The following is a 265,434-nucleotide window of genomic DNA, read 5'->3' on the forward strand; positions in this document are numbered from 1 at the left end:
GGCTCGAGGGACCACTCTTGTAATTTGTATGTTACTCTAAGGAGCTATCCCCAAGTACTCTCACGGGGTCGTGACACTGACAAAGAGAGGAAACTGGGAGTTCAGGTTGATCTGTCTCATCCAAATTTGGGGTCGCGAAAAAGGAAAGTTGGATTACAGCAACACACTGGCACTTACAGCCGCGAGCAGAACGTTGGCCGCCGATGAACTGAAACGTGGCGAGGCATGTCATCATTTATACACTTCCTATCGAATATTCTAGCATTACTAGCAGCGACCTAGGTTCCCGAAACATCTGTAATTTTCACAAAGTGGGCGTGATCTTAACAAAATGATCTACAATGACCGTGAACCTTCTAAAACAATGAGGCGCAGTTTGCGCAAAGCATTCCAGACAGGCTTTGTGGACGAAACCCAAACGAAGCATAAGTGTAAAGAATAAACGTGCATGGCATTGTCCCCCTCTGAAAAAACATCATCTCGATGCTTAAAACTGATTGATTGATTCATATGTAGGGTTTAACGTCCCAAAATCACCATATGAATATCAGAGACGCCGTACTGAAGGGCTACGGAAATTTCAACCACCTGAATTTCTTTAACGTGCATTCAAATCTGAGCACACGGGCCTACAACATTTCCGCCTCCATCGGAAATGCAGCCGCCGCAGCCGGAATTTGAACCCGCGACTTGCGGGTCAGCAGCCAAGTACCTTAGCCACTAGACCACCGCGGCCGTGCGATGCTCAAAACTGAACACCGAGAAAAATACATGAATAATAAAAGTAACAACAATAAAGCAAAAATGCAATACTAAATAATAATAACAATAAAGCTCAATAATACACATATACCTACAAAGAACTCAGTCCTTAAGTTCATTAAAGCACCTGAAACGGCTTGAGACACACGACATGAAGTACTTCAAGGCACGCATGCTACCGGTGAGAGTAGTTGATGCCACCGGGGACAATCTCGTAGTCGAATGGGCCGAAACATCGAACTACTCTGTACACTCCGAAGTACCGTCGCAGAAGCTTTTCACTGAGTCCACGTCGGCGTATCGGTGTTCATAACCAGACATGGTCACCGGACTGGCACTCTACGAAGCTTTGTCGAAGATGGTACCGGTGGCTTGTTGCCTGCTGACTTTTGATGAGCAGGCGGGCGAGTTGACGAATTTCTTCCGCGCACTGGAGGTAGATGGTGACGTCGAAGATTTCTTAATCAATGACGTTAGGTAGCATGGCGTCGAGTGCCGCTGTGGGGTTCCTTCCGCAGACCAACTTGTATGACCACATCTGTTCCGTCTCTTACAACACCATGTTGTATGCGAAGGTCAGGTACGGAAGGATGGCATCCCGCGTTTTGTATTCGACGTAGCCGTACATGACCATCATGTCGACGATGGTCTTGTTTAGCCGCTCGGTTAGACCGTTTATTTCTGGATGGTAGGTGGTGGTCCGGGGATGATTTGTCTGGCTGTACCTCAGGATCGCCTGAGTTAGGTCTGCCGTAAGGGCCGTACTGTTCTTCTATGTACCGAATGCCCTTGTCATGCCGTGAAATTAGGGTCAGTTGAGCAGACATCGACGACAACCCTGAGCAGCGAAAGGCCGCAGGCAACTAGGTCTACCGTCAGAGTTCGGGCCTCTACGGAAAAATACCAAGCACCTCCACCATATGTCACGGGGTCAGGATGCTCAAGAAGGGTCCAGACTGGTTGTTAAGGTAACTGTTTATTCGGCCTTCACTTGTAGCCACGAAAAAGGAAAGTCAGATTACAGCAACACACTGCGACTGATTACGGCGAGCAAAGCATCGGCGTCGATCAACTGACAAGCAGCGAAGCGTGTCAGCATTTATACACTTACCATAGAATATTCTAGCGTTATCGCTAGCAGTACGTAGCTTCCAGAATAATCTGTAGTGTTCACGAAGTGGGCGTAATATAGTGATGTACAATAACCCTGCACCTTCTAGAACAATCAGGCTCAGTTTGCGCTGAACATTCCCCACAAACTTTGTGGGCGAAAACCGAATGAAAAATAAGTGTAAAGAAACATGCGTGGCAGTATATAGGGTTCATTCACAGACAGACGTGCAGAGCATGCTAGAATGTATTTCACAGTATAAAAATAATAAAAAAGCTGCTAAGTAATGAGAAGCGGGCACTGTTTTGTCATGAGCATGATACTCAAAAGCAAGTGGAACTTTCCCAGTTCTCAATCGATGTTTTGATTCCTAGGTTTTCAGTTCATGTATGTGCTCGATTGCTCCGAAATTGCCATCTCACGTTACCCACATGTGACAATGCCCACTGCAAGTGCACTGAAACATATTCGGAGCGTTTCTGATCTAACCGCAAACAATTGACGAATTCGGGAGGCAAGAAATAGGGTGCGTCTGCTAATGCAAAAAGAGTGTGGTGAAAAATATAGGAGTATATGTTCGGGTTGTGCAGGAGTAGCATGTTGAATCGGGCTCCTCGGCTGATGTAATGATCTTCAAAAAGCGCTACCGTGTACTACAGGGCTGTTCGGGGTTCATGAAGGACATACAGGATACAGGTGTGCAGTCGAAACCGCGTAAGTCGATCTATAGCTATAGAAAACAACTCATTCGTTATGTCAAAAAATTTTGTTTGAAACTTAAAACGAATTTGCTGGTGCCGTTCTTTCTTTGCCCAGGTCAGCTTCACAGCACCGCTTCACGATAATGAAGGAGAGGTGGATGGATGATGGCAATACGCGCGGAAAATTTTCAGTTTTTCATTTTTTAGGTAAGCTCGATGTGCGGGTTATGTGCAAGAGACGGATTAAAGTGAGAAAATGCGATATCGATGTAAACAGCTACTCGACGTCTTCATAGGCAGCTGCGCATACTCAATGAGCATCAGAGGCTTAGGCTACCTTGACTGTAATGCTTACTTAATAATATTTGATGTGATTTAACGGCTCAAAATCGTAATACGATTGTGAGAGGCATGCCGTAGTGGACGGAGGGGAAAATTTCGATCGCCCAAGGGCGTTTAACGTGTACCTAAATGTGAGTACGCACGCCTCCTCACGCTACGCAATTTCGGCTGTAACGTTGGTTTATAGGGGCGATGCACCTCAGAGTTTTGGTTTCCCGGCGTGTCATGTTGTCGCTATGGTCAATCATTAACTGGTATGGGTCACCAAAATCTAATATATCCGATAACTATCCAATGGTACATTCTACGAATAATGCGTTTATGGTGCATCGTCATCACCCAAATTACTATGTTTGGCTTAGTAGTGGTGTTAGAATTCCAGAGAAAATTTACCAATGCACCCAAGTTTTTTTTATCTAACTCTAAATCGTTAACCACTTTTTCTAAACAAACAATCTTTCGAAATGCGTTGTCAGTAATATCGGAGCCAGCGTTAATCCCAGTGGCGTACCAAATCTTTCGCGAGTTGGTGGGCTAACCTACCGCACTTTTCTGGTGGTAAATATATATATATATATATATATATATATATATATATATATATATATATATATATATATATATATATATATATATATATATATATATATATATATATATATATATATATTGTGCTTCCACATTCATGTGATTTTTTATACACACAGCACTTGTTCAAAGCGTAAAAGGAGGATAGTCAGTTTTAAGCAGCATGCACTGAGCAACACATATATGCTTGTCATGTATGATGCATGTAATATTACTACACGTTACATGTGATGTTTTTTATGCGCTACCTCACAACTTTCTGCGTGAATACAATTATGTTGATGGTGGCCTCCTCAACAGTAAATATTTTATCATTGAATGAAATTTTAATGACAAAAACAGCTCACAAAGAATTCATTTTCTAAATTTAACGTACTCTTGGGGGAAGCAAGGGTATTTTGAGCACTTCTATCTACTTATTTTAGCTTCTCACTGAGCTCTAGTCCGCTGCTTTATTCGTCGCTGCTTTGCAAGCTGCCTCCATCGCTCCAAGTTGCTACAAGTGAGGTCGATCAGATTTATCAGAGAATGAAGCGGAAACCTTTTTCGGGCTTCCGGTACGGCAAAACCAAAATATTTAGAAAGATTAGTCACAGTCATGTGCTCACAGCAGCTTCGACAGAGCAGCCGTGATGGTAATCCATTTTGATGAAATAAGTTGATTTTCCTGAAGCAGCAAATGCTTTGACCGGTTCACAAAAGTTTGTTCGTTCCCATCTGTAAGTGCATCGGCCAGTTGCAGTAGAATAAAAACATGAACAAGTGATGTGATATATAGGGTCCGTGTTCAGCCCTAGCTTTCCATGCAGTGCTACTGCACAGGGCGCACAGCGTCGCAAAAATCGTCACTGCTGAAATGTTGAAAAATTATCACTGCATTGTAACTTTGCCTCAGAATATTTTATTATTCTCGTAACACTGAATTGAGTAATTACAGTGGCGAAGGAAAAGTTTGCCATAGTTGTTTTCACCAGCGTGCAGCCGACAGAGACCACTGCCCCCCCCCCCCCCCCCCCCGATTGATACGCCTCTCTCATAAAGCCTGCAAGACTTCGAGGCTACGGAAAAGCAGCTACACAAGAACACACAGGAAGCAGTATGTGATCTGCATCTGTGACCTGCATCTGTGCTTGACTGCCTCCAGGATCATAGGCATTACAACCCGTAGACACTCCGCGTGCCTCCACGATCGGTGTCCACGATCGGCGCAGCTCCGCGAAGTCACTTGATCACCTCATCTAGTCACGTCGCATCCACGCGTTGACGTCACTGTGATGTGACGACGCGTCTCACATTCTTGCGACCTTCGACATCATCTTACAATTACGCGTTTTTAAATCACTCGCATTGACGCAAACGTAGGTTTCTCGCTATGTATCGTCATCTCTCGTAAAAGCTCGAAGACGCCAACAGTGAACATTCGTGTTTGTTAAGCCGCCGATGGTTTTCGCTGTAATAACAACAATTTTAACTTCTGCAGGTTTACACGCCCGACTTCATTTTGTGACATGGCAATGGCTGGTTCTGGAAAATGTGCTATTTCTATCACCTGCGCTTCCTTAAGAGTCATATAGGGGAAAGGACCACTTTAGGTAGAAATGAGAGACAAAACCGATGTTCTTTTCCTGTGGTCATTGATAAAATAAGAGTCATCTGTCTCTTTTAATCAGGAAGAAGCAATGCTAACTACGCATCGGCTTTTGTGAAACGGAGCCGTGCATACCGTCGGTTTAAGGAAGAGTGACTTAAATAGTGAAGTCATCGGTCACTGGATTTGTGAAAATGCCGCTTGAATCTTTTAAGCCAGCGATGGCGCCATTATTCCGTTGCTATGATGCTTATTCTTTATGCTATTGTGAAGCTGTTTCCTCCTTCACACATAGCGACAAAAATCTAGGGAATCGAAGCTGCAAAAGCGAGCAGTAGCTGTGTACTTCAGTATGAATTCAAGTCGGATCGGCTTGGAGGTAGCCAACGTGACAACAAACATACACAAGCCACGGACATCAGAATTGTTCCGCCATCTATCGTTAGCGCTCAAAAACTCTTTCTACTTAGTGAGCATTGAAAGCGATCGATGGCGCCACGCCTTTCTTTGCAATAGCGTGTCTCGATGCACATGTTCGCCTCCGCTCCGTTTCCACGCACCGAGGCACTCCAGTTGCCAAGCAACTTTTGAATGTGAAGCATATCGTAGCGAACTTTGGCCATTTTTCTATCTATCTATCTATCTATCTATCTATCTATCTATCTATCTATCTATCTATCTATCTATCTATCTATCTATCTATCTATCTATCTATCTATCTATCTATCTATCTATCTATCTATCTATCTATCTATCTATCTATCTATCTATCTATCTATCTATCTATCTATCTATCTATCTATCTATCTATCTATCTATCTATCTATCTATCTATCTATCTATCTATCTATCTATCTATCTATCTATCTATCTATCTATCTATCTATCTATCTATCTAGCCGCTTACGACTTCTAGCTGTCTAGGCTGTTTAAATAATGCCATCCATACCAAACTTGGTATGCCATATTATGACTGTATGACGAGCCTAAGGGACTAGTCATAACATAAAAATCATGACATGTATGTCATGAATGTCATAATTTACATTTTATGGTGTTGCTGCTCTTGCGGTGGTTTCGTTCACATTACATTTGCAAAACTCGTGTGGTATGACATGGCTGCATGGCAAACACAAGCGTAAGACACTAACATGATCATCATGAGATGCGTGTCATGTGACATCATGACTACATGCCACACTAAGTATGCGTTCGCGGCAGTTTCACCGGCTTCAAATATACCAAATTTGGTATTACGAGACATGAATGAATGACGAAGGTATGAGACTTGTGCAACCATGATAATCATCAGATGCGTGACATGTAACAGCATGACTACATGCCACGTTCATGATGCGCTCGCGACCATTTCACTAGCTTCACAAATACCGTATTTGCCCCGCCGTGGTGGTCTTGTGGCTGAGGTACTCGGCTGCTGACCCGCAGGGCGCGGATTCGAATCCCGGCTGCGGCGGCTGCATTTCCGATGGAGGCGTAAATGTTGTAGGCCCGTGTGCTCAGGTTTGGGTGCACGTTAAAGAACCCCAGGTGGTCTAAATTTCCGGAGCCCTCCACTACGGCGTCTCTCATAATCATATAGTGGTCTTGGGACGTTAAACTCCACATATCAATCAAATCAAATACCATATTTGGTATTACGGGATGTGAATGGATGACAAAGATATGTGACTGGTGCGAACATGATAATCATCAGATACGTGTCATGTAACAACATGACTACATTTGACGCTCATGATGCGGCCGTTGCGCTACCTTTCCATATACCAAATTCGGTATTACGTGACGCGAACAACAAACGTAAGTGACACGTCAATAATGATAATCATGGCATGCTTGTCATGTAACAACATGACTACATGCCACACTAATGGTGCGGTCGCTTCCGTTTCGCCAGCTTCACATATACAAAAATTGGTATCACGGGACGTGAATGAATGACGGAGATATGTCACTTGTGCAAACACCGCACGCTGGATGTTTGTCAGCCATTGACAACTGCATCCTCGATTGGAGGCAGGAAAGCGGTTATTGGAGCTACAGTCTAAAATGTTGCAGTAGCTCATGTTGCTGAGAACAATGGTGCGACAGCATGCTTAACGACCACATCTGGAATCTTTCGTTGCAGTGATAGATTCTGAACAATGAGGCTGCTTCTCTGCGTTCTTGTTCATCTCTTTGCAGCTGTTGTGGAGGGTGAGGTTTCCTACCAAATATTTTTGTTTTCCAGGCGTTATACATAATGCATTAGCGGAAATTTGTTTAGCGTTCGTTAGTAATCAATACACACTTCAAAGATGTAAAGAGGGTAAGGAGGGCACTGCTGCTGATAATATTGCCGTTTTAGACCTTTCCATACATCGAGCTTTCACTATGGCATAAACTGATTGGCGTTTAGTGTGTCTTCAAAAAGTATTCACTTCCAAATTCTATTTATAGTTTTTGAACTCTGAACATTTGAATCAGAGCATGAATTTTTACATCACTGCAAGTGTTTTGAAAAATGTGGCCGCGTTTTTGTAAGTATCACAACATGGACGTAAATTATTTTAAGATGATAAATTTTCACACACTTTGACAATACTTACAACCTAACGTTATTTTGCAGCTGTTACTCCCAGACAGCAGACTCCAGAAATGTGCATGAAACGGCCTGATCCTGGGAAATGTGAAGCAGTGTATCCATCCTGGTATTTTGACGTTCAGCTGGGCGCTTGTAAGCTGTTCCTTTTCAGCGGATGTGGTGGTAACAGCAACCGATTCAACACAGAACTAAAGTGCCAGGAAACCTGCCTACGTGAGTAAAGTTACACATAAACTTCCGACGTTTTTATGCCATAAACAACCATGAATCATTTCTCCATACTGAATACCTCATCCCCCTATATTTCAGTGCATGTTGTTGTATTCAGAATATACGTAATTGTTCATGTTGCTCTACCAGCCGTGGTATATTAGCCGATATTTAATTATTGAAACAACATTTACGAGCTGTGTCTTCAAGGTTGCACATCTGATGCCATAATGTCTATTTTAACACAAATAATCTTAAGTCTCTAACTTGTATAAGCATAATTAGGCAACATGAGCCAGAAACACTTCAATTTTTTTTTTACTATCAACAGTGAGGTGAAATGATTGTTGAGTCTTACCAATCCACCGCATGTTTCTGGTCATGTGGAATAAAAGAATTTTATTGAGGAATAGATTGCTGCGCCAATAAATAGCCCAAAGTGAACTGGTTAACAGTGCAACGCATACATATGACCATTATCTGTTAAGTTTCGGACCCCTTCATATAGGAGCGCATTATATTTCAAACTATCCACATTTTAGGGTTTTGTACTTACCACTTGATATTTCATGCTTGCAGCTGGCAAGACGCCGCAGTCTCTCTGCAGCCTTCTACCAAGTCCGGTGCGATGTAAAAATCCATTTTGTTTTCGTTGGTACTTTAACCCCAAAACACACTCGTGCCAGAAGTACCGGCGCGGTTACGGTGCAGGAAATGCGAACTGTTTCTCGACATGCGTAAAATGCATGACTAGATGTAGCAGTAAGTATGAGCTTTGCAATCGCTGCACTAGACTTTTTAAGCACTATCACTTTCTCAGTATATAAATGCGCGACTCTAAAGGCACCAAATTATTAGTTGATTCAAACACAACATTGAAGTCAACCACAAGTTTTATATTTTAGGCAGAAAATGTTCGTAAAAATCTGGGCTAGAAATATTGGCCAGAACATTTTTTGTTTGGAAATCACTTCGTCTTCGAGCAATGGTCAACCCGAAAGCCAACGGGGAAACGCACTGTCTTCGCTGTTGTACGCAATCCATTTATTTATGTGGTTGCCTTGACCGATGCCGACAACGTGAAGGATTTTCTTGCAGATTTAGTTCAGTGAATAGTTTACAAGCTCCCTAATTTCTGGTAGGTAATGTACGCCAGTGTTATCGGACGTGAGTATTGAAGGGAAATTTAAAATGACCCACTAGAAAATTTGGCAGTTGTGTTTCTGTAATTACTAAGGCCTGAATAAAGCATTGAAATAATAATATGGTGCATGTTACATCCCATATCTCGTATAGACTCCTGCAATACTAAAATGACATCAAGTTTATTTGATATGACTAATTAGACATGCGTGTACATGCTCCGGTGGGTGAAAAAAGGGAACTGCCAATCAAATACTATGTTTATTATTTTTTAATGATATCTGCGGTTATATAGATGCCATATGAGCGAATAACCTTCGCGAATAAGTGACCTCTGCTATCAAGCAGAACAATAATATGTATAATGAATACGTGAAATGACCGTATACGTTGTGAAGAATTGATCTCATGATAATTGTTTTGAGGTCATAGTTGTAGCTTCAAAAGTATTTTTTGCGATTTGAAGAAAAATCCTGTTAAAATAACTTATCTTTCAGTTATTCACGCTGTGGAGACGTGTCGCTTGATTCACAAAAAGATGGAAGACATGAAGAAACACAGGGGCAGAAAATCGGACTGACAATATACCGAACTTTGTAAGTGCGTAGCATTTTATAGGTTCGGCATCTAACCCAATCATGGATTTCATGTGGTGTCATCCGGCTGAAAATAAAGTGGTCAATACAGACCTAAACCAAGATCAGCAATGGTCAAACTGTGGTAAACTAAACGAACATGATCTAGATATAATAAGCAACCAAAATCACAACGACGTGATTCCAGTTGTTAAATGAACGAATGAATAAATGAATGAGGCGCTTATTAGAGCAAGCAACGACTCTTCACCCACTGTAAAGGATTAGGTGAGAAGGGTAACTGGCATAAAGAGCGAGGAGCAACTTCTTGTCACGCCTTCACATGGGTCATGCGACCTCTCCCAGACTACTTGAAACAGGCCACTTTGACTACCATATATCGCGAGAGCTTTTTGTGTTTTTTGGACTGATTTTATTAAACGCATAGAGTAGTCATTCTGCAGCAGATGTTGAATATTCTATCTGACTTGTTCAAATACTGTGAATGCTGCGAATGTCGAGATTTTATATCTGCTCGGCCAGTGAGTGCATCACGCAGAAGTATAGTGTCACATTAAGGCCGGTCAGCTTGCTGCAATTTGTCCAGTGCATGTGTTGTGTATGCACTGCTGGCCATTACTTTCATAGAAAAAAAATCTTTTTGATGCATAAACGTACATTTATAGTTTATTGTACCCACTCGTGTAGATTCTAACAGTCTATTTTGCTGTCGCATTTCATTTTAGTGCGAACGTAATGCAGCAGTGCTCTGCTAGGAAGTCCTCTTGCCCATGAAGTGTTAAATCAGGATCACAAAAACATGTCTAAAACGTGTGGCTGACTCCCGCTAAATGTCTGTAAGGGCACTACCATCTTACCATGCACACAGCCTTCCATCTTACCAGAGTTTTGGGCGGCGGGGGCGGCACGTGTTAGGAACAAACAAACTATACTGATTGAACCCAACAGTCACAACGAAGAGGAAGTCTACAAAGTGTAGCAAAAGGTTGCACGCATGTGGCACATTGAATTTGTGCATATCTTAGATAAGATTCTACTGGTGTCGGGGAAAGTTCACATGCTTCCCTCAAATATTGGTGTCATTGACGTTTTCGTAAATGGCGCAGTAGGATCTCGAACGGTAATAACGGTCTGCTAGTACTGGGCACTTTTTCAGGTTTATCAGTAGTGGAGCTATGTCTTCTTGAACACGTTTCAACGATTTACGCGGTATCTAATATTAATTACTAGTCGTCAGAATACCATAACAACGAATTTCTATTGTCTGTTGTTGAAAATTCAGTTTATGTGTTTCACCTTCTTCTACAGTTTATTTGTTATTGCAAAATCTCATATAAAAAAGAAAAACATGGTCAACGCATGTGCTAAGACGCGCTCGTCTTGAAACTGCTACTTTAGACGATCATGAAGAATGTCTTGGTTGCTCCTAGGTAATTTGAAGGCCTTGAACCGCTGACGCAAGTTTTTTTTTTTTTTTTTTGCCCCCATATCGTAGTGAGGCTTAAGCTAGCTGATGCTAGGTTGTTCGCACTTATTTTGCGTGAAGTGCGGTTTGAACTAAACCAAAGACATTCACAGACACGACGAGGATGTTCCAAATCTTGAGACTAACTCACGCTGACACCAAGCATTCACGCCCCATAGCACAACGTCGTTGACGTGCGCCTTCCATCGCTTCGGGATCTTCCCGCAGCCGCAGTTGCCTTTTAGTATTCACTAAAGGGGGCCCCTTACTCACACTTAGCGATGCACTGCAAGGAGTGCACCTGCCAACCGAAATTTTCCGACACACGAATAATTGACAGGCACAACAAGCGGACGACGAGAGAAATAATGGAAGCGTATAGAATAAGGAAAGCGGGGAGCACAGTTCCGTCCGCCAAGCGTCAGTTCTACTAACAGATGCGGAATTCGCTTTTTTGGACGTCACATAACCCAGTGTTTTTCTCTATGTTACGTTTTCTTGGTTTTTTTTGTTTTTGTTCTTTTGTTTCTTTTGGTTTTTCTGGTTTTTATTTTTTTGTTTCTTTTTTTGTTTTTTTGCATTTTTCACATTTTTTTTTCTAAGTTTTTGACACTTGTTTGTTTTCGGTTGTGGGCGCGTGCATATTTTGTTATTTCACGTTGTTGATGATGACAGGGGAAGTCGGGAATGACGTACATGCGTTTGATGTATTTATTAAAGTTCGCTTCGAAATAAAATTTTCAGTTGCTAGTAAGCGCTTGTCGGTGTCCTCTTTGAGTGTGTATTTTTTTGCGCTTGTTTCATCATGAGTATTCTCTCGTTGTACGTACTCAGGATCTTCGGCTCGCTGTGTTGCTTCCAAGTGATTGGTTGGGCTAACTGCTGCCTACTTTATTTTTATGGGATCAGTGATGAGTAGTCGAATTTACCCAATTTTTGTGGCAGATACTTGTTGAAAATTATGATAATTTCCTCTTAGAACGCACGGAGCCCCTTCCCTTTCTCTCACTGCTTGTTCGACTGTATAGATGCCACAGGAGAAGAACAGCGTTGACTGGTCGCGTAGGTAGTCGAAATGCTCAACCATTAGTTCTGGATGAAATGAAATTTGACTGATGATTGATATGTGGGGCTTAACGTCCCAAGACCACCTTATGATTATGAGAGACGCCGTTGTGGATGGTTCCAGAGATTTTGACCACCGGGGATTTTTTAACGTGCACCAAAATCTGAGCACTCGGGCCTACAGCATTTCCGCCTCCATCGGTAATGCAGCCGCCGCAGCCGGGATTCGATCCCGCGACCTGCGGGTCAGCAGCCGAGTACCTTAGCCACTACACGAACATGGTGGGGCCGTGAAATAAAAGCTTAATGCAACTACTGCATACTGTGAAATGCCCGTGTCGCCTCCCTGTTGTGCGTCCTAGTTTTTCTCTGCGGTAGATATTAACGCGATTGCGTTAAAAAGCTCGTTTCACAGTTATTCCTGTGTCGGCATCGGTGTCGGAGTGGTTGACTGTGAGTGAGAAATCATCTTATGCGTGACGGGACAAACGAGCACAATGCAAATAAAAAATAAATATACCAAACCACAGAGGAGGGTGCGGACCGAAACAGGGTTGTTTGGGTCCGAGGGGGGATCGAACCCGGGTCATTTGAGGGGCAAGTGTATGTTCTACCACACAGCCACACCTGTTTTTTTTCTTTATTGAATGAAATTATCACTAGTAAAGTACACACAACATACTTCATCAGAAGTCAGGCAAACACGCACAAGCGTCAAGAATGGGAAGCCACTCCGGAACGGGGTCAAAAGTCTCAACAACACTGCCACTTGAACAGCTGCTTCTCGGAAGACAGATCTCATCGACCGTGGTGGCCCGGCGTGTCTATCCATCATGCAACTTTTCCATAGTGAATGAAGTCCCAACAACATAAACAGGTCACAGGGAGTATTATCAGTCAGACTCTTTTGGAATGGAAGGAGCCTAATACCATGAGCTGCGATTGGAAGTTCTTTTCTTAATGTTCTTTTTAGAATGCCCCAAAAATAAAAAGCACCACGACAATGAATAAAACAATGCTCTATAGTCTCAGGTTAGTTGCAGAGTCCACAACTCCCTGTCCAGGGTACGTATATTGATCTTTCATTCAGCCACGTTTTCACTGGCCGCGTGGAAGTGTGCAGTTTAAAGAAAAATGTTTTCACTGGCGGAGATATCAACATTCGATGTACCCGAAATAATACATCGTGACAAGGCAAAAGCGAATATGGCTTTCGATAAACAAGTTCGGGGAAAAGGTTATTCACAAGTGCAGTGGTTAAATTTGTTCGATAGTATACAAATACTCTAAGCTAAACCTGGCTCTCAAAAAATTGACAGTATCAACAAGTTCTTTTAGGAATCCCCGCAATGGTGATTCCTTAGCAACGCTTGTTGTGACTTCAATAAAAGGGAGATGGTAGTTTAGACGGTTACGAAGAACCGCTAAAAGAAAGGGGTGGCACACATCCTTGAGGTCGAAAAATCGCAACACCAACTGTTGCACGAACAGATGCACCAGGCCGAGGCCACCCTTTTCAAGCAGAAGAAAAAGAGTGTCTTTTCTCACGTGTTCCCAGGAAGAGCTCCAAATAAAGCAGGCAAATATCCTATGAAAGGCTTGAATGTGTACACGATAGCAGTGCAACACCTGGAGAATTTAAATAAGCTTTGATGCAAGAAATATATTGCACGCTTTCTCCCTGGCAAAAATGGAAAGCTCCCGTCCGCTCCTTGATGCCACCTTTCGGCGGATCGTAGTTATCGCAGCAGTCCAGTGTGGGTCGCTGTTACGACAGTTATCGATAGGCACACCAAGGTATTTCATAGGAGTCGCATTCCAATGAATATTTGTGAAGACCGAAGGAGTTTGCGCCCACATGCCTAGCCAGAATACACTACTTTTATCAAAATTTATGCTGGCGCCAGCGACTTCGCAGAAACGTAAAGTAGTGTTGACTGCTTCTTGAACGCTGGGTTTATCAGTGCAAAAGAAGGCAATGTCATCTGCATAAGCTAGATCTTTAACTTCCTCAGCATCATATTGGTAGCCTTTTATGCTAGACTTTAGAAGCACACTTAAACATAATGGTTCCAGATAAATTGCAAAAAGCAAAGGCAAGAGCGGACATCCCTGACATACAGATGAATTTAACTCTATTATATTAGAAAGTGTGCGATTTACAATTAGCCTAGTTGTGCACTTCTTATAACAGAGTGAAATACCATTGTACAGTACATCACTCAACTGCAGGTGTCTTAGGAGCCGGAACAGAGAAGCATGCTGTACCTTATCGAATGCTTTTGCAAGGTCTATTTGAAGGAGGGCTACTTGATCCATGCTACCATAAATACACTCAAGAACTCAACGTGCAATATGAATGTTTGTCTCTATAGAGCGACCGCGAATTCCACATGTTTGGTGGTCACCTACACATTTAATAATCACTGTCTGTAGCCGATTTTTCAGCAAATTAGCAAATGTTTTGTACTCAACGTTAAATAACGATATAGGCCTATATTCGTTAACTCTCTTTAATGCGTAAGGATCAGCACTTTTCGGGATTAATGTTGTATGGCCCTGATAGAAAGAAAGAGGAAGTTCACCACGGTCATAAGCCTCTTTGAAAAGTTGCTCAAGAAAAGGTATCAGAAGTTCCTGAAAAGCTATGTCAAATTCCCCACTAAGGCCATCTGGGCCAGGAGTTTTCTTTTTTCTGTAACGTTGTTATTGCAAATCTAATTTCATCTCTGGTTATCGACCCATCTACAGTAAGTCCATCATCATCTTCTAACTGAGGCACAAGGGCAATGAAATGGTCAGCTTCTTCCTCAAAATTCTCCTGAAGCTCAGCCGCGGTGAACAAACTTTTGTAATAATCTTCAAGTGCGGCTCCTATTTCACATGTCTCTGTGCAAAGGGAACCCCGCGACTCAATTTGCAGTATCTGTTTAGAAAGTGCATATCTCTTTTCATTACCGAAGGATTTTTTAGTGAGTTCCTCTTCAGTGAAATGGGTAACACGGGAACGAGTCTTTGCTCCTCTGTATAAATCTGTATCATGTTTTTGTATCTGTGCTCGAATCACATTTATCTCGTCCACGTACAATCCCGGCTGTTCACCTTCAAAAGTATGGAGTTTATGAAGTAAATCATAAAGATAGCGTTTCCAGCTTTCTTTCTTTGCGCTATTTCACATGAAATACTAATTGTCTGATACTTGATGCTTTCTTTGAACCTTTCCCATTAAGCGAAAACTGGCAGCTGTTGACACTGTGTTACCTGTTGTACTGATCCTTTTACCTTTTTAACAAAACAATCTTTGCGCAACAACTGTACGTTAAGCTTCCATAGGTCCCAGTTTAGAGGGGTTTTAGGAAAATTTTCAGGACCCCAAGAAACAGTGACCAAGCAATTATCTGTAAAAGATATGGGCTTTACAGCATAATTATGAATGTGAGACCATAGGCTTAGAGATACATACACACGGTCAAGCCGAGCATGAGAGATGTCTTGAAAGTGCGTGAACCTCATCGAGGAAGGTGCATGCACTCCCACATCTATCAAATTGTGGTCATTCAATATTTTCTGCAGTAAGGTTGCACTTGCATCATAATGATTTGAATGATCTCTTGATCTGATATATGAATGATCTCTCGCGTCACAAACACAAATAAAGCCTCCAAAAACTATCAACGTTCTGTCAGTGTTTAGCAGCGAAGTTGAAGAGAGGAAAAAAACATTTACTTTGGAGGGAGCATAGACACAGATAAACCTCCAATTATGGGAATGAAAAGATAAGTCGCAACAAATGAGGTGTCCTTCCCCATCAGCATGTAGTGACGTCAAAGTATGATTCAAGTGCTTTCTTACTAATAAAAACCATCCAGCGGATGCACGATGTGCTGGACTGATGTATAAATTATTATCTACGAAAACTTCCCGAGCAAGATTGGTGTCACGAGCAGCCGGAATCTTAGTCTCTTGCACTGCATGTACATCAATGTTGTACTGCTGAAGCACGTGGTGTAACTGCCACTGACGCCTTACATTCCTCAAGCCACGTACGTTGAGTGTCGCTACACACATGGGAAACGTCAACGCGGTAGCCATTTTGCTATCTTAAATCTTTTGTAGGTCACCTTTAGGGCAACCTGTGGCTTTACCTCCTTTACACTTTTGGGGAGCACTTTTCTGAGGACACTGGTATAGGTGGCGTGTCTCTCGGTCCCCAAAGAAGGTGACACGTGGACCACATGAAGACACTTGCTCTGTCGAGTCCGGTGCACTCGTTGTTGCTTCATCGGTGACCAGTGGCTGACGCTTCCTTGTCTGACCGCTATCCGTTCCTTCTTGTTCCTCATTGCCAGAAGGCTTGTGTTGCTTTCACTGGTGTCGTTAGCGATGTTATTTTGCGTGCCGAGGGCATCTATAGGCCTGTGTTCAGCTTTTTTTAAGGCATCTTCTGCTCTTCTGTGCAATGGCCAGAACGGAGTTTGTTGGCATAAGTCGACAAGCAGGCATCCGACGAGTGACCAAATCGCTGGCACTGCAAGCACCTCGGTGTTTTGCACTGTCCACGTACATGCCCCACTCGCTTGCACCGAAGGCACAGTGGAGGCCTACCGGGAATAAGTACGAGGCATTGGTGGCCATAAATTGACAAAAGGTGTGGTATTGAGCTCACAGTGATGGTGTCCTTGAGCTCCAAGGCAATGCCCCTATTTGTTGTCATCCATTGTTTCATTCCTGCAAATCTCAATGCCTCTCTCTCAACGGACTTCACAACGCCGTAAGCTTGGAACGCCTCTTCAACACGTCGCAATTCAAGATGACGCGGAAGCCAAAGGAGTTTCAGCCTAATATTCTTGGTCTCCGGATCTAGCACCATGCACTTCAGCCCTTTTACACGGAGCTCACCACAAGTGACAAGTTTCTGTTTTGCCATGCTGCTTGCACACGTAACCATCCATACATGGCTCATTTGGTACTGGTCAACTCCTATGATGCCCGCTATGCTCACCACTTTAAGCAGCGCGTCACGGAAGTCTGGGGCACGGTACGGCCTACGACTGAAGTTGGCATGAAGAAAAACGGAATTCAAAACATCGTTACCGGCTGGAAGACGTGGCAGGACGACTTTGTAGCTTGAGTCTTCATCATGAAACGGAGTCGATGATCCTTGGCCGTTGGCCGATACGCTGTTACCAGCAGAGAGCATTTTAGAACACAGCCGATTGGTTCGGCTTCTTCTTCCTTCCTCTTTGGATGTGAAAACAGTGAAAAGAACTCCTTATGCTTGGAAATACAGTGAAAGTAACCTTCATGCTTCACGAACACACGCGTTCTGTATGCAAGCTTCACAATGTAACATGAAATATTGCAGTAATAATATGTGGTTTAAGCGTGGATTGCCAAAGGGCGTCAGAATAGGGGATTATCATAATGGCTCCGCGGCTGAAAGCCTGTACCCACTACAAAAAGCACACACGCTACTGCACTACCCCCTTTAGGCCACGTTTAGTCGGTGCATAGCAAACTCAAAAAGATTTCATCCACTTAGTGTTTAAAATATGCACTAGAAACAGAATGTTGCTATCGCGTTCAATTCCAAGAGGCGAAACTTTATGGTTCCTTAATTTTTTGCTAGACGATGACTTGCCAACTCGCTCATATGCTGCCATTCATTAAGCAGCGGAACCCTTTTGAAATAAGTGGAACAAGGATGGGCACAAAATCTCCTTACACGTTTTCCCAGATTGTGCGAAGCTCGGAGTTTTACTTCAGAAAACTACTCTATTGTGGTCTTAGTTGAATCGTTTGGAATTGTCAGAGCACCTCTCATCTTCTTTTTAGCGTTCTTTAGCGTACAAAGCTTACCGGAAGGCGCAGGCAACGTCATTTGAAATGCGTTTTTGACACCAGAATTGAAATTTTCGAAGTCGGAGAGAGAGACAAAGCTGTTTAATGTGAAGAGAGAATTCTGTTGGCGTATACGAAGGTGCCTACATGCTACTCTCTTAAGCGGAGGGTACTAAAGAATTGAAGGCAGAAAGGCCCTCTGAGGAGGAGGGCAGGTAAAGGGGAAAAATATGTGAGGATTGTGTCTTGTGCCTGTCTTCACGTAGTGTTGGTGATGTAAGCAGTGTTACACTTCATGAAATAGAGTAATCTTTAGGATCTCAATTAAAACTTTAAAATGTGCAGTTGCGGAGAAGTAGTGGGTTCAAGTGTTTTTGCGATATCTAGTAAATAGTGGGAAGTTAAGCCTACTCTAGAAGCAAGATCAGTCTTCTCAGTATGCCTGGCAAGCTAAAAAAATATATTCCTTTGCTTCTACAAGCCCCACAGCTGTCACACTATGAGTCAGTGGTCAAATTTGGCTCACACACGTAGCTCACACACGTGACGTGGAAGGCTTGATTTTACGTCAGGGTCTGTGAAACAGAGAGAGACGCTTCGAGGTGAGAGTTTCTATAACTGATATTTTACATACTATCCCTGAGAGGGACTTTCTTTCCTGGGTGCACGTTAACGAACCTCAACTGGTCGAAAACTCCGGAGCCCTCCATTACGGCGTCTTTCCTAATCATATCGTGGTTTTGGGACGTTAAACCAAACAAATCATCACTTTCTTTCACTGTGGGGACATATTTCAAGAAAGCCTTTTACATCTACATTTCTTTTGTAACGCCGGTACAACGCATTCATATTGCTTGTGCAATGCCCGATTTGGTACAAAATTAGTCCAGTTTAACCCCCGTACCTTTCTGATATTCTTTCTCCCTCACCCTTGGTACAAACGCATTGGGATTTGGCATGCATAGGTGTGCGGCCCAGTGATCAAAACACTTACTTTCGAAGCACTGTGGCCCATGTTCTAAATTGAGCATCGTGAATGAAATGTTTACACATGCAATGATCGTGTCAAATAACAGATCGCAGAAAGCGGGAACAGTTTTCAAGAGCGCCCTTCCTGCCTTCCTCGTTTGACCTTCAAGAGCGAAACGCTTGAATTTTGAGGTAAATGTCAGGAGGCGGGGTGTCTGGGTGCAGAATTTCATTGTTGTCGGGCTAAACGCACGTTAGCACGCAGCGCGCTACTCCCATAGCTGGAGCCTGTCAGCCACTCCCAAGCCTGATGCAGCGGGCCTGCTGCAGGGCCCCTGTGTTTTCATGTAATCTATAGAATTTAACAAGCCTGGAAAACTAGCAAAATATGTTCCACTGCTTATAAAGCACCACGGTTGTCAAAGTATGGTCAGTTTTCTAACCAAGGTGTACGCAAAATGGCCATCGTACCGTTGCTCAGCAGCTGCAGTGAGGGAGACAATCCGGTAAACAAAGGCGCCGTTATTGCCCGCCGCGTAAGCCGAGTGTTGGGCCACTTCTGCGCACTATGGCTCAAAAAAATGGTATTGCTTATTTTATTTGAATTTTTCTGGAGCTTTCTGTCACGTACAAAGCCAATTTTTCCTTCACCACCAATGGCGTTGACAATGACGCTAGACCTTAATTTCCGAAAAACAATCTCTTTGAAAAGATCACGTTATGCCTCAGTACGTGGGCCTCTGTCATTTTACCTCCACCGATTTACGAGCTCCCACGCCGGGACGGACCACTCGGTGAAATCGTCAAAAGCCGATCTACAATGTTTACGTATGCGAGCATAGCGCATAAATGGGCCCATGAGTTGACCAATCATTGAACTTTCCACAAACAGTCTGGCAGATTACACTTTTTCGAGTGCCAAATAATGAAAGCCATCGCCTTCATGCCTCCACGCCTCCACGAGAATGCGCCTCCACGAAAATGCCCCTGTGGAACTAGTTTTACGAAATTTAAGGTTCTACATTTTTCGTTGTGAATCTTGTTTTTGAGAGCAGGGAGAGTTCAGAGTACAATATGGCATTGAAGAATTACACCACATGAACAACTGCAGATGTTTCAAAACTGCGCTTGCAAGGACAGAATAAAAGAAGTATTCTTTTATATACGCAGTTCGTGCAGAAGGTTCCAGTCATTGCTTTGTCGCGTTTCTTCGAAAAGAGCTAGACGATGAAGCGCACAAGCTTCATTGTCCTTCAGCTTGCCTGTGTTTTCCACGTGCATGGTAAGTTGTTTCTTTAACTTTATGTGTACAATGTTTTTATGAGATATGAGGCCAAGGATTTGTGCAATTATGTTTCAAAAAAATATACGTATGTTAACGCGAGTTATTTCAGCAAGTTCTCAGTAGCACATACAACGCACGGAAGCGATTAGCAAGACTGAAAGTTGGGCTAGTTGTTGAAGCGATTAGTCAGTTTGAGTGACTGCATACCCCGTTTGGCTTCATTTTACTTCACAGCGCACGCACAGCACACTTCCACAATATAATATCACAGACGTTATATTTGTCATGCCGCTATGATTGAGTAAGTTTGAATCAACTGTTGCTCGTTAAGATTCTTTAAAACATATCAACAAGACTTTTGTGAATGAACATTTTCATGCGTAAATTTTGTGGTACATTTAGGTTATTGGTGATTGACCTCCCAATGCAAATTGTCATTTAAGAGGAGTGGCCGGAGCTACAAGCAAGCACTAACTTTTACTTAATCAATTTTATTTAAAAACAATATTTTTTGTAGTGACAAGCATTCTAGGACACTCCAGGCCCATTTTCGCCTTTGCCCTCGGCCATGCGTGAATTATCTTTACAGTGTAGTGGCTGATGCCTCGTGTGCTTGGACGAGTTCTGTTTTCACCGCAAAGTTTGCGTTGAAGGCATATTAGCATAAAGTTTGCTTCACTCATGGCAGAGGCTACCTGCCTTACTGTTGAGTTTTCCGTGATTGAGTTGCCTTAAAACGTGGGATTAGGTATTACTATGTAGAAAACTGCAGGTACTAAGACCTCATCACAATCAGAAGAAAAGTGCAAAGCTTGCATAAATGGCGCAAGACTGGAAAAAACTAGCGGAGCTAGGCTTGGACTAAACTTTACTAGTAATACCAAGCTTTTTCTTCAGGTGCAAATTTCTTCTAGTGGCACAAATTATGTAGACTGGACGTGGCTAGATTTGGCTTGGAAAGTCACGCTGCAAATTATGTGATATGACTTTAGTCAAGATACTAACTTGTTGGGCGGTTTTGGTTGCGAATATATCCCGTCTTTAGCTCTTACGTGGTTAATGCTGACAACATGTCCCATAGTTAGCTGTTATGCTATGTTATTTGATATTAGAATTTTTAGTCAAGTGACTAAATGTTACGCAATGTTTAGTCGCGTGAAGGGTTATGTGACGTTACATGATTCTATTTATACAAGTTACGTCATAATGCGTGGTCTGTGGTCATTTGAATGTTGTTAGGAGTTTTTTAGTAAGTTGGTGAGTTATTAGGCCATTTTACAAGATATTTCTCACGTGACTTGTGGATACGTTATGTCACATGACTAGCTATCTCGTGACGTTACGTGTTTTAAATTCACGTGACTAGATGTTGTGCATTCTTACGGCATTTTTAGTCAGGTCACAGACTCACACACTACAGCTTTCGTGCTCCACGCCGTAGCATTTGGGCCGCCTGTTCAACTTTTGCTTCAACCAGCTAGGTTAGCCTTTTTCGTCATCTATACTGTGTGATTCATTTTTCTGTCTTATGGATGCGATAGTTAGTTATATGAGCACATGTTTTCGGCAGAATCCACTCTCCTATTTTGGGAAGATCAGAACGAAAAAAGGTCTCCTTGATAATTGAACATATCAGATAGTGAATAGCCTTCAAATAAAGTGAAGCAGGTTCAATAGCAGGAAAGCTAATGCTCAACAATACTGGAAGAAAACAGTGGTTTGCGCCAAGTAACCAGGCACTGTAAAGTGTAAAGAAATATGTCTGCTTAGGATGAGTAGTGACCACAAAGCCAAACCATGACTGAAGGAACAACGAACAAGATTGGGGTACAACACATTTGGCAGGCTTTCTCAAATGAAAAGTGGTAGTTTGCCACTATCTCTAATAAAAGCGTGAGTAATTCATCTGCCATAAACATTAGCCTACAACGAATGTGAAACGTGTCTTCAGAAAGTTAGTTGAGTATTTCGTGCTATGTATCGACATGATATTGAAGAAAATATGGCTATAAGAACAATTTGTAATGTGAAGAACAGCAAGCCACTCGTAGCTTGCAGCCCGTTCCTCAAGCAGAGAGGAGCACAAAAAGAAAAAAAATACATGCGCCAGAAGAGCGTGAACGAACAACTGTCCCAGCACGATAATGTAGGTGATGTGGTTCAACACAAAAAAAGGACACGGGGAACAAACGCACACGCTTACAGACGAGCGCGAACAGTTGTAATGATTGTCACTTGTGTGAAAGCAGCGTACTCTTTTCGGAAGCACGGCTACTTCAGGGATCGAAATGGCCTTCCTGATCTATGTAACTTCAATGCATATTTGCGGCGAAAGGCCAAGAAGTACTAACCACTACGATCACGAGAGAGGCGTCGTGCGCATCTTGATCTGCGGGGCAAAGAGCTTTCATACGTGCCTTGCAGCCACTTCACGTTCTTTCGCCAGTCATAAGAAGAATTCCTGATCTCTGACTCCTGCCTGCTGTAAAGGGTGCATACAGAAAGCTCACCCTTAGCAAGCTGAAAAGCATGTGCTTTGTGACTGAGTTGGTTCGCGCTGCGGAACGAGAGGCCGTACGTTCATCTCCCGGTGACGGAACATTTACAGCGAAAACTGTATACCGCTAGGCGAAATATGGGACGTGTTCATCACGAGGAACACTAAACATTTCTATTGGTTGTTCAGCCAGTTACGTCATTTTCTATGCCACGTTAAAACGCGTGCCACCGGGAGTGCCGTCAGCGATCTTCATACGTTCACTGCCGCCGCCAAGCGCATGCGCAGTTGTTTCAACGAAGTAGCAACTGATAAACAAGTGCAGCGCCTTTTCTAAATGGAGGTCACCTCAACAGTGTTACACAGACATGGAGAGTGGAAGAGGAAGCAATGTAGGGGGAAATGAAAGGATATGCTGGAGGCGATTCGGCCCCATTACTAGACAACACGCTTTAGCACATGGACGGGGCCATTTATCATATTCACAGATATGACATTCACGTAGCAACACAATATTGTAGGGCGCTCTGTCACGATTATCTGAGCACGCCCGTACCTTCCATAGCACTTCCAACAGCTTGTGAAATAGAGTATGGGCGTGCTGCGTCTACATCATTCCCTTACTTGCGTGATTTCTTCGCCAAGTCTTTTGGCACCCGCTCAACTCTTCAAGTTCAAGGAAAGCCATTTTAGGGGGCATTTTTTAACGGCGTTATATTGTGCATGGCGAGGTAGGTGCCTTGACAGTATTTATTTGCTCGAAGCATGCGTTCGTAGACTGGGCAACGTACTGCAAATAAATTGATGGGCAGGCCAGTTCGTGTACATTGACTATGTAAACTTGTCAGGGGAAACTAACAGGACACAGGAAGAGGTTGACTTAGAAAGGCCAGTTTGTGTCCCACTCTTTGAGTGTCATGTTCGTTTGCGCTGCCAAGTTTACACAATTATTATCGCCTATAGCCAAAATGTTATTCGCTGATGTTGCATTGTTGTTACAGGGCTCTTAGAAACCAAAACTAAGATGAATGCTTGCATGCAAGCACGGGATCCGGGGCCCTGTCGTGCCTCTGTTCCCAGTTGGTATTTTGACGCATATGACCTCGTGTGCAAGCCGTTCATTTACGGAGGCTGCCAGGGAAACAGCAATAGGTTTGAAAGTAAAACTGCATGCGAAGCTACGTGCTCACGTAAGTATATGTACGAAACTATATTACACGCAATATCATTTTCTCTTAGGTTTTCTTGCCAGAAAGCAGATCTGAGAACTGTGGATGTTTTGCAAAGACAGCACAACAGAAGCGCTCATGCACCTTAAAAATGCATTTCTTTTAATTTTATGCTTCCAGTGGCACCTTGCGGAGTCTTCAAAACTTATCTTGTGTACCTGTCTTTGGACGCTGTGTCCGTTGGTTTACCAAGAAGTTCTACTTTTCATTTAAGAAGCAGTGTAATAAAGGGCATGAAAGTTTATTCCAAGAGTCGTCCTTAGCCGAGAGGGCATGCCTGAAGTAAACACTATAAATTTAGAACAAGCCGTTGTCAATCATCGAATTACATACATATACCCTGCCATTCTAAACTAAGAGGCACCAAGAAATTGAAAAAGTAGATACACTAATCAGAATAGCCTGCAAAGCGGTTCTCACCCCAAGTGAAAACTTAAGTATGGTGATATAAATTAGGCATATACAAGGAATATCCAGTGGCAACGCTAATGGCTCAGTGTGAGTAACGTAAGCGGACACCTCAGGATCTTAAAGCAATTAGGCGACCCACTTTCACCACAGTTTTGCACTAGTGAAGTCACAGTAATAGTGGTGAGACTACATGAAATCTCGAAAATGATTCACGTGACCCAGATTTTCTTTTTTTATGTAACATGCATCCAACCCATACATCATACAGAGATACATTCGGGCAGCCACCTACAAAAACAGCGGTGCCATGGTGTACTACCTACTGTAAAGCAAGAGCCTTTACAATCAAAATGCAATTACAGTCCCGGCCTTCATTGCAGTTGTGACTAACCAAGGGTTAACAAACACTCCATTGTGCACTTAGACACGATCAATTCCAAATGCCGTAGCCACCGCCACTAATTTGGTCATATAGGTTGCTGAAGTCAGGTGTGAATCGACCTTTATTCTGATGGACTCACATGATGGCTGCCGTCTTTTTCTTGGTGGGACCTTACTGGAATGCATGTTAGGCATACTAGGGGGAGGGGGGTGGACCGTTCGGCTCATGGCAAGACAGGCTGAGTAGCAGATGACATTGTACAGCAGGACACTTCGACACCTTGCGATCCAAAAAAAAAAAATCTTCAAATTCAATAGCCTAGGTAAACAGAAGGAGGCCCTCTGTCACTCAAACTCAAGCAGAAAGCAAGCACGGGAGGAGCATGACTTTCAAACTAACACTTTCCCACATATAGGCAACGTAGGTGACACAGAATGTACCCTCACATGTACGAAAATAATTGTCCGTTGTGCGAACTAACCAAGACCTTTTTCTCATGCATTTCTTTTACCTTCGATCGGCCACTCTCTGTGCAGACGCTACTGGAACACCGTCATCGCCTTTCGTCGGCTCAAAATGCAGTCAAAGCTGTCTTGTGCTTTTTGAGGACTACAGGCCTACGTGACCACCTTTAACTTTTGTGTAGTGCCACCGCTGCATACGCGCCAGCCGATTGACTGACAACCCTCTTTTTTTTCTCTCTCTCTTTCTATTTTCTTTCCTCTCTCTCATCTTTATGCCCCCTTCCCATTACCCCAGCGTAGGATAGCAAACCGGGCATGTGCCCGGTTAACCTCCCTGCCTTCCCTCTTGTTGTTTATCCGCCCCCCCCCCCAGAAACAGCATACTCTCCTTTAAATTAACATGTTCTTGCTTTTTCGAATGGGTTACTGGTGAAAGCTTTAACATTTACTCTGATGACGTTACTGTCATCTTCAGCGACCCCACACTTACTACGTTGCATCATTGGCGTTTGGGACGATTCAAATATTCACACTGTAGAATTATTTTTTTTTCCTATTCCAGGCTTCACCCCTATTTTTTTTCCTATTCCAGGCTTCATAGGCATGAAGAATACAACTGCAACATGTATGAAAAAACCAGATTCTGGACCCTGCCGAGCATATATTCTTCGGTGGTACTACGATCACCATCACCGTGTATGCAAGATGTTCGTCTATGGAGGTTGCCGAGGAAACGGCAACAGTTTCGCTACTGAGGAGAAGTGTCGAGCCACTTGTATGCGTAAGCACGTATCTTGTCCATCTACTGACCACAGCTGTGCTTGTCTTGTTGAAACAAAAGATAAATGGATGATTTGTCGCCATTATTAGAACCTGCTTCCGTTCAAACCAAGGTATTGCTTGAGAAGCTTGGAGCACTCACTGGGCCATTTGAGATTAATAATGACATTTACGTATTTAACACTTCCGAAATAACAAGGATACTATGAAAGGCAGAGACGAAATTGTAAAAAAAAGAGAACGTTTGGGAGGATATTTAGTGCAAGATAACCGGTATTCCGATCTACACGTGGGGAAGGAATGGTTGATATTGAATAGGGCGAGAAAGGAAAGAAAATGGAGAGAGAAGAAGGTAGCGCATAAGACAGCAGACACACAAGCACACAGTCAGTCACAGTTTATCACCCTGGCGTGGCACTTGATATCACTGTTGCAGCCGCCTGTCCAGGTCCGTTTTTCTCGAAAACCTTAATAGTTCCATTGTCGCCTTCAGCTGCAATATCCTTTGTCGACGACATGAAAGAATATATTCAAAACGCATTTGTCTAGTGTCAAGGTGCGGTACAATGAACGCCAGTGAATGTCTCTGAACACTATAGACCGGACAGTCACATATAATGCGGCATAGCATCTCCTCGTAACGACAATCGTCACAGAGAGTGTTTCTGGCCTCTTCACTATGGATTGAATAAACTTTCGTGAATTCCAGAATCAACCATAAACAATAAATCAGTGTAGCTTCTCTTCGGCGGCGTCCACTTGGCATAACAAGATACACCAAATAGCACCGCCGGGGGTTGAGAATTGGTTCGGTCCGTCCGGCTGCTTGCCGGGCTCTACAGAGCGAGCATCATCTCCTGTGCAAGCCCTCAAACGCTGCTGGCAGCATCAGACTTTGCATATGGTAATGCACCGTCCCATATGCCTTTAATGGCCGCCAGAGAGGTATTATCGGCGTATTCCTTCTCTATGGCGCAATTGTCCCTTGGAAGTCGTTGAAACGTCACGGGGTCCTTTCTCAAGGTAAGTATGAAGACATCGAATTTGAAATACAAGTGGTCCGTACGACGCGCAACGCAGTGCTGATAGCACAAACTATTGGGCTGTTAGGAGTCGTGGGAGTTCCACCCTTGTGAAGGTGCCTCCCAATCACTCAAAAAAAGTACAGCACGCAGAACAGCTAGCGGCGCAGCTGAGCTGTCGACGTCGTAGGGGGGTCAGTCTGAAAAGTAACTGTAATAGATTATGTGGGGACAACGACAGTATCAGACGAAAACTGGATGTTTGTGGGATCGTATTTTCAGTATATATATATATATATATACGTATACTGTGCGCATACTTCTCGTGCAAAAGAAGCACAGACAGTTGTTTTAGCATAGGCCATGACAGCTCACATTTCTTCCGGATTCCTGGTACACTGAGGTGCACCATGGGTTGTAAGAGACCTAGGGGGCATCGATGATTTTGGTGCAGTGGTGAAGCCCGAAAGGCAGTTGTCGTTGTAGCGGACAAAAATTTCAGGGAATGATCCTAGCTCCTGTTCCGCCCAGCATCGTTCTCTGACGCTGTGGCATGGTCATGAAAGCGGTCTGGCATAGTAATGAAAAGGAGCACGTGCAGAATGTCTGACAGGCGTTCTTGGAACTTTCACCGTGACGTTAATTTTCATTGAATGGCCACGAGCAATCACAATAGTTGACATACATAAGGACAAACAAAGATAGACTGTGAGTGCTCACGCTTTTACTGAGTCCAGAAGCCTACTAATATGTGAAAATCTACTTAATAAAACATGCAACCTATTATATTTACTGAAAGTGAATACCTTAGGTATAGCACGGAATGCAAAAAGTCATGCTGGGCACCGTCATGGGCAACAGCGACAGCCCGAAACGGTCCAAAACGTCTCGCGTGGTCAGAGATGACGTCAAACTTACGTCATGACGACATTACTTTGAATGAACATTACATGAGGCCGCGTAACAACCGTCATTCTGTTATATCGTTGCTTGGATTATCAATAAGATCAACTGAGAAGAAAAAAGAAGGCGGCTGTGTCACTCTAAATATTTCAGGTGAATACATAGGGGACATGACACCATCTTTCTCAACCCTATAGCTAATATATACTTTGCTTGGAGCACTGCAAAATGAACTCTTCTCTATCGCTTTCCTTGTACTACTCTTTGAATGTCGTTCTCACCGAATAAAGACGTTATTGGGCGAGAACTTTGAAGGACATTGTGTGTGTGTGAGAGAGAGAGAGGGGGAATAATATAAGCAAGATAGGTTTTCGTCCGATTAAGGACATTGAGTTTCCTGAAGTCATTAGGTCTTTGATGAAGAAGGCAGAGACACCACTGATATTGAGGGAGAAGTAGTAAAATTCGATTGCACTGTTATTTTTATGGCTAGTTCTAGGGGCATTTATTTTATAAATATATCTGAATCAAGTCTGAAAGAGTTACTCACAAGCTAAGAAAGGCCCAACACAATTCATATACGTGATATCGAATTCAATCATCGCACGAAAGGTTCGAGATGATGGCTTGGTGTGCTAGTTAGTATTCGACCTCACATTCAATGCAGCACACAAAAAAGAGTTGAAACAATGAAACATAAGACACAACATGAAAAAAAAAAACATTTGAGCTTCAGTACATTCCATCCATCCTGTCAATATAAACGTGTTTTTCTGAGGCCTAAATTAAATTCATAGTGGTAGGAACATCAATATATTCCTCTCCCATGGCCGCTTCAATTTCGCGGTAGCACTAGACACAAACCGATCAGGAAAGTAAAGTCAATACTAACATTTTAATTTATTGAGATCACTAGAACACTTCCAATACCCTAAAAGTGGAGGCACGGGTATTAATTATGTTACTCGATAAATGAAGTAAGAAAAGAAACGAATGAGAACAATGAATTCAGGACATCTAAATATACACTGAATTTCAATGACAATAATTAGAGTAAGAATTCAAGTTTAGAACGTGAACAAACATGCAACTTGTGCGTTTCGAGTTTTACTTGATATCCTGAATAGCATACCACCAAAAATAAAGAAAGCAAAACGAAAAAATTGCCATTTCAGAGCTTTGCTATCATCTTTGGTAGTTGCACGTATTGATAGGGATATTCATCCCTTTTGCCGTAAGACGGTCTGGGTGCTACATTTATAAATGTGACTGTTTTGCTTTTCCAGCTACGTCGACCGACCAAGGCACTTGCAGCGCTGATCCAAAGCCAAGACCATGTACGGCGCGTGCACAGTTGTGGTACTTTGACCATGAAGAGAACTTGTGCCATCGTTTCACGCCAGGCTCTTGTGGAAGTACGGCGAACAGGTTTCCAACGTGTCGCAAATGCATGATGAGGTGCAGCAGTAAGTTATTGTTGTGATGTTCGAACATAACTTTATGTTAAGGTGCTATAACCCAAAAACAGAAGCTCGCAGGCCACGCTTTCATAGAAATGTATGAAATAGTGGCCTGCGGTGTATTGACCCCTCCCCAGCTTTACAACTATATGTGTATTTCTAGGTGCCCTATTGCAATGCGTTGGCAGCAAAAGATGTGCCGTTTACTCTGCGAAATGCCACCAATATCGGAATGGTGCTTAGCCTAGCTCTCCTCTGTATTTTATCTATTATTTTATTATTATATGTGGGGTTCAACGTCCGAAAACCACCATATGATTATGAGAGACGCCCTAGTGGAGGGCTCCGGAAATTTCGACCACCTGGGGTTCTTTACCGTGCGCCGAAATCTGAGCACAAGGGCCTACAACCTTTCCGCCTCCATCGGAAATTCTGCCGCCACAGCCTGCATTCGAACCCGTGACCTGCGGGTCAGCAGCCGAGTACCTTAGCAACTAGACCACCGTGGCGGGGCTCTCCTCTGTATTTTAGTTTCTGGCATTGCCTGGGGGATTTATACTGAGCACGCGAATAATTATTTATTATAAGGGTATTTAATTGTATCGCATGTGCCAGCGGCGCATGCGCCTCTAACCTGCCTTAATAGTACTTGTGTTACGTTATCTTTGCTGATCATATGTATATAAGATGTAAATAATGTGTTGCGTAGATGAAATCAAGGCAAGCTGCACGAAAGTTTTCAAGAAACCTATTTTAGGAATGTTAGCATCAATGTACTGTCGCAAAGGGGAATTGGAAATAACGAAGTTCTTCATAACAAACGTTATTTTTTTATTGTGTAATACACCTAACGAAATTGCGGAGATATTCTCAGCATGATAAACAATTCCGCGGATATCGCGCTTCCAGCATGTCGGATGGTTATGTTTCATCACAAATGTATCCTGCAAGTTTCAATGTGCGTAATGAAACAATTATGACATCTCCGCACTAATGTGGCGAAGCTTCAAGAAACAGTAGAGCTGGGTGGCCTTGCTTGTACCTCTTAGTTTTTTTTCTTTCTTCTTTCTCTTTTTCTTTTTTCTGTCAGTTCTTTGTATGTGTTCACTTTCTTTGTTTTTTTTATTTTTTCTATCTCGCATGTTTTCTCTTTCTCTTTGTATCTTGTTCTCAGTTCATCCATCTATTTCCTTTTCTCACTGCTTCTTTATCTCTCCATATTTGTTTCTCTTTATTTCTCTCTTCCTTTACTTTTTGGCATCGCTGTCTGGCTTTTCTCTATATTTGTGTATGTATCTTCCTTATTCTTTATTTTACTATCTCTTCATATTGTTATTCTTCCTCTTTCTTTCAACAGCTTCTCCTCCCTCTTTCTCTTTCACGCTTTCGCTCACTTTTTAATTTTTTTGTCTTTCGCTTTTTTTTCAAAGTTTTCCATGTGCTTGACATCGGCGAGCAGAATATTCCTTTAACGCTTGCACCTGCCACTCGCCGTAGTCTGGCTTGCCCAATTGTAGTTGCATGTACATACCGGTTTTGTACAGCGAGACCTGTTATTAGATCACAACTAGGGCCACGTGCGCCATAGCTGTCCACCGCCACTGCCGGGATCCGTAATCACTATCGCTCAAAATGAGAAAAAAACTATATAATTAAATATTTGCAAGGAGACAATAGGTTTGAACACGGGTCCCCTGCATGCCAACCCAGTATTATACCTCACAGCAGTAGCAGTGCTTGACGACAGAATTTTAACCCATGTTTTCTGCGTGCCAGCCCAATACAGAGCCACTCCAGTGCTTGAAACTCCGATGCACACTGGCATTAGGGAGTCTTGGTGTCGGGAATGGAATCACGTTGTTATGACTAATAAACCATTTTTGAACAGCAAAGAAACAACCAGGTGTCACGCAATGTGAATTGCGTAACGAGTGGGCCGTGGAAAGCTCGAAGACATTACAAAAGCTTCAGCCATACTTCTTCATCGTCGTCAGTCACAACATAAAAAAAGTGCACGAAATTCCTTGCAAGTGTGTAGTGGGTGCCTCGCTTCTCCGAAAAACAACGAAGGACGGCATAAAAAATGCCTCTATATGAGACTATATGTTCTCTTGGCCTATTCACCAGAGCGGTATGAGCCGTGGATTCTATAGAAATCATGGGTCATACCCACTCTATACCCGCCCACTCCAATCCATATAGCCTACAAACAAACAAACAAACAAACAAACAAACAAACAAACAAACAAACAAACAAACAAACAAACAAACAAACAAACAAACAAACAAGATGCCTACCTACTACGCAAAAGTTACGATTAATGGTGTAGTGGATACCCTGAAGATGTGCTTGTAGCGGTTATCAAAATAGTGTCAGAAGAGCTTTGAAAAGCCGCTCTATCAGGTTTTGCTGTGACATGTGCTGCGCGCATTCCACGCAAACCTGGTGTTTTTTTTTCTCTTTTTTTGGTTGACGTACACCGAAGTTTTCAGCTCATATTGCCGGCATAAATAGCTCGAGTGTTAATATGCGGATCCCGAGACAAACTGGTAATGCAATGATGCACTCACTCGCTCACTCTTTACCGCGACTGAGCGCAGCAAGTGCTCTGCCCACCCGCTTCCCACCTTACGCCTTCATGAAAGCCAGCATGCAGCGAGATCGGGCGTATAGTCGTTGCTTTCCATTCCTAAGAAGCTTCGCTAATGAATAGTATTCATACACTGAAAAACTACTAGTCTTTTTTTCAAATTTTTGTTAGGAAATCACATTCAGGCGCTTTATGGGGCGAATACCATTTTCTCGCTTTTTGGCGGCACCCAAATGAAGCCGCTCTTAGTGCCCGCGATTTCTTGTCATCTCATCTTTTGTCCAGCATTGCACTTAGAACAGTAAGTAGATACCTAATTTTGAAAAACAGCTTTGTTATGAATAGTGAACTCGAGAAAATCTCAAGGATGACTGGTGGTGCAATGAAACGAAAAAAAAAGCAGCTTCAACAACAAGCGATTGAATTCCCACAGAATGGGTAGAGAAAAAAAATAGAAGTAGCCGATATCCAGAAGTAAATAAACATGGGCAGGCCACCAAATGAATCCGAGAGATAACAAACGGGGGATCAGTTAGAGCGATGGAATGCTTATAAGAAAGCGAGAAATGCTGCCAAGGATAACAGAGGTTTCAAATGAATCACAAAAACTTTCGCAGGCGTAAAATGGAAGAAGCTAGAAGTATTGGGGTAAAACCTAAATTCGGCAGTGGACATGAACAAGGCTAATAATTGTGGCAAAGATCTTGAAACGTGATGTCCCATAAGCTTTTAAGCTCATTGCCGATACATCAGCTTTCACGCAATTAAGGTAATCTTGATTAACATTAGCACACAGACACGATAACCACTGGTCATTGAGAGTAACTGATTGGATTCTCAGAGAAAGCAAACGCACGAAGGGGAGACTGAAAGTTAGGAGGGCCGAAGAGATTGAAAAGTTCGCAGGTATAACGTGGCAGCAGAAAGCACAAGACAAGGTTGATTCGCGGATCATTAAAGAAGCCTTTTGCCCTTCAGTGGGTGTAGCCAGACTGACGACGATGATGATGATGATTATAACATGAGCTTGGCTTACAAACACTTATTTTAGTGCCTGTTATATGTTAGGTACAGGAAAGTTAGTGGTACAAAGTTCGGCCACGGGAAGTGAAACAGCTCTGAAAACATTTAATTTCGAGACCATCAAGCAAACGGCATTGATTGTTGACGGAATTGTAAGCAAAGAAAAGCTCATAGCTTCGTTTGCTTTAATAAAGTTTCAGAGTTAATTAGAGAGCTCATTTTATTGAAATAGCACTTATATGGGCACTCTAGGCTGGATTTTATCCCCGGTGTCGACGTACTTCGCGCGCTCTTACCCGCGGTATAGAGGAGGGGAGGATCATACGTCTTGGTTGGCCTCGTGATTTACCTAGGAAAGATACTGTGGTAGTTAATGGGCACACAAAGGTAACTTCAATCATTGAAGTCTTCGTTTGCGAAAAACTAGTGCTTTTCAGACACAGCGAAATAACAACTGAAGCGCTTATTCGTGCGCATATGTACCTGTGAGTACGTTTCGTGTGTCATATGTGCATGAGAAACGTGGGGCACGTTTCTATATTCTTTCTATTCTGTGCGTGACCTTCTAATTTGTTGCTATCGTGTTCATTGCTTCGCCTTTGTGGCAAAGCTGTGAATTTTTTCCTGCACCATGTTTTACAACAATACATTATTCAAGCCCCATTGAAAATTGAGGTGAACACCCTAGGTATACTGATACGAACTCAACTTTCAAGCCAGGAATATTCTTTCCATCTCCCACACAGTTCAATTTTCGTCGGCGTGAATCTTTGACTTTCTGTACGTATAATAACGCTAATATTGCCCGTTATTTCCTGATTAGTATGACGTATAATTCACTCCCTGTGTCACGTTTTCAGAATAAAGAGCAATGTTCCTAACAAGTCACTAATTTTCGTCTTTCTTTGTGTATTTGTAGGTGCCGACGCACATAAGGCGTGCAGCACGGCATACAAAAAAATTCACTACGGAAAACATGGCATTACATGGCCCGGTGAAATGGAGCCTAGAGTGAGAGGACCCAGTTCTTTAATGGATAGCTTGAACGGCATGACGAAGCCCTCTTCAGGTTTTCTTGGAGACACTGGACATATTGTAGGAAACTCTGGGATAGGAAGTTCTATCTCAAATTCCTCCCCTCATGCAGGTGCACCCACGAAAGGTGCTTATGGTGGTCTATCGATGCCAGTTCCGGGATTAACTGGACCAATTTCAAACAACGGTCAAAGAATACCAGGTATGGGGTCCTCGCTGTCACGGCCAAGTCCCGGTGACAATCCTCCCCGCTTAGGAGGATCTTGGCCAAGACAGCCCGCTTTAGCAATCCCTAACGTACCTCATCAAGGCTTACCCGGAAGCGGGCTTTCAGGATCCCAAGGCATAGGAACAACCGAAACTCTTTCTCCAACTTCTAAAGGAAGAGTCACAACAGGACCACATTCAACATTAGAAGTTGGTACACATCCTTCATTAGGTGGAGTTCAACCAAGCAACCCGACAATTCCAAGCCTGTATGGGCCAAGCATGCCAAGTGCACTGCCATTACGAACTAATTCATTAGGTTCACAACTCCCAGGAAGCGCCATGCCCGGGCCTGGAACTGTACATGCAGGTCCCTCTGCAGTAGCCTCAGGGGAACGAGCATCGAATTTGAAAAACCCTCCATTAACAATTCCAGGGAATCTGTTGGGTAGGTTTTAATAAACCCCTACAAGAAAAATAAAAAGTGAAACCATTTATGGCGATGAATAAAATCACACTCGTTGATGAATTCGACACTGCATCGAGCAAAAGACACTGCACAGAAAATAAAATCTAGTGCTATACCACTTCAATTTGAACTAACGTTGATTTCTAGAAAAGGGATCGTCCTATACGCCATTTCGTCAACATAAAAATCACGCAGAATACGGATATGAGACAACCTACATCAGATTTTGGGAACAGAATAAAAATTATACGTTGAGAAAACTTCACGTTATATATTAATGGTCATGCCTGCTAACATTATGATATATAGCAATAAAAAATGTTAGCCTTGTTTTGTAAGCATATGTTTTTCAAGCGCTAAAAAATACAGTCTCATCATTTCACCTTGATAGAAACCCTTCCATAGAAATAACTTGGGCTGTATGCATTTATTGCCCACCGGGTGTCCATTCCTTTTTTCCCGAGGTTCTGCGTGATAACATAAAGTGACCAGCACAACTGTGTTCAGCTGGGATAATACACTTTTTTGGCGATTTCGATTACCCGCTCATTGATTGGTCTACTATGTCCACCACATGTCGAATCTCATCCAATTTTTTAGAAGTAACTCTCGATTACAACTTGTCAAAAGTTGTTCAGGAGTTCACCCGTGGTACACACATACTGGACCTCGTTTTCACTAATGCACCTGAAACTACCGGAGCGATTTCACGCATAGAAAGATTTAGTGACGACAGGCTCGTTCATTTTCAGGTAAAGTTACCTGTAATGTTTACAGGCGCAATGACTAAACCTATGCGCAATCATAACCGTGGCGACAATTAAAAACTCAACACCAACTTAGAAGTATTTTATCACGAGCATTTTCAGCCACCATTTGCCACACGGACCGTAAACACCAACTGGATTCTTTTTCAAGAAAAACTATCACAGCTAGTTGACCAGTACATACCTGTATTTTCTATATTCGACAATAGGACAAGCCCTTGCTTTACAAAGTGGCTTCGAACATTAAAAATTAAAAAAAGAAACGTTCGTATACTACCGCAAAACGCCATCTTTCTGCTTTATACTGGGAAAATACAGGGCGTGCTTGCAAGCATACTGTATAGCGCTAGGCGCAGCAAAGAAGAAAGATTATTCGGAGGACTTGCCCTCGCTTATCAACAAAAATACAAAGAAGTGCTGGCAGATAATCTCTTGTTTCAATAAATCTTCTAATCGCGTTACATTACATAATGCTAAACTCCGCTTTCTGATGAAGCTTCCGCTTTTGCCTTCAATGCATATTTTGCCTCAGTTTTTACACAAAAGAATTTTTCCTGTGTGCGATTTGCACCTGATCAGCCCTTCCCTTTCCTGACTCCCTTCAACATCACTGCAGGAGGTATCGCGAACCTCATCACGAATCTTAAAGTCTCTACTTCATCAGGCATTGATAAAATCAACTCCATAATACTGAACAACACCACTGCTATTCCCAGTAGCTTTCAGTGTCTTATCTTGAACCAGACTTTGTTATCTCGTTAACTGCCTAAGGACTGGAAGATTGGAAAGGTGGTTCCCGTTTTCAAGTCCGGTGAAAGACACTCGCCCCGTAACTATCGACTCATTTCACTAACATGCATATCTTGCATACTTGAACATATTGTACGTTCTCATATTTATGATGACCTTGAATCGAATAACTTCTTTTTTCTCTAATCAGCATGGCTTCAGGAAATGCTACTCATGCGACACTTAGTTGTTCGAATTGACCACTGACCTTCACTTTAATATGAATAGCAATGATCAAACAGAATGCCTTTTTCTCGATTTTGTCAAAGCATTTGATACTGCCCCTCTTTGTCGTCTAATCTCTAAATTTTCTTCTCTCTGCATCGATTCATTAACACTTTCCCGGGTTTGCAACTTTTCATTCCGTCAGCAATTTACAGTGGTTAATTACACTTCTTTCAACGTTTGCGATGTCACGTATGGTGTTCCCAAAGGCCGCGTGCTGGGTCGATTACTATTTTTAATATACCTAATGACTTGGCCAATTTTCCCAATAACCTTTCATCATCTGTTAGGTTGTTCGCAGATGATTGCGTATTTTACATAATTAATCAATCTATTGACGATCATTTCGCTCTCTAAAGTGACCTTAATCTAACCTACAGGGGGTTTGAAGCCTGGCAGACGTCCTTCAACTCCTCTAAATGCAAGTTGATCTCGTTCACTAGAAAGCGTAGTAACTCATCTTTTCTCTATACTATTGATAATACTGTTGGTTCAGCCACACAATCATATAAAATCTTGGCGCACACCTCTCATCAGATTTATCTTGAAGCACGCACATAACTGCTGTCTCTACGAAAGCCTCCCAGTCTCTCGGATATCTGCGCTGAAACTTACGCATTGTTCCTTCTATCTTACGTGCATTATCATATTTAACTTATGTTAGTCCACAACTAGAGTGTGCATCATCCACCATGGTCACCGCATGAAGATTACCTAGTCCGTACGTTGGAAGCCATAGAGAATAGGGCAGCGAGATTCATTGCAGGCTACTACGACTATCAATCAATCAATCAATCAATCAATCAATCAATCAATCAATCAATCAATCAATCAATCATTTTATTTCCTTTAGATAAGGTGGAGGACAGGACTAAAAGCTCAAGAGCTTGACGAGGTCCTGACCCCGTTCACAAGTTGACAAAGCAGCAGGAATGGCAGTCAGTCATGCACAACAAATATGAAATAAACATATGGGTATAACATCACAAAAATAAATACAAAAAGTTTATGAAAACAGTGCTAAGATAAAAAGAAGTAGTTCAAATGTATGGTCATGAAGGGGCATGAACATGAAAAGCAATAATAAAAAGAAAAGAATGGGCATAAATTCTGAGAGATGTATCATTGATGATAATGTATCAGTTGGACGAAGTGTTTAAATTACAGTTTTGTTTAGAGGAAGGATCAAAATCTTCGTGGTTTAAAAACTTTAACAAAGAAGCTAGTCTGTAGGACAATGATTGTTTGTCATAAAAAGTTCTTGGGGTGGGTACAGTCCGAACTTCTTTGTGCCTGGTGAGTCGAACACTTGTGTTCACGCTAAGTTTACAAAGATTTATTGCGGTATTGGTACCATGTTTGACAAACTCTTTATAGCATAACATCAGTCTGTAATTGTACAAGAAGAAAACTGGAAGAATATAATATTTTAGAAAAAGAAGTTTTGTAGAGGACAGATAGTGTTCGGCCGCAATATGTCGTACGGCCCTTTTCTGTAGTAAGTGCAGCTTGCGCAAATTCGTCACACCGTTTGTGCACCACACTAAACTACAGTACTGTAACAAAGATAATACCAGTGCATTGTATATCATAATTGCACCTTAGGGGGAAGAAGAGGTCGCATACGTGCAAGGACACCAATGGCCGATGACATCTTAGAGTATAGAATATCAACATATACATTCCACGTAAGGTGCCGTGAAAAATATACACCAAGAATACTAACAGAATCAACCATGTATAACTGCTGAGAGCCCAGAAATAAGCTCATCTTATTTATCAAGGTTTTTCCTTTAGGCGTATATAAAATGACTTGCGTTTTTGAAGGGTTTAGTTTTAGTAAATTCACTGAAGCCCAGGTATCTATAGCAGACAGTGTTTCATTAGCCATTTCTTCTATCTCTGTTTACATGCTCCCTGTAATAAAAACTGTTGTGTCATCGGCGTAAGAGACAAATGTTGCGTTGTTTGTGCATTGTACAATGTCATTAATGTAGATCAAAAATAAAAGTGGCCCTAAAATACTTCCTTGTGGCACACCTACAACGACCGGCTTCCTTGCAGATATTTCATTGTTGGCATCTACAAATTGTGTCCTGTCTGAAAGGTAGGATATTAAAAGAGCATGCGCTGTTCCACGCACACCGTAATTTTCTAATTTGCTGAGAAGGATGGAATGATTGATTAGGTCAAATGCCTTGGAAAAATTTACGTATATGCCTAATGTCATTTTTTCGCGACTAAATGCATCTATGAATATTTCTTTATGAGTCAAGAGAGCTGTTTCAGTAGAGCGATGCTTCCTGAACCCATGTTGAATATCTTGAAGCAAATTGTGGTGATTAAAAAATGATAACGATCTAATATGCATTAATTTTGCCAATGCTTTTGAAAACGCTGGGATAATTGAAATAGGTCGATAATTGTTAATGTTCTCTTTAGCACCATGCTTGCAATCAAGAAGAACGCGTGAAATCTCCATTTGTTTTGGAAATACACATGTCGATATTATTACATTATAAATATGGCTAAGACCGGGCATATGATGTGAAGCACATGCTTTATGGGGCGAATCTGAATACCATCAGCGTCCAAGGAGCGGCTGTTGCTAATAGTACTAAAGCAAGAAAAAATTTCCAGTGGTGTAGTTGGGGCAAGAAATAGAGTGTTACTAAACGCGTTTACAGACAGGAACTGCGCATAGTTATTGAGGCCATCAACATTATTTAACTGAGGTTTCAATGGAAACAACTCCTTAAACGCATTCGGTATCGCATTTCCCGAAAGTTTTTGGTCATTGTGGCTCAAAACGTCCGGAAGTACTGAAAGTGAAGTAGGCTTTAACAAAGCATTCAATTTGCGCCAGACCACATCACTTTTTTGATTGACTGGGTCACTAAACAATGCTACGAAATAAGCATTCTTTGTAGACATAAGCTGACTTCTTAGACTATTTCGATATTTTTTTAATTCGCTTAGGAGGGCTGGATCTCTAGACTTCACAAATTGAGCATACAGGGCATGTTTGCATTTAATCATACGAAGAAGCTTAGGCGTTAGCCAAGGTTTGCGTGCCCTGGATGCTCATGCCACTTTTTTCTTGGGGAAATGATCATGGTAAAGTGTTTGGAAAGTGCTAATAAAAGCATTGTATGCAGGGTCACTATCTTTCGATTTGTAAACGCTATGCCATGCCTCTTGGGTAATAACTTTGCGAAATTCTTCAAGATTTGATGAGGTAATAAATTGAATAAGAACTGACTTTGTAGTTTTACTAGCGATGGAGTGCATTCGATTTACCAGTAATATATTACCTAGGTGATCACTCATGTCAGTGTACACAACATCGGCCTCCAACAAGTCGATGTTAATGTTTGAGATGAATACATCTAAGAAGGATGCGCCGTCGATAGTCACACGTGTTGCAGAAGATATTGTGTTTCAAAAACCGTAAGTTGTGATGAGTGAATGGAAATCTTTTTGTAACGCGGACGATGAAAGCATGTTTATATTGACGTCACCACCTAAGACCAGGTTGGTTTTCTCTTCTAATGAATAGCTGAAAAGCTTTTCAAGGAATGCAAAAATCTTGTGTCACCAGATGGAGGCCTTTACATAACGGAGAACATGTTGTTACGGCTCTGCACTGTCAACACCTCATGATCAGGGGTTACATCAGTAAATTCGACCATGAGCTCAGCCAAGATATTTTCCTTGAGAAAGAGTGCGATACCACCCCCTCGCTTATCACGACAATTTCGGAGGAACGATCGACAGCCAGGAAGCTGAAACATGTCCGATGAGGGCGCTAACCAAGTTTCAGTTAACATTATTACTGAAAACGCTGTTCCGAAAGTGTCAAGTAGCAAGCTGAAATCGTCTATTCTGTTTGGCAGTGAACGAATACTCTGATGAAAAAACGTCAACTTTGGTTTTTTGAGCTGTGACTAAGTGTTTTATTCCGGAAGGCACGTAACCCATTATCAAGCCAAGTCAAACTTCGTCAGGTCCCATTAGCAAATTTTAGACAGGTCCCCTGTGCTTCCAATGACACACAGCCAGCTGTCCTCCGTTTCCCTCGCCTTGATACGACAACAATCAGTCCAAAGAAACTTCCATTTTCGTTCATTTTTAGAGCTAATGCCCACGCAAGAAGGCGCTTGTTTTCACGCGTCAAGTGTTCATTGATATAGATTGGAACGACCGGGGTCTGTGGGAGGTCAAGGTCAGCCGTAGTTAACCTAGCTTTCCTAGCTTTGCTGATAAAGTCAGCTTTCTTTGTTCTCACGCAAAATCGGGCTATTATGTTTTTGTCCTTCTTGGCGGGTACACGGTGAATGACGTCAATGTCTGTAGAGGTCACTGGACACCCTATCTTGTCCCCAAATTTTTGCAAGATTGCTTTGCAGTCATCCCCCTGCGCGCAGGGTATACCCTTGATTTCAATGTTGTTGATACGAGAGTATTGCTCCGAATTAGCAAGTCTTCCCGCAAGGTCCTCGTTTCCTTTTCTCAAAGTTTGGTTGTCCAAAGGTAACGCTTCCTGACCTTGTTTCATTTTTTCGTACAGTGAGTTAAACATCTCAAGGCTTTTGCGCATTTCTGCCACCTATTTTCGAAGTGCGTCAACCTCACGCGACAATTCAGCATTCGTGACCATGGTTCAAAGAAAAATACACCGGGTTGGCAGCAGCAGGTGTGGCAAACATGAACAATGGAAAGTTTCAATTGAATAAAACTAACCTGTCTAGTGAAATTTGTTGGCTTAGCGACAGAAAGCCTGTTGCGAAAGCCGCTGCTGCCAACCGTTGTGAAGAACGCTGGGCACGGTTCCGCTTAAGTAGCGTCGATGGCAGCGCCGCACCAAGGACCACTTCCACGTCAGAGCACGTGTCACTCCTTCGTAGCTGCACGTTTCACTCCGTCGTCTTCAAGGGATGATTCCGCCGGCTTGAGGTGGTCACCAGCGACATGCACTGTCTCGGCGCCTGCGTAGTGAAATTCGTTGGTTTAGCGACAGAAAGCCTGTTGCCGAAGCCGCTGCTGCCAATCGTTGTCACTATCATTCAAGTATCACCCTAATAAAACAAGACCTTGCTTAATTGTCATTGGCTCAACGCAGCCTAATTGCCATTTTATGTTTATTTTATAGGTACATCTACAGTAATAAATGCCTAAATGCCACTGTTTGTCACTTCACATCCCTTTGCGCACAACTCGACGCATTTACAACGCACGTAATTTCATGCTCATTTATAGTCACACACTGGCATTTAGCTCATCACCATTACCTCAAGCCATAGCACATTGGAAAAGCCTTCCAGATCACATAGTAGTCATCTCCAATCGTGATTCTTCTCATGATAACCTGATTTCGTTGTGTTTTTCTATTGTATGACATTGTTGACCTTGCTGTTTTTCACTTGTTTTTTTGTTTTTTCTTGTTCTTTTGAACTTTTGTCTATAATAGTGCGCAATGTATTTACTGATGCCCCCCTTACACAAAGCCCTTTAATAGGCCTGTAAGACATTTTGAATAAAGAAATGAATATCTATAAAATGCAATGCATCTTGCTAGTATAAAAAAACAGTACAACATGCCGATGCCAGATTTTTGGCATTTTAGGAAATGTCATGTGCGTTAGAAATTACAGAAACGCTAGTTAGTATTGCATGGCTAGGTAGCTCCCATTTATACGACCAAATCGGCGGAAATATATGAGGCACCTACCCACTCATGATAAAAGCTAAAGAGATTACTCCATACGAAAATAGTGAAGAATTTGTCTCCAGACAAATAAATATGCAAGAGTGTGCACCCTTCTTTATCATTAATGATTGCGTTTTAGCAGTACTGGACCAATGAGGCAAGGTTTACAAAAAGCAATGCAAGGTGTATTACAAGATTATTGCAGGCATGTGAATACTAAAGTTTCCTCTCTAATGAAATTTTAATCGAATAGTGCCAAATAGTGGCCACAAATATCACATGAAATATCGAATGAGAAATTCTGAAGGAAAATAGAAGAAAATAACAAAGAAGTGTGGTCATGTTTGCGATTGTATAAAGTGATCAGTGGCTGCTCATGCCAACTAAAAATTGCCATGCATAGACACATGATTTTCTGCATACTCCTGCTTCAAGCTCTCTCTGCGTATTCACCGCTTTCTGCCAGCAGTTTAACACATGTGCAACGTGGGCTATGCCTACTTACCTTTTTTATTCACACAAGACTTGTACCGCCAGCCAGAGCAAGACATAGGCAAATTCAGGGACACTGGCGCAGTGACAACTTTATTACGCACTTCGGGACGGTTAGCTTTTTGAGCTTGTATTATTGCGCAAGCGTCCTCACAAAAGAGCCGCCAATTTAGCCAGCAGGGATGCTTTTAACCACCTAACGCGTATACTATTTAAGTATTCGAGGATGTTTTTTCTCCTTCGTGGTGACGCAATGTGGCTCATTTGAAAACGGTAATATGCTTCATGGTTATGAGTGCTGCGGGCCCAGAAGTATTGGGGTGCCTGCTCACAGGAGCGTTTTAGCTGCGCCACGGAATGATGGAAGTTTCAAACGTGTAGTGTGGTGTGGCAGTGGATACTGCACAGTGTGGACAAAGTTTCACGTGAAAAACCAGCCACCGAAGGTTTCCTGGGCCGAAATTCGGAGGTTTGATGGAACTTCAGGCACATGAGGCGGAACCAGACTCTGGGAACTCGGCTCTAGTTTCGGTTTCAAAGAACACGGAACATGCAAGCTCATAGCGGTGGCCGGGCATCCGATGATGTGGTTCAACAAAGTTAGGTTAATGAGGGTGTTTACATTTCTTGGTTTTCACAAGTATTTATAAATAAAAGAATTTGATTTCATGAGATAAAAAAATCTTTTTATCTTATTTCGTAATAATAAATCAGGTGAAGCGCAAGAAAGATTCACCTTAGTTCGCAGCACTTCCCTGCGCTCCTTCTCGCCAGTCGTTCAGCGATATTACAAGTTGGATCTCGACCAGTTTCTCGATTAGCTGGTGTGACAAATACGTGAAAGATAAGATAGATGGTTGTGGCGTGCAGAGAACGGACGCCGCAGTGAGCCACGTGTAGCAAGTCAACGAAGCATTTGACGAAGATGGCTAAATTGGGCAACACATGTTTTTCGCGGCTGTGTGGTGTGTTAACCAGAGGATTTCCAGTTGCACGAAGGTTTTCAGGTTTCCTAGAGGCAACGGGTGAGTACAAGTATTTGGGCTCATTACTTGAGTGGTATTGATTCTGCATGAATACATTAAGTAAACCTGATTCTCTGAATGCCTTACTGAACTGTCAGTGCCATGTCACAGGAGGAATTGCTCAAGATGGCTGCCAAGCTGCTGTCTGAAAAATGCGTTTAATGAAAGGCTTGCAATCATGTTGCATGGCTCGGCTACATAGTGTTGGCGTCTCTTACGTTTGGCATGCCATTAAAATGACGTGAAGCAATTATAGGCTTGTTTCTGTTCAGAGAAGTCAGTAGCCGTGGTTTGAAACCTTGTAAGTCTTTACTTCCAATACTGTGGCTGAAGTACAGTGGCGGTCAACATGTTGTGGACCATTGGAGCACGTGTCCACGTGAGGTCACTAGATAAAAGAAGTTTCTAAGGTAGCGACACCTTCCCCCTTTGTCCTCACTTATGTCCCTGGAGCGCCCCTAGAAGGTTCAAAGGTTCCATAAAAAAAGCGAATGTTTGTGTTCAATGGCTCCGGTGAATAAATGTAAATGAAACAAAACGGAAGGAAAGTATTCGTAGAAAAAGTCACAGCTTTGCCATAAAGGCAAAACAATGAACGCGATAGCAACATATTGGAAGGTGACGCGCAAAGTGGCAAGCAGATCAAAACGTTTTCCGAGTTTCTCACGCACAAATGACGCACGAAACATACTCACAGGTACAGACGAACGCGAATAAGCATCTCAGTTGTTACTTCGCTGTGTCTGAAAAGTGCGCCTTTTTCACAAACGGTACGTGGCTGTGCAACGATTGCAGTGACCGTGGTGCAGTACGTAACTGCAACATAATTGTTCCTGTGCCCCAACGCCAGCCAAGACGCACGATCCTCCCCACTGGGAGATAAGGGCACGCGAGAGGTCGTCCACCTCCCTCCTCTCTGCGGGCCAAAGTATGCGTGAGAGATGAGAGGCGCCACGCCCTCATTGCGTCATCTTGCTTATAATGCCGAAAACAAGATAGCTCATCCCTCCCCCGAGATGCCCGCCAACAGCGGTAAGTGGTAGACATAAATCGCTTGCCGTTACAATGTTGAAGGAGGTACCTTTGGGTAGCTCAGTGGTTAACGCCTCGCATTCACGACGCAGAGGTCCCACGTTCAGTTCGGAGCACATGAGTTCTTTTTCTTTTTTTTTCTTTCTTGCGTGTTCATATATATAGATGCGTATATATATATATACGGCGCGTGACATCGACGCCGACGCCCACGTCGATGCCGTCGGCGAAATCCAGCCGGAAGTGTCGATATAATCGCTATCGCAATAAATTGATGATTGATTGATATGTGGGGTTTGACGTCCCAAAACCACTATATGATTATGAGAGACGCCGTAGTGGAGGACTCCGGAAATTTAGACCACCTGGGGTTCTTTAACGTGCACCCAAATCTGAGTACACGGGCCTACAACATTTCCGCCTCCATCGGAAATGCAGCCGCCGCAGCCGGGTATCGCAATAAATCACACAAATAAACTCGTTTTGCAGATCCGCGTCGACGCCCATCGACGGAGTTGCATGAAAGCGTTCGCGTGAAATGTTTCAAAGCTCCGCTTCACAGTTTGCTGCATTTCAGATAGGACGAGGTAAGTTAAAGAGAACGAAACCGTTTTCTATTGCATCACTACAACCAAGCATTGTCGAAAAACTCTGATGTTGCATTGAGTCAGCGCCGCGAAACAATCTTGACTTACTTGGCGCCAACTGAAACACTCCTCCTCTTCAGTTTATGTTTTGCCTACAATTTCGTCTTTCGTCACAGCCAGAATCCGCCTGGAGCCATATGCGCAAGCGCACTCGTTTCGAACCATCTGCGTATTATTATATAACCCCACAAGCCATTTGCAAGATCACGAGCAAAGAATGCACCAACTGGAGACGCCGATGGCAGAGAAAGGAAGGAGTAATTGAGAGAGTGAGGAGCATGGCTCGAGAACAATGAGTGACGCTACCTTGGAAACTTGTTTCATCTAGGGACCTTATGGCCACCAGCAGTGCGGCGCCGTTTGACGGCTGCCTGTGAAGCGCAAGGGCGCGCACTGTTTTTTATCTACCAGCCTGCTCAGTCACTGTTTTCAACAGCAGCACGCACCGGAACGACAACAGAAGCGCAAGGGGTCACTCCTGCTGCCGCCACGGATCCACCAAGTTATGAAACCTTGACAGAAAATCACAGAATATTTGCGGAGTGCATGGTGCTGAGTGGGGGTTTGCGTCCGTCCGTCCATTTGTTCTTGGTTCTGTCCGTCGGTGCGTGCGTTCGTACGTCTATCTGTCCATCGGTCCATCCATGCGCCCGTACGTGCATCTAGTGAACACTCCAAGTACCGCGATCTCGCATCTTTTCATCATATATTTAGCATATAGAAATACCGCTATCCAGCGGACATTCCAAGAATAAATGAGAGGTGGAACTCACGCACTTTCTTACGGCCTGCGCTTCTTGTGTACTTCACAACTTTCACCGCCTCTAGTTCATGGCTACATACTAGTTCACTATATTCATGACACTATGGCCCAACCCTAACCATGCTGAAACCAATGATGTTGCACCAAGTGAATTCAACGTGACAATCCTTCCTGTCCAGATATATTGCTTAAATTGCGGCCTTCTCATACAAGTTATTTAGTAAGCATCAAATGTAAGGCAAATTAAATTGGAGAATAAGTCACCAATACTCGTCTCTGTAAGTTGTTTCATCAGAAACAACAATTTCTTTATTTATGATTAACGTGCACGGGTTTCCTCCTCAATTGAAAAGGATGCGCGTGGGACGCTCCTCTATAGTCTTGCCGTGGAGTTCGCTAACCACTACTACTACATACATTGTGGACGCCCGACCCATGGCTTAGAGAACCTCACCCCGAAAGTGTGTAATTTGTATACTGGCAGTGCTCGGTGCGCGCTGCAATCTGCGCTTTATTCCCAGACGTTCCGCTGCGTCGAAAAATGTATGCCGTGTCATTTTTTTTAAATGATCTTTGTGATAAAGTTAGCGAACAGCTTACATTCGAGGAAGACATGCACGCTAGAATTTCTCGCGGTGCTCTGTAAAAATGTCTAGTGGTGTGTCTAGGACTAATAGCCCAGAATGCGGCACGCACCGGGCACTTTCATTACCGAATACGTGTTTTTATCGCGATATCATCGCTAGTATTTCTTAAGCGAATGAAAGAATGACCCTTACACTTCTGGCGTCCTGGTGCGCAAGCTGTTGAAGAAAGTGACCAAGCAGCCTCACACGTAAAAAAGGTCCCACGTCTGCAGTGCATTCTCTCGAGCTTCGCAAGTAGACGTCAGAAGGCGCCGCGGTGCTGGTTGGCACGAGGTCCTGGCAAGACAATGCTGTTGGCATGACGAGAACAAGTGGACTTGCTAAACATTGTTTCTAGCTACGTTCTTTTTTGAAAAATTTCTGATTCCTTCAAGGCTGTCCATTACTGAACTTCCGTCTGATTTCGCGCACAAGGTCTGCAAGAAAATCATTTCCGCCATCACAGCAAACCTGATCAAGTCAAATATGACGGTTTCTACTCGTGATTGTTGACACTTTTTGCTCTGGTTCGGATGTTCTCGGCTCAATGTTTGCTCTTTATGACCATATTGTCACGATGAGTCACAAGTACTGGGGGATTTATTAACCACCGGGTAGCAATCTCTTGGACGATGCGTCAGTCGTGGCTGGCTCTCGAGCAGAGAAAAAAAGCACGCGATCTTATTTTTCCTCCAGATTGAGAGCCGCTCTTGCTGTCGACCCACTACGTGCTGGTGGCATTATCCCCCCTTCCGAAAAGAAAAAAAAAGAAGTCCCAAAAAGAGGAAAGAAAAGTACATAGCATCACCGCGATGCTACTACATAGGCACGGGAAAAAGAAATTGGAAATTCGGATAAAGTGAAAGTAAAAATTGAAGAACGTGCGAATATAAGAAACGTCAATGAACGAGAAAGCAAGTTGACACAAATAAACAAAAAACACAAAGCATTCTGTACGGTAAAGGAAAAGTTACGAGCAACGCGTCATAAATAGTTTCATGCGCAACACATGAACGACGTCCGGCCTCAGTCGTGTCCTGCTCCGTGCATGGGGTGTTGAGTCCGGAACCACTTCGTAATTCACGTCACTGACGCGGCGTAACACTTTATATGGGCCAAAGTACCAGCTCAGTAACTTTTCACTAAGGCCACGGTGGCGGACGGGTGTCCACACCCAAACTTGATCTCCGGGGTTGTAAAACACTTCTCTGTGGCGGGTGTTATAGCGTCGTGCCTCTGCCTGCTGTTGCTGGCCGATGTGCAGTCGCGCGAGTTGCCAGGCTTCCTCAGCACGCTCTGTGAATTCTTCGGCGTAAGTTGCCAACTCGTCTTCGTTTTGACACGGTAGCATAGAGTCTAGCATGGTCTGCACTTCGCGGCGGTAGAGAAGCCGAAATGGCGTGAATCACGTGGTCTCTTGCACGGCGGTATTATACGCGAAGGTCACGTAAGGTAAGATTCGGTCCCATGTTTTGTGCTGTAGGTCGATGTACATTGAGATCATGTCTGCGGGGGTCTTATTCAGTCGCTCGGTAAGTCCGTTGGTTTGCGGGTGGTACGCAGTTGTCCTTCGGTGTCTCGTGTTGCTCAGTTTGAAAACTTCGTCCGTAAGCTGCGCCGTGAATGTCGTCCCTCTGTCCGTTATTACACTGGAAGGAGCACCGTGTCGTAACACTATGTGGCGCATGAAAAATTGTGCTACCTCAGAAGCCGTGGCTCGTGGGATCGCCTGAGTCTCAGCGTAGCGTGTCAAATAGTCGGTCGTGACGATCACCCATTTGTTGCTGTCCACCGACAGGGGAAATGGCCCGAGAATGTCCATGCCGACTTGGTCGAACGGCGTGCAGGGTGCTTCGATGGGCTGAAGCAAACCGGCTGGTTTAACAGATGGTTGCTTTCGGCGCCGGCATTCCCGACAGCTCTTGACGTACTTCTTGATGCTTGCAAAAAGTCCTGGCCAATAGTACCTCTCGCTCACTCTGACAAGTGTCCTTGAGTAGCCCAAATGACCGGGTGTGGGTTCGTCATGGCAAGCGAAGAGGACGTCGTCTCGCATGTTTCGAGGAACCACCAGAAGGTAAGCATGGCTGTTCGAATGAGCGTTCTTCTTGTACAGCACACCGTCTCGCAGGCAGAACGACCTCAATGAGCGGGATAAATGACGTGGTATGATAGCGCCCTGGCCCTCTAAATGATCAATGATTGGACGAATCTCTGCGTCATCTCGCTGTCGTTTGCTCAAGTCTGATGCGCTAACGGCGCCCAGGAAGCCTTCGTCTTCCTCTGCTTCCTGACTGACGACATGAAGGGGTGCGCGTGACAGTGTGTCAGCGTCTTCATGCTTACGGCCGGACTTATGGACGATGGTGACATCAAATTCCTGCACCCTCAAGCTCCACCGTACTAGCCGTCCTGAAGGGTCACGCAAGCTTGCCAACCAACAGAGCGCGTGATGGTCCGTCACTATCTTGAACGGACGACCATAAAGGTACGGGCGAAACTTTGTGATTGCCCACACGACTGCGAGGCACTCTTTCTCCGTAGTGGAATAATTCGCCTCGGCACGGGATAGAGAGCGGCTGGCGTAGGCTATCACCCTTTCGATGTCGTCTTGACGCTGAACGAGCACTGCACCGAGCCCAATGTTACTAGCGTCGGTATGGACCTCCGTGTCAGCATCATCATCGAAATGAGCGAGAACGGGCGCTGATTGCATGCGCTGTCGCAGCTCATCAAAAGCTGCTTGTTGCTCGTTTTCCCAGCCAAACGGCGTGTCGTCCCTTGTGAGACAAGTCAGAGGTTCTGCTATCTGTGAAAAGCTATGAATGAACCGGCGATAGTAGGCGCACAAACCAAGGAAGCGCCGAACGGCTTTCTTATCGACAGGAATTGGTAATTCGGCAACAGCGGCAAGCTTGTCCAGATCGCGCCGGATTCCTTCGGCGCTAACTACATGTCCAAGAAATTTTAGTTCTTTATAGCCGAAGTGGCACTTCTGTGGCTTTAGTGTGAGGTCCGCTGATCGGATAGCCTCCAGCACGCTGCGCAGGCGGTGAAGGTGCTGCTCGAACGTGGTAGAGAAGACCACCACATCATCAAGGTAGACAAGACAAGTCTGCCACTTGAGACCTGTGAGTACAGTGTCCATCATTCGCTGGAAAGTTGCCGGCGCTGAACACAAGCCAGAAAGAGCACTCGAAATTGGTATAGGCCGTCTGGAGTCACGAGGGCTGTTTTCTCACGGTCTCGCTTATCTACCTCGATTTGCCATTACCCGCTTTTGAGAGAAGTGAAATAATGGGCACGACGAAGTCTATTCAGCGAATCGTCGATACGTGGCAGCGGATACACATCCTTTTTAGTCACGTTGTTAAGCCTTTGGTAGTCGACGCAGAAGCGTAGCGACCCGTCCTTCTTTTTGACAAGTACGACTGGAGATGACCACGGGCTATTACATGGTTCAATAACGCTATCGACAAGCATCTCGCTGACTTGCATACGTATCGCTTCACGTTCTTTAGCCGACACGTGGTAGGGGTTCTGGTGTATCGGGCGTGCGTCCTCGTACGTGATGATTCTGTGTTGAGTGATAGACGTCTGGCGGATCTTTGAGCAACTTGCGAAGCAAGACCTGAACTCGAACAAGAGCGCTCGTAGCGCAGTCTAGTTATCGGTGGACAGATCAGGATTGATGTCAATATTATTCATTGACGTGTCGGTGGTATCCACTAGTTCTGACGTGAGACAGTTGGTGACGTTTGCTACTTCGTGGGCAAACGCTATCGAAGTGCCACGGAACAGACGTCGATGCTCGTTGCTGAAGTTGGTTACGAGCAATTCAGATCGGCCATCACGAAGGTGTATTACACTTCTAGCTACACAAATGTCTTGCTGCAGGAGGTGTTCTAAATTTGTCTCGGCCACCACATCGCCATCGCCCAAACCACAGCATGTTACGTCGATTAGAACACTTGCTTGTGGAGGAAGCGTCACGCTCTGTTCAGAAATACGGAGTACGTCGACACGCTTTCCGTCATCCTGCATTTTAATTGCTCGCTGGGCTGAGAACGTGACGCGGCGCTCTTGCAGATCAATGATAGCTCCATTTTCCTGTAGAAAGTCAACTCCCAGGATGACGCCACGGGAACACTCGCGTAGAACGAGGCAGCTTGCTACGAATGTATACCCTTGAATCTGTACTCTAGTTGTGCAGGCACCCAGTGGAGTAATGACGTGGCCACCAGCTGTCCGAATCTGCAAGTTGTGCCACGGCGTGATGACTTTCTTCAGCTGCGTTTTCAGTTTCCCGCTCAGTATGGAATAGTCGGTGCCGGTGTCCACTAACGCATTAACTGCACAACCATCAATTGTCACTGCTATGTCGAGTAAAAGTCGGCCATCTTTTGCAGCAGTATGTGATGTCGGACCGGTTTCTGTACGGTTCTGCGTTAATAAGAGGTCTTCAGCGCTTCGACGTCCAGCGACCCCGCCCCCAGAGGTCGCTTGGGCTAGTTTTCCCGGTGGGGGCTGGGAGATCGTGTGGTAGAATACCGCTGGGGCGTTGATGAAAATCGCCTCGGTGATGGCGAGCGCGACTGGCGCCCGGCAGACGGTGGTGCATGCTGCTGGGCGAGGTAGTTTTCGATATCGCGCGGTCTCTGGCCGTAACGGGGTGGCGGTGAGTACGCAGAGAAGCCGCGAAGCCCAAGACGGCGATATGGGCACTGGCGGTACAAATGATCAGCTTCTACACAGTGAAAGCACAGAGGCCGGCGATCAGGTGTGCGCCAAACATCAGACTTCCGAGGAGACGTGCACCGATCGTCGATGTACTGAACTGGTGGCACCGAACGATGGGCGACAGGAGCGCCAGGGACAAAGGGCAAGGGCGGTGGCGTGTACGTGCCTTCGTAGTACGGTATGTGCTGTGCTGACTGGAGTGCAACAGCAGGAGCAGGATGGATGAGTAATGGTGGCGATGCAGCAGGGCGTTTCAAGGCTTCCGCGTAGATTGTCTCACGGCGGTATTCAGCAGGAGCTGGTGCAGCTGTATCAGGAGGCAAGGTGTTCTGGAGGGCCTGGTGCAGCTCATCCTTGATCACAGTTGCAATTGAGCTAACCGTAGGATGAGGTGTTACACCAGCCTTTTGCAACTCTTCACGTACTATATCACGGATGAGTTCGCGTAGATGGTCGTTGCTGGTTCTAGTGGCGGTGAAAATGTCGGCAGTAGACATGCCACTGAATTGCCTGTCGTACTGGTTGGATCGCTGCTGCAGCATTTTTTCCATTGTCACGGCCTCGGACAAGAACTCCGCGACCGTCTTCGGAGGGCTGCGCACGAGGCCGGCAAAAAGCTGGTCCTTGACACCGCGCATCAAGTGACGCAACTTCTCATTCTTGAATCGGCCCGTCGGAAGAGGCGCGTCAAGTCTTCGACGTACGTGGTCACAGTTTCGTTTGGCAACTGGACGCGGGCCAGAATAGCTCGTTCAGCTCGTTCTTGGTGATCAGCACTGGCATAGGTCTGCAAAAGTCTACGAGAGAATTCGGGCCACGTCGTCAGCTGCTCCTCTCGGTTTTGACACCACGTACGTGCCCCGTCTTCGAGATAGAAATAGACACGACCCAGTTTCGCCGCGTCGTCCCACTGATTCAAGGTGGCTACACGCTCGAAGTCCGCCAACCAGTCCTCAACGTCCTCGTGGTCCGTGCCATGGAACGTCGCCGGTGCCCGTGGGCTTTCCAACATATAGCGGTTCGACGTCGTGCTTCCCGTGGCTGTTGACGAGGTTCGCACCGAAGCGCTGGTCATGTTTGTCGACGTGGTTGGAGCAGTATCGTCGATTTCATTCATCAGGGGATTGCCCCTGATAAATCCGAATCCGCCGAATCAGGGGATTGCCGGAGGCAATTCCCTGATTCGGCGGCTGGTCCGATGCACGAGAGTATTGATTGGCACTGGACTCGTATCACGGCTTCCTGGGGCGGTCTGCAGCATCCGTGAGACTACCCAGCACTTCCACTAGTTTGTCACGATGAGTCACATGTACTGGGGGATTTATTAAACCACCGGGTCGCAATCTCTAGGACGATGCGTCAGTCGTGGCTGGCTCTTGAGCAGAGAAAGAAGCACGCGATATTCTTTTTCCTCCAGATTGAGAGCCGCTCTTGCTGTCGACCCACTACGTTCTGGTGGCAATATGTCAGTTATAAATGAAGGCAGCTTTTAGAGAGGGAAACTTACACACTACGTGTATTTCTCTATTACGCTAAAGAGCTCGTTCCGCAGAAATTTTGGCGTCATTGTCGGCATATTCGCCTGTGAGCGAAAACACTGTTCTATGCGTTACCGGAAAATTGAGAATTGTGGAAATAAAATTGTTAATAAAAATTTCTAGGTGAGCGGGGGAATCATCTTGGGAGCACTGGCGTGGCAAACGGATGTTCTGCCACACATCCACGCATCTTGTAGTAAATACAGTGAAACAAGCCTCATCTGCTTGGAAATGCAGTGTAAGTAACACTCGTGCTTCTGAAACACACGCTTCCTGTACACATTTCACAATATAACATAAAATATTACAGTTGTTATGCATGGTACAAACTCCCATTGCCATCGGGTGTCAGAACATAAGATTATCATATTGACTTCATGGTTTAAAGCCGGTCAGCCCCCACAGTAGGGACACACGCTACAAAACCTGTTCCTTCAAGGCTATATAGTGAGTGCATAGCAAATTCGAAAAGGTGTCATGCACTGAAAGTTTGAAGTACGCACTATTAAAAAGATATCGCTGCCACGCTCAACTCTTAAAGGCGAAGCTTTAGGGTCCCGTAATTTTTTAGAACACGTGAAATACGCAAAGTTCATTGTATTTGTGCCAATCCTGTTTTCTCTTGTTGAGGAATCAGCCAGCGCTTAACTTTCACTTCTTCAAAACACACTACCAAAACAAAAAGGGAGGGATGAACTTTATTATTAACGAAAACAGCAAGTTTACGCAGCCGGGCCTAGGCCTCCCAAAAAGGGACGTCACGAACTTGCCTCGACGCCACCTCAAGGTTAAAAAAATTTACGAATGGCCACGTCGCCCAACCGGCCCAAGGACAAGAGGGCATTCCGCCTACATTCCGCCTACATGCGAGGTGGGAAAGAAGAGCTTCCGGTGAAACCCCTCTCCTATAAGTTTAGCAATTGTTTCCTCTGTTGGATGACCAAACCAGTGACATCAATAAGGATATATTCTGTTCGGGATTGATTTCTGGTTTGATACCCAGCAGCCGCCTGCGAAAAAAACAAACAAACAATGGCACTGCCGGTGCGCATCAGCATGCGAGAGTTCGTACTATATCGGAGCTACAAAAAAATTTCCGCAGCTAGTTTGTTCAATCAAAACCATATGACATCGCCGCATCATGGCCGTCTCCCTACCATTACTTATGACAGTGCTACTCGATTGATTGATTGATTGATTGATTGATTGATTGATTACTCAATGCGCTTCTATCAACGCCTCACTGTCTGTGCACGAGAGTAAAATATAGCAGACGGCAGTGCCAGAAAAGACTACATGGTGGCGCCTGTGGTGGCAGTTTTCTTCCTGCTCGAACATATCACGCCATCGTTCTGCGCTCTGTGGGCCATTAGTTCGCAACCAAGACATTTATTAACGCGATAGCATAAGAAAGCTAGTGTCCCAGAAATTCCGCCGTCGTCATCGGCACCATTGGTTGTGAGCTAAAAAATCGTCCGTGAACGAGAAACACAAAAAAGCAAATAAAATATAGAATAAAACTTTTGGTCCGATTGAGGATCGAACCCGACCATTCTCGTGGCAAGCAGGTGTCCTACCACCAAGCCACGATGTTACTTGCAGCTGCTCAAAAAAAAAAAAACGCCACATAAATGCCATGTGGTGGAAGGAGTCTTCTTAACGCATTTTGTTCGGCAGGTGTCACGCTGAAAACGAGCCCATTCGGTGATTTGTAGGTGTATTTGGGAGGCCCTCAAACTACGTCTAAAAAGGCCGGGATAGTTCAGCCATCCCCGCTAAAACACACATGAACTTTCAAACAGCTCTAAAAATGGACAACCATGTCCATCTAGCGGAAAACACGTGCCTTTACAGAGGCGTTGATCAAGCAAACAGCATACGTTAGATAATGCGCTGTCATCTGTGAGGCATTGTGAGACTCTTTATGGCCTCAGAGAAGGCAAGCATGCGACGTGTATCTTGAAGGCTATGCGATTCTTGCTTTATATCAAAAACCTGCATGTACCATTCGCACGTGCACGCGGGAGTGTGTCTCTGTGCCATCAGTGAGACATTGTAAAATACGTGTCTCGACTAAGCAGAGCACCATTCTAGCAGAGGGAAATGGCCGCACTGCACAGTCACTGCGTTACTGTAGATACGTCACGCTTGCGCGCGCGTGCGTTTGTGCGCGTGCGTGTATGTTTAACAATGCCTATTATTAAGTATGCACTTAGCGGTAGAAGGGCGCGCTAGGGGCTGGGTTTCGCTATTACGTTCAAGTCTCAAAGGCAAAGCTTAAGCATCCCCCAATTTTACCTTTCTATTCGCGTCCTAAAGCTTCAAGCGCTATGTGCCCATCAGTATTTGGCAGTGATTTCAAGGTTCATTCTATAATTGTAGCAGGCAAGGCTTTGCAGACATGGCTATATAAACACATCTTTTACCATGTTATACTGCAGGAGTCACCGCATCTACGTTTTCGCAATTACAATTATTTCTTTTTTTGCTTTAGATTTTCAAGAAAATATTGCGCATGCGCAACTCCATGACAGTGTACTTAAACTCAGTGAGTGTGAAAAAATAAGCAGCGGTTAGTAGCGCCATCTCTAACGGCTCACCTTTTTTTTATTGATATGATATATAAGGAGATGTTGGCGCACCATTATGGCGCCGGCTACTCCTTAGCCGTTGATTGAAACTTGTACACATAATTTGAAGCAAAACATACAAAGCAGTGCATGGAAAATAGAAAAATCGGGCACAGATATGCAAAGACACACTTATACGCACATATCACAATGGTAAGTAAATGTTCAGAAGTCAATGTAAGAAGTCTCTGGAAATGTCCCTCGTTAATATTCGGTCCACCAGCACAAAACAGCAAAGCACACGTCTGGTCCTTATAAAGATGCATTCGCTCGTATGTACATAATAGTCGACACGTCATTTATTTCACAACACACACGTGATGGGTGTCACATGATACTGTACATAATAAGTACATGTGTTACAAATGAAGGTTTGTTCTTTGTTAATACTTGTCAGCAATCCCGCTGTCTTTTAAAAAACGTGTTAATGCTTTTAGAGCGTGGGACTGTAAAACTCCAGTTGGCCACGGGCCCAGAAGTTTTTTCATGCTAAATGGTATGCGGTTCAATGCGAACAGTTCGGACTTAAGACGGCGTCTCGGCGTGTCATGATGTGGACAGTCTATGAGAAGGTGACAGACGTCTTCATCTATAAATCCACAATCGCATTCGGGAGTTTCAGCTCTGCCGATTCTGTGCAAAAAAATGTTTTGTGTATGCGGTGCCTAGCCTCAATCGGTGATTTAGAGTTTCCATACTTCTATCTAATGCCAGCGTAATTTTGAATTCAATACATGGATTGATGTGATATGAATCGCAGCTCTTTGTACTTTGGTCAAACCAAGCAGTTTTGCTCATTCTGAACGTTGTGTTCTTTATAATACTGCGCAATTCATTTTTCGAAATTGGTAAAGAAACAGTAACGTCTTTACGATGTGCTTGTCGTGCTGCTTCATCGGCAGCTGTGTTTCCAGGAATGTTGTAGTGGCCAGGTATTCACTGGAATTTGATCTCATGTTGCGCCTTCTTTGGTGAGCTCCTTCAGCGTTTCGTATGTCATACTATCACTTATTACTGTCCTGTTTGTACTGGAGAGTGATCTTAATGCGGCCTGTGAGTCACTGAAAAGTACCCATTTTCTAGCGTCTGCTACCGAGTTTATAAACTTTAGAACATACAGAATAGCGAAGAGCTGAGATGTAGTAGATGACATCATGCGACATAATTTAAACGATTCCTGAATATTGAGCTGTGGTATGACAAATGCCGATATTGAAGACGGTGTAGTACTTGAGCCATCTGTGTAAATATGTATGTAGCCTGGATACCGCATGTGTATCTGATAAAGCGCTAGTTGTTGAGCAGCTTGGATGAACATGTCTCTCTGTCTGATAATGCCATCCACTGAGAATTCAATGCTTGGTATTATAAGCAGCCATGGAGGATAGTCCATTTCAGAGCTCCAAAATTCATTTCTGGGTAATATATGTGCATTACTCTGTACATCGTTATGAGCATTGCTTTTATCTCTTAGTAAAATCTCCAGCGCCAATGGGTGGTCCTTGTGTTGCGTCTGTAAGCGAAAAAAATGGCGGCATGTTTCAATTGTTCTCATGACTGGAAAGGGTGGTTCTCGAGTTTCTGCTATGACAAGGCTGCTGGAAGTCGCTCGTGGAACACCTATGCAGACGCGCAGTCCTCTAGCTAATAGTCTTTGAAGTCGCTCCTCTGAAGTGCGGGAAAGGCCGTGTAACACTGCAGAATATGCAACTTTTTGTCGTATTAAAGCATTGTGAACAGCGAGCATGGATGATACAGATCCGCCCCATGATGTCCCTGCAATTCTGAGGAGTATATTCACTAGCGTATGCACCTCGTTTTCGAGTTTCTTTATGTGAGGGGCCCATGATAGCTGCCTATCAAGTAATACTTCGAGAAAACGATGCTGTGTCACAATCATTAGTGGTTCTTCTTCTAAATTGAGATTGAAGTTCTTTAACTTCTTACGGGTGAAGGGCAATACAGCTGTCTTTGCGTGCGATAGAATCATTCTTCTTTCTTTTTAAAAGTTGTTGATAATATTTATTCCGTCTTGCAATGCAATCAGAATGAACCATATGTCCGTGCCAGACGCCCAAATGCACACATCATCTGCATATAAGGAGTATTTCAACCTGGAAGGCAGTCTTTTAGCTAAATCAGCCATAACACAGTTGAAAAGAACAGGGCTGAGCACGCTTCCTTGTGGCACTCTCTGTCTGACGTCGTGTTCCACACTTTTTCCTTCGCTCGTCTGATTGACTATTTTACGACCTGATAAAAATTTGGATACCCACCGCAAAGACCTGCCGGACAGTCCGAGTTCCAACATACTCAGCAGAACATGAGTGTGCCTGACTGTGTCAAATGCCCTTTTGATGTCCAGGAACACTGCGACCGTCAAACTACCACAGGCGTGTTCATGCTCCACATATGTTACTAAGTCCAGTATTGCATCCATTGTGCATCTCTGTTTCCTAAAACCTGTCAAGTAGTTGCAGAATACACCACTTCTGTTGCACCACTATTGAAGTCGCGCATCAATCATTTTTTCCATTACCTTACATAGACAGCTTGTCAGACTGATTGGACGGAAGGATTCAAAGTTCAAGGGCGTCTTAGCCGGTTTTAAGATCGGAATGATGCGAGCAGACTTCCAAGACTCGGGTACAATTTCTTGCGTCCATAGATTATTGTAAATATCTAAGAGAATAGTTGTGCTTGTGGGCCCAACGTTCTTTAGCATATTGTATGTAATGCCGTCCGGTCCAGAGGCCGATTTTTGACAACATGATGCTATAGCACAATGCAGCTCCCTTAACGTAAATACAGGGTCTAGTTGAGGATGCTGGGCCCAAAAGCAAGCATTATTTTCTGGCTGGCTAACACGACAGAATTATCAAATAAAGCACATTGTGATGCGGCGGACCTACTGATAAGTTGACAAAATTCATCTGCTACCACAGCTTCCGGTTTGTCCAAGGCTACAGCAAGAGCACGAAATGGGAAGCTCTGTGATACAGGGCCACTAAGTGCTCGAATTACAAGCCAAATTCTTGGAACAGGTGTGTGGGGAGAGAGCGTGCCACAGAAATCACGCCAGCGTCGTTTACTTTAATTTTCTAGCCGTCTGCGCACTGTGGATTTTCTGTACATTTTTGTATGCTTCTAAACTTCCGCTGCGTCGATATGCCCTTTCTGAACGTCGTATGATGGCTCTTAGATGTTCATACTCTCCATCGACTGCAGCATAGTCTTTTGGAATCGGGACTTTCTTTGTACATTTTTTCGCATTATCTTGCAGAAATTCAGTAAGGCTTTCAACTGTGGTGAGTTCACTATTTTGCTTTGTTAGGTCGTACCGAAAAGCTTTCCAGTTCGTCAGTTTGCTGTAGCGTCTGGTGTCGTCTTTTCGCAAGTAGGGGTGATTTATTAGAATGGGAAAATGGTCACTCCCACGTGTTTCTACATCCGTTGTCCATACCACACCATTCACTAGATCTTGGGAACACAAGGTTACATCGATGCAACTAGAGTAATTATGCCCTCGGAGAAAAGTTGGGGAGCCGTCATTCAAAATTGTCGAATTGCATTTGTCTGCGGCACACTCAACAATGTTCCCACGTGCATCACATCGATCACTACCCTAGATTATGTTGTGCGCATTAAAGTCTCCGCATATAAACGTATATGAATTAGAAATGTTGAAGATAATTGTTAGCTCTTCCACCGAAATGCAGCTTGAAGGTTGTAGGTAAAAATTGATCACTGTTACGCGCTGCTCACCAAAGGATACTTTGCAAGCGACGAATTCCGGGAAGTCCTGATCACTTGAGTGAACTTGGTGAGAAGATAGGTCCTTTCTGACGCGCAAATTCACTCTGCTAGGACCACTTCGACGAGATGACTTATATATCACGTAGTTGGAGAGGCAGAAATCATCATGCATTCCTGCCTCTTGGATGAAAAGTATTAGAAAATTATACTGCAGAAGGAGTTTACGGAAATCAGCACACTTCCTTCGAAGACTATTGGCATTCCACTGGTATATGGAGACATCTTTGTAGCGCTTGTTCATATGTTACTTGTCGCAGGTTTGACCCGGACTGTTGACACAGTAGTGCTTCCAGAGGCAGCAGGGCTTTTACTTCTGGCAGGTTGTTTGCTTCCGGTAGAGCGGACAGGATTGCCTTAAGTGCTGCGAAAAGCATTGGCAGAATCAATTGCATGACTAATGCCGAGGCACGGTCTCCATTGAATGGTTGATTTTCTGAGGCCTGTTGAGAATGACGTGACGTTTCGATGTTGTAGTTGGGGCGAACACTGGCACTGTCGGTTTTGCTACTTTCCGGCAGAGGTCGCGTGGGCGTTTGCAGCTTTGACGCGTAGGTTGGGTTACTTGAAGGTACTTCTCGTGAGTGGTCTCTCGGGTGTGCTCTTGGCGGCTCTCTTGGCAGTTCTCTTGGCGTGCTTGTCGGCTGTTGTTGTGGTGGCCGCTGAGGTGGATCACGTACAGGATGAACAATCTCAAGGTTTGGAGATGGTTCATTGGGGCGCGCTTTTCTTCCATGGATGAGCTTATGCCGACGCATTTTTGCAGCAGCTTTATTTTGCGGGCAGCCTGAATATGAGGTAGCGTGATTACCTGCACAGTTTGCACACTTGGGCTGAAGAACAGACTTGCACTCCTTTTGATGGTGTTCTTCTGAGCAGATCTTGCACCGGCGTGGGTTACGGCAACTTTTTGCCATGTGTCCGAATCGCTGGCAGTTATAGCACCGAAGTGCTGGACCAAGATATTCTTCCACTGGGTGACTGGTGAATCCTAAGTAGATTCTTCCTGAAATCGGGCGGTCATCTCGAAAAGTCAGGATCACTGAGTGAAGTGGACGCGTCGTTACTCCTCCATCTTCCTGGCGGTAGTATTTTATTTGCCGTCGCGCCGATACAACCCCTGCATCTCTCAAGTACTGTAGGAGTTGTTCATCTGAATACTGCAGAGGAACATGTTTTACTTTCGCAACGTTCCGAGTGTGTGACTCTGGGATGAAAGGCTTAACTTCCAGGCCACCTACATTTGAAAGCATCAGAAGACGCTTGGCTGAACTTAAGGAAGCAATGCTGACACTGAAGCTTCCATCTGTGGTCGTTCTGAATGACGGCACTTTTTCCTTATCAGCGGAAACTACTTCAGCTGACACTCGATTGGGGTTCACTTTCCAGAAGCTAGCACCTTCAGCTGTTAGACGAAAGACGACTGGGATACCCTCTGCTCGTTTCTTTTTATAAGTGACCAACGTAAATGGTTCATCTTCGACCATGTCTTCTTCATCACTAAGGTAATAAGTTGACGTTTTATCGTCGAGAGGATTCTCTTCTAAGCGAAGCTTTTTGCTTTCAGATTCATTGTCTTCTATTGCTGCTGTGCTCGCTGGAGCCATTTCGCGGTTGTGAATTTGCAAACGTGCCGGCTTTATGATGCTTGGGCGCACCTGTAAGCCCCCAGGCTTTTCATTTTGTCCTGCAGTATCACTCATGTGGTTTAACGCACTTGGACGAGCATAAGGCTCGTGGCGATGGCTACCAACCACCGCAGTGGTCGCGTACTAGCCAAGTCTTTGATAAAGGAACCTCGTACCTGTTGGGCGCTGAGCCCTCGAAGTCTTCACCCGACGTCTTGTTGGCACACCGCGAAGAAATGGATGCCAGCGTAATAGTCCAAGAAAAGATCAGAAATTTAACAGTGCACAGAAACAGCGACTGAACAGATCCACTTCTTCCTCACCTATTCGAGCTCAATTTTTATCGTTCAATATTTTAGTGTTCGCAAATAACATGATAGGCTGGAGCAATATTTCGCTGACAATATCACGTGAAAACTGGCAACAACGGAGTAAAAGGTGTTTTGCATACTTTGGTGTTTATTGGGAATATTGGTAGGCGAAAATCGTAGAGCTCACTCAGACTCACTCATGAAATGTATTTTGCGCTCGCAACTCACTTGAACTCCGACTCACGAAACTTTTCCTGAGCCTGACTAATTTGTAATCACACAAGTTTTCTTCAACAAAACCGAGTGAGTCGACTAATGAGTCTGTTTGTCTAGAAATAGATTTTCAAACCATTCTTTAACACCAATACTTCACGTACTCGGTGCTCTTCTGGGCGCCTTTTAGTGTATTAGCTACGGATATGGGTTAGCAGTTGTCGCCAACCTAAAGACACTCTTGTTGAAAGAGAGAGAGAGAAACAAGAAAAAAACGAAGGCAGGAAGCTTAACCAGATGCTAGTATCCTGTAAGCTGCTCTACACTGGGGTTGCGGAATATGGGGTTGAAAGAGAGATAGAGAGTTAAAAAACAAATAGAAGAAAGACGCAGAGAAAATCAGTCCATTCAGAGGCATTCCGAGAGGCCAGTAGTTCGCAAGAAGCCCAGTAGCGCTTGCACGGCCTTCTTATGTGATGATGAGTCATGGCGATGACGCAGTATACATTCTTTTGACAGTGGCTCGTCATTTAACATGTTTAGTGTATTATAAAGATATTGTCTTTCTAGGTTATATTCCGGGCAGTCACACAGTACGTGTCGAATTGTCTCTTCATCTCCACAGTGTGCACAGGTGGCGGTGTCGGTGATCTTTAAGCGGAACGTGTGCGCACAGGTAAACGCGACTCCCAACCATAGTATGCACCACGGTGTAAGATACAAACACTTTGTTTGTATTTTACACTGTGGTCTGCCCAGAGCAGTAGCGTCACCTCGTCGTAGTTTTCTTGGAGGCCTTTAGATTAACGTAGTATCAAGGGATCGTAAAATGACAACATGAGGTATATAGCTACCAAGACTTTCTCAGAAAAATTTGTGAGGGTTGGGGGAAGTCATGGCATGCCTTCAATAAATATTCAATTGCTATTAAACGATACTGCTTTGGACTATACCTGAGAGTATGCGTCAGCATAAACTCGAATCTAGGTAAGGATAATAGTAATGCTGAAGAGAAGTACATAGGACTATAAGTGGGCATAAAAAGGGGAAGTCACTCAGACTCTCTCAAGAAGTGTATCTTGCGATTTGGACTCACTCGGACCCTGGCTCACCAAAATCTTGCTGAAATGAACGAACTCGAACTCAAACTCACCAAAATCACTCAGACTCAGACTTCACGGATTGATTTAAGTCTGAGTGAGTCCCAGGTAGTGTACTCGTGAGTGAGTTTGCTGAACTATAATTGGGAATGAGGTAAACAAAAGATACGTTGTTGTGCTGAACGATTTTCGAGTATTTCGAGAATAGCCATGAATCAGGTGATTAAGAAAAGCGCGGGAGAAAGAAGGATGTAGCATGCCATAGAGTGTAAATTATGGAGATCTACCAAACATGAAAGATGCATTTACATTTGATGGTAATCAGTGTGGATGGTGATCCTTCAGGCTTCTTCATAGTGTGCTGCGGTTTTTGCGAAGAGCTAAGTATGTAGACGTAGTAAACAAGGCAAAAAGAGTCGAAATATTTATTACTCTGATTGGGGCGCACAAAACAACCCACCTTTAAGGCTGTGTGGAAGTCCATATTACGTGTGTGCGCACAATGTTGTGCGCAAATGTAAGTGAAAAGTTGCTCTTAGAGGAGTACAATGGTTAACGCTCGAAAGTTCCACCTAACTTGATTTGACAAATGAATTTAGTTGAACAATTTTTTTCGGCCACGTACTCCATAGGATTTGTTTAGGAGCATCATAGTGTGGTTAGTTTGCTTAAATTTGGCCACAACACAGAAAATTCGGGCAGCAACTGGAGCAAATCGAGCACTTAGAGTCGCAAAAAGAAAGAGAGAGAGAGAGAGAGAGAAGCAGAAAGTGGTCTCAGGCATCTGGAACTATACATAGATGTCTGCTCCGATATCTTCATCAATTTTATACCACGATTTGCTTGGCACGTGGATCCGGCATCGTGCGGCTTCGTTTTCACTTCAATGTGCGCGCACTGCCACAAAACTCGAACATCGCACAAGCTGTTGAAGATGTCGAGCTTTCAGCCACGGTACCTCGCTGGCATAGAAGTTGTTTACAACATCTTCAAGAACAAACGATCAGTAGCGAGCAAACTTACTTGCAAAATACCCATCGTCACACATGGCTGTCGGCACCTAATAAGCGAGGGGTGCAGAACACGTTTCGAGCTAATTAGGCACGGCATTTTGGCGCCATGTTCATAATGAGAATGAGACAGCAGGGTGTTTGCAATTGTCTTTTGCGTTTTTCTTATGCAATGAAGTAAAAAATTTACGTGTTCGTCGAGAATACAAATGTATGTTGATTTAACAGACATTTATTTATTGCTTTTGGATACTGATGAAAAAACTGCATTCGGCCAGTTCGAGCATTTCTTTCAGTAGCATGAAATCTCAATCAGCGTGATTTTGCAGTACTGCAATTCATTATCAACTAGTCTGTCAACAAATTATGTATTGAATATTTCTGTTATTTGTAATCTTTCGCCATGCCGCACTAACAGCGCAAACTGCTCGAAACTTTTCTTCATACTTTCTGGGCAGTACACTATGAAAAACATTTAAAAACTAGAATGCCCGATCAAACTTTGAGGTCAAGCTTTGACGTCAAAAATATAAAATGCTGTTTCAGAACAATACAACAAAGCTTATTTATAAGGCTGTGTGATGTCACTGTAAGAGAGTTATATTGCTGTGTGGAAGCTGAGATCTTGGTATGAAGGTTCAAAGCTGCATGTTGATACTTCTCTGCACTCTGCAGGCCCATGGTATGTTCTTTAAAATGCACTAACTTCCGCACGTGATCGTTGAGCACTAGGGTAGCAGTTCTTTGCCGGTGAAAAATATTTAGTAGTGGCGTCAAACCCTACAGTGCTCTGCTGTACGCAGTTTCAAAGCTCAAGCAAGCAAATAGAATACGTACTGCAAAACAAAAACACTACGAGGTTGACGCAATGAGAGAACTAGCAACTGCAGGGCCATGATAATATATCACTCCAGACAGTTGAATACTTTTTTGAACTTATAATAGAGCATTCAGAAAATGAAAAGCTGTAAATAGGCTAGGCGCAGGTGCGAATGCCAGAAACATGCCTTACGTTATCTCCCGATGAACAGGTGTGGTGTTTTCTTACGCTGAATCTCGATCGCCTAAAACATTAACGTATGTACCCCTAAAGTGTGCAGAATTCACCATAAATTTATTTATTCTTGTTGCACGCGATAGAACCATTAGGGGCTAACGAGATAAACTGTAGCTCGCAAACTGTAGCGCCATCTGGTAATAGCCAGTGTGGCTGGCAAACGTTGAAGCTCTCGAGCTTGAGGGTGCATCACGTGTCATTTGGTGCATATGACTTAGAACTTGTCGTAGCTGACCCCTTGTTAACAGTAGCCTTATTCACTACTCTGTAGACACACTACTGTAGTGAGCGCGTTCACACATATCGCCAGCGTACAATCTGCGTGGTGATGAGTGTGTGAGCTTACGTAATAATAATTTTTCTTCGTCAAGTGGAACCCACATCAAGTTCCTCCTACATTTTCGCAGACCATGCCGGAGTTTCACCGTCGTAAAGCAGTGATTCAATTATGGAGTGACAAGAAAGAAGCGAAGTATATTGACCGTAAATATATCGTGCCGAAGAAAAAATTCCTTGGCAAATACAGTTGTCTTAGCAGGAGAGGGCGAAACTCAGTATTGCAATCATTTGGCCATGATTATGCAGCATACTAAGCTGTATGCTCTACAGTGTGATGAAGGCACGTGCAAATCATCAGTGCACTAGAATATCGTTAGTACTCTTGTGTGAAGCGCCTGCACTAATGAAGTGTATAATTAAACTTTTACACCTTGTTTTTATTTTCGGTGCTTTTCACTTTCTCACTGTACAAGCTTTTGCCAGCTTCACAAAATATTAGAATTAGGAACATAATGTTCCATAGGGTGTCCTTTATTTATCGTGGGCGTGAAATTCCCTATGAGGCGAAGTATTGCACTTCATTAACATTTGATGAGTAATTTTTACGGAGAAATTAGTTCTGCCGGCCACATGTTCGTTGCCCTGACGAAGCTGTTCACGCGATCTGAATGGGCACGCTGAGTGAACCGGTGGCATTAACTGAGAGGTAAATTTGTTCAAAAGAATATTCCCCAAAATTTTCACAATGTATTCGAATTTAACGATCGACGCAAGTTTCAATAAGGTTGCGTTGTTTGACTGCGGACACCGTGGCAGTGGTGAAAGAAATTACGTAAAAGAATAAACTATCCAGGCCTTGCAACGGTCTTAACAATACACGACAAACAGATTATAAAATATCCGGATATGCCAAAATTCTCAACAATAAGCGTCAGTGACAATCAAAATCTAACGATGGTGCAAGCATACGACAGCCCATCGCCATTTTTCACCCGCGACATTAGAATAAAAACATTACGTAGGTGCTTACATACACCAGCAACACCTGCCTAAACCCTGCTTAAACACAGCTTTAAACACCTGCCTAAAAACATTGTATCTTGCGTAAGGAGTACGATTCGTTGAAAACGTTGAATATATCATGCTATATAAGTGTTCTCGATGCCACGTTACAGAACATATTTGTTATATCACGTCATGTCTCCAAGTTTTAATGTTAAATATTTTGTATTTTCACATCATGTCTGAAGGAAGAACGAAGAAGTTTTCTATCTCTATGTATTCTTAAATCATGTTTTTTTCTCTCTTTAGTATGCAAAGTCTCGGGTGTTTTCAATGCACAGTAGTCCTGGTGCGTTTTTTCTTGCCATTATAAAGTTACTGCTTCAATATATTGCAAAACAAATAGAATAGCAGATACGTCAGCATTTTGCTTTCTTTGGGGACAATTAGAAATGTCAATAAAGTGAACCAGTTACTTAGCGACGCAATCGTGTTCATATGTATTTAAATAAATGTCTAAAATACGTTACCAAACAAATGATGTACGTAGTAATATACACGACTAAAACTATCATTCGAAAGGCTAATAAAGTTATTTGATGAGAAATGTGGGCAAAACCGCTCTTATTTCATATCAACAGTTTTCGGCCATGACATATTGCACCAATTGGGCTTGCTCTGCGGATATTACGTCACATTCGTGAACACGAGTTAGTTGCGCAGTTTCTGCATCAAAAGCTTCATTTCGACGATGAAACAAGGAAAATGAAGTCAAGCTTTATGCGATTGGTTTCAGCTTATAGAATATAATTTAGATATTCCCCTACGGGGAGCTTCCAAACCCCACGCTAGTTTTGTTAGTAAGAGCTGAGGTTAATATTTTATATGTGATACTTAACGTCATGAACACATTTTCTTTTCATTGCAGGATGGAACTGTTTCAAGAACTGCAGGACAAAAAAACGTATGTTGAATTCAATAAACATCGGAATTCATGTGTACAACCAATAGGGAATATATTGAAAAATACTTGCTTGAAAAAGATACTCTTCTAAGAAAGTGATATGGACAAAAAAAAATGAAATGGTGGCTTAGTAACGAAACTTCTATTATGTAAAACGCTCAAGCTGAACAACAAATAAAACCTCACAACTATTCAGCCGTTGTAGATCAACTACCACTCAGCCGTAGTGCATTGAGGAATAATTAGTGTTAAAAAAAGGGAATAGTAGAGCACTCTATTATTTACTTTGATAAACTTGGGATACAGAGCTACGTTAAACAGGAGCAAACGTAGACAGGATTAGCTTTATCAGTGATAACAAAGTAGCAAATGCTGCTTTAATTCGACAGTCGTACGTCATGTCTCCTGGGAGGGATCAGAAGAAACTCAACTGGGTGCTCGGCACTGTCGGTGACAAGCCTTATTGAAGTACGCAGCTGCTGGCTTTTTTTACTTCTATTTTGTTGTTATTTCCTTTATCCCTCTCTTTCTGAGCTGCCTTGCGCAGCTCGAAACTCGACATTCAGGAGGCCATCCTAGAGTGGGCTGAGAAAGTAGAGGAGGACTATTTCAAGTGGTTCAAGCACACCACCCTCTGTCTTAGGGATATTTTCTATTTAAGAAGGAATAAACGAAGGTGTTCATTCATTCATTCATTCATTCATTCATTCGATTGTTCGTTTGTTCGTTCGTTCATTCGTTGTGTTTAATTTTCCAACATTTGCGGAGTTCTATGTGTAAGTCTTTAATTCAGACATGCATGCAAAAAAATACATGGCTGAAGACGAGAGAAAAAAAAGCCACACAGTAACGGCTTGACGTCTCTGTGTAAATTGATACTTATTTTTATTTCTAATGTTTTTAACATTTTCTCTTGATTTATATTGATCGCCAGCTTCCTCTTTTTTTCGATGTTCATACGTGGTTTCATTTAAAGCTCTAAGCACTAATATTATTATAAAGGCGTTTGCAGATTTATAGTTAAAAATTTCTTTTCGGCGTGAGGGCACGATCATTACGCTACAGAAGGCAACGCCATATCTTTTACCAGCGTTATTAATGTCACCAAGGCCATCGAAAAAAATTAGGAAGGCTACACTTTAGTGCGACCACGTGCTCAGATCTCTATGCTTTATATGCTTACACCTGCGTTACGCCAAGTCACGGTGACATCATACGACAGCCTAGCCTCTTAAAGTGCTCCAAACTTACAAAAATGTTAACATAACTGAATCAATAGTGCTCGCGAAAGCACAGTTATGTGCAAAAAGGTTGTGTGTTTATTGCGAAGTTTACAGTAGACAGAAATATACCTTTGGGTAAGTGCAGCGTGAAAGGAAAGTAGAGCTTTGCACAGAGCTTCGATGTGTGTTTGCTTTTGATATGCGTGGTAGTTTTTTTTTTGTCACCAGCTTTCCTAGGAGGTAAAAAACAGAGTGGCATTGAAAACCAGATTTAAAACAAAAGCACCACTACTCACTATGAAATTTTCCTGGTGTGTGGGCAGCGCTGCATATATATTTCCCATCGCATGGCTATGTCGTAGTTCACCGCAGACATCTTCACATGTAGGAGTGTGGTCCCATTATGTGGACCTCATGTTCGCACTTTTAACACTGTGTCTGTGAATAACCCTGTTATCAGAAATGCTTAGCGCGGTATCCCACCTTCTTTAATTCAGTTGTGCCCCACTTGCTCCGGAATATATGTTATCATGACAAACCAGCCCATGAAAATGCCCCGCCTCCAAGCCATTGAATATATTTCTCCGAAGTCTGCAATGTAACTAATGCCTTTGATTAAAAAGTGGCTCATGCATTTATATCGATTTCCTTCGAAGAATCTGGTAGCGATATTATGTGGCGATTTTCTCCGCTAATTGGAAGCTAAGCATCAACATGCAAAATTTCAGCATAAAGCGACCACATGCTTCTTTATTGATTATAGTGTTTTGTACTCGCATGCTCCAGTGGCGTAACCAGGAGTTGGCACACTGCGAACGTGCCCTTCCTACTTTACAGTGAAAGCTACTATGAAATCACAACGCGGGTCATGTGCAGTTGTCCACCGCCGCCACCACCGCCGATGTTCATAACTACATGAGGCGAAATTAAAAGAAAAAAAAAACCTAGCACCAGTTACACAGTGGGGCTCGAATAAGGTTGTGCTGGGTGCCAGCCCATCATTCTGCCACTGCGCTGGTGCTTGTAACTTTTTGTCAAATTTGCCTTAGGCCCGCTGGATCTAGCACCAATGACACAGTGGAGCTTGAATCCGGGTTCACTGGATGCCAAACAAGTATCCTACCGCTGAGCTACGCCAGTGATTCCGACTTGCTGTCAAACTTGCCTTAGGCTGGCTTGATGCCAGGAAAGCAATCGAGTTGATACGACTTGTAAAGCGTTTTAAAATGGTGAAAGAAAAACCAGTGGTTGCACAATGCGAATAGCATAACCAGTGGGCCGTTCAATGATCCAACCCATCGCAAAAGTTTGTTCCTGTTTCCCTATTAACTGTGATGCATACCCACTTCAGTCATAATTCCTTATCTTCGTCAGCCACTGCATGAAGAATTGGTACAAAATTCCTTGCAAGTGTTCTGCGGATACTACGCTTCTCAGAAGAACGACGAAAAATAGCATAGCGAATGACAGCCTATTACCAAAATGAACTTAATATTAATGACCTAGTGGTATCAAGCAAGTGTGCTTGCAGTAGTTACCTAATGGTTGTTTCTAAAAGGCAATGAAAGGCCGCTCTTCCAGCTTTCGCTGTGACTGTGCTGCGCTTTCCGCCCAGGCATCGCGTTTTTTTTTCTTTTCCTGCCATGGGACACAGCACAAAATGACACTCTACCACATTTGGCCTCGGGAGTTTCACTTGGTATTATCGTTCCTTGTCCTCTCCCCTGAAAGAAAAACCTGCCTACGCCACTGACACAGTAATATGAACAGTGAGAGCTCTATTACATCTTCCATGCAGACTTGTCTAATATCTGTATAGGTTCTTAGCGTATTCAACGACTCAATTCACTGCTACTGAGAAGAGCTTCTTCAGGACCAGCATCATTGAGTGGTGTACTCGTAGTTTTTATTTTCTGTGGTAGTCGTCACTTTCTATTGTTCAAGTACATTTTCCACTCTACACTGCCGGGCATCCTCAGTAGCATAAGCTTGTACCCAATTTAGCGTTCAGTTATCGAACGTAACAGCGTCTTTTCAACGTACGCGTAGGCACGTAGCGTCCACGTAAATTAATGGGGTATACTTCTACGAATTCTCAGCTGTGGCTGGAGCAGCTGATATGAATATAAAATACGAATCACACCACAGCGGGGTCATGCGGAAGCATGGTTAAAGCTGATGATCTCGACAGCCAATTGGACTCCAGTTCATAGAGCTACGCTGTGGAAGGTAGGTGCTATCAAAGAAAAGACTGCTTCAAAATGTTGTCGAGTTCTCCAACTACAATTGGTGCTTAACATTTTAAGCAGCACCACTGCTAAACAACTTAGGGTAAGAAAAAGAGACTAAGGTATTTGTGGCAGTCACACTAGCTGCAATAATGTTATATCACCACGTGGGGCAATGCTGGTAAACAGGGATGTTCCGCTAGCGCAAACTGTGGAGAATCTGCGGTAGTAGCACTGAGAAAATGCAGGTAAAGCGGTTCTCCTTCATCTGCACTTCATTTTACTTTGCTTGAAAGTATTTGTGATATTGGCGCTTGATGTAATAATCGAATCATTTGTTGTTTAATTAATGCATTTTGTTTATAGGACATACTACACAAATGAAATCATCAAGAATAGCTTATATGCAAGAAAAATTTTGCCAATGCTTCAGCAGAATCCACTTTCAGCACAAACATGCCTACAATATAGGCATCAACAAGACATTTTTACTATTATTCAGCCAATCATTTGCAGAACATTTCTACCTTCTTCGTCACTAGAGTTACAGCTACCATCACGAAGCTTCCACTCGATGCAACGCTGTTATTCATCCTTTGGTTGAGTGCTGCATTTTAGGAGGCAAATTTGTGTCTTATCGGTATGGCATACACCTACACAAATGGCTCATGCGTAACTAAAATACATTTAAATACGTCTCTTTGCTGGTGCTCTTGATATGTCGCCCCGATATGCTCTCTACGGATGTCTTTGACCATTTGGACGCAGAGCCATTTTCTCAAAACACAATTCAAGAACTATGGGCATACGCTCAAAGTTGCAGAAGGCAACTAAAGCACTGCTCAATTTGCAAAAAAATAACAGATCTCGATAGCTGCCCACAAAGCAAACGTGCTTCCTAAAGTGTGCCCATGATTCTGTTCGTCATTCTTTTTCATGTGTGTCTCTTTTTTTCCCCTTTTTTTTTCAAAATAAAGGGTATCAAAACTTATCTCTCTAACTTTTCTTACTTTCCTTGTATCTTCTTCCCTCAAAAAGATTAGCTGCATTTTGAGCAGCTAAATAAGACTGCCGTGCAATGTTTTCAGCTACCCACCTACCAACGCCGAGCACCTGTTTGAACCCACCTGTTCTCGGATACTGCAATCCACTGCTCGAAGCTTGGCATTATGACCATAACAAGGGGAGGTGCACGAAAGTGAACCCATCACTTTGCGGCACTGGCAAAAACCTTTTTGGGAAAGAATCACACTGCTTACAAGCTTGTAGTAGTGAGTATAAATTAAATATACCAACTTATCACTGATGAAATACGTATCTATTAGAAATATTACAAATACAAAATGCATTCATGAGGCTAATATGAAGTAAGGATGTGGACAAGTTCAACTAAGCTTTTTGCCCATGTTTGTGATGAAAATTCTTTCTAATTGGCATTTCTTCACATATTTTCTATTTTATAATTAAAACTTTCAGTGTGAAAGGAAAAAAAATTGGCAGATCCCACGTACAATGGGAATCGATGATACGCGAAGTACGAATGAGAAATGTTGATATGTCGCTTTAAAATCAGCACAACGTTACGAGGTGGAGGTAAATAATGCCGTACATGACTTCCCTGTCATGGTTATCATGTTTAGATGTGTCGTTTACCTTCGTTATCTATTCACGTCACGTGATATCAAATTTATTATATGTGGAGCTAACGAAACGCCCGTGAGCACGCCGTGGTATGTCGTCTAGTTCTTACATGACACGCGTGTCAGGAATATCAGATTTGCACCAGTCACATATTTCGTCATCCATTGACGTCACGTAACACCAAGTTTGGTATATGCGGAACTAGCAAAATGGTCGCGAGCTCATCATGAAGGGCCCATTGTACTCCAGTGTAGCGTTAATGAGCGCGCACGCTGGGCACAACGACGCTGCGTTAGCATAAAGCCACGAACGCACTAGCGGTGCCGCGGTCTGCCGCGCGCCGCTCGCGAGGCGCCGCTTTTCTCTCTTTCTCCCGCCGAGCGTCGAGGAATTTCTGCCGCCGACCCAATCGCTCCTTGCGCTATTTCTGCCTCTGCCACCGAAGCAAAGCGGCAATCAGCGACGTGCGTGGTAGTCGCCATAGCAACGCATGGAGCTTGTTTTCTTTTTTTTTCGCCTGTCATTTTTCTCACGCCGTCGTTTTCTGAAGCACGCTGACAACGGCACCATGGACACCGAACGCTTTTTAGAGGAGATTAGACTCTACCCCTTCTTATATGACAAAACGATGCCTGATTATAAAGATAAGGAAGCAAAAATGAACAGATGGGACATTATAGGATCTATGTTTGGATTGACAGGTAAGTGGCGATTGCGTGGCTCATTGCATGTTGAGCGCGAATGAATTTTATGTTTTATTCCTTCACTTCGCGGCGCATTTCGAGAGCGGCGACGCTGAAGCAACAGCAGACACGCCATCACGGTAACGTTGAGCGTTGCGAGGAGATCATCGTCGCCGGCCATTGTTCGCACGATTGCACCGTAAAGTCGGAGAGTTCACAACAGACGACGAAAAAGCGCGCGAAATCTCGCGAGCCGCTGCGAGACCGCTCGAGACTGTTGTCACGTGACTCCCGCAGATGTGGCCAGCGTGCCGCTTTTCACCGCTCGGCGGCGAAGAAGCGCGTCATGCCGCGGCGGCACGCTTCCCGCTAGTGTGCTCGTACCCTAACGCGATCACTATAGAGTCTGACGCCAGGCGCGACCAGCGTCTGTCGGTGCAGCCCAGCGGCAACCGGCCCAAAATGCGACATTCTGCATTTCGCGCCGATGCCTTCCACAGACAGCACTGCGTCTCCCTCTTTTCGTGACGGAGGGACGCTGGACGCGCTGAAACGCGCATGCGTCAAAGCAACGCAGCGTGGCGCACACCTGCAACCTGTGGTTGCAGGTGTGCGCCACGCTCGATCGACGAAATGAACGCCCTCGAGCACGTGCAGCGCGTTACGTCTAAATGTATTGGCGCCTTGACGGTGGCATGTAGTCATATTCTCAAATGGCAGTCATCTCAAGATTATCATGTTTTCACCAGTCACATACCTTCGTCATCCATTGGCGTCACGCAATACCAAATTTGGCATATGTGATTCTAGCGAAGCGGCCACGAGCGCATCATAAGTGTGGCACGTAGTCAAGTTGTTACATGACACGCATTTCGTGATTATCATGTTTGTATGTGTCACTCACCTATGTCGTCCGCTCGCGTCCAATACTGCCGAGTTTGGTATTTATGAAGCTAGCCAAATGGCTGCCAGTGAATCATAACCATGGCATGCAGTCATGTTCTTACCTGACACGCATCTCATGATTATCATGTTTGCACTACTCACATACCTTCGTCATGCATTCACGTACCGTAATACCAAATTTGGTATATGTGCGAGACGGCCGCGAGCGCATCATGAGCGTGGCATGGAGTCATGTTGTTACATCGAAGAACACGATTTCATGCCACGCATGTCATAATTTACATGTAAGGGGATGCCGCTTGTGTTTGCCATGCAATCATGTCATACCATACCAGTTTTGCGACACGCCATGTGAACAAAACCACTGCTAGAGCTGCAGGATCATGAAATTTAAATCATGACATTCATGACATACATGTCATGAGGAGGAGGAGGAGGAGGAGGAAAGTTTAAGCAGGAAGACAGGGAGGTTAGCCAGTTCTTGGGCCGGCTGGCTAACCTGTGCTGGAGATAGGGGTGAGGGGAATAAAAGATGTTAAAAAGAACTGTTGTGAAGAGAGAGAGAAATTGCAAAAAAATGTGATTTTCATGTCATTACTAGTGAGATATGTTCTTCATACAGTAAAGTTATGCGATACCAAGTTTGGTATCGATACCATGGTCGAAATGGCCCGGAGAACTAAAAGTCATAGGCGGATAGATAGATAGATAGATAGATAGATAGATAGATAGATAGATACGCTCAAAGTTGCCAAAGTTCGCTAAGAAATGCTTCGCATTTTAAAAAATTCTTTACGTGCTCTCACTGGGTGCTGTCAACTTGCTCTCGATCTGGATGGTTATGTCTCTTCCTATTTTTGTCTGCCAAGTCATAATCAACTGTAAATAAAATTTATAGGCACAGTTTATTCATTTTAGTGAAGTTCGAGTAATTATTGATTGGTGTTGCAGCCTTATGACATCTTGTGCAAAAACACCAGTAGTGCTTAAGTAACTGTAAACCACCTCTGTTATTAGCTGTCAATGAAACAAATTCGCTGTCTACGTACCCTATGAATCAGTGGCATGCAAAACATACGGAAAGAAGGCGACTGTGTTGTAATAATTTTGTTGAGCGAAATGTTATGAAATACTAATGATGTGTATTTGTACAAACATTACACGCACATACATGCATGTTCAGAGCTGCATATGTTTATATAGCAAGTGCCAGCGCTGATGTTTTCTTCATTGCAGTAGCCCTTTTCGCATAACGCTAAGTTTAAGAAGTGATGGAATTAGCCAGTTTAAAAGCTTTCTATTCTTGTAATTTGATTACTTTCTCAAGTGTGTTTGATTATTTTTGCAGCCTATTTTCACTTCCCCAGTGATTCATGGTTAACTCTACTGGCTAAAACCAGCCGTGGTGATCTTCAGGCTCATAGTAGAAAGTGCACAAATAGTGCCTTCTTCCAGGCCCTTTTAAAAGATGATTTAGTTGTTTAGTTCATTCGATGTAGGGTTCCAGGTCGGATGCACGCCTGTTTATTATTTCTCTTTTTGCTCCGCCACCTCCCCATCGACAGTAGCTACGACACTGTAAACATAATAAGCAGCAGCAGAATGACATGAATGCTGTAAACGCGCAAATAGTTGATTACAGAAACGCACATCAATTTAAAAAATAACAGAGAACAGCGAACAATTATTGATAGGCTACAGGACGGCGTCTCTCATAATCGTATGGTGGTTTTGACACGTTAAACTCCACGTATCATAGGCTGCAAGACTGGGACAAAGTAGAGACAGCATAAGCCAAGTAGAAATTCAAAGACAAGGCGCAAAAGGCCGTAAAGGGTTGATGGTGAAACGCAAAAATGTGTGTTCTAAGTAATTGCCATTTCTCTGTGACCAATGTTCACCAAAAGACTAGAATATATAAGTGCTGCTGTCATGGGTGCATCCAGAGTCAGGACGATTTGGGGCAAAAATATTCTCTCGTTTAGAGCTCTCCAGAGCGCATTTAAAATAATATCAGTGTGATAGAGTACACTCACAAATCTGTTCTGTACGCATGTGCATGATAAAAAAAAGTAGTATAAGTAAAAGCAAGATAAGCGTTGCCCACTAAAAAAAGGTCACTCTTCTTAATAAAAGAGAGAGACAGAGATAAATAGAGAGGAGAGACAGGGAGGTTAACCAAGCTTGGCTCAGTTGGCTACCCTACACTTGGGGTGGGGGAAAGGGAGAATAATAGAAAGGAAAGAGATTGAAAAGAAGAGGAAAAACTTGGAGCAGTGGAGCACAGCAACCAATTCATTCGCAACTTCATTTGGATTTCGCAAGACAGTGTGCCGAAAGTAATTGAAATTGTCATTATTTGCATGTCTTACGTGCGGCAAACATAAGAAACCACAGTTATTGACATGATTAGGGGTTATTGTAATGTTGAAGCCGTTCTCATGTACGATAATCCAACTTCATCATACTTTCAGATCCCGTTGGACTAGCGCAGATTTTCTGCCTAATACCACCAGTGCTTGTTAGCTCTAGTCCATTCCTACTGGGCTGGTATTTTGAAGTTAAATGCTCTTGCTGTAGACAATTCAACTACACCTTGGGTTCAGCAAGTGCCAATAAATTTTCGAGTGAGCTGCAGTGTCAGCAAGTATGTCAGCGTAAGTACCACAAAAACTCATGTTGCATAAGTAGAACTGAAATAGGGACCTTAAGTACAATATGAACACTTGGGATTGGATAGAATCGTGGTGATATCTATTCTTCGGACTTTATAGTACTTGATCACGACACCTTAAACTTGGATTGTGAGTGCTTCAAGCTATAATGAAGGAGAATGAAAATAGCAGAAAGTAGGACACTCGAAATTTGAAATGTGCCTTCATTCTAAATAGCACAGTGAAGCCAATGCCGTTCTATATAATAAATAGGTCTCAGTGACCATTAATGTTATTGCCTTATTGTAACACAAAGAACAGTTGTAATATGCAGGGTGTTCCAAGTAACTTTAGCCAGAGTTTAAAACTATGCCGACACACGCAATTACGACGCGACCAAATGCATATATTGCTCACCGTTGCCTAGAGTTAGAATATTTTTCATGTTTTAAGATACTGTTTAAATTTGACCTGCAAATACAAAAAATATGCCCGCAAATACAAAAAATACCACGTGGCAAAACCACTCGCGCGCCAGTGCGCACAATGATTCTAGTCCTCCCTAACGTTCCGCGTACGAAAGATACGCTTCCCTCGCACCGGTTTATGACAGTGATAAGCAGTCACAGGGGTTATCGTTCCTGTGGCTGATAGCAAAACGTGTTCATTGTAAAGCCACCACCATCGTTGCGGTCCTTTCGAGATAGCACAATGTGGCAAATGGTATGATTGTTCGTATCCGAAACGTTAGGGAGCACTGGAATCATTGTGCGCATTGGCGCGCGAGCGGGTCTGTCACGTGGTATTTTATTTTGTATTTAACGAGCATTTGTAATTAGCAGAAAAACAGTAATACTTAGGAGACATAAAGTTCAAAACTGTCTAATTGGACGTTTTCTAAACTGATTTACAACTTTCACATCGAAATTTTGTTATCCATCTTTGTTTCATCAAAAGCTATTTATTTAAACAGATGTAATTAAACAAACTTAACTCCACAAAAATAGTCTGACTAATTCCAGGCTACTGTGAGCAACATGCATTTGGTCGCGCCGTGATTGCGTGTGTCGGCATATTTTTAACCTCTGGCTAAAATTACCAGGGACACCCTGTACGCACACACACACACACACACACACACACACACACACACACACACACACACACACGCACGCACGCACGCACACACACACACACACACACACACACACATATATATATATATATATATATATATACATATATATATATATATATATATATATATATATATATATATATATATATATATATATATATATATATATATATATATATATATATAGTGAGTTCTCACTGTGTAGTTTATCATCTTTACCTCTTCACGTGCGCATACAGATCATCATGATCATCATCACCATAGTTTTTCACCGTGTGTTCATTTGCTGTCTCGTGCGTCTGTGTCCAAAATACAAAGGTCGCTGTGGGCTCCAATTCGCAACATAGTGAAGTAACTTCAATGCCTTGTTCCTGCCAGCGCACCTACTTCATCTGTCCGCTCGCCTCTTCCTAACTTGCGGAAAGTTATCAAGGATCAATTGGCGTCGATGACGAGTGTCGCACGTGCCCCACCCCCTGCGCCCTTACAGGCGCCTACGTATGCCGAAGTCGCCTCACGGCCTCCTGCACCAACTTCATCTGTACCTGCGGACGTCATATACGACCATTTGGCCGCGATGGCAGCCAAGGCACGGCCACAACCACACTTCCCTGCCTGGCGCCCTACGCGCCCCGTCTGCTACTACTGTGGCATACGAGGAAACATCTCCAGCTTTAGCCGCCGGCGCCAGCAAGATGAACGACGGGGTTATTTTCCGTAAGAGAGTGCCCATGCTCCGAAGTCTCACCTCTAGGTTCCAGGAATCTTCATTCCGTTGTCACGACGTTCACCTTCACCTCCTTTGTGCCACGGTGACCCTCGTTCTTCCCTCTCATCCCGCCGTTATTCACCATCGGCCTTCCGCCATACTACTTCGCCTTTACGTTCTGCCTTGATGCCCCTCGGCAGCTACTCGGAAAACTAGAAGCAGCAGTTTTTTTTTTTTGGAGGAGAAACTGCATGTCGTCGAAGTGTCACAATTACTGATGTGCGCCCTGCAAATTCACTGACTGTTTGTGTAGAAAGCATTTAGTTTGGCGCACTCGTGGACACTGGAGCCACCATTGCAGTCATTGATCGCGAACTATCTCATCGTATACGAAAAGTGCTAACACCATATGTTGGTTTGGTGTTATGTGATGTTAATAGCAACAGAATTCACACTACTATACAATGCACTCTACGTGTTCTGATCGACAGAATTCCCCATCATATACAGCTTGATGTGCGTTCTTCATGCGCTCATACGATTATATTGGGCTGGTACTTCCTGTCAGCTGCTTCCACTGTCATTTCTTGTGGTCCGCCCGTTATTCGCATTACAGACGCTGAGCATTCTAGTGCTTACGATTTCTTGTCGCCTCATCTTGTCGCAGCTGCAGATTTTGTACGGCCTCCGGCCCAAGAACAAATTCTCACCATTAGGTCAAGCGATACCATTAACGGTGACGCAGTGGTTTTCCCTGATCAGCTCTACATTTTCTGAAGAAACGCCATCACCTGTTGTTTAGTGCGGTTTTCTTGTGGTCATGCCGTTCTCATCGCCTTCAACAAGACAACAGAGCCACAACTACCATGAGAGGGGTCCACTGTTGCAAGCCTGATCGACATAGCACTGGTATGTGTCGTCACTGTATCGTCTCCGCCGTCTGTCGCTAAGTGTACGCCACCAGGAGGCCCACCCAATGCGCTTAGGCCATTTTGAGTCTATATCTTACTCCAATGCAAACTAATGACTTAATGGCCTTTTAACAAAACACCACACTTGTTTTGACGTTTGTTCGGATGGCTTGGGTCAAAACAAGGCGGCCTCTCATCGCATCGCCACAGATGAGTTTCGTATCATTCGCCATCGCCTTTACCGTGTGTCGTCTTCATAACGCAAGGTTATCGAGGAACAAGTCAATGACATGCTGGAACGCAACGTTATTAGGCTTTCCACAAGCCCTTCGTCTTCTTCTGTTGTTCTAATTAGGAAAAATTACGGAGTGTGATTTTGCGTTATTCACAGGTAACTAAACAAAATTTTCCGGAAGGATGTACATCCTGTGCTTCAGATTGATGATGCCCTAGACACCTTACATGGTGCAGAATACTTTTCAAGTCTCGACCTACGATTTGGCTATTGGTACATGCCGATGCATGAGTTTGATAAAGAAGAGACGGCATTTGCTACTCCTGATGGCCTCTTCAAACTCGATGTGATGCCTTTTGGGCTCTGCAATGTCCCAGCCACAATTGAGCGAATGATCGACATGTTGTTGTGGGGCCTAAATGGGAAGACCTGTCTATGTTACCTAGACGACATCGTTATCTTTTCATTTAGTTTCTCGCAACACATAGAACGTCTAGACGATGTGCTCACAAGTCAGTAAAAGCCGGTCTCTAGCTAAATACCAAGAAGTGCCAGTTTTCGAGTGCTAGGCCACGTTGTCAGCAAGCTTGGCATCGAACCTGATCCCGACAAGGTGGCTGCTGTGTTGCACTTTCCTAGGCCCACCACGCTAAAAAAAACCTTCGCAGCTTTCTCCGCTTAGCGTCTCACTTTCCCCGGTTTGTCTGTGATTTCTCAACTATCACGGCTGCTCTTCACAAACTCTTGACCACAGGTGCATCATTTATTTGAACAGATGACTGTGAAGCTGCTTTCCAGACCCTGAAGCGATGCCTCTCGTCAGGGCCAGTTCTTTGCCATTTTGATCCCACAGCCGCTACTATATTACACACTGATGCAAATGGGCATGAAATCAGTGCTTTTCTGCTGCAGCATGACCAGGCTTCGCAAGAGCAAGTCGTGGCTTACGTGAGCCGTACTCTCTCTCAAGCGGAACGGAATTACAACATAACTGAACAAGAATGTGGAGCTATCGCGTGGTCAATGCAAAAATGTCGCCCTTATTTGTATGGCCACCGCTTAACGATCGTCACGGATCATCATGCGCTCTGTTGGTTGTCCTCCTTAGAGAACTTGCTAGCAAGCCTTGGTTGTTAGGTGCTCCGTTGCAGGAGTATGACTACAGTGTCACATACAAGTCGGGTCGAAAACATCAAGATGCTGACGCTTTGTCATGCTGTCTGGTGTCGCAAAATCATGACGCATCTGCCTGCTGCGCAGCACCTCCCCGCCAAGAGACCACGCAGATGATGAGTCTTGGTCCTATGGAGTTCACTGCACCAGATGACCTTCTTCAGTCTGCAGACCTCGCCTCAATCCAACGTGCAGACACATACTGCCGGTACAATTATCAATCGGCTCACCGGCTTGTCCCGTGCTCCCAACAGCCGATAGTTATAGCGCGAGTACAAAACGACAACACAGAGACAAGAAGGCTCATTGCCGGTATGTACACCTACCCTGTGAGTGGTGATTATGCGTACCTCGAGCTTGTCCTGTGGGGCTACCCCACCACGGTGGCCGATGGGTCCCGGTCATACCTCGCTCACTTCAACTCCAAGGTCTAGAAGCCTTTCATGATGACCCGAAGGCTGGCCACTTGGGTTTTCATAAAGCCTATGATCGCATTAATACTTGCTGCATAAGGCCTCGCCTGTCCACTAGTGTTTTCAAGTACGTCACTTTTTGTTCGTCATGTCAGCACCAAAAACGTTTGAGATCTCTTCCCGGCGACCCTCTACAACCTCTCCCGTGCCCATCCGCTCCCTTCGAGTTCGTCGGTATAGACTTATACGGACCCCTTCCGCTTACTCCCGCCGGTCACTGCTGCATGGTTACTGTTTTGCATTGTTAAACATGATCTCTATGTATGTCTAGCCCAATCACAAGAACTGGGACACAATACTACCTTTCGTCACGTTCGCTTACAACGCTTTCATTCAATGCACTACAATTTACAGCTCGTTTTTTCTTGCGTATGACCATGCATCATCTTTTGTTCTAGACACCAGCTTCTTGTCCACGCCCTCTGTCCCATCTGCGTCCCTTCCGCAAGAGTTCGCTGCCCCGCCCCGCCGCGGTGGTCTAGTGGCTAAGGTACTCGGCTGCTGACCCGCACGTCGCGGGTTCGTATCCCGGCTGCGTCAGCTGCATTTCCGATGGAGGCGGAAATATTGTAGGCCCGTGTACTCAGATTTGGGAGCACGTTAAAGAACCCCAGGTGGTCGAAATTTCCGGAGCCCTCCACTACGGCGTCTCTCATAATCATATGGTGGTTTTGGGACGTCAAAGCCCACATATCAATCAAGAGTTCGCTGCCCGTGTCAACCACTGAACCACTGCCACACAATCGCCCATGCCAACACATCTACCATTCAGGCCCAGCGAAAAGTTAGTTTTGATGAGACACATCTAGTTGTGTCATTCTATCCAGGCGACGAAGAGCTCCTCTGGACATCAGTTCTACACCCGGCCTCTGTGAAAAATTCGTTCACAGATATCTAGATTTTTACTCCGTGCTTGAACGAACATCGGCCGTGAATTATCGTGTCACTCTGGTTACTTCGGCTTCTCATCGCAGTCGTCGCGGGACCGAGATCCTCCATATGTCTCGCCTGAAGCCTTATATCCGACGCTCGTATCCTTACTAAATGGGTCTCTTGCTGACCGCTTTCATCAGGAATAGGGCGAGCGCTAACTGTGTAGTTCACCATCTTCACCTGCACATACAAATCATCGTAAGCTCTCGCCGTGTGTTCGGTTACTGGCTTGCACGTCTGTGTCAAAAATACAAAGGTCGCTCTTTCGCACCTGACGTCGTCTCAATATATATATTATATATAGCCCCGCCATGGTGGTCTAGTGGTTAACGTACTCGGCTGCTGACCCGCAGGTCGCGAAATCGAATCTGGGCTGCAGCGGCTGCATTTCCGATGGAGGCGGAAATGTTGTAGGCCCGTGTACTCAGATTTGGGTGCACGTTGAAGTACCCCATGTGGTCGAAATTTCCGGAGCGCCCTCCACTATACGGCGTCTCTCATAAGCATATGGTGGTTTTGGGACGTTGAACCCCACATCTATATATATATATTGAAACGGGGTGTTGAACCAGCAGAAGTTGACTCGGCCAACGAAAGCTTTATTGAGCGCAAGGGCTAAGTGAACGCAAGCCTGCGATCACAGCAAGTCTTCTTCCTTTTCTATATTCGAGCTCCATGCCCACTGCCCTCGTTACAATCACCCCCGGGCGATGAGGGAGCCATCCTGGCGACCTAAGGACAGGTGTACACAGAAGGGTCATAATATGGCTTGAGCCGAGAAATGTGTACAATTTCTTGTCCCTGACGGCGCTTGTCTGGAGATGCATCCAGCGGCTCGACCAGGTAGTTGACAGGGGATGTTTGGCGTATAACTCGATAAGGGCCATGGTACCTGGACGAAAGCTTGTGGGAGAGTCCTGAAGGAGTAGAAGGAATCCATAACCACACCAGTGAGTTCGGTGCAAAGCTCATAGGCGTGGCTGATGCGTCGTGGCGATGTTTTTGGCGCGTCTGGTCATGTGACGTGAACGCACGAGCAAGCTTCCGGCATTCTTCAGCGTGTGCTGCTGCTCGAGAAACGGTAGTCATTTCTGAAGGGTCCGGTCGATAAGGAAGAATAGTATCCATTGTTGATGATGGCTCGCGTCCGTAAAGAAGAAAGAAAGGCGAAAATCCAGTGGTGCTTTGCGTTGCAGTGTTGTAAGCATATGTCACAAAAGGCAGTATGCTATCCCAATTTGACTGGTCGGATGAAGCGTACTTGGCCAGCATATCCCCAAGTGTACGATTAAAACGCTCTGTCATCCCATTAGTTTGCGGATGATAGGCTGTGGTAGTGCGGTGTACGATGCGACACTCGCTCAACAACGCTTTGATAGCATCGGAGAGAAAAACGCGGCCGCGGTCGCTTAGTAACTCTCGAGGTGCTCCATGCCCTAAAACCAGGTTTTGCAGTATAAAACACGCAACGTCTTTTGCGGTAGCAGAAGGTAACGTAGCTGTTTCAGCGTACCGCGTTAGGTGGTCGATAGCGACAATGACCCAGCGGTTGCTACTCGAAGTATAGGGAAGCGGACCGTAAAGGTCGATTCCGACACGATCGAAAGCTCGTGCTGGACATGGCAACGGCTGCAAGGGACCTGTGGCATGCTGAGTGGGCATTTTGCGTCGCTGGCACGTAAGGCAAGACCTTACGTAACGGCGAACGAAACGGTACATACCGCGCCAGTAGTACCGCAGCTGCAAGCGAGTGTATGTTTTTAACACACCAGCGTGGCCACATTGCGGATCATCGTGGAACGTGGCACAGATGTCAGAGCGCAGATGTCGGGGAATGACGAGCAACCACTTACGACCCATCGAACTGTAGTTTCAGCGGTAAATCAGGTTATCCCGAATAGCGAAGTGTGCTGCTTGACGGCGAAGCGTCCTGCAAACTGGAGTGGGCGTCCGGTTTGAGAGCAAGTCCAAAAGAGAAGAAATCCAAGCATCTTTGCGTTGCTCGGAAGGCATGTCCGAAATGCTGATGGCCAAGGCAGCACTGGTGGAGAGAGGCGAGCCGACAGGCTCTGAAGCCAATGGCGAACGTGACAGGGCATCGGCGTCGGAATGCTTACGGCCAGAACGGTAGACAACACGGATATCGAACTCCTGTAACCGCAATGCCCAACGAGCGAGCCGACCATTAGGATATTTTAGTGAGGATAACCAGCAAAGCGCATGGTGGTCTGTCACAATATCAAACGGACTTCCATATAAATAAGGCCGAAATTTGCCAATTGCCAAAATAATGGCAAGGCACTCCTTTTCAGTTACACTGTAATTCTTCTCGGCTTTACTCAGGGTGCGGCTGGCATAGGCAACGACGTACTCGTCAAAGCCATCCTTGCGTTGGGTCAATATGACCCCTAGCCCGACACCACTAGCGTCTGTATGAAGCTCCGTTGGAGCAGATGGATCGAAATGTCGGAGTATGGGAGGCGTGGTGAGAAGCCGTCGGAGTTCCTGAAATGCATCATCACACGCCTGCGACCACGCTGACAAATCAGAGCTTCCGGCAAGAAGATTGGTCAAGGGGGTGATAATGGAGACGAAATTGCGGACGTAGCGCCGGAAGTAAGAGCATAGGCCGATGAAGCTTCGAAGCTCTTTGACGGTGGTTGGCTTTGGGAACGCCGCGACTGCATTAAGTTTCGTAGGGTCCGGGAGAATGCCGTCTTTAGAAACCACATGGCCGAGAATTACAAGCTTGCGAGCGCCGAAGTGGCATTTCTTCAAGTTAAGTTGAAGTCTCGCCGTTGAAAGGCACGTAAGAACTTGCTCGAGGCGGCTGAGGTGGGTCGCAAAGTCGCTTGAAAATACCACATTGTCATCCACATAACAGAGGCACGTTTTCCATTTCATACCTCGCAAGACGGTATCCATCATTCTTTCGAAAGTGGCAGGCGCATTGCAGAGGCCAAAGGGCATAACGGTGAATTCATATAGTCCATCCGGTGTTACAAAGGCTGTCTTCGGGCGGTCACCCTCTGCCATGGGCACCTGCCAGTAGCCGGAGCGTAAATCTAACGAAGAAAAGAACTCTGCTCCTTGTAGGCAGTCCAAAGCATCATCGATGCGCGGCAGAGGGTATACGTCTTTGCGCGTTATCTTGTTGAGTCGGCGGTAGTCAACGCAGAACCGGATGGATCCGTCTTTTTTCTTGAAGAGAACAACCGGTGAAGCCCAGGGACTGTGGAGGGCTCGATGATGCCACGTTTCAACATGTCGTCCACTTGTTCGTCGATGACACGGCGTTCAGCAGATGACACACGGTACGGATGCTGCCTTAGTGGGGCTTGTTGACCGGTGTCAATACGGTGAACGACCGCAGAGGTTCGGCTTAAGCCTGACTGGTCACGATCGAATGAAGAACGAAAGCGGAGAAGAAGATTTATAATCTCTTCGCGCTGAGTTGGTGCGAGCTCAGAGTCGATGGCATCAAAGAATACGTCCAGAGCATCATTAGGCGCATTGGTAGGAGTGACAGCACAAATTGGGAGCGAAACCGTTGAATCGAGTATAGTATAGCCAGAATAATGCACTCGCAAGGTTCGTAGCTTCCCAGGCATTCTCCACGTAGTAAGGATGACGGGCTCTCCGAGGGATTGCACACATAAATGGCAGCGTGACCATTGCGAAAAATGACGACGGCAAACGGAAGCATGATATTTCGACGGCACGCAGGTGGGACCGATGGCATAAACAACACAGGCGATTTCGGGGGGGGGGGGGAGGCACACGACACCGAGACAACAACAGCTGAGAAAGGCGCAATGTCAACGTCAGAAGCAGCAAACACTCTACACGAAGCGCCATCGTCGGGGTCATAGCACGGCACAGATAATGCGAGTTCGGAACGAGCACAGTCGACCAAAGCAGAATTTGACGAAAAAAAGTCCCATCCAAGGATAACGTCATGCGAAGAACGGAATAAAACTACAAATGAGACGACGTACATCGCACCTTGAATGACGACTCGTGCAGTGCACACAGCTGAAGGCTGAATATGATGGGACGTAGCTGTCTGCAAAGATAGGTCGGTAAGTTCCGTGGTCACTTTCTTCAAGTTTCGGCACAGTTTCTCGCTAATTACAAATACGGCAGCTCCAGTGTCAACAAGTCCGTGCACCTTTATGCCATCAATATAGAGTTCAATTTCGTTCGGGGGACAGCAGTTAGGTCTTGAAATTTTCACTGCCAACGCAGTTCTTGCCTCCGGAACTGCACCCGTCAGTTTTCCCCTCGCGGTGGGCTGTTGCGACGTAACATTGGAGAAATATATCTGCGACGAGGAGAAGGCGAACGGCTTGAGCCGGATGGGCGGCGACCGGTACGTACGTCTAGAGGTGGATCGGCAGGAACGGGATATCGCGGCTGAATGGGCATGTAGTGTGAGGCCCCTGCAATGTCATGAGAAGGGAAGCTGCGACGGCGGTAGTGACGAGCTATGTGGCCTGGGATGCCACATGAAAAACATATTGGCCGATTATTCGGAGTGCGCCATTGGCTGACGGTAGGGGCACTTGTCACGGAATAAGGTACCGGAAACGGTCGTGCAGGCGGCAGCTTCATATAAACGTTCCGAGTTGTTTCGTATACAGCCGGAGACGGGACAGTCAACGGGTGGGCAGGTGGCGTCGACGAATAAACGTGGCGAGTTGCTTCGTAGATAGCCGGAGACGATGGAGCGCGTGGCCGAGCAACAGCGTCTGCATATGTTAGCGGTGCGGTAACAGATGGTGGAGCCTGAGCTGGCGGCAATGCTTCGGCAACTTGCGATTCAATGACCTGACGAAGCGAATGCGATAAGCGTGCCAAGGCTCGGTAGTTCTGGTGATTATAGATAGCTGCCTGGCGACCTCCTCGCGTATGAATTGCTTTATGAGTGGCATTAAAGCAGAGTGGTCGGCAGTGTCATGGCGATAGTCGAGGGATGAAAGGTCCGCGGTGTCTTGAGCAGCGCAACGTGCGGAAGCACGTTGCCTACGCAGCTCATCATAACTTTGGCAGAGCTGAATCACCTCGGCGACTGTCTGGGGACACTTCGCAGCAAGCATTTGGAATGCACCATCGTCGATTCCTTTCATTATGTTTTTTATCTTGCCTGCCTCATCCAGAGTCGGGTTGATGAGCTGGCAGAGGAAGAGCACATCTTCGATGTAGCTCGTGAAAGTTTCATCTGTTCTCTGTACTCTGCCATGCAAGCGCTGTTCAGCACGAAGGCGGCGGACAGCAGGACGTCCAAAGACTTCCGAGAGGGTTTTCGCCAATTCCGACCACGTACTGAAATCACTTCGATGATTTTTGTACCATAGTTTCGCCACGTCGGTCAGGTAAAAATTCACATTTGTGAGCTTATCGACTGCGTTCCACTTATTGTACGCGCTCACCAGTTCATACTCGGCAATCCAGTTGTCCACATCTTGGTCCTCTGTGCCACCAAATATGGGGGGGTCGCGCTGCCGGAGAGCGCCAGCGCAGAAGACGGGTATGGGTGCGAGAGCTGGAGTGGCGGCCTGAGACGGTCCCGGATCAGTCATCGCAGAAGGTGGTTGGAGTGTGCGGTTACAAAGCTCCAGGGTGAGGACCAGATGTATCCCAGCACTTCCACCACTTGAAAAGGGGTGTTGAACCAGCAGGAGTTGACTCGGCCAACGAGAGCTTTATTGAGCGCAAGAGCTAACTGAACGCAAGCCTGCGATCACAGCAAGTCTTCTTCCTTTTCTATATTCGAGCTCCATGCCCACTGCCCTCGTTACAATATATATATATATATATATATATATATAGGGGAAAGAAGTGTGTACCTAAGAGCTCGTTTTTCCGTGTTTTAACACAATATTAATGAGATCTAACAGACAGTAATGCCAAGGAATGTACAGGGGAAGGTATTAGAACCAATGGAATGTAAATAAGAAGAAAGAAGAAAGAAAAGTGGATGCAAAAATAACCAGCCTGCTCACAGCTGGTTATTTTTTATCCAGTCTTCTTTCTTCTTTCTTCTTATTTACATTCCATTGGTTCTAATAACTTCCCCTGTACATTCCTTGGCATTACTGTCTGTAAGATCTCATATATATATATATATATATATATATATATATATATATATATATATATATATATATATATATATATATATATATATATATATATATATATATATATATATTATGTATTCTACACCCTTCTGCAGCTCTCAAACCATAATATTGGTTGCTTCGACTCAGTAATCTCCACAATTTCACGTGCCGACCCGCCATCAGCGAACCACCGAAATTCGACAGGTTCCAGGAGGACGCCGTCACCGGGGTGGCGACCATCAACGCCCTCGGAGCTCGCGAGAATTGGACGGACCAACATAAATGGTGCGTTGTCATTGACAGCCTTCGAGATGGTGCCACGGCATGGCATAAATATTAATACCTGCGAAAGCAGTCTTCGGCGGACTGGAGTACCAAGCTCACTGCAGCCTTCGGACGCATTGGCTACGACCCTGCCTCTACCACGGATGACAGCTCTGCAATTCAAGAACTCGGCAGTGAACCTTTCGGCATCCAAACACGGGAAACATATTGTCCCGATGGTGCAGATTTAACCGACCCCAAGCAGCCCACTGTCGGAGAGCTAGTTGGTGAGCGGAAGTACTTTCATTGTTCATCTATTCCCCGGAGCACCTTTGCAGACAGAATCGCGGATGTGGAAGGAGACATGCTCGACACCGATACCGGCCGCGAGCAAGACTCCATGCCACACCTTTCGAATTCCACAACTCACGGCCCACTAGACAAGAGTGCCACTCAGAAGCCGCAGCTGTTCGTGATCCGCTCTTCATGTTCACCAGTGCTTAGGACATGCAGATTCCAGTTATTCCAGTGCCTGACGCGCTCTAAGTCAAGAAACAGAACAACTTCACCACAGCCATCAAAGTTCTCTCTGGCCCACTGGGACAGCTACTACTGACTTGAGAGCCGTCACCGCCGGGATGTGTGGATGGCTGCCACACTCTGAATGAGATTGAGGAATCTAATCCAACCAATGCGACTAAACACATGGAAGACATTTCCATGCATTCTACTGCCCTCTTTGCGACTAAGGTCCCTAGATGAAACAAGTTTCCAAGGTAGCGTCACTCATTGTTCTCGAGCCGTCCTCCTCACTCTCTCAATTACTCCTCTTTTTCTCTGCCATCCGCGTCTGTGATTGGTGCATTACTTGCACGTGATCTTGCAAATGGCTGGTGGTGTTATTTATTATTATGCAAAAGGTTCAAAACGAGTACGCATGCGCATATGGCTCCAGCCGGATTCTCGCCGTGACCAAAGACAAAATCGTAACCAGAACATAAACTGAAGAGGAGGAGCGTTTAGGTGTGCGCTAACTCGACCAAGATTGTTTCACCATGCTCGTTAAATGCAACATCTGCGTTTTTCAGCAATGCTGCGTTGCCGTAAAACAACAGAAAACGGTTTCTCTCTCTTCAACTTACCTCGTGCTTTCCGAGATGAAGCGCACCATGAAGTGCAACTATGAACCATTTCACGCGAATGCTTTCGTGCAACTCGGTCAACGTACGTCGACGCGGATCTGCGAAGCGAGTTAAATTGTCGGTTTTTATTGAAACGCCAGGCGCACGTCTAATGCGCGTCTAGTGCGTGCCAGTTGGTACAAATACTTGTGCGTATGCACGTATACAGAGCAGCTGTAGGTTGTAATCAACGCACCTTCAGAAACATTTCACTCTTGACCAGTTCCCGCTTGAACCGAAACGCGCTGCTTCAAGACACCTCACCAGTAGAACTCTCACTTTTCAGGAAGTTCCCAGCACCACATAAGAATCACTTCGCATCACGGTTGTCCAAATGGGCACATTAAAAAAAAACGTCATCACAGTGCTGCTGGACGAGTGTTCGTACCAGTCTGGTCGTAGTTTTTTCTTGCGTGTGCGCAAGCCGGTTGTAATCAATCGTCACAACGTCACGCCCTGTGGTCACTTACAGGATCCAGCAATAAGCACGTTCACTGTGTCACAGCACGAACAAAACACAATCGGAGAAGTGGACTAGTTAGAACTGGACAAAACACCACGGCCGTGGAACTACGATGTACTAGTACTACGCGAGACGCCATGGCTAGTGGTGTAAATTATAGAACTGCACAACGTTGCCAGTTGAGTAACTCACATCCCGCTTGCTCTTGTGTTGTACCGTTTATGTTCATAAAAGTAACTGTTTATTCTACGACCTATTTCGTTCCATTTTGTTTCATTTACATCTATTCACCGTAGCAACGGAACCCAAACTTTCGCTTTTGGATGAAAGTTTTAAACCTTCTAGGGGGCGCTTGAGGAACATAGGTGAAGAGGAAAGGGAAAGGTGTCACTACCTTGGAAACTTGTTTCATCTAGGGACCTTATTTGCGACAGCACCACAACTATTGGAACCCTGACATGCATCCTTACATACGTATAACACGAGCTGGTTGCACGCCCCAGTTTCAGCAGGGCCGTACATAACGGCTTCATCCCGTCGCGGTTCTGCATCGATGCGAAGTGGATGCACTTCTTCAAAGCTGCGGGGACGCGTCCACCTACTGATGCGCCTTCCTGAGTCAACATCAGCACTTCCACATGCCAGATGCCAGCGTGGCTAAGACAAACAGCCACAACGCCACAGTCAATGTAGACCACCAGAGCGATCATCAAATATGCCAGTAGCCGAAACGTTGCCAAGACCTGTGGCTACAAAGATACTGCCAATGCCACCCACCTGAGACATCGACTCACTGACATGACCTGTAGTGGCGTGCCGAAAAGAGACTACCCAGGCACAGCCAGTACCACCCAACAGAGACATCGTTTCCACCTCATCGGTTCAAATCTCTACGAAGGCAGGACAGACTGTCGCGCAACAGTCAATGCCGCCCTCCAGAGGCGATTTTGCAGTGTAGCCGAGTGTATTGTAGACGTAGCGGAGCTCAGCTCGGGCATGGATGCATTTGGGAGGCATAGTGAGGAAAGTGCAGGAGGAGGAAGCAGGGAATAGAACAGCCGGTCCAGGATCGGGTGATGTCTCTGTACTTTTTCCTTACTATATATATAGATAAAGATATAATTTTGTTGTGATATGCTACAGTGGTATTGCTAGGACAGACAGTTTTGGAAAACGAGCAACGGAAGTAGAAATGCATGCAATTATGCACTAGCCAGTTTAGCAAAATAACAAGAAATTGATAAGAACAGTGAGCGAGTGAGTTTGCGAGTGAGCAAGTGAAACAACTTCCTTTGGTCTCCGAATGAGGTGAGTAAACTCAACGTCACCTGCATGACTAAGCCCTGTCGGAGATGGTCAGCTTAAAGGGGCCCTGAAACACTTTTTTTAATAACCATAAAATAATTCAGTGAAAAAGTGCACTCTCTCACAATTTCAACGCCACAAAGTTTTAAGATTTGTCCAGTATGAGCAGAGTTACAAAGGTTTGTCACATGCTGCAATCAAGTTCTCTCTTCTCTAGTCCATAAAAAGGCGCTGAAAGCTAAGCAGGGAGGGATGGGAGGGGCAAACAAATAACGTCACATGCAGCTTGTGACCTTGAGCACTTTTTTTTCTTTTTCCTTGGAATTCGCGTCTTTTTCAGTGCGATCGTGCATGCATGTGTGGACAAATGACAGCCTCACCCGGTGATCTCTGTAACTACCGAGTGCGTCAAGTTCACGTCAGCGAATTGCTGATAAATGGGCATTTTGCGTGTAATTTTTGAGCGTCTCCCGTCATTTGTAGAGAGAAGAGAAAGATTTTAGCTGACTTTATTAATTTATTGTGAATGCCAGGCCACGTGTTGCGCTATAACATTGGGCTCTCGTGTTCTAAGGTGTCTCTACTACCCATCGGCAGCGTTCTCTGACCATGCTCAAAAAGTGTTGCAGGGCCTCTTTAAACCTGAATACCCTCGCTAAGACCCTCGGATGGCCAGGCTTTGAGAGCTCAGGTCATGGACCTCAATTACCTTCTTCATTTCCTCTTGATAAAGAGAGTGACCGGCAGAGGTGCAGCCCTACAGGGTATAAACAGATATGTGAGTTTTAACGTCCCAAAACCACCATATGATTATGAGAGACGCTGTAGCGGAGGGCTCCGGAAATTTTGACCCCCTCGGGTTCTCTAACGTGCACCAAAATCTGAGCACACAGGCTTACAACAGTTCCACCTCCATCCAAAATGCAGCCGCCAAAGCCGGGATTCGATCCCGTGACCTGCGGGTCAGCAGCCGAGTACCTCAGCCACTAGACCACCGTGGTGGACTATCCCCACAAGACAAGCTCGAGGTACGCATAATCACCACTCAGAGGGTAGGAGTACATGCCGGCAATGAGTCTTACTCTAAAAATAACCGTGGTTGAATATATTTGATTCAGCATTAAAACGCGTCAAACCAGCGAATGAAGCGTTTTGGCAAACGCGCACATAAGAGATCAAAAACAGAAGCTTACAACCAAAAAATAAATCATTATTGTCCCACCGAGTAAGAATTCGCACCGATGACCCATTCGATAGGGGGGTTACCAGCTTTATTAGGAGCTCCAGCAAATTCGTGGCAGGGCATGGCCGCCTCCGAGAATCGAATTTGCCAACTTCATTTACTTCAAGCACCTTCGTGTGTCTCAAGTATAGGTGACTTTCTCGTTTAGACACATGTTCACATCATTGCTTTTCGGTGAAATGTCGCAACTTTTCTACAATTTAAGCAAATATTCTGGCATGTTTGCTTAGCCTAGCGCCATAATTTAAGTGGTGACGACAAATTTCGTTTGTCAAGTGAATAAAACTTGCATCTGAAAATAAAGCGCGTGGTTACAGCGGAAGCTACTGAGAATGGCTCTCTTGCAAAGATAAATGAGAGGTGCATCTAAGAAAAGAGAGTGGAACTTTGCACCTATTGATTGTCGTGTTTTAATAAACATTAAAAACCACTATGATATGCCCCACAATCAGCTATAGTTACAATGAATCACCTTATATCTTCGACATCGCATAGCGTCTGCTCAATTCTACCCAAATGCTTAACGTCGTGTCGTAATGTGTCATTTAGAATTTGTGACACGCTTATTTCATTTCACGTGGTTTTTTTTTTTGCAGAAGCACTGTCAAAGTTTTGTTGCCATGCCATGCAAGAACAGCTCTTGCGGATTTATACTTGAGCGACTGCTAGATATATTTTTTATGAGACTACAAGTTCTTTGCAAATAAGTTTCTTACCAGGGGTACGTGGAACAGATAAGGCTAGTAAACGCTCCGACTAAGCACAAGAGGCGATGTGGCGCTATAAAAATATGTTTCGAAAACATATCTCACTGAAATTAGGTCTCGGCTTTTTTTGGAATTTCTGCATAGCTGCTGGGCATGAGATTGAAAGAGCGTAGGGGCTGTGAGCCTGGCGGCGCAGTGAGGAATATCAATCAAAGGCGAAAAACAATTGCTTTGTGCCCAAGAGATATATGATTGACGCAAGTATCTATTTACAAACTAACTTCGAGTGATCTGGCAACTGTAGAGTGAAAATGCTCGAGCAGGAATAATGGTGACAATTGGTAAATGGGCACTTTCTGAGATATGCTCAGTTTCCGCCCCAAAAAGCTATCGCGCTAGTACAGAAGACTCTCGTTGACCCGCTGAAGCTAGGCGGCTCAAAAAAACAAGACAATCATCATAATTCCTCGTGCTTAAAAATATTTTTGAGCTCGACTTCCATTTCAGTATTTAAAAGTTTGTTTGAGAAACATTGCTCGAGCGCTAAACATTTTAACAGCAATTCTATGATAAGTTGACACCATCTCAAGCGAGATACCTTGGTCAAAGACGGTTCGTACGTTCATGCCTCCATATTCTCATGCATTTTAGTGACGAGCCACACAAGCAATCACCCAATTTCGATTTCATTTCGATACTTCACATCGGATATAAAATTGCGACGCCCAAAGCATGCATTTTAGTTATAACGTTTGCAGTTGCTGAAAACTATTTCAACAGGGAAACAATTATCAAGAACATCTTTTGTAACTTCGCCCTACCAATTGTGGAATTACAATTTTTCAACCATACATGAATGATCTCCTTCCCTACGGCTTTCCACAATGCTTGTTTTCCGCTGCACGAACTTTGTAAAACGCTATCAAGTATACAGGGCCAAGTATGTAGGTTCATCGTCATTTGTGATTTGTGCATGTACTTTAAAATGTGTAGATGAATTCCTATTAGCTCGTTATGACAACAATTCGAACAGGAATGTCACTGGAATGAACGTTTCAACATGTTGTTTTGCGTTGAAGGAGGCAAAACCACTATAGTACAAACATTGGCTTGCCACAATAATTTAAGGCCTCAATTTTCTACTGAGCTGCTGCTTTATGCTCGTGTCATTCATATGGTGCTTGGCTTATTCACCCCAACATGTGTTATAAGACACAGAGTAAATACACAAGAGTCAATGTCGAGGGTGACCACAGCATGGCCACTGAGGACCGGAGGAATGGAAAATTTCAACACCGTCACATGAAAGCTGAGTGAAATAAACAGGACAGAAGCTGTGAATTCCAAGCTGACAGGCAGAAAGCCCCACGTTTGCACATTTCCATTTGTTTTTAAGTATCATGCATTGTCTTCTGCACTGGTTCTGCACGCGCTTACAGCTTCACAGCAATCCTCTGAACCTAACCTACCCTCATGCAGGGAACATGCGAAATAACACAATATAGTTTAAAATAATAGTGTCTCCCAGTGTGATATGCGTCACAGTCGCATCTGTTTTTTGGCAAATAATTATTAGGTAATAAAGCAACCAAATAAATGAGTTTTGTATAAGGTAACATTTAAATGAATTTTCCAGACAATAATCAGGCGTGCACCTTTCGAAATTCTTTCGATATGCTACTTCGTGTGTGTATTTTTTTTTCATTTCCAGCTAACAAAAGCCCGAAAGCGGTATGCAGCCTGGAACCAATAGCGGAACGGTGCTTGCTCACGAGGAATCATTGGTACTTCGATAAAACTAAGAACCGGTGTTTCCGTTTTCGTCATGGTAAATGTGCCAAAAATAGGAACGGATTCAGAACATTGGTACGGTGCATGGAAAGATGCAGTTGTAAGTATTCTGCGCTGATTCTTACTTCTTATTGACATACTAAAGTTCAGTCATAGAGTTTTCTCTACTCGCAGGCTTTTCTTCTTTTTATAACTTTTTTAGAAATGATCATGCGCATTAGACACATTGACATATGAAATCCTGTGACCTCATTTTGATTGCTGGCAGTAAATTTATATTTTTTTTTAATTCACGATGTACCCCCAAATGAAACAAAAAGCAATAAAGTTTTCAGTTTAGGTATACAAAATACAATAATTAAACAATAAAATTAGAGGATTATCACTGCAACTGAAAGGAACCAAAGCTCAACATAGCAGGCTATGAGTTGAGCGTACCTGAAACAACTAATTTGTAATCATGTCGAAATGCTCTCCATTTAGCGTGAGTTTATTACTTGTTACGACTGACTAATACACAATGCAAGCAAAATCTTCATTTAGTACTCACCTATATAGTGGATCTTTTCACAATAATATAAAAAGCTAGTAATTTTTGAGCCAATTCGAGCAGTTCAATTCCATTGAGTTAATGCCGAACAGAAACGGACTACCATCGTGACTGCGCATGTCGTGACAAGCAAACAGCTGCCCTTTCTAGTGGTTTCCTCATCTTAACGTTCGACGAGTGTTACCCGACTCACTAAACTGTCATGACGATGGTTCGATAGTGATAGACCTTGCTTCATTTTCATCAGCTTCAATTTTTCCAGCGTTCCTTGTCTGAGTCAGAATTACCCTAAAGCTCTTCATTTAAGACCTTGCTGGGAGTAGTATTACAATGTGCCCACAATTGTGTGCACAAAGTATGAACATAATCATGTTTATGCCATCCAGCTCACACGCACACACACATACACGCGTATATATGAAAAATATATATGAAAAATATCAGGATATGTCAGTCAATTGAACACAAAAGCAATGATTGTTATTCATCATACACGTTGTATTTATTACAGCGATTATTGATCTATCTTAAAAATGGAGTTTTTATGTCTTTCAAGAAGTTTGCCATCGACCTTCATTACTCTTTTTTCACATCTGTGCTCTCGTCAGCTGTAAATTTGTGGGCAATAACATCGCTCAGATAGTTCTCTGTGTTTCTATACGTAAAGATATATCCTCGTATTGACTTTATGTTCCAGATTTTCTGCCTACAACTGTTTCCAACAGCGCAAGTGCAAGTAAAGAGCCTGAGTAAAACGCTATGTTCTCCGTATGTCATAAATATTGAACTCGAATACCTATAAGTATAACCACTGGTTTTAAAGAGCTGCTCGATTTATTTATTTCTTCGCATGCCTGCAATCGAAGGTGTCAAATAAAAGTTGAGTTTTTTTCAGCACCTTTAACAGCATTTGTCATGTACAAATAACTAATATGTTGAACTGAAATCGTAGTATGTAGGATCTGGGCAGGGAGTCCTTAGCGAGTGAACAGTCAGGGCTCTCCGTTACGATCCAAGCTGTGAAATCATTTGACAGATCCTGCAGAGGTCGATGTCCCCGCACCAGTTGTCCCATGAGTTATAGGTGCTGCATCACTGTCTCTTGACCCGGCTTCATACCTAGCTTGGTACTCATCGTCGCTGTCGTCCTGATCTGCACCAGCCACCTCTTCAACTGCTTTTTCATTGGCTTGGTGTCGCTCACCGTGATCGCATACGTGTTGTACATCTGCCAACCTTAAATGTGTGACATGTTTGGTACCGAAGTAATCAGGCCCGTCACCATCATCATTGTATTTTCTTCTGAAGGCTTGTGTTTTCTGACCATCCTCTGACTCACTAAACCGGCTTCAGAGGTCGTGTTCATTTTCAAGTCCAAATCGCCACCCTGGCTGTTGCAAAAATGTGCTTGTGAAGACCACCTCAAGGATCTCCAGTTTTTCTACGACCCATACTACGGCTACGGCGCAACGACATTGACATGAATCTCCAGACGAACACTCCCGAAAACTTCTACCTAAAGGGACTACAGCAGCAGTTCATCAACAAGCCGACCCTCAAAAGCGTTTTGCTCATGTTCTCGAAACCGCTGTTGAAAATCAATGTTTCAATGCTTTGCGCTGGGTGCATCCTTCAATCAGTGAACATAACCTTGAGTTGTGGAAGATCTCATACCATCGGTCTTACAGGAACTTAAAATTTATAAAATTTGTATAGGTTCATTCATGAACAATGAATGAGCTGAATAAGACTTTGGCACAAGAACGAAGACAAAGACTAGGTGAGCACTACCTTCAAAGAAACTTGCGAAGTCATTTTCTACTTGTGTCGCGGTGCTATATCGTGTGTTACTTGTTCGAGTAGGAAGAGTCTTGGACACCGCCCTTGCTCAGACATGGGCTGGCTGCTTTACGTGATACAGGTGCATCAAAAAAGCCCCAACGGTCATGAGAGCTGTATTGCTATGCAGCAGACGTACCCTCAAATAAGCTCATTCTTTCGAATATATGCTACACACATGAGGAATAGCGTTTTCGAAACATTTTTCACGGGTGGTTATTTGACGCCATTTCTGCGCCATTATTTCAGGTAACGAATTGTAAAGAAATCCGTGGTAGTGATATATTTGGCTGGGTGAGGAGTGTTTGAATTCTTAATGACTAAATGGGAAGGACAGCGAGAGATGCCCCATTAATAATGCCTAATTACACCAGCAAAGAGACATTAAAATACACTTTCAAGCCTATAATACTGGTGATGAAATCTTTTTTTTTGTATGTTTCTTGGCGGGAAATTCGAATAAACTTCCACGGAATGACACCAAATGATGTAGATAATTAGGCATATAACCCTAATATCATTTAACGAAAGTCGTATGAAGAGAGATATATCGAATTTAAGCATTCTACCAATCCAAGTTGTCATACCTTTCCCTCGTACTCTTAAGTGGGAAAAGGGTGGCGGATGTGTTTTTTTGACCTCCCGACGAGCATGCCGGCTCAACCAATGTCTTCAGAAAACTACTTTCACAAGTTCATGGCCAATGTTACGTTAAACTTTTGCAGCTTGTTTATAGTGCGCATCTACTTCTAGCTATTTACTAACCTTTGAAGGTTAGTAAATAGCTATGTTTCTTTCGCAACACCTCTCTCCAACACTGCTCCAAGGCGACAGTGCTGTTGTCTACTTACTGCTCACACAATTTCACAGAATATGACAATATATTTTTTGCAAAGCTCTACCTTTTTCGTTACAACCCTTTATTGACAAATGTTACATATGTACTGAAATTTCTAGCCTGTCACGCAACGTAATCAAACCTTAAAAACTAACAGTGTCATAGTGATTGTACCAACTAGCGAGCGCTACAAAATACCAAAAAAACTAATAGGTATTTTTTAATATATCGGGAAGTGTTTCGTTCAAACTAAATAAAAAATCACCCAGCCATCATTTTGGACGTGGCCAAAGTGCCTCAATGCCCGCTTCTCCGCATGGAGGCACTCTAGACGTGGCGATTGAGATCAGCCGGAATAAAGAAGTTTATTTTCGTATAAGAAATGTTTTGTGGTGTGCTATACAGTAAATTTATTTCAGCACATACCCCTTCCTCTACTTGCGTCCACGTCTCATGACTTTATAGTGAAAGTACAGAAGAGTCAGCTACTCAATGTCGCTGTAAACAAGCGTCTTTGTCGCCGGAGTTTTGCTTTAACTACTAGCCCAACTGAGCGGCAGAATCCAACATTAGCAGTTGGTGGGCGGAAAAAGCAAAACGGTGGCTTTTAGACCGCACACAACGTAGCTGTTTAGACATGACTAGTGCTGAAACGCTTTTTTATGCGAAGTCGTTTGAACAGAGGTTATGCTGTTATGTTTGGGGTTCCATTTAAAATGATATCGAAGAACTTCAAATGTCCATGCGCCATTCTCGGGCATTGTTTCCATTTTGCGACTGGTTTTACTGCTTTTTGGTCCCTATTTTCACACTTTCAGAATAAATTTTTGGTTATAGGTTCTTTGAACTCGCGGAACCACTTAGAATAGACATGTACAAACCACTTTAATATTTCTTGCCTATGCATTTCTTACGGCAGTGACCAGGATATTGACATACATTCTTTTTCTAGGTTAAGCTGAACTGGCCAATGTTAAACAGTTTCTCGTGGCTTATTAAGAGCCGTGCTGCACGTGCCTGGGGAGCAGTGACGTCACACGACGCACCACAGGCGCGTAGGAGAGAGCCTGGAAGCTCGTGGAGTGACGTGTCATAGTAGGCTGGCACTTGACTCGAGTGAACTCACTAGCAAGACCATCCATCTGTCAGCCCGTCCATATGTCTACGCATGCGTGCACTCGTCCGTACATCCGTTCATTTATTCATTCTTCTGTCTATTGGTTCGTATGTCTGCCTGTGCGTCCGTACATGCACCGCTCACGCTACGTATATCCTGGCATAGCCAAGCTAAGCCACTGTTATTCTTTTTTCTTTTTAGCCATACCTCGCACGTTAAAAATAGATGTGCTGAGGCCAATACCATTCCAAATTTCGATAGAGATGCTTCGCTAAACAATGAACAACCTGATTGATTGATATGTGGGGTTTAACGTCCGAAAACCACCATATGATTATGAGAAAAGCCGTAGTGGAGGGCTGCGGAAATTTTGACCTCATTCGGTTCTTTAACGTGCACCCAAATCTGAGACCACGGGCCTAATACATTTCCGTCTCTATCGGAAATGCAGCCGCAGCAGCAGGGATTCAATCCCGCGACCTGCGGGTCAGGAACCAAGTACCCTAGCCACTAGACCACCACGGCGGGACAACAATCAATGGCCTCACACGATCAGAAATTGTACGTAAATTATACGCATGTACAAACGCAGCACACGAAATGATTTTTGATGCCTGCTGTTCCACCAGACTTCTTGCAGAAGGTGACGTGTGCATTCCATCGTGCATGTAATCTACGGTGGTTCCCGATTCTTCATTAGCCAACGTAAGTGAGCTCTTAGCATCAGCAGTGTCAGACGACAACTCAAGAACCGTTCCACACCTCACTCGTCAACCCCACTTTAGGCCAGTGACCTTGACTATCATGCCATAGCGCATGCATAACGACTGTCATGCAAGACCAAGCTCTCCCCACGCGCAGCAAAACGAAACCCAACAGGACCCATTCTTTACAAACCCGCTACTGTACAGCCACATATACCCCTACGTATACAAATCGTACCATCGCAGTTCTCGCACTCACCGTGTGAAACGTGATTACGGCTTCGCACCCGACGATTCCTTGATTACTTTTTCACTCAGTGAGCGGGTAGGTATTCCATATAGTGATCCTGAAGACCTAACTTCATGCAAAATATCCGACGAGATGACCGTTAGACACCACATGAAAGTCAAGTCCTCACAAACCTACCTCCCTCTCCACGCATACTGCCACTTATCGTGTTCGTTCAAAAAAGAGAAAAATAGATATGGTGGATGGTGCTCGCGAAGAGGCATTCTCAGGCTAGTCGACATTGCATCATGAAGTGTTACAGCGCGCACGGACAGGATGAAGAACGAACACGCAATACGTAACGCTGATGGTAGATTTCCTTGAATTTCTTAGTACTGCTTATTACGTCAAAGAGGAAAACAGAAATATGCGCCCATTCAATTAGATGCTTTCCTGGTTGCTTCCTGGTGCATTGCACCCCGTTATACATAACGGGGTGCAACCATTCATTTGGTGGGCTGCTAGTGTTCACTGCGGCTCGAAGTGCCCAAGAAAACCACAGACACATTCGCAGTTTATCAATACATTACTCCCAATATCGTCTTTTCGCTCACCAGGAGAATCCACGGGTTTGTGTTGACACGCGGAATAATACACGTTAGAAAGCCAGTGTAGGGAGGAAGGCCGTAAAATGTGTGAAGCTCGCACAATGTGAAGGGCTTATGTTTTTTGGCTTCACATTGCCACCTCTTCTCAGACGGGCTGGCACATGATTTTTAAACTCACTGCAGAGCTTTTCTTCTCGAGATAAGTCGTAGGTGCGAAGCTTAGTATGGGCTATGCTTGGCCACGTATTTTGTCGTCACGGTGTGTTATGTAGTGACGGCTGATCATAAAAACGGGTATGGGCCACAATGGGTAAATCTCACTCTTTTCATCTCGCCTACTAAAGGTTATGAAGGCAACAGTTAGCCCAACAAATAGCCGACAGCGTTAGTGGAGAAGAAATACTCTTTTCAGAAACTCTTCGATTATAAAAACGGACATGTAAGGGCAGAAGTAGTAGAAGAAGAGGAGGAAGGTGTAGAAAAATAAGAAGCACCACCTTGGGGTAACCTGCACTCCGACGCGCTGTTCCGATGGTGCAGGGGAAGTTGTTACACCTTTGCTTACATGCTTCGCCTGGGTCCAGTTTTTATATTTTTTTCTTGGATTTGTGCTGGCCACATGCTTCGCCTCTTCACTGTTTTTTTATATCTGCAGGTTTTTTTTCTCTTGGGTATGTGCTTCCCAGCCCATATAATTAGAGTGTCCTTAAATTAAATATTCCACCTAGTCGGCATTCTGTGGCGACTTTTAATAGCGTTTCCACATTTGAATGGGACAATGATCCATTCACTAACCGTTTGTTAAGTGCGAAGAATGTTCATGTTGTTTCGCATAAACAGAGCTTTCCGGACGCCGAGAAAGCTACAAGGTTGCCACAATATAATACCGGCATTGGCAAGTTACATACACGTATATACATATAAATGGAATTCATGGTGCTATACGCAAGGTAGCTGTGCCATTGTTGACATTTGTCAAAGGCATACGGTGCAGATAACAAAAAGCACGGCGCAAAATCTCTGTAAAACGGCTCTAAAAGCTATTCATAGACGCCAAAATATTCTTCATAATCAAAAAAGGTACAACAAAAGTCAGTGACTGGGTGGAAATGAAAAGAAAGTGTAGGAAAATTTTAACCTTTTTTCAAGTTTCCGCCGAGGTTTTAGAGATGATGCACCAGAATTGGAAATGGCAAAATTGTTAGAAGCTGATAAGTAGGTGCTGGAAAATAACGTACAATACCGTACAAGAGAAAGTTTAAAACGTACACAGATTTTTTGCTTATCTGGCTGACTTCTTAACTTTTTCTTTTGTTTATTACGGCAACAGGTCGGCATAGCACACTGTACTCCTTCAAATAATGTGTACGGTAGAAGTCTAGGACATCACATTCAAACTTTTATGTTCTTTAGTGTTTGTACAAAATATCTTTGTTACAGATACCGTAAACAATGGCTCTTACTTCCAAAGCATGCATGGCTTTTCTGCTGTATCTGTCGGCATAGCACACTGTACTCCTTCAAATAATGTGAGTGGTAGAAGTGTAAGATATAACCTTCAAATTTATGTGTTGTTCAGTGTTTGTGCAAAAGAGAGCTTTATCACAAATACCGTGAACAGTGGCTTTTACATAAAAAATGCATGAATTCGCTGCACTACCTCAAGCAAAAAGGCTGTTGCTAAGCCTTCTTCAAAAATGAGAGTCTGTGGGCTTGTGTTTCTTTCATTTGCTGTATCTCTACAAGGTAAGAACACATTTCTCAAGTTAAATAAGCTGTAGAGTAGTAGTTTTGTGGTATTTTGCTCTGCTGACGGAAACTTTTTGCGTGCACTAATAAAAATTCGAATATTTTGAGAGATTTGCAACTAATCTAGCGTAAGCTTTTTTGAGTGGAGGGGGGGAATTGGGAGAAAACTCTAACCAAAAATATTTTCCAATACCCGACGTTTCGAAGCCTCGCCAGCTTATTTATCCGGGGTATAAAAAGCAAGCACGTACAGCGCTTCATAGTATGTACGTGAAGTTTCTCGGGACATGTGGGAAGCCTTAACAATAGATGAATGGGCGGAGGACTCAAGTTAGGATTGATAATTCGGCTGTCTTTTGTATGTGGCAATATTTCAGGTGAAGTCACAGGCCTATAGGCTGCCTTCGTTTTACAATACCACCACACGGTTTAGATTATTATGATGATTGAACGGCTTGCGGATCTGCCACTGCGCTTCATTCACTGCCTAATTCACGTGGATTGTTCCTGCGCTGCCGAATATTTTCCAAAAGCGCTCAAGGGCTCCTGTGTACGAAACGGGACAGTCGGCTCGCGTAAGCTTGTATACAACACCCGGCTCAATTATGTTTGTATGTGGTCTCTGGACCAAGGGATTGAAGCTGCCTATGGCGGGGAACAGGTTTTGGGTGACGTCGACACTGCCTTTTTTAGTAAACAGGCCACGCTGCAACGGTGATGCAGGAAACTGACTCATGACATCGTCGTAAAACTGCAGATGTCCTGTTCCCTACACAAAACAGCAAATCCGTGGTTCCACTCGTGCTGAGAGTCCTCAGCACGAGTAAAGAGTGCTGAGGGCTCTGTGGATGAGCGCCTTTATGTTGCCGTTAACAGTGATGTTGCGGATTACATTTTCCGTTTCTTCCGTCCTCCACCGAGGTGATGAGCCACTCCTTTTGGCTTCGTTAGGAAGGCTCCCAACCACAGCAACCTTGGGGCAGAGAGGGTGGTGGGAGTTAAAGTGTAGATGGGCTGGATTTCCGGCTGGATTACTGGCGCATGGGCTGGATTTCCGGAAACACTGAAGGGATTGTTCTGGCGTTGCCATCAAACTATTGCATCCAGCAATGGTACATATTAACGATATTTCCACAGGCTTCTTATCAACATGTCTTCACATGATAATTTTACTTCCCCTCCTTTGCCCCACCCCCCCCTTCACGCACCCACGTCCCACTCGCGGCCAATAAAGCTGAAGTCAACGCCACGGCTTGAGGTCTCACTTGCCCAGCCATGGCCCTTTTCGTGGTATCCGCCTCCGACTGCGGAAACGGGGTTTAGGGTTTGCTGGAAAGAGGCACTTCGTCCAACACGCAGCAACAATAATCAAAATGGCTGTAGAGGGACCGCCTGACAACGTTCCGAGACATTGCACCCAAAACTATAGACTCCAACGGCGTAAATTTTCGACGCCACACGATGAATTAAACAGGCTCAAAGTCGTAAGCTGTCCTAAGTTTTAGCTTACTCTAAACCACTGCTATTATAGCCCGGCGATTTTCCAATCCTGCCACCCAAACCACCACCCCACGCATATAGCATGCCGGCACAAAACAAACGCTGAGCAACATGTTTTGAGTATGTGCCCGCGTCGACTGTCGTTAAAGCGCCGGCATTCGCAATGCGCCTATAACTGCCGTCAATATCAGACCACAGGAAGTCCCCAGCTTCCTTGTTTCCACCGCCGTGCCAGCTGGGGGAGCCTCAGCAGCTGCCGCTGGGAGCCGGTCCTCAAAGCTCAAAGCTGAGCGACCAGCTCTGGGCTGTATGGCAGGCCCAGAATGCCGCCCGAGTCCAAAGACTGTGGCCTGCCACCTGAAGCTACCGAGACCGAACTGTCAGCCTGTTCTGTGAAATAGTCTTTCCCCCAACGACGACACATCAGCCTACATTCGCCACTCTTAATAGTTATGGTAATGGCGTTAAAAGTAAGTCTTGATGCAAACAGGCAAGCAAAGAGCCTTATTTAAATACGAAGACGACGTTCGCTCCGCCCTTAGGGGGCGACATCGGCGGGCCAAACCCACCACAGGATGGGGAGATTCATCTCCTCGGCGATGTCATGATGGGATTGACTGGCACGGTGCGAATGAATATGGTTTCGCTTTTTACTAGCGTACCCTTCAACCTCGAACAATTATTGTGGCGGGCACTAGAACACGACCCTACCCTGTACAATAGAAGGGTAGAAGTGTATACCACAAAGTTCTTTTCCGAATCAATCGCCTTTCGTGCGTTTGCCTTCAATATCTTCTGTTCCCAATGCTGTTTCATTTCTAGTGAATAATAAATTAAGTGAAATTTCTATTAAATCAAGTGTTTCCTCAGGTCTCTCATGGATCTCTCATGTGACAGTTCATGTATATATACGCATACACAATTCTTTTTTTTTGCTATTTTCAGAATGTACAACGACATCGCAAGACCAATATCACAAACTCCTGCGTAGTTGCTTGCAGTCACGTCCAACCAAATATTGCCAACCATTAAAAAGTTCCTGGTACTATAAAGGAGGACTCTGCAGAAAGACCGATCCGACTGTCTGCGGTGGGGGCGCAAATATCTTTCCGTCTTTAAAAGAGTGCCAGAGAGAATGCAAATGTAAGCAGTGAAGTTTTCGTAATAAGTTGATTATGCTTTCACAGGCTTACTCGTTTGTCCCTTCTGTACAATTAGTTTTATTCAAGCGCTGACGGTCCGTAGTTGTGGTAGATCTCAAAAGGATGTAAATCAATACAGTGTATGTAACCTGGTGTAGGCCTTCCCGTGTAGTTGTTCTTTTTCGATAGACTGTTTATAGTAGCCAACTGCATAATTATTTGTTATCTAAACATCGTTGTCGACTACTATTTAAGCCCTGACCACCCTCGCCGCCGATCACATGCCATTCCTACAAAACTGAGTGATGGTTGGGCCCCAAATAACACAATGGTTTTATCCAAAGAACAGAGAAATGAATAGTCGTGTAGACAAGTCGTCCTTTATTATCAATATGAAAAACACCTACAAGAACAGTAGACATTATTGTTCTTCTTTGTTCATTTACTTATATATATCCTGATTAACGGTAAAAGATATAAAGCACTGAACGTACAGAAATGTAGATGAATAGTCTAAAATCAACAGCAGAACATTGCGGGACACAAGATATTCAGTGAAGCTAAATTTCCGCTTCGTCTGGGAATGTAATCTTAAAATGAATGTTCCATACTGTGCCAGGCCAGTCTGAATCCACCTGTTGCAAGACCACCACCATACTGCACCCGTAGCAAGAGGGCGAATAGGAAGATCGTCAATGCAGCCTCGAACACTTTTGCGAGTGCAGCAAGTATGAAGTCAAAGCATGAACGCTGGCCACACGTCATTTTCTTCGTGCCAGAAGAGTCCTCAGAAACCTGCGAGCACTCAGGCAAGCACTCTCCTGTTTTTGGAACGAGTGGTACCTAATAAAATCAAGGAAGTCAGAGTAAATACGCGAAAAAATGCACTTGCCATAGCCATATTTCACGTGAATGCGCTTGCACGACTCAAACAAGTTACTGAGCTAGGCGGCATCAAAGTGAACCCCTTTACACCGATTGACAACGCATTCATACCTGGTTTGATATACGACGTAGGCATTGCGATTCCTCACGCTGACTTGCCTACCCTCATCAAACCGGCGAATGAGGGTAATGTCGTCACTCAGGTACACCACCTTGGGAAGTCACACTGTGTTAAAATGGTCTTCAAATGTGACTGCACAACATTCCATGTCAAAGGCGGGCATTTTCTACATCCTGTTCGGCCTTTTGTGCAAAAGCCACTTCAGTGTCACCAGTGCTTTAAACTAGGTCACATCAAAGGCGCGTGCCCGAACTCGCTACGGTGCCCTCGGTGCGCAGAAGCCCATTCAGAAGATGCATGACAGTTCGCATTTTTTAAATGCGGTAACTGTAATGGCTCAAACACTGCCTCATCGAAAGACTGCCCTCGAATTAAGAAGGAGCGCGTGGTGCTTAAGCAAATGGTCACAGACAATACGACCCACAGGGATGCTGCCGAAGCAGTTCGGCGTCGGTGCCATCGTTCGACCTCAAAGACTGTGCAAGCTCGAAACGGCAGTGCCATCTCTACTGCTGCACCATTAATTCAAGCCGCAACAGGACCGACGATTTTAAAGAATACTGTGGAGAGGACTATCTCTACAGAGTAATGGCCTATTTTTCCAAGTCATCCGCTAACCACAGAACGTCAGAAGACGACGCCCACTCAGGGGTCGTTACCAACCGCTGATGACACACATAAGAAAAATGGCAAAGTCATAACTATACTTCATTCTCTCATGGATGTCACCCGGGAGATCATGTTGAACATGAGGACAACGTCTGCTCGAAGCGCTCTCAAAGTACTGAACGCCTTAAGCCCAGTACTTGAATCGCTCGAGTAGAAATATGGCTAACGATCGCCATTATTTCTAAGGATTCAAGGAAGCAGCCATCATTCAGTGGAACTCCAGTGGACTAAAACCGTTTATTTTAGGACTTTCGTCAGTTTGTGGGCGTCAGCATGTTCCAAGCCATCAGTATTTGTGAAGCCAACGCGTGTGCGTGCTCTCCTCTTTCTCCTTTTTTCCCGTCTTTTATACTCCCACATCCATATCCCCAGTGTAGGGTAGCATACCAGTCACTCCAGACTGGTTAACATCCCTGCCTTTCCTTTCCCCCGTGTTCCTCAGACATATCAATCATCAGCTTAGTTACAAGCATCAAGCGTTTATAATGCAGAGATTCGCATTTTATTGTCGATAAACCGTCTTGCTAACTTTTGCTTTTCGTAGTAAATACAGCAAACTACAAATCATAAATTACTCTAACATGAATGCTACACTATTGTCGGATCGCCGCACTCATTGAATGCTCTATAGCGGAGACCGACAAAAGAAGACAATAACTGTACTCAGGATGGCCATGAATGCGTCCTGTTCTCTGTACACTCGGCTTGGAGGTGAAAGAGTGAATTATTGATAAAAAAACAATAGACTGTGAAAAATATTGTTACACGAAACGATAAACAGCAGTTATCAGACACAGACAGAAAACATGTCAAACATAGCAAGCGTTTGTTATATCTAGTATCGTTTGATTGCGCAATAAAATTGTTGTGCCCTTGCCTACCCATGAATACTCAGGCTTAATAAAGCCCTCTTTAGTCTAGGTAGCATAATTACCTTGTTGTACTGGACAATTGGTTTCATGTTGCTATGCTTATTCAATATTTATTTAAATGCCTCATTAGTGTAGTAAAATTTTATTATGTATGGCTGGTGTAGGTCAGTGAAAAAATGGGGAGTTTATTTAGGCTCCTCCAAGAAAACATTATGCACTAAGTACTCACACTGACTCACACTGTCCAATAATTTTGCTGATCTGGACTAACTCTGGCTAAGGATAATAACATTTTCAATTGGACTCAAACTAAACAAAGTTTTGTCATTCAATTCCATTGGACTCAAACTCACCGAAATGGTAGCCACCCACACTTACTACGACTCACACGCACGGCCCCATTCGTGTCTGGTTGAGGTCCGAGCGAGTCGACTCATAATTGAGTGTTCCTGCCTATGATGGCTAGTCAATCCAAATTGGAATGAATATCAATCAGTAAATGAGACAAATTATTTTTCTTGTGTAGCATAAACACTGTTGTGCATTGATATTCTGCGAACAACGTACCACCGATTTTCTTACATTTAGCGGCATGACACAATCGATCACATTCTCTTATTTTGTTCATTTCATATGAGATTACATGACGCAATATGCTTGGCTATTTAATAGCCAAAGATTTTACTGCAGTCAGCTGCCAACTGGCCACCAATTTTACTAGAATAAACTATTCTAGTAACGTTGCTAGCTACTATAACTTTCTGCAAGCTAATAGCAAGTAAACTAGTTGCGATTATTTCCACGAGCAATACTGCCTAACACGCGTGGGTTTACACCTCCATGAAAACCTAATAACTGAGGCAGGAAAATGAGTGCTATAGGACCAATGCAATTGTCTGGGCTTCAGTACACAAACACACACACACACACACACACACACACACACACACACACACACACACACACACACACACACACACACACACACACACACACACACACACAACACGCGCGCGCGCGCGCGCGCACACGCACGCTCACAACCGAACCAAGCACGACATTATTGACTATAATATCCATTTCGTAATGAATATTGATCGGTGAGTTTTACGCGCAAATGAATGGATTTGGTATTTGCGGCTACCAAGCGTCACACCACAGAATCACGTTAATGTTTCTCTTCCGGAGAAATGCCTAGTTCAAGAGTTATATCGGTACAGCGTCATTTCTGGGCGCAGTGTTGGCTATCCCTTTTTTATGTGAGTACAAACAATTATTCGACCAAGGAGGTATTCGCTGGTGACTGCTAGTTGTGATTTCTGCAGAATCCCGCCGCTGAATGCACTATATGTTTCGACTAAACAGCCGTATCTGCTAATATTTCAACATCAGTGTTACATCAAGCGATAAGCTGGCATTGTTACAAACGCCTGGACGGCCCGCAATACAATGGCCGATGTTGCCGAACAGGCTTGACGAGGCCGAGAGCTTACGTCTATTCGTCCCGACGTACGAGTGGCCCGCTAAGTGCTAGTTCACGCCTTGACAGACCTAAATAAAGATTTTGCTTACCATACCATTATAGGCTACGACCAGACATCATGTAGTCGACACTCCTGGCAAGCGCAACTACACGGCGGACACTTTCCGCGCAAAGTTCTATATATGTATAGGAAACCTGCTTAAAAGGGTTCGTTCTTGGCTGTCTCGAAATTTATGAAGATTTGATTAACAATGTACGAAAAGACACAAATTCATGTCGCAATGCTTGGTTCATAAGAAAGAACTAAAGAACTGCTTATTAAGCACTTGTATGACCGGGCATATAAAGAGGTTATATAAATGTACAAAGGAGATGAGAATACTCTGTCAACCCACAGGTTGTGGGTTGGCAGAATATTTTCATCTCATATTCTTTTAGTGAATCATCTGATGTCAAATAAATTATGTCTTTTTAGCCTCTGTTACGACGATGGTTTAATGCCTTTTATCTTTCCCAGCTCGCAACAAAGGAAAACGACCACGCTGCCTGAAACCACCTGTTTTCGGTAGATGTGACCCTTTGCTTCAGACATGGCGCTATGACTACCACTCTGGCCACTGTAAAATGCTCAATTACACCATCTGTGGTCTAGGCATTACAGAAATTGCCACAGAGGAAGCGTGTAATATGGCCTGCCCTGGTGAGTACAGCACAAATTATTGAACTTCATTTTGAAGTGATCTCTGCCATTGAAAAAAAATTCTCTTAGCAGAAGGGCCACTCACTTACTTTTTCGAATGTAATAGTCAGCACCAGATAGACATGCAATTTTTAGAACGTCAAAAATGTGATCCTGTGTTTTTTAACACGTTTCATCATTCCCTTAAACTTTTAAATGCAGTGAGCGCGTGTGCTCTGGGCTGCGTTTAGATAGAGTAACGCTTACTTTTTGAATGACATTACAAAATGATTAGAGGTTGCCCACTCTGACAAAAGTGTGTCCTCGCTTTTTTTTTATGATGGCGTCAAGCCGCGAGGCAGAAATCACCATTCCGTAGCCCTTACTCTCGCTATGGATAGTAAAATTGGCTCATCCCTGGCATTCAAATACAGAAGCTGTTTTGTTTACTCGTTTGGCATTTCCTGATTGTAGCAGTCATACTGATAACAGCTATTCCTCAGCAATATGATATTACCATGTAAAGCCCTATCTCTGCTGTTTTTCGTGTTGCAAGTTCATTACTAAGCATTTTCCTAGCACTCCGATAAAAACTCACCAAATGTACTAAATGTGCAACCACGGGAAGGTATATTAGTGGGAACTTCGTTTAGTCGGAATTATCTTTTGTTGGCTGTTTGCAAAGGTATTCTGAAACACCTTTCTGAATACAGTGATAAACTATTGACATATGGGCCTGACAATATTGCACAGCATAGCGCGTGCAATCTGTCAATATATGTAAAAAAATAGTCACACGTTGCTTGTATTTCAACGAGAAGTCACTATTACGTGTGTGTGTTTCTGCCTAACCCACACCCTATACGCGCATAAAAGCACCATCATGTAAAAAATGGGTGTTCATGATGTGTTCACGATGTGAAATAGATAGGTCATTAACCTAATACTTGGAATTTTGTGCCACGAACCTTAAAAGAAAAGTCATGTTTATGAAAATGTTTCAAATGACAAATATTTTCTAGGAAGAAAACGCCACAAGGTGACTTGTAGCCTCGATCCTGTTCCTACGTCTTGCAGCATCTTTCATAAAAATAGCTGGTTCTTTGATCCCCGGCAGAACGTCTGCCTTCGTTTCCCAGAGGGTAAATGTGCGAGTAACAGAAACGGATTTCCAACGGAGAAAAGTTGCCTTGAAAGATGCAGCTGTGAGTAATCATTGTAATTTTTGTCGATTCCGAAGATAACCACCATGTAGTCACAAGTACAGATTACTTATTTCTATAACATTACAAAAATAATTGATATAAAGCTTCCTATTTACCGATAGTGCCGTTCTGAAATGAAAAATATACAGTAAGGTGAGAAAAAATACAGTCTTTTGTTTGATGTGCTTATACTTAGAGCATGAACACATTACCGTTTTGACAAGTGTTTGCATACGCCTTCACCAAAGATATAGACAAAAAACTAAAATTATATTATGAGTACACGTAACGCCTAGTTTTCTCGTAGAAGATATGTGTTTGTGAATATTAGAGTTATACTCAAGAATGATGGACAGATAGATGTGTTGAACGCGATACATTAGTTTTTTTAACAACATAATACGTTTACAGCGAAGGAAATTTATAAGTTATACGTCTAGATAACTGAAAAATACAGTAAAAATAGATATATCTTCGTAAAAACATAGGAGACCACGGGACAATTTGGTCTGCCATGTCGCCGCTGTGCTCGAATAAATAGCCCGCGGCCGTCACTGCCTTGCCGAAACTCTCTGTGTCTTACCTTCTGCGCTTTCTTTGCTTTCCCAAGTGCTCAAGGTTTTATGTACTTAAACTTAAGGTGTCATTTCACCCGAGGTAGTACGTAATATTTCAAAAAATTTCGCTTACCAAATATGCAGTTGTTCTGCTCGTACAGTTAAGATTAAAATTAGGGTAAACTGATTGATCGTAACACTCTTGAAAGCTTCTGAACTCAGTCTGTCAGCGATGCATATGAATGTAACGATGGGACACAGGCTGTCACATTTGCAGTTCTTGTTTTTCGCTATCCGCTTTTTCAGCTCCAACCTTGCGCATTTCGACGAATAATAATGTTTCCCAAAAATGTCATGATCTTATTTGGAAAACACTTTGTAGCAGTTGTTACTGGGCATGCAATGTTTTTTTTGTGTGTTTAGTTGACATATACCCAACTAAATACACGTAAACTGGAAATGTGTAGGGGGTCGTTCAGATGCTAACTTGACATTTTCAACGAGTATTTATTATTAGAGTGAAAGAAACCAATTGCGGAGATGCCTATTTTTCATACACAAACATACAGTTCATATGGAACTGTATATAGAACTATATATAGTTCATATGGACGGGATCAAAAGTGTCTTACGAAAAGGCTTCAATAAATGCAGCAATAAATGTATTATTTGTTTAGCTTGTATATATTGAAAACAAAGCACGCAGAGAAAATGAGGAGAGAACGGACTCACAACGCCTGCCTGCTCGTTCGGGATGGGTATAGACACGGAGGAAAGGAAGGCAGGGGGAAAATAAAAGAGAAGAGAAAAAAAAGCAAACGAATAAAACACAAACACACATAAACAGAAAAACTGGTCATTTGAAAAAGTGCCTTCAACGCGAGGCCAAATGGCTTTTTTTTAAGAAAGTTAGCAGGAGTTGATGGGCCGGGTCTCACCTAGTAGCACATACTCCTGTAAAAAAAGAAATAGTCAAAGATCATGCACATAAGTCCAATAAGTCCATATTCCTTCGTGAGCAGTGGTCGCTCCTCAACGAGTGCAAAAAAAAATCTAAAGTTATGCGTTCTTAGTGTCTCACAGGATCCCCATGACAAACATATCAGACTTTCCACACGTCCTCGACAATAGAAGTGTTCGCGCAATGATACAGAACCAACTTTTTTGCATTAAAACACATAGCTGCTCGAATGGCTATGTATTCATATTATTACATTAGGCCCATACTATATACAAAACAAGTAACTCTGTATGTCTCTTTCTTGTTCTGTATTTCGTCCGCGCTATATGTTATATTTTGGACAGAACCAAATATTAGCTTATACTACACGGCTCTGTGACGATGAGTCTGTCCGTGACCACGAATACGAGGAGGAAGTAGTCCGCTTGTGACACGCTGATTGGGGTGCTGCTTTAGAAGTAGTTGGTGGATCAGCAGATGAGCGTTGTCAAACCGGCAACAAATTTATCGGTAGTCACACTCGTTGTGGAAAAAGTTGAAGCGAGGTGAGCTGAAATCTGTTTTTTACTCACCAAGACGCACCAGTTGCCCCTGAGGATGCAAGCTGACCATAGAGCACTGCACCTTATTGAGCACTTGTACCGAGCACCCGATGGTAATGAGCTTATTGGTTGCCTCACTCAATGCAGAAAGGCATACAGGTATTACACCGATAACTCTAAAGAGAACAACACTAATAGCATTATTGAAACATTAAAAAAAACGAAAGTAACATCGAAAGCAATAATAAAAGCATTAACGAAAGGCATAAAAATATATTGCAGATCATTTAGGCACCCCAAAACTAGTTTAAGGAGCTTTGAGAAAGAAAGAGTTGTTAACCACTCGTTTTTTTTAGGGCCAAACAATTTGGCTCATGAAAGAAAAAAAACTCTTGGATACACGGAACGCGAGCAATTTTTGACGGTTTCTGGATCTGTAAACACAGGGTGTAGTTCAACCACATTCAGTAAACCAGCACCACATCACGGTACCTAAAAAAGCGTTTCATAATAACTTCTTGGGTTCGAGTGTTTCCTGCGAATTTCCTTCGGTTCCACATACTGTCGACTACCCCTTTCGTTACACTCAGGTCAGCAAGAAACTAGCGAATGAATGGCGAGATGAAAAAAATATATATATAGCACAACATATAGCAGAGAGAAGAAAAACTTCCTGATTTCGTTCAACTGCTATTGCCACATGAACACTTTACGGAAAGTTAACTGTAGTTTGTGTCAATTATCTACCAAAATACATTTGTAGTAATTTTTGCGTGCTAACATTGGGGTAAAATGCGGGCACACTTGTTCGACCTTTTTAATGCTTTACGTTCTTTTAAATTATGTAGTTTTTTTTTCAGATACAAAAATAGAACCGTAAATTGTATTGAAAACCTGATCATTTATTCCCGACATGCTTTTATGTATAAAGAACACTTTGACTCGTAAGAGAACCAACTTTTTTTCTTGCTACTGATTCACTCCTTTTCTGCCATTCTTCATTTCAGATGAAACTTTGTGAGACTTCTGGCCTATACAACGATAATCAAAAGCTAAAGTTGCCCTTTTGCTTAACCTCTCACAGCCCCTTGTGTTGCGTCGGTGTTGGTGTTACATCTGGCCTAGATATAACATCAGTAGATATGTATAGAAGGGTAGTCCTCAAAAATTATTTTCGTTGGAATACAGGCTTCTTTAAGGGTATTCTATCATCATTATGTTGACGGAAGCAAAACTATACAAATTTGATTGTACAACTCAATTTAGTCAAGTGCGTGACGTTTGAAATATTCTATGACTTTATGAAACAATTTCACGAAAGCGTTGTATTTTTACCATCAGCCTATAATATGGCGGCGAGAAAATAATTATTGTGTCTTAAGTGTCACAGCTTGTTTGATGAAAAAGCCTATACTAGCCTTACAATGCTTCATAAACAGCGAAGGTGGTGGATCTTACGTGTTTAACGTAGCTCTCTTGGCTAATGCTAGGGCCTTTCCTTGTTGTAATCAGAGTAGAGTAAAGCTACTGCCTGTCACAGATTTCGCTAGAATGTTCAAACTGCAGAGCAGAATACTAACGTGCAAACCTAACTGGAATAACATGGTAGATACGTGCCCCTGTATCATGGCTCGTACTGTGCTCAAGCATGATGATGATGATGGTCCTTGTTACTCTGGCGCAAACCCACAAAGCACAAAGGGGGATCGGCCAAGAACCGGGCGACAGGATCTTAAGTAAAAGGCTTATGGTTTTTCAAACACAAAGTGATTTTGTACTGAAACATGCACGCTGGTTCAACTTCACGCGGCCGCTGCATGAGCTGCGTCTCTTGGTGGGCATGGCTTGGAAGTGGCGGCCCCTCATCGAGTGTGGGCAGGACCCATCAGGCATGGTCCACTGTACGTGGTTGTGAATTAAGCAAAGTGGCCTTATTCAACAGAATACTGTAAAATGGCTTTCAATGAAGAGAGGTTTATTCTAAGGAGGTTAAATAAATTCAAACCTATATGCATATTGCTCTGTAATGTCGCTAGTTCACACAGCTGGCAAAACCAATGGGTGTAAGCAGTTGAGTACAAGGCATCTTAAAGGTTTTAACACGTCTGTTGTTTACACGTTTTTAAACTTGAACAACACTCGTCGCAGCTAGGCTGAGACGTTATAGTCGTGGCGACCATAACATTGGGTTAATAACGTAATGATTTGAATAAAGAAAAAAAAACAGACGGCAGGAGATACAGAATGCTACACCACAGTGGATTCAATGAAACACGTCTCTTACAGCGGAACAGTTTAAGCCAGCTGTACTTCATGCAACGCGAAAAAAAAAACAACACCAACGATGAGAATTGTACCTAATGAGAAATCTGAGCACAGTTGCATAGACGCTTTGATCTTGCGATCATCATCATCACAGGCCGCCTGACTACAACCACTGCAAGTCATAAGCCGTCAAGCGACCTGGTTTTGTGCTTGGTGGTGCCACGTTGTACCGGGAAACTTCTTAATCTCATTGGCTCCCATAATTTTGTGTCTCTATTTCACTCCATTTCAAGTTTCATGCTTCAAACTTTCATGTTTCATCTTATTTCTCTCTTATTTTTATGACACACTAATTTGAAATCATAGGCGTAGCTACAGCTTTTGCAGCACAAGCGCGCGCAAGTTTGGAAATTTTTTCGTCATGTGGCCATGTCTACAAATGTCAGAAGGGCCGATCAGCTTCAAACACAGGCTGCGTGGACAACTCTTTCTACTCCCTACGGGTATTGGTGGAAACTCACCTCTGCACTGCAATGCCTCTGCATCCTTGATTTTGAATCAATAAGTGTCATTGACAAAGGAATAAAAAATAAACTTGAACGTAAATAAGTGAAAGCCTTCAAAATGAAACAAAGCATTGCAAAGCATCTGTAAATCACCTATATGTTTTTATTACAGATAAAGAATTTGAGCAGCTGCATAGTGATTGCACGATGGCATCGATATTCTAGTGTTTGATGAAAATGTGCTGTTTTTAACATATTCACCCATGTGCACAGTAAGGCGGACAACTATGAAATGACTAAAATAGCCTCTTTATGCACGCGTTGGTGGCTTGTGGGTGGGTGGGCTTTCTGCAACAAACATTGTGTTCCAAGTCCAGTGCTTGTTCTGTGTGGTGGTTCTCCTAGCTTTGTTGTCTTTGTGTCTTTCATTGGTTTGCTCTTCTGAATCCTATGAAGCAACTTGCATAGTAAGCGGCGTTAGTGATCTCTTGTTTCAAACATCATTGTAACAAATCGGCATCTATAGATCTAGTGAGCCGATTAGTCAGTGATAGAAAACAAAGTAAGGTGCAGATAACTCAGTTTGATTGTCTGTAGAGTGCATGATAAAGCGGAGGAAAGAAACTCCACCTTTAGTGTTTTTTCCACATGCACTCATGTTCTGTGCATTACTCCACACGAAGCTTATGGCGATCTCAATTTCACCCAGTTGTCAACCTTGCTGAACCTGCCAACTGCATCGTGTTTGATAGAGCATATTTTATCTGTTATGTTTCTTTCATTAACTGCTAACCAAAGGCTGCGTTACCATTACTTTACTAACTTTTCTTAGGTACGTATGCCGCAAACAGGTGGCTTTTGCTCGTTTGGACTACGGAATAATGCGAATAGAAGCGCTTTTATATGTGAACATTACGTAGCGCCGATCTCAACTGTAACTGTTCCTTCAGTCACTTTCAGAGTCGTATTGATTGTTATTCTTATAGCGACTATCCACACCTTTTATTCATACATATTGTTTGACAGGGAATATACAGACTCGATCGTCAGCCATGGAATATGACGGTATATAGTTCTCACCCAACAACGTTGTTGGCGCTGTTGCCAACCTGTATTCGCTTAACTACAGTGAGCTTGAAAGTAGCCTAAATTAATATTTATTTTGAGTTCAACAACATATACCTTTACAAGTTATTAGGAGAACTGAAAAAGTTGGTCTGATCAAGGAAGGAAGGAAGGAAAATAAAGGGAAAAGAAAGGCATGGAGGTTAACCAGCCTATAGGCAGCCGGTTTGCTACCCTGCGCATGGGAGATGGATGGGGGAATCTGATCAAGTTGTTTATTGTTAACTGGCGGGTGAATGAATCTCGATGCGTTGGCTAGAGGGCATGATCAAAAAAGAACCGAAGATTTATTGGCGACTGAATAAACCGCCAAAGAAAGGCAGGTCTACTAAAAAAAGACATTCGTACATAAATGGCGCACCGAAAAAACACAATTACAAGCCAAGCCAGTTATTTACTTGAATTTCAAGAGTGCAGGGTGTACGTGAAAAGGCGACTGCATAGAAGCGATCCAACTGCTTCAGCTCTGCTGTTTAGGCAATTCCGTTCCTTTTCGAGCCCGAAGATCATGCGTCGTGTGGGTCATATCTTGCGATTTTCTTCTAGATTTTTCCTTTGATTTCTTTTTTCCACCGTACGCCACGTGTAGATCTCGCCGATAAGACAGCAAAGAACGATCTCATGACGTAATGGTGCCACAAGATGCAACAGCGCATACGGAAATATCAGAGAATCGCTGTTAAAAATGTTACACGCGGACTACCTACCTTCATTTTTCATTCACTGCCGGTCGCGCTGCGTATTCTGTAGACGGCAGTTCGTCGGTGCTATGTGGAATGGCTTGCTTCAGGAACGGGTCATGCGATAGTATTAATACGTAAGAGTCGAGTTTCAATCCATTTCATTGCGTGTGTTTGTGGAGTTTACCTGGACTTATGGGGCTGTGCATCACCAAGAACGTCGTCTCATGTTGGAGGAACACTGCGAGCTTCATCTTCAGCATCAGATTGGTGAGCCTCCAGTCATAGGCATATCAGCCAGGGGGGACCACTGAGAAAAGGTTGGGGACTGAGCACTCCCACTTTCGACAATGGTCGCTGTCGGCTGCATGCTGGGGAAACCAACAACTAAGGTGACGCTGTCCTCAACCACAGTAATCACTCAAATGTATTGCTGGGAGGAAATGAAAATGTTACCAGGTAATGTTCTATGTAGGGAAAATGTAGGTAATGTTCTATGTAGAGAAACTGGCAAGCAGCCATCTTGCCAGTTTTCGGTGCGTCTCCCCGCCGGCTCAGTTCATTCAAGTTGAAGACCTTTTGTAAGCACGTGACAACTGGTGGAGCTGCTGGGTAACCGCCAGCCGATGTTCCAAACGGCTCCAGGTAGACCTGTACCTGCAGTGACAACACCTGTTCACCGCTCCAGCCGAAGACTCCGAGGCCTACCTCCTGAGCGTGGACCTCTTCCCGAGATGATGTCTGTCACACCCCCGAATGCTAGGGAAGGCGCTGCAGCCTCCAACGCACAAGAAAGCACTGCAGCCACGCCTCATACGCTGTGGATGCCAAGTGTGCCGAAGGTGTACCACAATTTCGTCTTCGAGGATGTTGAAGACTGGCACGTGACAACTGGTGGAGCTGCTGGGCAACCGCCAGCCGATGTTCCAAACGCCTCCAGGTAGACCTGTACCTGCAGTGACAACACCTGTTCACCGCTCCAGCCGAAGACTCCAAGGACTACCTTTTGAGCGTGGACCCCTTCCCGAGATGACGTCTGTCACACCCCTGAATGCTAGGGAAGGCGCTGCAGCCTCCAACGCACAAGAAAGCGCTGCAGCCACGCCTCATACGCTGTGGAAGCCAAGTGTGCCGAAGGTGTACCACGGTTTCGTCTTGGAGGATGTCGAAGAATGGCTGGCTCAGTTCGAACAGGTCTCCGATTACAATGGTTGGACCGACTTAGACAAGATGAGGAACGTGTATTTCAGCTTCGAAAACGGCACTCGTATTTGATACGAAAACCATGAGCCTTTTCCCTCGTGGCGCGTCTTTCGTCGATACTTGCTGGCAAGTTGGCCAATCCCGATCACCGTGAACGAGCTGAGCGAGCGATTCCATCACACCTCCAAATGCCGAATGAAAGCGTCATGATGTACGTCGAGGACATGAGCCTCCGTCATCGAGCTGACCCCGACATGGTGGAAGAAAAGAAGGTCCGTCATGTAATGCGAGGTGTGAAAGAACCGCTTTTCGCTGGCCTCGTTCGCTGTCACCCAAAGACCATGGCGGAATTTTAACTGAAGCCACAACCAGGAAACAAGTGCTGCAGCAGCGCTCTACTGTGTACGACCGGCAAGTGAGCGTCGCTTCGTCAGTAGGTCAGACTGGAGGAGCAGTAAGCAGAATCAACGTTGAGTCTCTCTGCGACCTCATTCGATCGGTGATGCGCGACGAACTACGAAAAATTCAGTGCCAGTCCCAACCTGCAGGGTCTATTTGCAGCCTCGTCAGAAACGAAGTACGGCAGGCTCTCCAAGTGCCGATTCCAGTTATGGCCCGCCTGTACCGACGGAGCCACGTCGTGTATCATACGCAGAAGCTGCCAGTCGACGTATTCCTGCTTCCCCATGCTTCGTTATTCCTATGCCTCAGGATGCGCTTCCTTCGCTGCAGCCAATTCAGCACTTGGAAAATCGACAGCCGCTTCCCAGAAAATCTGACGTATGGCGCACACCGGACAGACGACCACTGTGTTATCACTGTGGTGAAGCTGGACATGTGTACCGGGAGTGTCCCTCTCGTCGCCTCGGACTACAGGGTTTCGCTGTCGACTCGCCACGGCCGAGATTCGGCGAAAGACCGAAAGGTATTCAAGAATACCTTTCACAACAGCGCATGCCACTGCGGCGGCAGTCGCGGTCCCCATCTCCAAGGCGATGTTCTCCACATTTTTGCAGCCTCCCAGGGACGGCGCCAGCGCGCTCGCCAAGCCCTAGGCGGGAAAACTAACGACAGCGACCTTCGGGTACGAGGCCGCTGTCACTCGGCACAAGCAAGGCCTCCCACCGACGCAAGCAGAGACCCGGAGCGATCACCCGACGACAGCGACGAAAGCCACAAGCAGATTTTCTTTGGATATACATGTGGTAGTCGACGGTCACCACGACGTTAGTGCATTATTGGACACAGGTGCGGACTATTCGATCATGGGCGGAAAACTAGCAGCGCACATAAAGTTGTTACGCCTTGATATGAAGCTCAAATTCGACCTTCTGGCGGGCACGGAGTCACTCCAATAGGCATGTGCACTATCAGAGTGAGCATTCGGGGACGTAAGTTTCTTGCCAGCTGCCTCGTACTTCGTGACTGTTCCCGAGACCTAATCCTGGGAGTCGACTTTTTGCGAGAGCATGGCACTATTATCGATCTTCGAGAGCGTACCGTGACGTTTTCGACAGCTGGATCGTCCAACAAATCTGACGACATCCGTGACAGCACGTTTCGCGTTTCTGCCGACAGCATCACGTTGCCTCCGCGTTCACGAGTCCTAGTTGATGTGGTGTCTGACAAGTTACGGGATGGTGAGGTTGTCACCGAAGGCACCTTGGCTCTTTTGTCCGCGCTAGGTGGCTGCGCGTCACGCTTTATGACGGACACTGTGCCTTACTTGTGACTAATTTCAGTAACGAGTACCAGCACCTGTTTTGTGGCACCACCATCGCATTCGCCTACCCCATCGCAGACGTTTCGTAATGCTTCGCATCTACATCAGCCGACGACGGGCTTCAACCGACACCAAGCGACGTGACTTCAATACTAGCAAAAGTTGATGTTAACTTGACCCTCTCGGAACAACAACAGACCGAGCTACGTGAACTGCTATATCAATTTAAAGAGTTCTTCGCGTCCACCTCGAAGGTTCGTCAGACACCGGTCGCCAAACACCGAATAATTACGTATAGCGACGCCTCACCCATAAAACAATACCCTTACCTAGTTTCGGCAAAGGAACGTGACATGATAAATGCTCAAGTCGAAGAGATGTTGCAAGATGACGTTATCCAACCTTTGAAGTGTGCCTGGTTATCTCTAGTCGTGCTCATGAAGAAAAAAGATGAATCACTGCGCTTCTGCGTGGACTACAGGAAACTCAACAGCGTGACTAAAAAAGACGTCTATCCGCTGCCCCGCATTGACGATTCCCTCGACAGACCGTGGCGGGCCAGGTATGTTTCATCAATAGACTTGAAAAGTGGCTACTGCCAGTTGAAAGTTGATGAACGAGATCGTGAAAAAAACCACCTTCGTTACACCGGTTGGCCTATATGAATTCAAAGTGCTTCCCTTCGGCCTCTGTTCTGCACCTGCGACATTCCAGAGTGTGATGGACACTGTTCTTACCGGTCTAAAGTGGCACACGTGCCTAGTTTATCTGGATGATGTCGTATTTTCTGCCACCTTTGGGGAGCACCTGAAGCGTCTGCAGAATGTGCTGGAAGCGCTCCGCTCCGCTAACCTGACACTGAAGCCAGAAAAATGCCACTTCGGTTACAAGGAACTACAGTTTCTCGGTCATGTTGTCAGTACAGATGGTATTCGACCAGACCCTGACAAAAGTACCGCCATGGCCTCGTTTCCTGTTCCACGAGATAAGAAGGCAGGGTGTCGCTTTTTAGGGCTCTGCGCGTACTATCGCCGCTTTATAGGCAATTTTTTTAGGATTGCTGAACCGCTCACTCGACTCACTCGTGCATATGTTCCAGTCATCTGGGAGAAAGAACAGGACGCAGCTTTTTCTGAACTACGGGAGCGTTTGCAGACACCACCAGTCCTTGCTCACTTTGACCAAGACGCTGATACTGAAATTCATACTCACGCCAGCAACGCTGGTCTTGGTGCTGTCCTCGTACAACAACAAGAGGGCACAGAGCGAGTGATAGCGTACGCTAGCCGCACTCTTTCACGCGTTGAGGTCAAATACTCCACGTCAGAGAAAGAGTACCTCGCTGTTGTATGGGCCACGATAAAATTTAGGCCTTATCTTTACGGACGCCACTTCAAGGTAGTGACCGACCATAATTCGTTGTGCTGGTTAGCCAACCTACGGGACCCGTGCGGGCGACTGGCACGATGGAGTTTTCGTCTGCAGGAATACGATTTCACGATCGCTTACAAATCGGGCCGCAAGCACGAAGATGCTGATTCATTATCGCGTGCACCTGTCGAAGTTTGCGACTACGACCCCGAGGATGAGCATGGTTTCCTTGGGGCCCTTACTACAACAGATCTGATTACGCGACAGCGTGCCGACGATGAAATTCGCGCAGTTATCGAAAACCTTGAAGGACGCAACTCGTCCATACCTCGATGTATTTCTCGAAGTCTGTCGCCATTCTGTCTGCGAGATGGGGACCTGTATAAGAAAAAGTCCAACGGCAATGAGAGAACCTATCTTCTAGTTGTGCCAACTGACATGCGTGACGACATTCTTCTTGCCTGCCACGATGAGCCCACATCTCGTCACTTAGGTTCCTCTCGAACTCTCGCTCGAGTTCCACAAGCATACTACTGGCCTAAGCTTTCTGCATCAGTTAAGCGATACGTGAAAAGCCGCCGGGAATGTCAACGCCGCAAATCCCCGCTACTAAAGCCCGCGGCGCTTCTTCAACTAATAGAACCACCTTGAGTGTCATTTGATCAAACAAAAACGGATTTACTGGGGCCCTTTCCGCTATCATCTGCCGGCAACAAGTGGATCGTAGTAGCCACCGAATATTTGACGAAGTACGCCGAAACAAAGGCACTACAACGCGCTACGGCTTCCGATGTCGCCCAATTCTTTATGAACCAGATCGTTCTACGACATGGCGCCCCGTCGTGTGTAATCACAGGGAGAGGAACAGCATTCACGGCCCAGCTCTTTCATGACGTATTCAAGCGCAGCTACACGAGCCATCGCAAGACCACGGCATATCTTTTGCAGAGCAACGGCTTGACAGAGCGACTCAACAAGACCATCTCTGACATGTTATCTATGTACGTGGATGTTGAGCAGAAGACCTAGGACCAGGTGCTACCATACGTCACATTCGCGTACGATACTGCCGTCCAGGAAACTACGTGATTCACGCCTTTCTGTCTTGTCTATGGACGTGAGGTCCAGACCATGCTGGATGTGATGCTTCCACACAATTGCAACGCTTTGATCACTCTTGACGTGGTGCAGCTTACCCAGTACACCGAATTAGCACGCCAGTTAGCACGCCACCGTGACACTTATTACACATTACGCACCAGCAGAGTATAGACGCATGCCACTACAACGCTCGCCATCGACAAGTTGAATACCATCCAGGCGATCAAGTTTGGGTGTGGACTCCAATCTGACGCCAAGGATTGTCGGAAAAACTGCCCAGTCGCTACTTCGGACCATAGAAAGTGTTGCGACGTGTGAGCGATGTGAACTACGAGGTAGTCCCTGACGGCGCCTTCTCGCCACGACGGCGAAGGCGCTCCTCGGAAATTGTGCACGTAGTGCGACTGAAGCCGTACTTCACGCGGTAGTGTGACTGCGCATGAACCTTATCGCTGTTCTGGTGTATGAGCGTATTTTCTGTTGGTTCACCCCGACTTTGCCTTTGTACTTTCCGAGCATCAGAGTGATGCCTTTTTATTTCAGAGGGGGAATGATGCCATTTGGCCGTGAGTTCGGCGAGCGCAAGCCATGGCTGCCCGCGAGAACGGAAGACGATGTTCTGGGGCAGCGCGTGCTCTGGCTAGTTGTTGATTATTGAGGCAGCCATCTTGCCAGTTTTCGGTGCGTCTCCCCGCCAGCTCAGTTCGTCCTAGCTGAAGACCTGTTGTAGCACGTGACAATAGTAATTATTCATTTATTTAGGCGTGTATAACAAATTCCTTCAAAATAAATATTCATAGAGAATGCCTTTTCTGTATTCAGTTTTTTCTCGTCTTGCTTTGGAGCTGTGTTTTCGTGCAGTCTATTAATCAAGTAAGTAGCCTAAGAAACAGTTTGATATTGTAGTTGTAAAAGTTTATTAAAAGTTTGTTAAACAATCCTTCTTCACTACGCCGCACTGGTAGTGTTACTTCTCCAACGCCATTCTATCAGCATAGTGTGCATGAAAATATTTTAAAGAAAACTCCATACAAGTCGCAAGAAAGCTACTACGTTAACAACAAAAGTGGTTGTTTCCAGAACAGTCGATGCAAAAGACTTTTCTTTAAAAGGGTGCGTCATTTGCGGTTTCTTACGCAGATGTATTGGAGCTTGCTCCGACGAATGGAACTCCAACGCTGCGTGTTGGCACTGCTTCTATGTGTTCTGCAGGTTCATGGTAAGTTGGTTCATAGCCAATGAGCCCTTCTTTGTATTGTTCAGTAGAAGCGTTGTATTTTTTGATCTATCAAAAATACGTCATGTTTACGCGAAAACTTGCAACCTCCTTTACTGTGAGCACTTACAGGAAAACCTGGCGAGCAAATACAGTCTGTGTTGCAAAACACAAACACATTGAGACTGACGCACGGACAGAATAAAGCATATGCTGCGTAGTCCGTAATATATCTCTCGAGACAGATGAATGGCTTTCGGGAGCTCATGACAAAGCAAGCCGTGTTTTCAATATCACAAATAAAGTTAAAAATGGGTCAACTACCCGGGAGTCGATCTACATGCGTGAACAATATGAATGTGTGTGGGTGTATGGGCTTCTCCGATCATCACATGTAGTTTTCTATGGCAAAGAAGCAAAACCTTGTGTTGTTGTGTGGCGAATTTCTGAAAACTGAAACATCATCCAAAGTGGGAAACTTAGCGGTCACTCACTTTGCAGTTATCTCAAAGAAGTGCTTTCTATCACTAAATTGAGAAAAGGAGGAAATAGTTTTATGTTAAAGAAGGTTTGTGCGCAAACGTGAACAAAACAGGCCTGCTTAAGATAGTCGATAAATGAAAGGAACACCTAGGAAGAAAACGATTTCTTGCGTAGGAGTAACCTTCTCCTTCACAATCCAAAAAAGCACTGCGCTGGTGGTTGGAACGTGCTGCGAGAGAAACCGCGAAAAGAAAGTGCTGATAGGATGCCACCTTAAAGCTTCCATGCCATTCACCACGATGTCATAGGTCTTGACAGCGCCTACTGGGGCCTATAGCGTAGATTTCAATCAGTGAACATGAAGTACATTGTCCTGTGATGTGGCCATAGACTTGACAGATACATCGAGAGGGAGAGAGAGAGAGAAATGGAGAGAAAAGGTAGGGAGGTTAGCCAAGCTTGGCTCGGTTGGTTACCCTACACTTGGGGGAAGGGAGGGGGCATATTAGAAAGGAAAGAAATAGCGATAAAAAAGAGTAAGAAATAGATGTATGCAACATTTGCGTCTGTGAGAAGACGCGTGAGCACATTCTACGGCATTACTGCCCAGCACTCTAGTCTGAACGACATGTTATGGAAACCAAGATATATCAGTTGGATTCGCCACCACTTACAGAAAAGACAATCCTGGGATCTTGGTCGACGGTTTCACATACGCACACAGCCACGAAAGCTCTCTTGTGCTTTTTGAGGACACCAAACTCCACGAGCGCTTATGAAAGAATCCACATCGAGAAATTTTAGTGCGGCGAATGGTGTCAATATTCGATATATGTGAATTTTGAAGTGCGTGAGGTCACGCTATAAGGTTTTGGCGCAAAATTTAAACATGAGAAGTTGAGGTTGACTTTCTTCGCTGATATTAATCCTATGATGGTGTACTTGACGACAATAGCGTTTTCAGACGACAATTCATCAATGTAAACAGACTTATAATTTTTCTTTAGTGTCCCCGGTGCACAGGAAGATAACAGTCGACGCGTGTGTTGTCTTGATTGCTTAATGATATAACTTTACTCATCATGCTTTCGTAGTTCATAAAGAATCGACATGCCATCGCGAGTGTGCTCCGCATGAATTGAGCATTAAATCAGAGAAATGCAGGCGTTTGCATTCACTGGTATATCCACAGATGTATTGGCGAATGTGTGGGAGCATATATACTACAAATACTGCCTGATTTCAGTGTAAAATTTTCTACTCAAATCTACGTACACGCAGACTGCAATCTAATAGGTTACATATTTTGTTGGTATTTGAATGGCACATCTTAATTAGAGACAAGAATTCATAAGGTAAAAGGAAAATCATAACGAGGAACACCAATGCACGTATTAATTCGCGAAAAAACCTGGAAAGCATCGAAGCATTTATGGTAAGTGGCTTGTAGCAGTTAACGTCGCGTATTTAAAATCATTTTAGAAGCTTTCTCGTCAAGCTTCTTATGCTCGTGTCCTGTCTGGCGGCGCTGGAGTGTACATCAGTGTTGCCAGTGTACGCTACAGTCCCCTCTCCGATAATTCTAAGAATGTTCCTTACATTGCGCTCTGCCACTCAAGGGGTTAGTTTTCGATTGTCCACGCGCTCGCCTCCTCGCATCTACGTTCACTTCGATCTCGTCGCTTCTTAAGCCCAGCACTACGTATCAAGTTTTTACGATAAGTGTTACGCACGGTTGCCAATATTCTCCCAAGTACCCTTACCTGCCTGCTTTCCATCCTGTCGAAGAACGCCTGATAGCTCCACATCTGCAATTTATGAGTGTAAGGCTTCTGACTCACGGCATGAGGCCATTGCGGCATATAGGGGCAGGTGGTTAACGCGCTGATTGACGTGGTCAACACTGTGCAGTGGAGGCCACAAAACGTGCCCAACAAGGCTGTTTTCAACGTACATATAATTCGCCGGCTCGGTAACAAGCCTACCTTCAGAACTGGTCTCGCCAAGAAACGCTCCACGCACCTCCGAGCAAGCTCTTCTGATATTATTCATTTTGTGGATATGACTGTCTGTGTTTTTTTTGCAGTTCCTAATACGAGCACACTTTTGTCAGCTTCTATAACTTTGTTTGTTAAACAGGAGACATAGGTTACGTCAGCAGCAACGAAATGTCTTTTTAATTGAATCCATGCTCTCAGCCTGGCCAAGAAAGCCAGTTTAAGATGTCGGTAAATTTCAAGAACACTCAAGCACCCTTCATCTGGCTCACCTGATAACATTTCATTGGAGGCTTTATCACATGCGAAATCTTTACCGCGGCTTTACTATAATCCAAATTACGGTCTTGGTATTCACATTTTAAGGAGTTGTTGGTGCCTCTTTTTTATTTCAGGATGGAATTGTTTCAAGAATTGCAAGACGAAGAAACGTACGTTGTATAGCTTGCCATTTATTCATTTCAAAGAAGTCGCATAGTACTGTACAGTAGAACGCCTCTCATGAAAATATTTTTTTCGCGTAAGAGCGTCTGTAAAAATGTGTCCTTATTTTCACATGTTTCGTCTAACATTTGTAGCTAAAGCAAAAACGTTGAATCAAACAAGCATACAAGCCGGCAAGGAATTGTGGCATAAGCAGAAGCGAATGATATGAAAAATGCACTTTGCGTCCTTTAAGTTGACGTCATATCCGTGACAAAAACACGCCATGAAGCCGACACTTTGCCGATACTTTTTATGCTCTAGCATAAAACACTTGCGTGTTTTATGCTAGGGTTCACTAAGACGTGACGACATGATGTGTTTTCGTCACGGAAATGACGTCAAATAACAGGACGTTAAGAGATGAAAAAAGAAAGTGCAAGAGTTTTTACCGCGGGAAATTGAACCTATGACTTCTTGGACGTGACAGTCAGCGCTGGGTGCTATATCAACAAACTTACCGAGGCTTTTTTTTTCTTTATGGAACAAACCTACCGAGACAGTTTCGTGCCATGGCACAAAGGCCAGTTTGTATATCTCACACAGTCTCTCTCCCAAGCCATCCTCGGTTGGCAGTGGTAGGGGAGGCGGAATGGTGCCGCCATGTGTAAGCTAGGAAGTGAAGTAATGTGGCATCATTCTTGCTGGTGCTGAAGAAGAACGAGCCGACGACTATTCAGTTAAAGCTTAACTTCGGAGTCTGCGCGCTGCATGGCGTGCAGACTTGAAGGGTATGGTTAAAGAGTCGCGATGCCAACGGGGAAAAAAAATCCACGATTGAAGCTCTGGGTATCGTCTCGGTGAGTAACCAGACGTTACCCGAATGTTTTCACATATAATGCAAACTGAGTGACGTGAAGTATATATATAAAAGGAAACTTATTTCGTAGAAGCAATCCCGTCTACCGGAAAAACTGAGCGGCAACGCCGTCAACGAGCTGGTACCCCGTATTTCAGGGCACCGAAAGCAGTGGCTCAACTATTTACTGCACACGCTTGCTGTCTCTAATTTGCTTGCGTGAGATAGTATTGTCAAGGGTGATTTACGGTAAGAACGATTTTCAGTGCTTTGCCCACTCGTTGTGATTAACTACATGAAAATGCGTAGATTTTGTTTTTTTAGACCTTTTTCGTATTTATAAGCTCGACCTGAGTATTGATAGCCTTGTTTAAGGCCTCTGATGACGAGTAGATCTTGAGCCTGATCAGGCCACATGAGACCAAGTGGTGACAAGCACGGCCCGTTAATGTCGGCTCTTATAAGATGATGGCAGTTTCTGCGACCGTATCTCTCATCGCAGTGTAAAGAGGAAGGAAGTACGTATATCCATGGATAGATGTTTGTAAAAACAATGATCCAAAGTACAGATAGCTTCTGCTTTTGAAATTGACAGCTAAAATGCATGTGGTAGCCTATAGTACAATTACTGATTTGGAAATATTTTCAAAATTGTTTCATTGATTAAGTATTCTTATATGTATACATATAAAAATAAGGCTGTCTTGCAAAATTTTCAGCCACATACCTACCTACACCATCCCGATGTCTAAAGCCGCCCATCCTTGGTTACTGTATTCCATTGGGTGAAGCTTGGTTCTTTGATTTCGGTACAAAGAAATGTACACGAGTTGATCCCTCCCTTTGCGGCACTGGCAAAAATCTCTTTAGGACGGAAGACCAATGCAGGAAGGTCTGTACAAGTGAGTATAAATATTCCAACGTTTCGTTATCCATTTTACTGAATTGCTATAGAGAGCATAAGTCATAGAATAAGGCTAATCGCACACGCTGTGTATCAGATAGACTAAAAAAATTCTGCATTGATATGCGTATGGCGAATAAAATTTGAATAAATATATAGGCACAATTGTCTGTCCAAGCCTGTTCACAACGCAAATTTCGCCTTTGAAGAAAACCCTGCGAAAGCCACTTGATTTAGCAATGTCATTCTGCATCGTGTCACCCAATTTTTTAAAAGAACATAGCGGTAATAAAAAGCTGAAGCGCCATTATAAGCATCTAGTATTTTACGTGCATTCACAGGCACTATTTACGAGAGCCGGCACCTCTATGTAGACAGGACTACCTGCGTCGGGGCATGTGGCAAGGCGTTCTGTAAAGCTTGGTGTCAGGGACCCGCCGGACACAGCTGCACCATTGGGCCGGTGATCAAGAGCTCCACATACGACAGCAGAAATGCCTGTGTAAGGCAGAGTTACATGATCGTGAAGATCCCCTTCACCTTGGTCACTGAGAAATAGCAAGACAGTAGGGGCAGGAAATGCATCCTCCAGATTGGGCTTTTCTCTTAAGCTCCGTCTTCGGGGAAGGTCGAGTTTTACGGGCAGGTAGCACATAGAACCAGACCGAAAGCAGCTATGAGCTTGGAGCTCCACTGTGCCTACAACTGCTGTTTCCAGCCTTCATACCAGTGCCACGGCACTGCGTCTTCCCGAAAACAATCTAATGTGACGAACCATTTCCAGTGCTCTGTCCAGGCCTCACGCACCGCCGGTGCCCTGACGATGTCTACCCAGGTATGCTGCTACAAGATGGACGGCGATGGCGGGGCAGCACCTGAGAATGCTGAAATCACCGAGGCAAAGCAGCCGAGCTGCTCTGAAAGCTGCAAGAGGGCGCTCCTCAGCTCTTTACGTTACTCACATATGAGCAGGCCTCAAAATCTTGCGAGGCGACTGCACTCAACATGGCGTCGCTTGTGCTCGGGGCCGGAAGGATTGCAGGGAACAGCGCTGAGCTCATCGCTGTCACGGCATTGACCGTGACGCTGAGTTGCGTGAAGGTACGTCGCAGCTCTACGGCGCTGTGTTGAGTTAAGCCTGAAGAGGCAGGGATAACGTTCCCCCAGTCTGCAGTGGTTTTCGTACTCACAATGTTGAGATAAACGAGCAAGGAAGCCAGTATGGAGTTCCGTGGTGGCTCGTATTTTGGTAGAGTATTGGTAGCAGAATGCCGGCTGTAGAAAGCTTGAACAGCGTTTCCAAAGAATGGGAGCCCGTGCGTATTCCTGCCACAAAGTTGTGTCATATTGTCCGTTAGGTCATGCCCTGGTACCGCATGGGAGGCATGAATGTCGTCCACTGATGGTCTGATACGCAGCTGAAGCAGCGGCCGGGTTGATAACTCCATCACCAAGGAAGCGCGGGCGGTATTCCTGGCTGGAGAAACCCGCCCTGCTGACGACTAACGAGGCTATGGACAGGTGGCTTCGGCCACAAGGTGCAATTGTCGACTGCGTCATTCTAAGTAAGCAGAAAGAGACAGAACCCGATCCTGGGCCATATATATATATATATATATATATATATATATATATATATATATATATATATATATATATATATATATATATATATATATATATATATATATATATATATATATATATAGGACGTATGAAGCGATGGTTAGGAGAAGTAGAGAAGGAAGAAGTGAGAATGGAATAAACATGGGGTAGGAGCCAGGCCACGTCGCCAATACATCAGAGCGTCACACGAGTCGGCAGGATGAAGACCTCGCAACCACTTCATCGCCCGGCCATTATCATCGAAGACCTCAGCGAGACACAGTGACCGAACGTGGACCACAGAAGAACGTGGACCACCAAGACCACCAAGCATCATGACAGCAGCATCAGACGACCTTGACATCCCTAAGTACACCGGATCAGCGTACGACGAACCCGTACAGGACTGGTACAGGAATGGGATGGTGTCTGAATCTTTGCGTGGTAGAACTGGTGAATTTTTGTCTTGTTTGGTGTTTCTTGAGGTTTTGAAGCTGTAATCCTAGGCGCAGTCTTGATATTTTGTGCCAAATGCGTTTCTGGCGCCGATCCCTTATGCAGAGCAAGCCTCTTAAAACAAATTCAAGAAGCGAGGCAACTTCGCATAAGAAATCGGCGCCAGAAACGCATTTGGCACAAAATATTAAGACTGCGCCTAAGATTACAGCTCCAAAACCAACGGAAACACCGAAAAAAACAAAAAGTCACCAGTTCTACCACGCAAAGATTCAGACACCCCATCCAATCAGTTTCCGACAACGGAGCCGACCCCATAGAAAACTACGAAATAGACTGAACGTTATAATTTGTACAACGCACGAACATAGACATAATTCCTTGAACTTCAGTTCTTGCAGGCTGCAAGCACTAATTCTGTTTCAGCCGCGACACAGAATGCAGCGCGTACGACAGAGGATTCGGCGCCTGCGACATTCGACCTTCAAATGCTCCAAGGACTTCAAACCTTGTTCGTTTCTAGCAGGTGCTCAAGTCATGTCATGGTCAGTGCAGTTTTTCAAGACGCAGTTACCTTCTTCAGAACGCCACAGCCAACCTCGCCCACCAGAACTTCCCCATTCAATGGACTGCTGCACTCTTTTCTGAAGTTTTGCGAATTTACGGAACACCACTGGGACATGAAACCAATTGTGCATTTTGACATTTCGGACTTCTCAACCTTGCCTTGTTTACTTGTTCTTGTTCATAATCCATGCCTTCTTTCGGGGGGAGGGGGAATCATGTGACGTGTGAAGTGATGGTTAGGAGAAGTAGAGAAGGAAGAAGTGAGAATGAAATAAACTTGGGGTAGGAGCCAGGCCACGTCGCCAATACATCATAGCTATATATATATATATATATATATATATATATATATATATATATATATATATATATATATATATATATATATATATATTCGCGAGAAAGGATTACACCTGCTTAATTATAGTATCGGTCGCACTATAACTTGTATAGCAAACAACTTATTATATGTGAAAAATGCAGCCACACGTAACGCAACAAATTTCCTCAGGCGCTTGCTTATATGAACGAAACTACACTGCGCGCTTAGATATGCCTGAATATTGATGAGAATGTACACACACTAAATAACGGTGCACTGACCTAGGAGAATGAGCTCGTCGTGAGCGAATTGCTCAGACCGACCTACCTCAGTGACCTTCACCTGCTTTACAATGCTCAAGTTTTTGATTTCATTTCATTTCATTTCATTTTATTACCTTAAAGACCCCATTGAAGGGGTATTACATAAGGGGTGGGTACATATATGAAAACGTGAAAGCCATTTTTTTTTACAATGCAAGGTAATTTGTTACGGTGTTCAAAAAAGTGGTAGGACAGGTTATGGCGGTGATTTCGTTAGAAAGGCCGTTCCAGTCCGTAGCTGCACGAAAAAAGAATGAGGACGAAAAAGTGACGGTGCGCGTACGCGGCCGCTCAACTTGTTGCGGGTGACCAGTGCGATGGGAGATGCGTGCCGGAGGAAGAATGTATGGTGGCCTGCCGAGCGAGCTGTAAAAAAACTTGTGAAAAAGGGAGAGACTAGAAATGCGGCGACGAGATGCAAGCAATGATAGGCCAGATTCTGTTTTCAGTGCCGATATGCTGACGTCGTAAGAGTACGTAGAATGAATAAATCGTGTGGCTCGATTTTGAAGTGACTCGAGTTGATTGATGAGATATGCTTGATGGGGGCTCCAAATGGCTGATGCGTATTCTATCTTCGTCCTTACGAGAGATTGATAAGCTAGTAATTTGACATTATTAGGAGCGTGACGCAAATGGCGTTTTAAAAACCCGAGTGTTTTGTTGGCAGATGCAATGATGTTCGTAATATGCGTTGCCCAGGTTAAATCGCTACAAAGGGTTACTCCGAGATATTTATAGGAAGGAACTAATTCGAGGTTTGTGTCAGCAATTTGGTACGGGAATACTATCGGATTTCGACGGCGGTGAAAGTAAACAGTTTTACATTTGTTAGGGTTGAGTTCCATTAGCCAAAGGTTACACCAATCCTGTAAGCTTAGTAAGTCAGTTTGAAGAGACGTGTTATCCGAAACGTTGTTTATTTTACGATAAATAACGCAGTCGTCTGCAAACATGCGTATGTTAGAAGATACATGTAATGGTAGGTCATTAATGTAAATCAAAAACAGAAGCGGGCCTAGGACAGACCCTTGAGGGACACCTGAGGTTACGGGGGTAGTGTTAGACATTTGATTGTTGACGGAAACTGATTGCGAACGATTAGTTAGGAATTCTTTAATCCATGCTAATACGTCATAATTTAAATTCAACGCGGCAAGCTTTAGTAGTAGGCGCTCATGAGGAACTTTGTCAAATGCCTTTGCGAAATCGATGAAGATGGCGTCAGTCTGAAGGTTAGAGTCGAGGTTAACATGCAGGTCGTGAACAAACGCAAACATCCTTCTCCGTTTTGTGTCTCCCGCATCTTTTGGGAAATGATAGAACGATACGTATTTATACTTCGACCGCGATGTCACGCACTGCGGCGTACTGCAATGATCTTCGGACATCGCTTTCTTCCTTTTCAGGCTCTCACTTGTGGCATGGTGAAAATAAAGGAACTATGAACCGCTTCTCGACGTCTGTACTGTGGTAACATATCTACTTTTAAACTTGGTCCTGTTAGCGTCGTTTTCAGGCGTGGCCGCTAGGTGGCGAGCGCTCAGTTGGAGCCGCGAATAAAGCGAGTTATATAACTTTTCCCAGATTTATAATACACTTACATGCTATGGTTATCTATGTAGATTGTGACCTTAAAAAAATCAAACACATCACTTCACATTCATCATCATCATCATCATCAGCCTGACTACGTCCACTGCAGGACAAAGGCCTCTCCCATGTTCCGCCAGTTAACCCGGTCCTGTGCTTGCTGCTGCCAATTTATACCCGCAAACTTCTTAATCTCATCTGCCCACCTAACCTTCTGTCTCCCCCTAACCCGCTTCCCTTCTCTGGGAATCCAGTCAGTTACCCTTAATGACCAGCGGTTATCCTGTCTACGCGCTACATGCCCTGCCCATGTCCATTTCTTCTTCTTGATTTCAGCTATGATATCCTTAACCCCCGTTTGTTCCCTAATCCACTCTGCTCTCTTCTTGTCTCTTAAGGTTACACCTACCATTTTTCTTTCCATTGCTCGCTGCGTCGTCCTCAATTTAAGCTGAACCCTCTTTGTAAGTCTCCAGGTTTCTGCTCCGTAGCTAAGTACCGGCAAGATACAGCTGTTATATACCTTCCTCTTGAGGGATAGTGGCAAACTACCTGTCATAATTTGAGAGTGCTTGCCAAATGTGCTCCACCCCATTCTTATTCTTCTAGTTACTTCAGTCTCGTGGTTCGGCTCTGCGGTTATTACCTGCCCTAAGTAGACATAGTCTTTTACAACTTCAAGTGCACTATTACCTATCTCGAAGCGCTGCTCCTTGCCGAGGTTGTTGTACATTACTTTCGTTTTCTGCAGATTAATTTTGAGACCCACCTTTCTGCTCTCCTTGTCTAGCTCCGTAATCATGAGTTGCAATTCGTCCCCCGAGTTACTCAGCAATGCAATGTCATCGGCGAAGCGCAGGTTACTAAGGTATTCTCCATTGACTCTTATCCCTAACTGTTCCCATTCTAGGCTTCTGAAAACCTCCTGTAAGCACGCGGTAAATAGCATTGGGGAAATTGTGTCCCCCTGCCTTACACCCTTCTTGATTGGTATTCTGTTGCTTTCTTTATGAAGCACTATGGTAGCAGTTGATCCCCTGTAGATTTCTTCCAGAATGTTTATATATACTTCATCTACGCCCTGATTCCGCAGTGTTTGCATGACGGCTGATATTTCTACTGAATCAAACGCTTTCTCGTAATCTATGAAGGCTATGTATAGGGGTTGGTTATACTCTGAGCATTTCTCTATTACCTGATTGATAGTATGAATGTGGTCAATTGTTGAGTAGCCTGTTCGAAATCCTGCTTGTTCCTTTGGTTGATTAAATTCTAATGTTTTCTTTACTCTGTTAGCAATTACCTTTGTAAATAGCTTGTATACTACAGAGAGCAAGCTGACCGGCCTGTAATTCTTCAAGTCCTTGTCATCTCCTTTCTTATGTATTAAGATGATGTTAGCGTTCTTCCAAGACTCTGGTACTCTTCCCGTCAGGAGACACCTCGTAAACAGGGTGGCTAGTTTTTCTAACACAATCTGTCCTCCATCTTTCAGCAGATCTGATGTTACCTGATCCTCACCAGCAGCTTTGCCCCTTTGCATGCTCTCCAAAGCTTTCCTGACTTCTTCTATCATTACTGGTGGGGTGTAATCTGGGTTACTGCTAGTTCTTATAGTATTAAGGCCGTGGTTGTCACGGCTACTGTACAGATCTCTGTAAAACTCCTCTGCTATTTTAACTATCCTATCCATATTGGTAGTTATTTTGCCTTCTTTGTCCCTTAGTGCATACATCCGACTTTTGCCTATCCCAAGTTTCCTCTTCAATGCTTTGACACTTCCTCCGTTTTTCAGAGCGTGTTCAATTCTCTCCATGTTATACCTTCTTACATCGCATACCTTACGTCTATTAATCAACTTCGAAAGCTCTGCCAGTTCTATTTTGTCTGTTGTACTTGACACTTTCATGATTTGACGCTTCTTAATTAGGTTCTTCGTTTCCTGGGAAAGCTTGCCAGTGTCCTGTCTAACTACCCTGCCTCCAACTTCCACTGCACACTCCGTAATGATACTCGTTAGATTATCATTCATTGTATCTACGCTAAGGTTCGTTTCCTCACTAAGAGCCGAGTACCTGTTCTGCAGCGACACTCTGAATTCCTGTACTTTCCCTCTCAGTGCTAGCTGATTGATTGGCTTCTTGCGTATCAGTTTTTGTCGTTCCTTCTTCAAGTCTAGGCGAATTCGAGACCGTACTATTCTATGGTCACTGCATCGTACCTTGCTAATCACTTCCACATCCTGCACGATTCCAGGTTGTGCACTCATTATAAAGTCTATTTCGTTCTTATTTTCGCCATTAGGGCTCCTCCATGTCCACTTGCGGTTTTCTCGTTTTCGGTAGAAGGTATTCAAAATCCGTAAATTATTGCGTTCTGCGAATTCTACTAGTAGCTCTCCTCTGGCGTTTCTAGTACCGATGCCATAATCTCCTACTGCCTGGTCTCCAGCCTGCTTCTTCCCTACCTTTGCATTAAAGTCGCCCATCACTATAGTATACTGTGTTTTTACCTTACTCATTGCCAATTCCACGTCTTCATAGAAGCTTTCAACTGAAGCGTCATCATGGCTGGATGTAGGCGCGTAAGCCTGTACTACCTTCATCTTGTATCTTTTATTCAGTTTAATTACGATACCTACCACCCTTTAATTAATGCTATAGTATTACTCTATGTTGCCAGCTATGTTTCTGTGAATTAGGAACCCCACTCCCAGTTCTCTTCTGTCTGCCAAGCCCCTGTAGCAAAGGACGTGCCCATTCTGTAGCACCGTATAGGCCTCATCTGTCCTCCTAACCTCACTGAGCCCTATTATATCCCATTTAACAACCTCTAGCTCCTCGAATAGTACAGCTAGACTTCCCTCACTAGATAAGGTTCTAGAATTAAACGTTGCCAAGTTCAGGTTCCAATGGCGGCCTGTCCGGATCCAGAGATTCTTAGCACCCTCTGCTGCGTTGCAGATCTGACCGCCGCCATGGTCAGTTGCTTCGCAGCTGCTGGGGACTGAGGGCCGTGAGTTATTTGACGTAAGCATGTGGGAGGTAGTGGCCAGATACTGCACCAGGGTGGCCAATCCTTCTCTGGTGAGGGAGTGCGTTCTCGGCAGTGTTTGCCGGTGAGGCCGCACCCCAGGCCTCTTAATGCAGTTCCATCAACACGCGGATTTTTTTTTAATCCGGTTGGGAACTGCGCGGTACCGGGATTTGAACCACGGACCTCTTGCATGCGAGGCGGATGCTCTAACCACTACGCCATCGCCGCAGCCCACTTCACATTACGTGTAACCATTTCTGTATACAGGAGAGAATACGAGATGGGTTGAAATGCCACATACGACGGAGCAGTGATATGACATTAATGCACTTGCGTACTTGAAAAATCAGCCCAAACACGACAGATACGCAAGACACGAATGATATAGTACTTGTCTGGATCTCTGCTTTATTAAAATATCCAAAATATCTATGTCAAAGACTACAAAAAACTCTAAAAGAGTATCTTCATTGTTATCATCATCAGCTTGTCTACGCCCACTGCAGGACAAAGGCCTCTTCCATGTCCAGCCCGTCAGCTCGGTCCTGTGCTTGCTGCTGCCTCTTTATACCCGCAGACTTCCTAATCTCATCAGCCCACATAACTTTCTGACCGCCCCTTAACCGCTTGCCTTATCTTGGAATTCAGTCTGGGATTCGTACGGTCTAACGATTATCTTGCCTTCGCGGTACGTGCACTGCCCATGACTATAGCTTCTTCTTGGTTTCGGCTATGATGTCCTTAACAACCGTTTGTTGCCTGATGCACACTGCTCTATTTTGTTTCTTACGGTTACACCTATCATTTTCCTTTCCATTGCTCACTGCGTCCTCCTCAACCTAGGTTGAACCCTCTTTATAATCCTCTAGGTTTTAGCTCCGTAGGTAAGTACCGGTAAAATGCAGAAGTTATATACTTTCCCCCTGAGAGATAGTGGCAATCTAGTAGTATGAGAAGGCCCGCTGAATGTGTTCCACCCTATTCTTATTCTTCTAGTTACTTTGTTATTGTGGCTCGGCTCCGCAGTCACTACATGTCCTAAGTGTACGTACTCCTTTACAATTTCAAGTGCACTGCTACCTATCTCGAAACGTTGTTTTCTTCCGAGTTTGTTGTACATTACTTTCGTTTTCTGCAGAATAATTTTAAGACTTACCGTTCTGCTCACTTGTCTGATTCAATAATAACGAATATTCATTCATCCCCTGAGTTGCTCATCAATGCAATGTCATTGCCGATCCAGAGCTTACTAAGGTGCTCTCCATTATGTCGTATCCCTAGCTCTTCCCATTCTAGGCCTATGAAAACCTCCTGTAAGAATGTGCTAAATAACATTGGAGAGAAAGTTTCTCCTTGTATTACACCGTTATTTATTAGTATACTGCCGTTTCCTTTATGAAACACTATGCATTTGATTTGCTGTTAATTTCTTCCATAAGGATGTTGATATATGCTGCGTCGGCACCCTGATTCTGCATTGCCTCCATGACGGCTGATATTTCTACTGGATCAGATGCCTTCTTTTAATCTATGAAGGCTAGTGGTTGGGTGTATTCTGTGCTTTTATTTATCATGTGATTTATTGTATAAATGTGGTCCATTGTTGAGTAATCCGTACGAAAACCTCTTTGATCATTTGGTTGATTGAATTGTAATGTTGTTTTAATTATGCTAGCAATTACCTTTGTGAATAGCCTGCACACGTCTGAGAGCAAGCTGAGAAGCCTGTAATTCTTCAAGTCCTTATCATCGCCTTTCTTATAGATAAGGATGATGGTAGCATTGTTCAAAAATTATGTTACCCTACCCGTCTGAGCACACTCTTTAAACAGCGTGGCTAGTTTTTCTAACAATATCTATTCTCCACCATTAGCTGATCTGATGTTACCTGATCCTCACCAGTAGCTTTGCATCTTTGCATTCCTTCCAAGGCTTCTTCCTGGCTTCTTCTGTCATTGCTAGTGGTATGCCATCTGGGTTACTGATAGTTCTTACATTACGGTCGCGGTTGTCCCGGCTACTGAACACATCTCTGTACACCTCCTCCCCTAGCTACTTTAATTATCCTATCCATATTGGTAGTTACTTTGCCCTCCTTGTCTCTCAGGGCATACATCTGGTTCTTGCCTATCTCAAGTTAACTCTTCGCCGCCTTGACGCTTCCTTCGTTTTTTAGGGCACGAAAGGAGTGTACTGCTGTACGATTCTGATTCGTGAGCTAAACTAAAGGGCTTGAAATGTGTAACAAGGATGGGAGTACTATGTGTTGGTCAAACTGGCGTAGCGCAGACGCATTTCTCACTATCTAGCCACGTAGGTTAGCCCGGCTGGGGCGTGAGACCGCAAGCCTGCAAATGGAGGCCTTTCGAGAAGCCTTGTTTTTACGGAAACACATAAGCCTTCTTGAGCGGTACACACCTTTGCCCGTATCCATACTTTCGTAAACAGGACCTCATCAAGTGTGAGGCTTACGGGAAGGCTTTATGCGCTTCCTTATAGTTGAGTACCTATAGTCGGTTACCGCCTAAGAAGAAACGCAAGCTTTGCCCACAGGAGTCCCCGTCCCACCGATGCCAGAATTAGTAGACATGTCTTACTCAATTATAGTCAAATGTTTACGTGACGTCATATTTTCTTGGTTTCACACATACTACTTGCCCGTGCCGGCTTGTGTTCTGTTTGCTAGATTTCGGTCGGAAAATTCTACTTTCTTGCAAGTTTCATCGAAAATTCAGACTTCACTGCACTGCGAAACAAAACGTTTTTCAAGTAACGACAAACTTTCAAGTTGCAACGTGCGTAGTATTTGCATAATTGTCGAAAACGTGTTCATCGTTCGAACGAAAACTGACAGCCGTTGCTCTGTTGCGCAGGCGAACGACAGGCTTGCTGCAGTACTAGGGGTGGAGCGCGTATTTATTTTTCAGTTGTAACTGGCTATATCACTCTAAATCCCTAACCACTTTTACTGAACACGCATTTAGAGTACTCTCACTGTGCCCCGGCAGTATAACGAACTTAGAAGGGCAGTGAATACACTGTATCTATTATAGTAAGTAGGCCCACTAATAAGAGGACGTTGATGCAATGTCGCAGTGGTGGCGCGAAACCGGAAGGAATTGCAGCTGAAGCCAATGTACGTCTACCGTGCTGTTTCTATGTCTATTTCTTACTCTTTCTCGCTATCAAGTTCTCTTTCTTCTTTCTCACTATTTCTTGTTTTCTCTTTCTGTATCTTTCTGTCATTGTTTCTCTTTATGTCGTGCACAAACTCTTTTATCTTTTTTTAATGCCGAACAGCTTATGGCTGAGTTCTATCCAGTATGCGTGACTACCCTTGCTGAGCGTGCGCAACGGCTGGCCCACCACTGCTAGAACGCGCTCATGCGCTTGCGCGTTCTGGTCTGTGTGGAATGAATCATAGAGCTTCCTAATACACACTAGAGGAAACTCTGGCGCTAGTTTCTATGGGAGCTGAACCACACGGCGCTTCAGCGAGCATGGGAATGATGAGTAGTACACACATTTGTCTAATCTTCGTACTTCTGGCCTGCTTTTGGCTCCGTGTGTGTTCGTGTGACTTGGAGTTGTCTTCTCACGAAACAAATATTAGGAAATGTTAAGCGGCTGCGCTTCACCATTTATTCTGTTAGACTTATCTTTTCAAATCGGGTCACTAAGTTCAAAAGGGTTGAATCTCTCCTTCAAAACAAAACCGAAACACGGCAATAAACGGAGCTGCAAGTACGATTTGCCATCCGCAAGTACGAAGACTAGGCAAATGTGTTTAGTAGCCATCATTTCCATGGTCGCTGAATGATCGCAGCGCCAGAGTCCCCTTTAGTTAATTTTAGGAAACTCTATGGGCTGAATAAGGTGCTGTGGCCTCTCCTACTTATCCTCTCTGAGCCATCATAGAATGACGTCGGGGAACGATATTCTGAAGACGCGCGATAAACCAACGCTATCTTTCCTCGTCGTAATTATAGGCGCGCGCTAGCGAATTCGGGCTTTCGTAAGAAGCTGCTTGTCGTGTTCCGAGATTATCCCACACAATGTATTTGCAGCCGACATCTGCCGCTGAAGTAACAACGTTTTATCAGAAGCTTAGGAGCAGTCGCAGCTGCGATGCGGATGAGTTAAAAATAAGTCTATCAAATACATTAGAAATTTAATTGCACCCCACTTGCACACATTTATAACTTCTCTCTTTCTACTGATATTTTTCCAGACAGCATGCACGTGGCTCAAGTTTCGGTAATTTACAAGAAAGGAGACCAAAATAGCTTAACAAACTATTGTCTGGTGTCAATCTTGCCCATATTTTCAAAGGGACTTGAGAAACTAATAAACTGTCAAACTGAAAAATTCTCAAGAAAGTATAACATGTTAACAAATCGTCAATTAGGCTTCAAAAAGGGCCGTGGCACTGGGACCGCACTTCTGGTTCAAGAAGAGGAAATAATATACAATTTTAGAAATAAACTCATCACACTAAGTATATTTCTACACTTCATTAAAGATTTCGATCGATTTAACCACTCAATTTTATGGGATAAGTTAGAACATTACGGGTTACGTAAAAAAGTACTTCAACTTACTAAATCTTATTTGAAAGCATGCTACAAATACGTCGAGTTAAATAAACATAAATCCCACCCTAGGCCTATTGAATTTGGTGTTCCCAAGAGTAGCATACTGGGACCAATGCTCTTCCTTTTACATAATAATGATATTGTTAGAGTTTATTATAATTGTAAGTATATAATGTATGCCGATGATTGTTCAGTACTTTTGAAGGAAGAGACTTGTAAACCATGACACGAAAGGGTAGTACATTCTGTTATAACTTGTAGACCCGGTGTAGGATAAATAAACTTATTTTAAGTGAATCGAAAATAAATGTGTGTACCATGCCCCCGGCAATTTAGGAAAAAAAGAGAGGACTTGAAAACTCGCAGGACATTTCAGATAAAAATACACAAGCAGATTGAAACTATTGGTGCATTTTTTTAGGAAATAGGAAAATATGTCCGGGAATCACCACGTTAAAGCTTTATTGCCAAAATTAAGCAGTGCAGCTGGCGTATTAAATCGGAACCGTCACCTTTTTACTCTTAGCTATAAAAGAATGTTAAATTTTCCCTTTTTAACTCACACTATTATTATTGTGCAATAATATGGGGAAACACGAGCTTATTTATAAAACCTACAGCAAATATTCGTGGTCCAAAAAAAAAGTGCAGCATGCACTAGAAAACTTCTTGTCTCTGAAACACGCATCTCCTTCATTCCTAAAACTTAAAGTCATGAAAATTCACAACAAGCATAATATGCTTAGAACATATATAAATAATATATTAAAAAGAAAAGAACTATTTGAAGCAAAAACGAATCTTTGAGCAAATATAATTTCCTACACTTTCAGGTATCACCTTTTACATCACGTTTCTTTCGCACGCATTTTTGATAGGGAAGAAAACCTGGATCATGTACTCGCTTTCACTCTAAACAAACTATACTAAGAAAATGTTGATGTATTAAACAGTACTAACAAATGCTGGCTGGATCTCTTTTTGTAGCGTAAGTCTTCATAAGAATGTATGGAGCAACATATGATTCCTGAGTAGTTCTTGGCAATCATTTCTTTCTCTTGCAGTGTTTTTTTCATTATGCACAGTTTATTTTGCTGTTAACCTGTTGTTATGTTTGCTAGTTTTGTTTTACAATACAACATTGTGGACAATAATATTTTTGATACCGATTTGTTTCGTACTGTCACTGCTGCTGTACGGGGGACCAGAGCCTAGTCAAGCTTTTTCTCTGATCTCCTATTCTCGCATGAACATTGCACTGTATTAGGCTTTGGGCAATGCGAAACTAAAATTTGGATTTGGATTGGATTGGATTGCTGTGGCCTCTCCCCCTTACGCTCTCTCTGCATTCACATGATGGCGTCGGGGAACGAGATTCTGCAGACGTGTGATGAACCTATGTGCTTTGATGTGGCGTAGAGTTGAAACCGCGTGATGTGTTCCAAAAAGAGTTCGTAACGAGTAACAACAACAGAAAATAAAGTGAATTCATGGTGTGCTCCACTTGCGAGGACGCGTTAACGTCCGGCAACTTGCCCGCAATGAACAAAACTTTAAATCAACGCATGCGTTGCTTCGCATGCTACTCACGGTTCTTTTTATTGGGAGATGGTGAAATTTGTTGTGCCTCTTTTCATACCTTCTTTTGTGTGGCTATATGTTTTTTTCTTTCTTTTCTTTTCCGCGATGATTGCCTTTCTTTCAGTTTATTTTTTCCTGTCCCTTTCTCTCTGTGTGTGTACTTTTTCTTTTGCTGACGAAGATCTTGTATCTCAAGCATGAAAAATTGGTGCTAGAGTTTTGGGAGCGAATAAGAAGATAGGCGAGCAGGAATACGAAGACGATGAAGGGAGTGTATCCTGATTCCTGATGGTAATAACTTTATTTTGCTGTGCACATGTAGACGGTCGTCTTCAGCAGCTGCTCTGTTAAAGCTCAGAGGTCCGACGTAAGCAGTGAAAGTGAAAGCAGTGAATTGGAATGTTATATCAAGGAAAGCTAGAAGCTAACTCACTTGGATGCTATTTCTATTAACTTCTCTGAAGAAGGCTGGTGTAGGAAAGTACGGCCACTCCAGGAAGTATAGTTTTCATACGGTTTTTGAAGAGGTCCAGCGCATACCGAAAAAGAAGAAACTACCGAGTCCGCCAACACAAAAGGACACAGCACTCTGTGATTTTCTGTCGGCTGGCTCAGCAGTTTCTTTTTTTTTCTGTTATTTGCTGGACCAATTCAAGTACAAGAAACCAACCGTGGCTAATCTTCAACATTTTTGGTCTCATGCCACTGCTATATCAATGAGAAGTAAGCGTAATTTAGCCATCTATCGAGATAGGATGAAAGCCAGCACCCGTTCCACGACACTTTGTTGCATTTGATGCTCGAGCAATGTAAACCGTTTACCGGTGCCTCGCCATGCTCATTTGGTGACAGAAACATGGGCGGCGCATCTTATCTCGCCTTTATCTGGCATCAATTGCAGGCCACGTACGCACGACCATGTTATCGCACACATTTACTTCGTGCAACTGAGGTGGCCGCCTCATTTGAGGTTCGTTTCCAACCCTCACGCCCGTTTACTCACACGTATAACGTACAATGCATTGGGTGATGTTATCGATTTAGGCCTTATAGCGAACATGACGGTGGCATTGACGACAACGCCTTTAAACCCCACCCCCACCCCTTCGAATCCTCCTGCGACAGTGTCTGCCTAATTCTATTTGCAATGAAATTTTATGGGATATTGAGGGGAGGCTGTGTGATGGCCAGCACATGTCAAACCAGGAAGGGAACGGATACTAATACTGATTTCGCGTGCGTTGTCTTCGCGGCGTCGTTGCTGCTGTGCAGCCACTGCATTTTCTAATCCAGAAAAAGGTACCTGTGCTTGGCACGACGTGCCTTGGATAAGGGCAGTGTCGTCTCTTCCTCTTTCCTTGTTTATATTTTCGTGCTGTTTTTACTTCCCAAGTATGAACCACCAACTAGCCCAACTTTCGCTGTTTTTGGATAAAAAATTGTCACGAGTGTGTCCAGTACTTTCCGCTACCTTCTTTTGTTTTGCTTGTATTTATCCGCAGTAGTGAGCCCAGTGCCTCATGAGGAGGAGAAGTAAGCACTTTTCCTCTCCACAAACCACTGTTTTTACTATTGTTATCCGTGCTGTTGCATCGTTTGACGATGCGATATGTCAACTATCTCAAAGCGAACATGACTCCTAAGCGGCCGAGGTTTGTCTGTCAGAGGTGAGGTACTAACCACAGATTTGTATCTTACTCTCATTTTCTTTTCGAAGAGTTTGGGGCACCATGAAAATGAGTATTGTTACGACCTGACGCAATACTGTCTGTTTGTGCTCTTTCAGATCCCGTTGGGTATGCGCAAGTGGTCTGCCTCGTTCGACCTGTTCTTGTGAGTGCCAGAGCACTGCTACAGACATGGTATTTTGAAATTGGGTGCTCTTGCTGCAAAAGATTGAACTACACTTTAGGCGCCGCAAGCACTAACTCATTTACGACAGAGACGAAGTGCCAACAGACGTGTCAACGCAAGTATTGCATATATTTTATGGTGAAAAAAAATTGATGAAAGTTTAGCAGAGCTGACACGCGTACACATATAAACAATGTTTATATGAACACAGTAGTCTAATGTCAAAAATTCTACGTAGTTGATGTTCAAGAATAATTACATAACTTGGGCCACGCCAATCAAGTTTGTATCTTGCACACTTTGAAGTTCGTGGTGTTGGTACTTATTAGATATTTCGAAGAATAGCTAACAGAGAGAGAAAAAGGAAGGCCAGGAGAGTAACTATTGACATCCGGTTCAGCCATCTTTGTATATGGCCCAATTCACGATTGCTAAAATGCTGCTTAACAAAGACTATGGAAGGAAACAGGTGTGATTACACTAATGGCAAAGCTTTTGTTTCGAAACAAGAGTTATTATGTGTGTATAGAATGAATGTACGTCATCCAAAACGAACGTTCAGATCTAGATATGATTCCACAATTTACACTCAGAAACGATTATTTCACTGAATCACAATGCATGTGGGAAAATCTTAAAAATAAAAGCACTAAAACATACTGTTACGGGTGAGAGATGTTTATTGTACTGGCGGGATGATAGATGGTTGCAAAAGTCTGGTGTGGCACAGAACGCATTCACTTCTTTTTCCTGGGTGCTCCGTCTGCAAGAATATGACTGATGTTTGCTTCAAGAGTGGCCGCCGTCATGCGGACGCTGACTGCCTATCGCAACTTCTCCTTCCCACGACTGAATGCGACGCCGACAATAGACCTCTACCGAGGTACGTCAGAGCATGACGTCACTGGTGCAATTGCAAGGCGGTGGTTGGCAAAACATTCCCGCCGTGGGCTGAGCGGAGTGCAGTCGCTCGAAGGCTTGGGGCAATTTTTTTTCTTTTTGAAAGCTTAATCATCATCTCACAGTGGCAACATTAGCTGTGGTATGCATGTGTCAGAGAAAATAGGTGTTTGATAAAGTGCGTGATGAAATATTCTCCACGCTGGCTGGCTGTTTATCTCAGAGAAGTGGACACACGTGGCGGCCTGTGCGAGGAACAGCGGCATCACCTTCGAAAATATGTAGTGTGACTGTGGCGTGAAGTGTGCGTTGAAAGGCATCGATAATATGGGTTCACCTTTACGGACGGTGAAACTGGAAGTAATGTGCCTGGTGTGTGCAGTGTGAATAACGCCATGCGTATTGTTTGCGAAAACACTGGTATTCCTTGTGGGCCTGTTTCAGTAACCAGTTGTCGATACAACTATACGATCTGACATTGTAGTCAAGATAAAAATACATTTGACGCAATCATCTGCAATTGAGTACATCTCAGCGTATGCGCAGCGTGCAGGAAAATAAAAGTTCATGATCTCCGGGTGATATATAGGACTACGCATGAGCTATAGGCCTGTTGTAGCGCTGCCGAATCTGCATATATGCTTCACCACGGCTATAACTTGTGTTATTGAATACCTGATACGTGTTATAGAAACAGCGGAGATTTTCGTTTCTTATCTACTATGTACTTTTTTACGGCTCGATCCTTATAAAGTGACAATGAGCATTAGAAGTGTGTATCAGGCCTAAAGGAGCAATATGTATGTACGAAAGCATGGTATAGGTGTTAAATGCAGCAAGGTAAGTGTTTCACATGTTATCATATATAACTGAGATGTCGGCTTTTACATCACATGAATTTTCACTGGGTTGTTAAGAACGAAGTGGCAGCATATCACTTTTATTTTGGCGAGAATATAGTAACCTCAGCCTATCCCACGGCAAGAAGTGCTTCTTTTTTTTTATTCATCTCCGATCAGACTTGTGGACAATGAGTGAGAATCTTATCCGTGACGTCGCGCACAGCAGCTCACAACCATGCTGCCGCCAATGCTGTACCTCGTTTAAAACTTCATTGCACATGCCACGATGGAAATTGAGTAAGTTTACATCCACGCCATGCAAATATTTCTCAAGGTGCCAGTAACCATGTACGTTGAAAACGTACGCGTTCAAAAAAGATCAAATTTTTTTTACGGCTGCCATCTACGTGGGTGAAGCCTACTGCGTGTTAGTCACGTCTCTCAGTACTCAAAACAATGTTTGTCCATCCATACAACTACGACGAGCAAATTTCCACATTATGAGTAGTGACCCTTCGGTGACCCCCTTCTTTCAGAATCTGTGACTTTAGAGCATAGCAATGCAGAAATTTCTGTCGAATAAATGCAGACACGCAGCTCTGTTATGCAGAAAGATGCCGCCGGAGGAAATTACTTGCCAACCAGCAGCTGCTCCGAGAGAGGGAGGGGGGTTGGGGTGGGGTGGGGTGCCTACATTGACGTCACACTCTATACAAACAGGGAGAGGTCTATTTAGACGACTGTCTGGCAGCCATTGACTCACGTTTTCCAGATTTGGAAGCGTTTCGTACATAGCGTCAAGACCGTAGCCTGGCTCATTTTTTCTCATCTGCCGTTAGATAAGCCTCATCAGAGCCCATTCGTCATGCAGGATGGGATTCTTTACAAGCGAAATTTCGCTGAAAAGGAGGCCGGCCTACTTTTGGTTGTCCCCAAATCATTGCGACCCAACGTGCTGCAAGCTATGCTTGACGATCCAACATCTAGGCATAAGGGGTTCACCAATACCTATCAACGCACACTGAAACGTTTCTACTGGCCCTGCATGCGTCAGGCTGCAGCTAAATACGTGACCAGATGTGAGCATTGTCAACGGTACAAGAGTCCAACAAGTGCGCGGCCGGGATTTTTCCATCCCATGCCGCCTCCATGTTATTCCTTTGAGGTCGTCGGCATTGACTTGATGGGCCCTTTCCCACAATCTATCACTGGGAACCGCTGAGTTATAGTCTGTGTAGGCCACTTCAATCGGTATGCTGAAACCGCAGCAGTCTCTGCCTTAACAGCCGATCACGTTTAGGACTTCCTGCTACGCAACATCATCCTCCGGCAAGGGCCCCCTCGTGCCATCATCAGCGACCGTGGCCGCCAGTTTGCAGCTGACGCCGTGGAAGAGTTGATCCGCCGGTCTGCTTCCCAGTTTCGTCGCGCCACTTCATACTAACCACAGAACAATGGTTTGACTGAGCGTGTCAACAGGACGCTCATTAACATGCTCGCTATGTACGTCGATTCCAAGCATAAAAAATAGGACGAAGTTTTACCGTTTATGACCTACGCCTACAGCACTGCACTACAAGAGACCACCGGCTTTAGCCCGTTTTACATTCTTTTCATCCGTGAGCCACGTACTACCCTCGACACAATACTACCAGTTTCAGAGCGAGAAGACCCATACTTGCAGAGACACTCTGTCGCGCAGAGGAGGCACGGCGCATCGCGCGTCTCCGGACTTTCGCAGCCCAAGACCGTTCAAAGGCTCGCTACGATAAGCGCCATCGACACGTGTCGTACAGCAAAGGTGATACGGTTGCCTGTGGACTTCATGTCGAAAGAGTTGTCTGTATTAAATGTTTCTGGCCCGCTATACAGGCCCCTTCGTCGTTTTGTCGCGCCTTAGCGACGTTACGTACGTGATATCACGCCTCACATTTTGTGGCCGTCGCTCCAGGAAAACTGACGTCGTACAACTCGCCCAGTTGACGCCATACCACGCAGTGACACTACCTCGCCCAGCGGACATCGTCTGCAACGGGGGAAATGATACGGGACTTTCTTTGAAGTGGGGTAGAAGAAAAAGAAGTGAATGTGTTCTGTGCCAAGCCTGACTTCTGCAACCATCTATCATCCCGCCTGTACAATAAACATCTCTCACCCGTAAAACTATGTACTCCAATATCTTCTAAACAATACTTATTAGCGCTACAGACGGCTGGTTTATACCAGCCTGCTAGCCCTTGCTCAAACGAAAGGCTTTCGTTGCCGTTCGACTTCCGTGTCTGTCAGCAATGACTTTATACAATGTTAATTTTGCGTGTAAAAAATTAACACCATCTCCTACTAAAAGGAACCATGTGTAGATGCGAAACAGTGAGCGCTAACGCTTAAGCCCTAACCACACGCACGCGATTTCATTGTGACAGCGACAAACGACAGCAACGAGCTAGAACATTTGGTGTCGCGTAGGCCCATCTGTCCCCGCCGCCTGTTGCGTCGCGCGTTTATGGAAAAAAATATGCTTTGTCGCACGGAAGCCAGCGTGGCGATTTCCGGCAACATCGCTGTGCCCTTGGTCCTCGCTCCGGTTGCAATTTGCTCTCGAGCCCCGCCGCGCTGGTCTAGGGGCTAAGGTACTCGGTCACTGACCCGCAGGTCGTGGGATCAAATGCCGGCTGCGGCGGCTGCACTTCCGATGGAGACGGAAATGTTGTAAGTCCATGGGCTCAGATTTGGGTGCAGGTTAAAGAACCCCAGGTGTTCGAAATTCCGTAGCCCTCCACTACGGCGTCTTTCATATTCGTATGGTGGTTTTGGGACGTTACACCCTACATATCAATCAATCAGTATGCCCTAGATGCTTGTTTTCCACGCGTACTTCAAGAAATGCAAGGTATCAGCTACATTTTTTTTTCATAATTATCTAACGTGGAGAGTAAGCGGCCGTAATTTGTCCTAAATCTCGTTTCAAATATTAGTTTTGATGTCTCTACGCATTGTAGCAAGTGGGAAATTTGTCGCTCGCCACAATGAAAAATCGTCGTGCAAAGTGTGTCGTAGCCGTAATAGTGTACGTAAGGCGTACGCTTCTGGACAGCCTCTTGTGGTTAGATCAAAGATTGCGAAAAATGGAAGGGGCGAATAGATTTTGTGGCTTCCTTATTTCAAACAAGACAGTAATATATTTGTCATGTTGTCATCGACCAATTTTGAAATTTCTGTTCGCAATTTATGGGTATGCACACGATAGTTTTTATTCAGCAGCAATGACACTTTGTCTGCGACACGCTGTCGCAGCCGTCGCAACACAAAGGCGCGATGGAGCAATTTTGTCGCTGCCGCTTGTCGCTGTCCCTAAGAAATCGCGTGCAGGCGGTTAGGGCTTTACACTGGCAGTGATGTTGACGTTGGCACTTATCGCGGCGTTGCGCAGGAAAGAAACCCGAGAAGGTGCGAAGCACACGGTGACGAACCGGTGTTTCCCACTGGAACATGCCAATCGCTGCTAGTGGCAATGAGAGACAGAAGACTGTAATTTGACACCGAGACCCGCAGTCCATTTTTAGCCAACGTGCACGCTGCATTTTTTTTTCATTGTTCAAGAACACACAGGAGAAGTCTCCCACCAGAACCACCAGCGCCAACTTGGTGGTCAAAATCCAGTGCCTATATATACGAGCTGGTCATTCAGTGGTTGTGCAGTGCGCGCAGACTTGAAATCACAACAGATAAATTAAAAGAAATACGAATATCTTACTGGTGTTAGCTGCATTCTGTCTCAAATAGCTCCACATAGAAAATAATGGAGAAACTTCTATATTTTACGTTGAAAATACGGGCGCAACTTAGGAACTACATTGCGCAGCCGTGGTGGTCTGGTGGCTAAGCTACTTGGCTGCTGACCCGCAAGTCGCGGGATCAAATCCCGACTGCGGCGGCTGCATTTCCGATGAAGGCGGAAATGTTGTAGGCCCGTGTGCTCAGATTCGGGCGCACGTTTATGAACCCCAAGTGTTCGAAATTTCCGGAGCCCTCTACTACGGCGTATCTCATAATCATAGGGTGATTTTGAGACGTTATACCCCATATATCTATCTATCTTAGGAACTACATTCACTCGTGGTTGGATGCACGTGATTCGGCTCCATTAGTTTTCTCTTCAGTGCCAAGAAAAGTTATCGCCGAGTATAGAAGACCCTGCCTGCGTCGGCGTTGAGAGGCGAAAGATGAGGGGTACAGAGGAGTGGGAGGGGGCGCGTGTGCGCAATGGGGGTGCAAATGCCGCGGGAAGGGATGCCTAGAGGAGAGAGAGGGATGGGTGGGCGAAAGTAGGCAAGCAGACGCTGCCAGCGTTGGCGTTTCGAGGCGAGAGAGAGAGCGCAGATCAGGAGAGTGATCAGGAGAGATCAGGAGGGTAGGGGATGCACATGCGCAGTATGAGTGGTCACTTCGCACACCGCAGAGAGCTCGAGCACAAGGCGCTCGACCACAACGTTGCTTAATTGTGTATGATTTGAGAATGCCTAATTGGTATTTCATCTTTATTATTCTTATTTAAAAATCAAGAAGGAGCGTCGCCTTGCACCAGTGGTGGGGCGCTGATGTTGGGTTGTGTCCCACTACTGGTTCGAGCTACCGTTGCTTCCGTCGCGTCTACTCGAGTCACGCGAATCGTCCAGTCAAGCGAAAGCCAAGTAACGATGCCCATGACTGTATTCGAAGTGCGCGATTCAGTGCCTACATATACGGGGTCACCATTATAGTGAACTATAGTCGGCATTGAACGGTTGTGCAGTACGCACAGTCGGTTTTTACTAGCAGACGGTGCCTGCGATAGCCTTCTGAGGCGAAAGAAAGAGGGCAAAGCGACAGTTGACGAGACACCAGCATGCGGTATGAGCTAAAATTCTCCTTCGGCACGAGTCGTGAGACACGAGCATGCGCAGTGGGGGTGTAGACGACACCGCCAACGCCGGATTGGCGAGAGGGTGCGACTATAAAATGCTTCCAATTGGAAACAGTAAGCTGATGGGTAATGCTCATACTTGTCCGCCATATTGGAGAACGCACGCGCGTTTCCCGACCCCGTATGCATGTGGAGGGAGGATTATTGACACTTATGAAAGGTGGTCTTCATTACTGAGATCAGTAATCAGCAGCTACACAGGAATAGTTATCGAATCAGTTTGTTATCGTGGCTCTGAGGGGTCTATGTCTAGTAGATTAAGAAGTGCAGCCGTTGGAAGTCGTGGGTGCCTGTTGAAAGAATTGATGCATGATGCTATCATTCCAAGGCGTCTGCACGAAGTTTTGCAGTGCCATGTTTACACCGAAAATGTATTTTCAGTAGTGTAAGAAGCAGGCGCTGCTGTGCTTTGATAAATCAATTTTCAAGACACATTATCGCTTCCCCCGTTGCGCAAAATATTCCGGAAATTAGACTACGTGGGTTCGGTGTTACTGTGTTGATTTAGACAGGCACTAACATGTCACGCATACCCGCCTACATTAGCTGCGTTAGGCAGGTGTGCGTCCGCGAGACGTAGAGAAAGAATTTATTGAAGGGCGCGATAAGCATTTCGCGTCGTTCAAGTAATTACAGTAAGTCATTTTCGTCACACACTGACCCTCTGTTATGCTGATTTCGGTATATTACAACTTATGCAGACGAAGAGGAGCACGCTGAGACGTAGGCTGATTATAGATAGATAGATAGATAGATAGATAGATAGATAGATAGATAGATAGATAGATAGATAGATAGATAGATAGATAGATAGATAGATAGATAGATAGATAGATAGATAGATAGATAGATAGATAGATAGATAGATAGATAGATAGATAGATAGATAGATAGATAGATATTGGCAGATCCTACGTACAGCGGGAATGGATGATATGTGAAGCACAAATGAGACAAATGGATAAGTCACGTTAAAATCAGCACAACATTACGAGGTGAAGGTAAATGATGTGGTGCATGACTTTCGTGTCATGATAATCATGTCTGGATGTGTCGTTTACCTTTGTGATCTATTCACGTCACCTGACACCAAATTTAGTATAAGTGGAGCTATCGAAACGGCCGCGAGCATGCTATTAGCGTGGTATGTTGTCATGTTCTTACATGACACGCGTGTCAGGACTATTATATTTGTACGAGTCACTTATATCGTCATCTATCGACGTCGCGTAACACTCTATCGTCTAACGACAGGCGCGACTGGCGTGACTAGCGTCCGTCGGTGCGGCGCGATGGCAACCGGCGCAAAATGCGACATGCTGTATTTCGCGCCGATGTGTTTAGGCAGACAACACTGCATCTCCCTCTTCTCGTGACGGGGGGGATGCCGGACGCGCTGACACGCGCATGCGTCAAAGCAACGCAGTGCGGCGCGCACCTGCGAGTATATGTCAGTACCGGCGCCTGGCATGGCACCACCGGCGTGACGCGACGAAATGAACGCCGGTGAGCACGCGCACCGCGTCACGTTGAAATGCATTGGTGCCTTGACTGTGGCATGTAGTCATGTTATCACATGACACGCATCTCATGATTATCATGTTTGCACCAGTCACATACCTTCGTCATCCAGTGACATCACGTAGTACCGAATTTGGCATATGTGAAGCTAGCGAAACGGCCGCCAGCGCATCATGAGTGTGGCATGTAGTCATGTTGTTACAAGACACGCATGCTGTGATTATCATGTTTGCACCAGTATCATGCCTTCGTCATGCATTCAAATCCCGTAGTACCAAATTTGGTATAAGTGAAGGTAGCGAAACGGCCTCCAGCACATCATGAGCATGGCATCTAGTCATGTTGTTACATGACACGCATCTCATGATTATTATGTTTGCACCAGCCACATATCTTCGCCATCCATTCAAGTACCGTGATACCAAATTTTGTAAATGGGACGCTAGCGAAACGGCTGTGAGCGCATCATGCGCATGGCATGTAGTCATGTTGTTACATTACGCACATGTCATGATCGATTTTCATGTTAGGGTCTGTCACTTGTGTTCGCCATACAATCATGTCATACCATACCAGTTTTGCAACATGCCAGGTGAATGAAAACAATGCAAGAGCTTCAGGACCATGACATGTATATCATGACGTTCATGACATACATGTAATGATTTTCATATTGTTACGGTGAGATGCCTTTATTTATGAGAGATGATGATGATAATGATGATGATCCTTGGTACTCTGGCGCACACCCACAAAGGGGGAACGGCTTAGACCGGGCGGCAGAATCTTAACTAAAAGGCTAATGGTTTTTCAAACAAAACGTAATTTTGGGCTGAAAAAATATATAGAAAGAAAAGCCGAAAATCGAAAAAGGAGTATATCTGAGCAGGGAGCGATGCAGGCTATCAGATGCGATTTCAGACAGAGGTAATGGTGGGTCTAAAATGATATATATATATATATATATATATATATATATATATATATATATATATATATATATATATATATATATAAATAGGCAGATTAACATGGCAATCGCTTTGTTTCATGCATGTATTTAAGTACCGCAGAGCAGACGTCCCTGAGACTATAACCGAATTTAATGCTCGCAAACGATAAAATTACTGCCACATTTCATTCTAATCCCAATTTTTCAAGTGGAGCTACCAGGTATCTTTTCCGCTGATGAGAATATCGGCGACAGAACAAAAAGAAGTGATCTATCGTTTTTATTTCTTCGCAAGTCTGACATAAAGGTGACGCCTTTAGACCAACTTTATGCATATATTAAATCAGTTGCGGAATTCTGCAACGCAATCTTGTAAAAGTAACTTCCAAGTGCCGTGTTGCACACCACTGTCTATTCAAGCGGCATCTTAGATGTGCGAAATCTCGATATTTGTCCAATGATTAGCAGTCGTATTCATGCAATTAGAGGTTTCTAAACCTTATTGCTGTCGCGTAAGCTGTATCAGGCAAAATAGGGGTAAGGGGACCGCTAAGAGATACTGTGGCTAGTGCATCCGCCATCTCATTGAGATATATGCCACGATGACCTGGTACCCGTAAGAGCTGCAGTTTTTTCAAGTTTGTCGGTATGAGTTGTCGAAACATGTGCATAAGTGTTAAGTCGGCTCCTGAAGACAGAGCAGCATATACTGAAAAAGAATCTGTAATTACGACTGCTTCCAATTCGGCCAAAGGAAGTTTCCGTAGTGCCAGTACAATAGCAAATATTTCTGCTATGAATATTGGTGTGTAATCTGGGAGTCTAACCGAAAAGGACCAGTCAAGGGAACGTGAGAAGATACCTGCCCCTGCCTTTTCATTTGATACGGATGCATCAGTCGCAATTATGTTGTTCATGTTCACATGTGGCAAGTAATCCTGCAGCCAATCATTTAAATATTGAAATGGCATTTGCTTTGCGTTAGAGGAATAAATATTCTCAAATTCTATCTTAATATTTAAATTAACGTTTCTTAATGAGAAAATATGTTTGATTTTGACGTTGAGGTCTGGTAGATCCCCACTCGCGCTCAACTCGTTCTTCTCTTCTTCCACCCGTCCCCTCAGTATTGTAGCGATTCCCCCTTTGCAGACGATGCCCACCGGGTGAGTTAGGCTTCGTTGCGATGATGATAGCGCTTTAAACAGGCGACATGAACGACGTTGGTCTTGCTTGAGCGGCGGCCAGTTGACAACAGCCGAGATATCACGTATGTGACATCACTGAGACGTTTCAGGACAACAAAGGGACCGGTGTAGTTGGCCAGAAACTTTTGGCAGAGGCCTCACCTGCGAAGCGGCGTCCAAAGCCACACCAAATCCCCTATCTCAAACAATACGTGCCGGTGACTTGTGTCGTAACGGTTCTTAGAGCGTTTCTGGGAGACGAAAGTTCGAAGACAGGCGATGCGCCGGGCCTCTTCTGCACGGCAAATGGTTTCGGTGAGAGTAGGTTTTAGCAGCCTCGGAAAAAGGAAGAGTAGTGTCAAGAGCTGGGCGGGTTTGGCGTGCGTACTGCAGATAAAACGGACTGTATCTCGTTGTTTCGTGCTGTGCAGTGTTGTAGGCGTAAGTTATAAATGGCAAGATTGCGTCCCATGTTTTATGTCCGGAATCAACATACACGGAAATCTTGTTGACCGGAGTCCGATTAGTTCGTTCTATCAAACCATTAGCCTGCGGGTGATATGGAGTAGTGTGACGGAAATGGCACGAAGCGAGGCGAAGGAGGTTTTCAACTAAATCGGCGACAAATTGCCGCCCGCAATCACTGATGATGACACGGGGGGATCCATGGTGTAATGTAACGTGCGACAGCATGAGCTGTGAAACTTGAGTGGCCGTTGCCGCAGGGATCGCCGCAGTTTCGGCGTAGCGTGTGACGTAGGCAACGCCCACAATAATCCATCGGTTGCCGTTAGTTGATCGCGGAAAAGGGCCGAGCAGGTCGATACCGACGACATGAACCCGGGGGTGCTATGGGATGAAGTAGTCCAGCTGGCGGAGTTGTAGGACGCTTGTGGCGTGGACATTTCTCACAGCTCGCAACATATGCAGTGACACTTCTACGCATCTTCGGCCAGAAAAAAAGCGTTCTTGCGTGCGATAAAATGTCCTAGAAAAACCCGCATGGCAGATGTAGGGTCATCGTGCATTGCTCGAAGTACGTGCTGTCGCAGACAAGTACACACAGCTAGAAGTAGGCGAGAGCCTACACCGGAATAATTCTTTTTGCAAAGAACGCCATCCTTTACGACGAAACCACGTTGACCGTTCGTTCCGGAAATGAATAAAGAAGCGAGACTGTTGTCCCCGCGTTGCTCTGCCCGAAACGTTGTTAGGTCAGGAAACGAAGTATCTACTACTGCCAAATATTCAACAAAGTTGTCAGCGTCACACTCAGTTGTCGGAAGGGGAAGCCCTGAAAGGCAATCGGCATCAGCATGACGACGACCGCTCTTGTAAATGACTTCAAAGTCGTGTTCTTGCTTGCAATCGTAACACCCAACGAGCAAGACGACCAGATGGGTCCCCTAGTCCAGTGAGCCAACATAAAGAATGATGGTCCATGATAATCGAGAATCGGCATCCATAGATATAAGGCTGAAATTTGTGCACAACAAATATAACCGCGAGACATTCCTGCTCTGTGACAGTATAGTTTCACTCCGGTTTACTTAGACAGCGACTGGCATGGGCAACGACGTCTTCAGCAGCTCCATGGCGTTGGACCAAGACGGCGCCGATACCTACACCACTGGCGTCGGTATGATTTTCTGTGGCAGCAGATGGGTCATAGTGGCGATGTACGGGCCCTGACGTAAGAACAAGCTTGAGTTGCGAAAAAGACGACTCGCAATCCGCTGACCACCAAAAAGGTGTGTTCTTGCTGAGTAGGGACGTCAAAGGGTAAGCGACATCGGCGAACTTGGGCACGAAGCGACGGAAATACGAGCATTGGCCCAAAAAGCTTCGCAACTTTCGTACCGACTGAGGTTGTTTGAAGCTGCTGACTGCAGCGACTTTCTGGTGGTTCGGTCGAACGATCGATGACGTCTTCAATCCTGGAAAGCGGGTAGACATCCTTTTTAGTGACAGAGTTGAGCCGTCTGTACAGTCCACGCAGAATCGCCATTTACCATCCTTCTTTCGGACAAGAATCACAGGGGCAGCCCAAGGGCTACACGACTCTTAGATGACCCTTTTCTTTAACATCTTTTCTACCTGTTGAGTAATGAACTTGCGCTCCGCAGATGAGACACGGTATGGTTTCTGCCGGATAGGGTGAGCGGATTCTGTGTCAATCTCATGGCGAGTACGCGACTCGGGTACACTTATTTGCTCTTCATTTTGTGCAAAGTCAAATATGGTAGCGTGTTTCGCAAGGACTTCGACCAAAGCTCGACGTTTTTATGATGATAGCGACTTGTTTACCATACTCAGAAAGTTGGCTTCAGTATTGTGCGTTGCAAGAATATGATTTACACTCACGTCACCTAAAGATGCTATAAAACTGTTCGCATTTTGTTCGAAGGAGGCGAGTCGCAATCCGCAGGGTAGCATGACAGGTTCACTTGAATAGATCGACACCCATAAGGCTTTCCGTCTATCACTGATCGACAGAACACAATGTAGAACGAGCACGATTTTCTTGGCGCACTTGAGAGGAATGGGCCCCACAAGGACATCAAACGTGCCGGCATCCGAGGCAGAGGCGTCCACGCGTACGTTCTTCATCAAGTTGGGCGGCAAGACAACATCCTCAATGAGGGTGATAGATCCTTGACAGCGTCTGAGATCGTGAGTAAATGCCGATAGCATAATCTCGCCAGCACCACAATCTACAGTAGCACCGCACCGGCGTAGAAAATCAATCCCCAAGATGATGTCATGGGTGGAGCTGGTCAGGACAGCGAATTCGGTTTCGAACACCTTGTCGCCCAAAGTGACACTAACAACACACACACTGATCGGGCACAGCGTCTCCCCGCTCACTTCACAAAATGATGCACAACTGTCCCAGCGAAACATCACTTTATGTCCTAGCCGCAATTTGAACTTAAGACTTATCACTGAGACAGCTGCTCCAGTATCTATCAAAGCCGTCGTAGGAAGTCCATCCATAAGCACGCGGACCTTATTTTGCGTCATAAAAATCGGTGGAGGCATAAGTGGATGCAGTGGAAAATGTTCGGCAACCTCACCTCCATTGGCCGCACCACCTAGTTTCCCAGAGGCGGGGAGGTGACGCGTCAACCAGGAGACGGGGAAGGGAACCGGCGTGTTGCGGGGGGCGTCAAGCTTCGCTCGGAGGAAGGTGAGTCGTTGCGTGAATGCCGGCAGAAATTGCGTTCCACATGTGTATCACTGTGGGTGGTTTGCTAGAAGCCGTCCCCAACGTACGTTTCCCTCATCGAGCGCATACCACCGCGCCAGCGGTTTTGTCGAGAAGCTGATAATCCCTCGTAGTAACGCTGCTGGGGGCGAGGCCTCTGATGACAGAATCGAGCCACATGTCCACGGAGACCGCAGTTATAGCACACAGGGGCCTCACGCACGTCGCCAAACCTTCCACGAGGCGCCATGTACCCACGATCGTACCACGAAGACACCATTGTAGGTGTTTGGCAGGAGACGTTCTGGAAACCACGGCGTTGATGTAGATTGTCAGTTGGGGGCTCTGGTGCTCTTGATTGGGGCACATCATATAGCGTGGCATCAATGGCAGTACATACCGCGTCGTATGGCGGGGAGGTGTTGCTAGCATGTACCCTCGGCGGGTTGACAACATCACGTCGTCCAAGTTCCTCACGTACGATTTGCCTAATCATCGAGGCAAGATCACAGGATGATGTTGGAGGGACGTCGACACTTGCAACGGTGGTGACGTTGGCAAGTCTACCAAATTTGGGAGTGATGTGCCTAGCCTTTAGGGTCTTGAACGTGCGGCAGTGTTGAATTACGTCCGCTACAGACGCCAAGGTGTCCTTACCGATGAGGAAATGGTAGACGTCCTCAGCAACCCCTTGGAGGAGATGCCCAACCTTGTCATCTTCTTTCATGCGTGGGTCTACAGACTTGCACAATTTTAGAATCTCTTCAATATACATTGTGCATGTTTTACCAGGGACTTTCAGCACGCTGCATCAAAGTTTGTTCAGCGCACTTCTTCAGCAATGGGTCCCCGAAGCAGCTCGCGATTTCTTTTTCGAACGCTTCCCAGGTCGTTATTGTTTTTTCGTGGATTTCAAACTACACCAACGCCGTCCCTTGAAGAAACAATCTAACTTTGGACAACCGGGAGGCCGCATCCCAACAATTGTACTTACTCACACGGTTGAAGTGTTTCAGCCATTCGTCGACATCTTCTCCGACCCTCCCAGAGAAGTTTCGCGGTACCATGTGTCGGGGCCACGTAGTGCCAGAAGAAGAGTGCGTGGTGTCGCCGTCAGCAACCGGATCCATATAGAGCGGTGGTAGACCAGCCAGTCGGCGGCTTCGGCGTAGTTCTTTAGGTAGCGCTTCCGTGATCGTTCTCCTGGGATCGCTCCACTGTACCTCGCACCTTCCACCAATTTTGTTACGGTGAGATGTCTTTATGAGAGATGATGAATGCGAGAGTCCAAGGTTAGTTGGTTGGTTCCTCAACACCTTGGCGCAACCCACCTAGGGGGATAGGCCATGAATGGGACAGTGCCTTGCTTTTTAAATTAATTCACTTCTTGAAAGAGAGGGTTGGATTAATTAGGTAATATAGGTAAAATAAAAAGGTGTGAAATTTCTAAAAAAACCTTGAAAAGAAAACATATAAACATACAAAAAAATTATACATAAACCAACTGAAGTTACTTATTTTTAGCATTCCATTCTTTTAGATTCTCGTAAGAAATTTGTAACAGCGGTAAAAACGCTCTTGTGGCTGATTCGAGGAATCTGGTTGATCACCGCTCGTGCCCACCTCGTTTTTCTCTTCTTCCACCCGTCCCTTCAATATTGTAGCAATATTATGACTAGTCAAATATGCTCTTCATACAGTCATGTCATACCATACCAAGTTTCATATCGACACCATTGTGGAAATGGCCAGGAGAGCTAAACCTCGTAGGTGGCTTAGATAGATAGATAGATAGATAGATAGATGATAGATGATAGATGATAGATAGATAGATAGATAGATGATAGATAGATAGATAGATAGATAGATAGATAGATAGATAGATGCCTGTGGTTCGCTAAAGAATGCTTCTCATTTATTATTTTGCCCATGCATTGTTCAATAGAACAGAAGCCGTTATATAGCCATGTATAGAATGAGAACCTGTGGAACTGTAATCTGTGTGCACGTAAGGTCTAGTCAGGGCTCACTCATTTATGTTAGTCAGTGAGATCTTGCAACCATTCCACAGCATGGTCTCAAAATAGTGCCAATCAGCGCTCGAGACTCCTTAAAACACGCGTCTGAAAATTATAGATGCAGACGTGGCCTGCAATTAACAAATAATTCTGAGAGTCGGGAGGAAATCACTCCCTCGTTTCTCGGCAACTGATGCCATATACGCCAATTTCTGTGACGTGTACACAATACCCATGCCATCGGCTGATTTTAGCATCGTTATCTTCATAATAACCATGGCCGCCGTAAGATACTACGTGAATGAAGTCCAGGTCAGCTCACACTGGTGAAGGGAACAACCTTCTTTCTTTTTCATCCTCGTCAGTGCCTACCTTTCAGAGTAGGAGGTGGTTTCAAATGATAGTAAAAGTGCCTAAAATGTGCGGTAGATCACTCTCACTGGACGAATAAGTTGACAAACCCTAAAAACGATTCGCCGCCATTGATTCGTCAGGCAATATGTTGTTCTTGAAGTCATTCGATGAGTACTCGAATAAGTGTGGCCGAGCCTCTTCAAGACGAAGAGCTAGAACAATGGCAACAATGTAACAGAGATAATGAACTGTTTCGCAAAGTCAGTGCGTTGTCTTGCATGCTTAACTTGTCGCATTTTCTCTGCTACATCCCCAAAGAAATCTTTGAATAGCCTAATTGTTAATCTCCCTTTCCTTCACCCCAAGTGTAAGGTAGCCAACCGAGCCAAGCTTGGTTAACCACCCCGCCTTTCCTCTCTATTTCTCTATTTCTCTCTCTCTCTCTCTCTCTCTCTCTCTCTCTCTCTCTCTCTCTAGGAATATTAATGCCCCCTGATCTACAAATGTTTGAAAACAATATTACGCCTTTTTATTTCAGCGAACATAAAGCAAAAAGCGATATGCAGCGTGAAAGCGCAGTCCGAAAGGTGCTTGCTTGCCAGGCATCATTGGTTCTTTGATGCAACGAAGAACGACTGCTTTCGTTTTCCTCATGGTCGTTGCGCAAAAAACAAGAATGGCTTCAGAACATACAATAAGTGCATGGAAAGATGCAGCTGTAAGTCACAAATGTTTAATTGTAATCGCTAGTTATTTACATAAATACCGCTGATTGTGCCTCCTGGTAGAATGTCAGACTTTTCAATGCGATTTGTTTTGCCGTGTAATACCAATTATTTTGATGCACTGGTGAGTGCGCCATGTTAACAATTGTTTCCCGGTGAGCTTACTAGAGCGAAGGACTTAGATGCCTTGTCAAACACGTAAATTTTACTATGATTGTCCTCGAATGCGGTACCACTAGTGATGGTGAATATCGTCATTTGAAAACGTCATCGTAAATCATCAACCTTACCTATTGGCAATTTTTGTGATGCCATTGTGGTGTCATACAATATGACTTCATAGTGACGTCATAACGCAAAATTGTCGGTTTGCACTGCCTTCGTGTACGGCGGACCAATCATGAACTCGGTGCCGAGATAGTGAGTCGCAGAAAACTCACAATTCAGCCGATCCTAGAACGAGTGCGAAATGGCGTTACGTGCAAGAATTTTCGGGAGCAGGGTAAGAGAGGGTAAATTCTGAACACTAGACTGACATATTGGTCAATAAATGTGCCAGAAAAAACTTGCACCTTCTAGTAATCTTAGGTGAGTGCTTAATACAACCTCGTAACTTACATGTAATATCTCCTGTCGTAAATGGGATGCGGCAGTAGGTGAACGAACATTGTAGTGAAGCAAGCTTGATACCAAACGTAAATATGTACAACATCAGGTTTAGCGTAGATATGCTATAGACCCAGCTTGTATGCTTCACTTGGGAGTCCTGATTCTTACACTACCCTGGGTAATTCATTGTTACGTGGGCTACTTTTGGGGATTACAAACACTGTTCTAGTAAAGTTTCATTGCCAAAGCGTTTCAGAGCTCGTGTTGCCGAAATTCTGGTGTCGGCGTTAGCGTCAGCATTAGTGACGGCGTCGTTGGTTCTGAGCGAAGGATCATCATCGTGTCCTTAACTGAAGAATCAGAAAACATGCACACAAAATAAGCGATAAAAATTTTTGAGCCCAAATAGGGCTAGCACACAGACCGTCTACGTGGCAAGGAGGTTTTCGACGACCGAGTCACAATATTGCTTGAAACTGCTTTAGAAAAAAAAACTTATGAATTTTATGTTTCGAAATGAGTCTCCTTAACGCATGACTTACTGTGTGACAGGAGCATTGAACCACGCCAGGTGTCTAAACATATGAAAAAAAAAGCCACAAGTGCCACAGACATGGCAAACGCAAAAGACACACACAAGGCAAAAAAAAAAAACATGTACTACACATGTGATGGCCAATTTTTGTATTGCTCCTTCGCGCTGACTATCTGCTTTATTCTTTTATGGGCTAAGGATTCTTGTCTAAGTCTTCGTTATTTTTTTCATGGTTCCCTCACTTCTTCCTTGTTTTCTCTTCCTATCTTTCTTATCCTTGTCTATTTGCTCCTCTCGGAAAAATAAGCAGGCGTGAAGACACTCCAAGCGGCAGTTGCCAGCTTGCTCTCTCTTTTTCTCTGTCTCCTTGAGTATCTTTGTGTGCAAGTGAAATAAATGAGTGAATAAAAGAACGATAATGCATACATAGGCCCCAGGCAACCTTACCTCACGCGCGCCTACAACAATAGCTCCTAATCAAAATCTGTAGCAAGAATAAAGGCGTATTAGGTACACGAAAAAATGAAACAAAAACTTTGAATTGGTGCAGGAATAAAAACGCCAGGTGTGCGCGGAAGACGCAGCACAGTCACAGCAAAAGCTAGAAGAGCGGCCTTTCAGAGCCTTGTGAAAAGACTAATTGGGTAACTACTGCAAGCACACTTGCTTGGTACCCACTAGGGCATTATTTATAAACCTTTAGGTAGTAGGTGTCATTCGCTATGCTATTTTTCGTCATTCTTTTGAGAAGCGTGGTATCCGCTAAACACTTGCAAGGAATTTTGGGCCAATTGTCCATGCAGTGGCTGACGACGACGAAGAATTACGGCAGAAGTGAGTATGCGCCACAGTAATAGGGGAACAAGAACAAGCGTTTGTGATGATTTAGGCATTGGATGGTTCACTCATTATGCTTTTCTCATTGTGCGGTGACTGGTTGTTCTTTCGCTGTTGTAAAACGCTTTATAAGTGGCAATAACGCGATTGCTTTCCCGACATCAAGCCTGCCTAATGCAAGTTTGTCAAGTCGCAAGCACCGGTGTAGCTCAGTGGCAGAAAGCGGACCCTTGTTCAAGCCCGACTGTGTCATTGGTGCAAGGTTTTTTTTTTTAATTTGCTCGATGTGGTTACGGACACTGGCGGTGACGGCGGCGACGGTGAACAACTGCGCGTGACCCGAAAAGTGATCTCGTAACTGCTTGCTCTGTAAAAAGTTAACAAAAGGACAAAGAAAGTGTCATTGTGGTAGACTTTGTTCAGCATATATATATATATATATATATATATATATATATATATATATATATATATATATATATATATATATATATATATATAGTGTAGGCATCTATTAATCTATTATGCACTTCATCCTCATCTGGACAGCAGTCAATCATCATCACCTGTTCTGGCTGACAGTCATCAACGTCTTAGAACGTGCGCTTGATCTTCGGGTCCGTTGCGCTTTTCGTTCCCGAGTTCACGGCCAATAAACCTTGTTACAACCGAGTCGTCATACGTGGTGGAGGTGGACTGACGATCCCAGTCCTGTCCTCACAGCGCCTACTCGGTGAAGCACCGTTCAGGCCGCCGCTTGGACCCTCAGTCGGCCAACATGTGTCAGAGTGAGTGGCTGGACGCCCTTTGTGCTCCCATCCCTGCGCCGCAAGCCCCTCGTCTTGACGTCGTAAACCACCAGCGTGACCCTCCAATCTTCGCGGCGAAGATGTGGAGGACTGGCTCAATAACCACGAGCGAGTAAGCGCAACTAATCACTGGGACGACTCTAACAAGCTCCACCGAGTATCGCTTTATCTCACCGGCGTCGTCAGGATCTGGTTCTTAAACCATTAGATTGACTTCACCGACTGGCCTGTCTTCAAGCAGCAGCTTCGCCAAGTATTCGGCAGACCAGCCGTTCGATCCGCTCTAGCGAAGAGAACCCTAGATACTCGCTAACAACATCCCGGCGAGTCGTACACATCGCACATCGAGGGTGTTCTTGCGCTCTGCCGGCACGTCAATTCTTCGATTTCCGAGTCAGACAAACTGCGTCACATCCTGAAGGGCATCGGAAGCAATGCCTAATACGCCCTTGTAGCCCAGAATTGTACTACTGTCGCGGACGTAGTCTCTACGTGTCAGCGTGTCGAAGAACTTGATTCTGTTCGCCTTCAGCCGGGCAATAGCGAACACCGTCCAGCAGAGCGGGACCTGCGTGACATGATACAAGAGATCATACACGAAGAACTGCAATCAATGGTCTTCTCACCACCTTCTCCATCTGTCACAAAGCCTGTTGGGCCGACATTGGGCTGAACTACCACTGCAGCGCATCGCATTCAGACCGAGGGAACACCTATTGCGCATCGTTGCCCGTACCGCGTGTCTCTCGCTGAGCAAAAAAATCATCAAAGAAAACGTCGCTGACATGCTGCAACAAGAAATAATTCGTTCATCAACTAGCTCTTGGTCATCCCCTGTTGTTTTGTTACGAAAACAAAGATGGAGCCGGGCGCTTTTGTGTCGATTACCGGGCACTTAACAACATCACACGCAAGGACGTATACCCCATGCAATGCATTGACGATGCCCTTGATTCACCGCAAGGCGCCGAATACTTTTCAAGCCTTGATTTGCGTTCGGGATATTGGCGAATTTCCATGCATGACGACGACAAAGAAAAAACGGCATTTGCAACCCCCGATGGCCTATACGAATTTAACGTGATCCCTTTCGGGCTCTGCATTGTGCCCGCGACGTTTGAACGCATGATCGACACCATTCTGCGTGGTCTGAAATAGAAGACGTGTCACTGCTACCATGACATTATCATTTTTTCGTTAACGTTTTCTCAACAACTAAGGCGCTTGGATGACGTCCTAACGTGCCTCACCGGCGCGGGTCTGCAGCTCAACACGAAGAAATGCCTTTTCACCACCAAATCCATCAAGGTTCTTGGTCATTTTGTGAGCAAGGACGGTATTTGCCCTGACCCCAAAAAGATCGCTGCCATCCTTCGATTTCCACGCCCACAAGACCTAAGGACTGGTGACGTTTTCTTAGCCTCTCATCCTATTTTTGTTGTTTCATACGAAATTTCGCTTTAATAGATGTGCCACTTCACAAACTAATTGCTTCTAATGCACTTTTTGTGTGGTCTCAAGAATGTCAGTCGGCGTTTGACCTATTGAAGGAAGTTCTCACGTCAGAGCTTGTACTCTGTCATTTTGACGACACCGCCCCGACACTCCTGCATACCGACGCCAGCGGTTGCGGTATAGGTGCTGTTATCCGCCAACGCGATAACTCTGGATGGGAAAGGGTCGTCGCATACGCTAGCCGAGTGCATACTTCTACCGAAAAGAGTTACACCATCGCTGAGAAGGAGTGCCTCGCTGTGGTTTAGTCCCCACAAAAGTTCCGTCCTTTTCTGTACGGCCGTCGATTCACCATCATAACGAACCACCACGCCTTATGCTGGCTTTATACAAGTAAGAACTTGTCCGGACGCTACGTTTGTTGAATTTCACGCTTACAGAAGTATCAGTTTGAGAATATTTAAAAATCTTGCAAAAAACATCAAGACGCTAACGCTCTTTCTCGTTGCCCACTACCTACGGCTTCGTTCGACACTCCAGCTGCCATCTCCAATGACACCAGTGCGGAAGTTACTCCCAGGTCTGTTGCCTTGCTCGCCTCGCTGTACCAGCCACCAATTGACGATGAACGACCCTTCAGTTCTCGCCAGCAGGCTGACCCGTACTGTCGTCGCATTATAGACCACCTCTCAGGAGCTACGCGTTCACCCAATGCACGGCTTCGTCGACAACTCGAGCACTTCAAGCTTCAGGACGGTGTACTGTATCGTCCCATTTATCATTCTGACTGTCAACGCTGGGTACCTGTTCTGCCACACGCTCTTCGACATCATGCACTTAAGGCCTTTCATGACAATTTGACTGCTGGCAACCTCGGCTTTCATAAAACCTATGACCGCATTCGAAGCCGCTTTTATTGGCCTGGCCTTTCTACCAGCGTAGCAAAGTAGGTGAATTCTTGCTCGCCGTGCAACCTTCGCAAACTTCGGACATCTCCTTCTGCTGGTCAGTTATAACATATGACGTGCCCTACATCATCTTTCGAAGTCGTTGGTGTCGATCTTCATGGGGCACTTCCCGTTACTAGCACTGGAAATAGATGGACAGTCACCGCCGTAGACCATCTAACACACTACGCCAAGGCAACTTCAGTAGCTACTCGTTCAGCATCGGAAGTTGCTGACTTCGCCCTTCAGGCCATAACTCTAAGTCATGGTGCTCCTCGTGTACTTCTAAGTGACCGTGGAAAAGTGTTCTTATCACAACTTTTAGGTGAAGTTCTTCGCGTTTCTGGTACTACACACAGGATGGCGTCTAGCTGCCATCGTCAAACAAACGGTCTGACCGAGAGATTTCATCGAACCCTTGCCGACATGATCGCCGTATACATTCAACCGGATCACAGAAAATGGGATAAACTTCTATGGTTCCTCGCTTTCGCCTACAACACCGCTGTTCAGTACACAACTGGCACCGTTTTATCTCGTTTACGGACGTTCACCTACTTTCTTTATCGACGTTTCCTTCTTCACCAGTAATAGCCCTCCATCACTGTCCTCTTGCGATTATATTTCTCGCCTTGCCCAGTGCCGCCTGCACGCTCGTATGAACACGGAAACTACGCAACAATCAAGGAAGACCGTCTACGACCCCTCTCATCGTGTGGTATCATTCCGACCGGTTGACAAGGTGCTGCTATTGACACCAATTCGCACACCTGGTCTGTGCCGCTGTGCGACACGTTCCAGCCTCGATTCATCGGCCCATATGTAGTTTTAGAGCAGACTTCACCTATCAACTATCGTGTGACGCCTCTTGTCGTGCAAACTGACCGCCGTTACCGCAGCACTGACCTCGTAGACGTTTCCCACATGAAGCTTTTCACACGACGTTTCTCGTCACCTTGACTACCCGCCCGTAGCGGCCATGGCGGCCGTTTCCACGTGGGGCGGGGGAATTAGTGTAGGCATCTACTTCGCACTTCATCCTCGGGTCCGTAGAGCTTGTTCGTTCCCGATTTCACGGCCAATCTACCTCGTTACAACCGAGTCGTCATATATATATATATATACGGGATATAACAGACAGTAATGCCAAGGAATGTACAGGGGAAGTTATTAGAACCAATGGATTGATTGATTGATATGTGGGGTTTAACGTCCTAAAACCACCATATGATTATGAGAGACGCCGTAGTGGAGGGCTCCGGAAATTACGATCGCCTGGGGTTCTTTAACGTGCACCCAAATCTGAGCACACGGGCCTACAACATTTCCGCCTCCATCGGAAATGCAGCCGCCGCAGCCGGGATTTGAACCCGCGACCTGCGGGTCAGCAGCCGAGTAACCAATAGAATGTAAATAAGAAGAAAGAAAAGTGGATGAAAAAATAACCAGCCGTGAGCAGGAAACGAACCTACGACCTTCGAATAACGGGTTCGATGCTCTAACCACTGAGCTACCAAAGCGGCCTTCCCTCCATCCAGTTTTTTGGGTTTATATGTGAATTTAGAAGTAGGAGTGACAGTCAGCGCCATCTATAAGCCAAACGGCGAGTGTGAAAACAATCTTATGCGCATGTTTTGGCGTCACGTAGCACGTGAACTTCTTATGAGCGGGCAGCTGATTATTTGTCCCTCTTATACAACCTAAACACACCAAGTCTGCCAGTACGAGACCCTCGTTCAACGAAATAAGGGAAAGAAGAACAATAATAATATTAACACAGTACTTACAAAATACACAATATTATATTAACACAATATTAAGACAATACTCATTAATATAGTGTTAAAACACGGATAAACGAGCCCTTAGGCATACAATTCGTTTCTTTATATGTATTGTAGGCATCTATTATGCGCTTCATCCTCATCTGAACAACAGTCAATCATCATCATATGTTCTGGCTGACAATCATCATCTGCTTGGCACGAGCGCTTCTTTGTCGGGTCCGTTGCGCTTGTTCGTTCCCAAGTTCACGGCCAATAAACCTCGCTACAACCGAGTCGTCATACATGGTGGAGGTGAATTGACGTTCCCAGTACCTCTACTTACAACGCCTACTCGCTGGAGCTCCGTTCAGGCCGCCGCTTGGACCCTCAGTCCGCCAACATGTCTCAGAGTGAGTGGGTGGATGCCCTTTCGGCTCCCGTCTCTGCGCCGCAAGCCGTCACTGCGCCGCAAGCCCCTCCTCTTTACATCGTAAACCACCAGCGTGACCCTCCGATCTTCGCTGGTCTCCGCGGCGAAGATGTGGAGGACTGGCTCGATAACTACGAGCGGGTAAGCGCAACTAATCACTGGGACGACTCTAACAAGCTCCGCCGAGTATCGCTTTATCTCACGGGCGTTGCCAAGACATGGTTCTTGAACCATGAGATCGACCTCACCGACTGGCCTGCCTTCAAGCAGCAGCTTCGCCAAGTATTCGGCACGCCAGCCGTTCGATCCGCTTTAGCGAGGAGGGCCCTAGATACTCGCCAACAACATCCCGGCGAGTCATACACATCTTATATCGAGGATGTCCTTGCGCTTTGCCGGCGCGTCAATTCTTCGATGTCCGAGTCGGACAAGCTGCGCCACATCCTGAAGGGCATCGGAAGCATTGCCTACAATGCCCTTGTTGCCCAGAATCCTTCTACTGTCACGGACGTCGTCTCTACGTGTCAGCGTCTCGACGAACTTGATTCTGTTCGCCTTCAGTCGGGCATTAGTGAACACCGTACCACAGACCGGGACCTGCGTGACATGATACGGGAGATCATACGAGAAGAACTTCAATCAATGGGCATCTCACAACCTTCTCCATCTGTCACACAGCCTTCAAGCATGGCCCTCCGTGACATCGTAAGGGAGGAACTAACATCATTCACCGGTCCAGCCTACGTCCAGCCACCTCCGTCTAGCCCTCCAACGTACGCACAAGTTGCGGCCGCGCCTCCTCGCAACGTAAACTCTACTTCACCGCTGCCATCATTCACGCCGGTTGCTGCTGCACCACCGGTCCACTTCCGGCCAATCCCACCCGACCCTCCGTCAGTCCACTTGAGTGCGCTATCTCCCGGTGTGCCGAACAACCTCTACTACCCGCCTTGGCGCCCGTCTCGCCTAACATGCTTTTACTGCGGATATCGTGGCCATATATCGCGCTTCTGCCGCAAGCGCCAGCAGGACGAGCGTCGCGGGTACGACATGCGCGAACGGGACTTTTCCAGAGGGGATTCTTACGCTCGGCGTTATTCATCTGGACAGCAGCGGTCTCCATCTCCGCCCGCGTCGACTGAGACGCGGAACACTTACCGTTCAAGCCGACGCCGATCACCTTCGCCCTTCCGTCGCTCCTCCTCTCCTCTTCGGCCAGCCTCGTTTACTACTGATAACCGGTCAGAAAACTGAATGATGCAGTTTTCTGAGGAGAAACTGCATGTAACAGTAGGACTCATATTCCTCCAGCACACCCGTTCAACATGGTTTCTGTTACGGTGGAAGGAGTTCTCGTGGACGCTTTGGTGGACACCGGTGCTACAGTTTCTGTGATTAGGTATGATTTGTGCAAACGCCTGAAGAAAGTAATGACACCTTATAATGGACCCAATCTAGTCGAAGCCCAGGGGAACGCTATCCGCCCTTTCGCTCTTTGTACTGCTCGTGTGTTTATTTATGACATTTTGCATTACATCGAGTTCACTGTGCTTACCCGGTGCTCTCACCAGCTAATTATAGGGTGGGACTTCCTATCTTCTTCTTCAGCCGCTATATGTTGTGGTGAACGGATTCTGCACCTAACTTATACGGACTCCATGTTCGACAAAGGCGTCTACAAGCCTCTACGCCTGTTCGCTCGCGAAGATCTCGAACTACCGCCACACCAAGAACGAATTGTGACCCTGATCTCTAAGGACATCGACCACGGTGACGTCTTGGTGTCCCCTTCGTCGACTTGCGTCGCAAAAGGCATAGCCCTTGCATCAGGTGTCGTACGCTTTCACCATGGCTCCGCGCTCGTCATTGCTACGAATGAAACGCCAGAGAAAGTTCTCCTGCCAGAGGGCACTGCAGTAGCCTGTGTTGTGGATGCTGAGCCTGTCAGCGTCACGCCACTTAACCCTGCCTCTACCAACGACCGTTCTATGAGTAAGCCTTCCTCATCCTCCCCCTTCACAGCTGTTATCAGTGATGACTTAACAGCTATGCAGGCGCAGCAGTTGCTTGCGTTATTAACGAAACACGCCGATTCTTTCGACACCTGCTCTTCAACGTTGGGCCGAACTACCACTGCAGCGCATCGCATTCAGACGGAGGGAACATCTATTGTACATCGCCGCCCGTACCGCGTGTCTCTCGCTGAGCGAAAAATCATCGAGGAAAACGTCGCTGACATGCTCCAACGAGAAATAATTCGTCCATCAACTAGCCCTTGGTCATCCCCTGTTGTTTTGGTACGAAAAAAAGATGGCTCCGTGCGCTTTTGCGTTGATTACCGGGCACTTAACAACATCACACGCAAGGACGTATACCCCATGCCACGCATCGACGACGCCCTTGATTCACTGCAAGGCGCCGAATACTTTTCCAGCCTTGATTTGCGTTCGGGATATTGGCAAATTCCCATGCACGATGACGACAAAGAAAAAACGGCATTTGCAACCCCCGATGGCCTATACGAATTTAACGTGATGCCTTTCGGGCTCTGCAATGCGCCCGCGACGTTTGAACGCATGATCAACACCGTCCTGCGTGGTCTGAAATTGAAGACGTGTATCTGCTACCTTGATGACATTATCCTCTTTTCATCAACGTTTTCTCAGCACCTGAGCCACTTGGATGACGTCCTAACGTGCCTCGCCGGTGCGGGTCTGCAGCTCAACACTAAGAAGTGCCGTTTCGCCACCAAATCCATCAAGGTTCTCGGTCATGTCGTCAGCAAGGACGGTATTCGCCCTGACCCCGAAAAGATCGCTGCCGTCCTTCGATTTCCATGCCCCACAAGACTTAAGGATTTGCGAAGTTTTCTTGGCCTCGCATCATATTTTCGTCGCTTCATACAAAATTTCGCTTCAATAGCGGCGCCACTTCACAAACTACTTGCATCTAATGCACCCTTTGTGTGGTCCGAGGAATGTCAGTCGGCGTTTCGCCTATTGAAGAAAGCTTTGACGTCAGAACCTGTACTCTGCCATTTTGATGACACCGCCCCAACACTCCTGCATACCGACGCCAGCGGCTGCGGTATAGGTGCTGTTCTCCTCCAACGCGATAACTCTGGACGGGAATGGGGTCATCGCATATGCTAGCCGAGTGCTAACTTCTACCGAAAAAAACTATACCATCACTGAGCAGGAGTGCCTCGCTGTGGTTTGGTCCATACAAAAGTTCCGTCCTTATCTGTACGGCCGTCAATTCACCATCGTAACGGACCACCACGCCTTATGCTGGCTTTCTACAATGAAGAACTTGTCCGGATGCTTGGCTCGTTGGATTTTACGCCTACAGGAGTATCAGTTTGAGATTATTTATAAATCGGGCAAAAAACATCAAGACGCCGACGCTCTTTCTCGTTGCCCACTACCTACAGCGTCGTTCGACACTCCAGCTGCCACCTCCAACGACACCAGTGCGGACGTGACTCCCACTTCTGTTGCCTTGCTCGCCTCGCTGTACCAACCGCCAATCGACGATGAACAACCCTTCAGTTCTCACCAGCAGGCTGACCCGTATTGTCGGCGCATTATAGACCACCTTTCAGGAGCTACGCGTCCACCCAATGCACGCCTTCGTCGACAACTCGAGCACTTCAAGTTTCAGGACGGTGTGCTGTATCGTCACATATATCATCCTGACGGCACACGCTGGGTACCTGTTCTGCCACGCGCTCTTCAACATCATGTACTTAACGCCTTTCATGACGATTTGACTGCTGGCCACCTAGGCTTTCACAAAACCTACGATCGCATTCGAAGCCGCTTTTATTGGCCTGGGATTTCTACCAGCGTAGCAAAGTACGTGGGTTCCTGCTCTCCATGCCAACTTCGCAAACTTCCGACATCTCCCCCAGCTGGTCAGTTACAGCCATTGACGTGCCCTACAACACCTTTCGAGGTCGTCGGTGTCGATCTTTATGGACCCCTTCCTGTTACTGGTGCTGGAAATAGATGGATAGTCACCGCCGTAGACCACATGACACGCTACGCCGAGACAACTTCAGTAGCTACTGGTTCAGCATCGGAAGTTGCTGACTTCGTCCTTCAGGCCATAATACTACGTCATGGTGCACCTCGTGTACTTCTGAGTGACCGTGGAAAGGTGTTCTTATCACAGCTTTTAGGTGAAGTTCTTCGCGTTTCTGGTACCACACACAAGATGGCGTCTAGCTACCATCCTCAAACAAATGGTCTGACCGAGAGATTTCATCGAACCCTTGCCGACATGATAGCCGTATACATTCAACCGGATCACAGAAACTGGGATAAACTTCTACCGTTCCTCACTTTCGCCTACAACACCGCTGTTCAGCGCACAACAGGCTACTCACCGTTTTATCTCGTTTACGGACGTTCACCTACTTTCTTTATCGATGTTTCCTTCTTCACCAGCAATGGCCCTACATCACCATCTTCTTGCGAAGAATATATTTCTCGCCTTGCCCAGTGCCGCCAGCGCGCTCGTATGAACACGGAAGCTACGCAACAAGCAAGGAAGGCCGTCTACGACACCTCTCATCGTGTGGGATCATTCCGACCGGGTGACGAGGTGCTGCTATTGACACCAATTCGCACACCTGGTCTCTGCGACAAGTTCCAGCCTCGATTCATCGGTCCATATGTTGTTTTAGAGCAGACTTCACCTGTCAACTATCGTGTGACGCCTCTTGTCGTGCCAACTGACCGTCGTTACCGCAGCACTGAAATTGTACACGTTTCCCGCATGAAGCTTTTCACACGACGTTCCTCGTCACCTTGACTACCCGCCCGCAGCGGCCAGGCTGGCCGCTTCCACGGGGGGGGGGGGGGAATCAGTGTAGGCATCTAATATGCGCTTCATCCTCATCTGAACAACAGTCAATCATCATCATATGTTCTGGCTGACAATCATCATCTGCTTGGCACGAGCGCTTCTTTGTCGGGTCCGTTGCGCTTGTTCGTTCCCGAGTTCACGGCCAATAAACCTCGCTACAACCGAGTCGTCATAGTATATGTATATATATATATATATATATATATATATATATATATATATATATATATATATATTAGTTATACACTTGGGGATTGTGCAGTATAGGAATCAAAACGATAAAATTTTTATTGAATCCTACCAGTTTTGGCTGGTGGGCCACCCTTCTTCGGAGGATCTAAGTGAAATAGTACAAGTTCCCGTAGCAGAGGGTCACCCTCACAGTTTGAAGATGATTAAAAAAAAGGGGGGGGGGAAACGGGCGAACGAGGTAGCAACAGACAACAAGAAGCAGAAGAAGAAGAGGAACTAGAAAGGAGCAACGGAGAGCCGCCGGAAACGAGCGGGTAATTCTGGCATTGTTACTGGGTATAGGTAAGACGCGCCGTCAGCGGAGGCGACCAAGAAGCGCAGACAGCGGATTGCAGAAGCGCAGATTGCAGACTGCGGAAGAAACTTTATCAGCGTAATATCCGACTGAAACAAACGGGAACAGCGTTAACTGCGGCGTGCCTTGGCTGTGACAAGGCAGAATTTGTGCTGTAAGCCGGCGTCAACGTATCGCGGGAATCTTGCTCCGATTTACGCTCATGCACCACATGTGTATAAATCGCCAGTCCTGCCGGGCACTAGGAACACACACGTGCTGCAAAAGTCCCAGCCAGAACACGATTTCAAAATGCTGTGGCGGTACCGGCCGAAAGCACATGTATATTCGCCTACAGTGACAGACAAGGCATGCAGCTGTTACCCCGAGTCGAAATCCATGCTTTCCGGGCCGTTCACGTCTATCTGCATCGTGATAGCTGGCCTTTACAGTTGCACTAAGCATGCGTCGTGCGTGCATCTACGCTTGAGTTGTAATACGTATTTCCTATTATTAACATGCGGCCTGCGAAATAGTACGGCAACAGGTTTGTACCGCTTACTGCAAGCATACTGTACGCATATCGCTGCCGTAAAGTGGAAGAGCTGGAGTCGCGCATGAATAAACGCAATAAGTTTACTTACTCGTGCGTTTCACTGGGCTCGTAGTTTTTCCTGCTGGTTGCGATTATATCCTAAGGTGGCGGAGCACAGCGCTTTTCGTTGTGGACGGAAATCTGTGCAATCGCAGAACAACGCACCGGCACGACTCCCGCGATGCACTGTGAACTAAGGCAGTGCTCAGCAATCTCTTCCTCTTGCGCTGAATTTTCGGCGCATCAGATAACAGTGCAGTGATACGCAGATGGCATTTTATAAGCGGGCGCATCGTGAACAGGCGCTTTTTTGCAATTTAAACTCCCAGAGCCACTGCATGCCATGCTAGCGAGGCACGCCTTGGAAGTTCCAAACAAATTATGGCGTCTTTGGGAGCGGCAGTATGCCGTCAAAGGTGCCTGGGTGCGAGATAAGCATGATCTCATCTATAGACCGCGCAAAAGTCGCCTTGCTCAGTGAAGCAATTGCGTGCGAGAAAGAAGCGAACAGATATAGCTAGCTAGCAGAGCCAGAGTTAGGGCCAGTTCAAGTGACATATCTTACACTTCACACTCCTTTCATGTACATTTGTGAGTGTGTCCTTTGTGCTTGAGCAGCGTGCAGCACATTATACTTCGAGAGCTGTTATGCGATCACAACTTGGCTCTCGCGCTGCGCCGTAGTTGTCCGCCGCCGCTGGTGTCCGTAACCACATCGCGCGAAATTTAAAAAATAAAGACTTAGTACTAATGACAAAGTGGGGCTCGAACCCCTGTCCACTGGGTGCCAGCCCAGGATTCTACCACTGAGCCAAGCCGATGCTTTTTTTTCCATGGTATTTATTTAAGTACTTGGGCAATAAAGACAAAATCAAGCGAACAAAAGTACAATCAAATCGCGAAAGTAAGCGTTCAAGCGTTACTCGTAAACACTAAATGGCTAACACAGCGCGAGTTCCTCACATGGAGAGTTCTTCACATCGTGTTATACAAACAAAAAAGGGGTGAGGTCAAACAGTTCTCTAAGACGGAGTACCAGTCCGGTCTAAAGTCTAGCTCGTCGTAAATGTTTTTTAGGTGGATAGCCAAGCCGATGCTTGGGTGTTGTTAGCAAACTTGCCTTAGTTAGGCTTGATGTCGGAAAGCAATCGCGTTAAGAATAAGCAGTCGTCACGCGATGCGATAAACGTAACAAGTGGGTCAACCAATGCTCCAAGCCATTACAAAAGCTTGTTTTCGTTCAGCTATTAACTGTGGCGCGTATCCACTTCAGGCTCCCGGCGGCGGTGGCTGCATTTTTGATGGAGGCGAAAATGCTGCATGCCCATGTGCTCAGATTTGGGTGCACGTTGAAGAACCCCAAGTGGTCGAAATTTCCAGAGCCCTTCACTACAGCGTCTCTCATAATCATATGGTGGTTTTGGGGCGATAAGCACCACATATCAATCAATACCCACTTCAGGCATTATTCCTCATCGTCTTCAGTCACTGCATGAACAATAAAGAAAGAAGTCAGCCACTGCAAGCACGAACAATTGACACAAAATTCATCACAAGAGTTTAGCGGATACCACGCTCATCAGAAGAATGACAAAAAATAGCATAGGGATTGCCAGTCTACTATCCTAAAATTTTAAATGAAAAGCCCTAGTAGGCATAAAGCAAGTGTGCTTGCAGTACGCCTACTTGATGCTGATGCCCACTACGGCTCTGAAAGGGAGCTTTTCTAGCTTTCGCTGTGACTGTGCTGCGCCTTTTGCGCAGGCATCACGTTTTCTAGCTGCTTGCTATTTTTCCCGTGTCATTTCAAATTCATGCCATCACATTTTTCCGATTGAATTGGTTGCTTCGACACCGGAGGCAACATACTGACTTTTTTATTCAATATTCGAAGCAGAATCATTCCTAAAATGACCAGCTGCTTTAGTTCGCCTCTGCGCTACGGACGCATAGTGGGCCCCTAAATGATTCGCAAGAGGAATAATTATTACTTAGTCACATCCTTAAAATTTTATGAATCACCATTAGGACTTTCAAAAACAGCCTTTAATTCCCCTTGTAATCATTTTTAGGTGCTAGATGGCCGAGATTTCACACCCCAGAAATTATATTTGTACAAAATTTGCTGGAGCATCTAAACGTACTTATATGCAACATGATGATGAGTCGTGATAATTCATACCTTGTGGAAATTCAGTATGACAAATTTTTTTCGATACCGCTAAATTACTTTCCCATAATATTTTGGATGGTTTACTATAAGATCATCTGCGCATTATTACAATGAACGTTATTATTACTACAGACACATCACCATGTGACAACAAGTCAGGAGTTGGTATTTTCAGCCCGATTTTCGATTGGTTTTATTTACTTAGACTACTCAATTTTATACTCACTTTTGTGGCTGGATTTCTGGCAGTAGTGCTCGCCTCACGCATGTTGGATACAATTACATCAGCTGTCATAGTAACAAATTCTCTATCTCTCTGTAGAGCACTTTCGGTTGGTGCTGATAATCAAGTATTAAAGGCGTTCCGTGCACTATAGTGCTGCACATTTGAGAAAAGCTTGATTAGTTTGGGTGTCTGGACATGAAGCTTATTTCTAAATGAAATAGCCGATTCCTTAGCCGCAAGTCATCAATTAGTTGACCGATTCTATCGCACTGTTCATCATCCGCTTATGTGACCGCTGCTCGATTTCACATACCTACGCTTATGGAAGTCTTTAGGGGTATATCACAAACAAACTCTACCGAATATCGCCATTTATTATATCCCTGACGAAGAGACTTTTGCCGCGCTCGTAAACAAGAAGTAGCTATCACACTGCTGCGTTGGCGGGTACCGAATCTAAATTTCTATGAACACAGGTCTGCTCAGGCACTTTCGTCACTGTTCGCGTTCTCTGATGAACTTGAAGCTATAGATCATTTCTTTTTGACCTGCAAATGGTTTAACTCAATACGTGGTATTGTTATGGATTTATTTGTTCCGGTAATTTCCCCTTTTGGAGCTTCCATTTCGGGACTCTCTAGTGCGAAAATATGCGCGGCCATCTGAAACTATATTGATGAAATTAATAGGTTGACAAATAATCTGTTTTATTATCTTAACGTGTCTACAAAATTTTATACGTGTAAAAAACAGATTATTGCTCTATTTTTAGAATAAATTTGTTTTTTATTAACCAATTTTATGCATTAGATCAAGCACCACAAGTTCCTAGGTTACCGGTAACCTTTCTATCATATATCCATTACTCTAAATCCGAACAATAATTTTCAAAACCACACATTTCTTCGCCAATGCCACATAGTTGGTGTGCGCCACGAACAATAGGTGAACAAGAACAAGAACTAGTGAACGCTGATCAACTTGGCTTGTAGTAGGCATTGATTGATACTGAAAAGCACCGAAAGGTACATACACAGTAATTCATTTCCCTGCGGCACGATTTAAACATGCCCTGACGGTTGGAACGTGGGATTTACCGTCTCAAAACCAGCCTTGGATAATAATAGACGCCGTAGTGGAGAGCTCAGGAAGTTTAGACTACCACGGGTTCTTTAAGGTGCACCCAAATCTGAGCACACGGGCCTACAGCACTTCCGCCTGCATTGCATACACTGAGAACCACAGCAGGCTAGTGATTGAAAAGGTCATGCTGTTGTGACTTTTCATCCGTGAGTGCCATGCTGGCCGTGAGAAGCACGGCCGAGTAGTGTTCCCATGCCCGGAACCCCAGTTCTTTCGGAACGAGCGTCCAGCAGCGGAAGCGACGAAAGGATTAGAACGTGGCAACTTCGACGGTCCGTGAGCCCTATTAGCCTTTCCTCCAGGCTGGCTTGTTTGTGTAGGTGGCGAGGCAGCCCGACCACGTAGGTCGAGTATAAGCGATTAAAGTCTCTACTTTTTGGCTGCCCTTCCAGGGAAAGACAGCAGCACTAACCCAACCGCCACCTTGTTCCGGGAAGGAACTCCTTTCCTTCCTCCTCAATGAAACTCGGACCGGAGGATCATTGCGTCAGGAGATGTGACCCCTATGCGGAAACCATGTGCATTGGCAGATGCTTTGGAGAGTGGTATCTTGTGTGTGATTGGTGTTTCAATCAACAAGGAGGAGCCCGAAAGGGCTTAAAATTACGCTGCAAAGTGCTGGACATTCCTATGAACCAGGCTTTAACAACTCAACCACCACGCTCGTGGTTTGTGAAATTGCTAACCTCTCTAAGCTGTAAATAGGTGTAAATAGTTCTATAAACATGTGTGTTTTTCGTTCCCCAACTTGTCAGCTTTCGTTTCCGTTACCCTAAGTTGCGCCACGCTACAACAAGAGACCGGGTCCGACGTGACCCTGACGTCTCGGCAACCCATGTTATCGGGGACGCATTGGGTAGACCCTTGTCCGCAACTATGAGCGCGAAACTGGTTTACGTATCGCGCTCTGCTCTTGAAGGCGTAGCTCAAGTGTCCTGCAATTTTTTTATTACTCATCGCAACAACAACATTTCAGAACCTTTAAAATTGGTGTTGAAATGACAGAACATGAATACTATTAAGCAGAAATAAGCACCTTAGTCTCCCGCCCCGCCGCGGTGGTCTAGTGGCTAAGGTACTCGGCTGCTGACCCGCAGGGCGCGGGTTCAAATCCCGGCTGCGGCGGCTGCATTTCCGATGGAGGCGGAAATGTTGTAGGCCCGTGTGCTCAGATTTGGGTGCACGTTAAAGAACCCCAGGTGGTCTAAATTTCCGGAGCCCTCCACTACGGCGTCTCTCATAATCATATAGTGGTTTTCGGACATTAAACCCAACATATCAATCAATCAATCAATTACCTTAGTCTCCCAAATTGAACGCTATAGTCATATATTAAATTGCAACAAACTGCAGAAGAGAAAACACGTTAGCATCTATGTCACTAAGGCTACAAGTACATCAAATTTGTGACATGAAAAATAACTTTTTACTAAAAAAGAAATGTCATTAAAAACTAAAAGAATTTATATGCTCACTTTCTAGGTTTCAAGCCACCAACAGCTTCCAACACAACACGTGACCGGTGACATAATGAAGAAGTCCTGTGTCATTTGCCTTAGTTCGTAAAAATCACCAATACGAGTGCAATGCTCCCCATCATGGTATACTTCAATAAAAATAGAGTGAACAGCAGTGTTACGTGAAGGGTTTGTATTATGTGTTTCTTATTCATGTTATGTGAGTAAAATTGTATGAATTCTGCCTATAGGTGACCTTGCCCGAAATTTTCTTTTTTGCGTTCCTGTGGCTGTCATGTATCCTATGCCCTGCTAAAAATAGTTGCCGGACCTATACAAAAGCTCTGACATCTTCAAAGCATTATGTAATAATAATAATAATAATAATAATAATAATAATAATAATAATAATAATAATAATAATAATAATAATAATAATAATAATAATAATAATAATAATAATAATTTTACATTATTAGTAAGATGCCGTGGAGGTGTCTTGTTCTGTTGGCAAGTGGTGCAACACTGAACCTATTTCTGCACAAAGTGATACATTGCTCGCCAGTAATATCGTTGGCGCAGCCTTTCGTAGGTTTTCAGGACAGCTGCGTGAGCACTTTGGGGTTATGCATGGAAATTCATGCAGATGTCAGAGCGCATATGAGTTGGGATAGCAAGGAGTCACTTCCGACCACCAGGCATGTAGTTGCGGCGGTACAGATTGTCTCGTAAGGAAAAGTGGACTGTTTGCCGGCGTAGCGCTCTCGTAGAAGCGACAGCAGACGGATCGGTAAGGTAGTCGACTAACAAGGCAAGGTATGGGTCTTTACGCTGCTCCGAAAGCATGTCAGTGGTGTCGAGTGGTGACAAGGTGGTAAAAAAGGGTGACAGAGAAGCCACATCTTTTGATAATGGCGCTCGGGAAAGTGCATCGGCGTCCGCATGCTTGTGACCGGACCGATAAACGATACGAATGTCGCATTCCTGCAATCAAAGTGCCCAACGCCCCAGGCGTCCGGACGAGTTTTTCAAGGTGGACAGCCAACATAGAGCGTGGTGGTCTGTGACCACGTCGAAAGGACGGCCGTAAAAGTACGGGCGAAACTTCGTCAGCGCCCAGATTATGGCCAAACACTCCTTCTCTGTCACGGAGTAATTCAATTCAGCCTTCTTGAGAGCGCGACTTGCATAGGCGACTACGTATTCAGCTTGGGTGCCTTTCCGTTGTGCCAAAACTGCACCAAGACCGATGCCACTTGCATCGGTGTGAATTTCTGTGGCAGCAGTGGGGTCGTAGTGGCGAAGAATAGGTAGCGTGGTCAGCAGGTGGCGCAGCTGGCGAAATGAGTCGTCACATGCAGGTAACCATGCAGATATACCTTTGCTGTTGGAAAAGAGACTCGTGAGAGTTGCGACGATGAATGCGAAGTTGCGCACGAAGCGACGAAAGTAGGAGCAGAGACCAAAAAAACTTCTTAGGGCTTTCAGTTATGTGGGCATTGGGAAGTCAGCGACAGCTCGAAGCTTATCGGGATGCGGAAGACAACGTTTCTGCTGATGACATGTCCCAAGTTGGTTAGTTTCCGTGCTGCACTTCTTAGTGTTAAGTTGTATGCCTGCAGAAGTTAGACACGGCAGAATCACGTGGAGACGACCAAGATGTGTCGGGAAATCAGCTGAAAATACTACGATTTCATCCAGGTAACACAAGCAAGTTTTTCACTTGTGGGCACGCAAGATGGTATCAATCATGCGCTCAAATGTCGCAGGCGCGTTGCAGAGCCCGAATGGCATAACTTTAAACTCATATAGGCTATTCGGCGTTACAAAGGCGGTTTTAGCGCGATCACATTCAGCCATTGGCACCTGTCAATACCCAGAACGCAGATCCAAGGATGTAAAGTACTCGGCGCCTTGTAAACAGTGAAGAGCATCGTCTATTCATGGTAGCGGGTGAACATCTTTCTTTGTAATCTTGTTTAGGCGGCGATAGTCCACGCAAAATCGAACGGTGCCATCTTTTTTCTTTACCAGAACCACAGGTGACCACTAAGCGCTTTGAGAAGGCTGTATGACTCCACGTTTAGGCATGTCATCTACTTGCTCCGTAATGACACGGCGCTCTTCGGCAGAAACGTGGTAAGGACGTTGTCGCAGAGGCGATTGTGAGCCGGTGTCAATAGTATGAGTGACAGTCGTGGTGCGGCCCAAAGCAGGTTCCTGAAAGTCGAAAGAAGAGCGAAACTTGTTAAGGAGAGCAACAAGTTGGCGGCGATGCGAGGGGGGGAGGTCTGCGTCAATAGCATTGTCGAAGGCTGACGAACTTGATGGCTCAGACGCACGAGTGATTGCGGCAAAGTGACATGAGGTTTCGTCGGGAAGAATAATATCATCGATATGTTCGACAGGTTGTACATATCCCAAGGTTTCACCACGTAGTAAGCCAATGGGGTAGTTGCAGTTAAACCAGACGCAATTGTAAGAACGGCAAATGAGAGAACGATGCCCTTGCGTTCAGTAAAAACCGGAGATGGCGTGAACACCACCGTGGCGTCAGGTTGCACTGCACATGAAAGGCTAATAGGGAATGAAGCTTCCGGACGCAAGGTGATGTCGTTGTCAGCAATGAGTTGGCAGAGCCGAGGAGAACGATCGGGTGATGGAAATTCACACATTGGCACAAGGGACACTTCTGCACGGGAACAATCGATGATAGCTTCATGACGTGATAATATAACTGAAAATAGCAAGGTTCTAGTGTTCATTCACCAAGACCTCATTTACATCATTCAAGCTGTACCACCTCATGACGGAAATCAATGCGTATGCTTAAGAGTGAAAAAGAGGAGCCTCAACATCACTGTGGTTGGCGCATACCTATCACCATCAACTCAGTTCGATTAAAAAAACACTACGAGACATCATAGCATCAACGCCTGACACGTGTGTTATCATCGGAGATTTTAACGCTCATCATACATTATGGGGAAGTTAGAAGACCAACATTAAGGGCAGAAACTTGGTGTCTTTTGCCTCCAGCAACGAACTTTGGTTACTGAACGATGGCGGTCCTACGTTTTTACGTGGCTCCTCATACAGCAGCTGTCTCAACTTGACTTTTGTTTCGTGAAGCCTAGGGAAGCATACTGAATGGTTTATGGATATAGAAACACATGGGAGTGATCACATTCCAACAAACGTCAAGATCAGTTGATTGTCGCCCCCTAAAGTTAGCGACATGATTAAAAGAGTGGACTGGAAAAAAATTTGTCTCGTGTGGAAGGTCAATGCCAAGAGCACATATTTGATTTACATGTGGCCATCAAGAGCACTGTACAAGAGGCTGTGTGTAGGATCCCATGCTGTGTAAAAGCCATGGACATCGACATAGAGCTTGAATGGCTTCGAGTCTTACGACGATGAGCTGAAAGTAGGTACCGGCGCACGATCGACATCGAGGATTTACGGACTTTAGACGTATGCAGAAGAAGATCCAGCTTTGGTTGGACAAGCTAGAATTTCAACGCTGGATTACTTTCTGCGAGTCACTCGACCCTCGTAAGCCTTTATCGCAGTTATGGAGGATGGTATGAGTTTTGCGTTCATCTCCCATTTAGAAGTCACTGCTCAAGGCCTTAGCCTTTTACCGATATCGACCAGGTGTTGACATGCTGAAGAGTTCTGCGCCGGATTATCAGGGCGAACTGCAGCACTTAACAGCTAATTAACAGCTCACAACTTTCGCGCAGTTGTCTGCCCCCTCGTGATTCCTGCATGGACCTCCCGTTCATCATTCAGGAGCTTATGGCAGCACTCGCTTCGTGCAATCGTACCTCCGCACCAGGACCTGCCGGAATTTTCTACAGAGTCCTGCGTCATCTGGATGAGCACGCGAGAACAGCTCTGCATCAAATATGTAATGATTGTTGGCTAGAGGGCACAGTCCCATTAGGTTGATAAACTAATCGTCTACTACTACTGCTAAAACAGGGCAAGTCACCATTGGCGCTCTCCTCCTATGGCCTGATCGCATTGGCTAGTTGCGTGGGTACAGTGATGGAGTGAATGATCCTCGGCCGCCTGGAGTGGTATTTGGAGTATCACGAGATTTACCCGAATGGCATGGTTGGCTTTTGACGTTGTCGATCATCGATCGATAGCGTCGTCAAGCTAATCACGTACGTTGAACACGAGAAAGGTCATAAGCGTCTTTGCCCCTCTCTGTTCCTTGGCCTCAAAGGAGCCTACGATAACGTTACTCATGAAGTCATCCTTGTGCACTAGAAGAGATTGGAGTGGGTGGCCGAATGTTTAACACGATACGCAGTTATCTCATTATGCAATCTTTTTTTTTTCAGTGTGGAGGCCGGGTAGACATCTGCACATTTCAGTTGTGGCGTTCCTCAGGGTGGTGTAGCGAGCCTCGTGCTATTCAATCTAACACTGGTCGCTCTCGATACGCACCTACTAAACAATATTTGTACATCAACATACGCAGATAACATCTGCGTCTGGACATCTGCAGTTATTCGCCTACAGTTACGAGCGAGAATCCAGAGATCTGCTACTGCAACTGCTTTGTACCTGCGCAATCGAGGCCTGGAAATTTCCTCCGAAAAGTGTGCTCTTCTGGCATTTATGCGCAAACCTATGGCAAAATACACAGTGGTAATTAATGGTCAAATCGTACCCTATTGTCGATCTCACAAACTTTTGGGTGTCATAATCGACAGAGACATATCATGGAGCCCTCTTGTGTTGTATTCGAAATAGCGATTGATGGGCATATATACGCCATATTTTCGCGGGATTGAATCGCGGCTGCGGCGGCTGCATTTCCAATGGAGGCGGAAATGTTGTAGGCCCATGTGCTCAGATTTGGGCGCACGTAAAGAACCACAGGTGTTCAAAATTTCTGGAGCCCTCCCCTACGGCGTCTCTCCTAAGCATATGGTGGTTTTGGGACGTTAAACCCCACATATCAACCAATCAATAAATATGCCATCTTTTCAAGTTTCTCGCTAGAATGACTTGGGGAATACAGCCCAATGCTATTTACGACTGTACAGGGCGTTTTTCCTTGGCTTTCTATGATACAGTCTGCCCGCATTATCAAGTGCCAGAGACAGGTTCACGCATGACACAAAGCGTTCAGGCACAGGTGCTTTGAATCGGTACAGGTTTGCCTCAGAGTGCCTTAACAGTGGCGACTATAACTTTAGCCAAATACCACCTCGTGCAGACCCTTATTGAAATTGAAGCTCTGAGAACAAACTTAAGACATGTGGTCCGGACTCCCCATCACCACCTAGCCTCTCTACCAGTGGTTAGGCCTCTTACTTACTTTTGTCGAACAGTAACTGCACATGGCGACTCTCTACCAGCTAGTTTCACGCCCGCGGCGAGACCTTCATTTCCTCCATGGTGCCTCAAACAGCCTGCCATCAACCTGACAATACAAGGATTCAGAAAAAAAAACGAGATTTGTCAATACCAGCGCTCGAGCAGCTCGCCTTACTTCTGCTGTAGGAGAAGTACCAAGACTGCACCCACGTCTACACAGATGGCTCCATCCTGCCATTCTAACGCACGCCACAGCCATCAAATTCAGAACAGCTCATGTAACTACATCAACGGCAGCAAAGCTTGCAGCGGCTCGCGCTGCGTTGCGTTTAATTAACAACCAAAGCACGCAATGGTGGACAATCTTCTGCGACTGCAAGGCGGTACTGCAGTTCTGTCAAATCTACGCCGTCGTCCGCACGAGCAGTTGGTATTTGAGACAGCGGAAATGCTGCACCATGTAACAGAGAAAGGACAACATGTTATATTTCAGTGGTTGCCAAGCCACTGTGAAATTATTGGTAATGAACGGGCTGATCAAGCTACCCTTCCAGCCCATACGGAAGACAAGGATCAGTCAATACCTCTCTCTAGGACAGATGCTGCTAGAAGGCTCCGCATGCTTGCTCGTCAACGCTCCATGTCACTTTGGAATGAGCCTCTTTTCACGCATGCAAGATTACGGTACCTTGATCCTACGTTAAACTTGTAGCTTCCAACAAAACATCGACGAGCTGGCGCTACTGCTCCGTGCAGACGTTTGTTGGGAGTTGCGTTTAACCGTGCTTCACCGTTCCGCATAGGGATGGCTGACACCACCGCCTGTGCACACTGCGGCGACGAATAGAGAATTTCATACGTCCTGTGTGATTGCCCGGAATATAACCTAAGAAGACAATATTTTTCTAATACACTAAACAAGTTGTTAGGTGACCAGCCGCTGTCAGAAAAAAGTATACTGCGCCTTCGTCATGACTCATCATCACAAAAGAAGGCCGTGCAAGCTCTAGTGGGGCTTCTTGCGTACTACTGGCCTCTCGTAACGCCTCGGAGCGGACTGATTTTGTGTGTGCATGTGTGTCCGTGTTTTTCTCTTGTTTATATTTTTAACTATCTCTCTCTTTGAACCCCCTATTCCCCGACCCCAGTGTAGGGTACCATACTGGATGCTAGCATCTGGTTAACCTCCCTGCCTTCCTTTTTTTTTCTCGTTTTTCTCTCTCTCTCTTGAGCGTATCTATCTGTATAACCACTTAAGTTTGGGTGCTCTCGTGGTCACCCTCTTAAATTGAAGTGCAGCAAAATTAGCATGGGAGGGTAAGATGCTTTGACGAATATGACGCGCTGGTCAAGACATGAATAATTTCAAAATCTTGTCGTGTACGTCGTCAAACACTTCCCGTCAGACAGTGGCACATACCCACGGGCGAGTATGTGCCATTGGTATGCGGGTATGTGCCACAAGTGATTGACACTTAGTGTCTACACAGGAACTACGAGGACACACATGGGCAATTTCAACGCACGAGCGTTACTGAATACCCGACATCGGTAGCGTCGACATGACAAATGCATAGAATCATTGTCAGAGTCCCAGCTGGAATCAAACCGAAGCATTCTGCGTGGCAACGAAGCAAAGTACTACAAGGCTACGCATCTCTCGGAACTACTTTAAATTTCAAACAGATGCTAATCTTCGTGAAACATCAATAGTGGTTGCCGTGCTGCCTATCCAATTCTATAAACACTACATATGCACTCCTTTGATACAACCGTCACGTCGGGTAAACGTGAAATGTGGTTAGTTGCCATGCGCTGAAGTTGATTTATGTAGCAGTGTCCACGGCCAGCATCCTCGCGAGCATCAGCACTTCATATCAGCATTTGGTGTTGCTAATACGCATGTTCCAGTTGGCATCGTTGCACAAGTGAAAACAACTTGTTATATAAACATCTGCAACTCTTCAACATACGTCTGTGCTTGCAAAATTTGTACATATATTTAGGGTCATTTCATGACGTGTCGCTCAATTAAAAAATTGCCACATGAGCACCTTTTATCCGCATGCTTCGCGTAACGTCGGTTCTCAGGTACGTGAGATTTGCCGATTTTTAAAGACAGTAGTCTTTCTTGGGGACCTTCGACGCAAAAATTTCGGTCTGTCTGTCTGTCTGTCTGTCTGTCTGTTTGTCTGTCTGTCTGTCTGTCTGTCTGTCTGTCTGTCTGTCTGTCTGTCCACCTTTAACGATATTGGGCACTTTAAAAAGCTGCAGTGGAGATCTTCAACGGCCGACCCCAACCGCATGTTGCTCAAGGTTCAGAGTTCATACTTGTGCGATTTTCGATTAAAAAGCAATTATGGCGCATATGTCAGGCAGCATAACATTACGTATGTATATTCTGCATGTGAGTTTTTTACTAGAAAAGATATACATACGTAATTTTATGGACCACAGTGCTTTTTTTACAATCTTGTTTTGGCCACAAATTTCAATTGCCGATCGAGAAAATCAAAGTAGCAGACGCCAAAGAATACACCGTATTCAACGTGATCCGGTCTTTTTTGTGCAAACAAACGCAAACAACGTCATGTACACAATTAACAATGGCCCTTTATTTCAAAAAGTACAAGTCTTTCCAGCAATGTGGCTGAAACATAGCGGCTATCTTATGCCTTCGGTAAAACATGGAAGTATGGGGACGATGTATTGCTTTCATCGCGTTCACTGCATGTGCACAAGGTGAGTGCAGTTTGCTCGTGCGAAGTGAGTTCTATGTATATATTTTATTGTATCTCATCGCAGGTATATAAATTCACTCTGTAGAACTCCTAAAAACTGATCAAAATTTTGTTAAAGTTATGGTCTATGTGACCTCTACGCGTTTTCATGCGTATTATAACAGTTTCAAATTACTTACTGCGATTCCTTGAACTGCCGTCCTTTTTCTAGCAAAAAAGCGCATTCGAAAGTGATCGCACCGTCATCACGGTCACGAGCCGACGTCGTACATTGACTGTATCCTCCCAAGAAGCAGCTTTCCAGGCGGTGAAGTGTGTCTGATATCACTACCACTGCTTTGATGATAACAATGTCTTTCGGCATTTCCTCGGACTACAGATTGTGATGGAGTGCGCGGAATTGAAAGAGGTTGGAGTGCGCTGAATTCGAAATGGATTGAGTGAGCACAATTTGAAGTGCCCGCCGTGAACCAAGTTGAAACTCGGCAACGAGGAAGAAGCTGGCATGGATGTGAACCAACAAACGATAAATGATGGAAGCGCCAGTTCAATGCAGCGATTGTTTGAAGCACGCGCGAGAAAGAGAGGAAACAAATTGGCCCCGTATCTGCATGTTAATTTGCAAATGTCGTCGAAAGACGATAGTCTTGCGTGTAGAGAGAGTGAACAAAACATTTATTTGATGTTCTGTGCTAGAAAATCGGTGAATGGTATTCTGGAGGCGCTGCGTTAGAGCGCGTGGCTCTAAAATCACTTATGTAAAGCCTTTTCTAGTAAAAGACGCACGTGCACAATATATTGTGTCGTTATGGCGCCCCAGACATGCGCAATAATTGCTTTTTATTTGACAATTGCACATTATGAACGCTAAATCTTGAGCAACATTGGTGGGCACTGCGGATGGCGTCGACCGTTTCAAATACCCGGTGCCGTTAAGAGTGGACAAACAGACAAACGTACAGACAGACAGACAGACCAAAATTTTTGCGTCGAAGGCCCCCAAGAAAGACTATCGTGTTTAAAAGAAGAGTCGCAGTGGTGGCCAGAGGAAGATGGGCCACGCATCAGGGCGGTCGGGTTTAGGACCTGAGCCAAGGCTCCTACCTCCATCGTCCAGTGACCTGACGGGCTCAAGGACTACCAGGCTGCGCTGACGTTCCCGTGCCGATGGACAGGTCTGAGCTGTCGATCTTTGTGCTCGAGCTCAGGCGAGGCTGTCAGGCCGGGACTCTACCTCGAAACCAGTGCGTGAAATGCGGCGTCAGCTAGTGCAGCAGCGTCAGCTTGTGCAGCGTCCACCGGCAACCTAGGAAGGCTGCTTCTCCTACGGTTCGTGTAGCCGCCCAACGCCGATGCTAACTACGACAACTTCATTGACCCCGTGATTCGCGCCCAAGCTCCTACGCAACGACGTGAGTGAGATGCCACTCCTTTAACGTTCCGTGACCCACTCTGTGAATAGAAACTGAGTAATAAGGACTTTTGTTTAGGGACTAATATACACCTGCTGTATTTCTGCATTTATAAGTTTGGGGGTCAAGTGGTATCGAATTAGTTATTAAAACGGACTCGTCCTTCGGGAAGTGTCCTGGGGTGGCTCCTCGGACCTCCCAAATCAAACCTGCACGTTGTGCGAAACAAAAACCACAACGTTACACATGCATTAAATTCCCACTTTGTTTAAAAATACCGTGTATTTGTATGGGTTATTCAATGTATTATATTTTCTCAGTTGCATTGACATTTTATATTTTGATATTTGCTATTTGTGTCCTAGTTTGGAGTGTTACTGCTCTCTCGTGAGGGACTTCAGGCACATTAAAGCTGTATGGTGCCACTTTTCCCCTGAATGACCTCGAACAGTTTTATTGGCAGATAAAACCATTTAGGATTCTGTTTTTCTAGATGAATAGATATGGAGGCAATATTTTCCAGCCCAGTTTTTTTCTTAACGTGTATGTTGGAAACACGATCATTCTTCAAAATCTTCCCAGGAAATTTTATTTATTTATTTATTTATTTATTTATTTTTAGTACCCGCAGGGCCAAAAAGGCATTAAAGAGGGGAGTGCGTAAATACATGAAAAATACAAATAAACAGTGCACTAAATACAAATAAAACAATACAATAAATACAAATAAAATAATACATTAAAAGACAGATAATATTAACATTTCTGCAGAATGTATAAAAATAGTTATTTCCAAATATACGAAAACAGAACCAAGAAGCATAGGTAACAGATTTTCTTGGTTATACAATGTTAGCTAATGTTTCGTGAAAAAGTTTGAAGTCAGTGATGGTTGCGACATTCGAGGGAAGGCGGTTCCAATCATGAGATGTGCGGAGAATAAACGACTGAAAGAAAGACCTAGTGTGACATGATGCGATTCCTATCTTATCGCGATGATCAACACGGTTTGAGATGTACAGAGGCTGGAGTATGAGGTCATTATGAAGTGTAGGGTGATAGAAAATTTTATGAAACAGTGAAAGACGGGCGATTTTTTGTCGGTGAGCCAATGGAAAAGTGATAAATTATTTTTCACTGAAGTCAGACTTGCAGTGCCGTCGTAGTTAGAGAGGATGAACCTAGCAGAGTTATTTTGTACTAGTTCAAGAGAGGTGATGAGATTAGCATGACTGGGATCCCATATGGCGGATGCATATTTGAGTTTGGGGCGTATGAGAGACTTATAGAGCACTAGTTTCAAGGAAGAGGGTGTTTTGGAAAAGTAACGTCGTAAGTAGCCGAGCATGCGATTAACATTGTTAATCACGTACTCTACATGAGTTGTCCAACTTAAGTTATTTGTGATTTGCACGTAAGATATTTATAAGACAAGACGGAATCTAAAGGAGCGTTGTTTAGATGGTAGGTGTTAGGATTCTAGTTATTTCTTGATACGTGCATTATCTTACATTTCTTAATATGAAGTTCAATTAACCAGTTATTACACCAATTAGCTATATTATTTAGGTCAGTTTGAAGTGTTTTAGTATCATCAACATTGGTAATTTCGCGGTAAATAACACAGTCATCTGCGAACAGATGTATGTTAGAAGTTATTGAAGAAGTTAGATCATTGCTATATACAAGAAATAATAAAGGTCCCAACACTGAACCTTGAGGCACACCTGATTGTACTTCAGTGAGTTGTGAATGATGGTCGTTAGCAGTTACGAATTGGAAACGATTAAAGAGAAATTGTTCTATCTATTTAGGAAGGTTAGTGTCGATATTTAGCAAGCTAAGTTTTAAAAGCAGTAATTTACGGCTAACCTTGTCAAATGCTTTGCTAAAATCTAAAAAAAATACTGTCAGCGCAATATGATCGATCCAGAATTTGATGCTACTTCATGCGATCTCTGATCGTTTGATTACCTGTGACCTTTTCGTTGTGCCTTGCAGTTTTTAGGGAGCCCTTGAGTAGGAGCAATAAAAACTAATTGAAATTAGGCATAAAATAATTTGGGACGTGAGATCAATGCCAGCCACCGTCGGTTCTTCGCATGGCTTAAGCTTATGCGAACAGCTGTTCGCTGCATGTCGCCTTCATCGAAACACAACCATCGTAGCTATGAAGCTAGTCCACTCCATCAAACTTAGCAGAGTGACACTGGTCGGGCAAAGCGATCCCCGGTGGTCATGAGGAGTTTCAGTGGGCCGTGTTTGACGATGTGTTTGTAAGTGAGCCAGCAGATTTTAACTCTCCAGCCACGCCAGCATTGAAGAGTTCAACATCTCAGTTAGATGGATAAATTTATGTCTTATGTCTCATATTATTGTTATTCGTGAATATTATCAAATTTCTAGGTATCGTGTACTTAAGGAAAAAATGATACCAGCTGTCTATCACTTCTTGGTGCATAACGAAGCGGCTTAGAAACCACAGTGAACAAATATAAAACTGAAAACACCATTTTGTACGTCTTCAGGTGCTAATTACAGCTCACTTATGTCAGTCTTGCCGATTTGTGATTCTGTTTAGCGATAATGAAGTGGCATGTATCTCTTATATGTGTTGGTACTTTCCAGAGTCTGCGGCGACGGTGCACGAAAGGTATTATACAATAGCACGATACTGCTTTCAGCCACGTCCCTCCCCCTACTGCGAGCCGTTAAAAAATGCTTGGTACTACCAAAACGGATGCTGTAGAAAGGCTGATCCCCATCTTTGCGGCGGAGGTGAAAACATCTTTGCGTCTAAGCATCAGTGTCTCAAGAAATGCAAATGTAAGCGAACAAGTTTTCGTGATATATGACAAAGCTGTTCCTACGACTCCCTGTATGGCGTTATTGTTCCACCGGACTTACTTCACGAAAATGTGATGGCGCTGTCTTGGTAGGCAAAAGACGCTCGGCCTACCGCAGTTTCTGCTGCCTTTTCAATGGTGCATGCGGTGTTCTCAGTCAAGCAGCGAGAAAAAAAATTTGCAGATCTCACGTACAGTGGGAATCGATGATATGCGAAGCACGAATGAGGAAGGTTAATACGTCATTTTAAAATCACCACTACCTTAAGAGGTGGAGGTAAATTATGCCGTACACGACTTCCGTATCATGATCATCTTGTTTAGATGTGCCGTTTACCTTCGTCATCTATTCACGTCACGTGATGCCAAATTTAGTATAAGTAAACCTAACGAAACGGCCACGAGCACTCTATGAACGTGGTATGTTGTCATGTTCTTGAAGGACATGCGTGTCTTGATTAGCATGTTTGCACCAGTCATATACCTTCGTCATCCAATGACGTCACGTAACACAAAATTTGGCATATGTGAAGCTAGCGAAACGACCACGAGTGTATCATGAAGGGACCAATAGACTCCAACGTAACGTTGACGCACGCGCACGCTGGGCACAGCGATGCTATATGCGTTAGCAAAACGTGAGAAATCTATAGTCTGCCGCCAGGCCCGACCGGGGAAACCAGCGTCTGTCAGCGTGGCCCGATGCCAACCGGCCCGAAATGTAACGTGCTACATTTCACACCCCCTATATACGTTACCCAGAAAGCGCTGCGTCTGCCTCTTTTCGTGACGGAGGGACACCGGACGCACTGAAACGTGCATGCGTCAAAGCAACGCAGCGCGGCACGTGTTTGCGAGAACATGGCAGGACCGGCGAGTGTAACACGTCGAGAAGCAAAAATACGAAAAAAAACGAGAAAAAAGTATGACAACTAAAAAAAAGGAAAGAGATGAAGGAAAGAAGAAAGACAATATACAAAGAAAAAAAAAAGACAAAGCAAGACAACGGAGGGGGAAAATTGGGGAAAATTGATAAAGAAAACGATATGGGCGAAAAAAAAGAAGGGGGGGGGAATCAAATAATCAATTCGATTCCACATACAAACTCATTTTATTTCTTATGTCAGGTCTATGTCATCGTGCGAATCCATGTGTATAAATATATTAGGGGAATAATAAATACGTGTGCATGTAGACGTGTTTATGTTGAAGCTAAGTTGTTTATTTTGCACATAAATACAGAATTGAGAGCCTGAGCAATAACAAGGGGACCTTAGAGAAAGGTAAATTAGATAGAAAGTAAGACACCAGCCTAGAAAAAGACGGGAGGAAAGACATCATGAAAACAAACGGGAAAAAGAACAAGATTGACGCGACGACTTGAAGAACAAGGAAAGGGAAGCTTTGTTAATCAAGAGGAACGAACATACAATCAATATGTATTGGTTTACACCAGGCGACCAAAGAAGAAGAACCACTGTCAGTCAAAACGAAGACTAGGCATAAAATGTAAATTAGTTTATGTTACAACTACAAAATAAATACCCTGATTTTGCCGGTCCGCTCCATCGGTTGTCGTTTCGCTGGTGGTGGTGCTCTCTTTTCTTTTATTGTTTTCTTTTATTTTATCAAAAAAATCTTTGACATATCTTGTCCTATTTTTTTAATTAGGCAGCCTGCGATACTTCGGTGCAGCTGGTAGGGCTTAACACTTTATGTTATTGTAAGTAATTTTAAATTTCCCAACACCACTCTGTAACGCAATGAAATGAACGCCGGTGCGCACGCGCGCCGTGTAACGTCGAAGTGTATTGGCTTCTCGACTGTAGCATGCTGTCATCTTGTCACATGACGCGCATCTCATGATTATCATGTTTGCACCAGCCACAAACCTTCGTCATCTGTAGACATCACGTAATACCAAAGTTGGCACATGTGATGCTGGCAAAACACCCGCGATCGTATCATGAGTGTGGCACATAGTCATGTCGTTAAATGACACGCATGTCGTGATTATCATGTTTGGATGTGTCATTTACCTATATCGTCCGTTCGCGTCTCGCAATGCCAAGCTTGGTTCTTGTGAAACTATCGAAATGACCGCGAGCGCATCAATAGCATAACATGTAGTCATGTTACATGACACGCAGGTCATGTTAATCATATTTGCATTAGTCTTATACCTTTGTGATCCATTGACGTCCCGTTATAACAAATTTGGTATAGGTGAAGCTAGCGCAACGGCCACCAGCGCATCATGAGCGTGGCATGTAGTCACGTTGTTACATGACGCTCAACTGATGATTATTATGTTTGCACCTGTCACATACTTTCGTCATACAGTCACGTACCGTAATACCAAATGTCGTGCATGTGACGCTAGCGAAACGGCCGCGAGCGCATCATAAGCGTGGTATGTAGTTATGTTGTTATATGACACGCATGTCATGATTTTCATTTGAGGGTCTGTCGCTTGTATTTTCCATGCAATGAAGTTATACCATACCAGTTTTGCAACATGTCATGTGAACGATACCACTGCAAGAGCAGCAAGACCATCAAACCTAAATCATGACATTATAATACATGTGTTGATTTTCATATTATGACTAGTCAAAGATACTCGTCATACAGTGATGTTATGCCATACCAAGTTTGGTATCGATACCATTATAGAAACAGCCAAGAGAGATAAAAGTAGTACGCGGCTAGATAGATAGATAGATAGATAGATAGATAGATAGATAGATAGATAGATAGATAGATAGATAGATAGATAGATAGATAGATAGATAGATAGATAGATAGATAGATAGATAGATAGATAGATGCGCTCAAAGTCGCCGAAGTTCGCTAAAAAAAGCTTCGCATTTAATATGGCATGCCGACGAGCTGCGTCGTGGTTGGATGTGAGCCGCGTCTCACAACTTAGTTTTTTTTGTTGGCGCACATCGCAGCTCTCAGCGCTTATGGCTTTCAGAACACTTATGGCATCTCAGAAGGCTGTTTTGTTAGCGCACATTACAGCCCTCAGCGCTTATGGCGGAAGTTACATGTGGACGTCGCTATAACTTTAACCATTTTGTAGACATCGGCCTACCTGTGTTTACAAACACAGAATTGGTCTACATAGGATGTTTTTCAAATACGTTTTCCTTCATTATAACCTCATAACCGTTATGCCAGTACGGAACAGGAGCCTCAACTTCACTACAGACAGCGGGCCGCAGTCACGGAATTGATTTAGAATCAGGCTGAGACACAAAGTATATAAGGTCAAAGCAAGGGGGAGGGTGGGGGAGAAACCCTGTCTTGTATCTCATATAGGAGTTATTTCTCCAGAAAAAAATGGAGGCTTAGGCGTCATGGTACGATATTTCATAAGGAGCTTAGAAGGTAATTTCTAAAAAAGATTTGGTTCGCAGGATTCCAACAACACACCTATAACTATCGCCAGAGAGACTAAAATCTCAACACCGATACTGAAACATATAAAGTTTTGTTGGAAGAATATGTTTCCACACATGATGTCCCTTTAAATAAGGTGCCTCACGAAAACAATGGCTTAGACCAGTTATTATCTGTGTAGCAAAAGATCTTACTAAATCAATAACAAAAAAAATGTTGGACAAACAAATGTTGGCTGCGTAATTAAGACCCCTGCTATAAAAGGTAGTAGTAGAAGGGCAAACTGGTTAATACAGTGAACAAGAGCTCATCAAAACCTTGGGTACAAAACAAGTGACACCTTAGTATGCGACATTCGCTATGACTTCCACGAATAACAGGTAATCAGCGAAGAAAAATGTCGACAAAGGAAGGTGGTTCCACTTCATCGAAATGCGCGGCATAGATGATAACAAGAAGACCATAGTTCTTCAAGTTCATGTGCCAACATGAGAAACCTTATCTAGTCTAGGTGATAGATACGGAGGCGGAGAGATAACCTCCATGCTTATTTGCGGATGAATAAATATCTAGTTGGCTTCCGACATGACAACTTTATCGTTTACCACTTTTTCTAATCACACTTTGGTGCCGTTTAGGGCTCGTTTCAGGGCGTCCTTAGGCTTGTGGGCGCCCATAATGGTAAACCAGCCACCGAAGACGACATTAGCCTTCGATGCCGTCATCCCTGAGTGGGCTCGTCTTAAAGAAGTCGTTGACGCGACGTCTTTAATTGTGGGAATTGAAGAAGTGTGCTGTGTTCAGCACTTTGGAGGCAAGAACTACCAAGTTACCGTCAACAGTGAGGCCACACTGGCCCAAATAGTGGACGCGTCGCACCTCATCTTCCGAGGAAAGCGCGTCGCCATCGCACTTCTGGGACCCCAAGTGACCCAAGTGACCCTCCTGTTCCTGCCGTGCCACGTACCCAGCGAAGTCCTCGCACAAGCACTGTCCCCCTACGAGAAGGTGCTGCACATCAGCAGAGGACTTATGGGGTCGAGTTCAACCATGACCACTGCAACGCGATACGTTTGCACGGAAATGAATACCTCGTTCCAGGTGCCTAACTACCTCAAAGTCGCAGGTCACCGGGTTACCTGTCACTGCAAGGGAATACAACGGATGTGCCGCCGATGTGGTGACAGTGGGCACTTCCATTTGCACTGCACAGCCCCCTTTTGTGAATGGTGCGGCGTCTATGGTCATGACAGGAAGGTATGGTCACCTCCGTGCCGCCGCTGAGGCGAGCCACATGCAACCGTCGCCTGCACCATCTGACAGTCGTACTCTGAGGTGGCATCAAAGGACTTCCCACCACTACAGCCAGGAACGCTGTCCAAGAACAAGGGCGAGGATTCGTCATTAGTAGCCCCGGTTAACGGCCAAAAAGACCAAGAAGCGGAAATGACAACGCTGCTCCAGGCGGCTACTGTGTCCTCGGCCAGCCCGGACCCAGCAGTTCCTCCAGGTTCGGTGGAGTCATCCAGTGCCCCATGTCTAATGATCATGGTCGCAGAACAGGCCTTCGCCAGACAAGGCGCCTCTTGGGGAATTCGCCGCAGAACTAGATTCGACATCTGCCGCTAATTCTATAGCTGCAGAACCAAGCGTAAGTCGACACGTCATCAAGGAGAGTCCATCCCAAGGTGACGAGGTCTCCATTATTGAGGAGTCGAGCAGCACCACGAGTGAGACTCCACTTCAGATCAATGAAGACGCCAGCCCCAGCGACGTCAGCCAGGACAGCTTAGATTCCTTTGTTCCGACCTCGCTCAAGAGCCCTGGAACCAAACGCCACAGAGTATCTAGCAGTCATTCGGAAGCCCCCTGCAGAGACAGAAGTCCCCTACGGACTTCATCGCGGCCGAAGCACTGTGCTTTCGGTAGGTCACGTGGCCATAAAGAATACTCAGCTTCTCTTGGGGCACGCGCTCTCACGTCTGCTAAAGGTACCCCTGCTTTTCAGCGCAATCATATTGCATTTTACTTCTCGCCATGGCTCTAACCTTAAAAGTTTTAACCTTTAACGTTCAATGTTTCCGCAACCCACAAGAACAGGCTGAAGTATAGAATTTCGCACTTTCAGTGTCGTGTGACTTGCTGTTCGTGCAAGAAACTAATTTTTTTTAATTTTCTGAAGTACTCGCTTTCAAACTAGCGTTCGTTGTGGATTGTTTATAATTGTTCGCCAGCACGCGTTCAACTGGCGTCAGGGTTATTATATTTAATCGAGGTCTTTTGCCTGATCATCATGTTTTTTCAATGCCTTCGGATACGTACTGGCGTTCCACTGCAGCTTCTTTCGATACTACAGATATCAAAAGACTGAAGTATAGAATTTCGCACTTTCAGTGTCGTGTGACTTGCTGTTCGTGCAAGAAACTATTTTTTTTATTTTTCTGAAGTACTCGCTTTCAAAGGAGCGTTCGGTGTGGATTGTTTATTTTTGTTCGCCAGCACGCGTTCAACTGGCGTCAGTGTCATTAAATTTAATCGAGGTCTTTTGCCTGATCATCATGTTTTTTCAATGCCTTCGGATGCGTACTGGCGTTCCACTGCAGCTTCTTTATCGCAACTTTCACGAATGGTGGCGCCACCTTGCGTCATCCATCGTAACTGTTGTTTGGGGGATGTCCACACAGCCAGCCCATACCATCGTTCAGTCGGCCTCACTTTGGCGGTTCACTGGTGCTTTATATTTTGTCGCTGGCAATTTATACTACGGTGATTCTGAAGTCAGACAGGTACTGCGAGTCGTAGTAGCAATGATTCACTCTTTATTGCTTGCTTTGTGAGCTAGAAGGATCACAAAATATGTTGGATGTCACTGTGCAGACGCTGTGCAGTCAAAGGCGAGGTGTCCTGCTTTACATGAGCGCGGCCGCTTAATCTTTCCCGGTGATGGCACGAGCGGCGTTCACAAAGCTGTACGTGAATTCCTTCGCACCGCAGCAAACGATGTTCCCAGCGTTCAAAACTTCCTTTTCTTCAATATACGCCACACACGCATTTCTCAACACCCAGTGTCGAATATATTACATGCTAGAGTCAATGACCTTCTCAGCAAAGCCTTGACATCATGGAGTCTGCAGCCGAAAATCCTACGCAGTTTGAAGTGACAGGCACACCGGCGGCGGCTGCCGGCACGCCAGCTTCACGATCCCCCAAACAGCAGCCATGTCGGGCTTGCACTAGTGCCTCCTCTAGGCGGTCAATGTTGCGATCGCTGCGTACGCCCCAGCGGCGTCTGTTAATTCTAGCACTTTTTTTTGCTCTCTCGATGCATTCCTTTTAAATTCATGACATATGGTACTCTTAGGGGACTTTTATTGCGTCTTAGACTCGCACGCAGACGTTCGATGTCAGGGTAACAGCCAGCCAAACTGGAACGCCAGAGTACTTGAGCGTCTAGTGCAGCAATTGGCATTGACGGACATGCACGAAAGTGTACATGGTAGTAATTATGCCTATATTTGGCGGTGACCAGCGCCGAACAGCATAATTGATCGCTCATACGCATCCTTTGGTCTCACAGCCTATGTTCAAAACACTGGGGTATTTTCATTACCACCGACACCAGTGTACAATAGTGACCACCGCCCGGTCACGCTTTTTCTCCGCCTGCCAGCGCGCACGCCGATGATTCACAGATTGTCACGTCTCCATTGCCACATCCTCCAAGACTCTGTCTATTAAAAAATAGCAGCATATCCACGGAGTGAATGATGGAGAGTGGGGCGAAGCATACATTCGTCCATTTGTTCTTGCTTCCGTCTGTCCATGCGTCCGTTTATGTGACCATCCGTGCGTTCATCCGCCCATCCGTGCGTGCGTATGTTCGTGAGACCACACGTTCATCCGTGCGTCCGTCCCTGTGTTCGTCCATGCATACACCCCTGCGTCCGTCCGTGCATCCATCCGTCCGTGCAGCCATCCGTGCGTCCCTCCACGCATCTATCTGTGTGTCCATTCGTCCATGTAGTCAACACTCCAAGAACCAACATCTCGCATCTTTTCATCATATATTCCGCATATATAAGCACCGCCATCCAGCAGACATTCCAAGGACTAAACAAGAGGTGGCAAACGCACACTTTCTTATGACTTCCGCTTCGTGCCTGCTTCCCACCTTTAACCGCCTCGAGTTCATGGTATATACTAGTTCACTGTATTCATGGCTCTGCGGCCGAACGCTCGCTAAAGCTTTCTAAAACCAAGGAGGTTACGCCAAGCGAATATAACGTAGCAACCCTTTTGTCAGATAGTACTCAATGTACATGCCAATGGCTGCTAATGGGAAATGAGAGGCAGGAGAATTTGGCTTTTAGTTAACGCGCACGCTGCGATTTTTTTATTGTTCAACAACGCACAGGAGAAATCTCCCACCGGCACCACCTTGCAGGTCAAAACATAACAATGGTTACGCACTACGACTACAACGAGGGGCGAACGGTTGCCGCTTATAAGGAGCTTCGCCCCTAAAACATACGCGTTGCCCACCGTGATCCCAGCCCTTCCCCCGTTATGCGGGCATGGCAAGAGGAGCTCGTTGAACGACACCAACGATCTATGCGCTCTTCTTTGGTCTCCGCAGCAGCTTAGCACCGTAGACGTGCAGCGTGTGCGCACCCTGAGGTGCTAAGATACGCATGCAAAGCTCTGCTTCGTCCACCAGGCTCTCCTGCCCACTCACTAAACTCTACCGCGCCAGCTGCTGTGGGTACACGTGACTTTCAGGTGTTCACTCAACACTTTCAGACAATGGCTCAATCTGTTGCTGGAGTAAGTTACGCAGAATCTCTTTCTTCGCATCCCCTGTTCAGACTTACCACATGATTTGAGCATCTCATACGACGTTCTGCTATCACCACCATCCGACGACGAAATAAAGGGTGCATTGGACCCAATGGAGAAAGGTTCGGCCCCCGGGCTTGACGGACTCCCTGCAGAATTTTATGTACAGTTCTGTCATTTCATTGGTCCATTTATGTCACGGGTCATTCGCAAGTGTTTCCATGGTTTTACGCTTCTAACCTTATTCCACAGAGGCCGTATAACACTAGTCCCCAAGAAAGACCAAATCTTCACGTGCCCAGAAGATTGGCGTCCTATTACCCTGCTTAATGTAGATTACAAGGTCTTGGCCGAATTTCTCGAGCGCCGAATCAGACCGTCTCTTGCAACATTATTCGCTCCCCACCAAGTATGTTCCATTCCGGGCGAGAAATACACACCCATACATGGTTGACGCGGGACATCATTCAATACACCATTAGCCGATGCGCGCAAGGACTGTTGGTTTCATTAGATCAAGAGAAAGCTTTTGATTTCATAGAACATGGCTACATACTAAATGTTTTACATGCATACGGATTCCCGGATAAGTTCATTGACCTTATCAACGCGATGTACACTAATTTAGAAAGTACCCTTTACTTAGATTCCCGTGAGAGTCACGCATTTAGAGTCACGCGTGGGGTCCGTCAAGGGTGTCCCCTCTCCCCAGTGTTATTCATCCTTGCATTAGAGCCCTTCTTAAGGGCCGTTGAACATCACCCGCAGATTCGTGGCTTACCTCTACCCGGTAACACTCAAGTAAAGGTCGCTGCATATGCAGATGATATCACTCTATATAACCATAAGGAACAGTCCTTGCAGCATGCTCTTGATACATTCCATGATTTCGGTATTATCTCCGGTGCGAGGTTAAACTTTTTTAAAAGCCGATATTTTTTCATTGGCAACCCGAACGGTCGTATCAACATCACGTCGCCTTTACAGTGGTCTCCTGAGATTTCAATACTCGGAGTTACTTTCACTGTATTTGGTATACAGGATAGCATCTGGTCATCCGTTGTACAAACTCTTCTAAATGATATAAAAGCAGCCAGGCACTTCGAATTCCCCCTCTTGGAACGTCGATACTTAACTTAACGGTGTACCTAGGAAAATTTTGGTACCTTTGCCATTCTGTTAAACCACCGCTCCACGTCTGCAGGAAAGTGCAAAGCTGCATCAGTTCATTTTTTTGGTCTGGTGGCACAGAATTGGTATCGCGTCCAGCGTTAGCTCAACCGCGAGATCAAGGCGGTTTTGCATTCCCTGACGTTTCCGTCGTGGCTTCTACATTGTGCCTCCACACTCTATTGCGAATACTAGGCAATGATGACATGCCCGCTCAGACACTGGCTCGCTACCATCTGGGGCCATCACTTGTCTTCTTGCCGGATAGCCAAATAAACAAAGGTCCCCAAGCAACTGAATTACCATATTTGTATCGAGCCCTTCTGGCATTTCACCGACGGTTGGAAGCTACGTGCCCAGAGATAGAGGTGGCCGATTCTAAAGTGGTGGACACAATGGCCGCCCTTCTACGGCCCTTGGTGCCTCAGCATCCTCAATCTGTATTGAACCGCGCTTGGAAATCAATAAATGCCGCAGTGTTACCAGGGCATCTCAGAGACTTTGCCTGGAGGTTGGGCTGGGGCTTGCTCCCCACGCGAGATCGGTTGCAGCGATGGCAGGTGGTTCGCACTTCCACTTGCCCCAACTGCGTCATGGTAGAGACCAATCGACATGCGACGTTTGAATGTGTGCTTTCCCGCCTTTTTTTGGCGTGCGGTTAATGCTGGTTTTCGGGGACAGAGTGTGCGAACTTTCGTGTCCAACGGCCGATTTCCGCGTAGCCGCTTCTCCGCTCTCTTAATAGTTGCGGGGCTGTTCAGCCTTTGGAGAAACCGATGTGAGGCCGTAGCTGCCAATTGCCGCCGGCGTGCCTTGTGGCCGATACTGGGGAAAATGAGACGAGCGATCCTCGCGTTCCTCTCCGAAGAGCTTTTCTTCCTCGGGGAGCAAGAGTTTCTGCGCCATTGGTCATGCCCTTTCGTCAAGGGGGAACACGAAAGAATACAACTCATTTTTCGACCGACTTGGTGCTAAGCAGCGCCTGTTGAGTTGTTATATATGATTTCATTTGTTACAAATTGTGTTTCATTTGGATCTATTGTATCGTTATACCCTTGTATCGTGATATCACAATGAATTTTTGTGTACATGTATGCTAACATAATCATGTATATTAGAGCAAATGTCTTCCCTGTAACGTAGTGATGTTAGTCGTGAAATATAGATGTGCCGAAGTGTATGTGCCCTGTTACTGGAATGGTATGAAGCCTTTGTGTTCTGTACATGCTGTAAATAAACTTTTTTCTAAACAACGAGCTTCGCCCCTAAAAAATTGGCAGATCCCATGTTCACTGGGAATCGATGATATGCGAAGCACGAATGAGAAAGGTTCATATGTCACTTTAAAATCAGCCCAACTTTACGATGTGGAAGTAAATGATGCCGTACATGACTTCCCTATTATGATTATCATATTAGGAAGTGTCGTTTACCTTCTTCATCTATTCACGTAACGTGACACAAAATTTAGTATAGCCCCGCCGCGGTGGTCTAGTGGCTAAGGTACTCGGCTGCTGACCCGCAGGTCGCGGGTTCAAATCCCGGCTGCGGCGGCTGCATTTCCGATGGAGGCGGAAATGTTGTAGGCCTGTGTACTCAGATTTGGGTGCACGTTAAAGATCCCCAGGTGGTCGAAATTTCCGGAGCCCTCCACTACGGCGTCTCTCATAATCATATGGTGGTTTTGGGACGTTAAACCCCAAAAATCAATCAATCAAAATTTAGTATATGTGGAGTTAGCGAAATGCCTGCGAGCGCTCTATTAGCGTATATATTGTCATGTTCTTACATCACACGCGTGTCAGGATTATCATGTTTGCACCAGTGATATATTTCGTCATCAATTGACGTCACGTATTACCAAACTTATTGTATGTGAAGCAAGCAAAACGGCCGCGAGTGCATCATGAAGGGCCCATTATACTTCAATGTAGCGTTGACGCTCGCACATGCTGGGCACAGCGACGCTACATTAGCGAAACGCGAGCACTCCACAATCTGACGCCAGGCGCGACCGGCGCGACCAGCGTCCTTTGGCGCGGCGTGACGGCAACCGGCACGAAATGTGACTTGCTCCATTTCGTGCCGATGAGTTAGCCAGACAACACTGCGTCTTCCACTTTTCGTGACGGAGGGACGCCGGATGCGCTGTAACGCGCATGCTTCAAAGCAACGCAGCGCTGCGCGCGCCTGCGAGTATATGGCAGGACCGACGCCTGGCTAGCAAAGCCGGCGTGACGCAACAAAATGAACGTCGGCTAGCACGCGCACCGCACCACGTCGGAAGGTATTGGCGCCTTGACTGTGGCACGTAGTCATGTTCTCATATGACACGCATCTCATGATTATAATGTTTGCACCAGTCACATACTTTTGTCATCCATTCACGTACCGTAATACCAAATTTGGCATACGTGAAACTAGCGAAACGGCCGCGAGCGCATCATGAGTGTAGCATGTAGTCATGTTGTTACATGACACGCATGTTGTGATTATCATGTTGGGATGTGCCATTTACTTATGTCGCCCGTTTGTATCTCGAAATACCGAGTTTACTACATGTAAAGTGGCGAAACGGCCGTGAACACATCAAGAGCATAGCATGTAGTCATGTTGTTACATGACACGCATCTCATGATTATCATGTTTGCACCAGTCACATACTTTCGTCATCTACTCATGTCTCGTAATACGAAATACCGTCGAAATATTTTAGACACGATATTGATGTAGGTAAATTGAGCCCATGTTTGGTAACAGCAATAATTGCGGTCCTGTTCCAGTTAAAACAATTGGAAAGACTAGCAAAAATGACATGGCTCTACACCATTTGAAATAACTACGCAAGGTCTGATTTATCTAGACATCATATTTACGCACCATACTCAAGTTTTGCTATACTACAGTTACGTCACGTGTAACTAGAGTGTCCCATAGCGAGAAGGTAATGGATGGCAAAAGTTAACAGAAGGAGCGGGACCAAATATGTGGGCGCTTTTTTTGCTTTCTTCGAATCTCTTTCTTCGAATCTTCCTTTATTCGAATATGTTCGATATCAGCTCTGGAATAAACATCTCCCCTTTCCACATGAACAGTACTGTTCCTGTCTCCATACCTTTTTTTTCAGATGGTAAGATAGGAAACCAGCATCGCTGCGCAAAACCACCGATCTTTGGAAGCTGTAAGGCATTACTTCAGACTTGGCGCTATGACAGAAGGACTGGGTACTGCAAAAGGCTCAACTACACAATCTGTGACTTTGGTATTGCGGAAATCGCAACAGAAGAAGGGTGTATTCTTGATTGCGAAGGTAAGTGTATCTCAACTTGTCCCATATTGGGGGAATTCCATAGCTTCAAAGCAGACCTGTTTACAGATGTGCTGGTAATACTTTCGATCTTCATAGTTGATGCCGAATTTAGATACTAGTAGTACAATCCATATAAATATCTAGATGTAGCTTTTTAGCACTTTGTAACCTGCCACTATACAAAAGTAGGCATACTGTGCGATTGCGTGAATTACCCGTGTCACGCGCAGTGAGACGCATTGATGGTCATTTTTCTTGAGTAGCGATTGAATAGCATTGTGGTTGACGGCTTCTACTGGCTTGTGCCATAGATAATGATTTTTTTCTATGTCGCCAATAAACTAACTTTACCGTTCACTATATGGAAGCTGCATACTCTGATTAGAGATTAAAAATTTTACATACTTTTTTTGCTTTGGCAAGGTAGCTGTTTCATATGATGTGCTGATATTTCAAAAAAGCTAGCAGACAAACCGAAAACTGTGGTCAAATATAAGCTCAGGTGTGGTGTCAAACTATTCGCGTTTCTAACGTTCCAGTGTTTTGCATACATTAAAGTTGTGTTTTGAAATCATGGACTCAATTGTTTTGTACAAATGTATTGTCATGCGACATTTGAGCGATTACGTGCTGCGTTACGTCCAACAATGATACTTATAAAATCGTCAAATCGCATTTATGTAGCCGTAAAATACGCTCTCTTCTTCAAATTGCAACAAAATCTTGCCATATTGAGCCCACTTACTTTTTTTTTTGGAACTGCCATGTACTAATATAGCGTTCGCATACCGACACTAAAAGATTCACAAGCTGTAGTAAGCACGTCAACATACAAAGTTACATTAACCTGAAAGTATTTAGAGCGCTTTTTTTTCTTTAGCTGTTTTGCATTGGACTCAAATATGCTTCTATATTATTTGCCTAAGAAATCAACACATGTGTCAGATATTATTAGGCCACGCAAAGCACAATGCGCTTATCACAGCGATAGCAGACGGCGCTCGGTGCGTGTCTCGCACCTTCGCACGAAGAAAACAAAGCAGAATTTGAGTATTATGATATGATTCCGTGGGGAAAATTTCCGCACTGATAAAAAAGATTGATGCCGAGCTCCCGCGAGCTCGAGCAACTTTGAGAAATTAAGAAAAGGGCCTGGCAGTATCTTTCTGGTATCTAATGTGTTCTGCCGGATTTCTTACGCTGCCTCGGAACCCCATATATCCGACGGCCACAACGACCCATCACATTTGATAATTGATTTGTGGGGTTTAACGTCCCAAAACCACCATATGATTATGAGAGACGCCGTACTGGAGGGCTCCGGAAATTTCGACCACCTGGGGTTCTTTAACGTGCACCCAAATCTGATTACACGGGCCTACAACATTTCCGCCTCAATCGGAAATGCAGCCGCCACAGCCGGAATTCGATCCCGCGACCTGCGGATCAGCAGCCGAGTACCTTAGCCACTAGACCACATCACATTTGATAGTGAATGAACTGCGCCCCTGTGAATTATGAGATTGAGCTCGCAGACATGGAAAGGGGCATTATACACGTAGAAAAATTAAAACCGTGTCTAAGCATAATTGCGCATATGGAGCGGCATAATGCTTCGAAATAGGGTACATGTGGGTCGTCGAGTCTGAATAATTTGTAGTCTTTGTACATAATTTGGTGTGCGTGGAAGCGGAAACACAATATTTGTCGACTTTTGTAAATAGTTGCAAACAAATAGGACTGTTGAGGTGAGTTTAGGTAGGTAGCAACTGTATTGTGTTACAGTGTTAGAATATGTATTTCGATGTGTTTCGCGTATTACGTTTAATTCAGTCGGGACGACTTCCGTCAAAGCCCGGACACGTCACGAGCGATAGCAGACGACGCTCGATGTGCGTCTCATGCTTTTGTGAGATGAAACGAAGTAGATCAGCACCGAGCTTGTGCGTGTTCGAGCAGCTTCAAGAAAGAAAGAAAGAAAGAAAGAAAGAAAGAAAGAAAGAAAGAAAGAAAGAAAGAAAGAAAGAAAGAACGAAAGAAAGAAAGAAAGAAGGAAAGAAATAAAGAAAGAAAGAAAAGAAAGAAAGAAAGAAAGGAAGAGAGAGAGAGAAAGAGAGAGAGAAAGAGAAAAAGAAAGAAAGAAAAAAAGAAAAAAAGAAAGGGGACTGGTAATTCCTTCCTACTTTCTAATGTATTCGGTCGTCTTTCTGCTTCTGAACGCTCGGACATCTGATGGCTACAATGGCACGTGACAGTTGCCAAAAGATTTCGTCCTTCATCGCTAGTTGGTCATCAGCAGCGCAACAAATGGTCGACAGTGGATCAAATAGTCGTGGTCACGTTATATTGACACCGATACTTTCTGCACGTTGAAGAACATGATATAGCACGAAACACGTCACCACAGTAGCCGTGTTTGTGGCTTGTATCAATTAGCATACTCTCAGAAGAAGGTGCGTTTTTAAAATGATCTAGCATACAAGAGCCTCTTCAGGTGCACGAAGGTGCCCTGATACCGAAAGCAATCCTAGTAATGGTGTTAAAGATCTGTATGCCAAGTGTTCCTAACATTTTTGCCAAGAGTTCAGGAAAAAGTATGTGCCGTACAATTTAGACGATTCTCCGAACTCGTCATTGGCTAGCCTAAAATGTGTGGTATTATTGCTTTAAAAGTCATTGTTCAAACAAAGTCAGCTGTTCAAACAATATCTTCTCTCGCTACTTTTTCAGGAAATAAAGATCCAAAAATCGTTTGCAGCCTCACGCCACGTTCTACATTCTGCAACTTATTTAATAAACTACAGTGGTTCTTCAATGCGGAGCTGAACAAGTGCTTTTCGTTCCCGGTCGGCCTATGTGCAAAAAACTCAAACGGATTTACAACAAAAAAAGAATGCTTGAACAGATGCAGGTGTGAGTTGCTATTTTATTGCATTTCTTCTTTACACGGTCATCCTTTATTCTCGAAAACAAATTATCTAACTGACGAAAATCATAAACACAGTGGCCTGCAGCTCATTTAAAATTGGCATGCAACTTCTCAAGCAACTGACACCACCATAAGCTTAGCAAAGAGTGGTCTGCTTTATAATCACACTGGCTAGTACATTATGAGCAGGATTGAGTTAACAAAGCGTTCGCTTCTAAGCGCGGGAAAGATGTGCATGCTAAAATTAAAATAATGTACCAGCGCACTCATTACAAAGCGTGCTAATCAAAATTCATGAATATTCTAGCTATAGTGCACTGCGTGTAAAGTGAAAGAATATGAGACTATAAAAGGCTACATATATTATTTACAGGAAGAACTAGCTGACGCTGTATTAAAATAAACGAAGCTATACTATCGTTTTACATCGCGCAGAAAAACTTTATTTCTTTTAAACTTGGCCCTGATACATGAAAGATCTGAAACGTCATTTTAGAAATCAATCGCAAGGCTTGTGAATCTTTTTATACCCTCAAGTGCTCGTAGTCTTGTCTGCAAACACAATATGAAGCTTTGCCTTGACCGATACTTATAGACAAAAATATATTTTTAGCGATGAATGTGCCCTATTTCAAAATTAAAAAAAACGATTATAAAATTGCTACTACTTGTATCTGAATGAAACAATATCGTATTGTCGGTATGTTCTGCATAAAAAACATCAACCGCATGAAGAGTTTGCCAAAAGATGTGATTAGTTTTTGGTGCAAATAAAAAGGTAGAACGCTTGCGCAGCGAAGCGCTGGAGACAAACAAAACCAATTATGCGCTCATCTACTACTGTTTTCAACGTCTGCTTCGTACACTTGTAGTCACGAGACATAGAGAAACCACTTGTAATATCTATTATGGGGTGTTCGTGCCATTACCATTCCGTGATTAGACGCTCTAACCGGTAAGATTTCCGTTGCACTCGAAAAAAAAAAAGCGTGTACTATAATAAATGCTAGTTGGTCTCTTCAGGACGTAGTTCTATTTGTTTCCTCCTGCAATTGCTTTGAAACTCTTGCATATGTACTTTTTGCTGTACACTGCATGCAAAATTCATCCAAGCTTGGGGTTTTTACAGCTCATGACCTCTGAAAACTCTCTCGCGTTTAAAACTACTACCGCGTGTGGGAGTAAACGGTGGTACATGAGATACTTTTCCACCACCTCTGAATAGAAGAATGTCAAAATCTGGTTTTAACTCCGGGGGGAGCTTTCTATCACGTGATGTTTAACCTGCATTTCAGAGTTTATTACCACGTGGCTGCAAGCGACAGCTGCTTCGGCGAATTTTGCCCAATACCCCCCCCCCCCCCCCCCGTGACGCTCTAATTGGATCCTGAAGGTACGTGAGGACCTCACGTACCTTCACGTACCTTTTTTTTCGAAGTTTGGCATGGCATCGTCGCGCCTCATGACTGACCTCGAGTCAACGCACTTTCACTGGAACTGGGAGAAGCATAAGCACAACGAGCGAGAAAAGCATTCTCTGAACGAAAATAAAAGAGGCTCATTTCAAGGAAGAGAAAAAAAAGCCTGCTGGAAAGTTTCTGCATATTTTCGCAAATCGTTGGCTTTTGCTGTGCGGCGGCCCTGGAGACAAATGGTGTAAGAAGCTCGGAATCTATGTGTCTGGTTTAGCTGATAAATCTCACGTGATTCTACATTGGTTGAGCTGATGGATCTCACTTGATTATACATCATCGAGCGACCTTATACACTTTCGAGCGTGAACCTCCGAACCAGTGCGTTGGGGATACCTCGTTTCCGTGCCGAATCGTGAAGTGCTGCCAGCGGTAACAAAATCAAGCTGGCGTCATCGTCCGTGAGTTGATTGATTGATATGTGGGGTTTAACGTCCCAAAACCACCATTTGATTATGAGAGACGCCGTAGTGGAGGGCTCCGGAAATTTCGACCACCTGGGGTTCTTTAACGTGCGCCCAAATCTAAGCACACGGGCCTACAACATTTCTGCCTCCATCGGAAATGCAGCCGCCGCAGCCGGGATACGAACCCGCGACCTGCTGGTCAGCAGCCGAGTACCTTCGCCACTAGACCACCGCGGCGGGGCCATCGTCCATGAGTGCTTCTTGCAGAAGCGATAGGCAAATCACTTCACTATGTCGTCGGCACCAAACCGGCCAGTGGTCACTGTGAGTGCATCGATTGTTGCCATGCGCCGCCGATTATTGCCAAACATGTAGCGCGAAGGCGAGCACCGATACGAGGCAGACGGAACCAACAAGCGGCTGCCGGTGAGCACCAAGAAAACCCAGACGGTATAGTACGTCTCTTTCGTTGGAAGTACATACATCCCCCCGTCCCCGTAAGACTCCGCAGATAGCGGACACGTATTCATTTGTGTCTGAAATGACAATGACATTCGCAGAGGAGATGTATTCTGTGATCGCCAGCTGTCTTTTATCGCATAGCCGTGCCCTTCAACAAGGCCTAGTACGCCGTCGATAAGAAGCTTGTATACAGGCGTGCACCACTCTTCTACGCCCGTTGTCATGAATACGTGCGGCTACTGTGTTTGTGCGCCGTCGCTCAATGAAAATCATTGAGCTGGCGTGGTTTGTGTGTACGTAAGTATATTCCATGGATTGTGCATCAGCATTGCTAATACGGGTGGAGCCAACGGGCCTGTTTGCCAAGTATATAATGAATAACTAAAAAGGTGAGATCGGATGGATTTAAAATAAAAGGTTTGGCTGACTTCTAGCGACCTGCTGCCCACCTTAAGTTTACGCTTGCACTTTTAGCCGTTATTTTTAATCATTGCAAAAAACAGCTCTCCTACCGGCGCTACATGGTACATCAAAAAGTCGTGTCTATATATCGTATTGTTGAAGTAAAGTCGAGTAACGTGTGCAGTCTGTTGAAGCGGTGTTTTTTCTCCATTTATTGTGTGTGCATGTTCATCTGTATGGCAATGTACGTGTCATCAGTTCTGCCGTCATTTGATAATTGATAAACTTGTCGACTTTTTGGGCGAATGCAGTCCAGTCATCTTCTATTTTTTAACCACCTGAAATAACTCCAAGAATTTACCTTGAAACCATTGTAAAGGCAGTAAAAATTTACTCTCTCTATACACGCTCGAAACCTCAGTGAGGTAAATAATTACTACCCTTCATACGTTCAAAAACTCGGTTAATACGAGAGTAAAGTTTTACTTCAAACTGGTTGGGGTAAAAAAAAAACAGAAAATGTAGTGTGCTAGAGGACAAGTGGTCTACCCAGCTTATGGGGCTATTTCAGGTTGATTCTGTTTAGTGTGCCGTTGTAAGCCTTTTCATGTGATGAAACAATAGGCGTTGACATTCGAACAAATAAAATAAAAAAATAAAAAGGCAGAAGATTCTTACACTGTTACTTCTAGTGTATGGCTGTTTTTACTGCTACTAATAGTACACATGTCGTACAACTTCATTTGCCAAACTTGCTTTCAGGAGCTTGCTCGGCAAGCTTCTTGTGCTCGCACCTTGTCCGGCTGCGGCGGGTAGAATTCTCCGGTGATTCCTGAAATGTTCTCATTACGTGCGCTTCCTTTCTCTTCGCCGGGAACTCACGAAGTAAAACAACTTCGTTACCAATCACTGCACGAGCACCTCAGAAGGCAAGGCTGAAATATGGCGGGCTCGCAACGTAGCAGCAGCTCGGGCTCTATGGACCCTGCGGTGACCGGGAAGCTGAAGCGGAAAGAGCTCACCTTTAAACAAACCCGGACCCTTGGCGCAGCGAAGCTGTATGGAACTGCTACGATGTATAAACGTCCTAGATACCAATTGAACCGCGTGTGGCCACGGTCACCCTCTACCGGAAGAAGGGCATTTCCTGCAGACGCAAGCAGTTCCCCCTCGTGCAAGCCAGTACACAAACCTCAAAGGAAGACGGACTGGCGTAGCACACTAGTACAACATATTCGGTTGTATAGGAGCCCAGCTAAATGCCCCGGCAGACGCTCGCGTACTTGGCACTCAGTCGCTGTACCAACGTCGACAACTTGTAACTGAGCAACACCAATGGGTACCACCGCTGTTTCCACAAGATTTCCAATGAACACAAGGACATGCTCGGCGACTCTCAGCGTCTCGAGCCGCCCAGGTGGCTCACGTTAACGCAACTGTACTTTCGTTCCCTGTGAGAAGTGCCCATCAATGGGATCGTTCCAGTCACCGGCACTCAAAAAGCGGCCAGTGTTCTGCAGGAAGTGTACTTTGCAAAATATATGCTCTTACGTATGCGTAATATATACAGTTCATGCATAATAAAGCAATCAACTTTAAAGGAAACTGAGTCCCCAAGCTCATCAAGGAACGCCCTTCTTGTAGTTTGCAAAACCTCTTTTCTCGTGTATATATATTGTGTTAAATTCGTCAGAATCTATGTAGGGCATTCAAACATTATTTGTATACATAACACATAACAAGGTTGCCACGTCTATATATGATGGTAGGAGATCTGTAAGAAGGGTTCATGGGTTAGGCAACCATTTTCGAGGAAGCTCCTATAACATCATTCACTTTGTATAATCCGGTGTTTTTTTCAGTTGGTATTGCGCATGCAAGAATGAAGCAAATTTCAATCGAGAGTAACTTTTCATACTCTTGTTCATAGCTTCGTAAATGAGTGCTGCGAATGTCACGAACGAAATCCATCAGAATGAAATCTGAATTATCGACATTTCATTATTTCCATAATGCTATAAGCACCACTGAACAACCAAGGAGCCCTCCCCCTCCCACTATATCTATTAGCACATATTCTCATCTGTTTTAGCATGAAAGTATACGGCCAGTAGCAGATGATGTATATCTGTAGCTGCAGGACTCATGCTGGAGGTTGTACTGGAACGTGGCAGCATTGTCTGACGTGGTGCGCTGCGGAACGAGGTGTCGAGGATTCGAATGTCCTGTCCCGCTAACAATTTTTTTTGAATTTCTTGTTTTTGTTGGTATAAAGGCACAATACCTATCCATGCCCAGATTATGGCACCGGTGGGGATGGGAGAAGTCCACCGAAGATGTTCATATAACTGCTATGAAAAGTATACAACACTGGCTTAGCCGTGCTCATATATAGGAAGAATAATAGGGTCAATTCAATTCAATTAGGTTAATAAACAAGTACCTTACAATGACATTATTACAAATATCACTGCCTGATAAAGCTGAAAACTAATGTGATTTCTAACAAATACATTTGAAGTCCTAATATTTTGTATGTGTTTCTTGAAGCTTTGACTAATAGCCAGAATAAAGTGCCTTACTGGAAATAATTACTTTAAGACAGCAATTTTTACGATAGTGCGGTGGTAATACGTTGTGTATTGTTTTTACTTTTTGTATTTGACCCTGCTTCATAGGATTACGTTTGTTTCACATGTATCGGTAAGTGCGAATACTATTTAAACCATAATAAGTTATTCACGAAAAACAGTTTGGCTCAAGAGAACATCAATGGTTTTCTGTTATTCATAAAATTAATTTGTCTTTGCTTCTCTTGGTTTCAGATAAAATTTCATGAGATTGGCCGCCTACAACGGCAAGAAAAAGATTAAGTAGCTGGACGTCAAGTACTACTCATGGTCCCTTACCCTGAATCAGACTGTTGGCATGACATCTGTCTTGATCTGATGGCCTTAGATGAGGATAGAAAGCTACCACTTAAAAATAGTGACCCGAATACATGTATCTGTGCATGTTACCCTATCGTTCATCTGTTCCCACTCACATATTTCTTGAATGGTAGTGTTCCTATATTTTTCCTGATATAGCACCTCAAATTCTGCCGATGACACGTTTCCACTAACATAATGACTTTACAGCAAACCAGGTCACATGGTAGTGATAATTTAATAAAGGATTTTTTCCTATTGGTTCTGAATACGGAGAAAACACTGTGTGGTAGGTGTCACAGCTGGCATACCTGTAAAAGAAGATTGAAGCTTCAAATACAAAAAAAAACGACACATACCATTGTGAGAATGAGTTTCTTGAGAAGCAGTTAAGGAGTAGCTCTCTATGCTGCGCTTCTTAGCTTTGACTGCCGCTTTATGAGGTGGATCGACGTGTTTTCGGAAATGAAGTAGTTTTATGCATATTGTGTGCTTATCAGGCTCGGGACTACGTTACTAAGGGTACCTTAGTCACGCTGAAAATTATTATAATGCTAGTTAATTGTGGCCTGACTTATAACACTCCACGGGCAGATTTTATTGTCCCGGGCCCGACCTGGCCCAAAAATACCATCATCGAATGCACCCAGACTCGGCCCACAAGCCCAAAAACTGGGGGTCAGCCCGGCCCGGCACCTTTCAGCCAATCATGCCTTGAGCGTAAACGAGGCACTGTCCAACCTTCGGTTACTGCGAAGGTACCTGCAGCAAATAATACAATTTCTAGACTGTTCGAAGAACTTCTTTCAGTGTCATGAATTTCGCTGGTACTGTGTATACGTTTGGTAAGTTGACACCCGTAACATTTTTGCTGAACAATTGCAGGGCATTAAAAATAATTATTAAAGTCACAACTGGTAGTGTAATGTACTCAGTGCTGACCACGAACTTCTATTTGTGCATTTCAAAGAATGGCCACGAAATAGAATACGCACATAAAGTTAAAAATTGGCAAATATTACTAGTTTGGGTCTACAAACACTGCATGTGAGCTGAGGCTATTAAGGAAAATGTGTGGCCTGGAACCAGACAGGGCAAGAGCCTGACTAATGAGAGTGAAGGAACCAGACAGGGCAAGAGCTTGACTAACAACTAAATATTAATAAAGAAAACCCAGCCCGTACGTCCACGAATTATCGGCGCATGCGTAAATAGGCTATCTGAGCCTAGCAACGTTGCAAATTTAACAGTAAAAAGCCAATAATTAAACATGTAAAGGTGTTGCGGAAAGCGCATTTCCACAAAACGCCAAAATAATAACGCCATGTGCACGCCTTGACTGAAAACTGAGAGATCACATCACATCTGTCACTTTGCCCTTTTTTATTATTTCGAAAGGCTTCACGACTTCATGTTTTATCTTATTTCTCAATTCGTTTTTTATGACACCCTGATTTGAAATCAAGGGCGAAGCTACAGCCTTTGCAGCGCAGACGCACGCAAGTTTCGAAATTTCTGTGTCGTGCGGCCGTATCTACAAATGTAAGAAGGACCTACCAGCTTCAATGACAGTTTTCGTGAACAAGCCATTCTACTCCCTACGGGTACTAATGGAAACTCACTTCTGCACTGCAATGGCTCTGCGTCCTTGAATTCAAATCAACAGGCGTCATTGGCAAATAAATAAAAAATAAGCTTGAACGTAAATATCTTAAACATTCAAAATAAAACAAAGCGTGACAAAGTGTCATGTGTAATCATCTATCAGTGTTTCTTCCACATAAAAAAATCGCGCTGCTACATAGTGATTGCATGGTGGCGTCGACATTCTAGTGTATGAAAATGTGCCGTTTCTAACACCTTAACACCTGTGCATTGTTAGGCGTGCAACTATGAAATGACTAAGATAGCCTATTTATGCACGCAATGCTGGCTTGTGTGTGGGTGGGCTTTCTGCAATGAACATTGTGTTTCAAGTTCAGCGCTTGTTCCCTGTGGTTGTTCTCCTAGTTTTGCTTTCTTTGTGTCTTTAGTTGGTTCGCTCTTCTGAATGTTATGAAGCAACTCGCACAGCAAGCTTCGTTAGTGATGTCCTGTTCCAAACATCATTGGTACATATCGGCATCTAGATATAGTTAGTCGATTAGTCGGAGGTAGACAACGGACGAATTAAGGCGCGGATCACTCGGTTTGATTGTGTGGCTAGTGCATAATAAAGCGGAGAAAAGGAAACACAAGACATTACTCTCCCACACTTTAGTGTTTTGTCCGCATGCATTCATGTTCTGTGCAGTACTTCACACGAAGTTTATGGTGAAGCCGATCTCGCCCAACTGTTGACCTTGCTTAACCTACAAACTTAATCGTTTGTTTGATAGAGCATATCCAATCTGTTTTTCTCCCTTTTTCTTTCTTCATTAAAGGATGCGTTCTTATTCCTTTACGTACTTTTCCTGAATACGTATGCCGCATACAGCTATCTCTTGCTCGTTTGGAATACTAAAGAATACGCACAGAAGCGCTTCTATACGTATACATTACCTGGCGCCGATCTTCTCCTTTGAATTGTAACAGTTCCTTCCCTCGCTTTCACAGTCGTATTGATTGTTGTTAACATACCGACTTTCCACACCTTTTATTCGTACATATTGTTTGAAAGGGAATATATATAATCGATCGTCAACCATGGAGTATGTTGGTATGTAGTCATCGCCAAACAATGACATTGACGCTGTTACTGACCTGTATTCCCTTAAACACAATGAGCTTAAAAGTAGCTTAAAGCTAACGCTTATTTTGAGTGCGAGACTACCTTTATAAGTTATCAGGAGCACTGAAAAAGTTTTTCTGATCAAGTTGTTTAATTGTAACTGGCAGGCGAATCAATAGCGAGGCGTTGGCTAGAGGGCAGAATTAAAAAAGAACCGACGATTTTTTGGTGACAGAATTAACTACCAAGGAAACGCAGGTCTACTCAAAAAATTATTCGTACATAAATGGCGCACAGAAAAAAACACAGTTGCAAGCCAAGCCAGTTACAGGGTTGAATTTCAAGAGCGCAGGGTGTACGTGAAAAGGCCACCACGTGGAAGCTATTTAACTGCTTTTCAGCTCTGCTGTTTAGGCACTTACGTTTCTTTTTGAGCCCGAAGACCATTCGGTGTGTGGGCCATATCCTGCGATAAATTTTATACATCTTTTCTTTGATTCGTTTTCTCCTCAGTACAGCGCGCGCAGATCTCGCCTATAAATTGGGAAACACATGGTGCGATTCGGCAACCGATGCGGTGCAAGATGCCGCACGCGGCGCACGACGATTCGGGACACATGGGGCGAACCGCCATCAGCGCTCAGGCTCCGCCCACATACGGCACCTCAGCTTGCACGCTCGGACGACATCGTATCCTCTTTATTGGGCGCAAAATAAAGAAGCTTACGCAGCCATGCCTTGCTTTCTAATAACATCGCCAATAAAGTTACGCCTTCGCAAGCGACGAATATCGACATAACCCACATTTAGTATGGACTCCGAGCGTAGGCCTAGCTAGGCCGACGTTCTCGGTAGAGCCGCTATCTTTCCAACGTGAACTCATTGTCGAGCGCTTCTTTTTACCATCACGATAAAACCTCGTACACCTATAGATATGACGCCTTCACACGTGCAACTGGTTTAATCGACAGACTCGATTTAAAGAGCAAAGATGAGAACGAAGCGGACCGGTTCACCGAGACGGTCGGTGCCACTGTTTACCTGCGAAATCTGCTGTCGTCGTGGCTCGACATCTCGTCTTGATTTGAAAACGGCCATTGTTTTGCAGAAACAGCACACTTCAAACATCACTTTATTGAATCATGAGTTGTTTTACGTCAGAAAGAGTTTATCTAATGTTTTTCATACCACAGCTTACGGCAATATCCCAAAATACAAAGGTGATTGGTGAAATCGGAGCGGCGAGGCAGAAACTTGCGATAAGGCCCACCTGCGGCACCCCTTGTCACGCTACCGCGCTGCTATCGGCTCCGGCCGCCAAACCAGCATGCCTGCCGCACGGCTGCATTCAGCAAGTTCGGTGCACGCGCGGCGTGCGAATCGTCAACGCACACGGTTGGACGTCTGTCCGATGCGGCTGTTGGCACGAACAGTCGTATGGCAAATCGCATCCGAATTCGCACCATGTGTCTCCCACTTAAGACGGCAAAGACCAATCCCAAGACGTAATGGCGTTGCAAGATCTGGCTGCAACGACGCATGCGCCAGAATCGGAGAATCGCCGTTAAAAAATGTTACCCGCGGGCTGCCCACCTTCATTTTCATTCGCTGCTAGTCGCGCCTGGTCGCGCTGCGTATTCTGTAGATGGCTGTTCATTGGCGCCATGTAAAATGGCTTGCTTCAAGCATGAGGCGTGCAATAGTCGTAATACGTGCGAGTCGCGTTTCGACCCTTTTTATGCATGTGTGCTTGTGGACTTTACCTGTACTTATCGAGCTGCGCACCACCAACAACGTCACCTGATGTTGAGGACCACTCTGAGCTTCCTCTTCGGCATTAAATTGGTGAGACTCCTATCATGACAGGTCGGTGAGGTGTTGAGGCGTTATTCACCGAACATGACTCGCTATAGAGTCACAGTTTAACCGAAGATTATGGTTGCGTGCAGCTTTGGCGAGCGGGTTCTTTGAACAGTGCCAACACGGGTCTACCTTTATGAAGCACTAAGCCGGCTCTCGCGGTTAGCTTAAGTAGCTTAGTTAGGCCTGTGTCAACGGGAGTTGGACTCGACCCGGAATGCCCGTGGCCCACCTGCCGCCATAATACTGTCCCAGTATTGTTTCTGCCCCGCCGCGGTGGTCTAGTGGCTAAGGTACTCGGCTGCTGACCCGCAGGTCGCGGGTTCAAATCCCGGCTGCGGCGGCTGCATTTCCGATGGAGGCGGAAATGTTGTAGGCCCGTGTACTCAGATTTGGGTGCACGTTAAAGAACCCCAGGTGGTCAAAATTTCCGGAGCCCTCCACTACGGCGTCTCTCATAATCATATGGTGGTTTTGGGACGTTAAACCCCACAAATCAATCAGTATTGTTTCTGGTGCGTAATGTGGCTTTTGCGGTCGCAACGCGGCGTACCGGTGTTTCAAATTCACTCGCAATCGTCCACTCACCAATTCTAGATGGGATTTTTTCGATGGATTATGTGGTTCCTTTGCAGATGCTGACCCCTTGCCCTTTTTATTTTGCAGCTGAAACTTGGCTGTGAGTGGACCGGCCGTGGCTTCGCACCCAAGCATCATTCGTGAGAGCGCGTTTATTTTCTTACGCGTTCTTTTTATCTCCTAACAAAATTTGCTTTCGTTCCAGGAGCGATGACATAGTACGTACGTACTGACATGCCCCGTGACACTCTTGCGTATATTCCACATTATAACTGATAGAGTTTTCAAGATGAACGTCCTACCGCCATTACATCGAGTAAACATGACTCTTGTATTTTGGCTAGAACACTGGGCGAAGGTTCGCCTTGCTTGAGGCTTTGTTAATCGCAGCTGTCGTTTTCTGAGATCTTATCTTGTCCAAAGGTGTCGAGGTGCACCGTATGGTGCTTTACGTCTTACTCGTTGCGTTGATAAGCTCGAAGTCGAAAACTTCGGCTTTTCGGTTGCCACGGCCATGTTGAGCGCGTGCATTTCGTTCATTAAAATTTAGTTTCTGGGTGCCACTGGTTCCCTTGCATCCACGTGCGCCACATGGCAGCTAGATGATCACTGAAGCGCATTTTGTGCTTTTTAAAATACGTTAATTTTCCTGTTTTCTTCGTGCTTCTCTCTTACCGTACTTCAAAAATAACTGTTCCTAATTTTCAGGCACTTAACGGACGCAGGTGCACAGCCGAGGTAACATACTGATACCCGTAGTCAATTATGCTGTAAATGGTATATTCTTGTGCAATGTCTACATTCAACGGTGTTCCAGTAACATCTGCACAGAGAGTGGCCGATCGTCCAATTGTCATCGCCTTTCGTCGGCTCAAAAAGCTGTCAAAGCTGTCTTGTGCTTTTTGAGGACTACAGGCCTATGTGACCACCTTTAACTTTTGTGTAGTGCCACCGCTGCATACGCGCCAGCCGATTGACTGACAATCCTCCTTTTTTTTCTCTCTCTCTCTCTCTCTCTTTCTCTTCTCTTTCCTCTCTTTCTCATCTTTATGCCCCCTTCCTATTCCCCCAGCGTAGGGTAGCAAACCGGGCACGTGCCTGGTTAACCTCCCTGCCTTTCCTCTTGTTGTTTATTCCCCCCCTACATTCAACTGGTTTTTCTTATGTTGAAATCAGATTTTCTACAATGTTGTGCACATACGCTAACAGCAATCTCCGAACTTAGGTCTGAAATGTATCTTCCTTCTAATTTTCGGCTCGTACGTGTCGCTGTTAGTGGGAATCAAATTAATTTGTTTCAATTCTTGTTGTGCTTAACATAGAAAAACGAACCCATCAATTTCTACTTTCGTTCGTAGCAAGGGTCTCATTTTGGTGGACTAGATATCTCATGCTGGGGATTATTGGTAAGTTGCCAGTTCGTAAATATCACGCGTGTGGCAAGGTTTCTACATCTGCGTCGTAGCTATCAGCGCCGCTGACTAATGGTTCAAGGTTTGTATGCATATATCTATTTTATAAAGTAAACGAGAGTATAATTTCCGCTGTATCTCGTTTGGACGCATTATTATTAGAAAAAAGAAATGAACACTGTGCTTTCAGAACAACATCGTTCATTCCTTTACTTTTGGCCTTGTGTAGTTTTGCGTTTTAAGCCCGTTAAACATGAATCCCAATGATGAGGCCCAACTAGCAGTTTTGCTCAAGAGACTTGATACGGAAGTGGAAACGGCACGTACGAACCAAATGGCCATTCAGGTATCTTTTGGTAATTTATTCGCTGATGTTAATATGTCTCAACTGAAACATGCTGTTGTTGCAAGCTTTCTTAGCGACAAGCTCACTATCTAGTTTGCAATTCTTTGCTATCGTATATTGTTGGTGAAAAGTTTGGTGAACAGTTTACCGTCATACATAGGTCGAGGGGGGTGAACGAAAGAGGAATTTGCTCAGTTTCATGAAATACATCTAGCGCTTCGGACTCGCTCAAGCCCTCTACAGCCGGATTCACTCACCAAAGCATTATTATTTATTTATTTTATTTATGACATACTGCAGGCCCAGGTTAGGGCCCAAGCAGGAGGGGCATGAAAAGTACAAATTATAATAACCAGAGGGAAACAACATTGTAAGTATGGAACGGGAAAAGAAACAATACAAAAGTTGGCATAAAAACTAAGCATATGCAAAGCAAATACAAGGCAAGAACAAAAAGGCATACACAAGGCATACACAAAGCATAAAAAAACCTAACATCTCAACTGAGCAATAGCGTCAATATTGGACAGCTGTTCACAAGGCAAGTTGTTCCAGTCTGTTATTGTACGCGGAAAAAATGAATACTTAAATACGTTGGTTTTAGTGCTATAAGGCGTTAGGGATTCAGCGTGGCGATGCCTTGTCAGGCCTGCTTCGAGCGGAGTTATGAAAGGCTGCGGGTTAAGGGATAAACGGTTATTTTTCAGCAAGAACATAAATTTTAGTCTGAGAATTTTACGCCGTAGTTGTAATGTTGGAATGCTATTAGTTAGCATTAGGGTTGATGAGGAATCAGTTGAACGGTATTTGGAGAAAATGAATCTTATTGCTTTGCGTTGTATCATTTCTAATGCGTCAGTGTTACGTTTGGTGTAAGGGTCCCACACAGTACATGCATATTCTAATTTGGGACGGATTAGCGAGTAATAAGCTGTTAGACGAGTGTTGTGGGGAGCCTGTTTTAATTTATGCCTCAAAAAGCAGAGCTTACGGAAAGACGACTTGCAGATGTTAGAGATATGCGTATTCCAGGATAAATTGTTAGTAATAGTGACACCTAAGTACTTATATTGATTAACTTCAATTAGGGCTTTGGAAGCGATATTATATGGAAAGGATAACTTTTTAACCTTTTTGGTGATTTTCATATAGACAGACTTTTCTGCATTTAATTCCACATTCCATTTTTCACACCAAGATACGATATTTTGAAGGTTAGTATTAAGTGCAGCTTGGTCGTCACTGCAAGTTATTTCAGTGAACACCACACAATCATCGGCGAATAATCTGATTTGAACGGGCTCTGTAATTGTGTCAGTGATGTCATTAATGTAAATTAAAAATAACAAAGGTCCTAAAATGCTGCCCTGTGGGACTCCCGAAGTTACCGGAAGTTCACCCGAAAACTTATCATCGATAACAACAAATTGCTTACGGTTAGTCAGGTAGGCACAAATCCAATTAATTAAATATGCTGGCAAGTTAATCATTTCGAGTTTTTTTATAAGGTTACAGTGAGAAACAAGGTCAAACGCTTTGCTAAAGTCTAAAAAAACTACATCAATTTGCCCAGATTTGTCAAGGACAGACGCAAAATTATGAACGATAGAAGTCAGTTGGGTAATCGTAGAAAAGCCTTTACGAAAGCCATGCTGGCAGTTATAGAGAATATTTCTATCAGAAAGGAATTTGTTAATCTCGTTTGCTATGATATGTTCAAGCAGCTTGCACGAAGAGGATGTTAGTGAAATTGGAGAAGAGGATGTTAGTGAAATTGGACGATAGTTAGTTAAAAGTGTTGCATCTCCTTTCTTAGGCACAGGTACGACCCGTGCTCTCAACCAATCGCTAGGAGGAACTGCAGAAGATAACGATGCATGAAAAATGACAACTAGAAAATGGGACAACTTTTCTGCATACCTGCGCAGAAAAGCATTTGGTAAAGCATCCGGACCAGGTGATGACTTAGTTTTCAGATTGAGCAACATAGAAACTACCCCTGGTTGCGATACTATATCGGGTGGTATAATGTGAGGCATATGTTTTATTAACGGCAGATCATAAGAACGGGAAAAACACTGTGAAAAAATTTGTTGAAATGATCAGCAATGCTTTGCTTCTCGACTACTAGGGATCCCTCGTGTACAATTTGGTCAACTGACCTTGGTTTTTCTTTTAAGTACCTCCAAAAACTTTTCCGGGGCATTTCGCATAAAACCTGGCAGCGTATGCTGGAAGTACCTTTCATTTGCGTTTTTCACTATTTCATTTAATTTAGGTTGAATATTTAGAATAGTATCACGCGAAGCGCCTTGTCGTCTTAAGCGTTTCATCTTTCTTTTCAGTTGTAGCGCTTCTCGCGTCATCCAGGGATTTTTCTTTGCTATTTTCTTTGTTTTTTTCAGGAATAAAATTATTAATACAGTACATGCATATGTTTATAAACTTTTTCCAAAGACTGATAACATCGTCACCATGAAAACTGTTGAGACTAAAATCAAGGAAGTCCAACACACTCTCGTCTCTGGCGCGCGAGAAATCTTTAACAGTCACCCTTTTACATGGATTGATGCTACAAGATTGTATTGGACAGGAAAAATACACCATGTGGTGATCAGATATACCTGGTTCAACCAATACAGAAAAATCACTGATTGTTTGACTGACAAAGACAAGATCAAGTACCGTAGCTGACGTACCATGAACACGTGTTGGTTGATTGACAACCTGCCTCAAGTTGTGGTACAACATGATATTACTTATATAATTAGAATTTGTATTTAAGTCGGGACCAGGGTATTCATTCACCCAATCTATTTCAGGCAGGTTGAAATCTCCGACAAGAAAAATTTTGTCATGAGAAAATGAAGACATGTGTTCACAGAGGTCATGTAAGAACTGAGGGGATGAATCAGGAGGGCGGTACAAGCCAAACACCAACAATGAAATATTCCAGCATGTAACATTTAAAGTAACGCATTCAATATTTTCAGGCTGACGTAAAAGCACGACTGGAATATCGTCTTTGACCAAAATAGTTACTCCTCCTCCTCTAGTATTCCTGTCACGACGAAAAGCCCGATAAGAAGGGGGGAAAAGAACCGTATCGTCAATAGCTTCATGTAACCATGTCTCGGTTATCACCACTATTTGAGGGGCGTATCCTAAAATAATTGCCTCGAGTTGGTCACTTTTATTTACAATACTGCGCGCATTGATAATAAGTAGTCGTAGTTCCTTGCAGACCTCATGGGCAAGTCAGTTCTGTTTAGAAGATCCGTGGGTCCGAATATTAAGTCTTGCGTTTTGGGTGTCGTCCCAGATAAATGTGTCAACATTGACACGTAGCTTGTCATCCTTTAGACTGACTTTTTTTCCCTGCTGTTTTTCCAATTTTGCACTGTCCCACAGTAGCTTGCGCTTTCTTAATGTGGTGTGCGAGTAATCATTTTGCAAAGATATGACAGTCCCTTTGAGTTTGTAGGCATTCTTTAGAATTTGTTGTTTTTCGTTATAGTCTTGAAAATAAATGATTACAGGACGTTTTTTACCGGGTCTACCAAGACGGTGAATTCTGACGATTGATTTACACTGAACGTTAAGTTTCTTCAAAAATACATCGTCTAAGATTTTAGATTTTAACATAGAATCGGTCTCTTGTCTGGTATGCCGAAAACCACCAAATTAGAACGCCTAGATTTGTCTTCTATATCAGTCAACTTCGCCTCCAAGGACTTGACTGTATTTTCTAGAATATCAATACGTGCCACTCGCTTTTCTAATTCCGAAAAACGAGCGACCCAGTCAGCCATGAGCTTTTCCATATTATTCTGCTGAGCTCTAATGGCTGCCACTTCATCAGCTAACTTATTTTGACCAGCTAACAATTCTCTTAGCAAGGCCTCAGTTGAAGGACCGGGATTTGACTCCACGTCACCACAAATCAAAAGCAAGCACACACCAAAGACATCATTTTCACAGCTAAATAAGCGTTGTGGGCACGGTAGGACCAAAAGACCACGATGATCGCTCTTAATTGAGCTGAAGTAATCACCTACCTGAACGAGACAGAAGAATGGCTTGTTAGACCACATACTCGCTCCCGGTCCACCGCGCCCACTGAAAGCGTAGTGTCGGTGCTGCCTTATAAGGTGCTCTGCGGCAGTCACATGGGGTGCCGACTGCGTCTGCGCACGGGTGTCAAGAAGCACGGATATCGCACTGCTGACAGTATCACGATGTGGCTCCTCAGATGACGCTGAATACAGATGAAGCTTGCCAAATTCGGTTGATTCGAGCTGCGGATTTATTCCGGAAGGTACACGTTCCCGTCGATGTGTTAAGCCGGCGGATCCAAGAACAAGCACCTGAACGAGACAGAAGAATGGCTTGTTAGACCACATACTCGCTCCCGGTCCACCGCGCCCACTCTACATCTCTACAGCCGGATTCACTCACCAAAGCATTACGAACCCGGGCTCACTCAGACTCGCGGCTCGATCTGAGTCCGAGTGAGTTGAATCATTAGGAAGTTTACCGACCTAAGCTCTCATAGTTGCTATCATTGTTGTCATGCTATCATAATAACGACGTGGTCGCTCATGTTAAATCTTATTAGTGCGGATGATTCTTTGTGCTCCCCTTTGGCGCGCCTGGCGAGCAAGAGAAAGCGGGGTGAGCACGAAAGGGTGCGGGTACCGAACGACCCTGTGGTGTTTTGTGACATTGAAAGAACTGCTAGCCGTCATCATGACGCACCAAGACCAGAGAGCGTGTATGTGGCGTCACGTGAAAACAAAGCTGTACAGCCACATCACAGTCGTTCAACCGCGTTCTTGTTTGTGAGGCATATATCTTCAGTTACTTATCGCCGTCACAATAAAACGAAAATTAAAATATCGGGTATATGAACATCGACCTACTTTTTGTTGCAAGCTGCAGCAAAAATGCACGTGGATGGGGAAACACCGAACGTGTTTATCTGAAAGGGTCTGTTGGAAAGGATCAGTCGCAAGGAGTATGAGTTGCAAGGCGCAGTAGTGTCCATCAAGGAGTGGTGTCCATCAAGGAGTGGTGTTCGTCAAGGAGTGGTGTTCGTCAAGGAGTGGTGTTCGTCAAGGAGTAGGGTCCGTCAAGGAGTAGCGCTCGTCAAGAAATGGTGTCCGTCACAAGCGTGGTGCCCATCACAGGGTGGTGCCCGTCACAGTGTGGTGCCCGTCAAAGAGTAGTGTCCGTCAAGGAGCAGTGTCCGTCAAGGAGCAGTGACTGTCAAGGAGCAGTGACCGCCAGTGAGAAACGTCCGTCATTGAGAAGCGTCCGTCATTGAGAAGAGTCCGTCATTGAGAAGAGTCCGTCAAAGAGCACTGACAGTCAAGAAGCTGTGTCCGTCAGGGAGCAGCGTCCGTTAAGGAGCAGCGTCCGTCAATGAGCATTGTCCGTCAATGAGCATTGTCCGTCAAGAAACAGCGTCCGTCAAGAAGCAGTGTCCGTCAGAGAGTAGTGTCTGTCAGGGAGTGATGGCTGTCAAAAAGTATCCTTAGAAATTTTTGACAAGAAATTCTAAACAAAGAATTTTTGATGGAAAGTGCAGACAAAAGGATTGACTGAATGTCCTGACAAAATGGTTTGCCATAAGTTCTCACGCAAAATTATGACGAATGGTTTTGACAAAAAGTTTTCACGAAAGGTACTGACAAAAAAGCTTGACGGAACGTCTTGCTAATTGATATGACGGAACGACTTGACAAGAATGTTTTGACATATAGTTTTGACAAAACACTTCTCACAAAAATTTTTGACAGGAACGTCTTTGACGGAAAGGTTTTTCGCAATAGACATTTTGACGGGAAATTTCTGGCGGAAACTTTTCTGGCGGAAACATTTCTGGCGAAAAGTGTCTGTCGAAACGTTTATAGGAAAGAGTGTGATTTGTCAACCACCAGTAGCCTTATGCAAATCCAAGCCCTTGTTTTATGCAAGCAAATGAAATCTCGAAGGCTCTGCGTGCAAGTGCTCCCTTTAACAGTGGCCGCGTCTGTACAATACTGAAGCACTCGAATGAGAACAGTTTTTAATACGAATAGTGTGCACAATTGCTTGACGTAACTACGTTAGGCAATAACAAATCTGTTCTCTTAAGATCGTGTTGGCTCTGATGCACGACAATCGCAAGAGCGTCAATCGTAAAAGCGTCAGTGTAGTGCCCGTGAGCGAGTAATGTTTGTCAATGGGTAGTGTTCGTCAGTGAGTAGTGTTTGTCAGCGAGTAGTGTTCGTCAACGGGTAGTGTCTGTCATCGAGTAGCGTCCGTCAGTGATTAGCGTCCATCAAGAAGTAATGTCCGTCCAGGAGTAGTAGTGTCCGTCAAGGAGCAGTGGCCGTTAAAGAGTCTCTTCTAAAAACTTCTCGACAAAAATTTTTGCGGAAAGGTTTGACGGAAACTTTCTGGAGGAAATATTTTTGACGGAAACGATTCTTGCAGAAACAGTTCTAGTAGAAACTGTCTGTCCGAAACATTTCTGGCGGAAAGTGTCTGTCGGAAAGTTTATAGAAAACAGCCTGAGCTGTCACCCACCAGTAGCCTTATGCAAATCCAAACGCTTGTTTTATGCAAGAAAATGAAATCTCGAAGGCTTGGCTTGCAAGTGCCCCCTTTAACAGTGGCCGCGTCTGTACAATACTGACGGATTCGAATGAGAACACTTTTTCATAAGACTATTGTGCACAATCGCTTGACATAGCCACGTTAGGCCATAACAAATCTGTTCTCTTAAGATCGTGTTGGCTCTGATGTACACATTTGTCGAAATTGCGTCATTACCTGCACTGACGACTGTGAAACAGGACACCTTACTGCTAAGTATATGACGCACTTTTGTTGCCAATTTGAGAGTGCTGTATATAATTTATCATTATAGTGGTTACCCCTCTCAGTAACTGAAAAGCTATGGTGTTGCATTGCGGTATTACAATCGAGGGCATGGGCTCGACGCCTTGCCAAGGGGGCCACATTGTTGTGCAGGTGAACAGCAGTGCCACCAATATACAGGTCTCGACACAGTCATTAGGGCATACCTTTAGTGTAATGAATTATATGAATATACGCTTGCCTAATATAAACAAATATAGCTGCTCAAGCTAACTTCAGCTACTTTGCAATAGTTGTTTTGGTGAAAATTACTAACAACTGTAAACCTTGTAAACGAAAGTGGCTCTTAACTGTTTTTTTATAACTCCTAAATACTGACCCTAGATTTCGGAGTGAATTAATGGGGCTCCAGGTGCTCGAAAGTATCTAATCTGCTATTTTCTGCCCCATACAGTTTGCTTTGTATTTATATCGTAACTATTTTATTAGAGAATTGTGAATTTGATGGAAGTAAGCGATGATGCACGTGTAGTTGCAGCTCTACAAATCATGCAGTGCCATGGCCCACGAACGCTAAGCGGGGACCATGGACAAAGATCGAGCTGCTTTCCTGGCATTTCTAAAGAATAATGGCCTTGATGTTCTGGCAAGATGTTACACCTAATTGTTGAAAGAAATAGGGTTCAGCTGGTTGGTGTGCATTTTGCTAATGCCACACGCCACTTTTCTCGCACTGTATAATTTTAGGCCTGATTGTGCAGGGCACAGGTAGGGAAACTTTAGCACAGCTGCCACTGATGGTGGTCTTCGCGACGAACTCGCAAATGACTAACTGGCAAGATGGCGCTAATTTATAGCTTTGGACTTGAAAAACCGGAAGGTATACGCGTGTTTAGAGACAGGTCATGGCGCAACACGCACAAACACTTTAGTTTTACCTTAGGAGTCACGGACCGGACGTTCCAGAGAGGCATATGCCTGACTGTAAAGACCAACGTGTTCGGTAGGTAGAACTTCCCCGCTGCCTTCTTTCTCAAAGGTCTATCTATACTAAGTCCCACCGTGTCCACCATCACAACACGAGTCGTGTGGCGAATGGAATCTTTAGCACAAACTAGGCAGTCTTCATCTGTTGGTTCTTCTTGCGCTTTCGTAGAAAGGATATTCCTCTTCGTATGTCTTTGTGCTCCCATGCACTGTTTCGCGCCGGTTACTTCTGATATGGAACCTGGTTTTTGCGGATGCAAGCGGATTTATCGTAAGCGCTTGTTTACTATAACTCCGCTTAGAGTAGTGTCAGCAGCACCAGTGAGTAGAGCCCATTCTTCGAGCAATGTACACGCGAGTTCGTGATACTACCTCTCGTAAGGGTCTCCTGAACACTTCTTCTTACTATATCGAAGTTCCTGTCCCTCGACTGTTTACGTTCCAATCCTATGGTCACGCTTGGCCTTCAGTTCTAGTCTTAAACCATAAGCTTCAACTATGCTGATATTGGAGAATATTGTGCATGGATCATCCATCGGAGTTGCGCTTAGGATCGCTGCGTGTTGTGCGTAGACCCTTTTCCACTTTTCTTCTCGCGAGTCGTTCTCATCTGCCTTGCAGTTCCTGGTGGCCATGCTCGTATACTGAACTCGAGGTGACTGCCATGAGTAGGTCCATGCGGGTCACGGAGCCGGTGTTCAAGAGCTGTCGGGGAAGTTCGTGCGCCATCAGGAAATGCGTGTTCAACTTCATTGGATGCTTAGAAGCCTCTTGTGAGTTTGTGTTATGAACCTGTTCTAGCAGAAGCGTTATCTTGAGAAGCACGTGTTGGAACACACGGGCGCGTGGAAATTCTCAAACCTGATGCATGGGCATTCGGGGTGGCTGGTGTCGGAAACTCACTGAAGATGTTGCGGTTCCGCTAAATGACGGCATGCCCGCCTCGTTATTGCAGAGATAAAAAACTGGTTCTATATCATCGCCCACTTGATAGCATAAACAAAATATTGCAGTGTGGTATGTATAGGTCTGCACAAAATGTCGCACCTAAATTGTTTTTCTTGCTATGCGCAGGCGTGCATGCGTATGCCAGACAAAAAAAATCGGGATACAGCAAAGTAAACGTTAAAAAGTGGCACTTTGCGGCGCATGAATAGGCGCGGCGCTAGCCGTCAAGCTCTTGTTTCGTTTCACACATCCCAAATATGAACGTGTTGTTAGAGTGAAGATTTGCAAAAAAGCAGCGCCATTTTTACTATTTTTGACAGAGTTATACGAGTACGTCAGATTGTAGGCTTTCCACCACGTGCTCTTGTGTTCCCTGTCAGAGTGCTCGCGATATTACATCGCGAATACTCAAGACTGCCAACTGCTTTTTGTCATTACAGGGTCCTCAACCTGTGCATTATATTTCATTCACTTACGCTGGGAGAGCCGACACTTGACCTTGCATATTCCTTCTGGTACTGAACGGGTCTTCTCGGTTAACATCTCCGCATCAGTGCCTCGCCTTCAGTCTCTCCCACTTCGAGCAATACTGCGAATGAGAATTAGAACGTGATCTACAGAAGTGTAATGTTGGGTGCACTGATGCAACTATTTGTGGCACAAACTGAAAACAAGGAATAGGAATAGAGAACAGAATGCCAGAAATCCTATCATTGTCTATCTCCATCCTGCTCGGTTTGCACCACCAACTTTTAGGCTAGCACGAATATGCGAGCTTTTAGAGTATTTGTACAAATATTAACGTATTCGAACTCACTTAGATTTTCAGAATCAGAATTTATTAACAAAAGTTGAGTGAAGTTGCAAGCGCGTGGTATACAGCAGGAGGTCCCATAGTCATGAGACTGAATTTGTATTTATACTGTGGTAAATTTTAATATATTTGATATGAACTAAGTGTCGTGTGTATAGTAGTCTGCACGCAATTCCTTTACGTGCAAACACTGCATGTCTGCATGTCTGCATGCAAACACTGCAGTGGAAGGGAAGGAGGTGCCATACCGTGATTACACTTCTACAAAAAAAAAAAAGGTCCGCATGCCGCAAAACCGCTTTTCACGGTTAAATCAACATATTACCTTCACATTCATTCTTCCTTTGTGTATTAAGGCTCTTTATGCAGGCTTATAATTTACAAGTGTAGTTAACATTAAAGTGACATACTTTGCAGGTTATCACTTGCATTCTCCCGAAAGTCCAGTTCTGCTGCCATTGAAGTTTGCTTTTTTCTTCGAACCAAAAAGACAATTGTGCAAGTTATGTTTCACTTTTTAAGTCTTGAAGGTTAGTTCGGTCATCACAAATGTGCTTGTTGTTTTCTTTAACATGTGATACATACTATTCGAATCGGTTTCAATACTAAATTCACAAACTGGCGATATTTGTATTTTGTCGACTCCATACTTGATAACTGAAGTTTTATAAAGGCTAGTGTAGTCGGGCTACACCGATTCACTCATGTACTGCTGTTGTGAAAAGCTTTTGCGATATCACAAGAGTCGCTTGTGGTGCTGTAGCTGCCCACCGCCGCCGGTGTCCTTAATCACTATCACAGAACATAAGGTAAATAAAAATCCCCAAGACACAGCGGGATTCAAACTCTGGTCCCCTGCGTGCCATTCCAGTACCCTGCCACAGAGCCATGCCGGTACCTAAATCTGCTTTGCAAACTTCCCTTAGCAGGATTGATGTCTGGAAAGTAATCATGTTAGCATGTGTAATGAAGCGTTTAGCTCCATTGAGGTGGTCTAGTGGCTAAGGTACTGGCTGCCAAACCTCAGGTCACGGAATCGAATCCCGGCTGCGGAGGCTGCATTTTCGATGGAGGCGAAAATGCTTTGAGTCCGTGTGCTCACATCTGGGTGCATGTTAAAGAACCCTGGGGGATCAAAATTTCTGGAGCCCTCCACTACGGCATTTCTCATCATATGGTTGTTTTGGGACGTTAAACTTCGCATATCAATCGAGAGCTTTAGAACAGCAAAGGAACAACAAGGCGTCGCACAATGCGAATGTATAACGAGCGTTTCGTCAAAAGCTCCAACCTATTTCAAAAGCTTGTTGTTAACCACGTATTAACTGTGGCACATACCCACTTTAGGCATATTTCTTCATCGTCAGCCCTTGCATAAACAAATTGCGAAAAAGTTCTTGCAAGTGCGTAGCGGATGCAACGCTTTTCAAAGAATGACGAAGGATAGCATCGTCAATACCGGCCTGCTACACTAAAATTCACTATGTACGGCGTGGTGGGTACCCAGGAAGTGCGCTTGTAGCAGTTACATAGCATTTAGAAAAAGCTCTAAAACGCCGCCCTTACAGATCCGCGCAAACCCAGTGGCTTTTGTTCCACAACCAGCTGTACATTCTATCGAGCAATTTCACATCTCAGCTTGGCAGTCAAACGTAAACAATTCACAGCAGCTGCAACTTTGCTAGAAGGCGACGGCTACCGGCGCTTCATGCACATGACTTCACCAACGCCATGGCTAAGGTGTGGTTGCTGTCAATCATAACGGTTAATGGCCGACAACTTCAGGGTTCTTTTTGTGCCAATACCTTTTTCAACGCGATATTCATACACGTACAAGCACAATAGATCTTCTACATTATTTGATTTTGCTGAAACCCACGAATTTGGTGCCAGCTTCATAGGCCGTTTCAGACAACAAAAAATGGGGCTTAAACCTTCATACAGTCTTACACTTGACTCTGCTGAAACTTGCTGGCTTTCATTGCTCACGCAGCCAATGACGTGGCAGCTACGGCGTTGTGCCAATCAGAGCTATAGGACTAAAACCACAGTTGCTGCATCTTTTTGGAAGCAAAGTACCACCGTTCTCTACTTGACTTCATACAGAAAGCAAGACTGAAATTTTTGAATAAAAGTTGCTATGCCTAGGGGCAGATTTCGAAATAAAAAAAGTGCGAAAATCTGGGTGAACGTAGGCTTAGGTGCGCACTTCGAACTCCCCTTCATCAAATAAAGAGGTTAGTCTAACATGCGCGTCATCCTGCGTCACTTTTGGAAAATATAACCTTATATGTGTTAAATATTTTCACTTGGTAATAACGAGTCACGTCGATGCATCTTTGCCAAGGGTGACAACACGAGGACTGCAAAGCTGGGAATCACTGACAAGGAGAGGCACCGACAGTGATACGTGCAGGTGCACTGAAGCAACCATCATTGCTGCGAGTTTCGTTCGTGGCGCATACTTTTCAGGTGAGCCCACAATATTGTGGAAAGAGCTGGGCACACGTTAAAGAATTCCAGGAGGTCGAAATTTCCGGAGCCCTCCAATATACGGCTTCTCTCAAAATCATATGGTGATTTTGGGACGTTAAACCCCACATATCAATCGAAAGAGCTGGGCACGTTGGTTGTATTGCCATTCGCCGTAGTTTCCTAGTACTGCCAAACTTGAGTTTGCATAGTCATTCAACCTGTTGTCCCGAGCTTCCAGTCTTTCTTTAGTGAAGTCGCTTCTATTCATGTTCGGTTTACTAAAGTACAAAGCAAGTCATCCGATTACCACTTTACAAGAAAAAATTGACTGTTTATGATTGCATGAAATCGATTTCACAATAAGGTTCTAAAGTTCAATCCTAAAGCAATAGGAGAAGTCAAAATTACCATATTTTACAGAAAACATTTGCAATTAAAAATACAAGTAGCATAAATATTCTACGTTTAGTTACTATATTTTTCTAGACTCAAATAAACAACGGGTCGAATACATATAAAACTGTTTGGCTGAAGTGAGAATTTCCAAAGCAATGAAAAATTTGATTCCTGCCGAAAAACTCGTATGAAATGTTTTTTAGTCTTGTATATGCAGTAAAATATCCTAAACATAACTGCTAAAAAGGAACTTTAGGTGCCATAAATGCTTACTTCACGGTTTACTGAAAGTTTTTGGTCGTTTCCCTTCAAATTGTGCACAGAAAAGTAGTCTCCATATGAGGACAATGTGCCGAAAGGTTGAGGGTCAGCCTATTACCACCTTGAGCTTGCTTTGTATATTTGGAAACAAGTGCGTGAAGTTTTACCAGCTTTACCTAGCAGTTCTGCACCTGGTGCATGCAATGAACGATCTCGGAGCTCCGCGTGTTTCGTCCAGCTGTTGCTCCACTGAAGGCGTTCCCAGTACACCATCCTTCTACAGACAATGTTTTTGCCTGCCGGGGCCTATACATCAGCCAACCACTGTCTTTTCTATCTGCAGTGGCTTGCGTGGGTGAATCAACATTGAGTAAATATATATGCAAGGAAAGGCAAAGAAGCAGATGCTCAAGCTTGTTTATTGGTGATAAGTACACACACGGGTTAACTTGAAAGAGCGTGCATGTAAGATGCTGCTAAAACCCGCAAACAGAGACTAAAAAATAGATCAAAACAACACCTACTTTACGTTGTAAAAAGTGCGGGGCCATCAACTAGCACCCAAAAATCAATTATTTGATTATTTCTTTCAGTGGCTCACTTAGTTATCTGCGCAACTCTTCATGCACTAAGCTTCTTTTATTTCAAGTGTTTGTTTCTGTGACCGACGCATATATTCATTCTCACAGAAACAAAGTCTACACAACAATAAACAGTTCAGCGTTCGTCTATTTCCCTCAAGCCTTTTGTTGCTGTGTATGTTCTGACTTTCCACAATTCTTACCAAACTGTTTTCTATACTTTCACAAGAGTAGTGCCGAAGAATTCAAATGCGGAAATGTAGAACTAAGCAATGCACGCATTTCATTCCAGTGCTCAGTGTCTGCCACATTGGTCAGATTTTGATGTAAGCGCTTGCATAGCCGCGCATTCGTTGTAATGTCTAGATTCTCAATGGGATCGCGCAGTTTTCTAACAGTTCCAAATTTCATTCGCTATGCAACAAGAAATATCGTTGTCTCTTAAACCAAGGAGAATTGTACACGCTAAACTCATTAAGCAAAGTAGCATCTTGCAATAAATTAAGTTCGTTTTAACCGAATAGTTCTATAAATATATAGTCTTAACAGTATTGCCATATTATTCTTCATTTACTTCAATTTATCAGAGTTCGTTATATTGAGGTTTCCGTGTCCGGTTATAAATCAATGTTAAGGTGGCTAAATTTCCTTCCGGTTTGTTAATCTTCGTACCTGGCACACGCAAGGGACAATCCAACAGGAACCTGTATGCAATCAAGCCCTCGCTAGTCATCGAGGATGACTTTCCTCAGAATGCAGCGTTAAGTCTACTTGCAAGTGCCCTCTGCGTTCTCATGGACATTTATACGAAAAATCCGAGATGACCCCATAAGTCTATATGAGCTACTCACTGTTTAAAACTGGACATTTTAGGGTTAAGTATAGCACACTTTCGTCCTCAGTTGTTAGTACGGGTCATGACCTTATTACGGCTCAAACACCTAGGCCGGAGTCAAGATTATATTTCGAGATCAGATTCATCTCAACATGCCGTGGTATTTTCAAGCAATCTGCTATACCAGTTGCTATCATAATGAGGCTTCATAGCACGATTGAATGCGTCAGTAATAAGGGTAAAGTTCTCACGATATCGAAGCAGCAACTCGGGGCTAGGTAACGAAGATAGTTATGCTTGCGCAGTCTTCAGTTCACGTCATGTTTGCCGAATTTCGGCGTGACCACTAGCATTAGCCACCACTGCCTCGAGCAGCTGTATTTAAACCGACGTAACAAGGTTATCTCGAGCAATTTCGAATACTACAACTGCATGCTTTGTTTCTATTGAAACCAAGAAAAAGCTAAGAAACGCCGTTGATTAGGATACATCTAATTTGTCCCTGCGAGTAAGTTAACTGGAACGCTGAAAACATTACCGGTGACCTTATTCTTTTCAATCAGGCGAAGGAGAGATTGAAGTTGGCAGAACACTTCCATTATAGTATCCTCTTCCCTGCGTTTGAGCAATCTCCTGCACTGCCAAACATAACATTGCTTACAATTTTATAATAAATCCATTGCTGATGTTGCAAATGCATCTACCTTTTAACCCTATTGAGTCCGTTATATACTCAATATATCTGCAAACTTCCTCTGTTTCAATGTGTAACAGCGTCTACAATGGTTCTCGCTGTCACGTGGTGGTATAATATACTTTGTTTCAATAGTAGATATCGGTGTTCATCGGCAAACTAGTGTACCTTCATAAAACAGGTGTTTCGCGACTAACTGAAGGCTCCCTTTCCTTCTAGCTTACCAACCTGGGCGTCTGGTGCATTCAACGGACAACTTTGTCGGTCCTCTGCATACTTCACCCAGCCTTTGCTTCCTGAACCTCGTCGAACATTCATACGAGTATTGGATCTCGCTGCTTGGCGGTCAACAGTGACACGGGCAAGTACTTTTTCTTTCTCTGATGACTGCTTTTGTTGGCTGTGTTTGCATATCACCAAGTATTGGTCATCTTCATGTAATAGAATATTCTGCTGCATTTTGGCTGATCATCTCTTGGAACCCTGCCTTAGCAGATCATGGTAAAACAGAGGAGGGGACATTTTAAAGTCAGTGCCAGCCACACACTCGCAGCATTGTTGTATGGGTGGGTTCATGGGCGTACACAGTGAGGGGTGGGGGCAAAGGGGTGGTTGCCTCCCTGGTCACCTAAAAAGGGGGGGGGGGGGTGCACTCTACCTCCCTGCATTGACTTAATGGATGAGGTGGCACCGCCACAAACATTAACTTCAAAGAAGACGGACGGAAATACACGCGCAGGGCTCCTCTCTATTCGTGTCTACAATTCAGATTGTGGTCTTCATTGCGCCTACTATTTCGAACCATTCTTGGTGCCGCTATCACACCGTGAAGGAAGAGGAGGAAGAAAGTTTAAGCGGAAAGACAGGGAGGTTAGCCAGTTCTAGACCGGCTGGCTACCCTGTGCTGGGGAAAGGGTTGAGGGGAATGAAAGATGTTAAAAAGAAATGTTGCGAAGAGAGGGAGAAATTACAAAAAAATTGCGACAGAGGAAAGGCAACATCAAAAAGTATAAGACACTAAAGTCTGTCTCTGAGGCCAGTTGTTCCCAAAAAGCACAGCAAAGCTTTCAAAGCCTTCTGGGCTGAGAATGAGCTCGGCCAATGACCCAGAATCCTTTGTTTCGACAAAGGCCGATCGTCTAGTCTATCCAGAGCTGCAGTGAGTTCTTGTCTTTGCGCGTTGAAATGGGTGCACTCACACAGAAGGTGCGCGATGGTTTCTTCGCAACTGCAGTAAGTGCGAAGTTTGAACAACCCAATAATAGGCGTGCGTAGGGCTCTCCTTCAGGGGGCGAAAGGTGGAGGTGCTTAGTTGTTCACTCTCACAATAGTAATAAATTTTAAAAGCCTCTGCATGTGTGAGGAGAAATATGTCCACGTGCTTGCATATCAGTGCCCACTGTCCCTTGTATATCTACCTGGTATGCCCTTGAGATAATGCGAGTGAGTCTATGAAAGAGTCCTTTATAGCATCGGCACACATCATGATAAATTCTTAAATGGTTTCGTTCGGCAACGTTATAATCTTGCCAGTGCGATTCTCTAGCAAAAAAAAAATGCTTCTGGAGTCGGCTGCCGAAACTGATCGCAAAGTGACAGCCCGTGAAACGGTGGGAAAAACATTGAAACTGACTTTTCAGACTTGAGCTTCAGAAAAAAGCCTGCCAGGATTGCATAATAGCTAATAAATCCTTGAGGGATAAGCCAGATATAACGATGCTCCCACCGTTTAATATGTCGGTGTGTGACACCTCATGGCATTCACAGCACCTCACTTTCAGGGAGCCTTTGCAACGTGGTAATTACCTTGACAGCGGTTCAAGCATGTGCAGGAGACTCATTTTAATAATTTTGATATGTACTGATCAGACAGCATCAGTTCTATACCAGACCTAGTCTCCCTATTTTACGGACCGTTTTTTTACACCTACACTAAATAGTTTAGTACCTTGCACTGCTCCAGCAATTACACTGCTGTGTACATGTGATCAAGTCACGAGGCTAATGCATGCTTTTTTCTGTAGATTTGATTCTAAAGACTGCACGTGCTCGCCACTATCATTGAATTATTGTTTCATGGGTGCAACTTCTTACCGCAAATACATTCAACTGTAATTTAACCACTGAACTATGTCGTCCAAGTTTAGCACACCAGTGCACCTGAAGGTAGCTTATAGGACATGGATTCTGACGGGGAACTGATTTTCAATATTTAAGTTGTTTAAGTTGAGAGTTTCAAAAGGCTGAAAAGAGGTACTGTTGCGAAAGACATTTCGCTTTCAGTAGTGTCCGCTGTGAACGAGTCTCATGTGTACCTTACCAAATGAATGAACAGACAACTAAGCCAAGAAAAGCATACGCGAAATCATTTGCTCTACCGCGGGGTAATATTTTAAACTAAAAGGAATTAAAGTGGACGGAGAAGCACTCATTCCAACCTTGAAATCAGACCGTAAAACTTTTAAAGTGCACGTATAACACTGTACCAATCGAGCTTGGATGAGTGTCCGCGTACACTTGGGTGTCTGTGCATATAATACCTAGAAGTGTTAATCAACTCCATTTGTGGGCAAGGTGTCGTGTGTGGAAAATTTTCTTTGAGGAGGCTTGCGACTTTGGCTCGAGATGACTGATTATTATTGAAACCTCGTGTGCTAACCTAGGCTGATAACTCAACCATGTGGCGAGCTTCCTGCTTCGAGTGAACAAAATTGAATTTGTTTTCATAGGCTCAATTTTTCGTTAGAGGCCACCAAATAAATTGATCAATCAGCCCAAGGAAACCATACTAGACATTGTATTTTAATCTTCATTTGTAACAATCAAGTGGAAAGGGTTAGCCATCACCAAATAATGCTGACAACTCCCTCGTTTCTTTTCTATTTCAATAAGAAAAAGATCCGAAACAGAGTACGCAAAATGTCCCTTTGTGTACGCACATGTTCCGCATAACACGTCCGATCCTCTACTACTTACAGATAAAAGGCCCTTCTTTTATTTATTCCTGGGTACTTGGTATGCTAGGTCAGCAGTAACTGGACGTTGTCTCAAATATTGTGTTCCCCATGGTCTAGCGTTACCATTGCGCACATTATGTATGTGCGCAACACATAAACAAGAATTCTTGGCGTCCTTACAGCTTCTCGACCTTCATTATCATCCGGTGGATTATCTGTGGAAACCTGTGGCCATGCCTTTTCTTCGTCCACAACGTGTCGTCTTCGAGTTCCTGCCTCTTGCCTGCCTGTTGTGGAATGCGTCATGTAGCACAACCCATCGATGTGGCTTGCCCGTCTGCCTTCACTGGGTTAAGGAACTCCCTTCTTTGTTGCTGCTCATCACTGCACTGCGACCAAATCAGATCAAGAGTGGGTGACGGACTGTATCTTACCTTGCCCTCGTGGGACATGCCAGCGATCTCCGGATCCACCAAGGGGCCCGTGTTTTACTGTGAAACATCCTCACATCAGCGTACGTCAGTGTTATCGTACGTTGCTGTTCTAAGGATAATCCCAAGGCTTGCAGATCATGTCGCACCACTGAATATTACGCTGTTCGGCCGCCATACAGAGAATCTAGTGTTTTTAATGACTGTCATAACGTTGGACCCATATTGTTAAGTTGCACAAGCGTAACGTGTCTGGCGTCGTTTTACGATGCTTTTATTTCACAACCCTATACGATTGCAGTGAAATTGGTCGACCTATTTTGCATGTTCTCTTAGCCATGATAGAGGCATAATTTCACATTGTATCAAGTAGGGGCTTATCGATTCTCTTTTTGTCTAAGCTGCATCTAAAAATCGGCAACTTGGCTAAATCCACATAATCAATCTGTGTTACCGGTAGGCTCCAAATGTGCATGCATGTGTTTGCACCTGTTCGTTGCGCATCCAACGCTCTTACATTTTACCCATCAACTACTGAACTCTGTGCTCTTTTGCTTCAGTCTTGCGGTTATTGTGCGGACGCGCTTGTCTGGTTCTCGTTTCCAATGAAGATATTCAGCTTAAGCATTGTCAAGTGTGGGCATAGATTTCATTTTTTCTAAAAGCGGTTTTCTTTTGGCATCCTGGTTAGAGGGCATCCGCAGCATTCGTATAGAATCCGATGCTAACACCTGGCCTCCTAGATATGATCCACGAGCTTCACCCATATACCTCTTACATCTTTGAGTTTTTTGCTGCTGCTATTGGCTTTTCAATGCTGCAGTGCGCTTTGCATGCTTTGGTCTTTCTTCTTTGTGCCTGTAAACATAAAAGAACATCAATATGCCAAAACTACCACAACGTGACGAGAGTATGTGGGGCTGGGCCATAATCATGACAAACAAAAAAACTTTAACTATGACAGGAGTAGGTTGCGACATGTATGACTAATGCTTGCCCCCTTCTAATTTATTCTGTTGCTGTGTTCCTCTGTATGCTTTTGTTAAAAACAAATAAACGGGCCCGAGGACAATGAGCTCCGTGGGGTGCTTATGTACTTTCAGGGGACCGTGGCTTTTAGGGTGTGAGTTGTGTCCCTCGCTGTAGTACGTTGCATTATTAACCACTTCTAGTCTTAAGAATTGCTCTAAGCGTTATCTCTATGTCGTTGTAATTAACACCACTAGATGGTGTTAGTGGATTTTGTATAGTTGACGATTTCATATAGTTCACAGATGAACGATTCGCCCCATGGACTCATCATCATTCAGTCTTGGATATGCTGTACACATTTTTTTTTGGGGGGGGGGGGGGAGTTTTTCCCGAGGAAGATCTAGAATGTTGATTGTGTATCAGGCGATTGTAAGTACGTGACGCTTAGTGAGTTTTGGTTCTCTTGAAGGGGCCATGTTTTTCGCAGCTATAATTTAGGATGCTTTAAGTTGCCGGCGCAACTAACCTTACGAAATTTGAAAGCAATTGCCCCATCCGGATGCTTACTTCCTAGCTATATATATATAAATGGTCAGCATTGTTTAGGTAATAGAAGTAAATGCGGTGATTACATTTTCTTAACCCTGTTCATCAATATGTAGTCGGGTACAATTTGAGAGGACGGAATGAGTCCCGCCCAAATAATTGAGGTAAAGCCACTGGTCACCTGTGACTAAAGAAACAGTCCAGCTCATGCACTCTGTGCCGTTCTCTAATAAACTGCCCGCATGTTTAGTTGTTCACAGCCGGAGTACGTTTTCACAGGTGCTGACTTGTGTGCAATCGCCTTCGAGGAATAAATGCTGTTGACTTGCATCAGTCAGTCCAGTAGAAGATGAAGATATATTTATATTCGTTATTAGTGAAACATCCCGGTTTTCAGAAGTATTGAGGATTGTGTTTATTTCCTGATATATGCTGCTCTGCACATCTGCAGTTGATAAATGTGGAGGAATAAAAGAACATCGTTCAAGTACTTTCAGGCATCTACCATTTGAGTACTTTTTCCTTCCCTTGGCCAAACGTAAGCATATGATGGCTTACGTATGGCTTGTCCAACTGAGAGCATGTTACAGTATGAAATTTGTTTACTCTAACTCATAGCATTACCACATGCCTCTTCGCATAGTAAAGTGCGAGTTCCCATTTATGATTTACATCAGACCTGACTACATGTGCAGGTTTCTGAACAGATTCTTTGTCTAGGAACTTGGGCGGTTCTGCTAGTTTAAACTTTATGTTCTGAATTTCACGGTCACTGCAATACATCAAAAAATAAAATGTAAATTGTGTTACGTTTTCTTTTTACTTGGTGTTCGCTGGTGCTCGGCCAATCTAGTGCTTCTCTGCTGCCTTGACTGCTACGTCAAGCCTGATGGCGCACAGAGCGTTGCTCTGTAACTCGTTCATATTATATTTGTCCAGACATTGGAACAACATATGAAACATGCTCAGAAGACGGAAATACAAACACAGCAGCAGAAGAGGGGAAGGGACTTGGGCAAGACTACTTGCCAAAATGTCGGTTTAAGCCCAACATATTTTTCTATGTACCCCCTTGTGTGGAAAAGTCTGTTTCTCCACCAGTTCGTCAAAGTACTAATTGTACATGTTTGGTGGGCTAGCTTTCAACTTAACATTCAGATGCGATCTCACAGTTTTTGACAGCTCCGCCGTGTTGAGGTCTGGTTTCCAACAATGGTTGCTTGTAAAGCAGTAAAAACATGTTTTCAACTGGGCAAACTTGAATACTAAGATTTTGCAGTCAATGTTTGATGTCACGCAGCTATTTTATACACGCTGGAATTATCGAACTGAGCCCCTTGGGTTTGAGAGCAAAGTTGATGTTGTTTCGGATATTCGTATGGATCTGGAGTTCATGAGGATACAACGTTAATAGTGTTTACAGTAGTTTAAAAGCTGTTAAGGTGCTGGAAGTTATGTTTCGTGGGCAGAAATTCCCTAGACTCTTTCGAAGCCATTGTCGGATATTCAGGAAAAGGCATTGCAAAGATGAGCTTCGCCTCTTATACTTACTGGATGTTACCAAACAGAGGCGCTGCCATCGGAGCGGTAGCTGCCCCCCTAATATTACTACTTGTGTCCCCTGCCCCCCCCCCCAAATGCTTAAAGCACAGAACAACTTCCACATCTACTTGTTTAAAATCCTCCTCGCCCCCCGAATGAACTCGCTTGAAGTGGGTGCCCCACCCACCCATTAAAAATATCCTCTTTTCGCCCCCGTAAGCGATTAACCATAATTGTTTCTTCGCGTAACATGACATGCAAACTTTTAGTGTAGTTCTGGGCAAATCATATTTAGTAGAGACGATGCTCCCCCCCCCACTACCTCTCAAAATGGTGAGGCCGCCTTCGAGGAAACCGCAAAACGAAGTTCCCTCTGCATGGGGCTGAGTGTAAAAAAATGAAATAGTGGTTCACTTTGTCGTACATATGTGCTGTACTCTGGCACCCTCAATAACTTGTGAAGTGTAAGTATTTTCACTGAAATAATTTAGGCTACTTCCAAGTATTGCTTTTAGCCAGGTACACTCCAGCACATTTGCAGGTAATCTCTTCCATTGCCCGGAACGCACAGGCGAATCTTTTTTTTTTTTAACCGAGCGGTCTTAAGCCCTAATCACGCGTACGTGTTACATTGCCAGTGTGGGTGGCGTGCAGAGTTGGCGTCGCGTCGCGTTTATATATGAAGGAACAGGGTGCACATGGCAAGCGTGCATGCTGTACACACGCTTAAGCGTGAGCAATAGAGACATCAATAGATGGATAGAAACACGGGAGCAATAGCGAGATAGAAACAGAGATGTCCTGCATTCCCGAGTACTTTAAAAAATGTAGCCGAGCCAGAACTGCCAGAAATATCCCGCGTGCCAAGAACGATGAACACTAGAACACACGACAGGGGTATCAAACTGCAACCAAATTCACCCGCCACTGCTCTTCTCTCACCTCCCTCCTAACATACTTCCCCACCTTGACCCACCCTTTAGAGAGCGGTGGAAGAACTTGCTTTGCAGCTCCGCCCTTAAAAACCAGCTGCTGCTCGTTACGAGGGGCCAGGCGGCAAGAACCGCATTCGGATTCTCGTTTAAAGGAGACCATTAATGAGCTCTTCGGCAAATCCGCTGGAAGAAAGTGAAGTTTTATTCCTTCATTTAAATCAATAGCAGCGTATTCAGGACATCACGAACTCGCTAGACACCGTATAGACGCCACCATGTCAACGATGCAGTGTTGCGTGTAGCAGAGGCTCCAAAATACAAGTTCACGAAGCCGAGGCAACACGGTAAGAAAGGGTTCATGGTGCTACACTGAGGGAACCAAGGGTGGCTGCAAGGAATGCCGCAAGGGGACCATCACGCATGGACAGCTTCGGTGTACGGCCATTTGCACGGTGTGAATGAGCCATAAACTTTCTCCCTCTGCATCTCTCTCTTTCAAGTCATGCGTAAAGGTGCAGCACTGTTAAGTTTTAGCACGGCTACTGCAACTGAAAACAGTTTAAGAAACAATAGTGCATCCCGGCTGGCCAACTCACGTCACCCGTACAGCAACACGAGACGCAGAAAGGCGCCATAAGAAATACATTATTACTAGTATTTATACTGTCATTAGTACTATTCTTTTTCTTATTAGTAGTAACATTTATATCACCCGAACGGTGCAGTTACCTGGCTTTCTGGCGTTCGCGCTCTGCATATGTCGGCGATTAGCTTAACGCTTAAAGCACTTGCCTTTTTGAGCGGAGGAGCAAGGATCGACTCCCAACACTGTATAACAGTTTATTTTTCCTGAAATAATAAACAATCAGTTTCATGGGTTTCTTTATTATGTATGTCCGTTCAAGGTGACATAAACACGGACAAATACGCAATTTATTCGTTGTTTGCATTAGGTGCTGGCGCTCTACACATCACCGCTGCAAAACAATAGACCACTTCACAAGGTTCTAAGTGAAGCGAAATTATGCGACAATGAGCTCAGTTCGTTTGATCAAGCAAACGTCCGACTATACCCCTTTGCTTAGGATCGTCGGGGCAATGGTATTTACAATGGGAGTAACATAAGGCACGAGTTCCCCTGATGTGCTGGCTCGCCCGCAATAGATGGTTGAAACTACTAAAAACGTTGAGGCCCTTATCACCCTTGATAAAGCTCAACTTTTGTTTGACGTCACAACTTCGGACGTGGGCGTACTGCCCATGCAGGTCGCGGGATCAAATCCCGGCTGTGGCGGCTGCATTAACGATGAAGGTGGAAATGTTGTTAGCCCGTGTACTCAGATTGGGGTGCATATTAAAGTACCCCAGGTGGTCGAAATTTACGGAGCCTTCCACTACGGCGTCTCTCATAATCAAACGGTAATTTTGAGACGTTAAACGCCAGATAAATCAATCGTGGGCATACTGTACGTTTGTATCTAGCTTAGGGGTTTCCTGAAAGGTTGGCTTCTTCGCATTGCATTTTCAAAACCAGTGAAAAAGTTGGGGCTTTTATCACCCCTGATAATGCTCAACTTTTGTCTGACGTCATGCCTTGTTACATGGGCATACTGTACGTTTGTTTCGTGGTAAACGTTATCCTTAGAAGTTGGCTTCCCACAATGCATAGACAAAATCAGCGAAAAAAGTTGAGGTCCTTATCAGCCCTGATAAGGCTCACTTTTTTTTTTACGTCACGCTTTGTCACATCGGCATACTGCACGTTTGTATCGAGCTAGTGTACTTTGAAAAGTTGAATTCCCCGTATTGTATGGTCAAAATCAGCGAAAAAAAGTTTAGGCTCTCATCACCTTTGATAATGCTCAACATTCGTTTGACGTCACGTCTTGTCACGTGGGCATACAGCACGTTTTTTTTTCAAGCTAGAAGTTCCCCTGAAAAGGTAGCTTCCCCGTAATGCATGGTCAAAACCAGCTAGAACTTTTTAGCTCTTATCACCCTTGATAAGGCTCAACTTTTGTCTGATGCCAGGCCTTGTCACTTGAGCATACTGTATGTTTGTTCGGAGCTAAAGGTTCTCCTGAGAAGTTTGCTTCCCTGCAGTGCATGGCAAAAACCAGTGAAAAAATTTGAGGCCCTTATCACCCCTGATAAGGCTCAACTTTTGCCTGACGTCACTCCTTCTCACGGGGGCATACCGTATGTTTGTACCGATCTTAAGTGTCCACCGAGAAGTTGGCTTTCCCGCATGGTATGGTCAAAGTCAGCAAAAATATTGAGGCCCTTATCACTCCTGACTAGGCTCAACTTTTGTCTGACATCATGTCATGTCATGTGGGCACCCTTAACTTGAGGGTGCGACGTCACACAGAAGTAGAGACTCATCAGGGGTGATAAGAGCCTCAACATTTCTCGCTGGTTTTGACCATTCATAGCGGGGAAGCCAACTTCTCAAGAAACACCTAAGCTCGGTATAAACAAAGAGTACGCCCACGTCAGAAGGCGTGACGTCACACAAAAGTTGAGCCTTATCAGGGTGATAAGGGCCTCAACTTTTTTCGCTGGTTTTGAACATAAATCAAGGGGACGCAACTTTCTCAGGGGACACTTTAGCTCGGTAAAAACGCACAAGCCATGATGTTAGACAGATGTTGAGCCTTATCTGGGATGATAAGGGCCTCAAATTTTTCCGCTGGTTTTGACTATGCGTTGCGGAGAAGTAAACTTCACAGGGAAATATTTAGCTCGAAACAAACGTACAGTACGCCCACGTGAGAAGTTGTGACGTCAGACAAAACTGAGCTTCATCAGGGGTGATAAGAGCCTGAACTTTTTTTACTTGTTTCGATCATCTATTGCGGGGAAGCCAGCCCATCAAAAGAACTCTTGCCTCATGTTTCTCCCGTCGTGAACACCATTGCCACAGTGACCCTAAGCAATGGGGTATGGTCGGACGTTTGCTTGATAAAATGAACTTGCATTATCACATTTTTTCGCTACGCTGATAACCTTGTGGAATGGTCTGTAGTTCTGCAGCAATGTTGTGTAGAGCGTCAGCACTCAATGTAAATATGACTGAAATTGCATGTCTGTCCGTGTTTATGTCAACTAGAACAAATATAAACAATGAATAACTATGAAACTTAAAATTTATTGTTTAATAAAACAATATACTCTTATACAGTGTTGGGAGTCGAACCTAGGTCATTCACTGAAAAGAGAAGCGCCTCAAGCGTTAAGCTGTGCGCCGGTATCTGCAAAGCGCAAATGGCAGTAAGCCAGGTAACTGCACCATACCGGTGATTAATAATAATAATAATAATAATAATAATAATAATAATAATAATAATAATAATAATAATAATAATAATAATAATAATAATAATAATAATAATAAATTACTGCCTGCGTCATCTTTATGCGCCTTGTGTTGCTGTACGGGCGACGTGAGTAGGCCAGGCGGGATGCGCTGTGGTTTCTGAAATTGCTTTTGATTGCGGTAGAAGTGCTGTCGCTTAACCATCCTGCACCTTTATTCATGACTCAAAGGAGAAGGATGGAAAGGAAGAAAGTCTAAGGTCCATTCACAGCGTTGAAATGGCCGTACCCCGAAGCTGTCCATGCGTGATGATCCCCTTGCGGCATTCCTTGCAGCCACCCTTGGTGCCCTCAGTAGTACCATTAGCCTCTTCTTACCGTGTTGTCTCGGCTTCGCGAACTTGCATTTCGGAGCCTCCGATTCACACAACACTGCGACTTTGACACGTAGACGTCTATACGGTGTCTAGTGTGCTCGTGTGATCTGACTACGCCGCTGTAGATTTAAATGAAGGAATGAAAACTTGTTCAATAAACCATTAATACCACTTCCTCCCGGCAAATGCGCCGGAAGGAAGTCGCATCTTCTTCAGGTGAACTCAAATGCGTATATCAGCGCATGGCCCCGCGTAATGAGAAGTAGCAGGTCTTTAAAGGCGGACCTGCAAGGCGAGATCTTAGATCGCTCCCTAAGGGACGGGACAGGGTGAGGGAGCATGTTAGGGGTGGGGTGAGAAAGGAGCAGTCGCGGGCGATTTTGGTGGAAGTTAAATACCTTTAGGATGACTGCTAGTTGGGCGGGTTGGTAAAGGTTCATGATGAAACAAGCGCAAAATTACACACACTCAGAGAGGACACAGACAAGCGCTTATACTAGCAACTGAAAATTTTATTTCAAACATACTTCTTTGATGTGTTCTAGCATTCTTCGTTCTTGGCACACGAGCCATTTATGGTTGTTCTGGCTCGGCTGAATTCTTTGAGGTGTTTTGGAGTGCAGGATGGCTCTGTGTATATCTCGCTATTACTCCCGCGTTTCTACCTCTTTATTGCTGTCTCAATTGTTCACGCTTACGCCTGTGTACAGCGTGGACACTTCCCATGTGCGCCATATCCCTTCATTTATAACCGCGACTCTACGCCAAATCCACACGCCAGGACCGCTCGGCTATTGAAAAAGATTTGCCTGTGCCTCACGGGCAATTGAAGAGATTACCTGCAAATGTGCTAGACTGTACCTTGCCAGCAGCGATACTTGGTAGTAGCATAAATGAATTTCAGTGCAAATACTTACACTTCACAGGTTAGTGAGGTGCCAGAGTGCTGCACATATGGAACACACTGAACCACAATTTCATTTTTTTTTGTTTACACTCAACTTAATGCAGACGGAACTTCGTTTTCCGGTTTCCTCAAGAGCGGCGTCACCGACTTGATTAAGGAGGGTGGGGAGGGGGGGGGGCTTTGCCTTTACAAGTGCCATTTGTTCAAGACTACACTTGAATTCTTGTCATGTCATGTCACGCGAAGGAACAGTTATGGTTAATTAGTAACAAGGATGACAAAAAATATTTTTTATTGGGTGAGTGAGGAACCATCTTCAAGCGAGATCATTGGCGGGCGTGGAGTGGAGACAGAGAGTTGGAAAATTGTTCTATGTTTTGAGCATCTTTTTTTTTGAGGAGGGGGGCAAGGGGAGGCAGGCAGTAACATTAGAGGGGCAGCTTCCTTTTTAATGGCTGAATCTCTGTTTGGTAACATCCAGTAAGTATGAAAGGCGAAGCTTATCTTTGCAAAGGCTAATTCGGGGCATTCCACAATGGCTTCGATAGGTTCTGGGGCATTTCAGCCCGCAAAAAAGACAGTAGTTAAAAAGCAATTAAGGTGCTGGAAGTAAACGCCATTACCATGTATCCTTACGAAATTCAAATACTTACAAATATCTGAACCAACATCAACTTTGCTCTCAAATCCAAGGTTCTCTGTTCGATAATTTCAGCAGGTATAAAAGAGCTGCGTGACATCAAACATAGGTGCAAAATATGTTTTTGCATCTATGTTTGATGGCCCGTAAAATCTTGGTATTCACGTACACACAGTAAAAAAACAAGTTTATTTATAGCTTTAAAAGTAACCATTGTTGGAAACCAGACCACAACACGGCAGAGCTTTGAACGGCAAGATTGCATCTGAATTTTAGGCTGCAAGTTTGCCCACCAGACTTTGAAGACATTTAATACTTTGAAGAACAGGTGGAAAAACAGACATTCTCACCCAAGGGCGTACATAGGACAAAAAATATTCGGCGCAAACCGACATTTTGGTGAAGAGTCTTGCCCAAGTCCCCCCCCCCCCTCCCCACACACACACCATCTATATGAAGGCAAGACCATTTGTCGCAATAACTCCGCCAACATGCCGGGCTGAATATTTATCTATTGAAGTCTTTAGCTGCTGCTGTGTTTGGATTTCCATCTTCTGAGCATGTCTCATATGTCGTATTAATTTCTAGACAAATATTTAAGGAATAAGTTGAGCAACGCTGTGTGCGCCATCAGGCTTGACGTACCAGTCGAGGCAGTAGAGAAGCACTCGACTGGCGGAGACCAGCGAACGCCAAGTAAAAAAAAACGTAACACACAATATACACTTAGTTTTTTATGTTTCGCAGTAACCGCAAAATTGCGAACAAAGAATGTAAACGAACACAACCGCTGAAGTCTCTGGACAAGGAATCTTTTCAGAAACCAGCTCGCGTTCAGGTCCGATATGAAAGCTAAATGGGAATTCGCTTTACAGGGCGAAGACGGCATGTGGTGGTACTATGAATTAGAGTGAACTTATTGCATACTATTATATGCTCTCAATTTAACATGCCGAATGTAAGCAACCATATGCCAAAGGAAGGAAAAATTGCTGTAATGGTAGATGCCTAAAATACTCGTACAATGTCTCTTCTATTGCTCCACATTTAACAACCGGTAGTCTGCAGAGCAGCATATAACAAACAAACACAATCCTCAATACTTCTGAAAATCGGAAAGTCTCACTAATAAGGAAATTAAATATATGTTCGCTCTCTACTAGACTGACTGATGCAAGTCAATTTTATTGCTTCCTCAAAAACGTTTGTGCACAGGTCACTGCCGATGGGCATGTACTCCGGCTGTCAACAACTGAACAACCGGTCATTTTTTTAAAGAACGCCACGGAGTTCAAGACCAGTGCTTTTTCTTTAGTCACAGGTGACCGGCGACCATACTTTTGTTATCTGGGTGGTGCCCATGTGGTCCTGACAAGTTGTACCCGACTACATATTGATGATTAGGGTTAAGAAAATGCACTCACTGCATTTACTTTTATTACACAAAAAATGCTGGCCATGTATTGTATATATATAGCTAGGAAGTAAGCATCTTGGTGGAGCAATCACCTTCGAATTTCGCAAGTTTAGTTCCACCGGCAACCTAGAACATACTAAATTCTAGCTGGTGAAAAACATTTCCCCTTCAAGACAACCAAAACTCACTAAGCGGCACGTACTTACGATCCCCTCATTGACAATCAGCATTCTAGAACTTCCCCAGGAAAAATTCCCCGCCCCCTAAATGTACAGCATATCCACGTATTGAATGGTAATGAGTCCACGGGGCGAAGCATCTGTCCGTGAACGATAACAAATCGTCAACTATACGAAAGCCACTAACGCCATCTAGTGATGTTATTTACCACATTATACAGACAGCGCCATCTATTGAGCAATTCCCAAGCAAGAAGTGGCTACCACTGCAACGTACTACTGCGAAGGACACGACCCACACCGTAACACCCACGGCCCCCTAAATGTACAAAAGCACCCCACGGTGCTTTTGTAAATTTAGGGGGCCGTGGGTTTTTGTTTTTGTTTTTATTAGAAGCATACAGAGGAACATAGTAACAGTAAAAATAAAAAGTGGCAAGCACTACGTGCCACACGTGCCGAAACCGGCTCCGATCCTAGCGAAAGCTTTTTTTGTTTGTCATGATTATTGCCGGGCCCCACATACCCTCCAGTTGCATTGTCCTCGTTTTGGTATATTGATGCTTTTTCATGTTTACCGGCATGACGAAGAAAGACCAAAGCATGCAAAGCGCACTGCTGAGTTGGAAAGTCAATACCAGCAGGAACCGACTGAAAAATGTAAGAGGAAGTTGCGTGAAGCTCGCGGACCATAACCAAGAGACCAAGTGTTAGCAACGGACCATATAAGAGCGCTGCGAACGCTCTCTGACCAGGATACCTGAAGAGCTTCCAGAAAAAAAGAAGTCTAGTACCCAAACATGACGATGCTTCAGCTGAATCTCTTCATTGGATAACGATAACTCGCTGAGCGCGTCTATACAATAACCCCAAGACCGAAGCAAAAGAGCACCGAGTTCAGAAGTGAATGGGTGAAATGGAAGAGCGTAGATGCACAATGAACAGGTGCAAACACATGCAAGCACGATGGGAGCCTTCCGGTAACGCAAATTCATTAGACGGATTTAGCCAAGTTGCCCAGCTTTCCATGCAGTTTTGAGCAAAAATAGCATCAATATGCCACTACATGGCAGAATTTGAAATTATGCCTCTATCATGGTTAAGAAAACATGCAAATAGGTTGACCAGTTTCACTGCAGACGCATATGGTAGTGAAGTACAAGCATGGCGAAACGATGCACCAAACATTACGCTTGTGCAACTTAACAGTATGGATCCAACGTTATCACAGTCACTAAAAATATTAGATTCTTTATATTACAACCAAACAGCGTAAGATTAAGTGGCGCGATATGATGTGCAAGCCTTGGGATTATCCTTAAAAGAGCGATGTATGATAACACTGACGGACGCTGACGTGGGCATGTTTCACAGCATATCACGGGCCCTGGGATGGGTGCGGATATTTATGGCATGTCTTGCGGGGGAAAGGTGGGAGACAGTCTATCGCCCACTCTTCATCCGCCAATGGTCACAGCGAAGTGATGAGCAGCAACACAGAAGAGAGTCCCTTAACGAAGTGAAGGTAGACGGGCAGGCCGCATCAATGGGTTGTGCTGCATGACGCATTCCACAGAAGGGAAGCAAAAGGCAGAAACCCGAAGACGACACGTTGTGGACGAAGAAAAGGCATGGCTTCAGGTTTCCACAGACAATCCATCCGATGAAGGTGAAGGTCGAGAAGCTGTAAAGACACCAAGAATTCTTGCTTATGCGCTGTGCGCATATGAAATGTGCGCATGGTGATGCAAAATCACGGAAACACAGTATTTAAAGCCACGTCGAGTTTGGCCTAGCCTTCCAGGGGCCCAGGAAGGGATGAAAGAATGGTCTTTTTTCTTTAAGTGCCGAGCATCGTACGTGATATGCAGAACTTGAGCGTTTCGAGTACAACAGACCGAAAAAGACGTTTAGCGTACTCTGATTCGGATCCTTTTTTTTTTAATTGAAATAGGAGATAAACGAAGGAGTTGTCATCGTTACTTGGTGACGGCTATTATTTTCACTTGATTGTTACAAATAAAGGTTAAGACTACAATGTCTTCTATGGTTTCTTAGGCTGATTGATCAAGTTATTTGGTTCCCCCTAACAAAGAATTGAGTATATGAAAACTCAAAAGAATTGAGTATACGAAAAGTATATGAATTGAGTATATGTAAAAATTGAGTATATGAAAAGAGTATAAGCCAAGGTCGCTAGCATCTATAGCTGAAATTTTCCACACATGTCACTTTGCCAAAAAGTCGCGCTAGCTAACACTTCTAGGGATTACATGCACAGACACCCAAGTGAACTCCCGGGAACAGTCATCCAAGCTCGATTGGTACAGCGTTAGACGTGTACTTTCAAGATTTTGGGGTCAGATCCCAAAGATGGAATGCGGGCTTCTTTATCCACTTTAATTCATCTTACTTTAAATTATTGCCCGGCGGCAGAGCAAATAAATTCGCCTATGTTTCCTTGGCTTCGTTGTCGTTTCATTTATTTATTGAGGTGCACAAAACAAGTTCAGAGAGGACACTACTGAAAGCAAAATGTCTCGAGGCACAGAAACTATATTCAGCGCTGCGCACGCCAATGGGTAGGTTGTTTCAACTTGCGGTGTGAATGCGGCACCGAGAATAGTTCGCAATACTAGATGCAATGAAGACCACAAACTAAAATGTAGAGAAAAATACGGAGGTGCCCTGCGTGTGTCTTTTCGACCGTTGTCTTTGCTTCTACTATTTCTAACCATTCTCTGTGCCGCTTTCACACCGTGAAGTTTGAACTACCTACTCATTGGGGTGCGTAGAGCTCCCCTTCAGGGGGCGAAAAGTGGAGGTGCTTGGTTCACTCTCACACTGGTAATAAATTTGGAATTTCGAAAGTATGTGCGTGTGTTAGGAGAAATATGTCCACGTGCTTTCCTATCTGTAACGGTGTTCATGCACATCTCTCAGGCATGTCATTCAGATAAATCGAGCGAGTCTGGTGAAGAAATCCCGGATCAGATCAGCTCGTATCAAAGTAATTCTTATATGGTTTCGTTGTGCAAGGGCACACTGGTGCCAACGCAATTTCCTTCCATAAAGTTTCACCGAGAACGGTGTGAAATAGAAAGCGCAAGGACAACGAACGAAAGGGGAAAGACAAACGGGGTTCCTCCATCTACGCGTCTGTCTCCCATTTAGTATGTCTTCTTCGCGCCTACTATTTCGAGCCATTCTCGATGCAGCTTTATTACTGTGAAGGTAGAACAACATATACTTATAGGCGTGCACAGGGTTACCCTTCTGGGGGGGGGGAAGTTCTGAAGTTTGTTGCTGTGCCCCCCTCACTGATTAAGTCTATGCAGGAAGGTAGGCTGCAGCCTCCCCCTCTTAGGTGATCTGGGAGGCAACCACCCCTTCGCCACCCACCGCTCACTGTGTACGCTCAAGAATCCACCCATACTACAATGCGGCGAGTGTCTGGCTCGCGTAGACTATAAAATTCCCCCTACTAACTTTTAACACGACCTGTCATCGCAGCATTCCAAGAGATAATCAGACCAAATGCGGCAGAATATTTATTTACATGAAATATCACCAATACTTGGCGATATATGCAAACACAGCCTGCGAAAGCAGTCGCCAGAAAAAGGAAATCTACTTGCCCATGTCAATGTAGACCACCAAGCAGCGAGATCCAATGCTCGAATGAAGAATGTCTGAGGAGGTTCGTGAAGCAAAGGCTGGGCGAAGTACGCAGAGGACCGATGAAGTTGTGCGTTGGATGCACCAGAAACACAGGTTGGCAAGCTAGAAGGGAAAACAGCCATCCCTTAATTGCGAGTGACCTGTTTTACCATTGCACAGTATATGGTCAAATCTTGGAGGGAACACGGCAATGCGTGGCTGGTGACCCGCGTGGCGCAAACTGGCGGCCAGAATTGTAAACGCAGCGCATGCGCATAGACGCGAAGGGTGGGGCTGGCCGCCTTTCGACTGCTACTTTTCGCTACGGCGCTTACCGTGTGCTGGATACTGCGTTCGCTTTTCCGTGGTGTGATTCACGTCCCCATCACTCTTCCTAGCCGTCCATGGGTAATCAGCGTGAAAAAAAAAAGGAAGTGCTGCTCGTTTGTTGTGCTTTCTAGAGAGCTTTGTTGCGATTTCATTCACGGCTACGGAAGCAGATTTCAGATTACAAGTGAAATGCAAAGAAAAGTCATGTGCTTATAGTACTGTAAAGCAAACACGTGTTTGAAAATACTTTATTGTGTTCTACTACGGTGTGACACCAAATTATTTAATCATTGTGCCATGCAATACTCAGAAAATATTACTTGTAACTATCGCTACATTTTGTTTTTTTCGTTGAAGCGAAAACGCCCGAAGTCCCTCATTTCGAATGTGCGATAGCGTTCACATTTTGAGAATCATTACGTTTCACCAATACGCCCTCTAAAAATGGTGTACGTATTGATGATGATTGATATGTGGGGTTTAACGTCCCAAAACCACCATATGAATATGAGAGATGCCGTGGTGAAGGGCTTCGAAAATTTCAGCCACCTGGGGAAAAATGGTGTACGTAGAACATTACGGAGTAAACAAAGAAAAATTTATTCCTACAACCTTTGTTACAGACACGTAGAGTGAGGTCACATCTGTAACCTCGAAACTTTTAAACACTGCAAAGGTAATGAAACACATATGTGCCCTTTGAAACGCAAAGGAAAATGCAGATCTGTGTAGGCAAAATAGCGCTATGCGTGACAAAACTACGCACTGAAACAATTACATTCCTAATGCTCATGATTTCACTGGAAATGAGGAACTGGCCTTTTTGCGATGGCAGTGACAGCATGCTGGCTGTATTCTTTGATGTAGATCTTGACCATCTAAAACCTTTTGTTCTTGGTTTCTCAAGCCATGCCACTTCTACTATTTATGCCGAAAATGCGATTAGCGAATACATACGCCCCCAGCTGCGGAATTCTGTGAAAGTGATAACGAAGCCCATCACTCGCGTAGCCTGGTGTTTGCGCTTACCGAAAATGTCATCGTAAGCTTTTGAAATGCTTTTCAAAGCAGCCAGCCGCTTTTGATAACAGCCGTGGAAATCGATGGCCGATGAAGCGAGCACAGCAAGCTTGTCGCTAGCGCGCCCCTGGTGTAGGGCGGGGAAGTAGCAGACGACGCAGGCAAGTACCGCCCATGCGATTCTGCGCGCATGCTCCGCGTTTCCAAATCACGGCACCAGTTGGCGCCCCGCGAACCGCTTGTCACGCGCCCACGTGTTCCCCCTAACAGTGGACCGTACTGTACACTAAGTTTGCCGTTGGACACCGGTATCTTGTTTTGACACCAAGTTTAATATACCACCTCGTGACAGTTAGATCCATGGTAGACGCTGTAATGCACGTGCCTTACGGGCAGACAAAATGGCATTTACCTCCTAATGCCTTCAGAATAAATGTTACTTTCACCAGCAATAATTCTGGTGAAAGTAACATGCCGCACATACCATCGTTATTGTGAAAAATGATGTTATTGCTGCCAGAAAACACAAAATACCCTCATGAAAGGTTAAGCGAATAGAACCAATGCCTAAGCATACCCCGTTCCCTTCAGCCACTTGATACACCACTCTCTAAACTATAGGGTGAAGTGTTGCCTGAATTCTGCGAGGCAGTCCACCCTGATCAAAGCATCTCGGCCGCGCAAAAGCATGAAAAGGATGCGCGCCATCACGCTTGCATAGCAAACATAAATATTCGCGCAATGTGAGAACGCTTCGAATAACAAATTACTAGACGATTTTGATAACAATCCACATTTTACCACAGTGCCTCTTCACGTTATGCGTCCATAGGGGCATGCTCATGCGCTTCGTGGAAAGTTCACGGCGCGGCCATGACCGTTCGTTGGCTCGCTAAAAATCTTGATTGGCGCACACTAGATTGTTTCACCGCTAATACAAACACAACCGACGGTTGCGAAGCGAGAACAGCCACGGTAAAACAACCTGAATCACAAGAGTTGTCGAACACGCTGCACAGCCGGTACCACGTGATGTCGTTTTATACGTCACAGAAGGATTCCGGATGAAGGCTCCACGGTATGTCTTCGCCCCCGATAACGCTCCTTCGGAAGTGTCGGAGCACTGAGGCTTCCATGATAACGCTGATAAATGGGTGCAGACTATCAATACCATTAGCTCTTGGCCTGCCTGGTCCGAAAATTATATATAGCAGGTGGTCATCGCCTGCCTTCGCGGTGGGGCCGAGGCGTGTCACAAATACGGGGACATTAAGCTACTGACCTAGCTGGAATGAAGGGCCAGGCTCATCGCTGTTTTTGGCCGAATCCATCAAGAAACATGCACGCCGAACCAGACGGATACCGACGATGGAGCTAAGGAGGAGCACGTCCTCGAGGCTTCCCTTAAACACTTCAGCTCATCGACAAGTAGTTATAACTTTATTCCTCGCAACAACACCTGACTCGGCTGGTTCTCAAATCCAGTCCAGAGAAACGACCTCCCACCGAGTTTGGGTAACTGGGCCGATAACGTGGCACCCGCACATGCATGACACCGAGCCGCGCAATACCCAACGCGGCCTCTTCCTACGGTACAAGTCCGCGTTGACGGAATCGGTGGGTTCTCGGCAGTTGTAAAAGCAGGAGCTCGACGTACTCCGCTACATCGACGTCATGCCCGGTCACCCTCCAGCCTCGGTGCGATGCACCCTTGTGTGGCCTCGGCAAGGTCGTGTTGCCTGTCCGTGCACTGGATCTGCAGATACACACCGAAGCCGGCAGAAAGTTTCTTTCTGCCGTTCCTGTCCTCGAGGACTTGCATGTGGATGTGGTTTTGGGAGCTGATTAGCTCTTGTCAGGTGAAGTTCAGCTTACTATAGATAGTGGCCGGAGTGAAGCTCCGATGCGTGACACCATGTGACAACAGTATGGACTGGCTTTTGTGTCTCCGAGCAAGAAAACAGTATTTAGAACACACGGACCTGTAGGCAACTGTAATAGAACCACTTGGTAATCTTACGAACTGCTTGTTTTCATCGTGTTTCCGCGGATAAAATCTGCTGTCACCACCCCTACGGAGCACACGAAAACACGTCCTTTCGCTATCATGAATGGAGAGAGAGAGATTGACTTTATTTAAACATATCCTGAGGAGGCTGAGAAAGGGCCATTCCGACCCTTAATTCAACCTGGAGGCTCCGCCCAGGATGGCGCTGGCAGCCGAAGGCTTGTAGTGATGTCCCGGGCTCTCTGGACCACCTGTAGTTGCTGCTTGTATTCATTGCTCTTGAGGGCTTCCTGCCAAGCCTCTTGGGTATTCAGTTGTGCTGCGCTGTGGGTAGGGCCCAGCCGAAACATGTGTTTTGTCACGTTACTCTCGACAAACTTGATAAAAAATGGGCTCGTTTAGTCGACTACTCAAGCAGCGGCTCAGAGAGATCGTCTTTGTCTTCTTTCACTCTTCGATCTCACCCAAGCAAACCATGTGGCAATAGTCCCCCCCCTTTGAAAGCATCGACTCGATGCTCGTAAATAAAAAAAAATGAAGGTATACACACGCAGATATAGAGAACCAAAAGAGGGAGAGTGCCACTACTCGCAGCGCAAATGAGGAAGTTTCGCCAACGCTTCCGCCAAGCGCAAAAAGAAAGGGCACAATAACACACGAGAACACAAACAGCAGCGGCAACGCAATGTCACGGCATGTCGTAGCACGTGAAACCACAAGGGCTACTGTGTGAAGTAGGGCTTCAGCCGAAGGACATGCACGGTTTCGGGTCGAAGCTGTCGACGAGAAGACGCTGCGCCGTCCGGAAATACCTCGTAGGTAAGATCTGTGATTCGTCTAAGAACCTTGTACGGTCCAAAATAACGGCTTAGGAGTTTTTCGGATAAGCCTGGTCGCCGGACAGGGATCCACACCCACACTCGGTCCCCAGGGTGGTAGGTGACATTTCGATGGCGGAGGTTGTAACGTCGCGCGTCTGCATCTTGTTGGTGCCTGGTGTTTATGCGAGCTAGCTGACGAGCTTCTTCGGCGTATTGAGTGTATTGCTCAGCATCTTGAGCAAGTTCATTGCTTTCGTCGCACGGAAGCATAGCATCGAGCATGGTTCGTACGTTGCGTCCGTAAACAAGTCGGAAAGGCGGAAATCGCGTTGTTTCTTGCGTTGCCGTATTATAAGCAAACGTGATGTATGGAAGAATCTCGTCCCAGGTTTTATGTTGTACGTCCACGTACATTGACAGCATGTCCGCTATGGTCTTGTTAAGCCTCTCTGTCAGTCCATTGGATTGCGGATGATAAGCCGTTGTTTTTCGATGACTTGTGCAGCTCAGTTTAAAGATGTCCTCCATCCTTCGTGCTGTAAACGACGTCCCTCTGTCCGTAATCACGCATGTCGGGGCACCATGCCGTAGGACGATTTGGTGCACGAAGAACTGCGCGACTTCAGAGGCCGTGCCACGGGGTAACGCTTTTGTTTCAGCATAACGCGTGAGATAATCTGTCGCAACTATAATCCACTTGTTCCCAGAGGACGACAAAGGGAAGGGCCCGAGAAGGTCCATTCCCACGAGGTCAAACGGTGTCCGTGGTGGTGCGATCGGCTGGAGCAGGCCCGCGGGTCTCACAGGCGGAGTCTTGCGGCGCTGGCACTCACGGCAGCCTTTCACATATCGATGTACACTAGTTGATAGTCGCGGCCAGTAATACTGTTGGCGTACTCGGGCGAGAGTTCGCGAATAGCCCAAATGTCCTGACGTGGGCTCGTCGTGGCACGCCAGAAGGATTTCATCACGCATGTCGGTAGGAACAACGAGTAGGAAAGCCTTGTCGCTACCACGGGCGTTTTTCTTGTAAAGAATGCCTCTTCTTAGACAAAAAGAGGACAGTTCGCGAGCAATGTGTTGAGGGACCTTAGAGTTGCCGCCTTCCAGGGAATCAATGACTGGGCGTAATTCATCGTCTGCCCGCTGCTTTGACATAAATTCGGAGTCACTAACTGCTCCGAGAAAGGCATCTTCATCTTCGGAGCCCCTGACAGCGTTCCCCACAGGTGCTCGAGAAAGCGCGTCGGCGTCTTCGTGTTTGCGCCCTGACCTGTACACAATCGTAATGTCAAACTCCTGCAAACGCAAACTCCACCGTGCGAGACGGCCGGATGGATCTCTGAGATTTGCCAGCCAGCAGAGCGAGTGGTGGTCAGTCACCACTTTGAAGGGACGACCGTAGAGGTAAGGCCGAAATTTGGTCGTCGCCCACACGACTGCGAGGCATTTTTTTTCTGACGTAGAATAGTTGGTCTCAGCTCGAGAAAGAGTACGACTGGCGTAAGCTATCACATGCTCAACGCCGCCGTGTCGTTGTACAAGGACAGCGCCAAGTCCGACGTTGCTGGCATCTGTATGAATTTCTGTAGCAGCGTCCTCATCAAAATGGGCAAGAACAGGGGCTGTTTGCATTCTCTGTCGTAACTCTGTGAACGCTGTATCTTGTTCTACGCCCCAAGTAAAGGGTACGTCATCTCGGGTGAGTCGCGTAAGAGGTTCAGCTATCTTAGAGAAGTTGGTGATAAATCGGCGATAATACGCGCACAAGCCGAGGAAACGGCGTACTGCTCTTTTATCTGATGGGACAGGGAAGGCGGCGACAGCAGCAGTTTTGTCTGGATCAGGTCGCACTCCATCTGCACTAATGACATGTCCCAGAAATTTCAGCTCTTCATAGCCGAAATGGCATTTTTGGGGTTTCAGCGTAAGTTCAGCTGTGCGAATGGCTTCCAGAACCTTTCTCAGACGCTTCAGATGTTCTTCAAAGCTCTCGGAAAAGATGACCACATCATCGAGGTAGACAAGGCAGCTTTGCCACTTCAAGCCAGCGAGAACTGTGTCCATCATCCTCTGAAAAGTGGCTGGTGCAGAACAGAGGCCGAAGGGAAGAACTCGGAATTCGTAAAGTCCGTCTGGAGTCACAAACGCGGTTTTTTCTCGGTCTCGTTCATCCACTTCAATTTGCCAATAGCCACTCTTTAGATCGATGGACGAAAAATACTTCGCACGTCGTAACCTGTCGAGGGAGTCGTCTACTCGTGGAAGCGGGTAGACGTCCTTTTTTGTGACGCTATTAAGCTTCCTGTAGTCAATACAGAATCGCAGCGTTCCGTCTTTTTTCTTTACTAGAACGACTGGCGAGGACCAAGCGCTGCTGGATGGTTGAATAATCCCGTCATCGAGCATCTCTTTTACTTGTGTCTGAATAGCCTCGCGTTCTTTGGCAGAAACGCGATAAGGCTGCTGCCGGATGGGGCGGACGTCATCGTCGGTAATAATTCGATGCTTCGTGAGGTGAGTTTGACGGACTTTAGAAGAAGAGGCGAAGCAAGATCTAAACTCCCTTAAAAGGTCGTGAAGTGCAGCCTTTCTCTCGTCTGACAGCGTCGAATTGATGTCTATGTGGTCTATAAATTCCTTATTCTCATGCGTTTCCTCGGACGCGAAGCACTCCGTGACGTCGGCAACAGGTTCTCCATAGGCTAGGGTGGTTCCACGGAAAAGATGCCGGTGCTCGTAATTGAAGTTCGTAGCTAGTATCGTTGACTGTCCGTCACGGACGCGCACTACACTTCGGGCGGCGCATACACCTTGGAGCAGCAGAAGTGATAAGTTGCTTTCAGCCACCACGTCGCCGTCTTGGAAGTCTTCACAAGTGACTTCGATGGGAACAGTTGCTCGAGGTGGCAGCGTCACACTGTCGTCAGCAACACGCAGCGCAAGTCTACGGCAGTTATCGGCGTCTCGATCTGTTGCGCCTTGAGTCGAGAAGGTCACGATGCGCTCACGGAGATTTATGATGGCACCGTATTCCCGAAGGAAGTCCATGCCGATAATCAGCTGACGCGAACAGTCGGGGAGAACGAGGCAGCTGAGCACAAACGTTGACGCACGAATTTTCACTCTTGCGGTACAGCGACCCAGCGGTGTTACAACGTGTCCTCCAGCTGTACGAATTCGCGTTCCATTCCACGGCGTGATCACTTTTCTGAGATCTTTCGCTAGCCTCCCGCTGATGATCGAATAGTCTGCACCAGTGTCTACCAATGCACTGACCTGAAGACCGTCAACCAGCACAGGTATGTCGAGCGACACGCGGTCACTAAGTTCAGATGCGGATGTCGGCGTTTCTTCGGCACTGCGATTATTCTCTGACGAAATGCCTTCGGCGTTGCGTGCAAGCATCGATGGGAGGTCTTCCGCACTTTGAGTCCCAGCGACCTTGCCCCCGAAGGCCGCTGCCTTCAGTTTTCCCGACGAGGGCTCGGGGAGCGTTCCCGTGCCGTCACCCCGAAACGTGGCCCAGTGGCTGCGGGTCTCCTCGGAGATGGTGACCGCGATTGCCGTTGTGTAAAGGGTGCACGCTGTTGCGCGAGATATTCTTCGATATCCCTTGGCCTTTGACCAATTCGGGGACGAGGGGAATTGACGGAAAATCCGCGCAGTCCAAGTTGCCGGTATGGGCATTCGCGGTAAATGTGACCAGCCTCACCGCAATGATAGCAGAGGGGTCGTCTGTCTGGCGTACGCCAGAGATCAGACTTGCGCGTCGGTGTACGGCGACTATCGATGTCCAAATCAGCGTGCGCTGACTGAATCGCGACTGACGGCATCATTGTCTGGATCGGGACGTATGGCATTGTCTGGATCGGGACGTGCGGCACTGTCTGGATCGGGACGTGCGGCACTGGCTGGATCGGGACTCCTTGACCCGAAAGAGGAGTGGCAGATCGCAAGGCTTCCGCGTACGTACGACGGCGACTGTCAGTAGACACAGGAGCCGTTTCCAGATCAACCGACGTGGGCGGAAAACGATGGGCGTGCAGCACCTGCTGGACCTCGTCGCGGATGACACTGGTGATAGACCCAACATCGATTTGCCTTGTCCCGTACATCTTTTCCATTTCTTCCCGGAAGACAGATCGAATGATCTCGCGAATCCATTCGGGGCTCTTGCTCCCAGGGGTGGCGAAAATCTCGGGAGTTGAGGCAGCATTCACTTGAGGGTCAAACTGGGCAGACCGTTGGTGCAGTACTCGCTCCATTGTTGCCGCTTCAGTAAGGAACTCAGCAACACTTTTGGGGGGACTACGCACCAAACCAGCAAAAAGTTGTTCCTTCACACCACGCATGAGGTGGCGCAACTTTTTTTCTTCTGCCATAGCAGGATCCGCTCGCTTGAAAAGCCGTGTCATGTCCTCGACGTACATCGAGACGGTCTCGTTGGGCATCTGGATGCGTGATTGAAGTGCACGCTCCGCCCGTTCGCGGCGGTCGGGACTCCTGTAGGTCTCCAGGAGGCGACGCTGGAACTCGCGCCAAGATGTCAGAACATCATCCCTGTTCAAAAACCACGTCTTGGCACCGTCTTTTAGGCACGTGTACACGTTCCGGAGCTTCGCGGCATCATCCCAGTAATTGATCGCTGCGACACGTTCGAACTCACTCAGCCAGTCGTCAACATCTTCATGCTGCGCTCCGTGAAAGGGGCTAGGCATGAGCGGGTTCTGGATGGTGCAGTAGATCGGCGTGGAAGGTGTCGGAGCTTGCATGGGATCTTGTGTCGAAGTCATAGTCGCTGCGTCAGTGGTTGGTGTCTCAGGCGGTAGGCCTCGTTGGCGGCGGCTTACTCTATGAACAGGAGTGTCCACGGGTGCAGGGCTTGTGTTCCGGCTGCTGGACGGGGTCTTGGGCATCGGGTGGATTGCGAGACGTTGTACCCAGCAACTCCACCAGTCTTGTCACGTTACTCTCGACAAACTTGATAAAAAAATGGGCTCGTTTAGTCGACTACTCAAGCAGCGGCTCAGAGAGATCGTCTTTGTCTTCTTTCACTCTTCGATCTCACCCAAGCAAACCATGTGGCAGTTTGAAATTGCAATAGGGATGGTTGCAAAGGGTGCATGTGGGTGGTGTGTCGGGCTCCACTCTGTGTAAGGTGGATGGTGTTATGTACGTACGTGTTTGCAATCTTCTTAGAGTTAGAGCTTGTGCTTTGTTAAGTTTTGGGTGCGGTGCTGGGAAGGCACGTCTTTGTCCCCGGTAATGTGAAGTGGTCTCGTGGTATGTGAGTGCTTTGTCCTGGCTGCAGAGATTCTCGTACCGCTCACTCGTCGAGAGGTCGTTGTCCGCGGCGCGGCGTGTGAGCTCACGCGACAGGCAGTTGACCTTTTCGTTAGGATTGCAGTGGTCGAGTCCCGGTAACTGTTCCACGTGGGCTTGGAACCAGGATACGTAAGTGGAATCATCAGCCACTGTCACATGCTGATATTGAAGCTAAAATGTTATTCGGAATCTTCACCTTGTAGATCTTTCGAAATTAATAACGACATATAATTTTCAATAAAATGTAAGAATTTATTCATCCATGTGAAGTTTTTTTAAAATTTTATTGAAAGTCATATGTGGTTATTAGTTTCAAGAGATCTAAAGGGCAAACTCTCAGCCTAACATTGTAGCTTGAATGTTAGCATGTGACAGTGGCCCATAGGTTAAGTCTTCGTTTCACAACCGGGATGCCATTGGTGCGAATGCAGCTGCCGTCCACATTTCAAGCTATAATTCATTAGAGCCCTTAAAATTTCATTTTTTTCTCAAGTTTTGTCGTGCTCCACCTGGTGGCGACTTGGCAGCACGGGACGGTGGGGCCCGGAGATCCCACGCCACCGAATTCCCACTAGGTGGACCACGACAGAGCTTCAAAAAATAAACTTTTAAAGGCTCTAACAAATTTCGTGGTAAAAGGGCCGACAGCAGGATTCGAACCACCAACCTCCCATGATGACGCGAGCATTTAACCTTTAAGCCACAGTCACGTGTTTTTGTCTTTCATGGTATTTATTATAATTCGTATTTCCTATTATAACATCAACGTAGTGATGCACTGACTCAGTGACAATATTCGCACAACTACAAAAAGAGAAAAATTTCTTCAAAAAATTGGTAAGCATAAGCCCCTCATCAACATGGCGTGCTAGTCTGGTTTTAAGTCCTGTTCTCATGCATACTTCAAGCAATCATTGGTTCTGCATTACGATTGTGTATGCGCGTTTTCCGCAGACTGTGAAGTTATTTTTCTTCCATCCTTAAGAATGAACATACAAAAGGACACTTCATTAAGACATGGTGCAAGGAGGAAACGTATTGCGTGTGAAATAATGTTCAAATCTTTTCGAACGGTTCGTTGAAGCACGTACCAAAACAGAACGAGATTTTCGCAGCTAATAAAGCAGTGTTAAATTGTCTGTGGTACATCGCACAGACAGCAATTAACTGAAGAAAGAAAATACTCTTCTTTTGCAACCATTGTTTTACGAGCAGCGTATCTGAATAAAGTTTATAAAAGCATGTTTTATTATCAGGAGAAGTACACAGATTCCGGGCTCGTTATAGAACATCCAGTGCTGGAAGGTCGAAATAACGTTCTGAGCGGTAGAAAAAGCGTGGACAAGAAATCTTTAGTTTTATGCGTGATATTGTGTACAAGTACTATAAGAAAAATCAGACTTTGTGAAACCGCACGGCGATCAGAACTTCCCGCTTGAATCCCCATAAACACGGGCTTACAGAGAAATCTGAAGAAACAATCAAGTCAGGCTAGGCATAAACAAATGTAATCGGCAAGAAGAATAGAATTATCGGATGGGATCTGTTGCGAAAAAAGGAGAACCTCGAAACTATTTGCCATAGGTATAAATGAACTACTCCCAGCCCTGCACCCCTGATTGCATGGCCTGATTAGGTGAGGGCCACAAGGCTGAGTTCGGTTTACGTGGGGCTTGGAGAAAATGCAGATCACACGGGTACGGGCCTCGTCTCGCCTCGATTCATGTACCCGACCAATCGCATGCTCGACTACACAAATCAATTTATGTGGGTCAAGGGCAGCATTCACGTTGAAGTTCAGTCCGAGTTTGAGCACGCACATCTCGGGCTGACTGAGAGCGTACGGCAACAAATTGCAGTTACCGTGAATCGACACCACGTCCCCTCGGTCTGCAGCGCTTAACAACTCGGATTCACAGGATACGTTCGTAAGCACACGAATGGAGAGGTACTTATGTACGTCATTCACCTTTGGCGATATTAAGGACTCGGTGGCAGTTCAGTGAGCTTTTCCTATTGCTAGCGAGATGGCGCGAAGGGGGCGTTTTAAAGGTATCTGCCCCCATCTTTTTGCAATGTGCACTGACCTGTACTTTTTCCTACAAGGCATGTTGACCCGTGCATGTGCTTATTTCATGGAGGGTGTGGTTTTTAATTCTTGCGCTTTGACTGAAAAGTTTGCGCGAAATGACGAAGCCGAAGAAATTAACTCGGTTCAATGCAGCAGCCATATTTGCAAAAGCTTCGCGCTGCTCGAACATGAAGAAGTAATTACCGCGACTGCTATTAATAAAGATCGAATTTTAAACAACTGCTTCATTCGTTACCGGCGTTCTTTCCACGCTACTTTGGTTATAAAAACATGAATTGGGTTATTAAATGCTTTTATAAATTCTTACAGAGCCCATAAAAGCCCACTTTAGGCGCTTGTGCCTGA

The 265,434-nt window shown here is 44.8% G+C and overlaps 4 protein-coding genes and 2 long non-coding RNA genes across 10 annotated transcripts; all 6 read left to right on the plus strand.

Annotated features, from left to right (window-relative positions):
* The first annotated feature begins 7,180 nt into the window (after positions 1-7,180).
* On the plus strand, positions 7,181-9,750 carry LOC119167919 (amblin-like). The gene is made up of 4 exons (XM_075865595.1): positions 7,181-7,306; positions 7,719-7,907; positions 8,484-8,666; positions 9,545-9,750. The coding sequence occupies exons 1-4, from the start codon at positions 7,255-7,257 to the stop codon at positions 9,625-9,627; spliced, it is 507 nt and encodes a 168-aa protein (XP_075721710.1). The 5' UTR covers positions 7,181-7,254; the 3' UTR covers positions 9,628-9,750.
* Positions 9,751-20,148: 10,398 nt separating this feature from the next.
* Positions 20,149-34,767, plus strand: LOC119168336 (uncharacterized). 2 transcript variants are annotated; one of them, XM_075865596.1, is made up of 5 exons: positions 20,149-20,265; positions 23,767-23,955; positions 25,844-26,032; positions 29,243-29,422; positions 33,950-34,767. In XM_075865596.1, exons 1-5 carry the CDS (start codon positions 20,211-20,213, stop codon positions 34,729-34,731), a joined length of 1,395 nt encoding a protein of 464 aa, XP_075721711.1. In that variant the 5' UTR covers positions 20,149-20,210; the 3' UTR covers positions 34,732-34,767. The 2 variants fall into 2 exon arrangements, with proteins under 2 accessions (XP_075721711.1, XP_075721712.1); XM_075865597.1 differs by lacking the exon at positions 20,149-20,265 and adding an exon at positions 20,433-20,569.
* A 29,616-nt stretch (positions 34,768-64,383) lies between these two features.
* LOC119167918 (BPTI/Kunitz domain-containing protein-like) lies at positions 64,384-111,263 on the plus strand. Of its 4 annotated transcripts, XR_012884030.1 has the most exons (9): positions 64,384-64,482; positions 67,067-67,102; positions 71,642-71,824; positions 76,258-76,440; positions 95,009-95,188; positions 102,414-102,502; positions 105,168-105,365; positions 109,912-110,094; positions 111,096-111,263. XR_012884030.1 is itself a non-coding variant. In XM_075865598.1 (6 exons), exons 1-6 carry the CDS (start codon positions 64,431-64,433, stop codon positions 96,389-96,391), a joined length of 690 nt encoding a protein of 229 aa, XP_075721713.1. In that variant the 5' UTR covers positions 64,384-64,430; the 3' UTR covers positions 96,392-96,535. The 4 variants fall into 4 exon arrangements, 2 of the variants coding, with proteins under 2 accessions (XP_075721713.1, XP_075721714.1); XR_012884031.1 differs by lacking the exon at positions 76,258-76,440; XM_075865598.1 differs by lacking the exons at positions 102,414-102,502; positions 105,168-105,365; positions 109,912-110,094; positions 111,096-111,263 and adding an exon at positions 96,336-96,535.
* A 13,153-nt stretch (positions 111,264-124,416) lies between these two features.
* LOC142765033 (uncharacterized) lies at positions 124,417-145,235 on the plus strand. Its single transcript, XR_012884032.1, has 4 exons — positions 124,417-124,531; positions 127,404-127,439; positions 129,010-129,192; positions 145,059-145,235. It is a non-coding gene; the product is annotated as an uncharacterized LOC142765033 (long non-coding RNA).
* An 18,305-nt stretch (positions 145,236-163,540) lies between these two features.
* LOC142765034 (uncharacterized) lies at positions 163,541-180,357 on the plus strand. Its single transcript, XR_012884033.1, has 2 exons — positions 163,541-163,774; positions 180,202-180,357. It is a non-coding gene; the product is annotated as an uncharacterized LOC142765034 (long non-coding RNA).
* A 7,794-nt stretch (positions 180,358-188,151) lies between these two features.
* Positions 188,152-213,912, plus strand: LOC142765035 (amblin-like). Its single transcript, XM_075865600.1, has 5 exons — positions 188,152-188,261; positions 192,301-192,498; positions 205,060-205,242; positions 207,973-208,155; positions 213,740-213,912. Exons 1-5 carry the CDS (start codon positions 188,207-188,209, stop codon positions 213,751-213,753), a joined length of 633 nt encoding a protein of 210 aa, XP_075721715.1. The 5' UTR covers positions 188,152-188,206; the 3' UTR covers positions 213,754-213,912.
* Positions 213,913-265,434: the final 51,522 nt, after the last annotated feature.

This window comes from Rhipicephalus microplus, chromosome 6 (assembly GCF_043290135.1).
Source record: "Rhipicephalus microplus isolate Deutch F79 chromosome 6, USDA_Rmic, whole genome shotgun sequence".
NCBI classification, from domain to species: Eukaryota; Metazoa; Arthropoda; class Arachnida; order Ixodida; family Ixodidae; genus Rhipicephalus; species Rhipicephalus microplus.

Coding starts and splice junctions, on each gene's coding strand:
- LOC142765035 (XM_075865600.1), top strand. CDS start 188,207: ATGGAAGTATGGGGACGATGTATTGCTTTCATCGCGTTCACTGCATGT. Junction 188,262..192,300: donor GTTCACTGCATGTGCACAAG/GTGAGTGCAGTT, acceptor GGTACTTTCCAG/AGTCTGCGGCGACGGTGCAC. Junction 192,499..205,059: donor GTGTCTCAAGAAATGCAAAT/GTAAGCGAACAA, acceptor CTTTTTTTTCAG/ATGGTAAGATAGGAAACCAG.
- LOC119168336 (XM_075865596.1), top strand. CDS start 20,211: ATGAAGCGCACAAGCTTCATTGTCCTTCAGCTTGCCTGTGTTTTCCAC. Junction 26,033..29,242: donor GTGTCGAGCCACTTGTATGC/GTAAGCACGTAT, acceptor TTGCTTTTCCAG/CTACGTCGACCGACCAAGGC. Junction 29,423..33,949: donor ATGCATGATGAGGTGCAGCA/GTAAGTTATTGT, acceptor GTGTATTTGTAG/GTGCCGACGCACATAAGGCG.
- LOC119167918 (XM_075865598.1), top strand. CDS start 64,431: ATGAAGGTTCAAAGCTGCATGTTGATACTTCTCTGCACTCTGCAGGCC. Junction 64,483..67,066: donor CTGCACTCTGCAGGCCCATG/GTATGTTCTTTA, acceptor TTTTCATTGCAG/GATGGAACTGTTTCAAGAAC. Junction 67,103..71,641: donor GAACTGCAGGACAAAAAAAC/GTATGTTGAATT, acceptor CAATGTTTTCAG/CTACCCACCTACCAACGCCG.
- LOC119167919 (XM_075865595.1), top strand. CDS start 7,255: ATGAGGCTGCTTCTCTGCGTTCTTGTTCATCTCTTTGCAGCTGTTGTG. Junction 7,908..8,483: donor GTGCCAGGAAACCTGCCTAC/GTGAGTAAAGTT, acceptor TCATGCTTGCAG/CTGGCAAGACGCCGCAGTCT. Junction 8,667..9,544: donor ATGCATGACTAGATGTAGCA/GTAAGTATGAGC, acceptor CTTATCTTTCAG/TTATTCACGCTGTGGAGACG.